The sequence below is a fragment of the Spermophilus citellus genome (assembly GCF_964194105.1).
Source record: "Spermophilus citellus genome assembly, chromosome: 12".
NCBI classification, from domain to species: Eukaryota; Metazoa; Chordata; class Mammalia; order Rodentia; family Sciuridae; genus Spermophilus; species Spermophilus citellus.
Genome location: NC_138198.1, coordinates 10,083,342 through 10,320,104, shown reverse-complemented (window position 1 = coordinate 10,320,104; position 236,763 = coordinate 10,083,342). Strand labels below are relative to the sequence as shown.

The window sequence follows — 236,763 nt, the reverse complement described above, 5'->3', positions numbered from 1 at the left end:
TCCAAATAGAGACAAGTGCTTCTTCAAAGACCTGGGGGCTGGCTTCCAGGTACAAAGGCCTCTGGAAGATGCGGTTGGGGGCTAATATCCTGAGGCTTCTGGATGTCCCGTGGCTGAAGGGGAAAGGTGACAACAGGAGGTCCTGGGACTGTGCCTCCAAGTTCAGGACCGAGGCGGCTGGATGCAGGGGATGGTTGGGGGAGGGAAACAAGGGGTTAAATCTCCTCCCAGGGCCAACACTGACCAGTCTATGCTGCCACCAGCCTTTCTCGCCATACACACCCCCTGGACATCCTGCAACTTGGGGTCTCCCGGCCGCCCCTGGGAAATTCCTGCAGAATAAATGTGTGCCTAGAATGTAGGGGAATCTATTTCGGTACGTTGACGCACATAAACACAGGACTTCCACTCCACATGCACCACACACCCCCTTCCTGATGTCAGATGTCACTCTGGGGCCAGCAATCAGCAGGAGGCTCTCAGCTCTCCCAGAAGCACACGCGGAGACAAGGACCGAGTGGAGGTGGTTTATCTAGAAGGTTCCAAGACACAGGAGGGTGTGCAGAAGGGGTGGGGGAGGAGAGGCAGCATTCAAGGCTAGTCTAGCAAGCCCACTACCACAGCGGGGTCCCGAGCTTAAGACTGTGCTCAAAGACAGCATGGCAGGCGTTTTGGAATCACCGTCCCAAGGGGCCAGGGATTTGGGGTATTGATACACCTACTCCCTGGAACCCTGAGTTGAAGGCTGCTCCTGAGTATGTTCTGGTGGGGGACGAGCCCTCAGACACAGAGCCCTTGGACACAAGAGGGAAAATGATGAGAACCCAGGACCCTGGCACAGCCACCTGACCAGCACCCAGCCTGCAACACAACAAGTAAGTGTTGGATGCAGCTCAAGGAACCCGGCCCAACGTCTCTCACCTTTGACCTCTCCTCCCATCCAGACCCCTCCCGGGGTTGCTAAAGCGTCCAGACAGCCTTATCTCCAACAGGCCAGAGGCCATGGATCTCCACAGGGAGAAAGGAAGGGAAGGAGGTAGGGAGGGGAAAGACAGACACAGACCAAAGCTTCCAGAAACTTCCTGTCCATTAGGACCGATTTCTTTTACGTTCTAATCCCTGAAATCCTTTCATTTCATCTGAGGAATCCGCAGCAGTGGTCTGAAAATAGACATGGGGAAGCGGGGCAGTAGGATTCGGTGGTAGGTGGCTGAACTGTCCGTTTCTGATGTCCTCCAGGCACTGGTCCCAAGGGAGAGACCTTGGGCAAAATGCTTCCACAAAACCCATAATGGCGGCACTGACACGGTCTCTGGTTGAGAGTTTTAAAGATCACTTTTTCTGTAGCCCTCCCAAGGAGACAGGGAAATGAAAAGACAAAGACGGTGTTGTTGGGGAAAAAATGTAGTGAAAGGTGGACAGCAGGTCAGAGGGACCCACAACAGAGCAGACCTGCCCTGCTGCCTCCCCGGGAGTCCCAAGTAAGAGTGGTTCACAACACCAGGGGGCGCTGTTGCAGAAGAGCCTCCTGTGTGGCAAGCCACTGTGGAGGGACATTCATGACACAGCTTTCTGTTAGGAATTCCAAGTGTCTTTGGCTACGCTCTGCTCTAAAATGCCATTTTTTTTTTTTTTTTGGAGGAAAGACAGTGGAATGAATCTGACATAAATTTGCTATGGACGTGTATAAATATACCTCAGCAAACCCCACCACCGTGGGCCCCTAACTAGAATATGGTGTGTTCCATGCCTGTATAATTATATCAAAAGAGATTCTATTGTCATGTATTTAAAAAAAATTCACACCTTTTTACCTACATATAATTTGGTTGCATCTAAGGGGAATTTATCTGTTACTGTCATATTTTTGTACGGGTTATCCTTAAAATACTTTAATATAAATTTTTCAAACTTTTCAATGATTTCTAAATAGCTAAAGTGAAAGGGAAAATCATGTAAACGACATGTTGAGGTTGAGCTTTACTACAATAAAATATAACATACAACATTTGTAGACTATAGCGATGGTGACATTGAACAGAAAGTCTACATTTGTAAATCCATATGTTAGAAAATATGATCTATTGAAAACCCAGGGATGTAAGTATCTATGCTAAGAGGCTACAAAAGAACAAATTAGAATAAAATAGAAGGAAGAAAAAAGTTTTTTAAAAATGACTTTTTGGTCATCCTTCATGTTCTTAAAAAGAAAAATAGACAATAATTGGGTTACCTTTACCTGAGGACAATTAAATAGGAGGAAGAGAGATTGTGTTGGAGGCCAGGAATCTCCTCAGAGGTTGGTCCCCCCAAAACTAAGCCTCTGGCAGTGGAGATGCTCTAGGACCCTAACCACGTGGGACAGAGCTCAGCTTTTCCACATCTCTCATGAGAACTGATGATCATTAAATTTTCTTCATTTATGTTCTTTTTGGAAAATGATTTGAAAAACCCGCAAAGTTGTGCTCAGAACTGAAAGAATTCAATTCCTTAAATCTGGGAATTGGAGGGCACTGAAGGGCACCTCGCCCAGCCCCAGGCTCAGGTCCACACTGCCATGGCAGGAGGTGGCCTTTTGGAGAAGGACCATCGATCACTCCGACCTGGTGCTTCCCCAAAATGGTGAATTATAGACAATCTACACACACTCCCCTCCCGAGGATCGGAAAAAAACAAATGCTGTCCTTTGGACGGCCCCCTGAGACGAGGCCACCCACTCCTCTCTGAGCGTCAGGCCCCTGGGGGACAATGGAGTCCCTGTCACCTCCCTAAGCTGTAAACACAGACAGGAGGGGAAGCCTGGTAAATGGCAGTCGGTCCTCCTGCCTCCCTGGTTCCCAGGCTCCAGGCCAGATCACCCCGAGGGAGCCATGGTCCTGGGTGGCTGGGCCTCCCTCAGACCTCCTCCCTGGTCCCCGAGTCCGTAGTTACCGTGGGCTCCCCAGCTACGTGCCGAGACCGCAGCCGCCTGGGGAAGCAGACGGGCAGCAGAGGCAAAGCTGCAAAGGCGGTGCTCCGGGTGCTTCTCCAGCGGCCCACTCCGTCCCTGCTCCCCACTGGGCTGCTCCTGTGCCTGCCAATGTTATTTGCTCTGTTCTGCTCTCTCCAAACGCACTCCTCATACCAACCCCCTACCCACCCACCCACCCACAGAATCTAGCGCTCATTCATACTAGGGATCAAATGACTGATAGCATTTTTAAATCCCCCAGGGAGGCTTAAATTTTCCCAGGGCTCAAGGCCTTTAAGGAATGAGGCTGCTTTACTAGGATTTAAGCCATGATCATCCAATTGCAAGAGAAAGTGTGTGGCTAGAAGCTCTTTTCAGTGCACCGTGTAAATTAGGCTCTGCTAGGTGAGAAGTACAATGGGTACTGTGGGTATAATTTAAGATTTTCTAGTGTCCACATCAAGAAATGTAGAAAGATCCAGGCACAGTGGCTCATACCTGTCATCCCAGCCACTTGGGAGGCTAAGACAGGAAGACTGTAAGTTGGAGGCCAGCTTCCAAACTTAGCAAGACCCTGTCTCAAGATAAAACAAAAAGGGCTGGGGATGTAGTCCAGGGTAAAGCACCCCTGGGTTCGATTCCCAGTGCCGACAACAAAACAAAACGATGTAGTAAGAAACAGGTGAAATGATCCTTAATAATATATCTTATTAAAACAAATATCCCCAGTTATATTATATTCCACCCATAACAATTATGAAAAAAAGTACTAATAAGTTACTGACCACTCGTTTTCTCTCACCGTCTTCACAACCCAACATGTGTTACATTTGCATCATGTGCCAATGTGCACGGAGCACACCTCAAAGGCTCAGGGCCCCCCGAGGCCAGTGACCACTGCCCTGGACCAGGCCACATGAGTGTGACATGCTCAGCTTTGACCACGGGCTCCTAAGAGACCACAGGGGCTGCTCTGCTGGGAGCCACCCCCTGAAGCCTGACGTCACAGCACGTGGGGCCTGATCCCCAGAGAGGGACTGCGAGTGCAGGGGTAGGGGCCAAGGGGACCCCCTCCATCCCACACAGCTCACCATCCCTGAAAGGCGGCCATCCAAACCACGGACCACCTCCGGCCCTGCAATCCAAGGTGATGGCTTTTGGATTGTGTGTTCGGGAGAATATTCAGCAGGGGGCGGGCAGGCGGGGGGAGGAGGGGGGGGAGCAATGGAGAAAGCACCTTCCCCACCGTTTCTGTGGTTTGGCCTCTTTGAGGTTTTCCCCTTCAAGACAGCCGTCCCTTCCTTGTCCTTGGAAAGCAGCAGAGACAACAATCAGACACCAGCCGGGTGGCTGGAGGCTTCAGAGGCTTTGTAGGGACAGAGCAGGGTGGCTGCCGCTTGCAGCCCTGCTCAGGCCCAGACACGCAGTCAGGGCAGACAGATGCCTCCCCGGTCCCTGTGTGCAGGGGATGGCCACTCCCGTCCCGGGGCGTGTCTCCCTGGGTGGTCCCAGGTGGCAGGGGTCCCCAGGCGCCCAGCTCACATGTTTCTCATGCCCAAGAGGGACATTCAGGATTGCTAACTGGCCTGAACTTCCTAACCCCTTTTCCATATAAAGCTTATTTTTGCCCAAAATGTCGGATTTGCTTCGTCTCCCACTCCATTCTCCTCCCCCGTCAAAGATGAGTTCTGCCAATCCACACAGACCTTCACGGAGACTGTCCAGGCGGCCCAGTGGCATGGATCAGGAGTTCGGAGCTTCCCCACGTGATGTGGAAATCTGGGAAACTGTGTGGGGTGACCACACTCTGATTTTATGACCCCAACTTTATTGCCAGAAATGATAAAGGAAGCAGCGTGCCGGAGCCCAGGAGACGGCCGTCCCCACGGAATCTGCACGAGGCCCTGAACCTTTCTGCACAGAAATTTCCTCTTTCTAGGAAGGGACTGTCCAGGGGTCCCTCAGGACAGACTCCAGACAGCTTCAAGAAAAGATTCATCAAACGCCGCGTCTATGGTGAGACTGTGCTCAAGATAGTGCCTAGTGATTACAGCAAATAAAAGAGTGGACTTAGGGATGGGGTTAGGATAGACTGGAGTTGGGGTTAGGGTGAGGGTTAGGATAGGGTTGGGGTTAGGGTGAGTGTTAGCATGGGGTTGGGGTTTGGGATGGTTGGAACTGGTGCTAGAAGATGCATGGGGGCTCAGGTTAGGGTAGGGTTGGGGTTAGGATAGGTTGGAATTGGTGTCAGGGTTAGGGTTAGGGTTGAGATAGGTTGGAATTTGGGTTATGGTTTGCATTGGGGCTCGGTTAAGGGTTAGAGTTGATTTTATGGTTCACTTTAGGATTAGGATTTTTATTGAGGTTATATTGGGTCTGACTATTAGTTATATATGTTTTGGATCAATCTCCACATTTTTGCAACTTTCCAAAGTGTTAGAAGTAATGATTGTGAAGTCATTTATTTGTTTTGTGTTTTTACTTACATGACAATTGTCTAAAGAAGTTAATGTTGCACTCGTTTATCATTATAAATCAATCTGAGGATTTAATTTACCAGATTTGTACATCAAAAGGTTGACATTATGTATCCTCTCTCAAAATCCCTTAAAATAGATGGGCTCAGTGGCTCATGCCTGTAATCCCAACAGCTTAGGAGGAAAGCTGAGGCAGGAGAATCATGAGTTCAAAGCCAGCCTCCTCACTAGCGAGGCACTAAGCAACTCAGTGAGACTCTGACTCTAGACAAAATGCAAAAAAGGGTCAAGGATGTGGCTCAGTGGTCAAGTGCCCCTGAGTTCAATCTCTGGTTCTAAATGGTACCCAAAAAAAAAAGGAAAAAAAAAAGCCCTTAAAGCAGAATTTTTCAATTAATTCGTCTTCATTACCATTACGTAGCCTGGTTATTCAGGAGTCTGAGGCAGGAGGATGGTGAGTTTGAAGCCATCCTGAGCAACATATCACGACACTGTCTCAAAATAAAAATCAGCAGTGTTGAAGGTGAGGCTAACCTGGCTGACCTGGGGCTCTGGGCTCAATATCAGGCAGTCCAGGGGGAGTGGGCAGCTTCCCTCCATCCAGCTGGGGCTGGTTTGCCCCAAAAATGTCTGAAGGCAAAGACATCAGGGCACAGTGAGCATGGATGTCCATCCTCGGAAATCTACTTCTTTGAGATGCACGTCCCCTCTGTCATTATGATGTGGACCAAGATACGTAGGAAGTATGGAGATACCTATTACCAGCATCGTACCCTCCCTGCTCTGGTTAATGTGCAAAGCGTCCTCATATGAACTGTCTTCATTCATTTAGAAATACTTGCTGGGCACCTACTGTTTGCCAGGCCTTCTCCAGGCACTGGGAACAGGCAGCGAATGGGCAGGGGAGGGGACAGACTCAAAATCTTTGCCCTAGTTGAATTATATTCTAATGGAGGAAGAGGAAATGTGATTTTTAAAACACAAAATAGGGGCTGGGAGTGTAGTTTGGTGGCAGTGCTCTGGCCCAGCATGTGTAAGGTCCTGGTTCTCTCTCCAGCACTGAAAAAAAAAAAAAAATAGCATTTTAAGTGCTTAGGAGAAAATTCCAAGTAAGGTAAGGGGCACTGGAGTTGGGAACCTGTAAGTGGGAGACCTCACCTGGAGACCCTCAGGAAAAACCTTGAAGACCTGAACAAGCTCTGCTGTGCCCAACTTTTATTTTGGTGCTGGAAATCAAGGGTGTTTTACCACTGAGCCACATCCCCAGCCCTTTCTAATTTTTTATTCTGACACAGGGACCCACTCAATTGCTAAGGTTGGCCTCCAACTTTTGATCCTCCTGCCTCAGCCTCCAGAGTCGCCCAAAACCCCTTCTGTCTAAACCCTTAATTTCTCTCCTGGCTGCATCTTGAGAGGAGGAAGAGGTTTCCATATAGCCCAGCTCCCCCTGCCCACTGGGCAGGAACCTGGCTGCAGCAGGAAACACAACTGCCCTATCTTCTGTATTAAAATACCACACTCGGGTCTGCGGTCCCTGCCCCAGGCTCCTCCCACTCCCCCGCTTCCCAGCAGTCAACCCTGGCGCCACTGGAGCCCGTGACTGGGGAGTCCTGATCCAGGGTCCACACAGGACAGAGACAGAGGAAGCCCCTCTTCCTGGAGGCTCCTGTGCCAGGCCACCTGCATCTGGGGGCCGCAGAGACCTCCTCCTGTGGGTCCCGTCCGTTTTCTTGAATTTCCTCCCCGTCTCCTGGCCTCCTTCCACCTGCTCCCCTGGGTTCCTCTCGTCTTGCTCTCTCATAGACAACTGCTCCCTGTTGGCATGAGGGGACAAGGTGATGATGCATCTTGACTTTGCCTAATTGATAGCTCCCTTTTTGACACTCTGGGAAAGTCCCCTGGCTCCTTCTGCTGCACCCAGCTGGGAAGCCCTCCCCGTACCAGAAATAACGCCAACCCCAAGCAGAAGCCTTCTCGAAGAACAACAGCTTACCAGAAAGAAAGATTTTCCGTTGCCAAGAAAAGCATCTTGTGTCAATCACTGACGGGGGCTGCCTCGGGCACAGCCGGCCGGGTTCTTTAGGGAGAATACTATTGCCAGAAATGAGAACGTGCTAGAAGGAGCAAGAACAGCTCTCAGGAGACCGTGTTGAAATGGACAGAGTGTCAGCGTGCGTGAAAGAAGGAGGGGAAGCTACAGGCATGGAAGTCAAAAGGTGGGAAGATGAGACATTGAAAGTCACAAGAGAACGGGAGCTGACAACAACTGAGGAAACTGGAAGAAAATTAAGGGATGAATGTCTATTCTTTTCCTTCTGCAATTGGCACGTGTAACTTGCAGATCAAATCAGTTTCACACTCGCTGCTGCAAGTGATGCAGTTCACAGAAGAGAACTTCCCAATTGGGCTTCTCTTGCCTTGATACATTTTCTGCTTCTATAACAAAATGCCTGAGACCAAGTCATTTATAAAGTAAAAAGGTCTATTTTGTCTCATGATTCTGGAGGCTGAGAAGGTATCAGATTCTGCTCGGCTTTTGGTGAGGGGCCTTACACTGATGCGTGGCAGAAAAGTGGGAAAGCAAGTGGGTGCAGGTGAAAGAGAGGTCACAGGGTGATAGAGGAAGTAGGAGAAAGGCGAGGATGTGAACTTGCTTCGTAGCAGCCACTCTCATGAGAGCTAATCCATTCCCTTGAAATTAATCCAGTCTCAAAAAAGAGACATCCATCCTTCTTAAAGACCTAATTGTCTTTTAAAGACCCCAGTCCCAATATCACTCCATTGGCAACCAAATTTCAGCAAGAGTTTTGTTGGGGACAAACCATATCCAACCATCACACCTATTTAATAGTTTGATCTTCGTCCCAAAGAAGAGTGTTTAGGTAAACGCTGAACGGCCCAGAACACTGGCCCCAGCATGCTGCCCTTTATGTCCTTTAGCTCGTCATCTTGTCATTGATCCATGCACGTGGTGGGGTCGGCGCTGGTAGAAGAGCTTAGCAATTGATAACCAAATTCTGTTGGTGGCCTGGGCAGGAGGGTGACCTACTCTTCTTGTGTCCTCTCTCAACACCACACAGGTCTTAAGAATATTGTACATGTTACCTATTACAAATAGACATGGGGAAGAAAAATAGAGAGATATTTGAAGCCTGAGCTTCCTACAAGAATAAACATGGGGGCAGGAGATCAGCAAGGTAAATCTCACTCCCAGCCCTCTGCCCCCCATATTACCGCCAAATCCCAGCAGGACGAGCCATCAGGAAGTCAGATACCCAGATGGATCTGTTCCAGCGTCCTGCCCTCTGACCCTCCTGGGGCTGTGGGAAGCCATTCTGGACGCGTGATTGGGTGACTCCCGTTAAGGGCCTGAGGCGCTTTGGCTCTGTCGAAGCTTTCCCGACCCTTTCCTGATGAGAGAGCCCATCCGTGTGGGGGTGTGCCTGACCACTGACCCCGGGGACCCAATCACTGACCCTGACCTTGGAGTGCGGTACCCCCTCAACCTTCATTGGATGGAATTCTCCCCTGAATCTCTTGTTCCCCAATAAAAGGCTACTCCCAGGCGTGTTCACTCTCTCTCTCTCTCCTGCTAGCCCTGAGTAATCCTCGCTGCCCTGCTGGGCGGTTAGAGGTGGGAACCAGGGAGGTGAGCCGTCTCGGACCTAGCAATAGAAATAAGGTAACTGAGTTTGTGTGTTTTATTTCGATCTCTTCTAACTAACTTTATGCCTAGAACCTCATTAATGAAACCACTGCGCAGGCCGCGTGGTAGATGGGGCCACTCCTGACTTGAAGACGTTTTATAGAAATTAAAATGATCTGCTCAAATGTGAATCCACTCACCTGCATGTGTGTCCTATGGAATAATAAATCCCTGACTGTCCACAAAGTTTCTGTTGCAACACGGTGCACTTGTGCTGATTTTATTCAACGTGTCTAGTTGTGGTTTCTTTATGTTTCAAGCATCATAAAAACCAAAATGCCCCAAACTCTGCATTTCTAAAACTGTTTAAAAGGATCACGATATAGATGGCAGTGACTCCTCTCTCTCTCTCTCTCTCTCTCTCTCTCTCTCTCTCTCTCTCCCCCCCCCCAGTGCCAGGGATCACACCCAGGGCCTCCTACATGCTCAGCAAGTATGTTCTACTACTAAGTTACACCCCCAGGCACCCCTCTTTTTTATTTTAAGACCGAGTCTTGCTAAGTTGCCCAGGCTGGCCTCGAACTTGCCATCCTCCTGCCTCAGCCTCCCGAGTCACTAGGATTACAGGTGTGCGCCATAGCGCCAGGTGCCATATTTCTCTTAATCCACCCTGACATCGGGTCTACTTTGCAAAAATTACCATTTCCTTTCATTCCCCACCAAACACAGCTGTACATGTTCAGTAGTGAAGGAAGAATCTAGAACAACGAAACACCTCCCTGGTAGATCGATTCAACCTAAGGGAGAAAATAAAATAAGACCTTTACCTCTGCATTCACCTGGAGAAGCTTGCTGGTTAGTGCTCCAGAGGGGAAACCAACCAAAACCCAGGGGCAGATGAATGCGTGGAGCCGGGGAGACGCACTGTTACCCTGAGGAAAATCACAAAACTCCGTGTCAGTGAACAACGTGAAAACCGGCTTCATCTGAGTTTCTCACATTGTGTGAGAAAGCATATGGAGGGCTGGCCCGTGCGCCGGGTTGCTCCCCCATCATGACTATTTTGGATACGCAGTTATTCACACCATTTTCTGGAAGGATTTGTACTTGGCTGTGATGTGGGACAGATGGCCTCAGGGTGTTCCTCCGAGGGTCCCCCGGAGAGCCCGGGCTCCCCAGTTGCCCTGCGCTGCCTCGGTGGGGAATCTCGCCGCTCCTCTTTAGAGGACTTGGCCACTTTCTGCTCTGCAAGAGCCTCTTCTTCAAGCACATGTGCGGGACACCGGAGCTGCTCAACTGAAGCCAACCTACCCCCAGGCCCAGGCCAGGGAGGCTGCCAGGCGGCAGGAGCCACAGATGTGAAATGCGAAACAGTCCCCGACAGTCACCTCCACTGGAGATGCCAGGCCCTGGGGAAGCGCCCTCCAGAGCCAGGGAGGAGTTCCAAGGGAGAAAAGCCGTCGTCACCACATGGCCTCCAGCCTCCAGCCGCAGACCCAGGTTCTCAATTGACAATGACACAGGAGCCTATTCCCACCGCCTACCTGAGCTGGGCCCCTGTTACTCTGCCCTCTGTTGGCCACCCGCCCCCTTTCCAAATGGTCCACGTGACTTAGCGTTTGTCACTGGGACACGGCCAACCAAGGCCCACCCGTGCCCGGCACACGGCCTTTTTATACCCCCTGGGATTCAGTCTGCCTTCCCCCAGAACGGACTTTGGAGCGGGTCCTGAGTGACGGCGACGAGCTGGTTAAGGAGCACCGAGTGAGCAGGGTCAGGCAGTGGGGACAGGCCAAGGCGCAGGGCTCACAAGAGTCTGGCGAGATGAAAGCATTTCCTTCCATGGGGCTGGAGGGGGTGGTGGAAGAGGGCAGGAACCAGAGGTGGCCTCGTGGTTTAGCTAAGTGTCCCCCCAAATGCCCATAGGCTCAAAGAGCCTCGTCACCAGCCTGTGGCATGGTCAGGAGTGGCAGAACCTTTGGGAGTGGCACTGGAGGAGGAGGTTAGATCACTGGAGGCGATTTGGACCCTGGCCTCTCCCCTTCTCTCCCTTCCTTCCTGGCCACCATGAGGTGAGGCGAGCAGCCTCCTCCACTATGTGCTCTCTGCCATGAGATTTCCCTCCCGACAGGCCCAGAGGCAGTCGCGCCAGGCCATCAGGCATTGAAGCCCCTGAACCAATGAGCTGAAATCGGTCTTTCCTTCTGCTAAGTTGATTTCCTCGGGTATCTCGTCACAGCCACAGAAAACTGACTGGCACCTTCAGGAATCAGCTCATGCTGGTGAAGAGAAGAAACCGGCTCTCTAGTCACCAAAGGGCTTCACACCCAACACTGCCATGGCCTGGTTTGGGTTGGAGAATCCCAATGGCCGCCAGGTAGAGAATGAACTGGGATGAGGGATGAGAGTGGAAGTGAGGGTCACTGGAACAGTCCAGGGATGAAGTGAGGGACCATGGAGGGAAAGTGCAACCCTGGGGGCAAAGAGAAGCAAACAGACTCCAGATACATGTTATGGGCGATTTAGAAAGAATCTGCAGGCGGATCAGATGGGTGAGGTCAAGTGTGGATTGGGGAGCGAGAGAGGAGGGGGGAAAAATAAGATTAACTCCTTGGTCCCCGCCTGGGGCAACCGGGAGAGGGTGGTGACATTGGCTGAGATTGGCAGAGAAGCAGATTTCATAGTAAAATTCTTGAGTTGTTTGGTTTTGGGTGTGGGAAGTTTGAGATGCTCATGAGATACCCCAGTGGAAACTTCCAGAAGGCGGTTGGCTGTGGGCAAATGAAGCAGGAGATGTGGGCAGAGATCAGGGGTGGACATGGAAATCCATAAGTTGTCAGTCGGCGAAGGTCTTCCAAACCCAGCTATGAGCAGCAAGGACACTGAGACCCTGGGTGGGTGTCCTGCGGGCAGCTAAGCTCTCTGTCCCCCATGGCCACCTTTCCCTGTACCAAATAGGTTTTCAAGTCCCCTCACTGGGAGCTTTGACAAGCTGCCTTTTCCAGTTTGCTCTGAGTTACTTCAAGGCGTGTTATAAAAGATTGGTTTTGAAACCCAAAGTTGAGGAAAAGCCTCACAAGGATGGGGAAGGGACAATCCTACAAACCCAAAAGGTTCCCAGTTGCCGGGCCATCTCCAGGCCCCTCTGCCCACACAGGAGCTGCCACGAGGCTCATCAGCAGAGGACCAGGCAGCTCTGGTCAGGAGATGTGGCCAGATGACGGGGGGGAGAGCTGAGCATCTGAGAGCATGGATACCAGCACCCGGACTTCCTGACCCTCCCCTGAAAAAAAAAATCTCTCCCACACCCCCAGCCTCAGAAAGAGTCTCTGCAGCACAATCACGAACCAGGCTAGAGAGGAGCCCGGCTGGAAGGAGGTGCTGAAAGCAGCCGAGAGAGATTGATGGGCAGAGCTGGGCCCTCAGGCATGTGCTCGCCATCTGTCAGGCGGAGGGAGCCGGCCAGCCCTACATGGTTATTCAGAATTAAAAGAATATTCTTCAGTTTGACTGACACCCTGAGCAGCCCCAGCCAAGACGGTTGGGCTCTGGGATCCAGATGGGATGGAGGGGCCTCTGCTCTCCTGAGGGAGATGCCTCGGGAGGGCTGGGCCACCCAGGGTTTGCAGGGGGGGGCGGGGACAGGGGGACTCCCCGGGGCCCAGGAGGAGCGTGTGGCTTGGCCCAAGGGCAGGCCTGAGCCTGAGCTGGGACTTTGATATGCAGCTGGGCTTCAAAGACAAGGGCGAGACTGAGAGAAAATATTCTCCACACATTGTCCCTGCCCCTGGGGTCCGTCAGACAACAGTATCGCCCAAATTGCCAGGCACCTCCTGCAATGAAATAATCCACAATAGACTTCTTCCTGAGCACGTCCATGGATAGATAGATCTCATCCCCTCCTTTCAGACCAGACAAGGAGACTCTTTTTTCAGTACCAACCCCAGATATCCAGGTATCCCTCCCTGTGGGGACCTTCTTCCAAGAAGGACTCTGTCCCCTTCCCACTGAACTCAGGCTAGAGAAAGTGGCTCACTTTGAGCCCTGGAACGGGGGCAGAAGTGTCAGATGCCCCCTCTGGGTGAGTAGCTGGCCCAGGATGGAGCCACCACGGAGCAGAGCAGTGGACGACCTGTCACGAAGCCCTGCGGGGAGTGAGGCATGGGCCCTTCTTCCTAAACCACCGAGATGGGGGCTCTGATTGTTTCCCCAACCCCCCTCCCACCAGTGACACCATCTCGTAAGGGTAGGAGAGCTGGAGACTGCGGGCCAGGTGAGGGGTTGGGCCACCATATGTTCCAATAGCTCTGCTTTGCACGTGTGTGGGCTCTTTTTTTTATTTTTTTTAATCAAACTCTTAACACTTCCATCTTGGTATTTGATCTAATCTCTCTAAAGCTGGATGGATAAAAATCAAATTTTAACCATAGCATCTATTTTAGTTAATGGAAAAAAAAAAAGAATTCTGCTCCTGTGAATCCATTCCAAGATCATCACGGAGTTCCTCCAGCGTGAGATCTACCTGCAGGCCCTGGGACCCCCGCGGAGAACACCCAGATCTGTGCATGGCCAGAGCGCTCCCTTGGGTTCCGGGACATTTCCAATGTGATGGCTGCAGCTCAGCATCTTTCTAGTGAGCTTTCCCGCGAGATGCCTGCGTTGGCTCTTAAGATCAGAGTGCGAGGCCCACAGTGCTCAGTGACCCTGGGTGGGGGGTGGACTTACCCCCATCCGACAGAGGCTCTGAGACCTGTGAGCCGCTTAGCTCCAGCTAACAGGCTGAAGTGGCGTGAACTGGGCCGCACGTGTGCCGTTCCCACGACCCTACGTGGCAGCTGGTGTCAAATGGCAAACGTCCCTTCTGCCACGTGGCAGGGACAGCTCCAGCGTGCTCCAGACACCCACTCAGGAGGTGAGGGACCCTCAACATCCCTTGCCATGACATTCTGTGGCAGAAGCTAGGAAGGCCCATGGAGGCGTCAATGGCTGTAGAACAAGACAATGCTCACCTTGCTAGGCGGGAGCCTTCCAGCACATAAGGGAGGAGTCCTCAGTTCCAGTCCCCGCTCCTCCTGTCCCCGGGCCCTCAGGTGCTCTCTGAGAGACCCATGGGTGGGAGCCCGCGGCCCCTTGCTGACCTTACCAGGGTCAATGTGAGGATTAAATGAGATACTCCATAAAGCAGGCCTGGCACACTGTAATAGGGCCCAACAACCACTATTACGTAACACAGTGAACTCCTTGGAGAATGGACCCGTCAGCATTTGAATTTATGGCTCAGGAATGTCATGGAGGTCCCCTTTCAGCCAAGGCCTCTAAATTTTGCTTCTCTGTTCCTTGGAGTCTCTTCCTGGAGCCTCCAACATACATATCTGGCTCAGGCCTCCACCTGCCCAGATAACAAATATCGTATTTAAGAAGTCAACTCTAAAACTCATCTCTTGCCCGTTCTTGGTAAACCTTGAAATTTTACTAGAACACATTCTACATTAACTTTCTAAGAGTTCAATAATAGTAAGTTTTTCAGTTCTTGCAAGTTTGATTCATAGTTTGGCTGGGTATAGAAACCTGGATTGAAAATCAATTTGCCTATAACTATTTTTAAATAGATCATATCTGTCTTGTATTTATTTATTTTTATGTGATGCTGAGAATCAAACCCAGCACCTCACATGTGCTGGGCAAGTGCTCTACCCCTGAGCTCCAGCCCCAGCCCCACCCTCTAATATTTAAAGGTATTATTTAACCACCTTCCAGCTCCCAGGGATATTATGGGGAAAATCAACATTATATTCTTTATCATTCCACTGTGTATCAATGCTTTTCCTTCTCTTTCTAGAAGCTTATAGGATATTGTTTTTTTATCTTGGCCCATGTTCTGTTGTTATGACAAAACACCTGGAACTGGGTGATTTATAAAGAAGAGTTGTTTGGCTCATGGTTCTGGTGTCTGGGAAACCCAAGCACACCCCACCGGCATTTGGCAAGGGCCTTCTTGTTGCATCAACACATGCTGAAGCCTGGGTGTGGTGGCACACCCTGTGATCCCAGCATCTCAGGAGGCTAAGGCAGGAGGATCGCAAGTTCAAGGCCCTAAGCAGCTCAGAGAGACCCTGTCTCAAAATAAAAAATAAAAAGGGCTAAGGATGTGGCTGAGTGGTTAAGAGCCCCTGGGTTCAATCCTCATCATGGAGGGGCACGCGCACGTGCATGCACACACATGCACACACACAATCACAGTGGAGGGAACTACATGGTAAGACACAGCAACCCACTAGTTCTCTTGCTCTTCTTATAAAGCCACTAATGCCATCCTGGGGACCTTACTCTCATCTCCTCATCTAATTCTATTTCCCTCCAAAAGCCCTACCTTCAAATACCATTGGTATGTGAGCTTGGGAATTAACTCTCTAACACCTGGATGTTAGGGGGACACATTCAAACCACACAGTAACTTTGATGTCTGGAATTTGAAATTTTACAGTGAAATATTCAAAATTCCTAATTTAAGAAAAAAAATTCCAAATAAAAAAGTGAATTTGAAATTCCATGGTAACAGGGAGTGGCTTTCATTCATCATTCTGGGTGCGTAAAGGACACGTTGAGTCTAGAACTGTCCGGCAGGACTTCCTGCAATGGTGGACATGCTTAGATCCACTTGTTCAAAGTGGCATTCACTGGCCACATATAGCTCCTGAGCACTTGAAATGTGGCTAGGGTGACAGAGGAACTGACGTTTTAATTTCAGCTCATTTCCATCTACTTAGCCATAAGGGTTAACGGCTACCACACTGAAGAGTGCAGATCTAAAAATTCATGAATAAATTCTGATGAGTTTTTTTTTTTCTTAATCTTTTATTTTTCCTCTTTTTGTCTGGTTCCATTTTGAATTCTTCATATTTAGATACCCTCAATTGACCGTCTCAAGTTTCTTACATTTTATTTTATTTTTCCCATCTTTCTTTTTTTTCTTTCCTTCATTTGGAACATTTCCTTTATTTTTCATTTTGACTTTTCTACTGACATTTTTATTTTGCTTTTTTCTTTAAGTTTCAAAAGCTCTTCTTATTATCCGGTCGGTTGCTTTTAAAGGGTCCTCTTCATAATCTACAGATGCAATAGGCTACTTTATCTTTTAGGGTTTTTTTTTTTTAAAGTTTTTATGTATTCTGTCCATTTTCTATCCCTCTAAGCTCCTTTTATTCTGTCTCCATCAAGTTAATGGTGCCCCTTAACTGTCTGGTAATCCAGGGCTATTTGCTCATTTTTAAGATTTAAGTGCTGGGAGTCTGATTGAAAGCTCTGTGCAGGGGCCCAGCTTCTCGCCTGGCGGAGCTCCTCTGACAGCCGTCAGATGACAAGTCGACTCCTTAAACGTCAAAGTCTTTTCTCTAGGGCCATTTAGTTTCCCATGAGAAGAATCCCTCAGCCGTGTGCCTGCAGGAGGTCACGGGCAGGCCAGGGGCCGTGTTTCCCTTCCCATGTTCCAGGGGCGAGGGCGATGAGTCCACCGGTCACCGTGAGACGTCCACCACCCCCTCCCATCCCTAACCCTGCACCTGACTCCTCTCCTGCACTGCGCGGGCTCCACGCTCTGCCTCCAACTTCCAGCCTCCTGGGGACGCTGGTTTCCCAGGGGTCTGGGAAACTTCATTCAGATCCTCCTCACCTGCCTACTTCTCCCACTATTCATTCACACAGACCTTTAATTCTAGCAAATGTCACACTGATTTCCAATTTTTCTTGCTCATGTGGCTTTCTTTATTTTCTATTGATTTGACCTCAGATCCCACGATCTCAGGGACGCATTCAAGGATTGGTTTAGCTCATAACATTTTTTATATTCTCAAATTCTTTGGGTACCTCTAGCTTGAAAATGTATTCTCATCTTATTTATTTGTTCACACATTTCTTCCTTTACATGTTAACTAGGAACTCGTTTCCAAAGAATGTTCACCTAAGTCTCGAGTCTCCTTTGGGTCCTTCCTACTTGGCCTAGATGGTTGTGTCTGTGCTAAATTCCTGCATTACTTTTCTCTTGTTATTCTCTAAACAATATAGTACAGCAACTATTTACCTTGTATTTACATTGTGTTTGGTATTAATTATAAGCAATCTAGAGATGATTTAAAATACACAGGAGATGTGGGGGTGGTTATATGCACCAACTATGTCATTTCATATAAGGCGCTTGAGCATCTGCAGATTTTGGTATCCTTGGGGGTCCTGGAACCTTCCAATTATGAGGGATGATTGTGTACAAATGCAAGGTATTGTTGTCTTCTTATTGCCCATGTCTTTCCTGAGGGTTAAATGACACTTGGAGAGGCCGTACTGCCAAATCTCCTGTTTTGAAGATGCTGAAGGCAACCTACCACACTACAGGCCTTGCGACCCGTCAGACTGAACTGTGTCAGAAGTCCAAGGCCACCTCCCAGCCTCCCCTGCCTGAGCTCAGAACAGGCAGCCTAACACAGCAGAGGCTGATACAGAGGGAAATGAGGTCCCTCGGGATGGCAACTGTGCGGAGCACTGAGCCCTAATGCCTCAGATGCCTCAGCAACACAGTGACACATTATTACTCTGGTTTACAGAGAAGTGAAATGAACTGTCCAAATATCAGCCAGCAAGTGGTAGGGAAGTTCTGAGTCCTACACTCCATTCAGCATCCACCACGGTCTAAATAATTTGTCTAAGCAGGGGCTAGGATGACGAGTCGGGTGGTCAGTTCTCCACCAACTGTAACCAACCCGGCCGTGCAAATGCACACTTCTGCATACACACATTATACAAAACCCTGCTAACCCCCGGAGCAATTGCAACAAGCACATAACAGTAGCAGTAAATAAAACCCAGTCTTCTGGGGATACGAGCTGCGCAAATTCTTTAAATCTGATTTAAAGTTAGGTTGAGGGAAACATGCTAGATGGAATCTTCATTTAAAACCCTGGAATACGGGCTGGGGATGTGGCTCAAGCGGTAGCACGCTTGCCTGGCATGCGTGCGGCCCGGGTTCAATCCTCAGCACCACATACCAACAAAGATGTTGTGTCCGCCGAGAACTAAAAAATAAATATTAAAAATTCTCTCTCTCTCTCTCTCTCTCTCTCTCTCTCTCTCTCCCCCCCCCTCACTATCTCTTTAAAAAAAAAAAAAAAAAAAAAAAAAAAAAAAACAACCTTGGAATATGGCGCTGGGGACCAGCTCAGTGGTAGAGTACTTGCCTAGTATGCACAAGGCCCTGAATTCAATCCCCAGTATTGGAGGCAAGGGGTTAGGGCAGGGGGCTTGGAGTACAAGTCCTTTGTTTAAAGTCTGTTTCACGCCCCAGGAAAAGAACATTGTCTTTCTTAGGCTTTGTCTAAGAGTAGAAGCCCTTCTGCTTGGAGACAGACCACTTCAGATGTCCCAGGGAAACATATAGAAGCAAAAGAAAACTCTGTTTCCCACAACTAGCTTCACCCCAAACATCAGCAGCCTATCATGCACCCCAAACTGCTGGACAAGTAGATGGTCCAGCTCATGGGTCACCAGGAGAGGCAGCCAGAGGTGGAGGGCAGAGGAAACCACTTACAGCAACATAGCTTTGCCTCCTAGTTAATGCCCAAGTGACCAATAAGGTGCAGGACCCTGGGGTAAAAGGTCACCAGCATGTAGGCCTCAAGGTGGAGTTTTTGAGACTCTTAGTGTAAAGGTTGGTTAAGATTTAAACCAACCTTCCCACCCAAGACAGCTAAAAAGCTGGAAAAAAAATTTTTAACCTGCTAAAAGCATTTAAAAAAAATTTTTTTTAAACCCTGATAATTATCAGGCCAAGACTAAATGAAGCCAGAAACCTAGAGTTTGCTGTGATTTGAAGCTCTCTTGCCCTGGGGGTGTTTGCTGAACTTGGCACATTTGAGCTTCAATTTTTACAGCCTCCTGCAGCATTAGGGAAGAAAAAGATACCTAGGGACCACCCAAGATGGGAAATCTAATATGAAAGTGTGACCCAGAAGGTGTCCCCCCTCCCCCCCCCCGGGGGGGGGTGGGGACTGCAAAAAAGCGGCTTCAGAGCAGGGGAAAGGAAACCCATCCAAGAAAAGTTGCATCTGCGAGGCAGTCCTCCTGGGTATTCGCAGCCAAAACCCAGCGACCTCAAGCTGGGAATCTGGTTCACAGCATTCCAGATGGAGATTGGCCTGGGGGAGCAGGGTGCACACAGAGGCTCTCGGAGGAAGCGCCCCCCCATCCTTATATAAGGACTTAAGTACCCAAGGATTTTGGCATCTGTGGGGGTCCTGGAACCCATTCCCAGAAGATACTGAAGGACAACTGTGTTTCCAACTACCAAGGCCCTTCTGCTTTGCTCTGAATAACCAGCCCACCTGGCCGGCTCTGCAGAGACCCCAGACCTGGAGCAGAGCATCAACCACTCACAGCTCATGATCCTCTCAGAATCAGTCTCTGCAAGTTCTTTCCACCAATACTACTGCACTTCCTGCAAAATGGGAGCAGTTTGGTTAATGGTAATTAACGCTATTTTCTTTTGCTTCAAGATCTTGACACTGTTTTCTAAATAATCCGTCTCCACTTCAACAATAGTGTCCAAACTCGAGATCCAGCTGACAGTCCCTCCTTTTTCTCCAGTCCTACAACTTCACCATCACTTTGACCACCCACAACCATCTCACGCCACCCAACTGACCTTACACCCTACAAGGGTTTGAGCCTCAGCACGTGGCCCTGCTCCTCTCTTGATGCTGACTTTCTATCCAGCCTGAGCTCCTGATCCGTCTCTGTGACACTGCCCTGCACTGGGGACCCACCTCCCTCTTCCCTGTTCTGGGACTCACCCTCCATTCTTACACTAGGCAGTCACCCTTTCCCATGGTTCATGGATACAGCAGTGAACCTCAGCTCCCACCTGCCCTACAGGTGGGCACAGTGACCCAGGGTTCCCCCAGTAAGCAGGCAGGCATCTTCTAGCCACAGTGATTGGTCCAGGGGTGGGGGTGGGGCCCAAGCCAGGCCAATCAGAGCTAAGTAGCTTTTCCTTTAGGGTTTCCCAGTCAGTAAATATCTAGGTTAGGAGCAATTTTGTCACTACTTGCAAAAATGTCTTAGGGGAAAATAAAAAATAAAAAACAGGGTTAAGAGTTAAAGAGTAGAGCATACACTTAGCAAGCATGAGGCCCTGGGTTCAGCCTCCAGCATCCAAAAAGAAAAAACAGAAATTTAAAAAAAAAAAAAAGAGTTGGAGGGAGAAAGAGAGGATTCCTGAAAACATCATTTGATCTCCAGGACCCAGTTTCCACAAGACAGTACCCGGACATCTCTCACAAATGCAAGTGAAGGCTTTGGTCTTTCTTTCCTGGGCCAGGTTGAGTGGGTTTCTGTCCCACTTGCAACCTGACTCATGTACCCAAAACCCTGGCCCAAAGCCATGCGCATCTTATTTCTATTAACATCACTCTTGCCCAGATCACCTGTCCTGTCAGCCCTGCTTCTAGGCAAATGCCAACCCGTAGACAAGATGTCCTTCAGACCAGCACCACCCACTGGAGATTCAGGTAACATCCACAGAGGCTTGCTTCTCTAATAAGTTTGTAAGTTCAATCATCTGCCCTTTTTTATTGACTATGTTCCAGGTTTTGTGCTGGGGACCTGGGAATCGGGCAGAAGAGACAGTTAAGACCCCTACTCTTACGGAGGTGCATCTGGTCAGGAGTGTGGACAATCACAAAGTAGCCACTAAGGAAACAAGAACATTCCATAAAGTGATAGTTGTTTTAAAAGAAAGAAGACCATAATGTGGAAGAAGATCCAACACAACATGGGGTGGTCAGGAAAGAGGGCTTTGCTAGGGTCGCTAACCTTTGACCCAAGACCTGAATGACAACCGGTGGCTGCCACATGGCATGTGAACCAGGAGCATTCCAAGTAGTGCAGTAAGTAGGTACAAAAGGCCCCAAGCTGGGCACAGCTTAACAATTCCAAGAAACATACAGGAGGCCAGTACCCTTGATGGGGGTTGAGTGGGGCTGGGGGGACCGCAGGAGAACACAATGTTATTTTAAATAAAGTTATAGGTGTGAAAACATTGCTCAGTGATTGGCGCACCAGCACAATTACATTTCTTTTCCTTCTCCATTCAGTGGTATCCAAACACTCCCAAGCCTCTAGCATTGAAAGTACAGCCAGATCTGACAGGGGCTGGAAGACCAGGAAGAAACATTGAACTTGACCTTGATCCCATAGACAAGCATGGTAGAGAGTTTCAGGCAAAGGAATGATTAGTCTGAATGATAGTTTTAAAAAATCGTTTTGGGTACTGTGTGGACAATGGATTTTCAGGGAGCAAAAATGAGTGTTCAAGGAGGCATTGAGGAGGTCCATCCCCCTGGACTTGCTGACCACTTGCTGACGGTGGCCAGCTCCAGCTTCCCACTGCTGTATCTGAGGGCTTTCTCCCAGAACCTCCACCTCTGAGCCACAATCCCAGCTTAGAATGTGGTTTATTTTTAGGAAATAGAGATCAAAGCATTTAGAGAAAGGGGGACATTAGTCTGGGAGCAGGAAAAACAGTAGTTCTTTGTATAATTCGTGTACTGTTTTCAGAAGGTCCAGATTATTTCAGAATAAAAAGTTAAAAAATAAAATGGGCATTAACTCTAGGATCAGATTTTTTTATTATTATTATTAAGAAAGAGAAGGTGTCTGTAGCCATAGCTTGTGCTATCAATGGGATAGATTTCTGCTGTCAGCAGAGCTTCCAACAGCCCCGGAAGAATAAGGAACCAAAGCAGAGCCCTCCTGCCCTTCTAAGCTGTCAGGAGTCCCAGACACAAAGCCCAGCCTCTCCCAGCTTTGCGGAAAGATAAGTGCTGATAAGAGCTCCAGGTCAGCACGGCCCCCCAGCTCGCTGGAAGGGGGCAGCGCTGCCAGAGCTCAGCCAGACACAAACCAGAAGACCTGCCTATCTTCCAAGTAGAGGGCTGCGCTCAGCAGCTGAGGTCTGAGCTGCCCCTCCGCAGGGTGTCCACCTGAGTGAGGGCACTGCCTGCGCCCCTTCCCAGAGAGGTAGGAGGTCATGGCCAAAGCCTCCTTCAAGTTTACAGGGTTGAAGGTTGAACCTCCTCTGCCTTCTGATTCAGGAAATGGAACAAAATCTCAACGTCACTCAGTGAAAAGATAAGCTATGAAAACAACTAGTGGCCTACATCTGAGTTTCTCAGCAAATCCACAGCACAGTGGACCTCGGAAAGCCGGCATTTGGGCGGTGCCTGGTGGGCTGGGCCAGCCTTTGACACTAACCTCTTGGAGGCAAAAGACCAATTCCACCGGCCAGATTCTCTTTTTGGAATGGCCATGACAGCGATTCCTGGCCAGGTTGGCCACACTGACTAGTCTTCCCAGGGAAGTACAGTTCGTTATCTCCCCCCCTGCACCCCCCCCCGCCCCTGTATCCATGCGCTCCGCTCCGCATCCGTGCGCTCCCCTCCGCAGACTTAACCAACCAAGGATCAAAAATATTCAGGGGAAAGTGTCAGCATAGAGCCGAAACAGACTCCCCTTCCCCGTTGCCATAATTTCCTAAACAATATACCATAGCAACTATTTGAATAGCATTTGCATGGCTCTAGGTGTGTCATCTAGAGAGGACTTAAGTACCGGGATGTGCATTGGGAATGTGCAAACCCCGCACCATTTTGTAGAAGGAACTTGATGATGGGGGGTGGGGCGGATAGGGGGTGTAGACGAGGTGTGCTGGAACCAGTCCTCCACGGACGCTGAGGAACACCCATGTCACTTCGAAACAACTGTCCAGTCAAGTCTTGTGTCTGGAATCCGGGACCCCAGTCTGCGGTGCGCAGGGTTTCACAGAAGCACAATGACACCGCGATCTCAGTAAATGCAAGAAGGTGCTCTCTCCCCGACTTTAATTTTGGGGAGAAGCGGTCTTTATACAGCCCCCCAACACAACACACCACACACACACACACACCCCTACCAACGACTCAAACCTTGTCCATGTCGCGGACCCCGCGGACCCTGGACATCTTCCGCGGAGCGCGGGGCGCTGGCGCGTGGGCACACTGCCCCCTTGCGGTGGTTCGAGTCAGTCCGCTCGGCCGGCCGCTCGCTAGGACCGGGATCAGGGCCCCTCATTTCACCACTTCCCCTCCTAAAGGGATGTGAGATGAAAGAGTAATCACTGCTTTCCTCCATGGTGGCTAAAGGTCGGTCCATGAGCATCGGCTCCACGCCGGCTGGCAGAGAGAACGTTCCAGATGTCTCGGAGTTAGTAGCCACAGGTTGTAAGGTGTGGCCCTGGAACTCTGGGCAAGTTGCTGAAATTCTGTTCTCACTTCAAAGTCGGGAAAATAATTAAAACCTGTGTTGTTTTTACAGAGGACTATGTAAAGCTCACGGGGTGGTGAGTGTGACCAAGGGCTTACATGCTGTGCATGCGGATGCGCGCGCACACACACACACAATCACGATGGTCCTCTTTCCAAGGGATTTTATTCAAAACACAGCCCCTAGTAATGCTCTCCAACACAGCTGCCCACCTCTTGCTCCTCACACAGGGTATGTGGGTTGTAAGGAGCCTCCCACCCCACCTCCACTGGCTCAAGGTCGGGGTGGAGCAGGTACCGCAGCCTGCAGGGGACACTGGGGGGTATCCAAGGACAGCCTCTGTCCTGCAACTAAGCCCAGACCTAGCTCTGAGGGGTCCCAGCTCCCCTCCTGCCTGGGCTTCTCTGTCTCTCCCAAGCAGCCTTTCCCACCTCATGCACAGTCCTCTCTGCTCCTGGTCACTGGCACCCTGTGCATGGTTTCCAGCTCATCTTGTCTAAATTCAAAGTAGCTTTCATGGTCCCATGGTCACCAAACATGGCCACCAGCCTGTCTCTCCACTCCCATCCACGTATCCTCTAAGAGACATGTCATCAGCCCTGGTCATCTTTTGGAGCTAGGCCCTGGGGTGACTGACAGTCTGTGGATGGACCACACCCGAGACCAGGGAAATAGTATTTTTTGCCTAAAACATGCATGTGCCTCTTTGCAGAATCTGTCCGGAATCGCAGTGAAGTGACAAGGGCCAAAGACCCAGCTGGAAGGTGGGGAAGGCGGAGACCCCACCTCTTCTGACATGCTGGCCCTGTGAACTTGACCCCCAGGGCAACTACGTGTGTATTTCCTTGAACATGGGAGTTACAGAGCCCTGTGACCTTGTGAGATGCCTCTGGGCCACCCCTGGTAGAAGGTCGGCAAGCCTGGGGATAAGAGGCTCCTTCTAGGTGGCAGAGTGGCAGGTCCACAGTGAGCCCCTAGGCTCCATAGCTGCCAGCCACCCCTGGTGGAGAGACATCTGGTACTAGAACATTTGCAGGTGGTTCTCAAACACACCAGGGAGCTCAGGAGACAGGCTGAAAACAGATGCTTCTCAGCCTCCTCTGAACCAGACAGGGCCCACCCCACCACCACCACCACCCCCACCCCCGTTCCATGTGCCCTGGCCCTGCCAGAGAATCCTCCAGACCACTTTCTCAGATCCCATTCTTTCCTTAACACTTTTCTCTCTCTCTCTCTCTCTCTCTCTCTCTCTCTCTCCCTACCTCCCTTCCTCCCTCCCTCCCTCTGTCTCTCTCTATCCCTCTTCCTTCCTCCCCACCCCACACATACAGAGTCAGCAAAATCATACAGCTTCTGAAGTAGTTCATATTTGCCAGACAGGGGCTCCCGGGGGGGCCAAGCCTCACTCTCCTGGCCCCTAAATAGCAAATCCACTAAAGTCCTAAGGCAAAGCACGAGGCCAACATGGTCGCTTGCATTGCTCCACCCAGCATAGGTTCATGAGCATGTGTTGGGGGAACACAGCGTCCTGTTCAGGTGACCCTCTGTCCCTGCGCTTAGGTGAGATAAGCCAGGTGCATAATCGGCACCTTATCCCCCACAGCCTCACCACTGCACCCTCTCACCTCGTCGTGCAGAAATGAAACGGAAACAAATGAAATGATCTTTAATACTCGCATGTGCCCAACTTTAAACCTGATACCATTTCACTGCATCTTATGAAAGAGGGACCCAGTGATGCGAAGTTTGAGAAAGAGAAGAGAATTCAGCACAGTCTTCCATGTCATGGCTTCAGCGGGCAGAGAGGAAGAGGAAAGAGGGCCTCGGAGTCCCCTCGTGGCTCCTGTGCCTGTGAGGTTGTGTCCTGCATGTCCAACCCCCACCACCACCCCACTCGGGCCTCCGCCCAGCTGATCCAGGTCCCCGGGAGCATTGCCCAGATCAGTATGGTCAAAGAACAGCCTCAAACTGTGCGGGGCTTGTGGCTCACTGTCACTGGGAGGGTTATTTAAAAATTCAGGTCCTTCAAGATGTGAAGCAACTGACCTCTCACACACTGTGGGTGGGAATATAAATTGGTGTGACCACTTTGGAAAACCACCTGGCAGCTTCTCAAAAAAATTCAAAAAATGACCAATCACTTAACCCAGATATTCTTCTCCTAGCTATTTACCCAAGAGAAATGAAATCTGTCCATACAAAGAACTCGAACACGAATGTTGGTTACAGCTTCTACTTGTAATAACCCAAAATTGTCCACCAGCAGGGGAATGGATAAATTGTGGTTCAGCCAGTCCATGGAACACTATGCAGGATTTAAAAATAATAAATTATTGGTATATGCAACAACTGAGTGAATCTCCAAATAATTATGTTGAATAAAAGAAGCCAGATCAAAAAGAGTATGTACTGTATAATTGCCCATGATATAAATTTCTAGGAAATACTAATGAATCTGCAGTGACAGAAGCAGATCACTGGTTCCATGGCTTGGGATGGGGTAAGAGAGAGGGATTACAAAGGGCAGGTGGAAATTTAGGACAGTGGATGGTGATCAGTATTGTCTTCCTTGTGATTGATTGAGAGGATAGCTTCAAAACCCCAAAATAAGGGCTGGGGTTGTGGCTCAGTGGCAGAGCATCTAGAATGTATGAGGCCCTAGGTCCGATCCTCAGCACCACATAAATAAATAAATGTATTGTGTCCATCTACAACTAAATATATATAAACAAAATGATATGATTTTAACAGGTGCGAGCTTATTGTATGTCATTATGTCAGTGTTATCCCCTGTAAAGCTGTTTAAATTAAAAAAAAAAAAATCTTCAAATCCCTGGGCTGAACCTGTTGGAGAGAGAAGCAAATTTTACTCTAGAATCCCTCTCGGCAGTGACTCTTCAAAGCCACCCTGGCAAATCTTTTCTCCTGGGTACCCCCAAACGGTTGTTTCATTTTCCCCAGAATTTTGCAAGTTCAACATCCATGGTCTGAATCATGATTTGGGCTCACATGAATGTTTGTTCCTGGACATTGCTCTATTGTGAAAAGAGAGACGAAGGAGGAGGAGGAGGAGAAGACGACGAAGAAGGAGGAGGAGGAGAGTTCAGCTGGACACAGGGACGTGCACAGACAGAAGGCCATTCCAGGACATCCATCTGCAAGCCAAGGTGGGGAGGCCTAGGAGAAACCCCCCGCTGCCTGCCGACACCTGGGACCTGGCCCTGCAGACTCCAGAGCTGAGAACATAACTTCTATTGCTTGAGCCACCCCATCACGGTATCTCATCAGGGCAGCCTGGGCAGACTAATGCATCGGTCAAGTCTGTTCCTTAGCCCTTGATATGGAAGGTTGTAGAATGAATTCCAAGCCTAGTGCCTGACAGGGAGAAGGTGCAGACCCTACAAATCAGTGTAGATTTGCCTTCCAAGGGAAAGTTTCCAACCCCAACATCATCCTCCATTACAGGGAAAGGACCAGATGAACCAGGTCAGTGAAGGGATGCACAAGCCCCTTGGGCATCTGTCTGGATGTGGTGCAGCGGCTCATAGGGGTGGTCTATGGAAGAGATCTTGAGAAGCCCTTGCAGCTGTCCAGGCAAAGCAGAGCCGAGTCCCGGGGTCTCGGTACCTGCCAGGCGGGAGGGACAGTAGATCATGAGGATGGTCAGGCCCGACTCCAAGCCTGAGTTCGAACCCCTGTGGCTGATAGGGAGGGGAGGAGCCCCGGGGAACTGAGATTTGTGTTGTTTTCCACTGGAGACTTCATAAAACCAGGTACAAGTACTTAAATAGTAATAATAACTGCTAGGATTTATTGAGTGCTAATGAAAAGCCTGGCCTTCCCTCAGCTCTGCATTAACTCACACACGGCCTAGGCAACAGACGTGTTGAGTCAGGGAAGGAATATTCTCCCCTTCTCTCCCTGGAAGCCCCAGAAGCACCCGGGGTAACCCACAGGCAGGCAGCCTTGGCATCCCTGAAGAGGGAACGGGAGGAGGCTGGGAGGAGGCTGCCAACGGCGGCCAGTGAGAGGGGCTGCTGGCCTGCATGTCAAGCCAGGTTTCGCCCCTGAGTAGAGAGAGGTCCACAGAGCTTCCCCCCAACGAGCGCCCCAGGAAGCCCTCCTGGCAGGGTCTCTTCAGCACCATCCTGGAAATTCTTTTCTCCCGGGGTTCCTTCCAAACAGTTGTTCCATTTTTCCCCAGGATTTTACAAGTTCGACATCTGTGGTTTAGATCATGATTTGGGCTCACACGAGTGTTTGTTCCTGTAGATTTGTATATTTTTAAAAGAAAAAGAAAAGTTCAATTTTTACATGACTTGTCCAAACAGATTTGCAGCTTCAATATTTTTAAAACTGGGGTTTGGACTCTGGGTTGAAATTCCCTAGTGATTTAGGAAAGTTTTATTGCTAAAAGCTGAGTTGCTTCCAGCTTTCCTCTCCTCCCCTCCCACTTTCTGTGTGGCATAGAATCCCAGAGGGACATCACCGACAGCCTCACTCCCCTAAGAGAATGTCCTTCTCTAGGCCAAACTGGAATATAATAACTTGGAATATAATAACTTGGAAAGAAGAAGGCCCATTAAATGTAGACAAGATTTAAGCCACTGTCCAACAGGCAAAGAACTGAAAAGAACAAGAAAAATACAGAGAGAGAGATTCTGAGTCAAGAGCTGTGGAATAAACTGCATTAATTAAGAATCATCTCTAAAATATATGCCAGCCCAGGCAGTTTTAGAAGCAAGTTATTTCACACCCTCCAGGAATTGGAAAGGTCTTTGCTATTTAAACTGCTGTAGGATAGAAACAAATGAAAAACCTCTAAGTTCGTTTCCCTTGGCTAACTAACCCAACCCTGAGGCCAGGGCTGGTGGGGGGTGAGTGAGCAGATGGGGTCAGGTTCAAGGAAACCAGGGTGTGGCATCAGGAAGTCACACAAAGCCAGTGGCCAAAATAAGAGCCAGTTAGTGATCAGTGGACTGGCAACATAAGGTTTGCTGCTGACCACAACCAGCGGGGTCTCCACGGAGAGGTGAGAGTCGACGCTGATTGGCGTGAATGAGGAGGCCAGTGAAGAGAGGAAGCAGGGACAGTAATACAGGAAAACTCCTTCTAGAAGCTTCATGAAGGGGAACAGAGGGGACACAGCAGCTGCAACGTGATGACCACGAAGGACTATTTTTATATTGGTACACACTAGACCTTGTTTGGATACTGATAAGAATGATCCAGAAGTGGAGGTGAAACTGATGGTGAAGATTGTGATGTGCATAGAGAATGTGTTGTAAAGACATTTACTGAAAAAAAAGGGGGAACAACCTAAATGTCCAATAGGGACGTTAGCTAAATACACCAGATTATTATGCAGCCATTAAAAGTGATATTATAGACCTACAGCTATATAATATCAGTCTCTAACCACTTGTTAAAGGCTGAGTGCTTCCCCTAAGGTAGGAAACTAAGCAAGAATTCCTGGTCTCATCACACCTGTTCAACACCTGTTCAACATACTGGAAACCCTAGCCAGTGCAATAAGGCAAGAAAAAGAAATAAAAGGCATGCAGATTGAGGAAAAGAAGATATAAAACTCTCCTTTTTTCCAGATGACTATCTACATAAAATATTTCAAGGAATCTACAAAAGAAGGAGGAGTAGGAGGAGGAACCCTCAGGACTGATGGATTTAGCTAAACCAAAAAATACAAAGTCTGCACAGAAAAATTCATTGTATTTCTGGAAACTACCAAAGAACAATTGGAAATTGAAACTAAAAACAATATATTTATAACTTCTGAGAAAGGCAAGGAAAACAATGGAGGGAGGAAAGAAATTGGGCATAAATCTAACAAAACATTCATTCATAAAGATGTGTGTTGAAAACTACAAAAGAAATCAAAGAAGAGATAAATAAATAGACACATCATGTTCATGGATTGTTAGGACTCAACATAGTAAAAATGTCAAATCTCAAATTGATATACAGGCTTGACACAAAATCCTATCAGGATTCTTTGAAGACATAGACAAACTAAACCTAAATTTTAGATGGAAAAGCAAAATAACTAAGTCGCAAAAACAATTTTGAGAAAGAACATAATTGGAAGGATTGTATCACCTGTTTTTAAGAATTACTACACTTACACTCACTTACACTACTGAGATAATATGGTATTGACAGAGCCATAGACACAAATCAAGAAAACAGAATAGAGATTCAGAAATAGACCCACACAGGGATGGCCAACTGATTTTTTTTTTTAATGTAATACAACTCAATAGAAAGAGATAGTCTTTTCAACAAACAGTATTTGAAAAATTAGACATTAACTTCAACATAAACTTTACATATTTTAAAAAATAACTAGGGCTGGGCTGGGGATGTGGCTCAATCGGTAGTGCACTCGCCTGGCATGCGTGCCGCCCGGGTTCGATCCTCAGCACCACATACCAACAAAGATGTTGTGTCTGCCGAAAACTAAAAAATAAATATTAAAAAAATTCTCTCTCTCCCCCTCCCTCCCTCCCTCCCTCCCTCTCTCTCTCTCTCTCTCTCTCTCTCTCCCCCCCCCTCTCCTCTCTCTTAAAAAAAATAAAAAAATAACTAGGGCTGGGGATACAGCTCAGTCAGTGGAGTGCTTGCCTTGCATGCACAAAGCCCTGGGTTAAAAAAAAAGAAAGAAAGAAAAGAAAAAGAAAAACAGTGGATCATAGATCTAAATAAAAATATATAAAACTTTAAGAGAAAAATATAAGAGAAAGTGTTTATGACCCAGGATTAAGCACAGAATTTGTGAATATGTCACCAAAAACACAATCTACAAAAGAAAATATTAATCAATTATATTTCATTCAAATTTAAAATGTTTCTCTGCCCAAGGCTCTGTTTAAAGGATAAGAAGACAAGCAAAAGATTTGAAAACTGACAAAAGATGTAATTGCAGATGCACCCAGAACTCTCTAAACTCTGCACTAAGAAAAAAAATCCAATTTATAAAATGGGTAGCCAGGCCTGGTGGCACACACCTGTAATCCCAGTGGCTCAGGAGGCTGAGGTAGGAGGATTGCAAGTTCAAAGCCAGCCTCAGCAACTTAGTGAGGCCCTGGCTCAAAACGTAAAAAGGGCTGAGCATGTGGCTCAGTGGTTCAGCACCCCTGGGTTCAATCCCCAGTACCTAATCAATTAATTAGGCAAAAGACTTGAGCAGGCACTTCATCAAAGAAGGCCCATGGATGGCATGAAGACATGTTCTTTATCCTCCACTTGAAATCAATAGAAATAACTCTACTCTAGGTCAAAAAAAAAAAAAATCTGTTACTAAAAATTTACCGGGACATTCATGTGTGTGACAAAGCCCAAGGCACACGGAGGAGAGGCTTCTAATCACAGCTTCAGGCAACAATTTCCTTCAATTGAAGGATGCATGAAAAAGAGACCTTCAGGCCCTCCCAGTCCCTGGCCATGGTCACCTCTGTCCACTCAGGCTTCCAGCCAAGGTTCCACACACCTGGAAGCAGATTCGAGTCTCTCCACTACTCCCTGTCCAAGCAGGGTATGCAGAAACCCTGAGCTCAATAGTTGCTTGAAGCTGCTAAGGATGACTATTGCAGTAGTAACCAGAACAAGGCACACTCTTGAGTTCCCTCTCAAAAGCACACTGACTGCAGATCAGAGTCAACACCTTACCAAACGCTTGCCACCAAATATAAAGCCACTGTCTGCCAGGTATCCGCTTGTTTCTTCCTACCAATTAAGTTATGTGCATATGAAGAGGCATTGTGTTGTTCCCCAGCCTGCCAAAGTCAGTTCTGTTCATTGTTATAAATACACAACCAAATTAAAAATATATAAACCAGCCGGGCACGGTGGTGCCTGCCTGTAATCCCAGCTGCCCAGGAGGCTGAAGCAGGAGGATCAAGAGTTCAAAGCCAGCCTCAGCAATGGTGAGGCAATAAGCAACTCAGTGAGACCTTGTCTCTAAATAAAATACAAAAAAAATGGGGGGATTGTTAGGAATGTGGCTCAGTTGTTGAGTGCCCCCGAGTTCAATCCCTAGTACACCCTCCCAAATTATTTATATATATATATATATATATATATATATATATATATAGAGAGAGAGAGAGAGAGAGAGAGAGAGAGAGAGAGAGAGAGAGACCCCCAATCACCTCCCACAGGTCTCACCTCCAAATACCAGAACTCTGGAGGTCAAGGTTCCCACACATGACTTCCAGCAGTCACACTACAACCATCCCAAAGAGCAAAAAATAAAAGTTACTGTGATAGAAGTAAGTGGGGGCAAGATAACTGTAAAATATCATTGAGGGGAGTTTTGAAAATCCAAAAGGGTTCTGCATGCCAATGGCTTTTAAGTGTCGTTAAGTTCTCTGACCACTTTAAAGACATCCAAGTTGATATTGCTACCATGGGTGATTTACGTAAGAAAGACAAGCTGCAATTCCAATCAGCAGGCTCCTACTTGGAGGAAAGGGCTTGGCCCCACATCAAAAGATTGGCAAAATAATATAGTTTTGTATGTTTTAAGTTAAAATAAAATGTTTAATACACCCACCCTTTGACCCAGCAAATCCATTCCCGAGTATAAACCCAGGAGAAATGAAAACATATGTCCACAAAAATACTCAGGCAGAAATGTTCGTAGCAGCACTATTCATGTCCCCCATGCTGAAAAACCAAATGTCCATCAACAGGAAAAGGGGTAAACAAATTGTAACATATTCCTACATGAAATAATACCCAATGCAATGACGCGGAGACAGAGCCAACATGAGGCTTGGTAAAAGAAGCCAGACCAGAGAGATCCCAGACCGTATGATTTCACTTACAGAAAACTCCAGTACAGACACCATTAATCCATGGGGGGATGATTCCAGAAGCTTCCGGGGGTAATGGAAATGTTTGGTATCTTGACAGGACTGTGGATCCCACTCCCTCTGTATTTAAATATGTATAGCTTTTACCTAAAGAAAATAGGACTTAGAAGGTCCAGTGGAGGGTGGGGAGAAGGATGCAGCTGCAGATAAAATGAGAATGGACGAAGGCTAGGCACTGATAAACCCGGGTGATGAGACACGGGGTTTCTTGTGTCTGGTAAGTTTGCCTGTATTTGGAATTTCCCACAATGACGTTTAAGGGACAATGTCTAAGGAATTTGTTCCCTACCTCCTGTGATTCCCGGCCTTACCCAATCTTCTGATGAACTGATCACTCTCTGCTGCCGCGAGGGTCTCTGCTGCACACGTTCCCAAGTGCTGTCTCCAGAGGGTCTGAACTGTGTCCTGGAGTGGGGTCAGCATAGCTGAGTTCTGAAAGCCACAGCCAGCACTAGGGGACATCTGCTCTGGGACACCTGTTCTAACCGTTCCCACATACCTACAAGGTTTCCTAATGGATTCTTTTCTTGGTTCTGATTAAGTCATCTGTGACTGGCAGGTGCTCTGGCAGAAAAGCATACAAACTTGAGAGTCGGGGTCAAGTCTCAGGTATGGCATTGTTAACCTCTCTACAGGAACTCAGTGTCCTCAAGCTTCTGCAGATTCAAAGATTGTGCAGATTACTGTTGTCTCTGATATCTGTCCCGGCTTTATTCAATAATAGAAGTGTCAGGATGTGTGAATGGTGTCACAGGAGGTCAGCCTTCATGGCTGCTGGGTTTGGCCAAAGGACCAAGTTCAACTTGGGAGAGGTTAAAGCATGCATCGCATGACCGCTCCTAGGAACCTTCCCCAAGTCCACACTGGCACATACTGCTTGCTTCTCTCTCATCCTCCTTCTTTCCCATCTTGCTGCCTGGATGTGGACATGATGGCTGGAGATGCAGGCGCCATTTTGGACATGATAGAAATGGAGCAGAGGTTTACCTGGCATTCCAAAACTTCATGAAAGAGATATGGCATGGCTACCCCAGACTGCTAACTTAGAGATTTTTATGTGCCTTCCTTGTTGAAGCTATTGTTGGAGTCTCTATTACACAATTACCTAATGAACTTAAACCTGATACACTAGTTGTGAACTTGAGCCTAATACACTACCTGCTCCACTGTGAGCAGTGAAGACTGAATGTACGTATCTATATATAACACATTAGCTGTTATAAATAGTAGGAACTGATTGCTATTATGACATCTGGTTCGTTAATGCCTCGTTGGCTTTCAGTATCCTGCTACGGGTCCAGCAATTCGTCACACGTGGTGGGCTTTGACGAATACTCCTGGGAGTGGATGGGACCCATCACACTAGATTTTAGTGACAGGCGACACCTGGACCGAAGGTGAATAATTTAAAAGGATAATGGTTAATCCCTTGATCAGGCAAGATTTAACATAAGCCTAAAACCAAGAAGGGACGGAGGAGAACGAGAATATATGGACAGGCGCCTGGTCCATTTCAGATTGAAGTTTCTCACCAATGGATATTTGGGGACAGTTGATTCTGGGCCAGGGGAAGGAAGAGGCTCTCCTGTACTTTGCAGAACATTTTCAAAAGCATCCCTGGCGTCTACCAAGGGCATTCTCCTTCCTCAAGGTGTGGCAACCAAAAATATGTCCAGACCTTGCAAAATGCCTCCTGGGGCACAATCTGACCCCCCCCCCCACCCCCGGCCACCATTCTGAAGACGCGGGTTGCACTTACAGAGCTCTTCCAGAAACCGTGTGGCAGAAAGTGTGAGGAACTTTAACAACCGGGGGACGTTTTACCCAGGAATCCGTAGCAACGGAAAGAGGCGCACACGTTAGCAAAAGACAAGCTCGCTTCCAAAATGGACCAAGAATCTGGGTGCACATTTCCCTAAAGGAGGTACACAAACGGCCACCCAGGGCAGGAGAGGTGCTCACCATCATCAGCCACGGGAGATCAAGGTCTAGACACAGCGAGACCCCATTTCACACCCACTAGGACAGCTACAGTCAGACGGAGAGAGAACCAGCTCGGGTTAGGATGTGGGGAACTGGAGCCCCCTCCCTGCTGGTGGTAGAGTCAAGTGGTTCAGCCACCTTGGGAAAGGGTCCCCAGTGCCTCAAAAACTTCAACAGAGAACCACACAACCCCGCGATCCCAGGTACACACCCAAGAGAAACAAAAACACACCTCTGTGCACAAACTTGTACAAAAATGTCCACATCCACCTGACCCTTGAGATCCGAAAAGTGGAACCAGCCTAAATGTCCATCAACGGATGAATTAATAAAGAAAACAAGGACGCCACACAGTGGAACATGAAAATAATAACACAGTGGAATTGAGTGCTAATACACGTCACAGCGTGGATGGAACCGGAAAACAACACACATTCAAAAGAGCTGGAGGGAAATGAAGGATTTCCTCCCCCAAGTCTGTCTGTTCTAAGTCTTCTGCAGGATGAGGCAGGAATGGCCTCCCCCGCACCATTAGAGGGCATCAGCGAGTCGCCCGGCTGCCCCACCCCCACCCCCTGGCACAGTGGATCAAGGACAGTAAGGCCAACCCTTCTGGGCCTCAGGAGCAGACCAGCCTGATGAAGACCGTGCTGGCCCCAGGATGGCCGCCTTCAGCTGTCTCTGGCAAGCTCTGGCTTCAGGAGGCCTTGAAGGGGCCACTCTGGTTCCCATCCACGGAGTAGGAAAAGCGGGATCCCCCAGGAACTGCCCAGCCTCAGCGGCCAGGGACCCCTCCTCACCTCGTTTTCTGGCTCCCAGCCTCTGGCCTCCTGGGAGGTAGCCCGGATGGAAGGCCAGAAGGACGTCTCTCCCAGCGGCAGCTTCCCATGCCACTCCCTGGGAGACCCCGACCTCCATGGTGAGAAACAAGAGCCCAGCCCTCTGCTCAGGAAGTGAAGGCCAGCCACGCCTGACGGCCTCCTCTGCCAGCCTCCTCTGCCTGAGTGGTTCTCAGTCTGTGGTGAGTTTGGAAGGTGGTGGGTGGTGAGAGGCAGAAGGTGGGCCTGGCTGCAGAAGCCTGTTCCTCCCCACGTCTCCGTGACACGTGAAGACGAAGGAGCTGGAGCTGGGGGTGCGCCCACCTTCCCTGACTGTGACAAAACACCTGAGATGTCAACTTAGGAGGACGGAAGGTTTATTTTGGCTCACAGATTTAGAGGCTTCCGTCACAGCCACCAGACCCCATTGCGTTGGGCTTGTAAGGGGGCAGAGGAAGACAGCAGAGGGAGAGGGGAAGGGACAGCGACCCTGGGGCCCTTCTAGGGCACACCCCCAGTGACCCAACTTCCTCCTCCAGGCCCACCTCCTAAGGCTCCACCCCCTCCCCAGGTGCCCCAGGCTAGAGAACAAGCCCTTCACGCACAGCACCTGGGGACACTTACCCCGGGCAGGGGCATTGTGTTCATAGTGTTTGCCACCGATTACAGAGAAACACCTTCAGCCGGGACAGGTGCCACGGTGGTATGTTTGCCTAGGAGAGTGCGGACGGAGAGGAGAAGACCCCGTTCAAATCCCACCTCTGCCCCCCGCTGCGAAGGCAAATCTGCACACGTCACTCAACTTTTGTGGGTCTCCATTTCCTCATCTGTAAACCAGAAGCAGCAGTAATGGCACCTATTTCTCCAGTTGCCGGGGGGGCTTCATGTAGTCCCTGACTGGGATTAGCACCCAACACGTGTTGGCCTTCACCTCATAGGAGGGTGATGGGGATAAAGATCTTCAAACACAGAGCATTCCTGTCCCCAGTTTCGGACATGTCTGGGGGCTTCTGCTGTTGTGTTAGTCCGCTTTTCGTTGCTGTGACCAAACGTGTGAGAAAAATCAATTTAAAAGGAGGAAAGATCTATCTTGGCTTGCCGTGTCACAGGGTGCAGTCCAGCGACACCTGGCCCCAGGGCCCCATGGCTTTGGTGAGACAGAACATCATGGTGGAGAGCATATGGTAAAGCACAGTCCCCTCCTGGTGGCCGGGAAGCAGAGAGAGAAAGGGAAGATGTTCCTTCTACTGCCGCTGGGACCAACCTCCTTCTACAAGGACCCACACCCTAAAGTTTCTGCCACCTCCCAAGGGAGCCACTGACCGGAGACCAAACAGAGGACTTTCAGGGGACATTTAAGATCCAAATTAAAGGACCTACAAAGGAATTCTCTCTTTAAAGGCTCTTAAGAAACTCTTAAGAATCTCCCAGGCTTAGCTCTCGGGGCTGGCCCGGGGTTGCATAACTGAAGAACCCTAACTCCTGCACACGGAGGCTCTTCCCAAACTACAGATTCACCAGGGCTTGAGATGAAGTTCCAGAAAATCGAGGCCTATATTTTATAAGTGACTTTATCACTAATGGGAAGACCAAGTCATTCATCAAAATTCATAAGCGAGGACAAACACTTAGGCAAAAATTAACTAGCGTGGCACATTTCATTTTCCAAAGGGGACCCGGACCCAGCTTCCTCCACCAGGCCCCCCCCCCCATTACATATGTGATACCCCTTCCATGGAGAAGGAAGTTTGGGGTCCCCTCCTGCTGAATCTGGGAGGGCTCATCGTGATATGACCCCCCCATGCTGGCTCCCTCCTGGTTCTTTCTGGGACGCACGTCCTTAGAACCCGGCCACCTGGGCCACATAGAGCTGCTGCATCTGGCAGCCCAGCGGGGGTCCCCACTAACCACCCCTCAGTCACAGAATGTGTCAAGGCACAATCCTTCAGGCGATTCCAGCCCTGGTGCTGACACACCCAGATGTCCCCAGCACCCCTACAGCTAGTACCCCATTTCTACGGTCAGTGATTCTTGCATTGATTACTTTTAAACTATCTTTAGGAACATATTCTGTTTTTATTTTTACACACACAGTCTTCCATAGAAACCCGAGTATTAATATAAAAGATAAAGCCGGTGCCCCATGTGTTGAAATGGGGGCTGGGGGACAGAAAGTGGCCTGATACAGCCATTGCCCTGTGCTTTCCACGATCCCATTTCTTGGGTCTCCGAGGAACCCAGTTTCAGAAATTGTGAATCCTCCAAGACAACAGAAGTCCTGAAAAAGTGGAGTGACCTCAGATATTCTTTTGATTTCTGATTTTTGTACCTAGCTGTCAAAGTCATTTACTCGGTATAATTGTTTTCAATATTCCAAGAATCAGAGGTTTCTTCTCACTGTGTTTATTTAATAAGCCCCCTGAGACCCTTCTCTGGTGACATCCACACCCCCCCTCCCCTCCTTACACATAAAACCCCAGAAACCCCTTTACAGCACGTGTTTTTAGGCCACGGTTTTCCCAAAGGCCTCCAGACTTGAGTTCTAGGGCCCCACACAAGCGTGTCCTCTGAGTCCCTGCTCCTCCGGCTCCAGCCAAGGGCACCTGGGTCCTGGGCGTCTGGGACTATCTGGTGCTGACGTTCTGCCTCAGGTAATCCGTGTAGCGGGTCAGCAGGAACCTTTGGAAGGCGCGGCTGTAGAAGGCCCAGGCGGGGATGAGGCTGAGAAAGCTGGCCTTTAACAGACGGAAAACCATGAGCGACTGGAGAAGAGGGAACCCAGAATTAAAAAATCAAACCCCTCCACTTAGAGTCACGGTCTTCAAGAAATGTTTTTTTTTCTAACTATTGAAGTTCTGAAATTTTAGGGTCTTGTGACAAGACCTCGATTCTATTAAAAGGCGATTCCAAGGATCAGAAATGCTGCCCGTCAGCTGATACTAAGCAAGTAGCAAAGGGGCTTTGCTCTTACCAGGAGAGGAAGCCCTACGTGAAGGCCTGAACCCTGGAGCCACGTCTGCCCCCAGGATGCTCTCGCTAGTCCAGCGCCCCTGGGCCCACCCACTCCCCACACAGCAGAACTTCAGCCAGAAAACCTGAGCTGCTTCAGGCAGCGCCGCTCCTGGGACCTGTGTGCCTCCCAGAGCAACCGTCTGAAGACGGCTACTGAGAAGCCAAGCTGAACTCTTCCACTGGCCACGTCACTGAATCAACCCAACGCCTTCCTCTAGAACTTTCTCCCAATTAGAGCTTTTTGGTCTCACAGCGAAATCAAGCCCTCCCATTAGCTTTTGTCTTGAACTAAATGTTTTGGATTAGTGAGTTCAGCCATGAAAAAAATGGATGTATTAATTAAAATTCCAGGCCCCTTGAAAATATTCCAAAACAATCCCTCCTCGTCTCCTTCTTTTGTCTATCACCTCCTGAGCTGGAGGGGACATGTAGAAGGAACTAGAAAGTCTGCCCCATCGGGCACAAGTGGACCTACAACCAGCACTACCACTGCCCACTGGGGGGCCTGGGGCCAGTGGACTCAGCTCTGAGTTTCAGTTTTCTTGAATTGTAAAAGGGAATCCATAAAGCATGATCTCCCGAGATCATGAGGGCCAGGTGGCACCCGGAGCCGCCACCTTGACATAGACTGACCTGGTGCCTGCCTTAACCTCCTCCTGGGTACACAGGATGCCATCTTTGCCTTGCCTCTTGGTAAAAGAAAGGTTGCTGTTTACTGTTGATTCAGTGCAATTACCCATCTCTTTAGATTCAATAATCTTCCTAAATCCTAACAAGGGCCAACTGATCTTAACGATTAACATATTTTCATTTCTCTCCTGCTTCTCCGGGCACAAAACTTTCTCTTTCCTAGCCTATGCTAGGCATCTGTCTGCCTAAGAGATTATAATTTGTTCCCTAAGAAATCCAAAGAGAATGGCCAGGAAAACATTCCACTTTTGACATATAGGACCGGCCCACGCAGCAAGACGTGTAGCAACAGCATCACACGCGATGGTCCCCAGGACACATTTTCCAGATGCGATGGAGCCCAGTTAGGATGTCCTAGAGGACTAAGACCACAGAGTTCAGAAGGTGGAGGGGATGTCACACCTTCTGAAGATGGCTAACCCTGGAGACCGGCAGGCGGTGGCACCAGGAACACGTGCAGGAGGTCTACACCTTTCCTGCCTTGGAGACGGTGGATGTGGGAGGAGATTAAGAATGTGCCCTCCCCTATGTGCGGCCTCTGGGCTTATCCTGGGGGTTAGAGAAATTGGGGTAAAAACAGAGAAGTGTGATAAATAAGTAAGTTTGACACTGAGGACCAAGGAGAAGTTACCCAGTCTGCTGAGGTACAGCCCCCAAAACTATGTCAGCAGGGTGAGGTGAGTGCTGGGATGGTTATTAGAGTCCTCTTAACACAACTACTTGCTTTTTCCCACATTGGTGCCGATGCAGAATGCAAGCTGGAGGGCCTCTGTGAGCCAAAGCTGCAGATGGACAGCAGAAGTGACAGAGATTCAGGGGTCTACGGCCCTCGGTAGCTGGGAGGCCCTGGTCAAGCCATCAAAACCCACTTTAGGACCAGCCTGAATCCCAGGACTCCTCTCTGCAATGTCATTTTAGTAAGAAAGGCAGCCAGAAGGGAGGCTCCCAAGTACACACAACATTTTTCTCTGTGTGATCGCTTCCTGAACAGCCGGTTTCTGTGATCAGATGAAACCGGGTCCAAACTCATTGGCATCTGACTAGTTTTCCTGCAGCCAAATGGAGACCTGGAGGAAAACCAGACCAACAACAGGAAAAATAAAGATTTTTTTTTTTTTTGACATCAGGAAGCAGGACTTTATTCTGCAAGATGGAGGAAACATGCTTTGCCCACCTGCCCCAGACATAAATCATTACCACTCAGGAACTGGCCAGCAATGCCCCTTGTGGACCCCTTACAGGGTTCTAAAGACAAACCAGAGCCTGAAAATTCTTTCTTCCCTTAAACATTCTTTCCAAATGTCCCTTGTGTAGCGTGGGTTAAATTGGTGATTCTGCACACTGCCAGAGTTCCGCGGGAAAAGGCAAGCAATTGTGTTAAGAAAGTTCAGTATCTCCTGTCAAAGTCTCTGTGTGTCCCAGGAGGTACGTGATGGGGAACACGGTGCATGGGGCCATGAAGCCCCTGGCATCCATGAAAAGCTGATAGCCATAGAGGGGTCGGGGACGAGAAGAAGGTGGAGGAAAGAGGCAGAGACACAGGACACTAATAACCATGCCGAGACAGAAGAGCCATGAGCAGAGGAGAAAATGGACAGATGATGGGTAGTGGACAGGGTCCATCTAAGATTGGATGGGGCTGGAAACAAAGCTACATTGGCTCTGTGTGTGTGTGTGTGTGTGAGTTTGTGTGAGTGTGTGTGTGTGTGTGTGTGTGTGTGTGCACGTGTGTTTCAGTATTAGTCGCAATGCTCAGTCTCCCTTGGCTTTTTATGTTGGTCTTGCAGCCCAGAAATGGAAAGCACCCCAATGTCACATGCCATGAACCTCATTTCCATATCGTACGGGGTTCGAGGCAGGCTGGACTGAGGCGTGCTCACAGGGGCTGACGGTGTGCACCTCTCCTCCATTCACATGCTTGATAGTCACGGTGGGATATTTATACCACGGAAATCGGCAAATGATGCAAGTCACAATGGCCCTTTCCCCTGGAGGGCTGATAGCTCCGTGTCGACTAGAACAGAGAGCCGAGGAAGAGAGCAGTCCCCGTGTGGAAGCTCCTGGGAGCCTCTTCCATCCCAAGGGAAAAGCAAGGCATCCAAGGAGCTTTGGGCTCCCCGAGGACTGAGCAGCCAGGCCTCCAGCCTGTCCCCTCCTCGCCACAGACTCCCGTTCACTGGCTGTGACCATGTGGCAGCACAGCCACTGGCCTCATGTGGGTGCCAAGAGAGAGAAGGGCTGAGTGTCCCAACAATAAGGAAGACCAGCCACACCCCCCGCACCTCCCTCCTGTCTGGTTTCAAGGAGAGAAGAAGAAATGGGTTACCAAGACTTCATGGGCCAGGCAGCCACAGGTCTCATCTCCCATCGTGACGTAATTCAGTGATTCTCTAACAAACTCATCGGCCCTCTTGGTGACCATGTTGGTATTCAGATGCTTTGTCATTGGGGTGGAAACCGCGTACGGGGTCAGCACCTACAGGGTGAGATAAAGACAGAAGCATGCATGACCGAGAAGGCTCCGTCCACACCCCCTTTACCACCCACCATTTCCCAACTTTTCTCTTCCCATAAACAGTTTAGGATCCTTAAATATAAAAGGTGTAGAACCAGCACAAAGCTGGGAACCAGAAAGGTTGACTTCCCATGCGCTGTCATCACACAACGCTAGGTGGCTCAAATTCCTGCTGCAGCACACAGGGTGACCAAGAAGGGACGGGAGCTCTCTGGGAACAGGGACGCTGGACACAGTAAGTGAAAACACAGGAAACGCTAAAGTCCAGGCTGACAACCCATAAACTTCAGCGCGATCATGTACATGTGGCATGGGACACACTTACTGCAAAATATCATTCATACTCATCTGAAATTCAAATTGAACTGGATGTTGGATATTTAATCAGAAATATTAGCTATTCATCTCAGAAGATCATTTCTATTCTGTGTCACCAAAGTCGAAGAACTTAAAGCATGTTGGATTCCCACTCTCACACCCCACTTTGGCACCATGATCTGCACGAACGTCAAAATCTTTCCTCTCAAAGTAAGAAGAGTAAAGTGTGCGCCCTGGAGTCCCCAGCCATTGCTCCTGGTGTGAGGACCCAATCTGGGGTTTTGTGACTTCCCCCCAGAATCAGAGACCCTGGCATCATTAGAAGGAAAAAGATCCAGGCTAGTTTTCCTAGTTTTATTTTCCTTCTCATCCCATCTGAAATTACCTTGTTTTATAACTGAACGTGATTATGTGTCCACCCATCCAATTGAATTGGTTCTTATGGAAATCAATGCTGTGATTAATTTGACACTTTTCATCCATGGACCTCAAAATGTTCCTCTTTGGGAAATATCAGGAGCACTGTCAAACACAGACTTCAGATAGGGAAATAGTAGTAAGTGTTTTCATTCCTACAGTGAGTTTATTACGGAAAGGCAGACAAAAGAGGAGCTCAGTAAATACGGTTAAACTTGCACATTTCCTTAGTCATTAGATCTTTGTGATTAATCCAGAGAAATCAGGTGCTATTATAAACCTGTTGATGGATGGGAAACTGAGGCTCTCAGATTTTAAATGAGCTAAGACTTGCTTAGGGGGTAAGAGAAGAACAGGGGTCGAATTTAAACCCATGCCTGTGGTACACAGGTCCACACTTATTTGACACACATTTATTGAGCACCAACTCTAGAGAAGCCTGTGGGTTTCGAAAGATCACAGCTCTTTTGCCTTCTCACACTTGCTAGGAGGACAGCTCTGGGGTTTGTATCAGGGAAGACGCACCTTTCTCCCACTCCATCTCCTCCTACTCCCTTGCCTTGTTGAACCCAACTGGGGCAGCTGCAGTACCTCTGGTCCACAAGAATCAAGATCAAGTTGATGCTGAGTGTCACGTAGCTAAGGAGCAGCAGGTGGCTAGGGCAATCGTTCATGTTTAGAAATGACCAAGGCTGGGCACAGTGGCGCGTGCCTGGAATCCCAGCAGCTCGGGAGACTGAGGCAGGGGGATCGATCTCAAGTTCAAAGTCAGCCTCAGCAACTTAGCAAGGCCCCAAGCAACTCAGTGAGACCCTGTCTCTAAATAAAATACAAAAAAGGGCTGGGGATGTGGCTCCGTGGTTAAAGACCTCTGGGTTCAATCCCCAGTGCCAAACAAAAGACATCACCAAGGATTTCTCTTCTTTCTCCTCCCAGACACATGCTGGAATTGAACCTCCTGGAGTAAGATCATGTTACGGGATCTGGCCAGGAAGGTATGAGCAGAAATGCCACGTGTCACTTCCGGGCCACAGCACTTAATTGCCAAAGCAAGATCTTGTAGAATCCAGGCTACATCAACTCTGATGGATCAAATGACAGCATTCAAGATGGCAGCCGCCCATCATGAATACAAAGAGCTGTGCCTTCTGCCAGCTCCCAGTGAGCGGGGAGCATAATGCAGAATGGAGATTTCAGGGGTTGTTCTTGACTGCGGCAAACTTAGCCAGAGTGGAGAAGCTCTGTTGCAAAAGGAAGTGCCAACCCCACTGGGAGTCAGAGTGGACAGCCCCCTGTGGGGGAGAAAGACCCCCCCCATGGTGAGACGGGCTCACAGGGCAGAGAAGGGGACTGTGGTACAGGGACACGGCAGTCACAATCACACACTATGGCCAGGAAAATGTTGTGTTTGGCCAAATTCCTACCATCGACACATCGCCTGGGTCATGAGCTTTATTCCATTCCTGGTTCTCTGGGTGCCTGACACGCTCCCACCTCGGGAACTTCATCTAAAACCACTGTGTGCAGCCATGATGGTGTCACCCAACCTCTTCGCGGACAACAATGACAAAACGATACAAAGTAAACACCTCTGTGTATTTAGGTTCTAGAAACCCCTGAACTCTGAACCAAGCTCATGCAGGTTATCAACACCTCAGAATGTCACTCGTTCGGTCTGCAGAGGGCAGCGGCCACCCAGCCCTGTTGAGGTGGAGGCAGGGGATCTCCAGGATGGCCCTTCCCTCCCTGCCCGAGACCGGAATGAAGGGTCTCTGGGGTCCATCACAGATCAGCAGCCCCTAGGGGAAGACCCTCCCCTGCCCCCTAGCAGACCAAGTACCCAGCTTTCCTTTGTTCCGTCTCCACAGTTCCTCCCATGTAAGGCCACCTTGTGAATCTGAGTCAGAGAAGAAACGATGGTCAGACTAGAGCCCTATTTCTGTTCTGACGCAGCATGAAGTGGCAAGCGGGGCCACAGCATTTTTGAGCAACCGCATCCCTGCCTCATTTCCTTCCCCAGCACCCGGGGCACAAGTGAGGGCAGCAGAAACCACAGCAGTAAGTGGGATCACAGTGGCTGCAGCTGCTGCAGCAACATCACAGGAACCCCCATAGCATCTACCCAGTCCACCTCCCAACTGGCTGCATATGCACAGCCAATCCTGCAGGAGTGGTGGCCCCTGACCCACAGAGGGCCAGAACTTCCTCTCCCAAGGACGACAGTTCTCTACTTCACCTGGATGATGATTCCTTTTGCTCTGTATTCCGCTTGCAGTGCCTTGGAAAATGTGCACACAAAAGCCTGCAGTAAGAAAAGGAATCGCGTAAGGTTCCAGGGCTTGTCCTCTCTGTTTACAACCAACTGGCTCAGATTTCAAGGGGCCCCACAGAGACGCTATGCTGCAGAGACACAGCTTGCCTGGAGGAGATGTGCTTGAAGGGCAGCAATTTTTGTTCCGTAGGATAAAGATTTCAGAGATTTATTGTACAACACAGCATATTATATACTTGAAAATTTCTAAGAGAGTAGATCTTCAGAGTTCTCCCCGCAGAACAATAAGTACATGAGGTCCAGGTTACGCTAACAATCATGTCACACTCTATGCACTCATCAAAGCATATGCCCCACGCTGTGGATCACATGCCGAATTTATTTGTCAATTATACCTGGACAAATTTAGGGCAGGGGATGAGAAAATAGAGGAAACTGCAGTGACTTGTCCTGATGGCCATGTGCACTTCATCCCCTGGCCTCAGAAGAGGCTCTGAGAGCATCGGGAACATGAATGTGTATTTTAGGATAATATATCCCTGAGGCCATTTAGTGTGAATATATCTCCAGGGCCACTGCAAACCAATTAAATTCCTGCGGATGCTCTTCCTGGTAAGGCACGTGCTATCCCAGGGTTGTTTTTGTGACCAGGGCTTGACAACACCAGGCTAGGAAGTCACCGGGGTCAGTGGGAAGTGAGCCAGGACCCCAGTCTAGGAGGCCCTTGGGCTCAGCCCCTGGGCTGGCTGCGCAGAGGGGGCGTGTCTTTATAATTTGCATACAGACTCCCCATTGGCTAGCTCACTCTGTACCTATGAGACTGCCTCCAGGCAACGCTCCATCAACCAGACCAGCATCCCAACTGGGACACACACCGCCCCCCAGCAGAAGAAGGGAGAGGCACAAACAGCTGATCACTCACCTTGGAAGCCGAGTAAAGAGTGTACAGAGGCCACGGGCAGAGCGCTACCCCAGAAGAAATATTCAAGATGAGCCCCCTCCTCCTAGAAGGCAAAGAAGCAAGGTTCCATTACTTTGCAGCTTGATCCCAACTCGGTGGAAGGAAACCAAAGGGTCTCCTGTGAGCACCGTCCAACTCCAGCCTCCCCAGACTCCCACGGCTGCCCAGAGCTCTGCTGCCAAGAACAGGACCTGAACTTCCCCTAAGTTCTTGAGAAGGACACCACACAGTGGTGTCACTCGGCAGCCATGTGACATTAAAGGCTTTTTTACTGGAAATAAAGGATCTGCTAGGACAAGGGTCTCCATGTCAAAGTACAGACAGCCAACCCCGCTCAGACAAGACTCAGGGGCAGGGACCTTCCACCCTAAGTATGACCACAGGAGCTCTAGGTCTCTCTGGGCCCAGAGAGTCACCCTAAGACACGTCACGCGTCATAGGGTGGAATCCCATCTCCAGCAGAATTAGGATGATATAAACTCGCAATAAATGAAGGAACTGAAACAGTGGAGATTTTTACCCATGTATCAGAGTCTTCATTCTGACCAAAGCTGAAATTCATACTAACAAAGACACGCTCTTGGCCTCAGGCCAACTTGCTTCTTTTATGAGTCAATTTTTTTCAATCCAAGGTGTGCTGACACCCTCCCTCCCCTGCGTCACACTTGACCTTCCAAGTGCGAGTCTGTCTGAGGAGCTGCCTGGCCCAGAATGTTACTTTTTTCCCCCAAAACCTCCGAGTCTTCTCATTCTAGTCTTTATCTCTGGTTAAGGCAGCAGCGGGTTGAACGCTGTCCCCCACGTCCCCAGATTGGTTGACAACAGGTCAGGGAGGCCATGTGACTCCACAGTTTTCCAGCAGTGACCTTACCTTGATTCCATGGGTTTCAGAATGAGCTGTGTCATCTGGAAGAGAAGGCCATAGTTAGGCCCTGAACGAGGAAGTAGCAAATTACAAGACACTGGAGAAGTCCCTTCCCCATCCCAACCTGCCACCTCTGGAAAGGTCTTCCCTGCTTGTTCTAAGCCTACATGTTGATTAAAGAAGATTTTTTGCCAGGTACAGTAGTGCACACCTGTCATCCCAGCTTCTCAGGAGGCTGAGGCAGGAGGATGGCAAGTTGGAGGTCAGCCTCAGCCAATTTAGTAAGACCCTAAGCCACCTGGTGAGGTCCTGTCTCAAAACCAAAAAATTTAAAAGAGCTGGGGATGTGGCTCAGTGGTGGCGCACTTGCCTAGCATGAGTACCTAGGTTCAATCTCCAGTAATGCAAAATAATAAATAAATAATGCTTTTTTACTAAATAATTACAAGGCACACATTTTAAGAATTAAAAAAGAAAGCTGGGTGTGGCGGCACACACCTGTAACTCTAGTGTATTCAGGAGGCTGAGGCAGGAGGATCCCAAGTTCAAAGCCAGCCTCAGCAATTTAGAGAGGCTCTAAGCAACTAGCAAGACCCTGTCTCTAAATAAATTATAAAAAAGGCTAGGGATGTGGCTCAGTGCTTAAGTGCCCTGGGTTCAATCCCTGCTACAAAAAAAAAAAAAAAAAAAAAAGAATTAAGAAAGAGGCTGCCCATGGACTAAAATGTTCTCCAAAATACAACAGTACTGAAATCAGGTTTTGTCCTTGAAGCAGGTCTGAGACAGAAAGGATTCCAGTGGAAGAAAGAGGGACAGAAATCAAGGACCTGGGAGTCAGCAGCATATTTTTGCCAATATCTCTGTGCTATCCAGAGCCCTGCAGCCGCTTCTCAGTGGACTCTCTCTTGACACTGCTCCTGTCCCCTAGGCCAGGTCCCCATCCCTGTCTCAGAGACCCTCTGTATAATGTCTTCCCTACAGGGGCCCATGGGGAGGGGGCAGCAGAACTCTCTAGACCACCCTGGACTGACACTGAAATGTGGGGTTTGGAGGGAGGTGAGAGAAGGAAGTGGGTATTGGGGTGTCCTGCACCCTCCCTGACTCTCAGCTTCTTCGGGAACATTAAGTCCTGCTGGACACACGAGCCCACCCCCAAAGTCTCCTATACAAGCTCCGCACCTCGCTGGGTGAATGGTCCCAACTGGAGAGGCAGCCTTGGACGGGGTGGGTACCTGTCCCCAAACGCACACCCACTCCCCTGCCCTCCAACTCATTCCCCTGACCCTGCCCTTGACCGAGAGGGAGCTCGACGGGTTCCAGATGGCATCTTTGAAGTCGTTAGGCGACACCGGCCATGCTTTCAACCAGCGAGGCCAATTAGGGCCTGGCATCTTGAGACACTAACCTTTCATTGAGCTGCCCATGGCCATCGATTGCTCAGCCTGAAAAGAACGTGTGTGCTCAGTAATGATGGAGCAGGAAACTATAAAATTCCAGCATGCTGACAGAAAACAAGCAGCACTGGAAATAACTGTGGTCGCCCCACTTATCCTCCCGAAAACCATCTCTGTGTGTGTCTGATGGGCTTCCATCGCCCCTCTTTCTGGCCGAGCACCCTCGTTGTCAATACTCGGCATTTGGACTAGTGACGTTGAGCTTCCCTGTTCTCCATCCAGGCTCCCAGCTCGTTGAAATCAGGGATCAGACCTCATTCATCGCTGCAGCTCCCCTGCTCTTCCAGAGCGGTCACCAGGATGCCTGGCACGGTTGTCCACTTTGTATACTGAGCAAGGTGCTCAGCTGCCCGGGGACTACAGGTTGAAAGTACAGGGCTGACTGGCCAGCTACAGTAGAGGGAGGGGACTCTACCCCTCAGAGGAAGGGGAGACATCGTATTCACAAAAAAGCACCATCTAGCCGGGCGCCAGAGAGCGTGCCTGTCATCCCAGCACCTCGGGAGGCTGAGGTGGGAGGATCACAAGTTCAAAGCCAGCCTCAGCAACTCAGCAAGGTCCAAAGCAACTCAGTGAGACCCTGTCTCTAAATAAAATATAAAAAGGGCTGGGGGTGTCCTCAGTGGCTAAGCATCTCTGGGTTCAATCTCCCCAGTACCAAAAAAAAAAAAAAAAAGCATCATCTACCCACCAAGTCACGTGGCCTGAGACTGCGTCCATTCTTAAGAGGAACCTTTCTCTAAACTGTCTGTCCCAAGAGGGGCACCTCTTTCTTTTTCATGCAAAGGCATAGTATAGGGTAGCTTTGGGGGAGTCACCTAAATTGAGAATGCAGCTGAATAGCCAAAGGCCTCCGGGCAGACTGTACCTAAGGGCTTGCTCCAGCACGCTTTAGTAACAGGTGCAGAATCTGGGGTTCAGGGAGCTAGGTAACCTGCCCAGTGCTGACCAACCAATTAGCAGCCTCGCTGGGGTCTGAATGCAGTCGTCTCCACTGACCTGTGGGGATACCCTCTAAGACCCTCAGTGGAAGCCTGAAATCAAGGGTAGAACTACCCCTCCATGCGCCACGGTAAAGTTTAGTTTATAAACTAGGCCTGGTAAGAGATGAACAGCCCCTATGACAAAACAGAACAGTTATAATAGCACACTGTGGTAAAAGTAATGTGAATGTGCCTTCCCCCTCTCTTTCTCCCTCAAAATACAGAATTTCCAGCCTGGCATGGTGGCACACGCCTATAACTTCAGCAGCTCAGACGCTGAGGCAGGAAGATCGTGAGTTCAAGGTCAGCCTCAGCAACTTAGCGAGGCCCTCAGCAACTCTACAAGACCCTGTCTCAAAATGAAACAAAAAGATTGGGCATGTGGCTCAGTGGTTAAGCACCCCTGGGTTCAATCCCTGATATAAATATATATATATATATACACTTTTCTATTTGATATTTTTGGACCAGGGTGGGCCACAGATAATTAAGACTGTGGAAAGCAAAACCTTGGGGAAGATGACCTTGAACTTCAACTCAATAAATACATATTGAACCACAAAAGTCCAGGAAACCTAAGTCAAGCCCTCTGGCATTTCCCCCAACAGAGTGAACTTTCTTCTATTTACAAAGCCTCGAATCAGAGAAAGCATTTAAACTTTTTAAATGTCCCTGGAATTCTAAACAAGTCCCAGCATTACAGGCCTCACGTCACGCGTGACCAAACTGAATGTGAAAACAGGCTGCAGATACTGGAGAGAAAGAGCCGTGGCTGAGACAGTCTCCAGGTTGTGTCTCAGGCCATCCACCCCCTTGGGGCCGGGGGGACACTTCCCCTGCACTTCGGAATTCCAACAGCCACCACGTTTCCATTAGCACAGGTGCACCACGTACCTTGACCACGGAGGTGACGTTGCACTGGATGAGGCTCTGAAATAAGAAATCACAACCACACATCAGCCGGCCAGCAGGGAGACCATCCCAGGAAGGGTTCAGGGCTCGAGAACCACGAGTGGGCAAAGGACAACGGCCAGTGGGAGCCTCCACCTCAGCCTTCATATGAGGCTCCTGACTGCCGCCCAGCCAGGGAGCCCCAGAATCATTCACTCGACGATTCTACCCAGGTGTGGCTTGGGACTGGGGAGGGAGTGTAACTAGGGATTGAACCCAGGGCTCTCTACCACGGTGTCGCATCCCAGCCCTTTTGATTTCTTAGAGGCTGGTCTCGAATTTGTAGATCCTCCCACCTTAGCCTCCCAAGTTGCTGGGATGACAGGCAGGCACCACCGCACCCAGCCCAGATAGAAACCAATTAAGAGTCTGCTGGAAAAATTAGGAGGAATAAATTTTTTCACAGTAAGATACCGAGGATTCCTGACTTAGGATGGTTCACCTTCACAGGTGCAAAACCAACACCTGTGTGGTAGAAAACACACTTTGAATTTGGATCTTTTCCTGGGCCAGCAACAACATGTGACGCAATACTCTCTTTTGGTACCAGGGAGATTGAACCCAGGGCACTTAACCACTCAGCCACATCCCCAGCCCTTTTGTTTAATATTTTATTTAGAGACAGGGTCTCACTGAACTGCTTAGGGCCTTGCTAAGTTGCTGAGGCTGGCTTTGAACTCACAATCCTCCTGCCTCAGCCTCCTCCAGAGCTGCTGGGATTACAGGTGTGCAGAAGCATAGTGTAGGGGTGGGATTACAGGCATGCAAAGGCACACCTCCTTGAGCTACTGGATGGCGGCAGCAACCCACCCTCAGCTGCACGGGGAGCAACCCACTCTCTCTGAGTGCTGCTGGCTACGATGTCCAGGTCAGGTGTGTTTTTACTTAGGACATTTTCAGTGAGTGATGCTTATTGGGGCAACCTCATCATAAGTCTGGGAGCATCCAACTGAAAGAAGAAGGGCTGGGTGTGCGGGTCTAGGAGACAGCAAGGTGCATGGCCATACAGTCGAAGGTAGAGGTTCTGCACCAGAGAGGACAGGTGAAGAAATCGTTAGGATCGCCCAAGACCAAAGAGGGACAGACGGACGCAAGCACAGATGCAGACATAGAGACACGATCATGGAACTTGCTGAAGGCAGGGACACGGATTTGTTTCAGAAACAGGAAGTGCAGAGAACAGACCCTGGTCCAGACAGGAGGCTGGGGAGGAGGAGAATCAGTGTCCAACAGGACAGGGCTGCAGAGACCCTTACGGAATTGAGGGACAGGAGTGCAGCAGCCTGCTGGGACTGGCACACCCCATGACTTCACAGCTCAGGGCCATGAGAATGGCCAACAGCCTGCCTTTGAGGACTGTTCAATGCAAAACATTTACCCCTGACCTCACCAGCAGCCGTGGGCCTGAGCCGAGATCACTGAGCATACAGCACCTCCAACCACAGAGTCTGAGTCAGACACAATCAGTCCTCCATGTTCACAGGCTCCACGTCAGCTATGAATCAAAACTGTCTTTTTAAAAATTGCACCTGGGGCTGGGGTTGTGGCTCAGCGGTAGAGCACTCGCCTAGCACGTGCAAGGTCCTGGGGTCAATCCTCAGCACCACACAAAAATAATAAATAAAGTAAAGGTACTGTGTCCAACCAACTACAACTAAAAAATAAGTATTAAAAAATAATCGCACCCGTACTGAATACAGACAGACTTTTTCTTGTCCTTATTTCCTAAGCAATATAGTATAACAACTATGTGCAGGACATTTGTATTTTATTGGGCATTATAAGGGAAGTCTTACAGCATACTGGATGATTTGTGCAGGTTGTATGCAAATTCCATGCCCTCCATGGATTTTGATACTCCAGGGGGCCCTGGAACCAGTCCCCCTTAGATACCGAGGATGGCTGTACACCCCTCGCACTGAACGTTGAATAAATCTTATTATTTAGGGAAACAGACTAGAGCCAAAGAGAGGACTAGCTCCCAGGTACATCATACTGTCCCTGAATTTGTTGGGCAGAATTACTCTTCTATAAAGCAGGGCACAGAGCCTCCAAAGAATGATCGTCCAGCCACACACAGTCACCTGTGCTATCGTGTTCCCTGTGTACCTGGGAGGGAAGAAACCCCACCTAGAACATGGCCCACCTGGATCTCATCCGGCACACTGAGGAAACGGCTCGGGAGAAGGTTTGGAAGCATCCCAACGTTGTTGACTGACCAAAGACACAAGACAAGAATGGGTCAGAAGAGCCTGAAGAAACCTGGACAAAAATATCCATATACAATGTTGTTCAATGCAACAGGATTTGACAGCAGTAAGGAAACAGATGGCAGAAAACACGTCGTCCATAACAGGAGGCCCTCGAAACAGATCAGGGCAGGTTGGTCTGCAGCCCAGTCACTAAAAACCATGGCTGCTACCACAAGATGCGAGGTTATGCCCTGTGTCGGTATGACATGTCAAAAGACATTCTACTGTCATGTGTAACTAAAAGGAACCAATAAAAAAAAATTACAAAAAAACTATGGCTGCTGAGAATTTTATAGACACGGGAAGACATTTCTGATATAAGTGGATTTTTTTTTTCATGTTACAAAATGCATGCACATATGATCCCAGTTTTGAAAATATGTATATAGGTTGGGAAGAATGCACAACAAGATGCTATCTTGGATTTGGGGGATTTTAAGAAATTCATAGCTGGGTGTAGTGGCCCATGCTTGTCATCCCAATAACTCAGGAGGCTGAGGCTGAAGGATCACAAGTTCAAAGCCAGCCTCTGCCATTTAGCAAGGCCCAGAGCATCTTAGTGAGACCCTGTCTCTAAATAAAAAATAAAAAGATGTAGGGATGTGGCTCTGTGGTAGAGAACCCTGGGTTCAGTCCAGGAAAAAAGAAGAAGAAGAAAGAAAAAAAAAGAAAGGAATTCATATTTCTTTTATGTGCCTAAGTCTTCCAATCCTTTCCAACTTTTCTGCAATGATATGCTTCCCATTTTTACTTGTGAAAATGCAATTATCTTTTAAATTCAGCAGGAAGTTTAGAAACCAAATCTTACTTTCTTCTATGTACAGCACAAATATTGCACTTGGCATGTGGCTAGAAGATATCTTCTCTATAAATAATGACAGAAAAATACTGTCTTGTGTTCCAAAAGCAAAAGATGTGAGAGCTCTCCAACCACCACACTGGCTCTGCTTTGTGGACGACACCTCCTGCGTCTGTTTGCTGACCAAATTCCTTCAGGTCAGTGTTTCTGGGATCGTTTTTTTTGCTATCAAACATCCGCGTCAGGTCTGTGAAAGAAAATTCACTTTCATATTAAAAAAATCTAGTTTGGAAGGTCAGAATATGGAAGTCTGACACGTCCCTCGACCATATATTAATTTTTGAATCCTGTGATGGCTGCAGAATAATCATTTTCATGCTACAGCTTAAAATACAGTCGTGGGTTAGGTTTAAGCTACCAAGAGATACTTGAGCGTCATCAAAGATGATTATTTTCGCTGCACATCCCAAGCTTCTCATTTTGCAATGCACTCACCTAAAATTCCAACTTCTAAGCCTTTCAGTTCTTCTTTGATAGACTCATAGATGTCATCTTTGGTAAAATCTGCTTGGATCACCCTCACACGGCTCCCTGTGGTTCGCTCTGCATTAGGGCCAAGGTGTGATGTTTAAGGAACAAGCGGGCAAGTCCCTCTCTGGACCTTGAAGTTCCGGGGACCCTCCTACAGTCCCTAAGCAGTCGTTCAAGAGGACAGCCAGACCCCCCCCCAGAAAATAAGGGAGCACTGGATACCCCCTGGGAGGGTGGTGGGCCATCTGGGCCTGCTCTGCACTTCCACGGTCACCCCAGGGGGCAGGAAACGCCCTGAAATGGGCCGAATGGCAATGCCTCCTCTCTCAAAGTGGGGCCCCAGACCACAGGCGAGGGGCCGGCCGGCCCTTCCAAAGCACCTCAGGTGACTTCGGACGGATGGAGCTTGAGACCCCGGACTCCAGCCAAAGCCAGATCTGATGCCACCTCTGCTCAGGGTCAGGTCCCCTCCGCAGGGTCACACCAGCCCCCGTCTGTCCAGCACTGGAGCACTTGCCTGAGCGATGTCCTATCTTAATCTCCCTCCCGCATGAAGTCAGCCCTGTCCCCAGGTGCCACCGCAGGCCGAGGCTCAGGAAAGCCAGCATCTGGCCCAAGGCACCCACACTCTGCTGGCACCACGCTCAGCGCCCTGTCCACTGTTCTGTTAGCGTGCCTTGTGCGAGGGGTCTTCGGGCGGAGGACAGAGCCTCAGACACTTCAGCCATTCCTTGGTGAGATCCCTTTACCTTTGGAGGGAGTGAGGCCCACTGTGCTGAGGAGCCATCATGAGGCACAGTTTGGGGAAATGGGATTCTCTTGAAGACACTGCTTGCTTTTCAAAACGATGATAAAAAGCAGTTTACCATTGTGAGGAAAGCCTTCAAGAGTATCTGGGTCTGAGCAAAAGTTACTTCTAATAGGCAGACGCAGAACAAAAGCAGAATTCAACCGTTTAAGGTCACTGAGCCTTCTGGGTGTGACTGCACAGCCTCACCTCCCACGTCCATCCCATCCCAAACCTCCCCAGACAAATATGGCTGATCCTAGACAGCCTCACAAATCTTCACAATTGAAGACCCATCCCTTTGCATTAGAAAGCTTATTCATTAATAAATTAACGAGTACTAAAGTTCAAACAGCCCAAGGGAAATCTATGGTCGATATTAACTAATGATACTTCTAAGCAAATCATCTTAATAAAACATGATGGCATAAAAGCTGTCTCTGTGGGTTGTACGGTGTACAACTCTCGCAACCATACATGGCAACCCTTGATCAGATCTTCTTTTAAAAACTCTGCCGAGCACCAGGAAACCTTATCACTCACCCTCCTGCAAGGAGCAAGGCATAGACACAGGGAGGCCCTAACACTGATCCTGCTTTTGAAAAGAACCGCAGAAGCTACCAAGCAGCTGAGACCTCTGCGAGAGCAGATGTCGTTCTAAGCATGAAGCCCCTGGGTCAGAGAAGATGGTAGACCTACTTGTGCCTGAGCCTCTGCCTGCCTCCCCCAGCCCACGAATCCATGGTGAGCTGGAGCCTGCGCCTTAAACCTGGGGCTTCACCTCATAAACTGGGTTCTCCCTGGCACCAAGGTCACCCCAGGCTACAGACGCCCGATTGGGAATCCACAGGCAGGACAGGGCCGGCTGGGCTGGGGGGCTCCATGAGCACTCACCAATCTCCCTGGCAAGGACTTGCAGTTTTTCCAGGGTCCGGCTGATAAGCACAACGTTGAGTCCACATTTTGCCAACTAGGGGGTGGGAGGGGAAGGATGAAGATGTTAATCAGTGTGGGCAGGAGGCTTGCTTGCCAGGTGGACGGTCCCCAGCTGTCTCTCTGGGTTATAGGATGCGATGCGGTACTTGTTTCTCCAGGTTTCACCATGCAGAAGGCACAAAGGGTTTGAGTGACAGGCAATACGGTCCCCTGGACAGGGCTGACAGTGGCTTCCTCATAGTAACCGATGCTTTGTCACATGTGACATTTGTACCAGGAACTACCATAAATGCTTTTCTTCTACAGGCCCAACGTCTGGAACACGTGGGGTTCGCTGCGCATAGGAACTCATCATATTAGGGACCATATACTATACCCAGGTCTCCAGATTCTGGGATTCCACATCAGTAGAGTCAACAAAACACGGGTTGGAAATATTTGGGAGAAAATAATCATGTCTCTACTGAACATGTACAGACCTCTTTCCCTCATCATTTTTCCTTAAATAATATACGTTTTTAAAAAACCATTTCAGTAACCTGGAGATGGTTTAAAATGTTCAGAGGATGTGTACAGATCACAGACAAAGTACTGTGCCATCTTGTATAAAAGATTGGCGCACCCGTGGTGTCTGGTGTCCACAGGGTCCCCAGTCCTGCTCAGGTACCCAGGGACAGCTGCATCTGGTAGCAGGGTCTAGAACAGTGCCCCACAATTCAAAACAATGTTTCTTAGCTGTGATTTTAATAAAGAATTGTATGTTCCCGAAAACATGGAAGGAGCCGAGTTACAGAGTTGACTATGTGGCCCCCAGGACCCTCTTGTGCACTCTTCAGGTCCAGGTGTCAGGACCTCCTGGGGAGCTGTCAAGAACCACCCATTCCCACCAAAACCATCCAAGTAAAAAAACCTCTGGAGTTGGAGCCTTAACATTTACATCTTTTTCTGTTTTAATTAGCAAACTGCATTGTTAATCACAGAGCAACATTCTCATTGTAAAAGATTCAAACGACACCAAGGCAAAAAGAGTCCCAATGTCCCCTAGTCCCATCTCCCCACATGGCTCCTCTGCCTCCGGTGCGGTATGGATCCTGCTCCGACTTCCCTGCACCTGTGGCATGTATAGGTACAGTTAGGAGTGAAAGTTGGCTTTGGGGAGTCAATGTCTCCAAATCCTCCATGATTGACATCTTAACTATGGTCTTGCAACGTTCCCTTAACGATGGGTCTTGTCCCTGGGGCTGTACCCATCTCCACCCTGGGCCCTGAAGGACCACGTGACTCTTTCCTCGTTGCTCCCTAGTGTTCTGTAGTTCCCCTTTTGCTGAGCACCTAGGTTATTCTCAAACTTTCCTAGTGCCGGTATCACGACAGAAGAAGCCCTCTTGGTGTGTCTGTAGACATTGATTCCTGGAGTGGACAGGTGGAATCGCCGCGTCACAGGCTACATGCTTGTCAAATTTGAATACTATTGTCAAACGGCCCTCCCTTCACACTGTGTCATCAACAGCATGATCATGGCCCTCTCTCCACGGTCTCATTACTATCCATCTGATGTTCACACCTTCTTCAACCTGATGTAGCTAGCCCTTCATTGTTTTAATTTCTGTTTTTTTTTCAATTATCAGTGTGGCTGAGCATGTGTGAATTACCAGGATACCATTTTTATTCTGTTTGTTTGTTTGTTTATTTATTTATTTGGGTGGCCTCTGAGGCAGGGGAAAGGAGTAGGCATGACGTGGGTCAGGTGCCCAACATGCCGGGGACTGAAAGAGCCTGGATACTGGTCCCCATGGAATTGAAACCACATTTGTATCTGGAAGCAAAGCACAGGACCTTCTTCACCTAAGAGGGGTCAGAGGCCACAGGCCCTGAGGCCGAGAAGGAACCGCAGTGAGCAGGTTAGTGACAGACCTGAACGGGGGACAGGCCTCCTGGGTCCCGAGAGTCCTGCTACCTTACAACCCTGGTTATACTTTAGATTTCTTCATATTTCCATTTCTGAAAAAGACATGATGATCTCCCACAGTGTGGTGAATTTTTCAATCATTTCTATTTTGTTTAGATTCTGTTTATATTTATATTATATTTCAACATAATATTGGCAGGAATAGAATAAGTTCGATACCAGTGACCTGAGTTTTATCAATATGATTTTCCTCCTTCATGACTCCTTGTCCTGAGTTACATCTCGTCGGGTGTGGACATTGCTCCGAGTCCTCTTTTCTGGTTTGCATTTTCCAAGTTGACCTCCATTTTTCAACCTTCCTTCAACATTGGGTTTTGTTTTCTTAGCTTCACCTGAGTATCTGTTACCTACGGGTAGATTTAACCAAGTAACATGTATTGGAGTGTCTGTGGAGTTGTTACAGTAGCCTATCTTATTTTAATTTTTCCATTCACTTAATTTCCATTGTTATTTTTTCCCCCTTACCTGACTTTAATAGGCTGACCAGGAGAGACAGTGCTACGGTGTCACACAGCATCTCCTGCAAGCAATGTGACACCTCAGGGTAGCCCCTGCACACAGTGACCCGGGGATCTAGATCATCAGTGTGTGTGTTTGTGTGCGTGTGTGTACACATATATAGACATACATGTTCATGTGTATATAAATCATACACACGTGTGAACGACATAATATAGTTAAACTATATACATGTGTATGTCTCCAAAATTCCTACGCTGGAATTTGATGGTATTAAGACGTGCCACCTTTCAGGAAGTGATTAGGTCCTGAGGGCCCCTGTAAATGGGATCGATGCCCTTATAGGACAGGCTTCAGAGAGCAGCCTGGTTCTGCTCTTCACTGGGCAAGGACCAGCCAGAGCCGCCATCTTGGTAGCAGAGAAGGAGCCCCAGGAGACCCCAGATCTGCTGTGCCTTGATCTTGGACTTCCCCAGATCTGGGAAACACGTTTTTATTATCCATGATTACCCAACGTAGCTGCATAGACAAAGTAAGACAAGCAGCAAATAAAAACCAAAAAAGAAAAAGGCACAGCTTTATCAATATTAATCAAAATGGGTGTTAAGCAAGTGAGCACGACTAGAAGTAAAACTAGTGAAAGGTTGAATTCCTCGGGAAGATATAAGGTTTCCAATCCTGGATTGCCTAAGTGAATGGCTTGTGTGGAAGGGTCTATGTGACAGGTGACAGATACACCCTCGCAGTGGGAGATGTTCATTTGTCTTGCAGGAATTGTTGGATGGAGCACACAGACATTTGACAGGGACGTGGACTGGGTCAACCTAAGGAACACCACAGCTGGTGAAGTGGGCTCGTGTAAACCTGCAGAAGACCCTGTGGTTTGGAAAGCTGGCTGTCTGGGTCAATGGTAAGACTGAGGTCTCCAGCAAAGTGGTGGGGAATAAATGTCGGGTGTGATTAGAGACACAGCCTGGATCTACACGACAGAGAAGGAGAGAGGAGTGTGCATACACAGCCAGTTTTGCTACCCCCTAAAGTCCTTACCAAACCATGGGAAAGGATTCTTTTCTAGACAAACAAATCCACAGGAAAGATGACAGCAAAGACAGAATCCAACCCCTAAACTCTTGCTTGCTGGAAAATAGATAGGCAAGATCTGAAATCTCAACCAGGAATAGGGTCAGCTGAGAACTGACAAAATGTTTTTTTGCTTTATAATATAAATTTTTTAAATTGAATCCTAGCAATTTTACAGTGTGATGGATCAGTACATATACACAGTATGTAATGATCAGATCAGATCTTGCTGTGGTGTGGTCTCCACATCTGTGCCTGTCCTCTGGGAGACAGACCTGTTCATACCAAAAAAAAAAAAAAAAGGGAACAACTTCAATATCTGCCAACAGAGGAAAGAAAAACTAAAGCTGGACACATTGAAATACTATAGTGTTATGACTGTGGGATACTACACAGCACTGAAAATGAGTGGACCATGTTCTGCACATGTCAGCATGAATGGATTTCAAAAGCATAGTTTCGACCAGTATAGACTGTAAAAATGCATATGACTCAATTTACATGAGGTTCAAAACAAACAACCCAACCCATGTGTTGTTTAAAGGAGCACATGCATGTAATAAAACTGTCCTATTAAAAAGCAAGGAAATTAGTCACACAGCGTTCATGACGGTGTTTACATTTGTGGGGTGAGGGAACAGAAATGTAAGGCATAACACACAGGCAGCTTCAAGGACGCTGGGTGACCAGGGACACAGGACTCTATTATTTTTTGTGACCTCTGTAGGGTTTCTCTGAATGCTATGCACTCTTGGGTGACTGTCCCTTTCTCTCTGCCTCTCAGAGCCATGGCACACTGTCACGGGCTCACGACAGCCACAGCCTGGGTCAGAAATTCCAGGGTGGAAGCCAAGCAGCCCAGGAACAACATGAATCGAGAGGAACCAGAAAACAATGGAAAGCTGCTGTCTCCATGGAAGGCCAGATGAAAGGGGCCAGTGGGGAGCAGCTGGAGCCATTTAGACATCAAGAGGACTCTCACTGGCCGGAGATGTCACCCCACACGGCAAAGGACACAGATGGGGGTCCCAAGAGCAGATGGCTGTCTCCCCCGCGTTGGCACAAGACAGAGCTAGCCGGTGACTCTAGGCCGACTCTGTCCCTCACCTGGAGCTGCCAGGGCAGGACCTTGAGAAGAACGAGGACGGCCCTCTGCCATGCTGGAGGTGGGGGAGCCTTCCCAGATGCCCCCCAAGTGGCCAGATGTGGAGGGACAAAGCCAGGCCACCTTTCAGCATGTGATTTGGTTCCGGCACCCTCTGGGCATTAACAGCCAAGAAAACAGGTCATCACGCACCAGAGTGACAAAAAGTAGAACTTACAAGCTTTCGTGCTAACAAGCGGTCCGTGAAAAAGACACTGCACATCCAGCCTGGCGATGGCCTCCGGTCTTTATAGGCACATCCCCCTGGATAGCAGCCTCACTGCAGAGGACGCACCTGGGGGTGAGCTCGAGTTTCCAGAGGTTCCTGCCCACGTCCACCTCTGGACTTTGGATGGACAGCAGGGTAACATCAAACTCTCCAGTCCCCACTGCCATGACAACCCTAGGCCACCTGGGCCCAGGCTGACGGTGGACCTGGGAGGGACTCTCTGGAGGCTTCTGTGGGATCCCCAATATAACTGGAGCTCAGGAGAGGCACACTGTCCCTGTCCTCTCAAGAGCACCCACGCTCTCCCTTGAGGGTGTCCCCTTGCCCCAGGAGTTAAGATTCTCTGTAGTTTCACTAAAAGGGATAGTTTCTCTTTCCGTTTCCTGAAGGAAACTCCCACTAATTCTATCACCTTCACAGAGAGACCCAGGTCAGGGTGGGGCAGGGGACAGGGTGGATTTCTCTTTCTGTGCATTTCCAAATGCTCCGGTTTTCTAACTCTAGGCTGCACCTCTATGATCCTTAGCAGGATTTATCTGGGCGAAGAGATGGTGGCTCTTTTTATTCTTGGTCTCTTCTTCCCATCTCTTTAGATTCGATATACATGTGTCATAACTTCATCCTCCACCCAGGAAATGCAAACGAAAACCATGAGATATGGCCACTCCATTAAAAAAAAAAAAAAGAAAGAAAACTAAGAATTTTTTTTAATGCCTAACCATAAGCTGTCCCATTTCAGAGCAGACCCCTGCCAGGGGCACCCCCAAGTCCTCTCTCTCTCTCTCCACAGAAACCTCCCACCCACTTGTCCGATTTTGAGGGCTGGGATCGTGTAAAGGGTGGTGCAGAATCAGGCACCTTTGTCTCCTCGTCCTCTGGGTCAGCGTCCAGGGGAAGCCCCCACTAAGTGGAAAATGATTTGCATTTCCAGCACAAAGGGTGCTCTCTGCCTGGTGACCCGCCACCTCCTCTCAAGAGCCCCAGAGCCCTTGGTGAAGTGGTCTGAGCCAGGAGGGGCCCAGAGGCTGGCTGTCTGGGCGGCCATTGTTCCCTTTGTCTGCGGGAGCAGGACTCAATCTTGCTGCCCAGGTCGGGGCTGACAGGCTGCAGACAGGGAGCTGAGCCCGGCCTTCCCACCGCCCACCGCCGCCCCTCCTGAACAGCCATGGCGTGGCCTGCTGAAGGGCCTCGCTCTCTCTGCTGCTCTGGGGCCTGGGTCGGGGAAGGTGTTTGTGGCTGGTCGACCCCAGGGGGTGGGAAGGCCAGGAAAGACAGGGCTGCCTCTGTGTGGCAGGGGACAGAGAAAGGCCTGGGGTTCAGGTGCAGAGAAAGGGGACGTGGTGGGAGAGCAGCGTGGGCACGGCTGGGGGCCACCAGGCCACCCACCTGCCTGTTCCCACCTGCTCCCAGCAGGGCTCCAAGTGCCTGACTCCAAATGTGCACACAGACTAAACCAGGAGGCAGCGTGGAGCAGGCTTCCAGAAGATGCACCGGAAGACCTTCCCTTATCCCTTCTCTCACATGCAACTTGAAAACCTGGATAATAAGAGACTCTACAGAACAGGACTGTGGGGGGTCCCTGGGCTTTCTCTTTGCTTCCCATAGTTTGGATTTATTGCTGGAGAAGCCAGAAGACCAGAGATGCCGACAGGTGCAAATGTAAAAAAAATAAAATAAAATAGAAATCTCAAGAAAAGTCTGCTCTCTCTATCCAAAGGACAAGAAAAGGGAAATCCTAGCAAAACAGAAGGACAAAATTGCTCTCCCCCCAGCAAACACCTTGGGGAAACCACAGCCCTGGCCCCACCCCTGCCAGCAGGCTGAGAGGAAGAGGAGACTCCCACCCTGGGGACCGTGTGATGAGAGCCATCACCACCACCACCCAGTGTCACGTGCTGTGGTTTGTGTGTGGTTTGTCCCCCAGAGGCTCATCTGGGGGTTTATCCCCCAGAGCTGAACCAAGAAGGCCACCCAAGTTTGGACTTTCAGCCTCCAAATAAACCTCTTTTCTTTTTACAGAACCCAGCCTCAAGTATTTGGGTATAGTAGTGGAAAACGGACTTACAAATACCCAACCCTTCACTCCCCTCCTCTCTCTCTTCCCCTGGGATGATAACAGAGCAGAGCTCATGGTCAGCCACACACAGTGGTCATGAGGCCATCCCCCCAAATATCCCTGGAGAATTTGTGGGGAACAGCAAAGAGGCATTCCTGCCCCTTCTGCCAGAGTGGTACCAGCAGAGACCTAGGAGGGAGCCAGGACCCCCCACACACACATCCCAACCAGCAGGAAGGAGGAGGCAGCACCCTTTAACAGAGGCCAAGCAGAGAGTATGGGCCTCCACCCTACCTGGCAGGGAAAAAAAATGTAACTTTCTCCTCCCCACACTGAAGAAATGTCAGCGTAGGCCAGAACAGGCAGATTCAGATAAGATCCAGTCTCAACATAAAACCCAAAATGCCCAAGGTTCACAGAACAGTCACTGATCATGCAAAAAGTTTTTCTAAAAAGTCTAGTTCAGAAGGGAAAAGAAAATCATCAGGTGACAATGTTGAGATAACACAGATTTTAGAATTATCTGACCAGATTTTGAAGCATTAAAAATTCTTCAACCAAGCCATTGTGAAACCACAGAACATTCCAGCAAAGATTCAAGAGACCCAGGGAACAGGGTAAAGCCAAGAAGGAAGAAACATCCTCACTGAACTCGTGACCACTGCTGATCCAGGAAAGCTCTTAACACAGCAAGAAGCGACCCCGGCTCTGGAAGGGAAGGCACTGTAGCTCTGTCCTAAGAAATCCCAGAGGCCAGGGGAGGGACCATATGCTGGCGGAAAAGGACAGTCAGTTACGGAGCCTGTGTCCCGAGAAAGGACCCTTCAGGAATGAAGAAGAGATCCAGACATTAGGGAGTGAAGAGAACGTCAGTGTGTTTCCTTCCACCAGAACCTACTTGAAGGTTCTGCCACCGCCCAAGAGCACCACAGGCAGGGGACGGGGGCCTTTGGGGACATTCAGATTCCAAACTGTCGCACATAGGACTCATGCAGACCACAAGGACGGCTTTCCTTCTGACGTGGGGGGTGGAAGACACTTTGCTTTGGAAAGGAGGTGCTGAAGCCTCCCTCCAACCTCAGCACCCAAATACACAGCCCGTCTGTGGACGGTCAGCCACTACTGGCCTGAGCAGGTCCCAGGTGAGAACAAGGAGGCGCTCTTCACCTTCAAAGAAGCAGACTCAAGAGAGAAGGTCACTGGCTTCCGCCATCAGGGGGAAATAGGGGGCAGATGCATGAGTCCAGCACAAGGAACTCTTATAAGGGGCACGGTTTGGTGTGTTAACATCCCCAAGGTGTCTGTCAAGTGCCTCCAAGACGCCCGTCACTTCTCATAGCAGGGCTTAGTTAAGATGCCATCTCTGGGGGAGATGACGTTCCGGGAAATGCCACTGTTAATCACACTTTTCATAGACACTGAATGTTTGTGTCCCTCCAGAAACATCCTGCGTTGAAATCCCAACCCTGGACAGGATCCTATTCAGAGGCGAGGCCAGAGTCTAGAGAAGACAGAGCGCTTGTTCCTCTGTCTCTGCTCTCCCGGGGAAGGCCACCACCTGCAAACCAGGAAGAGGGCTCGCCAGCCACCAGAACAGCCGAGGCTCTGGATGTCCCAACCTCCAGAACTGTGAACATCAGCATCGGTTAAGCCACTGACGTACAGTGACTTGATGTAACAGCCTGAGCTCATACCAGGCCTTTTTCACAAGTTAAATTACCATAACTTCAGTGGAAAGCACAGAGGCTTAAAGATGTTCAAAATCTCCAAGCCACCAAGTCCACTGCGAGGAAATTAGCTCTTAAAACAACTGGAGATGAGCATAAAAGTATATGATTTATTCACAAGCATGTTCCCAATTCTGTCTAAAATGAAGAAAGTTTGTAAGTGAATGTGAAATTATAGAGTATCCATCCATTCGATAGAAAATTATGCTCCCACTTAAAAAAACTATGTTTTTGACATAAGAAAATGCTAACAACCAAAAATAACACTTAAAAAATAATGGCATGTGTAATCTGGGATTTGAGCCAAACTTGAGGAAAATTGCAAGGTTTTCAATATCCTTCTATTTAAAGAGGTGGTATTTTTTTCTCCCTTACTCAGAATCTCTCATCTTTCTCAACAGAGTCTTATAGTGTTCTTTTTAAAAGACTTGTAATTTTATTTTGTTTGTTTCCAGTATTGTTTGTTTTTCTATTGTGAATGAAAACATCTTTCATCGTATTTTTAAGAGGCTATTGATTTTTTTTATCAGACTTCCTTTTATAAAGATTTCAGGATTCTTTCTGTTTCTTCCATTGTTCTAGAAGTCAGCATAACAGAATGAGGAAGAAACAAAATGGGTAATAATTATAGGAAATTACAGTGATTATAGGAATAGTAATTATAGAAAACAATAATTAATGTAGAATCTGCAATAATAGTAGTATATGAAACAACACTGGCTATGAGCACGTTTTTTAAAAAATCTATCTACTGAGCAGAGGGTGTAGCTCAGAGGTAGAGCCCTGGCCTAGATCCCTGCAGGTCCCTGAGCTCCCTCCCAAACACCTAAAAAAATAAAACAAAACCAAAAAAAAAAAGTCTATCTATCTGCAGAAAAGCAAACATAGAGCAACACACCCAAAGATGCTAACCACGTTCCCAAGGCTCTCAGCTCTATCAGATGCACTTTTCACATAATATTTTGTAATGCATATTAACCTATTAAAATTAAAGTCATAAGTAATACAATTTGCCCACACAAATAATTATTAAAGCAATATTTTCCCTAGCTGTGTGTGAAGCACAAATAAAAAGGGAGTATTTATAATTTTTAAAATTTGGGGGGTGTTTCCTTTTTCTTTTTCTTCCCATCTCTCCCCTAGGTACCAGGGATTGAACCTAGGGGTGCTTGACCACTGAACCACATCTCCAACCCTCTTTTTTATTATTATTTTATTTAGAGACAGGGTCTCACTGAGTCGCTTAGGGCATTTTGCTAAATTGCTGAGGCTGGCTTTGAACTCACAATCCTCCTGCCTCAGCCTCCTCCAGAGCTGCTGGGATCACAGGTGTGCCCCACCATGCCCAGCTTTAAATTGTTCCTGAGTATATACACTACATAAACGCTGTGACACAGTTACATTGGAAAATAGCAATGTCCCATAAATTCCTGAAATGATTCTTAGGGGAAGGAACTGTCACCTTTGAATACCGCTGTATTTATTTTGGGGGGGTTTGGTTTGTTTATTTGTTATTTTAAAGACAGTGTCCAGGGGATGAGATTATGAGTTTTTTGGTCTTCTCTAGAAATGTTCCTTCTTAAGTGAATGTCTCTTGCTTTTATATATGCGGAGAACTAGTGTTTGAGGGGGGTGTCACACGATGTGTTGTGTACAGGGACATTGTCTCTAAGAGGACAATCCCAAACCAGCTCAGTGGTACACACCCACGGTCCCAGGCACTCCCCAGCAGATTGCTTGAGCCCTGGAGTTCAAGGTCAGCCTGGCAACCCAGCAAAACTCTGTCCCAAAGGAAAAAAAAAAAAAAAAGGTAGAAGTCCCTTACCTCCAGTGAGTATGCTTTCCCAATCCCATCTCCTGCTCCAGTGACCACTGCAAAAGGGAACAGAGGATTCATCTGTACACGTTCCTCCTTCTCCCGGGCTACCCTGTCTGGCCAGCCCGGGTCTAGGATACTCAATGCCCACAGCGGCCTGGCTCCTCTCCGCTCCAAATTCCCAGCCCTTTGCCAACCCCTACTAATGCTCCAGCGGGAAGGGCGAGTTGCTTTGAGGGTCGGGTTTGTTTCTTTCTGTTGTGTTGTTTAAGGACCATTGTTTGAGGCAATGAGAAATATACTGTGAAATGTGCAGAGAGCCTCAGCCAGGAAACAATGTATCCAGACCTGAGGATTGAAACAGGGGACGCCACATGGTCAAGGGCAAGCAGTGCGCCCTGTAATCACTCCCATGCCCAGAGCTTCCACCCCGCCTCCATCCCCACCCCACAGGGCAGCCTGTGGAAGATAAGGGACCTAGCAAAGAGGAGAATATAGAAATGCACAGAGGGAATGCGGTGGAACTTGGAGAATTTGCACTCATAGAACTTTCTGTTAGCATACAACCAGGAGGTCTTGTAGTCCTGTTGTCTCCAGCATTGCAGAGCTGTTGGTGATGAGGTCCAGAATCAGCCTCATCCACGGGAATGCCCCAATTTGGACATTCACTGCATTAAGTACACACACACCTGTGAATGACCTTGACACCAACATTTCAAGGCCAAGGTACTCGCTCAAGGTTATTGTACATCTTGCCTTCCCCCACCCCCTGCGGGGAATCTTCACAATCACCCGCGTAGTTAAGGTAATGACAGGTATGATGATGGTGATCACAATCGCTTTCTGCATGTACTGTTCTGAGTGTCGTAGGTGTGTGACTTCATTGCATGCTCAGAACAAACCCAGAAGGTGTCATGATCATGGTCATCGTTGAGGAAGCTCAAAAAGAGGAAAGTTCTTCATTTGATCAAGGTCTCACTGCTAAAACTGAAGACCAAAGGATTTGAACTCATGCTACCTGACTTTGGGACCACAAGCCTATACAGATATACCAGGGAAATGATTAAGGAACTCAAGCTTGGAGCCCAGGGTACTCTCATCTGTAAAGTTGAAAACTTCTGTCTCTACTGATGGGTTTTCCTGTTGTCCCCACTTGTCCTCCTTGAAGTCCACGGGTGTGTACCACTGAGCCGGTTTGGGATTGTCTTCTTAGAGATAATGTCCTATGCCTCAGCAACATTCTACTCTTGCTGGCAATAACTCTCTTCCATCTTACTCATAAAAACAGGTTAGGCTGGCCAGATGTGGTGGCACACACCTGTAATCCCAGCAGCTTGGGAGGCTGAGGCAGAAAGATGGCAGGTTCAAGGCCAGCCTCAGCAACTTAGCAAGGCCCTAAGCAACTCACTGAGGCCCTATCCAAAATTAAGTTTTTTTAAAAAAAGGACTGGGGATGTGGCCCAGTGGTTAAAGCTCCCCTGGTTTCAATCTCCAGTTCCAAAAAAAAAAAAAAAAATTAAAAGTTAGGTTTTACACCTTGAGTCCACAAGTGGTCTAATTCTCTGGTCCATTTGAACTTTTTTTTTTTGGGGGGGGGGCTGCATCCTACATCAGGGGGCAGGGGCTGAGCAGAGTCCTGAGTTCACCCAGTGTGTGAGCATTGAGTCTGTGTGGAGCAGGGCGTTTGGATCCAGAATATCCAGGCCTCAGCACTTGGTGAGTTCAACTGGAGACAGCATGCCCTCCCAGGGAAGACGTGTGTGCGCACACACACACACACACACACACACACACACTCTGCAGACACAGGCAGCATGGGTTATAAATCCACTTGTCATTGTAAACAACGCTCCGTGTGGTAATGTTTTTAAATTTCCATTGCTATGTTTGTAAAGTTGCCAGGTTTAGCAAAGAAGGGTACAGGATGCTCCATGAACTTGAATTTCAGGTAAACAACAAATAATATTTTAGTATAATGCATTCCGTGCAATATTTGGATTGCAATATATTAAAAAATCAGAACTTGTTTATCTGAAACTCCATTTTAACTGGGTATTCTGTGTTTTTCTCTGAAAGCCCCATAATCATGTTACAGTCTTTCCTATTTAGCCTGGACGATATTTCTTTTTATAAAAGGTTTTTAATTGTTTTGTTTAATACCTTTATTTTTATTTATTCATTTTTCCGTGGTGCTGAGGCTCGAACCCAGGGCCTCACACATGCTGGGCGAGCGCTCTACCTCTGAGCCCCAGCCCCAGCCCTGGATGATATTTCTAAAGACCTTAGCATTTCCTTCAAGGAGATGCTAAAGCCGTGACCTCATGGTCTTCACCTTAACCCGGTCAGGGGCTAAAATCCCACATGGTGGTTCCACCAGACAAATCCCTCGGGGCGACAGTGAGAACCAGGCCCAGGTGCCACATCTAACATCTTGAGGACACAGCTCCACAGCGATCTCTGTGGCCTTGATTTGGCAATACCCTCACTTCATCGGGGGCCTGGCCAGTCTTATTTTCTAATGAAGTAAATTAACATTATTTGTATTTCAGAATTTTGAGATACCCCTTAGCAAAATGGGTAGAACCTAGGGTCTAGGAATCTACAGAGATGTGGATACAGAAGTTTCTGCCTTTGTTTATTAAGAGAGAGAGATCATCACACTAAGAAGAAAACTCAGGGGGTGACGTTGGGGGGACAGGTGCACAGCAGGAGTTGAGGAGCCTTCTGCCACATCTTGCTTTTTAGACAATTCTGATTTCACTCATGCTTTCTAGACTTCCCGATTAAATTAGATTTAACTGAAATTCCCAAAGGATGGAGATATACCTATGAGAAAAGAGGCACTATATCTTTGGGGACATAAATAGGAATAAGCAGGAATAATAAAATAAATGAGAGATGGACAGCCCCCCTTACCTGCCCACTGTCCCATCGACTGCAAGAAAGACCTTGGCAGAACTTTCCGGAAGCTCAGTAAAACGCATTTGCAGAATCTCACGCACTTTGCCAGGCCGGCCAGGCACACCAGCAGCCCGAGGAGAATGAAGAACTGTTCCAGAGCCTCCCCCATGACCGTATGGTCGCAGGTGCTGTCTCAAGCCTGGCCCTGTCCCCTCCTGGGGTGGGGCCCCCTAGGGGACGGCAAACCTCCTTCTGGGAGTCACTGGGTGCATTCCGTTAACTCTGGGACATTTAGATTAAAGTAACATCTTGACACAACCTCTGATTCACGGGCTTTTGAATGAAGTCTTCTTTCCAATATCTTCAGAGCACTGTTGGGCTTTGTTACCGTGGGGAAGCTGGTGGCCCTGCCTGTAATCCCAGTGACTCAGGAGGCTGAGGGAGGAGGGTCACACATTCAAAGCCAGCCTCGGTAACTTAGTGAGGCCCTAAGCAACTTAGAGAGACCCTGTCTCAAAATTTAAAAAAAAAAAAAATTTAAAAAGGGCTGGGGATGTGGCTCCAGGTTCAAGTGCTCCTGGTTTAAAAAATAAAGATTCAAAAAGTGGACATGAAGGAAAACAAGACAATGAAGAAAGGGCAGCCCAGAGTTCTGGATTTGGAAACTGCTATGGTTTGTTCTCACAAACGACTCTGTGTTGGAAGCGTTGTCCCCAGCATGGAGATGTGAGCAGCAATGGAACTTTAGGTAAGGCCTCGTGGGAGGTCCCTAGGTCCTTAGGCAGAGGGGCTTGCCCTCGGAGGGGAATACTGACCACCTAGAGAGTTCTCTCAAGAACAAGTGGCCATAAATGCCTGGCCCCAACCCTTGAATCTCTCTGAGTTCTCGTTTCAAGCTGTGGCAGGAACGTGCCACATACGGTTGTGCAGCCCAGGGGGCCCTCACCAGAGCCTGCACCATGCTGGTTGGACTTTCAGCCTCCAAAACTGTGAACTAAATAAGCTTCTTTTCTTTATGAAGTTAACCTGCCTCCAATATTTTGTTACAGTAATGAAAAACTGGGTAATACAGAAATCAAAAAGGATGCCAGATCGAGTCACTCATTGGTTTATTCAACAAGTATGTGCCGACTGCCTACAGATGGCGGCCCCTGTTCAAGGCCCTGGGGACATAACAGTAATGAAGCAGGGTCTCCGTCTTGGAGCTCCGATTATAGTATGGGAGATGGAGAAGGGGAGTAGCCAGGCCCTCGTGGTGAGGAGTTTGAAATTTAGGCTGAGGGCAGTAGGAAGCCGCTGCAGGGGCCAATGGGATGATACGTCCCAAAGTCACGGCCTGCTGCGGGGAGATGGCCGGCCAGAGGCTGATGGAGATGCTGGGTGGTCTGACAACCCAAGCAGGGAGGTGAGGAGACTAGGAAGCCCTCTGCCTGCATCGGGGCTTCTTTCTTTTTTCCTTTCACTTATTTATTTTTGATTGGTGTGTTATCAACACACATCAAGGTGGAATTCACTGTGGCATGTTGACATATGCACATTTCCTCCCCTTTCCCATCCCTCCTCCTCCAATCTCCTTCTCCTTCTTCTGTTCCTCTGGTCTTCCCTGTGTCTCTATGACATCCAGTCTCCACCTCCTATTTTCCCTTATTTTGCTCCAGTTTCCACAGATGAGAGAAAACATCTGGCCCTCGACTTTCTGCATCTGACTTATTTCACTTAGCACGATGGTCTCTATTTCCACCCATTTACCAGTAAATGCCATGATTTAATTCTTCTTTATGACAGTCTTCATCTGTTTCAGGTTGCTAGAGCAAAATGCCTGAGGCTGGATAATTTGTAAAGAAAACAGGTTTATTGAGTTCACGGTTCTGGAGGTTCAAGGACATGACACCAGCAGGTCCCGAGAGTCAGCCCTTGACCCTCTGCTCTTTTATTCGCTCACTCCTTTGGTGATGTCATCTGATCTCTTGACCTTATGGACTTCCCACATGCTGAGGAAATTCAAATTCATCACTTCAGCTAGTCAACCCTGGCTGACATCCAAACTTGATACCACGGTTTGAACACCTATTAGCTGTTACTGAATTTGTCACTATTTATAAGTCTTTCTGGGACAAAACTAGGAAAACCTTTTTTTTTTCATTTTCATATGCTTTATTTTACAGACCTATTATTTGATTTATTTATTTATTTTTATTGGTTGTTCACAACATTACAAAGCTCTTGACATATCATATTTCATACATTAGGTTGAAGTGGGTTATGAACCCCCAATTTTACCCCAAATGCAGATTGCAGAATCACGTCGGTTACACATCCACAATTTTACATAATGCCCTATTAGTAATTGTTGTATTCTGCTACCTTTCCTATCCCCTACTATCCCCCCTCCCCTCCCCTCCCATCTTCTCTCTCTACCCCATCTACTGTAATTCATTTCTCTCCTTGTTTATTTTCCCATTCCCCTCACAACCTCTTATATGTAATTTTGTATAGCAATGAGGGTCTCCCTTCATTTCCATGCAATTTCCCTTTTCTCTCCCTTTCCCTCCCATCTCATGTCTCTGTTTAATGTTAATCTTTTCTTCCTGCTCTTCCTCTCTGCTCTGTTCATAGTTGCTCTCATTATATCAAAGAAGACATTTGGTATTTGTTTTTTAGGGATTGGCTAGCTTCACTAAGCATAATCTGCTCTAGTGCCATCCATTTCCCTGCAAATTCTATGATTTTGTCATTTTTTATTGCTGCGTAGTACTCCATTGTGTATAGATGCCACATTTTTTTAATACATTCATCTATTGAAGGGCATCTGGGTTGGTTCCACAGTCTAGCTATTGTGAATTGTGCTGCTATGAACATCGATGTGGCAGTATCCCTGTAGTATGCTCTTTTAAGGTCTTCAGGGAATAGTCCGAGAAGGGCAATAGCTGGGTCAAATGGTGGTTCCATTCCCAGCTTTCCCAGGAATCTCCAAACTGCTTTCCAAATTGGCCGCACCAATTTGCAGTCCCACCAGCAATGTGATACTGATCATCTTGACTCCTAACATCACGTTTGTTTTTATGTCTGGGGTGTATATACTGATGTTTCTTTTTGAGAAAAGTCTTGAGTTGATCTTAATGCCCTCCGTTCCAATTGCTTCCTCTCTCTGAAGGTAACCTCAAACTTTTATTCAGTTTTTATTATTCATCCATTTGTGAACACACACATTCATATTTCTAAGAATACATATTCATATGCATACACATCTCTATGAATATAGATGATTCATTATGTGTAATCCACACACACATGCATACAGATTTTTACTACTTGTCTGTATTTTTAAAAAACATTTTTGAACAGGTGGATGAATAAACCAAATAGAATGTGACTTATAGTTTAGATAGCAAACTAGGAACACTACTCAGCCAAAACATCAACTACTAGTACACACAACTGCACAAATACCCAGAACATTATACTAAGTTGATAAAGCCAGACTTTGACCAAAGGATGTTCCCTTTATGCTCCCATTTAAGTAAAATTCTAGAACACGCAAAACAGGTCGGGTGATGGGAAACAAAATAATGGAGGCCCGAGAAAGTGGCCAAAGGAACTTCTTGGGGTGACAGAGACTTTCTATAAGTTGGTTATGATGATGGTCACACATGGGTGAATTCATTTGCCAATTTGCGCTGGACTTACAATTAGTGCTTTTAGGACACAATTATGCTTCCATTTAATTTATATCAATTTATATTGATTAACTTAATTATGCTTCAAAATAAACAGTGGCATAGGTAATAGTTGTTGCAGAAGTTTAGAAATATTTAGAGGTGAGAGAGTTCATGAAGGGCTGCAGGTTTCACGGGTAGAAATGCCGCTTCTCTCTGAGTACCCTGAAGAGCAGCTGTCCTGGTCTGGGACCCCCCTCTAAGCGGCTTCCTCTCAGCTGACTTGTACTCAGATTGTAAATGTCTGAAAGATGTTTCTCTGTTGGGCTAAAGGTCAGACAGGAACCAGGAACCGAACAAGAAGAGAACTCCTTGTGTCTGGTCAGAAAGCAACTTAAAGAAGCAACTTTAAAAAAAACAAACTTTCTCCCGAGCTGCAATCAGGCTGAATTTTGAATTCTTCCAAACAATAGAGGAGGGTAATCTATGGCCCTGGCAATAGAGTATGGTGTGAAGCTTCGGGGCTTTTCTACAAGGTGAGAAACAGCATACGATGTTATTTTGATTTTAAATTCCTCCTCCCCATCTGACCCCTGTGATACTGGCGATTGAACCCAGGGGTGCTCTAACACCCCACCCTTTTTATTTTCATTGTTTTTAAGAGAGTTTCTCAGGCCAGCCTCAGGCTTCAGGTCCTCGGGCCTCCACCCCTGAGTAGCTGGGGCTACAGGTATGTGCCACCTCATTCGACTTAAATTATTTTGTTAGTGGAGTTGAAGATATTTTTGTAGGTCTAAGGGCTGTTTGTATTTTTTCTCGGTGTTATTTTCTTTTTCCTTTCCCCTGGCCATTTTTTCTGGGTGGTTTTTGCTATTTCCTTCTGTGTACAGTTTAAGTATTGATTATCCAAAAATGCTTGGGACCCATTTTGCTTTTTCTTTTTCTTTCAGATTTTGGAAAATTTGCATGTATATAACCATATATCTTGGGGATGGGACCCAAGTGTAAACATGAAGTCCACCTATATTTCATATATTCTATGCAAAGCCTGACATCACTCTACCCAGAACTCCTTAGCACACTGTAGTTAGACTGCTACCATTCACAGAGTCAGGGGTGGAATCTACCACTTGTGGTTTCCTGTCCACACTCAGAAATTTGAGAATTTGGAAGCATTTCTGGTTTCGGAGTTTTGCATTAGAGGTGCTCAACCTGTATTTCTCGTTTGTTGTTGTTGTTGTTGTGGTTGTTGTTGTGGTTGTTGTTGACCTTGGGCTTGAGGCCTCCTCATTTCACTATAGTGCGTGTTCACTAATTCTCTCTTCAAATGTGCCTGGTCACTGCTCAATCCAGAAATGGTCTTAATTTTATTGCTGAAGGTTCTTTTTCTGCCTTTTCAAAACTGGCTCTTTTTTGAGAGTTTTAGAGGACGGTGTTTCTTCCACGGAGATACATTACTTTTGACTTTCCTTTATTTAGCACAGTTGAATCCTAATCTGCGTCAAATGATCCAGTACCTAGGGTCTTTCTGCCATGGTCTCCTGGCTCTTCTGGCTCCCACCCAGGGTGCCCTCTTTCCTGGTGCCCAGATGAAGCACCAGTTTGGACCCAATTCAAACTCAATTTGTGGTTTGAAGGCCTGGGTTCTTCTTTCCTTCCTTCCTTCTCTCTCTTCTACCAACTCTGGGGAAGTGAATTTGGTCTGCCCAAGACAGCATGCCGGCCTGGGTGGACAGACCCACAGCTGGCTTCCTGTACCCCCTCCACCTGCGGCTCCGTGCCATTTCCTTACAACCCGTGTCTCTTCTGGATCGCTCTTAGCCTGAGAGTATGAAAGCCTTTGGGGCTCAGCCCCATGGAGGGAGGTTCTTACAGTGACCTCTTCCTGGCCTCAGCTTCTGCCTCCACACCATCAGCAGCACCAAAGCTCCATTCACCCCCTCAGCAACCGTGGATCTGCCGTGGCTGGGTGCCCCTTCGTCTCTCTGGGTTACCACTTTCCCTCATGCTGGAAATGTTTGCTAGAAACTTAACAGGCACCAGATCTATCATGTGCCTGGGGGCATCCCAGGAAGGGGATACCCAATAACCCAGTGGGATTTGGAAGCTCACAGGCCCTCTCCCAGGGAAGGGGGGGGGGAGCAGGCAGGTTCAAGGAAGAGTGAATGATTTTCAGGGAAGATGGATGAACTGGAAAATGGGTGATAATCTGTGACAAGGTCTGTCTGGGCTCTGGACATAGGGTCAACTCTTTCTTCTTGGTCTTCCTTCTTGCCATATGTTTCAGTCTCTTCCAGTTGATGAAATATCTGGGGAAGGGATTCCCAGAGATCAACTATCTTCTGGAGAATCTGACCTCTAGATCCGTAGCAGAACTTCAGAGAAAGCCTCTCCCTGTCACTGCTACTTTTCTAAATTCCCGATTGGGAGGAATTGGCACACCAAAGCGCCATGTTTAGGGGTCTTGTTTTCGGATCCCCAACAAAGCCAAACACAGAAAAGTACTGCTTTCATTATCTAGGTTGTATAACAAATCAACCCCACACGTAATGGCTTAAGAGAAAGCCATTTATTATCTCACGGCTTCTGTGGGTTAGCAACCCAGAAACCCAACCCACAGACCAGGTGGTCTCTGGCCCCAAGTCTTCCACAGGCGATGGTAAAGGTGGAGCCAGGGCCGAGGTCTCTTAAAGTTCAACAGGGGCAAGAGCTCCTCAAAGCTCTACTGAGATGTTTCTGGCTTGGAGCAAATTCCTCCCCAGGTATTCCGAGCAATGTAGGCCTCTTCATAGAGTAGCTCACAAAATGGCGGTCACCTTCATCCCAACAGACAGATGAGAAGAGTGAGAGAAAGAGAGGGGAAAGACAAACGCTCCCCCCTCACATTAACCTAATCTTGGAAGGGTCATTTCTTCCCTTGTGCTGTATTCTATGCCTTAGAAGCAAATTTCTAGGTCCAGCCCACACCCATAGGGTTGGGGTTAGGGTTAGAAAGTGAGGAAGCAGGATCATTGAGCGCTGTTTTAGAAGCTGCCTACCACATGTACCCACTACGAACACGTGCAGGCAAATCTGATCTTCAGCAAAACAAATCAGAACACTGGTTGCCTGATAGAGGTGCAGAGATTGGAGAGTCTTGAGGATGTTTTCCATGTGGATGGAGATGCTCTGCACTTGGTAACTTTGCATTCATGGGGTATACCCTTCTCAAAACTCATCTCACTGTACCTGTTTCTACATTAAATTATATCTGGGTTTTAAGTAAATTTTATCCTGCAGCAATTTGGTGTGGGGGGTGGGTAGCTTAGACTTCCCTATTACCAGGGTCGGAAGGAGCAACTCACTTGCACGCTTGGTCCCACACCAAGACTTGCTCTTCTTCACTTGTCAACACCAAAAAACATATCCAGTCCCACATAACAGACAAATCACAAGCAAGCTTTTAGATAAGTTTGTACTTCACTGCGCACAAGATACTATGGATGGAACTGTGTCCTTGCTCCCCCTAAATTTGTTATGTTGAAGCTCTCACCCTCAATGTGTTGGCATTTGGAGATGGAGCCCTCAGGAGGCAATTAGGTCCTGAGGTTGGGCCCCTCGTGATGGGTTAGTGCCCCTGAGAGAAGACACACACGATCTCTCCTCTCCCCTGCCCTCTCCCTCCTTCTCCCGCTCTCGAGCTCCTCCTTCCTTCCTCCCTCTACCACATGAAGACAGAGCAAGAAGACGGCCATCTTCAAGCCGGAAAGAGGACCCGCATGAGGAACCAAATGGGCCAGCACCTGGATTTTGGACTTTCCAGCTCCAGAACTACGAGAGAAAAAAAAAAATGTGTCATTCCAGCCACCCAACCTATGGTGTTTTGTTACAGCAACCCGAGCTGGCGCAAGAGGACCTTGATCAATAAAATTAAAATTACACCTTCACTGGGGATGCACGTGATTCTGCCAGACACGGCAACGGCTGTTTTCTTCCCTACTCAAGAAATGCAGCTGGATGAACATCAACCCCATGTCAAACTTTCATCATTGGAGTTCAATAAAACATAGTTAAAAAATCTCTCCTTGGCATGCACCTGGCCACTCTCCATGGCCTTCCGGAAAGGATGGCAACCTCCTGACCTGAAGTCAAGGTCGGCAGGCGCAACGCGGATCCATGAAACAGACCTACGCGGAGCCCCTTCAGTACGGACACACAGTAGGTACAATTGTCACCTCCACCGTCACACGCATTCTCTTCCGCTCTCCTTAGCTCTCTTGATCAGCTTTTATTTTCTTCCTGACTCTACTATAAGAAGCACACTGGATGGTGGAGAGTGACTCTGAGCCTGGGCATCGGGGACGCGGAGAGCAGAGCACAGGGGGACCCAAAGGAAGCCATCGCTGCATCTCCGCCCAGCCGGCCTCAGTCCTGTGGAAATTCTAGACCATGTGATAAATCGTGATTCTTTTTTCTTTTAGGTGACACCAAAAAATCCAGGTTTTAATGTGACATTTCTCAGTCTGTATTAAAATTGCTTCTATTAAAATGACAAGTCTGGCCTAGAAAGCGACAAACTCCCAAACCACGTGTTTGGTGGTGATGGGGAAGAACGGAGGCTGAGGGGAACCATGAGCAGAAATCCATCTCCAAGGCCATGGCGTGGGTGCTGAGCGCCCCCAAAGGCACGCTGTCGGAGGCTTGATTTCCAGGTGGGCACTATTGGGAGGTGGTGGAAATTTTAAGAAGCAAAGCCTGGGCATGGGTGGTAGCTCAGTGGTAGAGCTCTGGCCTACCATGCAGAAGGCCCTGGGTTTCACCCCAACACCACAAAAAAATAAATAAATGAAAAAGAAATGTGTCCTAGTGGGGGGCACCTGGGTCAGTGGGATTGGGGACCCCAGCCTCTTTTCTCTCTTTGACATCTGGCGATGATATGAATGGTTTTGCTCCATCACATTCCCACCAGGCCCAAAGCAGCACGCCAACCAATCATGGACTGAGACCTCCAAAACTGGGAGCCAAAATAAACCTTTTTTCTTTGCAAGTTGATTATGTCAGGCCTTTGCTATAGTGATGGACAGCTGACTCACACAACCAGGTTCCCCAAGGAGCCTCTCTCCATCACAGGTTGGGAGGAACGGAGGCAGGTATAGATACACACATAATAAGTCAGGTAAACCTAGGCAGATATGGGCCCCAAGCAGGGGCCAGATTCAAGACACAATGCACCAACTCTAAGATCAAAGGACATCTGGAAGTAAAAGAAAGCGAAAAGCCAATTAGTGTGCAAATGAGTGGAATATGGGACCTCCTGTGTTATTAGAAATGTCAACTGGATGAATAAAATACTACAGACACACAAAGGAGTAAATAAAACCGAAGTTGTTCTTAGTACTCATAAGGATACAATGAAACCCATGTTTGCCTTCACGCTTCTGTGGCGGCACAGTAAACCGAAGTGTCTTTATACAAAGCAGGTTAGCGGTTGCCCAGGGCTGGCTCTAGGGATGAGAACTGACTGCACGTGGGTGGGAGAGGTCTTTGGGCCACGGTGGCAATGTCCTAAAATTGGGTTGTGGTGAAGGTTGCCCAACTCTATGAATTTACACACATATACCCCCAAAAATCATTAAATCGTACACTTAGAATTGGCAATTTATTTAAATAATACCTCATTACAATGGCTTTTTTAAATTGGCAGAGGCAGGATGCAAACCCAGGTCACGGGATTCCAGAAGCCACCATCACACAGCCACGGCCTCCCTACATTGTCCCAACAAGAGAACAATGTCACGGCTGGGAGAGTCCAGTGGTCCAGTTGTCGCCAATCCCGCGGTCTGTTTTCTAGACTAAATGCACAAGCTCTGGGCCGCCTCCTCCACCTGTAACCATGGTAACCTCATCCACCTCCCACTCTCAAAGCCAATGCCCTGCACTGAGACAGGAACGCATGAAAAACTCAAATCTAAAGGAACCGTCCCAAACTAAAGTCCTGAACTGCTGGCGAGTTCCTGAGAACAAGAATACTGGCCACATAATAATACTTTGTAATGCTTATGAGTCTAATTTTGTTGTTCTTTAATTTTTCAAAGCCTTCAACGATGGGAGCAACACCTAAGGGATACTTGGGTGGAAAGAGTTGGGAGACTGGGCTGAGGAGTAGCACAGGGCAGGCACCTGCCCAGCATGTGGGAAGCCCTGGAAAGAAGAAGAGCCGGAAACCAGCAGGAGAAGAGAATGGAGGCATCGACTCCCACAATTTTGTGTTTCCTACCACAGGGAGTAAAGAAATGGTAGTTGTTACTGACAGTGTTACCCTGCAAATGTGATCATTATTAAGGAAACCTGGGAGGATCCTTTCTAATGGCAGAAAGAGTCCACTACCCCAAAGGGCCTCCTCTTTAGCAGCTGATCAAGAAAACCCTGGGAATGCAAGAGGTGGGGTAAATATAGGTGTCTCTCTCTACTGGGGATCCTGCATTCACAGAGCCAATCAACCACGAATCAAAACATTCCCCAAAATGGCACCTGAACTGAACATGTGCAGATTTTTTTTCCTGTCATTATTTCTAAACAATATAATATAACAACTACTTACATAGCATTTATACGGGATCAGATATTGTAAGTACTCTAGAGATGATTTAAGGTGGTATACAGGAGGCTGTGCACCAGTTATATGCAGATGCTATGCCATTTTATAAAAGGACATGTGTCTCCTTGGATTTGGGTGTCCCCCGGGGTCCTAGAATGAATCCCTGATTACTAAAGATGTTGAACATTTTTTCATACATTTGTTGGCCATTTGTATTTCTTCTTTTGTGAAATGTCTATCTAGTTCACTTGCCCTGTGGATACCAAAGGATGATGGAACTTCTTTGTTGCTCCTTCCTATTCCCTTCCAAGGCCTCCTTTCAGCTCACCATGCCTGGTTTTACCTGTCACCTCAAGTCCCCAATTGTCCTGGATATGCACTCTTCCAGGAAACAACCTATAAGCCAACCAAACCCTACCTTGCTCAACTCCATGCTTTCTCACACCAGAGGTGAGAATGTGGAGGGACAGGGAGGGAGAGAACAGAGACCCACACCCAGCTGAACAGACTCTTGTGAACATTCCAAGTTTAATTTTTGTTTAATTTACCTGGAAGAGAGAACTTCAGCTTCATTTACATTTTATGGAAGTACATTAGGGAAAATGATTGGAGAAAAGCAAATGAGACCATCGTTCAGCTTGCTCCTGGATTATATGGTTCGTTCAGATCTGTAGTCAACAATTATGTCTTGAACACTCCCTATTTACCAGGTCCTCTTCTACTCAATTTAGATTTTTTTTTAGATATGGTTCACAGACATAAATTCCACTTTAAGAATCACAGTTTTATTGGGAATGTGGCTAAGTGGTAGAGTGCTTGCCTGGCATGTGTAAGGCACTGGGTTCAATTCCAAGCACCACTTTTTTAAAAAAAATTTAGCCAGCATGGGGGTACACAGCTGCAATCCCAGCAGCTCAGGAGGCTGAGGCAGGAGAATCACAAGTTCAAAGCCAGCCTCAGCAACTTAGCAACTTCCTGTCTCCAAATAAATAAAAAAATAAAATGAAAAGGGCTAAGGATGTGGCTCAGTGGTTAAAGCACCCCTGGGCTCAATCCCTGGTACCCAAAATGTAAATGAGTAAAAATGTGTTTTAAACCATTTTCAAAAGAAATCAGGGGCTGCGGCTGCAGCTCAGTGGCAGAGCTCTTGCCTAGCACATGTGAGGCACTGGGTTCGATCCTCAGCACCACTTAAAAATAAACAAATAAAATAAAGGCATGCTGTCCATCTACAACTACAAAAAATTTTTTAAAAATCAGTGTCTTCTATGCTAGACTTGGTAAGAAGCCAATTAGTAACAAGACTTTATGTAGCAAGGGCAGCTCACCTTCCCCTCTCTCTTCTTTCATGGTGATTAATTCTTATTCATGTTGAAAATGCTCATTAACTAAGGATTGCAGGCTGAGGAAGACGATGTCATGGTTACTTGCAGAGGTCTGTTCCACCGGCTCCCCACCCACTGCTGTTCATGCTCACCAAGGAATAACTTGGTCAGGAGGCTGCAGACCACCCCTGGAACCAGAGGCGACTCTCTGAATTAGAACCACCCTAGCCAGCTGCACTGTGAAATCCCTGGAGAAGGTGTCTGCCCCTCAGTAGGTGTCACCAACCCAGTTTGAGGTTCCAGAACAAAGTCTTTTGCTTACCATTTCAGTACTAAAGAATAATAGTAATCATAATTTTGCTACTGCAAACCGTGCTGTTGTAGACGCGGAATGCATGTATTGCTATAGTATGCTGACTTTAATTCTTTTGGATAAATGTAAGAAGTGGTACAGCAGGCTCATATGATAGTTACCTTGCTAGTCTTTTGAGAAGTCTGTACTCGGTGGTGATTCTACTAATTTACAATTCTGCCAACAGTGTAAGCGTGTTTCTTCTTTCCTCACATCCTCACCAGCATTTAGTATTTTTTTTTTTTGTATTTTTAATGACTGCTATTCTGACTGGGGTGAGATCAAATCTCACCATAGTTTTGATTTGCATTTCCCTGATTACTAAAGATGTTGAACATTTTTTCATACATTTGTTGGCCATTTGTATTTCTTCTTTTGCGAAATGTCTGTCTAGTTCACTTGCCCATTTATGAATTGGGTTATTTGGTTTGGGGTATTAGGCTTTTTGTGTTCTTTATATATTCTAGATATAAAACCTCTGTCAGGGGACTAGCTAGCAAAGAGCTTCTCCCATGTTTTCCTGATTTCTTTTTCAGCAGATTTATTATTGCTGTACAGGACAGCCATTGATTTTTGTATTCTGTGACTTCACTAGATTTGCTGCTAAGTTAGTTCTAGACATCTTCTGATTGAATTTTTTGTGTTTTTTAAAAATCTTTCAAGTATGAGATCATAACATCTGAAAATAGAGATGACGTGACTCTTTGTATCCCTTTTATTTCCTTCTCTTGCCTAATTGGTCTGGCTAAAATTTCAAGTAGTGTATTGAAGAGGCACAGTGAGTGTAAAATCTTGTCTTGTTCCTAATTTTAAAGCAAATGCTTTCACTATGATGTTGGCCTTGGTTTTGTCATACAGAACCTTAATGAAGTTTAGATACGCTCTTTCTATCCCTAATCTCTTCAGTGTTTTTAAGATGAAATGGTGTTGAATTTTTCAGAGGTTCTTTCTGCATCTATTGAGACGATGATAATTCTGTCTTTAATTCTTCTTATGTGATGAATCAGGTTTATTGATTTGCATATGTTGAACCATCCTTGAATTCCTGGAATGAAACCAATTTGATCATGATGTACAATCTTCTTAATGTGTTTTTGGGTAAGAATTGATGATATTTTATTAGGGATTTCTGCATTTATGTTCATTAGAGATATTGGCCTGTAATTTTATTTCCTTAATGAGTCTTTATCTGGTTTTGATATTCGAGATGCTGGCTTCATAGAATGATCTGAGCAATGTTCCCTCACTTTCTATTCTGTGGAATAATTTGGTAAGCTTTGGAATTAGTTCCTCTCTTAAAGTCTGATAGAATTTGGCTTGGAATCCATCTGGTCCTTTTCTTTGTTGTTATTACTGCTCCCATCTCTTTGCTTATTACCAGTCCATTCTCTATATCCTCTTGATTCGATTTTGGTCTATTGTATGTATCTACAAATTACCCATTTCTCTTAAATTTTCCAAGTTATTGAAATATTTTAAAGTAGTCCCCAATGACCCTCTGGGTTTCAGAGATGTCTCTGAAGATATCTCCTTTTTCATTTCTAATTTTACTAATTTGTCTAGGATCAGTGACCATAGATGGAACATCCCGGGGCTCTTGTGTCACACATGTCCACCAATGCCACCAAGCTGAATCTTACCCTGAACCCACGGCCCACCAAGACCAGCACAACACTGAGGTAGTGAAACCAGAGTCTGAGATGAAACTAGACTCTACTTCTGCTGGTGGGTGGGCTCTGTATGAGCTGCAGGCCTCTGTAGCCGAGGAAGCCTACTGTAGTGTGAGCAGCTAACCAAGGCAGGGGATGCAGCCGGTGTCAGCTCTGAGGGTCGCAGCTGGCAAACCGCTGAGTGGCAGGATGCAGCTCCTAATGGCAGGCTGTGCCCCCCAGGACTGCAGCAGACTCCAGAAGCTCACCACCAATTTCCTCCCAGGTTCTTGTTTCGTGAATACGAAAATGGAAATAGATGAGGATGAGTGAGTGTAGGAGTAGGATTTATTCAAGTGTGAATAGAAACAGTACTTCCACAGGGCAAGAGGGGACCCAAGAGGTGTTGCCGTTTGAGTGCGCTAGTCTAGGGGTTCATACAGTACTTGGGTCAACGCTATTGGTTGAGATTTATGCTAATCGGGATTTGGAAAAGCACTAATGCAATTGGTCAACGCTTGAGTCTGAACTTCCATTCGGGTCTGCCCTGTTTCCATTTTCTCATGCTCACCTGCCATCCCAGCTTCCCAGGGGTTCAGACTGGCAGATGGTGGATGCTCAGAGGTTCAGAGTGAAGGCAGTGTGTGGAGAGTGTTCACATCGGGCCCAGGCTGGGCTGCCACAGTGTGCCTCAGGCCCATGCCAGCCTGGTGGACTCCACATGACCAGGGCATGCTCCAGCCCACCAGGGCCACTGCTCCACCCCTTGGGGACAAGGGCTTTTGTGGGCTGCCCATCACGGAAGTGGACTCACAGCCCAAGCTACTACAACCAGCCACACACGGCACTAGCTAGACTAGAAGCCCAATAGAACGGGCTTCATCTGGCACTGGAGCTGTCCCAGAGACTCCTCTGCAGCCAGGTCTAGAGAGGGGGCTCTGGGGCCTGCCCAGTATTGGGTGTCACCAACCCAGATTTAGGTTCCAGAACAAAGTCTTTTGCTTACTATTCCTTCCTACCCCAGCAAATAAGGCCTTATGCCACACTGTGTTGCCTAAGGTCAGTGCTGGTGAAGGCAGACCCTGGGCCACCAAGGCTGACACGAAGTTGGCCGTGCTGAATGTTCACAGCTGCAGGGACTTGCATGGTCTTGGGGTACGCCAGGGCCTTCAGCGGGCAGTGATGCAGGCCCAGGTGAGGCCATCCCACTGTTCTAGAACCCTGTCTGTATGCACTGGCCTGGCAGCGGCTGTACTGCCCAAGGCCAAGGTGGGCAGGGTGGGGTGGAGATAGTCCCTGGGCTGATGATCATAAGCGGGGTTATGCCTGAGTCTCAGAGCTGCAGGGGCCTGCACAGTCCCAGGAGCAGGACGGGTGTGCCTCAGGCCCACTCCAAGATTGGCACTAATGTGGGCCCAAACTAGAGTCTGTCTCACTGATGCACAATCTCTACCTGATGCTGGATGGGCTCTCGGCTCCATCAGTGGGCTCTGGCCTGTGTAGGGGGCCTTCAGCTTCTCCTGGTTGCTGGGTCTCACTGCAGTGGGTCTGGCATTGAACTCCAAGACAAAACCCTATGCTAACTCTCATGCCGCCCAGTGGGTGGAGTCTGGCTCCCCACTCTGCTATCGTCAGCACCTGGCCGAGCCGAGTTCCAGTGACTCGGTCCACAGGTATTGATTGGCCTGGAGGTAAGGGGTGTGGGCTTTGCCCAGCCCTGGGTTTCATCATCCTGGGCCTGGAACGAGGTTTCAACCCTGAGGCCTGGACTTCATTCTGTATGTCCCCACCAAGGGAGAGGGGGCGCCTCCATTCTGGTCTGTTCAGAATTTGGGAAGGGATGACATGGGCAGTTCTTTCCTTCCTGCATTCTTCAATGTGTCATTTTGTTTTGTAATAGAAAAGAAAAAAAAATGGGCAGGCACTTTGGTCTCTCGCCTGATTTCCTTGGCTCTTGTGAAGGTGTTTGGTGGATGAATAGAAGCCCAACTTGGTGTGTCTGTGGGGAACCACTGTCAGAGGATCCTAGCTGCCATCTTGCTTCTGAGCTGAGAACGTCTTCATCCAGTCCGAGAAGTTTCTGCTCATGTTTCTTTGGAATTTATTCTGCCCGTTTCTCTTTTTTCCTCTCCGGGTTGTGCTTTCTTTGTTCATCTTTCTTCGTTTTCTTGGTTCTCGGGATTGAATGATTACTGATTTCTCTTGGAGTTCCCTGATCCCCTCTTCTGGGAGTTAACATCTACGGTCGAGCCTCTCTAATAAGTGTTTGATTTTGGTTCTGCATTTGCCAACTCCAGAATATCCGCTGGGTCCTTTTTAATACTTCCTCTTGATTGAATTATTTGATGAGACATGGTCTTCAGACTTCATTGACTTCTTTAATCCTGTGTCCTTCGGTCCTTTGAACCTATTTACAATGACTACTTTGAAGTCTTGTCTTTAAATATGATATCTGCTCCTTCTCAAATACTAGGTCTGTTGCCTGCTTTTATGTCACACTTTTATGACCCACGCTGTTTCTTTGAATGTCTTGTAATTTTTTTTTTTTTTTTAAATTGCCATCTTAGATAATATGGCAACTCTGGACACGGGTTCTCCTCCCTGCTCCCTGGGGCTCGCCTCTGTCGCTTGTGGTTTGTGTCCTAGCTGGGTCTTGGGCTACGCAGATGCAGTCTCGCTCCCCTTTGGTGTCGTCCCTCTGAAGGTGAGTCCTCTGGAGGCACATGTTCACCCCATGGTGTCTGGGTTTCACGGGGCTTGGATTGTCAACGTCCCTGATTTTCATTTGAAGTTGTCCCATCCTCTTGGGCTCCGGTTGGCAGCGCCTGTGCCGTTGTGTTTGACAGTGCTCTGAGGCTCAAATGGCTCCCTGGCCTCATCGGGTCCAGTTAAGTTCTGATGGGGTCGTTTCTGAGGCCAGCTTTTCAAGATTTCATCTCAGCTGTAGCTTTTCCAGGTTCTTCCCGGCAAACTAGTTGGCCTATGATTCAGCTTGTTGCTCTTCATTGAGAAGGTGGTTGCTTTCAAGAGTTTTTATATGTCTGTTTCAATTGAAGTCCCCCACTCCTCCCTTCTCATGTGCATTGTGGAGAACTGAGACACCTGAGGCGGGGGAGCCCTCCAGGCAGCCCCCTCCCTTCTGATACCAGCTGCGAGTCTGAGCTGCTCCCCAAACCAGTCTGTTTGGATCCTTTGCTAGGAAGACTCACAGACCCCACAGGGAGCTGCTGCATTTGTGGACACAGTTGACAGAAAGGACGCAGATTAAAATCAGCCAAGGGAAGAAAAGCTCAGGGCAGACTCTGGGTAAGGACCAGATGGGAAGCCAGCACCACGTGACAATGTACCTAGAGAATACCAGCCTGGGGACCCCCTGAGCCTCCGTGTGCAGGGTGCTTCGGGGACTTCACTATATAGGCCCACATGGGTGTCCTCAGCATCCTGCACCCCCAGACATCACCTGAACCCCCTCCCTGAACCGCATTGCTGGTGGTTAGCCCCGACTCAGATACGACCACCCTCCATCCAAAATCACATTTCTAGACCATTCAAGGTGACCCAAGTCCCCAGGTAAATAGAAACGCCGTTAGGCATGATAGTCCAAGACATGGAGGTCAAAGGTCAGACAATTCTGGAGCAAGATTAAGTTCTGTGCAGACTGCTCCTTCCCCTGGGCAAACTCTGACCTGCTCCTCCATGTGGGTAAGGGCTTGGTAAAGGAGATGAGAAAGTCTGGCGTCCTGACCCTCCCACTCAGATAAGGTGACCCTGGACTGGAAGCCAAGAACAGAATAAGCCCCGTCCTCTCGGCCACACTCACCTGGAGTGGAACAGGCCCCAGGCTGAGCTGCAGGACCTTTGGAGAGACAAGGAACTGGTCAAGTCTCAATGCCCTAGATTCAGACTGTTCTTACCAAGTTTTATTTGGTGTTCTTGAGTCAACGTTTCTTCATTTGCCTTATGGCCTTACAATTTCAAGAAACTTTAAGTGCCTTTTAAAATAGTTGTCACCAGGCTGGGGTTGTGGCTCAGCGGTAGAGCACTCGCCTGGTATGTGCAAGGCCCTGGGTTCAATCCTCAGCACCACTTAGGGTAGCACGCTCGCCTGGCATGCGTGCAGCCCGGATTTGATCCTCAGCACCACATACAAAAAACAAAGATGTTGTGTCCGCCGAGAACTGAAAAATAAATATTGAAATTCTATAAATAAATAAAATGAAGGTTTAAAAAAATTAGTTTTCACCAGCTTTATTTATTTATTTCACTGTAAAGATCTCTTCACACTGCCATTCGACCTTTCCCTAGGCTTTTTTTTTTTTTTGGGGGGGGGGTACTGAGGATTGAACCCAGGGGCACATAACCCCTGACCCAACATGTTAATCTGAAATTTTCTTTATCCATCTAAGGCAGCCAGTAACCACAATGGTAGCCCATTGATGGCTTCTTTCTTTGAATAATGTTTTCAAATTCATTAAATAAAGTATACAGAATTATAAAGGAAACAAATTACCTCCAAAAGTTGTCACAATATTTCTTAAAGTTTTTATACTAAAAATATGCTGGGTTTTTTGTTGTTGTTAGTTTTGCTTCTTGTGGTGCTGGGAATCAAACCCAGGGCCTCCCGCATGCTAGGCAAGGGCTTGACCACTGAGCTAAGCTCCCTTCTTTCCCAAATTTTATTTTGAGAAAGGGTCTTACTAAGTTGACACATTGGTCTCAAATCTGTGATCCCCTTGTCTCAGCCTCTCAAGTAACTGGGGTGACAGGTGCACACCAAAAGCAAAAATATGCTTCTTTATAAACATGTTGAATAACAAAAAGTAATGGGAGTCTAATAACTACCAGGAGGGTATAAATGGCTTGTCTGTTAAAAAACAAATCAAACTATAACTTGACATAAAAATGTCTTGAATTCTATTTGGTAATAAAGTCACAAGCACTTCTATTCTATTATGGCGTTGCCACATTCCAACGGGAAGAAATGCTACATTTTGGTTAAAGGAGAGAAAATCAAGATGTGTTCTTTCCCCACTAAATTCCACCCATGGAATCCCAAGTTAAGACCCTCTACTGCTAAAGTACAGTCTGGACAAACAGCTTGGGACAGAGCACCCTCCTACCACCTGGGCTCAGGTGCAGATGCCAATTCGGTGAGTGCACCCAGAGTCTGTGTTCTCAGGGAGCCTCCAGTTCACGGTGCTGCTGCTGTGGAAGAATCCTCAAGGGAGGCAAGACTTTCACTGGGGTGGAGGCGAGGGCCAGAGTGCACACCTTTCCTGACCCTTTGCTATAGTTTGGATAAGTGTGCCCAAAGGCCCAGGGTTGAAAGCCTGGTCACCAGCCTGTGGTGCTTTGGGAGGTGGGGAACCTTTAGGAGGTGGGGCCTAGGGGGAGGAAGTTAGGTCTTGGGAGGGGTGTCCTTGAGGAGGATACTGGGCCCCAGCCCCTTCCTGTCTCTTTGCTCACCAGCTGCCATGAGGTGAGCAGCTTTGCTCCACTCTCTACTCTCCTCCATGATGTTCTGCCCAGCCACAGAGCTAAGAAGGCAACAGAATCAAGCAACCATGAAACCATGAGCCAAAATAAACCCTTCCTCTTTGTAAGTTATTTATGTCAGGTGTTTTGTCACAGTAATGGAAAGCTGACTAGCATACCCTTAACACCTCCAGGAATGTCTCAGGGCTTCCTGGCTGAATGCTACAGAGGTATGCTTTCCTTTTCTATATGCTTTAGTAACTGACAACAGAAGGAGAACTTAGATAGAGATTCTGAGCTCCTGGGCACCCTGGTTACTAAAAGCTACCACAAAGCAGCAGCTAACAATCAGGTAAGTTTCTGACCCTTGTCAAGTTCCAGCACCCAGAATGTATGTGCAGATACCCATGTCCATCCACGGGAGACAAAGACTCAGAGCCCAGACAACTGACTGTGAAAGTAGAAATGACAATTCAAAACAAAATAAGCAACTGAAGACTTAGAAATTATTGACAAAATTACCTTTGCTATTTTCCTTAAGGTACTGAAAATATATTTAAAATGACTCTTCTGTTTTTCAGCGACTTTGGTTGTCTAAAAGCTCCAGAGCCCTGAGCTTGAGATATAGTCATAGAAAAAAATTAAAACAGCAGAGAAAAGTCCAAGTCCACAAAAGGTGTAATTATCAATACAATAGCCAGAAGTACACAAAATATCAAGGAAATTAACTTTCTTTGTCCCATCTAAGAGCTGTTTTTATGTTTTTAGTAAGAAAAAAATTGGGGGCTGGGGATGTGGCTCAAGCGGTAGTGTGCTCGCCCAGCGTGCATGCGGCCCGGGTTCGATCCTCAGCACCACATACAAAGATGTTGTGTCCGCCTAAATATTAAAAAAAAAAAAAAATTCATTCTCTCTTTCTCTCTCTCTCTCTTTAAAGAAAAAAAAAATTTTCAGAGACCTAGGTCATCGGGCAACATTTCTTCTTCAGCCTCCTGAGGCTCACAGATCTCTTCTAGAACCACCTCTCAGCATCCAACAAACTTTAATTCAAAAGCTCCCTTCAACCCCACCTCTTTGAAACCTGGTTCTTTAAGATATAGGGAAAAAAAAAATCTCGATTTCAACCCAGCTGCGGAGCTGCTGTGCTGCTCTTAGGGTGCCCCCTACTGGCCACATGTGGAAGGAGGCAGCAAAGTCAAACTAGACCATCTCCTTCCAAGGGGAAAGACTGGGAAGTGACATGGCCAAGTCATGTTGCTGTATGGGAGCAGGTATGAAAGTATCACAGCAAATCCCACCACAATGAACTAGCGCAATGCACCGGTAAAAACAATATGAAAAAAATTCCAAGAATAAAAATTAGAGAGCTGGGATTGTGGCTCAGTGGTAGAGTGCTCACCTGGCATGCATGAAGCACTGGGTTCTATCCTCAGCACCACATAAATGTAAAATAAAGATATTGTGTCCACCTAAAACTAAAAAATATTTTAAAAGAAATTAGAGGTAAAATACACACACACACACACACACACACACATGCAATAAGGCAAAAGTTAACGTTTCTTTGTTTTTTCTCAGCACTTTTGGTCTCTGTTGATGAAACAAAAGGCAGTAATGTCAACAGCTGGGAAGCCCCAAAGTCATGCTCTAAACACCTTTTAAAAGTAAACAGAAAGAATAAAGAACTCCTACAACTCAACAGCAACCAAACAGCATGATTAAGAAGTGAGCACAGAACTTGAACCGACATTTCTCTTAAGACCACAGTGGCCAGAAAACATGTGAAAAAAAAAATGTTCCACATCACTGGTGAATCAGGGAATTGCAAATCAAAAACAGGCATCTTTCCTCTTAGGATCATCATAACCAAAACCCAACAAGATGAAACATAAAATAGAAAATACCTCATTATCAAGGATGTGAAGAAATCAGAGCCTCATGGGTGAGAGTAGAGGGGTCAGTCCAGGGCTGCAGCAACGTGGGAGAGCACTCGCCTCCCACCTATGGGGCCCTGGGTTCGATCCCCAGCACCACATTAAAAATGAATAAATAGCTGGGGTTGTGGTCAGTGGTAGAGCGCTCACCTAGAACACGCGAGGCCTGGGTTCGATCCTCAGCACCACATAAAAATAAATAAATAAATAAATAAAGTTATTGTGTCCAACTACAACTAAAAATATTTTTTAAAAGGTAAATAAGTAACAAAGTGGTGTAGACATGAGGGAAAGCAGCTCAGTGTCAGTTTCTCCTCCCCCCCCCCAAAATTAACTAGTATTAGTTACATTTATGTTGCTGTGCCACCAATTTCCAGAATTTCTTCATTTTGCACAAGGGAAACCCTACACCTGTCAAACAACTCCCCGCTTCCCTTCCCTCTGCTCTGGCAACCTGCGTCCTACGGTGTGTCTCTGGGAATCTGACTGCTTTAGACGGCTTATCTCACTTAGCGAAATATCCTCGAGGTCCATCCATGGGGGAGCACCTGTCAGAATTCCCTTCCTCTTCAAGATGGAATGGACCGTACCTGCAGACTGCGTTCTGCACAGCCATTCGCCTGTTGATGGACACTTGGTTTGCTTCCATGTTTTGGCTCTTGTAATACTGCTGTGAGCCCGGCTGTAGGGACACCTCATCGAGACCTTGCTTTCAAGGATTATGCTTTCATGGCCAAATGCCCAGAAGTGGACTGGCTGGATCACCTCCCCTAAGAGTCTACTACCCTCCAACTGCTACACTCCACTTCCCTCTCCCCGTGAGGGGGGGACTGAACTTGAACCACCTGGCCCTGGAGGTCCATGCCCTGTGGGGCTGCCACACACATGAGCATTAGTAAGTGTGCATGCCTTTCTCCTGTTGCTCTATTTCCGGATCATTTGAGGCAACAACATAAACCTTTAGAGAGGGAGGGAGAAAGTCTCCTGTCCCCACACCTGCATCACTACGATGGGGACAGCCCGTTTCCTGATGGTGACATTATCCATTCAGGTGCCTTCCCATACTCCAGCCGTCTGGGTGGTAGGGAGCCTGGGAGGAGAGACCCCTTTGCTTAAAGCCCACCTACTCCGAATTTCAAAGTCCCTTGAACAAACCGGGAGGGGGATGTGAAGAAGCAGGCAGAAAAGCACTTCCATACTGACGGGTCAGACCCTGAGCCTGTTTCTCCACTGAGTTACTCTGTCATTTTCCCAAATGTGCATCCTAAAAGGAGGCCCCCATTGTCCCTTTCAAGATAGAGTCTTCTACGTGGTGAGAAAGCGACCGTTTTCTGTCTACAATAACATCACAGCAGGACACATACATAGAAATGGCTTTTTATTTTATTTTGATAAGATGGAAAGGACCCCAGCATAGCTTCAATCAAAGCTAACGATTTTCCTGGCAGTTCACTGGGTAGTTTTATTAAAGTAGATTTGCTTAAACTAAGAGGGAAAAAAAAGGTCTCACTGACCCTTGAAATTAAGGCAAAGGTGCTGGTCAGGAAAGTCACCACTGAGTGTCGTCCTCCGGCCCTCCAAGAGCCCAGGGCAGGGAAGGGGAGCGCTGGTGTCCCTGCACGAGTCTCACTGGCCAGTCTGAACAGCCCCGCTGCCAGCGGCTCAGGTTCTGTGCAGAGCCCCAGGGCTCAAGGCGCAGTGCGTTGAGGTAGCCGTCTTTGCATCTTACAGATGTTCCTGTGGGTGCTCTTTGACCACGGGTGGACGTCCCCCGCAGGAATCTTCTGGTCTCGCTGCCCTGCTAGGAATGCCCTCCCCCTGCCCCCAGTCTGCATCCTGCCCCAGACTCTAAGGCTTCAAATCCGGGGTGGGGGGGGTGCTTTCTTCATCCACCGGCTGTTTAGGTTTCAACTGGCCGCTGAGTGTCAAGAAGGAGTACCTCAGGCCACCTGCCATGCTGGAGGAGTATAAAACAGTGAATACTGAAAGCCGGGAATTCCATGGTGCTGCACCAGCGGTCGCTGACACTCTTATAAACAGGGTGAGCTTAATTTGGAGGACTTTTCTCAGATCTGGGGGGCGAGGGGGGGCTTCCTTGAGTTTGTGGATTCCTTGATGAGAATTTCTCCTCTTATTTAAAAATCTTTGGTAGCAGGGAGTGGGGGGTCGGGGGTCTGATCTGACGGAGAACATCAGAAACAAAATAAATGTTTTTTTTTTTAATAAATAAACTAAATTTCCCTATGTTCCATTATCCTAAGCCAACAGCCCCCGTACCTGGCCCAAAAATACCTTTCAAAAGGCAGCTAGTAAATTCTCACAGCATCTTTTGAAGTACAACACTTTGAAGGCACAAGTTCATGAAGCCACTGGGCAGGAGGAAGACAGGTAACTTAGGGGACGTCTCTTTGAGGAAGATACATGAATCAAATTCAGATCCTGGCCAGGTGAATTTTTATGACATATGTCCCCGTGAATCCACACAAGGGATTACATCATAAAAATAGAGAAATTGGGGATGGGGGGTATAGCTCAGTGCTAGAGCATTTGTCTGCCATGAAGGAGGTTCTGGGTCTGATCAGCAGGGGAGAGAGAGGGAGGGAGGGAGAGAGGGAGGGGGAGGGGGGGGGGGAGAGAGAGAGAGAGAGAGAGAGAGAAAGAAGAAGGAGGAGGAGGAGGAGGAGGAGGAGGAGGAGGAGGAGGAGGAGGAGGAGGAGGAGAAAAACCAGAGAGAAACTGAATGATTCAAGTAAAACTAGTCTAGAAACTGTAATGTTGTAATACTTGCTGGCTTAAAATGTAACATCTCTCTTGGCTCTTTTGCTTATTACATGTCAATCTTTAAAAATGTGATTTTATTGAAATAAGTTCATTTGAAAATATCACTCACCAAATATTTAACCCTATAAAGTTTAATAGGGAGAAAATGTAGTCTCCACCAACTAACATTCCAATGTAGGCGACAGACACGTTCTGCAAGAGGAGAGAGAATCTGTCATTCCAAGTGAAGGATGGGGGGGGGGGGGATACATAGAACAGGAAAAATCTGAAGCTAGGCAGTCTACTTTTCATAGAGTTTTGAAGAGAGTAATTTTTCATGAATATCCAATAAGTGAATTAAAAAGCATCACAGGTGGTTTTATAAAGAAATAGAGCACCTGCCTGGCACACGTGAGGCACTGGGTTCGATTCTCAGCACCACATAAAAATAAAATAAAATAAAGGTATTGTGTCCACCTACAACTAAAAAAATACAAAAAAAGAAAGGAAGTAAAATATGATATAATAACAGAAAACTGCATTATTCTCTGCCCCTGTCTGAAGAGTTGAATTGTAATCAGCTTGCCAGATCCCATCTTTTGAGTGATGAATTTTAGTCATATTGAACCTAAAACTGAACAGAGTAGAGGCATCTAATAAATTCCAAGCAGCACTCTGTCCACTGTATGTAGGAGGCCTTGGGCAGCTGACAGACAGGTCTACTGCCCCTCACTCCAGGAAGTTGAGTGAACAGAAAACCAAGAACCTGCAGAAGGGAATTCAGAAACTCCAGCCCTGTTCATTCCTGTGTGTGTTCAAATGCGTGCACACACACACACACACACACACACACACACTGATCCACAACTACAACTGAGCACAGACCTGGCTGAAAATCGTCCTTCCCAGGGTCCCCTTCTTAGTAGCCAGTCCTTCCAGAAAACTACACTGTAGCTCACAGGTGATCACAGGGGTTTGTATTTGTTCCTCCACCTTCTCCTTCACTGCCCCAGTCGCCCCCTCCCCACTCACCCCCAACGTACAATTAATAATTTGTTTTCCTGTCTAAATTAGCAAGTCCTCCCTCTGTTGGATGCATTAGGGGATCAGAGGGAGTGAGGTGGGGTCACCCAGACCCAGATGCAAACGGCACAAGGAGCCCTTCTCACTAGCCCTCGACAGCAGCAAAACCAAGCTCAGCTTCCATGTATGGTTTGGACTTAGCCCCGCTCCCCACCCCCACCCCACCCCCCACAGCTGTTCACCGAAAGGCCCCTCCACTCACCTTGATGGCACCAACCACCGCCGTGGTCAGGGCTGAGTTGTAATAGCTGCACAGAACCGTGGAGTACATCAGGAGGAACCTGAGTCAAAGAAAGCAACAGCTAAGCTTGTGCCTGCGCGTGCTGGGGGCCACAGGCAGAGAAGGGAAGGACAAGTACCAAGGTCGTACAACCCACGCCCTAAAACACCTCCACCAAAGATATCCGTATCCCAGGAAAATGGCCCAGCTGAGCCTCAGCCACACTCCTAACCTGGTGTTGTTCTCATGTTCTCCACGCATTTTCCAATAGTCTTTCCACAACATGGAAAGGAGATTTTTAAAAACCACCTGAATCTTTCACTTAGCGGCTACGTTACCCCAGTGGTGTGGACCCTCCAGTGGATTCAGAATCACCTGCTGCTCTTTGCACACACACCACAATGCCCAGCAGAGGCTCCCATTCCACTGGCTTGAGGTGATAGAAAGATTCCGCAGGTGATTCTCATGTGTGCAGCCACATTGAGGATGTGGGTGTTAGAAGTGAAAACCAGCTGAGCGAGTGCTGGCTTTAGGCAAAGAAAATTGGAATTAATAGATTCCACCTGCCATGGTATTCCTGTACCCTCTTACCAAAGTTAATTCAAGCACTTACCACTGCCAGTAAGTACTGGCACTTACTTGTCAGTAAAATGACTGCAGAATTGTGACTAAGTGCCAGACAGGAAAACATATATACACAGGAAAAAAAGGTCGAATCCAGTCAGAGGTAAAGAAGTGAGTTGATTTTTATCAGGTACTGAAGGAAATTAGCCAGGACCTAAGTGGGGTGCAAAATTCCACTCACCCACATCACATGGTTAAATGTTGAAGGGATTAATATTGAAACTGGCTGAGTGGCCAGGTGTGGTGGCGCATGCCTATAATCCCAGTGGCTCGGGAGGCTGAGACAGAAGAACTGTGAGTTCAAAGCCAGCCTCAGCAACTTTGAGGCACTAAGCAACTCAGTGAGACCCTGTCTCTTAAAAAAAAAAAAAAAAAAATAGGGCTGGGATGTGGCTCAGTGGTCGAGTGCCCGAGTTCAATACTCGGTACCCAAAAAAGAAAATTGGCCAAGTGAAATTTGAAATGTACATGGAATGCATAAGATGCGTGGGGTTGTAAAGATAAACCCCAGGTGAAAGGTATGAGCTTGGGTCCCCTACTAACAAAGCAAAGTAAGTTTGATTCCAAGCAAGAGCTGATGCACCTGGGGCAGGTAAGTTCTTCCTGCCAGTCTCGAGTGCCGGGCTCAGCCTGCTGCTTGTTATCAACAGAATCAGCGTCACAGACCTTCAACGCTGGAACCCCGCTTGACCTGAGTGTGTTTTCTACTAGGAATGGTAGAGGGAAAAATATTAGAGCTAAAGCCCATCAAAGTTTACAGGAGGAGTAAACCACAAACCTGAAGTCTGTGACCTTCAGAGGAATGTGTACGATGGTTATTAGGTAATTAGAACAAGTGGGCAAGTTCGAGACCTCTGTGGTTTTAATTTGAAATGTGTAACTGATATGAGACTTGCAGTTTTAATTTGAAAGGAATAAGAGTCTGAGTAAACCTGTACACAGAATTTGAATGTTCGCTTTAAAAACTGACGGACAGACTGGGGATGTAGCTCGTTGGGAAGAGCACTGCTTGCCCGGCACACCCCAGTCCCTGGGTTCTGTCCCCAGCAGGACAATAATGAAACACTGATCGGCCACATTTCCAAGTTTGCTTTATTAGATTTCAAAGAGCTGCCTAAGTGCATAAAGAAACCTATTAGCTCTGACAGCCAGCCCCAGGGGTTGGGGTAGTCAGGAAAAAACCAGCAGATCACAATTGTAAATGCAGTTTAAAACGTTTAAAATGGTTGGGGGTTCACTAAGTTGTGAATGGAACGAATTCACAGTAAAATGTTTAGTAGATGTAAATCAGTTAAACTTGAGTCAATAAACCGCGAATCAAATAATGGAAGCTGATGTCTTTACCGTTGTAGAAAAATTACTAACTTTACGAGCAGTGTATTTAGACGATAAACTTGGAAGATTCAGAAAAACCTATGTTTTAGAATTGTTACAATTCAATGAATTCAACATTAGTTTAGAGAACTGCAATAATCCTACGCAAGCCTAAAATGAAAAGATTTAAAAAGTCAATGTGGCGTCACCGAGTGCAGATGCACCTTGGCCTTGAAGAAGCTAATCCACAGCATCAGCCCTGGAGGGACTCAGAGTCCAGAAAAATAAGACATGTCCAGTCAGAGAGGACAGGCCGGCTGCTTCCTGCAGCCTTCTGAAACTTGAACACAGCCTTCAACCAAGGAAAATCATGAATGCCCTTGTTTTTATCTTGGCTTTAAAATCCCAATTCTAAAGTTCCAATCATGCGACACAGGAGACCAACTGCACCTCAATGAAAGCAACTCGGCGTGCAATCAGAACCTGTGGATGGGATCTAAGATCCCAGTACCCATCTACCAGGAGTGTGGGTGGCTAGAGGAAGGGGATCCCTCTCTGACAGCTGTCTTAGTGACAGAAGGCTTCCAGCCAGACAGGCTGCATTTCACACCATGGCCACTAGATGTCCCCAGAGAGGGAGGCTCTACACCACTAGGATCAAAGTAGAACATAGAAATTATTTTTAAAGAAACCGTCTATTTCTCTATGCAAGTAAGTACTTGCACTGCACGTTGGATAAGACCAAAGCTTCGAACTAAAAGAGCCTCTGTTAACTCCACACAAAAGAAACCACACCACTTGTAACATCAAAAACATCAACCTCCATGTCAGCAGTGTTGATTTTTAGATTAACAAAATGCAAAGATATTTTAAAACACTGCTGAATTCTAATTTTTTTCCACTTTAAAACATAATATTATCTGTGTACCTTTGAAGAATAATGGCACATTATTATGCACAGTTTTTCTGGTAATAACTGCCAGCTGAGTGTTGTGGCTTATGGGGCCCCCAGTAATAGGGTGCCCAGGTGGAAACCCAAAAGTGACCTGAAAAATAACTGATTTACCCGAGGTTAATCTGGCCTGACCATGCCAGTCACGAACAACTCACATGACCTCGCTTACTGTTACTGGTTACCTTTCATGCACCAGCACACACAGAAATTCCACGCAAATGTTCAGATAATAAAAGATCACTTCTACATGCCTCCTACCAACCTTGGATAAAACACCTATGTTTTCATCCAAGGTTTCGGGTGCAGAGCTCCCTCCTCAGCGTTGGCCATGGGCACTAGACTCTGTCTTCTCAGGGCAGGCCGTGTACTCTAATCTCCCCCACACTTTCCTGTCCTGGAGATGGCCACCAAGGCCCTGCCCCATGTCCAGGAGGAAGGCGGGCTGCACAGAGGCCAAGAGGAGCCTGCACCTTGCTGGGTTTCCTAGCTGCCCTATCAGCACTGGATTCTGCCCTCTGCCCAGGCCCATTTCTACAGGGTTACGGATGTCCACAACTGAAGTCATGGTAAGAATCCAAAAGGTCAGGAGTCACAGGGCTTCTGCCCAGCAGAGCTCATGGAGGCTCACAGAAGGAGACCAAGAACAGACTCGCCCACCTGGCCACACCCCAGCTGCACAGCGATGGGGGGAGCTCCTGCACTGGGGGCCCTTCCAGACCTCCCCTGTGTGTCCATCTAGTCTGTCCAGCTGTTTATTTGCATCCTTTAAAATAAGCTGGTCAGTCCGCAGAGTTTCCCTGAATTCTGGGAGACATTCTAGCAAATTCCTCAAACTCAAGGAGGGGGTGGTGAGAACCCCAATTTTAGCCAGTTGGAAGGCCTGGGCTTGCCACCGGTTCAGAAATGGGAGAGATCTTGGGGACGGAGTCTTCAACTTGTCAGAACTGAAGTCAATCAGGGGACACCGGCTGGCGTCCACTGCAGAATCGATGGCTTACTCCCACACCCTAAGAGGTCACAGGCGTGACCTGTGTGGTGAGGGGACAGTGGGAGGAGCTCAGTGTGAGTCTGTTTTTTTCCACCCAGGACCGAGGCACATTTTCTGTTTTAATTCTAGATTTCAAAGAATTTCAAGTAATCCCGGCTTCCTCGCCTCTGGGAAGAGCTGTATACAGCTCAGGACCTTGTCACGTGCCAGATGCACAAGGTCATGGGGTACACATGAAGCATCTTTCTGAAGCTCAAATCTTCCACTGACATCTTCTCAGACATGAGATGGAAACATTCACACCCAGGACGGGTTCCATTAGCCCCCTGACCAGGAAACCAGCAGGATCCAACTTTCTCCTGTTCCTACCTCTTCAGAAGAATGAGTTGAAAATACAGAAATAGGGCATTTGGGGGGCTGTGAATAGGCAAAATTTGATACTTTGGGGTTTCAATTAAGGAATCCATTACTGCTTCAATAGAATCAAAGGGCCTGCCTCTGGGGCAGAAACCAATTAGGATAATCCTCTTGGGGCCCAGGGGACAGTGCCAGCCACTGGAAGAAACGAACTGGAAGCTGTAATTTCTCAGCAAGATTAAAAAGACCTGTGGAGCTAGTTTCTCAAACATCTAGTCTGTCGACCTAAATCCCTTTCTGTATTTTACCTTAGCTCTAAACCATCTTGCCTCCTATAATCCAGTTCACCTTCCTGAAGTAGCTTCACTCCAGGTAACTCCATATGCTATACTTACAAACCCCTGGTGGCACAGAGTTCTGTTTCCTAATACTGAGTCCTCTGCCTGATCACATAGAGTGCTGTTTCCTAATACTGAGTCCCCTACCACAAATCGAAAGGAAGTCAAACATCCATCCTTCTACCATTTCAGCAATTCTTAGCATACTTTTTTAAAGAGTGTAATAATTTCTTAATTATATTCTCAACTGAGAACAGAGGTTTGGTTATTGAGGAAGGCAAGTTTGACATGCACACTTCGAAGCAGTGAGATGAACCCAGACACTGAGCCCGGATCCCAGGGAGTCCCGCACTGGACATGCCTGTGACTAACCCTGAGATGCCCGATGAGCATCCATCAGGAAAGAAAGGACTGCCCATGCCCAGGGCCAGTCCCCAAACACAAAGATGTGGTCAAAGCTTGCAATGGCTTCCAGGGCTTTGGAAATGCAGATACTTCAGCCCACGGGGGTGTCCTTTGAGAATCTGCAAGGAAGTAGGATTCTGAAAAATCCACCAGGCCAGAATCAAAGCTTCCTTCCACAGCACTTCCAGAGTTAAAAGGTAACCATGAGAGGTAAAGTGTACATAAAAGAAGAAAAACGTTTGAAACCACGGGCTGTATATAGGGAGAGCCAAATCTGCCCGGCTGCAGAGGACACCAGGCTCAACAGGCTGCCTCCAAGAACAGATGATCTAGCTCAGGAGGCTGAGGCAGGAGAATCGCAAGCTCAAAGCCAGCTTTAGCAACTTAGTGAGGCCCTAAGCAACTCAGCGAGACCCTCTCTCTAAATAAAATATATAAAGGGCTGGGGATGTGTCTCAGTAGTTAAGATCCCTGGGCTCAATCCCAGTACAAAAAAAAAAAAAAAAAAACAGCATTTCTTATTGCACGTATTCTATGTGTTTAGCATGTTCTCTATACTATTAAACCACTCAATTCATATAACTTCATTCCTATAAATCAGTTACTTTAGCTCATTGTTCTCTGAGGCTCGGAGAGTTTATATATAACTTGCCCAAGAACCCTCAGCTCATAATAAGTGGTAAAGCTAGAGTTCAAACTCAGGTCATCTGAGTCCACAATTCACGTCCTTAAGTGTGGGATGGCACCAGGATTTGAGTGTCCCCTTAAGACCCACTTCAAAAACTGGCTTCTCCTTAGTTTTTATCCTTAGGGTTGGGAGGAAGCTAAATTGTTGATGATTTTATCATGTTCCCTGACTTACTCACAATACCTTTACCTTGGTGACATTTCATGGATATTGACGACTGATCATAAGTTGACCAGAGTCTACTTGTTTTCTAAGAAGCCCTGTAGTAAACGGGGAGGAAACGCATGGTCTCGGGCCCAGAGTCTAGCCCCTGAGGGACAAGCCCTTGATTGACAGCTCATAGCAGGGGCTGCCACCACATTACCACTGAGGTGGCTGACTTCAGAGGGTTTACCTCTTGATTGCTTCATGCCCTGTGTTAGAGTTTGGATCTGAGGTGTCCCCAAAAGCTCCCGAGTTAACGCAGGATTTTCAGAGGTGAGATGATTGGATTGTGAGAATTGGAACCTCATCAGCCCCCCAGTCTGACTGGACTGAGTGGTCACTGTAGGCAGGTGAGGTGTGGCTGGAGGAGGTGGGTCACAGGGGCATGACCTGGAGGGGTCAGCTTCCCCCCACCCAGCTTCCTCGCTGCCATGAGCTGAGCAGAGGTCCTCCTCCACCACCTCCGCCATGATGTTCTACTTCACCCTGGGTCCTGAGCAATGCACCCCATGGACTGAACCTCTGAGACCAAAGTACATTTCTCCTCCTCTAAGTTGTCCTCATTGGGTATTTTGGTCCCAGCAACGAAAAGCTGATTAACATGCTGTGATTGGATGGTAAAGGGCCAGGCAGACAACAAAAGCAGATTCTTATCACGTTTATGATGAAATGAGAAGGACTGAATCCTCAGCCGGGGGAAGAAGCTGGGCTGAGTTGATGTGTATGACTCGGGTTTTTTTGGTTTGTCTGTTTGTTTTGTTTTGTTTTAAAAGAGGAAAAACACAGAGAGGGAGATGGCTTGACAAATGATGGCTCACAAATGTGGCTTTTTTGTTTTCCTCTCTGGGTTAAATGTTCTCCATCAACAACAGAGACATCTACAAATATTTAATCCAACTGATGCCTCCAGCAATGGCTGAGTACCTAAGGACCTTCGCAGTACAGAAAAGCCATGTCTGGAAAGGACACGTTCATTAAGATATTGTCGGTCTTGAAAGAGTCACCTCATTGTGAAGCAGACAGTAGGAACAAGATGGCGACCTTAAGGTGGGGACCATGGTGCAACAGCTCCATCTGGGACCTGACACCAGGTCCAAAGCCAGGTGGGGAGGGCCACAGAGCCAGGCCCTCAAACATGGTGGACTCAGGCAAGTCCAAGGCAACCCCTGGCTACCAGAAGAAGCAAAATCAGCTTGTCCCTGTAGGAAAGTTTCTAAAGTTCCCAATTTCAGGACACAGGACTGATTAAGATAAAGCAATATGCTCACAATTGCAGGTCACCAAACACAGGAGAGCAAACCACAATGACAGTTACCTAAGACGAAAACTCATACTTAGTTTCCTAAGAACTGAAGATATTGGAAATTTATTCTGTGAAGCCAGTATCACACTCACACAAAACCAGACAAGGTCACATCAAGGAAAGAAAAACTATAGACCAGTATCCCTGAGGGGCTTGGATGCAAAAATTCTTAATAATATGTTAGCAAATTGAGTTCAACAACATATTAAAAGTATATGCCATGGCTCGGTTAGTTTTATTCCATAGATGCAAGGATGGTTTAACATACACACATCAATAAATATAACTCATCACATTAACAGAATTCAGGACAAGGATCACTTAGTAATCTCAATAGTTGCAGAAAAGGCCTTTGACAAAATTTGAAACCCATTCATAATAAAAACACTGAAGAAACTAGGGATAAAAGGACCCTACATAACATCATAAAGACGACATACAGAAGACCCACAGCAGACCTCCTAGTAAATGGGAGAAAACTGATAGCATTTCCTCAAAATCAGGTCAAGACAAGGATGTCCCCCGTTACCACTCCTACTTAACATAGTGCTAGAAATTCTAGCCCCAGCAGTTAGGCAAGACAAGGGAATAAAAGAGATTTTAAAAGGGAAAGTATATTTAGAAGACCCAAAGAACTACACCAAAAGACTGCTAGAAATAACAAACAATTTTGGCAAAGTAGCAGGTTACAAAATCAACATACAAAAATCAATAGCTTTCCTAAACACCAGCAATGAATCTGCTGAGAAAGAAAGAAACCAGGAAAACAATTCCATTTATAATAGTCTCAAAAAAAAACAAACCTAGGAGTAAATCTAACCAAGGAGGTGAAAGACCTCTACAATGAAAACTATAAAACACAAAAAAAAATAAATTGAAGAAGACACAAGAAGATGGAAAGCTCTCCCATGTTTGTGGATAGGCAGAATTAATATTATTAACATGGCCGCATCACCACAGGCAATATGCAAATTCAATACAATTCCTCATCAAAATACCTATGACATTCTTTACAGAACTAGGAAAAAATAGTCCTAAATCTCATTTGGAAGAATAAAAGACCCAAAATAGCCAAAGCCATTCTAAACCAAAAAAGCAATGCTGGAGGCATCACAATCCCTGACTTGAAATTATACTACAGAGCTACGGTAACAAAAACTACATGGTACTGACCTAAAAACAGACAGAGAATAATGGTGCAGAATAGAAGCTAAGAGATAAATCCAGACACCTACATTCATCTGATCCTTGACAAAGGTGGCAAAAACATACACTGGAGAACAGACAGCCTTTCTAACAAATGGCACTGGGAAAACTGGTTATCCCCATGGAGATGAATGAAACTAGACCATTATTTCTCACCCTACAGAAAAGTCAGCTCAAAATGAAGCAAAGACCTAGAAATTATATCAGAAACTATGCAACTCCTAGAATAAAATATAGGATCAACATTCCAACATATAGGCACAGGCAACAAATTTCTCAATAGGACCCCTAAAACTCAGGAAATAATGCCAAGTTAATAAATGGGATGGCATCAAATTAAAAAGCTTCTGTACAGCAAAGAAAACAATTAAAAATGTGAAGAGAGAATCTACAGAATGGGAGAAAATCTTTGCTAGCTACTCTTCTGACAGAAGATTAATATCTAGATTATATAAAGAAAATTTACACCAAAAAAATCAAATAAATGGGCAAATTTAATAGTCACCTATCAAAATAGGAAATACAAATGGCCAACAAATATATGAAAAAGTGTTCAACATCATTAGCAATTAGGGAGACACAAATCTAAAAACTGCACTGAAATTTCATCTCATACCAGTCAAAATAGCAGTCATCAAAACTATAAATAATAAGAAATATTGGAGAGTATATAAAGAAGTTGGTGATACTATAAATTAGTACAACCACTATGGAAATTGGTATGGAGGTTACTCAAAAGTCTAGGCATGGATCTACCATATGAGCCAGCTAGACCACTCCTCAGTATTTATCCTGAAGAATTAAAGTCAGCATACTATAGAGAGACGTGCATAGCCATGTTCAAAGCAGCACAATTCACAATAGCCAAACTATGGAGCCAACTTAGGTGCCCATCACTGGATGAGTGGTATACACAATGGAGTTTTATTCAGCCATAAAGAAAAACAAAAGTAGGTCATGTGCAGGAACATGGGTAGGACTAGAGACCATTATAAGTCAAACTCAGAAGGTTAAGGGTCATGTTTTCTCTCATATGCAGAAGCTAGAGAGGAAAAAAAAAGAAAGATGGGGAGTAGGCCTCATGAAAATCAAAGAGGAAAGAGAGTAAGGGGCAGGAGGTGGTGAGGGAGGGGAAATGCTGGGAGGTGATATTGGCCAAATTATATTGTTATATAGTAATATTGTGTTGTGTGTACATGAACAGATAAGCAAGAACAAATCCCATCAGTATGTACAACTATAACGCACTAATTAAAAAATGGGGAGGAGGAGACCCAACCCAGAACTCCAGATATTGGAATCATCAAACACAGAATATAAAATAACTATGTGTGTAACACTCAAGAAATAAAAGGTATAATCACAAAGACTAGTGAACGAATGTTAGGAATGAATAGATAAGTTAGAAAAAAGAATCTGTGGCACTTGTATAAATAGAATATAAGATACTTAAAAATTTCAATAACAGGATAAACATTAAATTAGACACAGTTAAAGAGAGAATTAATTGGGCTGGGGATGTGGTTCAAGCGGTAGCGCGCTCGCCTGGCATGCGTGTGGCCCGGGTTCGATCCTCAGCACCACATACCAACAAAGATGTTGTGTCCACCGATAACTATAAAATAAATATTAAAATTCTCTCTCTCTCTCTCTCTCTCTCTCTCTCTCTCTCTCTCTCTCTCTCTCCCTCTCTCACTCTTTCTTTAAAAAAAAAAGAGAGAATTAATGATTGGAAGATACACATGAACGCTTCTCATACAACTATACTAGAGGTAGTTACAGTCAAGTTTGAGAATTAAAATGCTGATCAAAGAAATCATGAATTGTCTTAGTCCATTTACACATAACGAAAAGGAGTATATTCATCTTTTTCCCATAGGAAAAAATCTTTTGATGAGTAATCCCTGAGACAGTAATTGAAAGACCCTTTCAATATGGGTTAAGACTTGGATTCCTGCGTACTAGTGGAGCCTGGCTTACTTCTCTCAAGAGGAAAACTGCAGTGCTAGAGAGGGAAAGAAGGGGTACAGCTGATGTTTCCTGTTTATTCTTTTGCACTATTTGAATTATTTACTAATAATTTATTTTACTACTCATGCAAAGGAATTGTCTAAGTTTTTAGAAGATCAAAAAGGGCACAAGAGCTCTCAACAGATAAAGATATTTCAATAACAAAACCCTAATTATTGAACGACCCTGCAGCCTGGACATCTCTCCTCAGAAACTTCCTGAATACTGCAAGTACAGCACTAGGGGAAAAGGTTGTCATTGCTATATATTTATGTGAGGAATGAATCTTGGGCAACTAAGGTCATGGTGACAAAGACCAAAACCTGGCACTGAACTCGAGATGTCAGCTGACTTTTCTTTTCAGATGAACTTTCAAAAATCAATAGGCAATGTCATGTTTTGGAGTAGAATGTGATATTAGCATCACTTTCAAAGTCAAAACAGTTTTGTGCTTGCTTCTGACCTCTTGGGCTGAGCTCTCACTGTCCTGGATCAAGGTCAACCCCTTTTCTGTAGGATCCCTCATATCCGGAGTGTATTGGTTCCAGGACTCCCATGGACACCAATATCCACAGATGCTAAGTCGCTTACGGAGAATGGTGCAACGTTGTCATAAAACCTGTGCCCATCCTTCTGTACTTTAAAATATCTCTAGGTCTAAGTTTGCCTAAGACAATGCAAACTCAATGTGGATACGTATTAAACTGAATTGCCTAGAAAATAATGACAAAAATTAAAAGTTGGTCAGGCTCAGTATAGACTCAATTCTTTCCGAGTATTTCCTATGCACTTTTCATTGAATCTGCAAATGCAAAGCCTGTGGAAATGGGGAGCAGAATGGACTTTCTGGAGAAACGTAGATAAACCTGGACAAAGGGACTTGGACAGATCAGGAGAGACGATATTCGACTTGTCAAGAGGAAAACTGCAGTGCTAGAGAGGGAAAGAAGGGGTACAGCTGATGTTTCCTGTTTATTCTTTTTTATCCAAGTTTCCTTCTTCTTATCTATGGTTTCTTACCCCAAAAAACAGGAAAGAAGAAACTGCAGGACAAACAGGACATTCTTCCACTGGTTGAACTCAGTAGCCTATTATTAAAAAGAAAAGAAACGAGTGATTAGATTAATGACATTGCAGTTCAAATCTGTGAGTCTGGGTACAAAAACCATCTTTCCAAAAACAAAATCCAATTTTAAAAGTCCTAGGTCACACAAGTTATGTGACAATGGACAAATTTACTTCCCTCCCCAAATCTCAGGTTCATCGTACAAAATGGGAAATCGGGGGGGGGGGGGGGGGGGGGGGGGGGGGCTTCCTGCACAGGCTGATGTGAAGATGAAGTGAAGTTGAACTCCGCAGGTGACAAGCTCAAAAAAAATCAGTAACATTGGCAAGGAAAGTTCAAGTTCACAGACTGTTTTCAAGAATTTACATCATGGACAAATGAGCTAGTATTTGCTATTTACATAGCAATCAAATAATGGAAGGTGAAGAATATGATAGACAAGTTTAAACAAACCATGTAGAAATGACAGGTAACAATAAAAAGGAGTATTTTATTTATAATTTTTCTCTTGCCTGCATCCAAAACTGATTTGTTTCTTCCCCATCCCCCTCTCCTTCCCCCCTCTCCCCCTCCTTCTCCCCCTCCCCCTCTCTCTCCTTCCCCTCCCCCTCCCCTTCCTCCTCCTCCTCCTTTTTTTTGATAGCAGGTATTGAACTCAGGAGCACTTAACCACTGAGCCACATTCTCAGCCCCTTTCATTTTTATTTTGAGGCAGGGTCTTGCTAAGTTGCTCAGGACTTCCCAAATTTGCTGAGGCTGGCTTTGAACTTGTGATCCTCCTGCATCAGCCTCCCACAACACTGAGATGCGCCACTGCATCCGGCTCAAAACTGATTTTAAGGCAACTCAAGACCACTCAAGCAATGTGCTCAATAACATGCTTAGATCAAAGTTCTATTCTCTTTCTACTAAGCAATACTTTGCTAGCCAAGTTTTAGCAACTGAATCATTTAAAACTATTTAAATAGTTTTCAAATTGTTATTCAAATTTTTAAACAATTAAAAGGGAATTCTCTCCTCCAATTCATACAGCCTTGCACACTTTGCTGACACTGACTCATTAGTAATACTCTGCCCCCGTCTCCTAACAAAAAGATACACAAAAACTCAGAAAGTCAAGGGTCCTATGTGGAAGCTAGGTAGAAAAAAGGTAGAAAAGGAGGGATCTCATTAAAAAAAAAAAAAAGAAGGAGAGGCCAGTAGAATGGAGGAAGGGAACTAGAGGAAGGAGGGAATAAAGGAGAGAGAAAATACTGGGGAGAGAATTAGCCAAGTTACATTGTTGTACTGTGTGCCTGTAGGAATACGCAACAAGGAATCTCGATCGTGTTCAATTATAATGCACCATAAAGATGTTTTAATAAAAACAAAAAGAAAAGATAGACATTAAACGTTAATAATTGTTGAAACAGGGGATGGGCACATGGGGTTTGTTTATTATTCTCTACGCGTCTATGTGCTTCAAAGTTTCCATCATTAAAAAACAAAACTTTTTAATGCGTACTTTGGGAGCCTGGGTGTAGCTCAGTGGTACAGTTCGTGCTTAGCATGGGTGAAGCGCTGGGTACATTGACTCTTCACCCAATTTAGTTTTTACAAATTTTAGCTTTGTTTCTTTTTAAAAAAAATATATATTTTTTATTAGTTGCTGATGGACCTTTATTTACTTATTTATATGTGATGCTGAGAATCAAACCCAATGCCTCATACTTGCTAAGCAAGTGCTCCACCACTCAGCCCCAGCCCCAGCCCCAGTATTGCTTCTTTAGTTATAACGAGGCTGACTGGGCAGGGAGGCACATGCCTTTAATCCCAGCTACTTGGGAGGCTAAGGCAGGAGGATAATAAATTCAAGGCCAGCCTGGGCAACTTAACAAGATCCTGTCTCAAAAGAAAATAAAAATAAGGGGCTGGGGAATGCGGCTCACTGGTAGGGTGCTTGCCTAGCATGCATGAGGCCCTGGGGGTTTTGGGTTGTTGTTTTTGTTTTGGTAACAGGATTAAACCCATGAGCCTTAACCACTGAGCAACACCCCAGCACTTTTTGAATTTTATTTTGAGACAGGGTCTCACTAAGTTGTTTTAGTACCTAAGTTGCTGAGGCTGGCTTTGAACTTGCAATCCTCCCGAGCTGCTAGGACTAAAGGTGTGCACCACCAGGCCCAGCTGAAGCCCTGGGTTTGATCTCCGGCATCACAAAAGTAAGTAAATAAAGGACTGGGAAAGTAGGTCCATGGTACAACACGTGTCTAGCACCCATGAAGCCCTGGGTTCAATGCCCAGTACACAAAAATAACATCATCATAATAATAATGCTGTACTAGTGGCATTTTGAGAAATAATCTAGCATAATAAAACAGGAAATAATTAAAGGTGAGTAATAATAAAGTAGTTCTTCCTTTAGACTTACTGTTGCAGTCCAAGTATGTTGGAGTATTTCCTTCATATGTAAAAACTATAATAACCCTTATATCTTATAGAGTGCAAGAGGCCTAACATATTCAAATAGTCTTTGTCTTTTATTTTTCATTAAATTCGAGTCATTAATTAATTTTGAGACGAGGTCTTGTTGTGTTACCCAGACTGGTCTCAGACTCTTGGGCTCAAATGACCCTCCTGCTTCAGCCTCCCAAGAAGCTGGGACTTCAAGTGTGGGCCTCCGTACCCGGCTAGTCCCTGTCTTAATGTGGTTTGATTTTTGTACTTTGCAATAATGTGAAAGTGAGGCTCATTCAGCAGGAGCCATCTTCTTCATGGTGCACTTGGGGGTTTTTTAAATGGGAAAAACAAGTCCTATCTTTTCACCCTCGTTCATCAACTACAATACATTAGATGTACTTGGGACCTACTGCAGGGATTCATGGCTAAGCAAAGTTCACCCACTGAGTATTTTCCAAGGGCCTGATATGTCAACAAGAGGAGCTGTCATCTCCGACCTCATTGTTCAGAGGTAAAACCAAGGTGCTGTTAAAAGATCTGCCAAGGATGTAAATCCAGAGTCCTGACTGAATTGCCAGGGTGGTGAGTCACCAGCAAGTTTTGCCACTACCTCTCCTTCTCCCTCTTTCCTGCTCCCAGTCCACCAGGAAAAATGACTCAACCAATTTTTCCTATCATTAAAAAGAAGAGTGGAAAAGGGAAATTGCATGGAAATGAAGGGAGACCCTCATTGCTATACAAAATTACATATAAGAGGTTGTGAGGGGAATGGGAAAATAAACAAGGAGAGAAATGAATTACAGTAGATGGGGTAGAGAGAGAAGATGGGAGGGGAGGGGAGGGGGGATAGTAGGGGATAGGAAAGGTAGCAGAATAGAACAATTACTAATAGGGCATTATGTAAAATTGTGGATGTGTAACCGATGTGATTCTGCAATCTGCATTTGGGGTAAAATTGGGGGTTCATAACCCACTTCAATCTAATGTATGAAATATGATATGTCAAGAGCTTTGTAATGTTATGAACAACCAATAAAAAAAAAAAAAAAAGAAGAGTGAACCTTTGTTCTAGCCCATCCTTCAGCTTTCAGTACAGTTAACCCAGATGTGGCCAAGAAGGCGGAGCTTTCTATTGTAGACTCCCAGATGCTCACAAATTCCCAAGGTTTACCTGATTCAACAAACAAAGAGCACTCACCACTCTTTTCTACAAAGTTGCTCATGTTTTTGCATCCTGATTATAGTACATATCCTGCATCTTCCAGCATCTCTTATCAGATATTTTAAAATTAAATAAAATATCTTATCAGATATTTTTAAATTAAAATATAGTCACATTTTTTACTTTAACTTTGTACATGAATTAAAAGTTTAAAAATATTTGTCATTTTAGAGAACCCCCCCCTCGATTTTAGTTGTAGATTAACACAATGCCTTTATTTTTATTATTTATTTTTATGTAATTCTAAGGATAGAGGCAAGCACTCTACCATTGAGCTTCTCTTCTGGTTATAAATGTCTTCCATTTCTCTTATAATTTTTATTAATAGTAAGCTTATAAATTGAACTCTTTGATCCATTTGGAATTTTAGTAAAAACTAAGCACTAAGGTAGGTAAGGGAAGTTCTGTTTGAAATCTTCAGAGTCTGTCAAAGGGAAGAGGAAAGATGGGGTCAATACTGGGGTTTTCCAACACACAAAAGAATAGAAGGAGAATATTCTTCCTGAATGTCAGAATTTAACAAATTTCAGATGCTCCTTGACTTACCCATACGGTTACTTTCCAACCGACCCACCATCAGTTGAATATGTCATAAGGCAAAAATGCACTAATACACTAACCTACTGAAAATCAGAGCTTAGCCTGGCCTACCTGCACTTACATGTAGCCCACAGTTGGGTGATATCATCTGAGCAAACCCCGATCTGTGTGTGTGATCATGTGTGTGGCTGACTGGCAGCCGTGGCATCTGGACAGAGGTTCATACCACACCAGCGTTCGCACAGAAGAACAAAACATAAAATGAAGTATGGCTCCTCCTGAATGAGCCTCATTTTACATTATTGCCAAGGACAAAAATCAAACCACATTTAGACGGGGACTAGCCAGCTGCGGAGGCCCACACCTGAAGTCCCAGCTTCTCGGGAAGATGAAGCAGGAGGGTCATTTGAGCCCAGGAGTTTGAGACCAGTCTGGGCAACACAGCAAGACCTCATCTCAAAATCAATTAATGACTCGAATTTAATGACAAATAAAAGACAAAGACTATTTGAATGTTAGGCCTCTTGCACTCTATAAGATATAAGGGTTATTATAGTTTTTACATGTGAAGGAAAGAAACATGAACAGTTTATCTATCCAAACAAAATAACTGCCATTACATACAGCAAAGAATGTGTTTCTAGGGCCAGAGGGCCTGGATCTATCGCCTGCGGTTCTTGGAAGTTTCTTAAACACTAAGCCCTAAATTCCTTGCTATAAAATGGGGTTGACAGCAGTACTTTCTCTCCCCAGGATGGTTCTAGGAATGTCATGAGATAGTTCATGAACGATGCTTTGAAACACACTGATATAACATTTGCTCAATAAATATTAACTATCACACAAGAAAATAGGAGAATGGCGCATAATCATTGCAAGCCTGTGGCAGCTTCTGAAAACCCCAGGCTACAAGTTTAGAAGTCAATGATTTGGATGTGGGAATACATGTCCCTACAGAAGTGGTATTATAAGCTGTATTCCCAGGCCGTTTTACCCATAAGTTCCTAATATTTCTTTTGTCACTCATCATAGTGCTCCTACAGGAAAATATGCTCTTAGTCCCAAGTAGGCGTTCTAGGAGTGTGTAAGAATTTCTAAACTTTTTTTTTTCCCATGCAAAGGATCAAACCCAGGCAAGCTTTTACCACTGAGCCATATCCCCAACTCAAGTGTGTACATTTTTATTCCTAGAATTAAATGTATCTCTGAAACAGCTACAAGATACCAGAATTCCAGAACAGATACATTCCAGTGGTTCAACAGAAAAACTCATTTCTATTCTATAATAATGAAATAGACACACCACTAGGGCCACTTTGTTGAGACTCATAATTTTGTGTAAGGTCGCTGACACCAACTTGGTTTAAAATGGACTAATGACGGGTAAAAAATAAATATTGTGTTTTCAGACATTGCGTCTGCTGGAGAGGTGCTGGGGGGAGGAGCTCGCTCCGTCTTCCAACACTGAACCCACAGTGAGTCCCGGGTTCACACAGTGTCCCTACTAACCTGAAACAGAGAGCTCTTGATCAAAACTGATGCCTGTTGGCAGGTTTTGATATAAATACATGGACATGGCTGTTCACCCCTGGGGATTTGGCTACTGGGCCCTTCTGTAGCTTCCAGCTTCTGGGGGAAGAACTGTGTAGCTGAAGGAAGAGCAATGAGCCCGGCCATCTACCCCAGAAGTCCTGCAGCCCAAAATCCTTCAGAGCCTGAAAGGGCTGCAAATGCAATCAACTTCAGTGACTGTGCTCGTTGTTACAACAGAAGAACTGTCCTCTCAGAAGCACTCTGAACCAGCCACCCAGTCCAGCAAAGGGAGGGTTAACACCTGGCCAGAAGGGGGACAGTGAGCAGAGGCAACCTGATGGGATTTTCCCCCTCACCCCTCATTTCCTACATGAACTTAAACATCACCTCTCACTACAGGCAAAATTCATAGAAGCTGCCCAAGCACGGTGGTGCACGCCTGTAATCCCAGCAGCAGGCCTGGGAGGCTGAGGCACGAGGATCACAGGTTCAGAGTCAGCCTCAGCAACTCGGCGAGGTCCTGAGCAACTCAACAAGACCCTGTTTCCAAATAAACTATAAAAAGGCTGGGATGTGGCTCAGTGGTTAAACAACCCTGGGTTCATTCCCTAGTACAAAAAAAAAAAATCATAGAAGCTGTGGGGCTTTCAACTTAGAGGAGTCGGGGCGTGTATCCCTGGAAGCCGTCGTGATGAACCTTAACATGGGAGTGGTCATTCCCTGGCAGACCTGTCCTCCTCTCCCTCCCACTGGGCCTGATACCTTAAGGCTGGCTGAGTATACCTCATCTGCAATGCTTGGGACCAGAAGTGCTTCAGATTTTTTTTTTTTAAATATGTAATGGGTGAAAAAAATAATAAGACATCTTGGGAATGGAACCCAGGTCTGAACATGAAATTCACATGTGTTTTATATATACCGTGATCACATGTAGCCTGAAGGTAATTTTATTCATTATTTTTAGTGTGCCTACATTTTTACTGTGACCCACCACAAACAATTCATGTGTGGAATTTTCCATTCGTGGTGTCGCAGTTGGTACTCGGGAAGCTTTACATTTGAGAGTAGACAGAAATATTGGGCCTAATTGACCATCTTATCTGTCTTTCATGAATAAGCATTAGCTAAGTTAAGCAGGGCAAATTCAGAAAGAACAATACCTTTTCAACAGTCAAAGGTAGACCCTGGAATGTTTAGATGTAAAAATGGTACGATGTCTGGGGTCTCTTTTAAAATACTGCAGAAGCTGGAAGAGGTGAGGTTGGATAGGAACAGATAAAATCAGCACAGCGAAATGCCAAGAAGCTGGGGACCGAGAGAGGACAGTTCATGGAATTATTCTCCCTACTTTGCAAATGTTTCAAAATGTCTATAATTAAAAATAACAAAGAAACCCATTTTTAAACTATCAAAATTTCTTTCCCAAGGAAGTAATTTTCCCAGAGTCCTCACATCAACAAAGAAGGACAGTGGGACTCAGACTCAGATTTTGATTGTTGTTTTCCAAAAATTTGCAAGTCCTGAGTTCTTGTCAACAAGATCCTGCTGCCTCCGTGTGTCTAAGGGTGTTAAATACCAGGCACATCAAACACCTTTTTCTTTTTTAATGTGGTGCTGAGGATGGAACCCAGTGCCCACCACTGAGCTACAACCACAGCCCTCAAACAGCTTTTGATTTTCTTTTTGAAATGGAGTCTCATTCTGTTGCCCAGGCTGGTCTTGAACTATTCTTCCCACCTCAGCCTCCAGAGTATCTGGGACCAGGGTACATGACACCATGCCCAGCTCCCAGACATAACATTTTATGTACCTTCCTGGTAATTCTATATACATAGGGATCTGAGATGTGTGTGTGTGTGTGTGTGTGTGTGTGTGTGTGTTCCTATATACTATATATAAGATATGCATGTATGCATTTTATTTCAGTGAGTACCAAATGTTAAATATTGAAATTTTAAAAGATGGCTAAGGAAAGTTGTATTGACCATTTTATCCACTTACCTGCTGAAGGTCTCCGGTGGAGACACTAATAATAAGAGTTGGAATGATCATGAAGCAGGCATTATAGAAAAGCACCCCATATTTCCCTAGTTCCTACAAAAACAAAGAAAACCCCACTGAATTTCAGAATACAAGCATTGAATTTCCTGGAGCTATTTATTCAACTACGAATCTACACAACGTTAGAACATGTATTCTCACCGACTCTCTACTGGAATATTTTATAACAAATTCCCAACAGAAAATGCTTCATTTCAATTGTATTTTGGTTTCAGAATAAATATTTATTTTACACCAAAAGCTACAGACAAAATGGATGAAATGAAAAGGAGGCCAAGTTTCCACCCCCTTGGACATTCTGACTATGTGAGCTTTTCTTTTTGTTTTAAAGAAATCTGGAACACAGTAAAGGAGATGAAAACTGTTAACATAAACAACTCCTTTAAAACATCTGCCGTCTGCACTGAAGAAGAGCCCTGATGTATTCACTTCCACAGAAGAGGCCACACCATCTCTCCACCAAACAAGGCTAACCTATTGTGGTTTTTCAAAAGGCAACAAACATGTTTTTGTAAAACCGCCACCAATAAAAGAAACAAATGGCCATAGAGATTAAAAAAAAAAAAAAAAAAAGGCCTGTTAGGGAGAACTCCCTCCTTCTACACAAAGAACCAGGAACAAAGAGCCATATGGCCGGCTCATCCTCCACAGCTTCCTGGAACAGCTGGGGCCTCCACTGCGGCAGACCCAGGCCAGAGAGCTCCGGGCTGGCCCCTGGGGATCAGAGGAGGCAGGTCCTGCTGGAGGACCCACCAGGGATCCTTTTCAGGCTACTCATGTCATGGGTGAGGAACCTGAGGTTGGAGAAGCTGAGGTTCAAAGTCACCATGGCCAGGGAGAGCCGGGGTATGTCCCACCCGCAGACTCCACACTCTCCAAACAAGTGTCCCGCCCCGGACTTTGCCGTGGTCACTGATGACCGAGCTGACGGAGCCATGATGTGCTCTGCTGTTGTCTGTACATTGGGACTGTGACAACTTCTCCCCTCCTATCTAATTTTCACCCCAAAATTTCCAAGACTAAGAGTAACAAGAACATACACAGATAAGATAATTAGGATGAAATGAGTGATTGATCAATCGTATTACATAAACTATGTGCCAACTGTAGAAATCCATTTCCATTTTTCACATCTTCTTGGGGGCAGATGATAAAGCCTAAAGCCACAGGAGGGAAGACCCGGTACCTTTGGGTCCATTTTCTGCTTGGTATAGACTCCATTTGCTGCAGTGAAGATATCATTTAGGAATACAATGACGTAGCCTTCCAGGTTAAAAGCAAGGTCAGACCTGGTAGGAGAACAAAAGACAAGGGGGGTTATTCAGGAACTCCTCCTCCCTTGGCCTCAAAGCCTGCCTGCTTTTCCTAATCAAATCCACATCCAATGCCAGTAACAACCTAGCAACACTTATACGGCATATTTTCCCTTCTCTGCTGGAGAAAGGTTAATTTTGCCTCCAGACAAAAAGAAAACCAGCCAATCGGGTGGCTTCAACTTAATTACACAGAGCTTACGACCCAGGGACTGTACCCATCACCCTGCAAGCCCTGTCTTGCTATCTGGAAGTCAGCGTGATAACTGGGGAACCCTGACTCTCCTAAGGGGAGACCCACCAATGGCTTTGCTTATTGCTGTGAACAGGGCCATCCCCAGGGTGCAGCCCTTGTGGGACAGCAGGGGAGTGACTGGGTAAGAGGGCCCTATGAGGACGTGATACCTCCATCTGCTGCCAAACAGTGCCCTGTCCATCTAAAGGGCAAGGCAGACACCCCCAGGGTCTATAAAACTCTTCCCAAGCCATCCTATTCCTGTGGTTTTTGAAACAATCTTTTTTTAAAAAAATAATGCCAATATAAAAATGTTTGGGGGATATGACATAGATGTTAGAGAACAGTAATTGATATATGATGGGATTCACACACTTGCACTTCATCCTTATAGACAATACCAGACCCATGTCAGAATTCACAACTATCAACTTCCAGGGAAGATAAACTTTCCCTCTATCCTGTTAGGTTCAGTACCTGGGGGCCTGTGAATGAATGAATATATGAATGTGTGAATTAACATATGTATGTATGGATGGACGGATGGATGAATGGATTGACAGGATTTCACTAAGTTGCCCAGCTAGCCTCCCACTCCTAGCCTCAAGCAATCCTCCTGCCTCAGTCTCCTAGAGGTGTGGCCACCACAGCCAGCTGGGTCTGACTAATTGACAAAAGACAGATCAACAGGAAAAAAGGAACACAAACCTTATTCGAATTTTACAGGCACAGGAGTTCACAGAAAAGTAAAACCCAAAGAAACAGCTTGACAGGGGGACTCACATGACATTTTAACAAAGGATAGAGGGTTGGACATCAAGGGACAAATAAATTGTGGGAAGTGATTAGGAAATGTGCAAGGGAAATAACGGAGGAGAAAGGTTGTTGGGGTTTAAGGTGCGGATTCATTTCGGTGCTGCCCGGGCTCTCTCTTCAGTGAGAAGAGCTGCCCTCCTCCTCTCTCCGGTGCAGAAGGGGCCACCTCCACAAAGACATTTATGCCTGACTCTGAGGCCTCCGTTGATTCTCAGTTGCCTTTAGCTCAAAATAACCTTTATCCCAAGGTGGCATATTGTGTGGTGGCACATTTGGACTCCCCCACAACATCGAAATAAGATCATCTCCAACCAAAGGGAACACAATAGAGAGGCCAAAACTGCATCAAAATCTGCATGCCAATTAAGTCATATTTTTGCTTGAGACTTCCACTGGTATTACCACCTACAAATATCTTTGTGGGAATGCAAATCGCTTTCAGGTTATTATCATACATCAGAATTCTCCAGTTCCATCACAATAAGGGGATTTTCCTCAAAGTAAGGGTCTTTACATCTCTTGCCCACTCACGCCTGACTCATCATGGAGAAGCGTCTGCGCTCCACAACACAGCAGAGTTGTGGTAAAACAAACGGAGGCTGGGGTGCAGCTCAATGGTGGAGCACCTGCTTAGTGCGCATGCGTCCCCGGGGTCCATCCCCAGCACTGCACAAAGAAACTAACCTGACTTTGGCTTGAGGACGTCTCCAAAGGAGAGTCCTCACATGATGCACCACAACCTAGCTTAGTACCTAGACTAACTGACTGAAAGCCGAACTTTGACAACACACAGCTGAGTCTCAGCCCATCACCAGGCTTGAGTCAGTTGCAGGCAGTCAACTCTTGAGACCGTGCTCGGATAAGGCGAAGGCTCAGTCCAGCTGCCTCTGTGCCTCACTTCCATTTTCCGTCCATAAGGCTGCCTGGTGCACTGCTGGACGGAGCTCTCTGAGTCTACGCTGGCTCTGAGAGTTACAGAATTTCCAGACTGTTCCTTTGCTCCAATACACTCTGCTAAATTTGTCTAAAGTGTTTCTGTTAACAGCTGGATAAGGAGGAAAAGTCAGGAGTCTAGAGGCATGGGGGGAAGAGGTCTGGAGAGACTGAAGGAAATTCCCAGAGTCCTCAGCCTCCCCATGTTGGGGGGCCAGGGGTTCCCAACAGCCATGTTCCCACACCCGGCAGGGTGACCTGGTCTCAGGTGTCTTACCTATGAGTCATTTAGGCCAGTACTAAGTGCACAGAAGTGTGAGTGATTTACTTGCTGTATAATCAGAGCAGATTCATTGCTGTCATTTAGAGTCATCTGAAGATGATTCTACTTCAATTTTTTTTCTGGCCATGTGACTTGCTTTGAAAAAAAAATGTAGGAGGAGGAGGTGACACTTGGAACTTCTGGACAAAAGCTTTACTTTACTTTGCACATGAGGAAACTGATGCCCAGAGAAATGAGAAACAGCTTAGAACCCAGGAAATTTAACTGCAGGCATACATTAGGCACCATACTATAAAAGACAGGAAGCCAGGCACACACCTGTAATCCCAGTGACTCGGGAAGCTGAGGCAGGAGGATCAAGAGTTCAAAGCCAGCTTCAGCAAAAGCAAGGTGCTAAGCAACTCAGTGAGACCCTGTCTCTAAATAAAATACAAAAGAGGGCTGGGGAGGGGGTTCAGTGGTCAGGTGCTCCTGAGTTCAATCCCCAGGGCCCACACCCCCCCTCCAAAAAAGACAGGAATCTGAGTATTCTATACACTTGCAAATGCAAACTTAGACTCCTCATTCCTGCTTTTGCATATTAACAATTAACGTAACCATTGGCTTGTGTCCCAAACATACAACACGCTTAATGACAGCATTCTACCCCTGGGGTCGTCATACTCCAACAGTGTTGGCCCACAGCCCAAAACACTTCATGACAGCTCTCTCCCTAAGATACCTCTAAGGATATAAAACAACACTCAAGGGCTTCATAAATCTGTTCTGGGATTTTCTGATGCTGGAAATTGAATCCAGGGCCTCATGCAGGCTAAGCACACGCTCGACCACTGAGCTACACCGCCCCCAACCCAAATCTGTCATTTTTTCATCAAATACCTAAGCACAGTGCAAGTAAAATTTTTCAATTGAAGACATTTGGTAATAAAATTAAGTAGTTACTACTTTTCTGTGAAAGAGAAAATGGCTGTGCTAATGCTCATGTCCGGCGATGCTTGCTGTATTCATGCTCAGAAATATTCTGGCCACTGAGGGAGCCCATCGGGCACTCACAGGAACACTCGCAGGACGGCATGGGGATTCCACTGACCTCAACAGCTTTGCCTCCAGCTCGGGAATTCAACTGCAGCCAGGTGGAAAATGAAAAACTCAGGAGGGGCTGGGTCTATTGTCAGAGGCACAAAGAGAGAGTCTTACCCAGCTGCTATGAAAGCCCCCAGGATGATGGCAAAGACACTGGCCACGATGCCCAACGAGTACTGTTTCCTGTGGAAAATGAAAAAGCAGGAGAGGAGGGGGCGGGGTAAATGTGGATTCTGTTTTTGAAACAAACTGAACCGAGGTATTAGGCGATTTACCCCCCAAATCTGACAATGCTTCATGTAGAAAAAGTTCTAAAGTGTTTATAATTCAGACCAAAATTATTTCTTAGACCGTTTTCTTAATTTAATCATAAACTGGTATCTCTGGTCACAAGGGAGCTGCTGGGACAAAATAGGGGCGAGCCTGCTGCTAGGTCCGGTTTGCAGGGACTTGGATGGAGCATTGGAAGGTCAAGATAAAATTCAATACTAAGGCTTAACACACTGAGCCATCCACTAAATTTCATTCAGATAACCTTCACAACAAAACTAAAAATTGCCCTTTTGAATGCCAGCTTGAATATCCTCATGAGAAACTTTTACACCGACGTTAAAAAATGAATTCATTCTGATGTTCTGTCCCAGTCACTGCATCAGAACTGCTTTCCCTGATATCCCGCCCCCTGTCCTCCACGGACCACCTTCCCTCTCTATTCCCTCTGCCTCCCCGGACCTCCAACTGTGTGAGGGTGATCGATTTTCCCTTTATAATGTTCTACCATGAACATGTGTTATTTGTCTAATGTAAAATGAAAGACTTAAGTCAGCCACTTGGAAAGAGGGCTGGATGGCTAGAATCTGCCAGGTAAAAATACTGCAGGGGACAGGGAACACAGGGGAGGAGCAGGGGGGAAAAACAGAAGTCACCCACCCGAGGACGATGGTCTCCAGGAGCAGGGTGAGCGGAATGGTGAACTTCCTGAGCACCGTGAACATGGGCAGGCTGTTGGGAAGAGGGGCAGGCAGGTGTCAGACTCCCAGGGCTGGTTCTCCTTGTTGCTTTAAACAGGTTTTCAACTTTTAATTAAGCCCATTCATTTTTCAACTTAAATATATCAACCTGAATTCTCCTGTCGACCTTTAATAAATCATGCTAAGTAATAAAAGCAAACAGATGAAAGAATTTCATGCCCCTTTCACATGCAGACTCAACACAGATCCTAAGAAGGTCTCAACCGGCTTCTTTTTCCTTTTCCTTTGGAGAAACAGACAAGCAGATTCCAAAATTCACATGGAAGCTCAAGGGACCCCGGAAGTGGAACAGGAACAAGGCACTTTCCCATTTCAAAACTCACCACAAGGCTGTGATGACCCAGCCGTCAGCACTGCGTTCAAGGTCACACAATCTGCTTCCTACTGGTTTACATATGTTATCAATGAACCAGAAATAAGGGTCAAGAAACAAATCTCTATAGCTGCGGCCAACCAATTTTCAATACAGTGGAAATTGTACCCAGATAATACAACAGAAAAGGAAAGAACAGTGCTTTCCACAAAGGTCTGAAAGGTTGGCTGGGACAAACACACAGCCACGTGCAAAAGAACAAAATCCGAGTCCTACCTCACACCATACACTAAAAATTACTTCAAAATGTACAAGGGCCTGAATATAGGAACTAAAACTATAAGACTCTTAGAAGAAAGCATAGCAGATCTTTATGACCTGGGGTCAAGCAAAATCTTCTCAAATACAACATTAAAATCACAATCAACAAAAGAACACATCGATAAATTGATAACAGAAAAAAGAAAAAAATAGATACATTGGACCTCGTCAAAATCAAAAGCTTTCACAAATGGATGCTGAAATGACACAGATGTATATGCAGTGGAGGATTATTCAGTCTTCAAAAGGAATGAAATTCCGATATGTGCTACCACATGGATGAACCTTGGAAACGTCACTCTATGTGAATAAACCCACCAGAAAAGGACAGATATTGTGTGATCCCAGTGAAGGACAGCAAATTCAGAGAGACAGAAAGTAGAACAGAGATAACCAGGAGGTAGGGGATGAGGGAAAGAAGGAATTACAGTTTAATCAACAGAGTTTCATCATGGGATGATGAAAACGTTCTGGGAACAGATCGCAGCTGCAACTGCAAAACACTGTGAATATACTTAATGCAACTGATCTCTGCCCTTAAAATGTAACTTTTGCAGCTCAGGAGGCTGAGGCAGGAGGATTGCGAGTTCAAAGCCAGCCTCAGCAACTTAGGAAGGCTCTAAGCAACTCAATGAGACCCTGTCTGAAAATAAAAAATAAAAGAGGGCCGGGCACGGTGGCAATGCCTATAATCCCATCAGCTTGGGAGGCTGAGATAGGAGGATCATAAATTCAAAGCCAGCCTCAGCAAATTAGTGTGGCCTAAGTAACTCAATGAGACCCTATCTCTAAATAAAATACAAAAAAGGGCTGCGGGTGTGGCTCAGTGGTTGAGTGCCCCTGAGTTCAATCCCTGGTACCAAAAAAAAGAAACAAGAAAGAAGAAAGGAAGAATGGAAGGGAGGGAGGGAGGGAGGGAGGGAGGGAGGGAGGAAGGAAGGAAGGAAGGAAGGAAGGAAAAGGATAGACTTTTGCAATCATCAGCAACCAGAGACTGGAGCACAGGAAGCTAAGATGTGAGGCAATTAGGGCAAGGTGACTGCTCTGTCCCCAGAAGGAAGCTCGAATCCCCAGAGACCTTCACAGGGGCTGCTCCACCTGGGGGTGAAGCAGCACCACCACCGGTGGCCTCCTCCGGCCTCCTCCCACCTTCCTCCCACCCTCCTGCACAAATGCCCCTCTATTTCTGACACCCTTTGCACAGACTTCTCTTCTCGTCCTTGGGTCTTCCTTCATGTGTGTTCAACGAGACTACACATGTCACACCACATTTTCTGGTTAACAGATGGCTTTGTCTTTCCCAGCCCTCATTTTTAGTTTTTTACAGTGCTTTTTTTGTTTTGTTTTTGTTTTTGTACCCAGGATTGAACCCAGGGGCGCTTAACCACTGAGCCACATCCCCAACTCTTTCTTTTTTTTTTTTTTTTTTTGAGACAGAGTCTTGCTAAATTGCTTGGGGCCTTGCTAAATTGCTGAGGCTTGGGCTGGGGATGTGGCTCAAGCAGTAGCGCACTTGCCTGACAAGCGTGCGGCCCGGGTTGGATCCTCAGCACCACATACAAACAAAGATGTTGTGTCCGCCGAAAACTAAAAAATAAATATTAAAAAAAATTCTCTCTCTCTCTTTCTCTCTCTCTCTCTCTCACTCTCTCTTTAAAAAAAAAAAATGCTGAGGCTGGCTTTGAACTCACCATCCTCCTGCCCCTGAGCTGCTGGGATTACAGGTGTGCACTACCTTGTGAGGCTTTTACATTGGATTTTTCAGCAAAAGTAATCAAGGGATACTGAAATCAATGCAGTGGGAATGTGAGAAGCAGATGGTGCACAGCTGAATGTGTCTGTTGTTTATTCCCCGATCAAACCCGACAAAACGTTCCTGCTTTTATATGAAACCAAAAATTACATACAACCATATTCACATAAACAAATCTACCCAGATAAATCAGGGCTTCTTTAGCTTGATGTCTACAGAGCTCATGTTCTACACTGAAATGTAAATATATGAATATAAGCTTTTTAACATTCCCAAAGGGGCTGGGGTTGTGGCTCAAGTGGTAGCGTGCTCGCCTGGCATGCGCGAGGCACTGGGTTCAATCCTCAGCACCACATAAAAATAAAATAAAGATACTGTGTCCACCTAAAAAAATAAAAAATAAATATTAAAAAAAAACCATTCCCAAAAACATTGGCCAATTCAACTCAAAACTACAGCTTCCTTTCTTAAATTACTAAGTAGAATTGCCTTTTCTATGTGGCCCAAGGGAACCAGGGCTTCCTGCAAAATCAAACTTAGTTTTGCAACCACTGGAAGAAGATGGGTTAGTCAGCACCCCGCCACCCGTCTCCCTCTCTGTACCTTAATTTACTTGTGCCTGATAATCCACTGAGGTGGTTTCCGACGTAGAGGAGAGGCAAAGGGAACAGCTTCAAATGAAATATAGAAAGCGAGACAGAAAGAAAATTTGGTTAGAAATCCAACAGTATATCTTCCTCTGCATATAAAAATGGTAACACTCATTTTGAACAGCAGGCAAATCATGTGGGTTCCTTTGTCTGCTCAATGGTGGGTTTTCCAGAATCTAAAATATTGTCAGGGGTTTCTCTGTGTGTTTCTCAGTAGATAGGAGAGCAGTGACATCGTTATCCGGGGGTGGGCCAGGGGGCACAAGGTAAAGAAACTGAACCCTTGACCTTGCCCATTTTAACAGAATATTTACCTAAAGGATGTGAACAAGGAACTCTCTTACAGGGAGACCCAGGTTGGACTGGTGAGTTGAAGATGGCTATCTGTACTTTGTGGTTAGCAAAGGCCAGAGATAAGGTGTGCTGATTCTATCTGTGCGTATATTTACTCCTCTGGACCAAGGCAAAGCCTCCTGTCTCTTACTGAAAGGTCACCAGGTTAGTGACCCTTTCAAGGTGCATGCTGGCCACATTACTTTGGAGTAACTTTATCTGTTTTAAAGGTCTACAGTGATTAAACATCTACTAAGGTCAAACAGGGTAACCTTTGTATTTGAATTGGGTTCACCATGCACTGAGCTCTTGAGCTATTTTCCGATTGTCAAGAGAAATACTATATCAAATATAGGAGAAACCCTCAGAATGTAAGATCTAGTCTTGAACCCGGAAAAGAAAGTATCCTTTCATAAGATCCTTTGATAACTCAGCACTTATTAACTGATCTAATAGTCCACAGCTATCAAGGTGAGGCCAACATTGCTTTTTCTGCTAATAGGACCTTAAGCACGCCACTCAGATAAGATATACTTTGAAAGGTTTTGCAATACTGCCATCTACCAAAAATAGTTATAAAATTTTATGAGCAGATTTGACCAAGAAAGAGAATATAAGGAAGATGGGATCATGGATCTAGAAAGTTCCCCTTTACTAGTTAAAATTCTGGCTAACAGCCTCCAAATTACTCAACAAGAACAAAGCTGGCAGGATCACAACCTAGAGGATCTGGGTATCGAAAAGGACCCGTGAATCTCATTTCCATTTATAATTCAAAATAAAAACAATTCTGACTTCTAGGTTCTGGTAACAGTAAGTTAGATTATTTATGCTAAAATTCCTGGCTGAGAACAATTTTTTTTTAAATGTTAGATTAAATAATTTAAAAATCTTCATAAAAGAGCTGGAAAGACAGAGAGGAACCCCTTGGCCAAAGATAAAAGGAAAAACAGAACCCAGAGACACAAGGTCAGCCAGAGGGCGGCAGAATTCTATCTCCACTGTTGAGCCATGCTGGAATTCTTCCCCTTTCAAAACCAAAGGTGAAATTTAGACTTCTCCAGATGTTAAAAGAATTATAACAAATCTAGTTTTGTAGCTTTTAATCGGCTTTCTTTCAATTTTAGAATTGGGAAGCCATCTAGACCAAAGACGGTTCAGAATGCCGGGCCCCACGGTGGCGCAGGCCCCATGTGGAAGAAGGAAGTGAGGCCCAGCGACGGGCCAGTTGGTTACAGTTCAACTGGTTACAGCTCCCAGCTGTCCTATTTGGATGCTCTGAACCTTTGTCCACTTGTAATTGGTTGAGACTCAGCTCCTTATTACAAGAGAGGTTACAGTCCACTTACACACCAAGTTAGTTTATAGGTCACTATGTACAAAGAAATCTTTAGGCCAAACTTAAAATATATACCAAAGCAGCTTCAGGCCAAACTTAACCCATTTAACACAGACCAATGAAAACCATGGTAATCCACAGGAGCAGATCATCACTAACGTAAATTCTACAGGAAGCACTCTGACCAGTAAGAAAAAGCAAAGTGTGAGATGCACAAAGAATAGAAAAGGAAGCAGTAAATATATGGGTAGATATAAATAGATATTTATTTTTTAAAAAAGAGGAGATAAAAATATATTGGAAATTCCAAGGTAACTACACTAAAAGAGCAGGAACAGAAAAGTTCTACCCACTTCATATTATTAAACACTTTTATTCACCAGGAAGATTTACCAATTTAAAATTTTAAGCAGCTAGTGATATAGACTCAAAATTTAAAAAAAAAAAATGAAAACAATTCTAAAAACCCTGACAGAAAAGCCAAGAGAAGAGTCAAGTCCACACTCTCACGGGTGACAGGACAGTCTCTCCCATCCCATGTGCTCTTCTTTTTTTTCCTCATATAAAAATAATTACATTTTTAATAGTTGAAAGCTATTTGACAGAACTTTCTTTTTTATTATTCTAATTTGTTATATATGACAGCAGAATACTTACAATTCATATTATATAGAGAGAGCACAATTTTTCACGTCTCTGGTTGTATATGAAGTAGAGTCACACCATTCGGGTCTTCATACATGTACTTAGGGTAATGATGTCCATATCATCCCACCATATTTTTTATCCCCATGTCCCCTCTCTTCCCCTCAAAATGTGAGCCAGATTCAATACTTTAAAGATGTCAATCCTGCTCAAATTGATTTATAGTTGCAGTGGAATCCCTTCCATCCAGAGGTAGAGCTTATGTCCCTTCTTAAATTTGGGTGTAACTGTTATGACTAATACAGATGATATGTGACCTATGAGAAAAGATCATAAAAGGCAATGCAGTTGGGGTCTTGCTTGCCAGAACTGTCACCCTTAAAGGCTGTGGCCTCCAGATAAACATTCTTAACCCCTTGCCCACCATCTTGTAAGGAAGCCCAACTAGCCTACACTGGTGACCATAAGGTGAAACTAGGAGATAACAGTAAGAGAGATTGAATGACCAGCCTCCAGCTGCACTAACCAATTCCTTAATTAATTCAGTTCTAGCCACTGTCTGTCTACCACTATATGGGAGCCCTAAACCAGAACTGCCCAATTGAGCCTTTCTGAAACTCTTTAATTACTATGAGAGATAATACAATGACTATTGTTTGAGTCACTAAGTTATAAAGTCAAAATAAGTGGAAAGTATCTACCAAAAACCCCACTTATTGATGAACTAGTAAAAGCTTTCCCTTTGAGATCAAAGAAGCCCATCGTTACCATTCCTATTAACAAATACTATGTAGTAAAGCAAGTAAAAGAAATAAAAATTAGAAGGTTGAAATAAAACTGTAATTTTTGTTGTTTACATAAAAACCCAAAGGAAGCTACAATAAATCATGATTAATATTCCACAATTTTCAATTCCAAAACAGTATAGAAAAGTTATTATATAGTATGTACCTCTAACTTGCCAAATAATATATTTTTAAAGATGTGTGTGTTTCCTATATCATCTAGAAATGCAAAGGGCCAAGAACAGGACGGGAAGCCTTGCTCTCCTGGATATCAACACTTTCCAAAAGCTACAGTAATTAAGAAAGTGTGATGATGGTGCAGAAAACACAGACAACGGAAAGAGCAAAGGCGGTCCAGAAACAGACCCATTCCCATGTAATCAATGGTGCTGTGATACAAATGACACAACAGAGAGGGCACATTTTTCAATAATCTGTGAAAATTGAGTATCCACAGGTGGGGGATGGAACTGGACCTTCACCATATGCAAAAACCAGTCCCAAATGCATTAAAAACCTAACTCTGAAAAACCACATGCCTCTCATCTAAAAACAACAACAACAACAACAAAAAGAACCTTGTGATTCTGATGAGGGTAGGGAAGGATTTCCTAAGTAAGAAAATTAATGATTAATCAAATAGACTGATGAAACTGAACAGCATTAAAATCAACAACTCCTCTTCATTAAGATGCATGATTAACAAAATAAAGATATAAGGCACAGAGAGCAAAAATGCACCCTAGAGTATCGTACACAACTAAGAGGATTCTCCTCAATAGTTTTTGAAACACATACACCAACCAGAAAAAAACAAGCTCAAGAGGAAAATGGACAAAAGGCTCGCAGAGCCCTTCACCAAAGAGGACACTCAGTGGCCACTGAACAATGAAAAGGTGCTCAGCCTCCTCAGAGAACAGGGACGTGCAAATTAAATCCCACCAGATCAGCAAAATCTAAAACAATTAGCAAACCAAAGATCGGCAACAGGGACTCTTACGCCTGCTCATCAGGGTGTGAGCTGGTGCCTCTCTGGAAAGCAGTCTGACCCCATCGGCCAAATTTAAAGACACCGGGAGGAGCCAGCAATTGCACTCCTTGATGTACACACAGAGAAACTGGTGCATACGTGCTCTTATGACCAGAACCTGCTGTCCCCTCCAAAGTGACAGTACTGGAAACAGGGCCATGAAAGAGATGATCAAGGTCATATGGGTGGGGCTTTTATCCAATAACAAATGAATAGACAGCAACCGTGGGCACCCACACACAGAGGAAAGGCCACATAAGGCTGAGAGAGAAGGCAGCTCTCTGCAAGGTAAAAAGTGAGACTGAACCAGAAATTAACCCTGCCAGCATCTTCTTCTTGGATTTCCTGGTGAGAAAATACATTTCTGCTGTTTAAGCCACCCAGTCTGTGGCATTTTGTTTTAGCAGCATTAGCTGACTAACACATGTTCACTGAGTTTCAACCCGAAGCATGTTCAGAGAAGTACTTTTTGTTTTTCCTAGCCCCTAAACTGGAAATAGCTCAAATTATCACAAACAATAGAAAAGATAAGTAAATGAAAATAGAAGATACAGCATGGATAAATCTAATCACAATATCAAGTGAAAAAAAGTAAGATACTAAAAAATATAGAGAGTTTGATTCCCTTTACATAAAGGGCAAAAACAGGTAAAATTAGACTATAGGATTTAGGGAATGTATAAAATTTTACAAAGAAAGCAAGTTATTATGTGCCTGGGGATGTGTCTCAGTGGTAAGCTTTTGCGTGGCATGCTAAAGGCCCTGGCTCCCTCCCTAACAACACACACACACACACACTCACACACTCACACAGTTATTACTTATAACATTCAGAATAGTGGGTAATTTGCAGTTCCACTTCATGAGCTAAGTAATCATTCTCAAGGGTAATTATTCACTCAACTATCTATTCAAGCATGATGACTTATTCTCTATGTATAGTACATATATGAAAACAACTTTTAATTCTGAAAATGTTTAAGCCTTATACTGCATCATAGAATAAGTACAAGCAAGCCAACGACACTCTAGTTTCATTCATCCTGGTTAGGCTGATCTATATCCTGTGCCTTAACATTTTATTTTTCTCCTTTTGCAGAAACCCCTGATCACCGCTGTCATAATCATGTGCTATCTGGTGACTAACCCGGTATCAAGGATGCCAGCTTGTCTCAGACCTTAGAGACACAGGAGTAAACTAACCACAGGCCATCCACCCTCAAGGGACTGCTATCTGATTATTTCTCCTCAAAGCCAAATGCCGTCATCGTCATTTAATGTCACCTGACATGTGGAACTAATTGCCCACCTAATGTCTGGCACTCTGCAACTGTTCAATTAAAGTGTGTTTATTTCATAATCCCAGAAGAAATGGTGGACCTCATGATTCTAATTTCACATGGAAAAAAAAAATCTCCTTTTTTTTTTTTTCAACATTTATCCAGCTGTATTCTCCATTCCACTCATAGTTTCTATCAACAGGGTCTACGACTGAGAACAGGGAACAGTAGACTAGAACCAAGGGCCAAGTCCAGCCTCTTGTATGTATAAATAAATTTTATTGGAACACCACTGCACCGACTCATTTGCATATCATCTAGAGCTGCCTGCAGTTGCAATAGAAATGATCCAGCCCATAACCAAAACAGTTTGCCAATTCCTGGTTTAGAATTTGGTTGTTTCAGAAGACACATAGTATTAATGTTAGGTGCTAAACACATACTTTAACCATTACTGCATTACCTAAATGGACAACTGCAGGGTGCATATCTTTATTAAGACCTTTCCACCTGGTCTAAACAGGGTGCATAGAACCAGGCTGCTCTCTCAGGTCAATTTATAATTCTAAATTATTTTCACGTCTTCCATTACTGCTTCCATCACCTACCTTTACAGGAATTTTCTTGTCAAAATCAGGGAAATTAATTATTTTATTTAGCTTGGACACATACAGTATCATTATGGTGGCTGCCATCTAAAGGAAAGAAGAGAAACTTTAGCAAAACTCTTGGAAAGACTGCTTGAGGTACAATGACATTATCAGAAGAAAACATACCAAAAAAAACCCGCAAAAAAACCACTCTCCAGGTTCCAGGAAGAATAAGTAAATAAACAACCATTTCACAGAATGCTAAAACTGCTTGTCTTGCTACTAGACAGATTCCACCAGACTACAGCAAAATGCCCCACATGGAGTAGTCTCTCTCTCTCTCTCTCTCTCTTTCTCTCTCTCTCTCTCTCTCTCTCTCTCTCTCTCTCTCACACACACACACACACACACACACACACACACACACACATTCTCAGAGATCCAGCAACAGTGACAGTGGAGAAAGGGTATGTTATCCCTGACACTGACCACAGCTGGTGAGGCCACACATGGATCCTGGACCACATTTCCCATATCTATGCACATGCACCTTCCCCCAATACAGGCCAGTTCAGGGGAGAGAGGAAAAAAAATTTTAGGAGAGTTACACACTTAAACACTACTTTTTTAAAAAATCCTATTTTTTCTATGATACAGAAGAAAAACTTAGAACAAATGAACAGGAAAAAAAATTTAATGGGTTTCTTTGTCTCCCCAGGCTAGTTGGCATAGCAAAAATATCTCATTCACATCCCGTAAATATGGAACACATGTAATTGTAAACCTTCCACACTGTTATTTTGAGATAAAAGAAAAAATTTATAAAACTTTTATTATCATTTTTCTGTGCAAATTTTAAAACTTATTCCATTTTCTTTATATTAGGTTGCAAAAATTTAAGAAATGCTTCAACATGACTGTAATTCAAAGGTTTTTTAAAATAATTTTTTGTTGTTGTAGATGGAAACTATACCTTTATTTTATTTATTTATTTTTAGGTGGTCTCAAGGATCGAACCCAGTGCCTCACATGTGCAAGGCAAGAGCTCTGCCACTGAGGCACAACCCCAGCCCCAAAATCTTGATCCTAAGAAGTTTATAAATAATACTTTCATAGATTTGTGTAACTCACACACACACTCTGAATTATAATTAGTCTTCATATTTTTATTTCACTTCATATTTCTTGAAGAAATTAATAGTTAAATATGCAATTCAGACTTTTTTTTGGTGGTGGTCCTGGAGGTTGAACCAGGGCCCTGAGCTTGCTGAGCTCCATCCCAGCCCTTCTTATTTTTCATTTTGAGATGGGATCTTGCTAAATTGCCCCAGCTGGCCTCTAACTTGTAATCCTCCCCAAAAGCTGGGATTACGGGCGTGCACCCTCAGGCCCACACATGTGGTTTTTTTTCCCCAGGTCTAATGGTCTCTTCCCATAACAAGCTACAAATCAGAAAGGCATATACACTTGAGCATAAACTAATGGGCTAAAAAACATTGGATTTTTTTTTTAATGTGGGGATTATCCAAGGCTCTACTACATACTCACTGATCTTTTTTTAAGGTGCTTTTTTTCTACAACTTACTCTCTCTCCCTCCCTCCCTCCCTCCCTCCCTCTCTCTTTAAAAAAAAAAAAAAAAGGGCTGGGGATGTAGCTCAGTGGTTATGTCCCCCTGGGTTCAATCCCTGGTACAAAAAAAAAAAAAAAAAAGGATTTTCTTTTAAAGTTTCCTACATGACACTGATGCAGGGACCACATATATAAGAACCAATGCTGTAGGGGAAAAAAAGAAAATTTGTGTCAATATTTCATATAGTCTCACCAATAATCCCATGATCCTCTGGCTTCACACCAGCTATATAAATTGTTAAACCATAATCTTAAGCAAAAGCACTTAAAATATCATCATGTACACCAATGACCTGTTAAGAGGCCAATTTATTTTTTTCACTTACCTGACCAATTCCAAGAACAATTGGTGATGGGAAACTACAAGAAACACAGAATAATAAATCAGTTTAGCATCAGAAAAATGTGAAGACAATATAGAAAACATAGTGACAAGAATTACTAAAAAAGCTTAGATAATGGAAACAATACCAGATTTACTCACTTCTCATTTGTTCATTTTTCTTTCATTTATTAACTGATCATTGTTCAACTTGGAAACTTTCTTTTACCCTTGTATATAAAACGGCTGATATTACTGTTTATGTAGAAAATCTAGAATAGTCTGATGATAAATTATTCAAATTAATAAAAATAACTTTAGAAAGGGCACTGATTACAAGAAGACCTCTACAGAGAGAAGCAGTAAGATGATATTTAAAAAAAAAAAAACTAAAGATTTAAGTAAAGGTCACAGGTTGGAAACTCAACATCATAGTGAGGTCCGTTACCTACCAACTGGTCTATAGAATCAATGCAACCTCAGTCAAAACACCAACAGGAAACTGACAGGTTGATCCTGAAACTGAATAGACAGGCAAACAGCAAAGACAATCTTTTTCCATCTTGAAAAAGAACAAAGTTGTAGGTGTGACTCCACTAGCTGTCAGGATTCATTTATAATAAATGAGATCGTGTGACATTTTGGGGTTGAGCCTGGTCCCTACCTCACTCCATACTTAAAGGGCAGCTCACTACCTGAACTGGCCCATCCACTTTCTCTGGCTCCCAGACATTCTTTCAGAGCACTAAGAAAGCTAAGATCTCCCCAAAACACTTGGTCCTCAATCTGTTCAAAGAGAAAACACACCTGAATCAGGCAGGGTCAGTAAAGAGCAGTGCACCAATCTACCCCATCAGAGAAAATGGAAGGAATGGCTGAACAGAACCACCGTGAGAATAAAGTGAACTCCAGCAGAAGTTGGTAGTGCCACCAGGATCCCCTTCCAGACAGAAGCACTCATTCCTTGGATGGTGAAGAAAGCTCCTGTCAAAAGCACCCCACCCCTCCCACCCCCAAGCAACCTGTGCTCCAAGGGCCAGTCTGTTGGGAGTCACCCCAGCTCCAAAGACTAACTTCCCCATCCAAGAAGAGCCATCCAATGGTGAGCTCTGCTGGCTCACATGATCCTTACCCACCAATCAGACTAGCCCTGCTGGCTCACCTGATCCTTACCCACCAATCAGACTAGCCCTGCTGGCTCACCTGATCCTTACCCACCAATCAGACTAGCCCTACTGGCTCACATGCTCCTTACCTACCAATCAGACTAGCCCTGCTGGCTCACCTGATCCTTACCCACCAATCAAAAAGCACCCCATGCCAACTGTCAGACCACCCCCGGCTCTATAAATATGCAGAGCTGTTTGCAATAAACAGGCATTTTCTCAAACGGCAAGTCTTGATCGTTCTTTCACAGTCTATGCAGGGATCCAAAGGCCGGGGCCTCACCCCAATTCCAGACAACCCTGCAGAGCCATCCCAGTGCAGAGCCCCTGAGATCAGGCCTTCCTGTGACTAGGCCACCACCCAGCTTCTCCCTCTGCCTGTGCCTGTGTCCCAGGAACATCCTCCAGGACACTTCCTAGCATCCCAGAGGACAAGCCTGCAGCACAGAGCAAGGGTAGCAGGCGGTAAAACAGTAAAAACAACAAAACTGAGAAGATGGACAAAGAGCCCAGCTAGGACAAAACTCAACCTGGGGATGAGGACGCTTCCTAGTCCCCCCAGGCTATAGACCCCTTAGTAAGAATAAATAAGCAAGAGCACAACCCTGAAACATAAAACAGCCAAAGGAGATGAAAAGAGGGACTGAGACCTCAGGAATCCAGGTAAGGACCAATCAGCCAGACTGCCACGTGAAGAAACACCTACACAACACCAGGAACCCGACAGCCACTGCTGGAAACAACAGTTCCCGCAGGGTCACAGTGCAGGCCTGGGAAAAAGACACACTCTGCAAAGTTAGCAGGCAGGGGAGACAGGCGGACATGGCCAGCCAGGGCTAACTGCTGGGCCTAGTGCAAAGAACTCAGTAAGAAAGAAGATAATTCAAAGGTAAATGAGAAGTTAGTCTTCCTATCATGAAGGGAAAAATACATATTGAATCTTCATGTCTAAAAGCACAAGGAATTTCAGAAAATCTAGGAAAGCGTGCTCAACAATCCATACCTGTGATTTCCCCATCAAATATTTTGTGGATGAAATATTTTCAGGAAAAAAAAAAAAAACGAATCTGCACTAAATATGCACAAACTGTTTTCCTTGTCATTATTCCCTAAATGATACAGTATAACAACTATTTACACAGCATGTACATTGTATTAGATATTCTAAGTAATCTAGAGGTGATTTAAAGTATACAGGAAGGTATGCATAGGTTATATGCAAATACTGCCACATTTTATGTAAGGACCTGAGCATCTGGGAATAAGGTATGCTTGGGAGTCCTGAATCAATCCCCTACAAACACTGAGGGATAAAAATATTTGAAAATCAACAGTTCTTTGAATTGAACTGCAATTTCTCATTCCTCCATTGAATGCAGTTAAAGTAAAATTTCACACATGATCTCTCTCCTGGGGGCCATGTCCTGAGATCCTTTCCTCTGTCATTTCCTTCCATCATGATATTCTGCCTCATCTCAAGCCCAGAACAATGGAGTCAGCCATTTACAGACTGAGACCTTTAAAACTAGGAGCCCCAAATAAACTAGTCTGTTCTTGGCAAGTCTTTTGGTCACAGCAACAACAATAGCAACAAATGATTAAAATGGAAATTGGTATGGAGAAGTAGGGTAGTTGCTGTGACTCACCTGATCATGTGGTTCAGAGCTTTTAAAGCTTTTTGGAATTTGTGACAGCAATTTTGAAAAGTTGAGAGATGCAAGCTGGAAAAGTTTTAGATTGTTGTAAGTGGAGTTTAAAAATGGGCAATTCTGGTGTAAACTCAAAAGACCAGAGTGTTGATAGGGCTGTGGACAGTAACGACTGAGCTCATGAGATATCAGAAGAGAAAGATTCTATTGGAAATTGGACTAGGGGTCATTCATGTCATATTCAGGCAAAAAAAAAAAAAACTGTCAACATTTTGCCCATGTCCTGAGACTTTCTGTGAGGCTGAATTTAAAGGTGACAGACTACTTAATCTGGTGGAAGAAATTTCAAGGCAGCACAGCAGTCAGGTAGTGGCCTGGATAGTGTTGGCAGTTTTTAGATAAGTTTACTGTGATAATAATTAAGAGCAGAAAGCATAACAGAAAAATTTGAAAAACTTGCAGTTCGGGCTGGGGATGTGACTCAAGCGGTAGCGCGCTCGCCTGGCATGCGTGCGGCCCAGGTTTGATCCTCAGCACCACATACCAACAAAGATGTTGTGTCCGTCGAGAACTAAAAAAATAAATATTAAAAATTCTCTCTCTCTCTCTCTCTCTCTCTCTCTCTCTCTCTCTCTTTTCTCTCACTCTCTCTTAAAAAAAAAAAAAAAAAAACTTGCAGTTTATCCAGAAAAGTGAGAGTAAATCTGGGGCTAGGGAAGTTATGGTTGTTAAAGATGTTATAGCCACTAGGGAGATACTAAATACTTTATCCAGAGATAATAGGAAAAGTGGCTTGAGGGCATCTCAAGAATGGACAAGATCACACACATGTCAGGCTCAAGAGTGTAAAAGTAAAAATTCCATTGAGAAGAGACCATCGGGGAACCTGCTTGCACACAGGCTGCTATCTATAGCCATGGTCCCAAGAGACTTGACTACTTCTTGAGATGGTAGCTGACCTTCGCATCAACCATGTGGTGCTGGTTCTGCAGGATTGCAAGATGCCCAAGTTAGAGATCAGTCCAGGCAAAGTGCAGGGCAGTCAGGGCCCTTCAGGCCGCCCCTGAGCAAGCAATGCTTGAAGAAGTAAGAGGAAGTCAAAGTCACAGTGGAGACCCCCGAGATCAAGAGATGCCCATAACGTGGCACATCAGCATGTCTGCTGAGAAAAGCTGAAGGAATGGAGCAGAAACGAGCCAAGAGAGAGGCCATGCAGGCTGCGACCAGCAAAGCCATGGGGCAGAACTACACAAGTCCTTGAGATAGAATATCATGGTGCCAGGTGCCCCAGACACCGGACATGGACGTGTCTGCCTGGGGAGGCGTTGGGTCTTGTTTTGGTTCCATCCTTCCTCTCTGTGCCCTTATTGCTCCCTTATTGGAGTGGAAACTTTTACTCTGTCACGTAATGGATATATGTAACTTGCTTTTGATTTTTAGAGGGGCTCATACTGAGAGTTTGCCTTGAGCCTCAAGGAGATTTTGGACTTAGACTTTTAGGTAATGCTGGAACTCTTAAGACTATAGGGATTCTTGGAAATGGATTAAATATATTTTGAATAGTGAGATTGGCATATGCCTTTGGGGGCTAGGACAGAATATTTCGACTTAGGTATGAGGTATCCCCAAAAGCTTCTGTGTGAGGCAATGCAAGAATTGTTCAGAGGTAGAATGGTTGGATTGTGAGTTGTAACCTAATCAATGGACTAATGCATTGATATGGATTAACTGGGTGGTACCTGTAGGCAAGTGGGAAGTGAGTAGAGGAGGTAGGTCACTGGGGGCATGCCCTAGGGGTGTCTCTCTCTCTCTCTCTCTCTCTCTCTCTCTCTCTCTCTCTCTCTGCTGTCCATTGCTATGTCCTGAGCTGCTTTCCTTCACTATGCCCTTCTGCTGTGACATTCTTCATCACTTTGGGCCCAGAGGTACGGACTTGACCAACCACAGACTAAATCTCTGAAACCATGAGCCAAAATAAACTTTTCTTCCTCTAAAAAAAGATGGAAAAGAAAAGAAAATTTCACAAGTCCACTTGAGATCCCCGACTGAGATAACCCTTCAAATACAACCCACATGAACAGTGGTGGACTGATCTCTGATAGGATGTGATCTGAAGTCCACAGGGTAGGCTGTGAAGTCCTCCTGCCAAAAATGTTTGCATGGAATGAAATCAAGCCTCCAACTTAACTTTCTAAGGATCAAAGAAAAGTAAGTGGACCGAGACTTCGAAACATAATTCATGTTCCATAATGTGAGATATTTTACCAAACAGCTGACCTGATTTTTTTCCAAGATCATATGAAAAATGAGGTGGTGTTGGAGACCTTTTCAGATTAAAATAAACTGAAAAGACATAACTACATGCTTTGCATAAGCCTTTTGTTTCAAGTGGTTTTTAAAAATCCATGAGAACAAGCTGGGTACAGTGGTGCAGGCCTGATATCCCAGCGGCTTGAGAGGCTGAGGCAGGAGTTTCGCAAGTTCAAAACCAGCCTCAGCAATGGCGAGGTGCTTAGTAACTCAGTGAGACCCTGACTCTAAATATAATACAAAATACGGCTGGGGATGTGGCTCAGTGGTCAAGCGCCCCTGAGTTCAATCCCTGGTACCCCCCCCAAAAAAAAAGAAAGCCAAGGAAACATCTGGAGACAAATAGGATGATTATAGATGAGGTGTTAGATTATTTTAGGACAGTGTTGTATTTGTGAAAATGGTACAGTGTAGAGCGTCCACAGGTAGGGGAGAGGACAGTACACGTCCCCAGGCCGCAACCTGCCTTCAGTGGTCTCGGGGGAGGGAGTACTTTGCTCTAGGGCCATGCATGCGGGAGTCCATTGTACTTTGCTTTCTATGTCTCCGTATGCTTGAAACTTCTCATAACAAAAGGCAAATACCTGGACATACCACTGCGTCCAGCTCTCTGGAATTTTTGAACTGAATTCTTGTAGGAGTGGATGAAGTGGAGGCAGAGTGCACACGAGTCTTTCAAGAGTCTGACTCTGAAAGGCCGGGAGACCCGAGGCAGGCGTGGGGTCAGGGGGAGATGTATGCGAGGAGCAGCGTTTTCAAGCTGGTAGAAGGGGAGCCACCAGCACAGAGGAGAAAGGGAGGAGTGGAGGAGGGGGCTCCACCTTCCTCCCACAGGAGGACAAGGCCACACCTCAGCAGGAAGGAGACAGAGGGGTCTCATCTGCCAGTTTCTATTTTCTCAATGAAGCGTCAGAGGAGAAGGGAGGAGGGGAGGCGCATGGTGGGTTTCAACGTGAATCAGGATGCATAAAAGAGTCGTTCTAAGACGAGAAAAGCAATCTGCAGGTCATCGGGACGTCCCATCGAGGGCTGTGGTCACAATCTAAAGTGGAACCCGCCAACACAGATGTGGCTTTCCACCCAGGACACTCGGAGCCACTCCAGCGTTAAAGGAGGAGGGTAGGTGACAAGGACATCCACGGACAGAGAGAAGGGATGCTCCCTCGCCCCTCCAAGAGCAGTTCCCAGAGGGACCAGAGAAGTGACACCAGGAGAGACAGATAGGGCAAGAAATGAGGCAGGAGGAGGCACAGCAGGGTCAGGGAGGGCACACCTGCAGCAGATGGCCTGGAGAAGGCACGGTTCTGGGAGCAGCTGCGGGAAGTGCTGGGAATGAGGCCAGAATGGGTCAGCACATGGATTCTGAAGTCTGGGGAAGGCTGACCAGGGTCCAGGTGGAGAGGAAGAAGACTCTGGGATGGGTCACCAGAAGGCACTCGGGAGCTATCACAGAGGGGACGAAAGGCAGTGGAAAATCCAGTCTCAACAGATCATGAGCCATGGGGAGCCAAGAGGATCCACCTCCAATGGCGGCTCCCGCTCTGGGTGTCAGAGATCCAGCTTCTCCTGGGTGGGCAGAAGTGGGCAGCATCTCCGGGAAAGAACCAGGTTTTTACCCAATTAAGAGAAAATCAGGTGTTGGTTTTTGCTTTTTAACATAGCCCTGGAGACTCCCATTCAATAACTTTTATAAAAACCTCTCCAAGTGATTCAGGCACCCAAACGGGTTTGGAAGCCACTGTGTTAAAGGGGATCAAAACCCTGCGGTGAATCATGAAGTAAACACAGCAAATACTGAGCAAATATTTGTTAGACTGTGTTTCAGTCAGCTTTTCCACTGCTGTGACTAAAAGGCCTAATAAGAACAATTTTAGAAGAAGAAAAGTTTATGGAGGGGGACTTGTGGTTTCAGAGGTCTCAGTCCCTTGATGGCCAACTCCATTCCTCAGGAGCAGAACATCATGGCGGAAGAGTGTGGAGGAGGAACGTGGCACCTGGAAGCAGAGAGAGCTCTGCTCAACAATTTGACAAAATATATACCCCAAAGGCAAGCCCCCAGGGACCCACTTCCTCCAGCCACCCCCTACCTGCCTACAAGTACCACCCAGTATACCACTCCGATTAATTCATGGTGGGGTAAGGATTCATAACCCAGCTATCTCACTTCTAAACCTTCTTGCAAGGTCTCACACATGAGTTGCTGGGGGACACGTACCTAACAGACTGAGTACAATTAAGTTCCATATTTTTTAGTAAGTATCATTAGTGAATTCTCTCATGGCACAGACAATAGCATTAAAAATAGAGGAAAAAAAAACACAACTGCAATTATAAATCACCTGCATGATCCTCAAGAACCTGATACCAAAGAAGCATGAGCATAACCACTGGCCACGGACTCTCAGGTGACCTTGCTTTTTCTCCAGTCCCATCAGGGTCTCATAGTTCACATCCTTCCAAAGCCACTTTTTCCAGCCAGATAAATCGAGCATGACAATGAACTAAAACTAATAACTAGGGACACCCATCAGTTCTGTACCCTAATCGGAATCAATCTGCCCAAAATGAAGGGGGGGGGGAATCCCCGAAACTACATTCCCACGACCCTGTGAATGAGGGAACTAGCAAAAGGTCCTTCTTTCTGTCCTCCACACAAGATTCTCTCCTCAAATAGCTCATGCTCGGATCAGATTTCCTCCATTTATTGTTGAAACAAATCACCACAGCCTTCCTCCCCTCAAAAACATGTGTCTCGCGCATTTTGAAAGAAGAGAACTACGTTGTTTGAACAGAGCTATCCCACTGTATAACATATTGCATTACAGAAATGTGAAAAATGTTTACTTACAAAGGTTACAAGGGCTCTCGCCTTCCTGGGGCAAAAACTCTATTTGCTTATTTTTTTGTAGTGCTGGGAATGGAACCTGCGGTCTTAGCGGTGCTGGGCAAATGCTCCACCCCTGAGCAAGGGTCCCAGCCCTGGCTCTCAATGTTTTAAAGTGTGAAAAGGCTGCAGCATGGATGTCTCATCACGGTTCTTTCTGGTGGAATGTTGTCCTGCATCTTCAAAGCGTTGACCAGGGTTTACAGGCCCCTCCTTCCAAGAAGAGGAAACTGTGTTTCTAGAAGCACTAACCCCTTGGCCAGTCAGCACCCACTCACGCCAGGACACAGGTGGGGACTTATTCCCAGCCTTCCTTTGACCTAAGTACTGACCACTCTCAGTGAAGCCTGTCAACAACATTCTCGTTTTAATCTTGTAGGTGTGAAGATTTCTTTTATCCTTCCTTAGCTTGCACTCTGTGTGTGAAATGATCTAGGTTTAGGTTCGTTTCGATTTCTTTGAGGCTGGGTTGGTGTTTTCTGTGGACACCAGGGAGCAACCTGCAGCACACAGCCTGTTGGGATGTGGATCTGAAATGTTCCCCAGAAGCTCGTGTGTTGGAGGCCCAGTCCCCAGTGCAGCAGTGGTCAGAGGTGGGGCCTTTGAGAGGTGCCTGGTGGGTCAGGAGGGCTCTGAGCCCATCTGTGGATCCATCCATTTGCAGGGTCAGATGCAATGGGTTTGGGGAAAGGGTCTGTCATAAAGGAAACTCTCTGCTTCCTGGTCAGCATGAGGTGGGCAGCTTTGTCCACAACAGGCTCCTCACCATGATGCTCTGCTCACCACAGGCCCAGAAACAATGGCCAGGTGACCCTGGACTGAAACTGTGAGCCAAAATAAATCTTTCCTCCTCCAAATTATTTAGTCTCAAGTATTTTGTCACAGAGACAGAAAGCTAAGTAGCACAAGGCCTGGTAAAGAATATCTACAACTAGGCCAGGGCTGTATCACAAGACCACCAAAATAAAAGACAGCCACAGGGTCACCCAAAGGTACCCTACCTCTACCCCTCCCCTCCAGTCAGCTGTCCCCCCTGACGTTCACCTAGGACACTGCAACAGCCTCCTCCCCTGATCAGGGGATCAGGGGATCACCCCCTGCAGCTTGTAACCCTTTTTATCACACAAATTATACCATGTCTTTCCAAGGTTAAAGGAACCCCCACCTGTATTTAGACTAAAATTAAAACTATCACTATCTCCCTCTTCACCCTGGTCCCCCAATATCTGGTGTGATTGTGGCAGCCTGAGTGACTAAGACTGCTCTGCTTGACACTCCTCCGGCCTCCCATCTCACACAGGCAGCGTCCTACACTGTCTGCCTAACCATCCCTCTCAGATGTTCTTCCCCCACCTCCCAGAGTGGCTCCCTCACTCCACTGAGGTCTAGGCTAAAGGTCACCTTGAGAGCCCCAGCGGCCAATGATTTCATCAATCACACCTACCTAGGAAGCCTCCATACACACTCACAACCACAAATTCCCCCACACTCCCTAACTGACTTTCTGCAGTATTTTCTTCTCCAGAACCCTGGCCACATCTGACATCTTAGAAAGGTACAGTTTATTGTGGGTCCAGTGGGATCTCAGCTCCATGGGAGATTAGCCACCTGCACCTGAGGTTCACTTCCACTCCCGGGCCTGGCGCGGAGCCTGGTGCAGGTGCACGTTAACATTGCTCAACAGACCTGGCGGCAGTCCCTCACTCCTGGCCCTGGTGGCCTTCTCCTGTCTCCCGCAGCAGCTGATCAAGTTCATGGCCACTTCTGCCCACTGCACTTGCTGCCCCCTCTGCACCAACCTCTGGGGTCATGTCTGAAATCGCCTGGTTTATTCTCAAAGCTGCTTGTTTACATTGAGATATTGCTCAGTAAATATCTGTTGGAGGCACAACCTGGGAGCTCAGGGGCCTTGGTTTTCCCAACTTTAAAACAAGAAAGCCCAAGGGGCTCTTAGGTCTCTTTACGCATTTTTTTAAACCTTAAATTCGCCAAGCACCGGATAGTTTACAGACTCCACTTGTGACAAGCCGGGCCAAGCCCCGGGACGTCATTAACCTTGGTAGTCATCTGAGCGAACTGCTGACTGGCCCTGGCCCGAGGTTTAAGTCCACAGCCCTTTCGGACAGCGGCCGCGGCCATCCGAGTCACGCGGGACGTCGGTGCTCGCCAAGGGCTCAGGGAGCACAGAGGTGCGGGTTTACTTCACACTAATCCAAAAAGCGACATCACGCCGACTTCTGGTGGTTTCCCTGTTTCCAGGAACGTGCTGGCGGGAAGGAGAGGTCGGCACTGGGCGCCCATCTCAGGACGGGGACAGGGGCAGGGACGGCTCTCCCGGCTCCCGCAGACCTGCTCGCGGCTGTGGGCAGCGCGGGCCTCCGCTCCTGGGCTCCCGGGCTCCCGCAGCACCGGGCGGGCCCGTCCCGAGACGGCGAGCGGGCCCCTCCGCTGGGCGGCGACCTCGGGCCGGAGAAGGCCGGTCCCGGCGCGGGGTCCCCCCGCCCGCCCTCCCGCCCGCCCGCCCTCCCGCCCGCCGCGGCGCCTCGCGGACCCGCCGGCCTCACCCGTAGGCGGTCAGCAGCGCCTTGTTGACCAGCACCAGGAGGAAGGAGCAGGCGCCGTAGAAGAGCGCCGACAGCACCCGGGCGCCCCGCGAGGCCGGCCGCGCCGCGTCGGGCTCCGCGCCCTCGGCCCGGCCGCCCGCCGTCATGGCCCGCGGACCCGGCTCGGCCCGCCCGGCCGGCGGCGCCCAGGGGAGGGCGCGGCAGGAACAGGAGGAGCCGCGGCGCGTCCCGCCCGCCAGGCCCAGCCGGGCGCCTGGCCTCGCCCGCCCGCGGAGCCCCCGCGCTGCCCGGCCCGGCCCGGCCCCGGCGGCGCGGGGACCGCGCTCCGTGAGCCCCGGCGTCGGGGCCTTTCCTGCAGCACCGGCGGGGCGTGTGACTCGCGTGCGTCCGAAGGCACCCGGCCCCGCTGGGGCGGCTCACAGCGCCGCCCCCGCTGCCGGGGCCGTGGAAGCCCCCACTTCGTTCCCATTCCGTGCGGCCACTGGCTTTTCTAGAGCCCCACGTAAACGGACGCCCTTCTAGAGGTCGGCTAAGTGGACGCCACCCGGAAGGCTGGTCACATGTCGTTCCATTCACCGTGGGACACTGGTTTCCAGTTCAGGGCCATCACGAACAGTGCTTCAGTGCCTGGTGGGCAGGTGTTTGTGGGTACCGACTTGGGCCTTTGGCAGGTGGTAGGGAGAAGGGAGATGAAGGCTCAGCGCACTTCCTGCCTCTGCGCACGCACTTTGTGGTGGGTTCTGTCCCCACCTGGGGCTGTTTCTTTCCCAAGAGGAAAGCGATTGCACATCAGAGGTTCTAGTTAACTGAAGGAAATCCACCCCGAACTGGTCATGCTAGCCAGCCTACCTGTTCCAGCTTTGAGTGTCCCATGTTTTCATTCTAAATAGTTAACTTTAAAAACCTGTGAAAGTTTAGATTTTTGGAAATGCTAAAGATTAGCAGCTCAGTTGGTAGAGCGCTTGCCTCGCATGCACAAGGCCCTGGGTTCAATCCCCAGAACCACACACACACACACACACACACACACACACACAAAGCCGTGGTACAGGCCTGTAATCCCAGCGACTCTGGAGGCTGAGGCTGTAGCAAGTTCAAGGCCAGCCTCAGCAACCTGGGGAGACTATCTCAAGATAAAGAAAAGGACTGGAGATGTGTAGTTCAGTGGTAGAGGAAACCTAACAATTTTTAGTTAAATTCTCGCAGCCTAACTGTATAAATGACAGAACAATTGTTACAGCTATGCAAAAAAAGATGCCTGGGACAGAACTGGAATGTAATATAAAATGCACCCAAACACTTTCAATGGAAAAATGTAGAGTTGTCAATCATGTTTCTAGTTTTTAAGACTTTTATATTGTGGTTATATTTATGAGGAAAAATTATAAAAACTTCAAGGATAACCATATACTCTTTAAGCTTTAAATTAAAATAAAATTTTATTCAAAGCATCTTTTAAAATTACAGCATGTGTATTCATATGCTGTTAAATCTGCCAAACTACAACTTAGCCACGTGAAGCATAAAACACTTCAAAAGTTTGAATGTAAACCACATTTTTAAAACAAAAAGCAGTCTAAACACACCTCAAATTTTAGATGCCAATGTATTTCCAAGGATATAGCTTATATCAAAAAAAAAAAAAAAAAAAAAAAAAAAAACCTCCGAACTGTTTCTAGAGCTGTAATAATTTCTTAAACTATTCCAATTATACAAATAAAAAATGTTTGTGAATATAACTACTGTGGTTGACAAAAGCTGACTGGAGAAACAAAAAAATAAAAAACCCTACTTTTTTTGAAGCCCTTAAATTTTATCATCTGTGAGTTGGCAAGTATTTGTATTTTTTAAATTTGTACTGCCTTTCCTTCTCAGATAAGTTTATCAGATTTTAAATTTCAAGACTAATGAGTGTTGCTTTACAGTTCATATAAATCATATTTGAAAGGAAAAATTCTAGAGTAAATGTTGAAACCTAAACCAAGAAAATTCAGATGCTATGGTCTCTGACCATGCTTGTAAGTGCTCCAAGTTAAAATTCTATATACCAGATTACAAACAAAATTCTTAGACCATTACAAATATAAATTCTCTTATTACAAAAAAAAATCCCTAAAGATTTGTAATTTACTGTACAGAGGAATTACATTTTTAAAGTATGTCCTCACCATACACATTATTGGTAACTATCATTTTTCTTTCACACTTCGCTCCTCCTCAAGACATTTACAGACCTCCCCTTCCCAAGGCTGTGACCTGGGCACAGCTACACACTGGGATGTTTGGATAAAGAAGCCACCTTCTGGATAAGGTGTGAACTGCACTTCAACTCAAGAAAAAAAAGGTGCTGAAGAGCCCATCTTTCCCTCTACTACTCTTGAGGTTCACTCCAATTAAGCAATCTGTAAATTACCATGCTATGCATGTCATTTAGTTCAGCCCAAAACAAAAGCTGAAACGATGGAGGTTTTTGCCTATGTAAAGGAGGTGGACTGCTCAGCTCTTGATTTTCCTGTTCATGCTTCAGTACATAAAGTGGTGTTTAATAACTTCATCTATTTGGAAAAAAACCACCACACAAGTTAACACACTTGCAGTTTAAAACTAGTCCAGAAGCCTACATATTTGAGTAGCTAATATTTTCTGCAGTGTTTAACTCATAGCTAAATTTAGTGAACACAAAATAGCTTGGCATGTTATTCTGAAGTAAAGCAAGAAGGTGGCTTTATGCACCGAAAATATAAATACGGAGGCTTCCACTTGCTAATAATCCTAAAAAGCAGTACAACTAAAATTTAGTGTTTGCTAACAAAAGATCTAAAACATTTCACTACAAAACAACCCTGTAGATGTCCCTTTTATTAATAAAAATCCAAGTGCCAAATCTCATTACAGGGCCCATTGTATATATAAAAAAAAAAATTACCAATTACCATGTTACCTAGACTTTGCAAGATTAATCACTCAATTTCAGCAAATGTGAAATGTGCAAAAGTTCCCCAGTTAACATGCTAGGAATGACAAGTGCTTCTCAAACTTAAACATTATAGTGAGTTAGAAAGCCCCAGAAAGATAAGAATAAGACTGATTTTACTCCAATTTTGAAAATTATGAACTACTGTGCATCTTACCAAGATCCTCAAATATCTGATTTCTTCCAAGTCCATAACTTAGAACATCATCCCAAATAGTCAGCTTCCCATTTCTCAAGCCTTATTGGACACGCTATTTTGTAATTTAAAATATATATCTTACATATTTCATACTTTCTTGCTTCAGTGTTTACAGTATTGTTAAACATATTAATATACATTGTTAAAAATGATCTTATAAATAGTCTCTTTCAACCTTCTTTGGCTATTTGTACCATTCTGTTTTTTTCACAAGTGTCTTATTCAGAAAGTGCTTCCTGTGAGAACTGCTTCCAATGAATGCATTAAACTTGCAAAATCTAGCTTCCCACAATATGTAGTTTTCTACCCTGTACTATGCAGTCCATATTTACAAAATATTTTAAACTTTACATCCAATCCATTTCCATATAAAAAAAGTGCAATTCTCTCTCACCCCATACTCTGGGGCAATGACATTCTTCATGAATTTCTACAGAATAGCAGCCTATGATAAGCAAATAAGGTGCTTAGCTTATGCCCAAGGATCTACTTTGTAAGTACATGGGCAGTACTTCTGTACAGTGGAGAGTCTGTGCAGGCTACTGGCGGAGCGGTGCCCCCGTCAGGTTGGCCAGCTCGATGAGCGCCAGGGCCCCGTGCAGGCGCTCCCGCTGCTCCTGCAGCCGGCGCTGGGCGCCACTCTTCTCATCGTCCTCCTCATCAGACTGGAGGAACTCCAGAGGGTCCTGCTGCTCCTGGTCAGCCTTCTGAGCCAGCTTGCCCTTCAGGGCGGGGGCGCGCTGCTCTCTCGTCTCCCAGTACCTGGGTAAAGAGCAGGCACGTCAGCTCTGTGGTTGACAAATTCCCAAGAGTTACTTCTGGTTAAACAAAGTTCTTTAACACAGTATTGCTTTTCTGTGTTCCAGTTCTAAAGTGAGTTCACATATATACTTTCCATTTACAAAGGGAAAATAACTCAGAAAGAAGTGATGACTCTGGCTCATGCTTCTGTAATCAAAACCTGGCAGTTCCAGATTTTATGCTGGACTCTCTAATCATGAGTTTTTACCATTAAACCACAGCTGCTCTCGAGCTGGGGAGGTAGCTGAGTGGTAGAGCACCTGCCTAGCCTGTATAAGTTCCTGGATTTGTTCTAATACTAGAGATAAAAAACACACAAAAAAACTGCCTTAAATCTCATGAGAAATGGACTAGAGTAATACAGAAATATTAGGGGGAAAGTCATTAGAAACCTCATTAGAAACCTATCTAGCTGAGAGCAGTAGCACTCACCTATAATCCCTGCAATTTGGGAGACTGAAGCAGGAGGATAAAGTTTGAGGTTAGCCTCAGCAACTTAAAGAGTACTGGGTTCAATCCCCAGTACCAAAAAAGTACCAAAAAAATAGTCCACAGAAGGATGGCCACTTCTGACAGAGTTGACTATGTAAAATATTAAATTTCCAAAATATGACAGAAGGATTAATATCTGTAACATACAGTTTCAAAAACTTAACAATACTACCCTTATTCAACCATATGAATGACTGATATTCACAAGAGAAAATTGATATTTAAATGACAGCACCATTATATACAAAAATATCCATATAAAGTCTTGTGTATTAGTGTTCATAATAACTTTATCTGTAACAGCTAGAAACAACCCAAAATGTCAACAGGCAAATGAATACACAAGTTAAGATGTATCCACACAATGGATTACTAGTCAGCAACAAAAGGAATGAACTGCTGACACACTCATTGTGGATCCATCTCAGAATACTTAAGTCAGAAGCCAGACGAACAGGACATACGCTGACTACATTTGTATAAAATTCTAGAAAATGCAAACCAGAAGTGACAGTAGGTCAGTGTTTGGGGGCTAGGGTGGGGGAGTTACAGAGGGGCTTGAGGAAACTGGGAAGTAATGTTCAAGTCCATCATCTGGACCCTGGTGATGGTCTCAGGTGTAGACATATGTCAAGATGTATCAAGTTGAACATTTCAATTATATACAATTTATTATGTCAATTACACAACAACAGAGCTGTTTGAAAATCTCATACAAAAAGCAATTACCAGATTTCAGAAAATCTAGACTACTCAATCTAGGAAAGTACTGGTAATACCTATAAGAGGTATATAGGAAATGCAGTGACTTCAGTGTGACCTGAAGGACGACTAGGAAGTTTAGAAAGGTCAGCAGGAACCACGTCCTAAAGGGCTTTAAATGCCCCTGGAGGTTTAGGCTTTAGCCTGAGGGTAATATTGGCATTTTAGAGACCTCCCTCTGGTAACAGAACAGAGAATGGATTGTGAGAGTTCAAGTAGCTAAACTTGAGCTAGCCAGGAGGCAGAGTCACTGACAGGACACACACCGAAGACCAGTAAGTTTCTGGCTTGGGAAAAATTAGAATCAGGAGAAAGAAGAGTACTATGGTTTGGGTAGATACCCCAAAAGGTTTCATGTGTGGGACAGTATGGTGATGTTGAGAGGTAGCTTAAGTTTTAAGAGCTGAGACCCAATACAAGGTAATTAGGCCATGGATTTGCTGCCTTAGAAGGTATTAATATAGCTCTCTCGCAGGACCTGAGTTAGTCCCCTAAGAGAGTGGATTGTTATAAAAACAAAGAACTTAGCTCCTGAATCTCTCTGGCTTCCTATCTGGCCACAGGTGTTTCCACTGTTATGATTCCATCTGCCATGGAGCCCTCACCAAGAACAAACAGATGGGGCTGCCTCACCTTGAATTTTCAACCTCCAACATGTCCACTAAATAAACCTCTTTCATTTAAAATAGCCAGTCTCAGGTATTTTGTTATAGTAAGAGAAAATGGACTAATAAGGGAAGGGAGGAAGTGATGGAAAATTTTAGTTTAAGGGCCTCAGGGATATCGCATTTAAATAGAAAATTTCTCTGCATTTGAGTAATCAAATTGTATTTTCAGATTCCACTATTTGATTCTTATATGATTTATCCTCAAAAAACATGCAGTTTATCCATTCCACTACTGATTAACATTAATAAACTGTGGTAGGCCCTAAGGACACCCCAGGGACAAGACAAACATTCCTGTCCTCATGGACCTTCTAGTCCAGCAGGGAAAGTAGGCAATAAACAAATGTGTGATGGATGCTTTGAAAGGGAAAATAGTGTGTTATATAAGCATCTATTAAATGGGTCCAAGCCTGTTTGTTTTGGGAGCTATTTCAAGTTATTTCATAAGATGTACAGAAGCAACATTTGAAATAAGAACATTCTCTAACCCAGACCCAAGCCCAACAGGCCCACTCCCAGGGACTAAGCATGGATGCCTTACTTTGCCAGCCACTCGGCAGCAGCCTTGTTGTCTGCAGCCTGGTGCTTGCTCAGTGTGTCCGTAGGCTCCTCTCGCTTCAGTCTGGCATAAGGGTGCTTTGGACAGTGGCGGTTTGCATGAGTGAATCTGCTCAGGCAGCCTTTAAAACACCAACGGAACCACTTGTTAGAACCTGGATATCCAACAGATGCCTCATTGGTATCCAAGCAAGGTTACCTTTAATTAAATGAAGACAGTGAGCTTCAACAGGCTAGAACCAAACAAGCCTCTGAATGGTCTTAGCAATGCCAGTGGGGGGACAGGAAGACAGCTCTGATACAACTTAGTCATCGCCATGTACATGTGCCAAGCCCCACGAGAAATGCAAGTCATAAACACTGAACACCTCAGAGCTGAGAATTCCATTCTTGGAGTCTATCACAGGAAACATCTCAAGAGATGCTCAAAGCTATAAGTATAAAAACATTCCCTCAACTTTGCTAGTGACAAGCAAATTTTAAAAACTGGTCAAATAGATATTGGATGTGTAACCCTGAGGTCATCATTGTGCATAAACTAGTATACTATGTAAAACTATAGTTATAGCAATAGGGTAGAACCATGCTGAATTTCAAATATAACCATAAAAATGTGCATAAGAAAAAAATCTTTAAAAATTGTGATTAAAAAATTATGTAAGAAAATATGCTTTCTTCACGTAATAGTTAAAGAATTTAAAACCAACATAAAGGCAAGCTCTACACTTACTTTTAAAGATTTTCTACTCCCTACAACTAAATGTGGTATTTTTAATTGCCTTTTAAGGTTTTCATCTGTAAAGAATACTTTATTTAAAAATCAGTCATTTCCAAGATTTTCAGCATGGGTCACAATTAACAAAAAAAAAGCTTTATAATGTTTTAAAAAATTTATGTCAAAAATTTCTCCATAGGGCTTGGGTTGTGGCTCAGTGGTAGACCGCTCACCTAGCATGTGCGAGGCCCTGGATTCAATCCTCAGCACCACATAACAATAAATAAATAAAATAAATGTACTGGGTCCAACTACAACTAAAAAATAAATATTAAAAAAATAAAAAATAAATTTAAAAAATTTCTCCATAGACTCCGCTGCTGAGCTTAGCCACAACCCATTCAAGAGACAGTGGATCGGGGCTGGGGATGTGGCTCAAGCGGTAGCGCGCTCGCCTGGCATGCGTGCGGCCCGGGTTCGATCCTCAGCACCACGTACCAACAAAGATGTTGTGTCTGCCGAGAACTGAAAATAAATATTAAAAAAAATTCTCTCTCTCTCTCTCTCCCCCCCTTTCCTCTTTCTTTAAAAAAAAAAAAAAAAAAAAAGAAGAAGAAGAAGAAGAGACAGTGGACCTTGCTCCACACACAAAAACCCTGCTCCAACTTCCAAAGTACTTCAACACTGAGAGTAAGGGAGATGAAAAAAAATCCCAAACCGACAAGCAGACCCCACACAGGAACCACCTGGGGAGGAAGGCGCCTAAGGTTCCACTCATGGACATTTGTTCCCACAGCAAAACAGAGAAAGCCTCCAATATGAAGGCTCAGAGGAATCCAGAGTTGAGCAGCTCTCCAAGAATGACCTAAATCAGCAGCTCTACAGTGGCAAACAGAGAGGCACTGGAGCTTAAACTTCACACTTGGATAACACTGAGCCTGTATGTTGAAGCTAATATACAACAACAGCACAGGACAACCACTCACCAAAGAATCCTTGATGGAAGAAGACTCCATCAAAACATGCCAGTCTAAGACCTCTGAAAACTTGAGTAAACAGTCTCCCCCTTAAATTTACAATTCCCTAAGGAACCCACAGATATTGAAAGAATGAAATTCCAAAGAAAGACTATAAAAAATTGATTATTAAAAGACCTAAGGAATTAATTAAGAGAGCACATATAGAAAATGAAATACAATTTCAGTAAAAAGCTACAGATTCTGAACAGAAACTAATCAGAACACCCGGAAGTGAAAGATACAATAAAATTAAAAATTCACTTGAAAGTACCATAAAAGTTGGATTACGGTGCTGGGGTTGTGGCTCAGTGGTAGAGCACTTGCCTTACATGTGTGAGGCACTGGGTTCGATCCTCAGCACTGCATAATAAATAAATAAAATAAATAAACAAAGAAATAAAGGTATATTTTTTAAAAAGTTGGATTACATAGAAAACAGAACATCAGCCAGGCGAAGTGGCACATGCCTGTAATCCCAGCAACTTGGGAGGCCAAGGCAGGAGGACCACAAGTTCCAAGCCAGCCTCAGCAATTTAGTGAAAACCTTTCTCAAAATAAAAATAAAAAAGAGCTGGGGATGTGGCTCAGTGTTTAAGCATACCTAGGTTCAATCCCTGGTATCAGAAAAAAAAAAAAAAAAAAAAAAAAAGGAAAACAGGACTTCAAACCTCAAAGACAGGGTATATGAACTTTAATACTCAGTAAGTGGTTAAGAAAAAGAAAATGGGGAGACCATGATTAGAGTACACAAGAACTCGGGAACAATATTAAGAGACACTAGAATTGAAGAGAGAGTAGACACAGACTAATGGCATTAGAAACCTTTTCAGTGAAATAATAGCAGGAAATTTTCTAAACCCTAGGAATGAAAGTGACATCCCTATATAAGAGGCATCTAGAATCCCAAATAAATAAAATCAAAAAGAATCTCTAAGATACATCATAATCAAAATTCCAAACAGAGAAAACAAGAATAGAATATTAAGTCACAAGAGAAAAAACATCAGGTCACATTTAGAGATAAAACAATAAGGTTTACTTCCAACTTCTCAGCTCAGACGCTAAAATCCAGAAAGGCAAATAAGTAAATATCAAGAAATAAAATCCAGAAGGGCACGTAATGAGATAATAATCTAAGCTCGATGGAAAACAATTACCAAGATTGCTATATCCAGCAAAGTGAGCATTGAGAATTATAGGGAAATAAAAATATTCCAAGATAAGGATAAACTGAAAAAAATCATGAGCCACTAAGCCACTACCACAGGAAATACTTAAAAACAAACTAGAGAACTCCCAAATACATGAAGCTCATTAGAAGAGCAATTAAGCAAAAGAAAATTAAAACTGAATTAAATATATGAAACAAATCAAAATGGGAGGCAACAATAAATATATCTCCATAATAATTGAATATAAATGGTCTCAACTCTCTGAAAGACAGAGACTGGCAGAGTGGATTAAAAAAAAAAAAAGACCCAGGGGGCTGGGGTTGTAGCCCAGTGGTAGAATGCTTGCCTAGCACATGTGAGGCTCTGGGTTCCATCCGTAGCAGCTCATAAAAATAAATAAATAAAGGCATGTATCTATCTAAAACTAAAAATACTTAAAAAAAAAAAAAAAAAACACCATGCTGTTTGTAAGAGACTTGTAGGCAGGCATCCACAGCATGAAAATAAGTAGAAAAAGACATTCCAAGCAAATTGAGTCCAAAAACAAGCAGGAATAGCTATTGTCATATTCAACAAAGTGATTTCAAGCGAAAATCAGAAGCAGCAAGAAAGGCCACTAAATACTGGTAAAAGAAACAATCTAACACCTCTTGACATTAGGTTTCAGATAAACCCCAAAACAATAATAACAGAGGACGGCAATACATCCCTCTCACCAATAGACAAGTCATCCAGGCATAAAATAGACACTTCTGACCTAAATAATACTATAAATTCAAATGGACCTAAGAGACATCTTAGAATATTTCATCCAACAACAGCTAAATTCACTTTCTTCTCAGAAGCTCATGTAATCTTCTCCAAAATAGGCCATATTAAAGATCAAGAAGCAAATCTTAACACAAAACAAAGGGGGGGGAAAATGTATATACATATAATCCCTTGCATCTCATCAAATAAAAATGGAATAAAATTAGAAATGAACAGCAATAAATATTACAGAAACCACATAAACATCTGGAGATAGAACAATTTTTTTTTTGAATGAGGAATGGATCATAGAAGAAATGAAGAAAAATCTTAAAAATTCCTGGAATCAAACAATAGTGATAACAACACATCAAAATCTGAGACACCATAAAGGCAGTTCCAAGAGGAAAGCTTATAGAATTAAGTGCCTACATTAAAAAAACAGAGAGACTCCCAAATAAACAATCTAATGCTACATCTTGAGGTCTTACAGCAGGAACAAACTAATTACAAAACCAGTAGAAGACAGGAAATAATTAAGATCACAAACAAATTAATAAAATGGAAATAAGAGTTGGTTCTTTGAAAAGATAAACAAGATTGGTAAACCCTTAGCAAAACTAACCAAAAGAAGACAGAAGGTCCAAACCAACAGACATTTCTGAAATCCAGAGGAACTATTTTGAAAACAGGGAGCAGGGAAGGTACATTTATACATTGTTAATAGGACTGCAAATTTTGGAAAGCAGTATGGAAATTCCTCAAAAAACTAGGAATGGAACCACCATGTGATCCAGCTATCCCAGTCCTTGGTATTTATCCAAACAAACTAAAATCAGTATATTATAGTGATACATGAATATCAATAATTATAGCTGCACAATTCACAATAGCCAAGTTTATAAAACCTACCTAGGTGCCTCTGAACACACAAATGAATAAAGTAAATGTCTATATTTGCACAATGGAGTTCTACTCAATCATAAAGGAGAATGAAATTAAATGGTAAATGGATGGAGCTGGAGAATATCATGCTAAGTGAAATAAGCCAGAAAGTTAAGGGTCAAATATTTTCTCTCATATGTGGAAGTGGGTGGTGTGGGGTTGGGGGATGGAGGGGAAAGGAATTCAAAAAGAAGAAGGAATCTCACCAAAGGAGATGGGAGACCAGTGAAATAGAGGAAGGGGTTCAAGAGGGAGGGAGAAAGGGAAGACATGGAAAAGTACTAGGGAAAAAAGATCTACCAAATTTAGCTGTGCCCATGTACTGTTATACCACAATAAATCTTGTGGTACTTAGGTTTTCCATACATATATGGAATGCACTAATTAAAATAATAGAAGGGAATTAATAGAGTAGAGCAAGTCCTGGGGAAGGACACTGAGCGAAGTACATGCATGTACAAATACAGCATAATAAGCCATCTGTGAGGTATCATTATAGTGCACCAATGAAAAATAAATTGTAAAAGGAGAAAAAATCTCTCCCTCCAAAAAGCAGAGGTAAAACATATTTTAACTATTAACTAGTATCTATTCTATAAATTTAATTTCTAACACCATACCATTTTCCGAACAAACAAAAGGCTTCTCTCCAGTATGAAGACGCTGATGTGTTTTGAGCTGTCCACTTTGAACAAAGGCTTTCCCACAGTCTGGGTAGTCACACAGATAGGGCCTCTCACCTAAGAGAATATATTACATGAGGCAGTGAGTGAGAAGAGGAAGAGTCAGAGAAAAATCAACCTGGTGTATGTAGATCATGACTCCAGCCAACAATAAAACACAGGTCATAGCCCACGCAGACCAGCAAGCACTTAGATGGGTATCAGCAGCTCTCCTCTGGGGAGCACAGTGTTTCCTTAGCTCTTGGGCTTTTGGGAACCCAAGTTCAAGTCCTTGAAGTTACCACTTCAGCTTATCTATCCCATACTTTTAGCCCCATAGTCCAGTCACCAGCTCTTACTGATTCTTTACGATGTCTCCCACTGCTGCTTCCCAGGGGTATTTTCCCTGGTCAGGCTGGCATCCCCCACTGGCCCAGAAAAGATCCTCCAGCAGTCTGCTAGTGGCCTCTAGACACTTCCCTGCACAGGAGCTGTCATGGAACTCTGCTTTTTTGATACCCACAACCCATAAATCACCCCCAGCTTCGGACAACTAAAAATTGCCTGCTGACTATTCAATGGTATCCTAATATCTGCACTGTAGCAGCCTCACCAACCTCACTGGCCACAGGTGAGGGACAGGGTTGAATCCCGACTTCCCTTCTGGAGAATCATTCAGTCAGGAGGCAATTCCTCCTCACCTTGTGCTAATCCTCGAAAATCCTATATTCCCAGCCCCGAGATCTTCCCAATCCTGTGGGCTCTCAATCACTCTTCCTACCTGCCTTGGCTTCCAAATCCTTGAACTTTGTATGCCTTCATGAACTTTATGTCCTGTGTTGTTTATGTATCATAAAAGCCTTCTTCCAAAAATTCATACCACCTTATACTTCATTTAAATTCCTATAAATAACCCAATGCTAGGCTCACACAAAGTGCTCAAAAATGTTGTTTAAGCCAGGCACAGCTGTGCACACCTGTAATCCCAGCGATTCAGGAGGCTGAGGCAAGAGGATGGCAAGTTTGAAGGCAGCCTCCAAAACTTAGCAAGGCCCTAAGCAACTGAGCAAGAGCAAGATCCTGTCTCAAAATTAAAAATAAAAAGGACTGGTGATATGGTTCATTGGCTAAGCACTCCTCGGTTTAGTCCCCAGTACCAAAAAATAATTGTTCAATCTTAATTACAATTGTTATTTCTTGAAAAAAAAAGATCATTTAACCAACATATTACACACTGGTTCTTCTTAACCTGACTCAGAACAATAACAGATCATCCCCTAAATTTTTCATTATATAGAGAGATACTAAGTGGTCATGATAGTTGGATGTATCTTAATAAAACACAGGATGCAGGGGCATTATTTAAAATAGGAAGAGAAAAACTTTTTGCAAAGTACACGGTATTAGAGCTTAACTACTTGTCAGGCATGTCGGTCTTAGCTTCCGGGCGAAGCATCAGGTGACACCCAGCAGAGCAGGAGTAAGTCAGGACTGGGCCTTGGGCCTCTCCTCACGAGGCTACAGAGTCTTCACTCTTACCCACACTGGCAGCAAGCATTCTATGACTTGCAAACCAGTTTTTAAGGTATATTTCAAACTAATAAAGTTTAAAAATATATACATAAAAATTCTCAAAAGTAACTAATAAGTAAATTTTTACTAATGGAATCTAAATTCCCCTAGCCATCTTATAATGATTCAAAATTATAACTTTACCCATTTTTCAGGGATTTAATGAAGAAAACCTTATCATATTAAAATATATCTCTTCAACAAACATAAAAAAATATGAAACAAATAATCACCATAATGGGAAAAATAAAGGACCGAGGATTACAAGGCCAATTTTAGACCAGAACAGCCCAATAGACATATATTTTGAACTGCCTATAGAAGCCACTTTAGACAAGATAAAAAGAAACAGGTGAAATTAATGTTTTACTTAATCCAGTTTCTCTAAAATATTTCATTTCAACACCTAAAAATGAATTTCTGGATTATTTATTCCTCTTTTTTCATACGAAGTGTACCCTTACCTACCATCTCAATTCAGACTGCTCACATTTCAAGTGCCCAATAGTCGCATGCGCTAGCAACTGCAGTACTGGGCAACACCACTCTGTACTTTAGATAATGACAGTCTATAAACCAGTGGCAATTGGGTTTTTGACACTTCAGCTTCCTCGACTTTAAATTATTAGATGAACTATAAGGTAAATCATTCCTATGAGGCCAACTTTATAGAAAGAATACGACCCTTGATAAATTACTTTTTTGGCTCTGTACATGGTATTTAAAATGTAAGTGTATAAGTTCTATGTACAAATAAAGATGTATGAGAATCTTGGGGATACCTACTTACCATTTATTTCAAAAAAAGAAAGAAGAAAAATCAGTTCACCATAGAGTTAATGGTTAGGTCAAACTGAAAAAACTCTACAAATTCTATTAAAACATTGACCATTGCTGTTTTAGTATTTGGCCTACAAATTAACAATTACAAAGATAATATTAAGTAAAATTCAGAAGGAAGAACCAAATTTAATAAAATATGACTGTGACATCTAAATTACTATAACTTTAATAGTTACACGGAACCAGTGTTCTTAAAAACACCACTCCCCATCTACAGGAAACTGACTACGCAGTGCCTATTTTTAAAAACTTCATAAATGATACTAGTAATGTAAAGTAACTACAAACACTTTATAAGCACAGACACCAGATCAGTTTTGCAGTTAAGAATTACTTCCAGCATTCTCTAAAATGTGTTCAGCTCACCTGTGTGAGTTCTTTTGTGAGCCTGGAGCGACTTCTCCCTTGGAAACACCCTGTTACAGATGTTACATCGGATCCTGCTGGAGGAATGTTCTCCTTCATTTATTAAATCCCGGACAGTATCTGCTCTGGGTCTACCACGTCGGATTCCATCCTGTGGACAATTTGTATAAACCTTATTAAAATTTCTTGAACTCTACTCAATAAAGTCATGTATCATAAAAGATATCAATCTTTCTCGTGTGATATTAGCAAAAATGGTGAAGTAGGTGGGTCCAACAGGCCATCCGCTACAGATCACTGGAAAAATCCAGGAAAAACTATCTCAATCACCTTTGTCACAAGCCCAGAAATAGAAATTTACAGCAACTCGGTAAACACTAAGTCAAGAAAATGCCCACTTAAAACAGGAGGAAAGCTGTGCAGCACTTGTACTTGTCCTTTCTTTCTCCCTTCCCCAGAGGTGGTCCTGCAGACCACAGGCTGAAAGCTCAGTGTGGGAACTTAATCCCTGCTTCCAAAGGGAGCAGAGAATACCTTCTTCTGAAAAAACTGTCTGATTTGACCTCCATGGGGGACCCTATGGACTGATGGTAAGACATTTGTTTTTGTTCTGGAACTGTCTTTGTTCTGGAACTTTGTTCTTGGAACTCCCTTGGGGCAGAAAATTGGCTATTCAGAGGGCACTTCTCAAAAACCTTAAGACAAATAATAACCTACTGCCATCTGGAGTAAGAGACTTCAAACCCATGAAAAGCCTGGGAGAAAAAGCTGGGAGGGAGTTTCTTTGGAAAATTAGGGCATTGAAAAGTACTCAGGTATTGGGAATCCAGAAAATGACCCAAGCACCCAGGGCATGTGTCAGAAGCATGCTTAAAAAAAAAAAAAAAAAAAACTGTATAGACCCTAACATTTCACTTCTGACTGATTATCGGGCTCAGCACAAGCAGGAAATGAAGCACATTTTTCAGTGTGAGCTGTGGATGAAGCTCAGTGGTAGAATACTTGTCCAGCAAGGCTCTGGGAGGGAGGGAGGGAGGGAGGGAGGTCCAACACAAAGCTATTCTGCATTTCTTTTCCTTTTGTGGGGAATGGGAGAAAGAGGGGAGAGGAGCTCTAGGCATTCAAGGAAATCTCTCTCAAAATACTAGCTGGCTACATGCTAAAGTAACACAGCTTAGAGAATGCAACAATGAATACAAAGTTTAGAAAACTAGTTCAGAAAAATCACTAAACAACCACAACCCACAACACACAATAAAAGCAATCAATGAGGAGGAAGAATGTGAGTTCCAGAGTTACCACATTCAGATATTTTTAACAAATGTTACAAAACATGCTAAGAAATAAAGTATGGTACATATGCAAGAGAAATTAACAGGAACAGACCAAGAAGAAACACATACATTAGACTTAACAGAGAAAGACTTCAAATCAACTGTCAAATAAGCTCAGTGAGCTAAAAGAAACCATGAACAAAGACTGAAAAGAAACCAGAACAATCTCTCAACAAAAAGAATGCCAACAGGGCTTGGGTTGTGGCACAGAGGTGGAGCGCTTGCAATATAGTATGCGTGAGGGTTCGATCCTCAGCACCACACAAAAATAAACAAATAAAATGAAGGTATGCTGTCCATTTGCAACTACAAAAAAAAAAAAAAAAAAAAAAAAAAAAGAAGAGGAATACCAATAATGAGATAGGAATTATCAAAAGGAACCAAATAGATATTATGGAGCTGAAAACTAAAAAATTAAAGTGAAAAAAAAAATCCACTAAAGGGTTTATATGGCACAGTTGAGCTGGCAGAAGAATCAGTAAATTTGAAATGCTAGCTGCAATTATCGATTCTGAAGAACAGGAGAAAAATAAGAATGAAGAAAAATAAAAAGAACATAAGACACTGGTAAGACACCACCGAGGATGCCAATATACACATAAATGGAGTGCTAGAGGTAAGAGAAAAGGACAAAATGAATGTTTGAAGGAATAGTGCCTGAAAATGTCCCAAATCTGGTAAGACACAAATCTAAACATCTGAGAAGCTCAAAAGATAAACACAAGAGATCCACAGTGAGACACACTGAATCATACTGTCAGAAGACAGACTCTTGAAAGCAGGGAGAGAGAAGTGATTTGTCATGCACAAAGGGGTCCCAAGAGAGATTAATGCTGATTTCCTAGGAAAGCAGTGAAATGACACATTTAAGACAGTAAAAGAAGAAAAGTGAATAATTCTATATCCAGCAAAACTATCCTTCAAAAAATGAAATTAAGCTGGGAGCACCTGAATCCCAGCAGCCCGGGAGGCTGAGCCAGGTGGCTCACAAGTTCAAAGCCAGCCTCAGCAAAAGTGAGGTACTAAGGAATTCAGTGAAACCCTGTCTTTAAATAAAATACAAAAAAGGGCTGGGGATGTGGCTCAGTAGTCAAGTGCCCCTGAGTTCAATCACCAGCACCAAAAAAAAAGAAAAAGAAAAAGAAAGAAAGAAATTAAAGCCATTTCCATTAAAATAAAAATTCATTGCTAGCACAGCTGCCTTACAAGAGATAAAGGGAGTTCTTTAGGTAAAAATGAAATGATGCCAAGGGCTGTGACTATAGGTCAGCGACAGAGCACTTGCCTAGCATGCCTGAGGAACTGGGTTTAATCCTTAGCACCACATAAAAATAAACAAAATAAAGGCATTGTGTCCATCTACAACTACATAAAATTTTTTTAAATGAAATGATACTAGATAATAATTCACAGCCTGATTAAGAAATACAGAACACTGGGATGGGTAACAATGTAAATATAAAAGCCAGAATTATATTGTATTTTTAGCTCTTAACTCCTTTTTACTTTTCCTTATAAAAGGCATATGTCATACTTAAAAAACAATAATTATACATCCATGTTAATAGGATCCCAATGTATAAAGATATAATTTAATCTGTGTGTGTGTGTGTGGGTGTGTGTGTGTGTGTGTATACCAGGGATTGAATTCAGCTTAACCACTGAGCCACATCCCCAGCCCTTTTAATTTTTTTGAGACAGGGTATCATTAAATTGCTTAGGGCCTCACTAAGTTGCTGAAGCTGGCTTTGAACTTGCAATCTTCCTGTCTCAGACTTCCTAGTCGCTGGAATTAGAGGAGGTGTGTGCTGTGTGCTGCCACCCCCAGCTAAAGAAGTAATTTGTGACAATGTAAGGGGGTATGGACAAAGCTGTATAGGAGTAGAGCGTTTGTATACTATTGAAGCTATAATCATATTGATTCAAAATAGATTATCATAAGTTTAAAAGGTTAATAAAAATTTTCAGGGTAACCATTAACAAATTAAAAAAAAAAAGAAAGAAAGGAAGGAATTAAAACAGTACACTACATAAAAAAAAAAAACAGAAATAAAACAAACATAAGCCATAAAAATCAAATAAGATGGCAGAAGTCCTTCTTCATCAGTAATTACTTCAAAAATGAACAGGTTAAACTCTCAATTAAAAAGCAGAGATTGACAGAAATGTATTTTTTTAATGACCCAGCTATATGCTGTCCAAAAAGAGTTTCACATTAGATTCAAAACCACAAGTAGATTATAAACAAAAGGATAGAAAAAGATAAAATTTATAAATATATACACAAAAACAACAGTTCCCCAAAAATATATGAAACAAAAATTGGCACAGTTAAAGGAAGAGAGATCAAAATTATCCAGAAACTTCAAAAACCTCATAGTATATAAGGTAACTAAGCAGAAGATCCACAAGAAATATTTTCCAGAACAGACCATGTTGGACCACAAAACAATCCTCAACAAATTTTAAAAGACTGAAAGTATACAAACTATCTTCTCTGACCACATAGAATGAAACTGTAAGTCAACAGGAGGAAAACAGAAACAAATAAGTGAGAATTAAAAATTACACTTATCAGCCAGTGGATCAAAGAGAAATCACAATGGAAAATAAAATATTTTGACACAAATGGAAATGAAAACACATCAAAACTTAATTCAGGATTGGAAGACTTACTATTGATACTACCTAAAGTGAGCTTATAGATTTAATACAATCCCAATTAAAACTCCAGCACCCTTTTCTGCTTAAAGGGAAAAAAAGGTAATCTGCATGTTCAGTGGGGGATGGAGACTGACTGTTTAATGGATAGCTTTCTTTGAAGTGATAAATGTTTTGAAACTCTGCACAACATTGAATATAGTAAATGTCACTGAACTGTACATTTTTAATAGTTAATGCTGTAAAATTTCACCTTAATTTAAAATCTGAATATACCATGGACCTCAGTTAATAACATCAATATTGTTCTTTTATTGTAATTAAAGTACCACCCTAATGTAACACGTTGGCAACAGGGAAAGGGTGCAGTTCCTGGGAACATTTTCTATATATCTTTTTAAATATTTTTAGTTGTAGATGGACACAATACATTCAAAATACATTTATTTATTTATGTGGTGCTAAGAATCGAACCTAGTACCTCACACATGCTAGGCAAGTGCTCTACCACCAGGCCACAATCCCAGCCCACATTTTCTATGTATTTAAAACTACTATAAAGTAAACATTTAAAATTTTTTTTTATTTCCCAGGTAAGTTAACTTTTAACATGCCAGTTAAAGGAAAAACATACATTTTTAAAAAGCATCATGTACAACTACATGCAAAATAATTTTTTTTTTTTTTTTTTTTTGGTAACAGGGAATTTGTTTTTATTTTCTTATTTATTTATTTATTTATTTATAACCCACAAGGCACTCAACCACTGACCAGCATCCCCAGCCCTTTTTACTTTTGAGGCAGGGTCTCACTTAATTGCTAAGGGGAGTCTCAAACTGGTGATCCTACTGCATCCCTACCACAGCTGCTGGGATTACAGGTGTGTACCATCACAGCTGGAGCTTTTACTGCTTTTAATATAAAACCCTGAATGAAGACTTACAAAAGCTTTAATAACAGCTTAAACATGAAGCCTTATAAGTTACAGCAAATTTCACTTTGAAAAGCTCAATCCTTACATTCTAGGACAGCCTATGCATTAAAAATCCTTAGATTTTAAAATTTACTTTCAGTACAAGTTAATGACCTGATTTTAATCTTAAACCATGGAAATCCTAACTATTATACATTTATTTACTATTTTTGTTCTAAAAGTCAACAAAGTGTTTAAGAGTTAATGAAATCCTTACCTATATTTTCATTTGGTCTTTAGATATGGACTATGTATTAAACAGAAACCCCCCAAAATATTGATAATTGAAAAGATGTTTTCTGTTGGTAGAATAAATTTTCATTAGTTCTCAATAGTTCTTTATTTTTTAAATAATAAAGTGAGAACACTACATATCCAAAAGAATTGAAAACAGGATCTCAAAGAGATATTTGTGTACCTGTGTCCTTTGCACCAGTATTCACAATACCCAAGATATGGTGAGAACGCAAATATCTACTGACTGATAAATGGATAAAGAAAATGTGGTATGAATGGATTATAAAGTGGGATATTACTCCACCTTTAAAAAGGGATCCTATCGGGGCTGGGGATGTGGCTCAAGCCGTAGCGCGCTCGCCTGGCATGCGTGTGACCTGGGTTCCATCCTCAGCACCACATACAAAGAAAGATGTTGTGTCCACCGAAAATTAAATAAATAAATAAATAAATAAAATTCTCTCTCTTAAAAAAAAAGAAAAAAAGGGATCCTATCATGCCATAGCATGGATGGACTTTAAGGACATTAGGCCAAGTGAAACAAGCTAGTCACAGAAAGACAAATTTTGCATACTTCCATTTATATGAGGTATCTGAAGTAGTCAATTTCTTAGAAACAAGAAGTAAAATGGTAGTTGTCAGGGACTGAGGGGAGCAAGAAAAGGTAAGTTCAATGTGTACGAAGTTTCAGTTTTGTAAGATTATTAAATGCTGGAGATCTTGCATGTAGTTGGCACTAATGTACTGGATACTTAAAATGGTCCAAGTGATAAATGTTTTGGGTTTTACCACAATTTTTTTAAAAGAATGTGAGAAGACACATTATCACAATTTTAATATTGTAAAAATATTCACCCCTCTCACTGTAGGTCTAGAGAACAACTGGCCATATCACTTGCTGGTCAGTAAAATGTGAGTGAAAACAACATGTGCAACTTCTGAGCAAAACCTTTGGAAAACATCACTTGGTTCTACCATCTCTCTTCCCTGTCTTGAGACCCATCTACCCCAGGTAGGGGATTTCTTCTAGGACCTAGAATGAACAGGACGTGGAATACATGTGTATTAGCCATCACAGACATATACCAAGAGTCATGCTGAGTCTGAGATTTGGAGGTTGCATTCTGCAACTTGCTTTAGCCTACTAAGTGATTCATGCATGCCATTAATAATAACTATTGTTGATGGAACAAAGAGCTCATCAATTCTTCATTGACACTAAGACTGCAGAAGGAGGTATATAATAGAGATCTTTCCCCAATCTTAATTAATCCTCACAAGTATCCAGTTATAATGAGGCTAGGAATTGGCATGATACTTGACCTACTTGTCCACATTAGCAAATCAACTTTGGGAAATTATTGGTGGTTATCAGATTCTTTAACCTTTTTTTGGTTACGATCTTCAACTAGCCACATTTAGCTCTAGTCTTGCTTGCTAAAATTGTTAACCCAGAGCCACCAATAGAGAGATCAAGCAGGAGTAAAATCAGAGAATCTACTGCCATCGTTTATTGAGCCATGATAGTCATATGCATTGTTGCTGGTCATATATATATCAGGGACTGAACCCAGGGACGCTTAACCACCAAGCCACATCCCCATCCCTTTTTATTTTGAGACAGGCTCTCACTGGGTTGCTTACAGCCTGGCTAAATTGTTGAAGCTGGCTTCAAACCTGTGATCCTCCTCCTCAGCCTTCTGAGCCACTGGGATTACAGGCATGTGCCACCACATCTGGCAAATCTTGCTTAAAAAAAACATAAAATAGGAACTGAGAGTGTAGCTTGGTCATAGGGTGCTTGTCTAGCATGCTTTTCAGGCCCTGGGTTTGAAAGTAGGGGTGGGGGTGGTGGGGAGAGCAAAATAATAACAACTATAAGACAGCACCTATGATAAACAAATAATAGGTGATGCTCTTAAGAAATGAACTTGAAATCCAGTTAATTAAAAACCTGAGTGATACAACTCCTTTGCCATAAAAGGATTTTTTTTTTTTTAAAAAAAACAGGGATTGAACTCAGGGGCACTCAACCACTAAGCCACATCCCTAGCCCATTTTTATATTTTATTTAGTGATGGGGTTTCACTGAGTTGCTAAGCACCTCACTAAATTGCTGAGGCTGACTTTGAACTTGCTATCCTCCTGCCTCAGCCTCCTAAGCCGCTGGGATTATAGGCGTGCACTACTGCGCCCAGCATGGAAGGATTCTAATATTTTCAAATACATAAAAACATTTACTCTACTACAATTTGAATCAACTGATTCATTAATACCAAAAACTTAAGTTTAAATTTAGCTATTATTATCTCTGCTTCTAGCTTTAATAAAAAGACAAGCATGTCTAACAGGGAGGGAGACAAAGTTAACCATAGAGCTGTTTTCTAGCAACTTTTAAGGAACATTGTTTCCTCCACAAGCAAATGTCTACATTTTCCAAATGAGAAGTAAAATATACACAACATTGGCCATATACAGGTAAGGATTCACTAAATATATTCTCTTAGCTGAGAAAATAATAAGGGAAATTAACCATCTGATGGCCTCAATAAATGAATAAAGAGCATCTTTTAGCAACACAAATTAAAATAAGTAATATGAAAGAGAACCATTTTTCATTCTGGCTGTGACAATACAATAAAAACATGTTTCTGGGTATGTTGTGGCAATGACAGGAACTCATCCACAGCCAAGGGAGATTATTTGTGGAGCCTGTTGATGAGTCAAATGAAAACAGCAACACTAGCATGAAATTCTAAGAAGGAAAATGATTCCATTGCCCATAATTGTTACATACTTTAGTAAATGTAATTGAAGAACAGAATTGCAATAACTCCAGAAGGCAGGTTAGTGATTTTGAAAGTGTTTAGTCACGTGATGACTAAAAGACCTAAAAGTCCTTGACACAATCTTATATAAATAAAATCCAAATAAAGGGAAAACACAACCTAGAAGGGAAAGAAAAACAGGTCTTAGAGGGAGGCATGTGTACCTTGATGAGAAAGTGTAATTGATCCTACTTCCCTTACTTCCACATCTAGATCCAAATTTCCTGCATATCTGCTTCCTAACTCTTATCTCCCACTTCGACCTATCTTCACAATTTTCCAAGTCTCAATTCCAATTCATCCAATCATTATATACCCTTACCTAAAACATCTGAACTGATAGAGATGAGCTATAAATAGTATTTCAGAAGTCTACTTACATAGGCTTAATATTAAAAAATAATAAGTCACTATAGTCAGCTTATAGGTGATATATTCATGAGCAGTATGGTACAGGAATGAAAACAAGGGAAAGACCCCATCAGTTCTGCCACCTACCATATAATCTTAACAAGCTTGGTGATTCTTCTTTAATTTCTCCTTCCTTATCAAGTAGGCGGGATTAAATGAATTGTAATTCAGACTGTTCAACAGAGCCTAGGAGTTTGTTGTTAACATTATGAAGTGCTTACTTCATGGCAGACAATAAATGATGCTGCTATGCTAATATATTAGATTTAACATGGAGTGATTAAAAATTACTGTGTAACAATCAACTGTTTGTAAGACTACAGTCTAGATGTTTGGATATAGAAGGGGGGATGAAGGATGGGCAGTGGCCCGTCTTGACGGATGGATGGTATCTGAGAAACCATGTCCCTCCAGTCTCATGGTGGAGCTGTAACATCATGAATGTCATCCGAGTTGAGGGCAGAGGCACAAGCTGAGGCAGCAGAGGGAAGTTATACCTGCCTCTTCCCTTCCAGAATTCTACAACTTAGAAGATAACATTAATATATAATTATATAATTTTATATACCAACAGTGCTAAGCAATCTCATGATGAGAAATAAGTTGGGAGATGAAGGGTGTTCTTTTCCCAGGCAAGAGAGGCAGTGTCTAGCAAGAAAAAACAAAAGAGCAAGAAAAGCAGACACTGGGTGTTCAGAACTCAGATGTGAACACCTCCCCTGGGAGCAGAGGCAACAGACAGACATTAAATGAGCACAAATGCTCTCAAGTCCACAGCTGTTAGTGCCTTGGAGTAGCATTCTGCTCGGTTGGAGAGAGCATGTTCCCAGCACTGGCTATATTGCAAAAACAGTGTCACCCATCTTCCCAAAAAGTGAACTGACTCAATCACTACTGAGTAATTTAGACAAGCAAAACAAAGTAAAAGGGGTCAGGATTTCCTGTCTTTAGTCCAATTTGCTCACCACAAATCAAACTAGGTATACACCAGACCCATCTTTCTTAAATTGGGGAAGTTAAATGAATTTTTGAGTTGAATTTGGATTGCATCATCAATAAAGGAGCAATATAAAATCAGCTTATCAAATAATTTATAAAAGTTAAAATATGGAAGATTGTGTAAGAAAGGAACAAAGAGAACTATAAAACAGCCTTTTCACTTCTACATGTTCTTCATAACTTCCAATATATTTTACCTCTGGATAAAAGGTGGACAATGTATAAGTAAAATTCAAACCTAGGCATTTTGTTAACGACTTTTATAAAAGGTTTCCGTGACAGTCTGTTTCAGACCAAAAAGTTAATTCATTTATCTATGACAATACTAATCTTGGATAATGCAAAATTAATTACTGAATAATAAATAATCCTCCACAAACATTCAGACACCTATGCCTTTCTCTTAACTGTATAATAGAATCAAATGTGTATTTTAAAGGATTAAAACATGCAAATATGTTAGTAGAAAAATATGCCTACATGCCTAAAAATATCTAAGATGGGTGGATCCCAGCCACCTTATTAGGGCTACCTACAGTCAGCCAACAGTAACAGTCCCCTTCATTAATATCCCCCACTAGTAGCATTTCTACTCTTTCAAATTTCTACTGAAGTGTAGTCTCGAGATTAAAATATCAAAGCACCGTTCTTATAACTTTGTAGTTTTTTAATAACAATGTGAGCAGTAACAAAACGATAGTTTCGGGATTCTTGCTTCTCATGTGATGACCAAACTTGTTTCAATTTGTAAATAAGGTATCTGCCAACAGATTCACCGTATCCACTCGGTGATTTACCTCTTTAGCAAATTACTTATCTCATACAGAGATAATCGGAATCTGGTATCAACCTTTTATGGTATCATAATAGTATCAGCACCATCTACTCATCATGCTAATATTTAGGGAGCACCTTTATTGAGCACCGACAGAATGGAAGGCCTTCAAGTCGCACAGTCCACTAGATAGGAAAGGCCGCCCTGCCAGCGCTCGGGATCTAGGAAGGAAGGCACGGCCACAGAAAGGCAGCAAGACCAGGGCCCCAGAACCCTGGCCAGCTCCGGGCTGTCCCGCTGCTTGGTTGTGTGCTCGGGAGGTCATCCACCATCCTCCAGCCTCCACTGGCTGGTCTGCAGGATGTAAGTGCGCATCAGGCGGGCAACCCTCCAGCGCTACGGTGACAGCGAGCCACTAGCGGTCAGCGCCCAGTGTACCACTGTCCAGTGAGCTTCCCAGAGAGCAACAGGCTGGATGGATGAAAGGCAGCAAGGACTCAACTTCCGCTGGGAGGATGCCCCGAAGTCCCCTCCCGGACTCGGTCGTCCCCGCAGGACACCTCTGGCAGGGCGCAGCGACATCAGTGACAGCGCAGTAACCGCGCGCTGCGCTCCTTCCCGCACCCCGGCGCACCGCTGCGGGCGCCCGGCCCTCGCCTCGCTCCGCTAACCTAGCGTCCGGCGCTCCCGGAGCGCGCCGCACCTGCCGGCGGGGCGCCGCGGGTCCCCGCCGCCGGCCGCCCACGTGACGCTGTCCCCCCCCCGCGGGCGGGTTTTGGCGCGCGGCAGTGACGTCAGGGCCTGTCAGCCGCCGCCCCCGCCGCGGCCAGAGCGACCCCGCGTTGCCACTCGGCCCGGCCCCGCCCCGCCCATCCGCGGGGCAGCCGGCAGCCGGCACGCCGTTAACGGGCCGCGGCCCCGCGCTCACCTTGAGGGGGCCGCCGTCCGGGCTGCTCGCCTCCTCCTCGTCCTCGCCCCCCGAGGCGGCGGCGGAGGCGGCGGGCGGGGGCGCGCCCCGGCCCCGAGGCCCCGGGCGCTCGGCGGCGGCGGGCGGAGCCGCCGAGGCGGCTCCCGCAGCCCCCGGGCTGAGCGTCACGTTGTGTGCGTTCTCGCCCCAGCGCCACGGGTACACCATGAAGTCGCTGAAGCCGGGGCTGGTGGGCACGAGCGGCGGCGGCGGCTCCGGCTCGCCCCCGCCGCCGCACACGGGCTTGATCGGGGTCGTCCTGATGACCGACACCAGCACCCGCTTCGGGGACTCGTGGCAGAAGACGACGGGCGGCGGCGGCGGCGGCGGGTGCTCTGCCATCGGCGCCTCCCCGCCGCGGATCATCGCCGGCCGCGCCGCGCTCTCGACCCGGTCCGGCCCTCGCTCGCCCGCCCGCGCTGCTCCGCGACGCCGGCTCAGGCCCGCCGGCTCATGGCAGGCGGACACGGAGGAGCGGAGCGGCGCGGCGGGCCCGTCCGGGCAGGAAGGCGAGACCCGGCCCGGCCACGCCGCCCTCCGCTCTCTGTAATCCCGAATGCAGGTAGCGGCGGCGGGAAGCGACGGGCGGCCTGGTCTTGCGGTGACAGGAAAGCAGGACGCGCGATGCCGAGCCCCGAAAATAACAACCTGCGCCGCGGTCCCCGCTTGGGCTTTTCCCGCGTTACATTTCGCGCCTGGGCGGAACCAGCCACCGCTAGGCGCCTGCCCGCTGGCCGCTGCGGCGAGTGACAGGCCGCGCGAGCCAATGGCCGGACTCGGGCTTCTTTCTAGCGGAACGGGGCGGGGCCGGACCTGCGCGCGGGTCCCTACTGCCTCGCCATTGGCTGCCGCGCTCATATTTTTTTCTGCCGCGAGGGCCAACAGTGTTCGAAACTCTGTGGGCGCGCGCGACGTCGGCACCCGCCCACACACGCCCTCCAAGAGCCCCGCCCCACCGCCCTCCGCGGGTCGGCCTGGACCTGGACGCGGGGGCGGGCCGGGGAGGATTTAAGGAAGCTACTGATTGGCAAGGCCTGGGAAGGGGGCAGGGCCGAGGGCGGTCGTTGGTCGGCCGCAGCGCGCGTCCCGCCCCGCCCCGCTCGGCCCCACCCGCCCGTGTCTGTTGGGCCGCGTTTCCCGCGCACAGAAGTTTAAAGGGCTGGGCAGCGCCGCCCGCCCCGCCCTCGGCTCCAGCCACCCGGGTCCCGCGGCCCTGCCCCTCCCGCGACACCACCTCCTAGCAGACACGGAAGACGCTAGGGTTTTCCGTCGAGTTCTCTGCCCAGTTGCGCTCGCCGCGCGCCAGCCTGTTAGCGTCCCTGACTCGCGGAGCTGGCTGTGAGCGCGGCTCCGCGTCCCTGTAAGAACGCACTCAGGCCGGGGTCCCCGAGTCCTCGCGGCCGCCGCCGCGCCGCGGGCACAGACCCAGCAGGTGTCGGCCCTGGCATCCTGGCGGGCACACCGCCACCTGGAGGGTCCTCCCTCTCTGCCGCGCGCGGAGCAGCCGCCAGCCGGCCTCCCCCTGCCCTGGTCCGCGTTCCGCGCGGACGCGCCCGCCTCGGGGGCCGGCCCTGCCCACACCGTAAGAAGGGCCATCTGGCGAGCCCAGGGCCAGCGAGGGCTCGCACGGTTAGCACAGGACGCCCAGCCTCCGGTTCGGTGCCGTGTCCCCGGGGCCATTTGTTGGCTGAATGAGCGAATACCCGTGGTTCAGGGCCGGAACCGGTCATCGGAGCACAACTGCTCGGTAGTCGGTGGCTCGCTCCCCTCGCTGTCACAGCCCTGCCCGATGTAGCCACTCTTGTTTAAAAGGAGAAGCCGTGCCCAGTGGTGCTCATCTGTGATCCCAGGGGCTGGGGAGACTGAGGCAGAAGGATCCCAAGTTCAAGGCCAGCCCCAGCAAATTAGCGACCCCTAAGCAACTTAGTGAGACCCTGTTTCAAAAAAACGAAAAAGTGCTGGTTAAGCGCCCCTGGGTTCAATCCCCAGTACCAATAAATAAATAAGGAAACTACTGAAATGGACAATTTTCAAGCTTAAAAGGAAGGCAAAATAGGCAATAGTGTGATACTATTTATGTAATTTTTTTTAAAGTGGGGAAAATATAAATACTTTTTTCTTTTAGATACACAAAAGACATCTGGAAAGATACACAAGAAACATCTTGGTTGACCTCATGGAGACAATTTTTTAAAATATTGTTTAGCTGTGAAAGAACCTTTATATGTGGTGCTGAGAATCAAACCCAGTGCCTCACACATGCTAGGCAAGTGCTCTACCACTGAGCCACAGCTCCAGACCCATGGAGGGAAATTTTTAAGTGGCTGGGGAACAGAAGGGAAAGATTTTAAAAGATACAACGTATAGTGCTTTGTATCTGTATAACTTTGACCCAAGAAAAAGTATCTTTTCAAGAAATAAAACAGCACATAACTCCATTTCCCAGAGACCTAATGGGATCATAGCTTCTATCTACTGATACACAATATGTGTGGTCACTTCCCTTAAATTCTGCTCTATGATTCTGAGTTAAATATTATTATTACCATCTTACAAATGAGGAAACTTGAGGCTTGTCCAAGAACATAACTCAATAATAAATCCCTCAAGATGGCTCTGAAAACAGCTTTAGGATTATATCTCAGTCTACCAAGCACACAGAGGAAAGGGCTGATAAACAGGCTACATAGATTTCTGAGTCCCATCCCATGTTTCAAAACTTTCTCAAGTTTTAGAGGCAAATCCAATTTGATACTTTAGTAAGAGATCTAGAGAGCTGAAAGTTCAATTCTTCTCCATTAATTAAGTAAATATTCATTTTGTGTTTATGATTTGCTGTCTCATAATTGTACCATATTCTTCTGAATCCATTGGAAAGAAAATACAAACCATCTATTTAATATTTGAAAGGAGTGGAAAGAAAAAAGTGATACCCATCATGGACACTTAAGTTAAAGCAAGAGCCAGAGAATAAACACCATCCAATGGTTACTGTTTAACATTCACAATGTGCCCAGAGTGCAGGACACTGACTTAATGCTTCTAAAAATTGCCCTTCGTCAGCAGTAACCTGGCAACCCCACTTCACTCTCTGCCACCAGACATGAAAGGCATGCCAGGAAAGTGTGAACTGGACTGAGGGTGATTCCAGGATTAGAGCTGAGCTCATGCAAGATCTTTGCCTGTTTGGCTCCACTTTCTTGCAACTAGGAAGCTACCTGAAAAGTGTGGGTAGTATTCGTGATGTCTTTGTTCTTCCCCAAATATAATCAATAGCCCATATGAACACTAACTCTGCAGAATATTAAAACCCATCTCAGGGTACTTATTATTACAGTAGTCTTTCCAAGTACTAGAACAGAGCAAGATTTTTTTCACCTTAAACATGTAATATCAATAAGAGTACTTGAGCTGGGCAAAGTGGTGCAAATCTGTTATCCCAGCAGTTTGGAAGGCTGAAGCAAGAAGATCGTAAGTTCAAAGCCAGCTTCAAAAACTTAAGGCCTCAGCAAGACCCTGTCTCTATATAAAATATAAAAAGGGGCTGGAGATGTGGCTCAGTGGTTAAGAGCCCCTGGGTTCAATCCCTGGTGCCAAAAAAAAAAAAAAAAATTCACTTAAAACTATCATAATAAGTAGGGATGTGGCTCAAGCGGCAGCGCGCTCGCCTGGCATGCGTGCGGCCCGGGTTCGATCCTCAACACCACATACCAACAAAGATGTTGTGTCCGCCGAGAACTAGAAAATAAATATTAAAAATTCTCTCTCTCTCTCTCTCTCTCTCTCTCTCTCTCTCTCTCTCTCTCTCTCCTCTCTCACTCTCTCTTTAAAAAAAAAAGTAGGGACCCTTTACATAAATCCTTTTAAATGATTTGCTATTACAGCTAAAACTGCAAATAAAACAGCTTTACAAATGGTGATAAAAATGGAATAAAATACTTTGTCGCTGATTTAGGAATTAACAAGAAGATATTTTACCTTAGAATTTCTCCAAATTAATATCTGCTATATTCTACTTGGCAGCAGATTCAAATTTGAGTTCCTCTTACAAAGAAATCTAGACAGAAATGATTTCTCATGAGCTTCCAATGAGATTTTTAACTCTAACAGCAGGGAAATATCTGTGTAGACCAATCAGATACAGTTTTCATCCAAAGTGCTTATTCAAAATATTTTCTGAGGGGCTGGGGTTATATGTCAGTTGGTAGTGTGCTTGCACAAGGCCCTGGGTTCAATCCCCAGCACCACCAAATATACATATATTCTGAGAACTTTGCCCATGGAAGTTTCAACAAGCCAAGATGAATACAGAATCACTTTCCACGTCAGTTTGCCACGTATGCTGTAACCAAGTGCAATGGTGAAGAGAGTTAAATAAGGTTTATTATTTACAGGGAGATAAAACAGTGCAATAAGGTTTATTATTTGCAGCAGATAGGAAGAGCACTTGAGATAATTTCCAAAGCACTGCCTCTACCCACACAAAGTAAGGGGAGGTCTGAGGTTGTAGCGCAGTGGTAGTGTACTTGCCTAGCATGTGTGAGGCCCTGGGTTCGATCCACAGCACCACATTTAAAAAAACAAATAAAAATAAAGATAGTGTGTCCATCTACAACCAAAAAAATAAAGAGGATTTTATTGGGGAAACATTCATCATCGTTGCATGTAGAAGTGAGCACGTTACTGAGTATAAAGTTCAAGGTCATCCTTCTCCATAAGTCTCTTGTTCAAGAAATGGCTGACTGAGGTGGGCTAGGTTGGGGCTCAGCAGTAGAGCACTCACCTAGCACATTCGAGGCTCTGGGTTTGATTCTCAGCACCACATAAAAATAAAGATATTGTGTCCAACTAAAACTAAAAAGTAAATATTCAAAAAAAATGGCTGACTGGGGAAGGACTAATGGGCAGGGAACTCAGCTTTATGATGAGATTATAATGAGTAAAGTTTATTCTAGGTCACCTACAAAGGGGCTGGGAGGCCTTGACTGGTTTTAACTGGTTCCTTGTGGTTTTCTCTGGAGGGTCTTATCTGAAACAAAAGAACAACTTGTCCCTCATTTAAAGGGACAGCAGCTTTTCCCTGTTAATTATAGGAGCTTACCCCTAAAAGTACCTCCCTGGCAGCTAATACTGCCACAAACGCCAGAATAACATCTCCTAATGAGCAAGGATTGTATTGCTACTTTTCATAGAAATAGCTCTTTGGGTTTCAAATGGGAGCTCTAACTTGGGTCAGATCAAGGAAGTGTGAACCTGCTAGGCCAGGTTAGAGACAAAGGTGGGATTATTAAAAGGAAATAGGTTTCTCATGGATTCTAAAATCAGGTTTAGAACTGGGCACCACACTGTCATGGATGGTTTCTGGCTTTCGTCTGTCTATGTTGGTGTTCTTCATTCTTTTTTCTTTGTAAGCACATTTCTTTGATTCTCAATATACATAGCTAAGCAGTACACAACCATCTGCTCAATCCCTTAATTATGTCACCAACAACAGACTGGTCTTTGCAAATCTCAATTTCAAATTACTAAAACACAGAATTTGACTTAAGTAGGATGGTTCAATCAGCAGGCATCATCCAGTAATAAAAGGTGGACTGAAATCTTCTTATATCCAAAGAATAGTTCTCAGAAAAGAGTAGATGGCTTGTAGACAGCACTGAGAATGCCAAAAGCCATATATTTTCTACTTAATGACAAATGATGAACATGATTCACGTGTCATTACTATTCTTTCTTGGTTAGTTTAGGTGACCTGACTGTATTTGGTTGCATAAGAAAACAGTAACTTCTTGAACAAATCCTGTTTGAAATTTTAAAATACTGCTATTTGTTTTAGTTTGCTCTAATGAACATCCAAAGAGTTAAATCTTTTCATGAACCCATGAAAATTTTCTCAGATTGTATTTTTCTATGTAGAATTGATAGGTCAAAAAGTTTGCCGTCCTTAAGCTTTTCCTGTGTATTAGAATATTATTTGACTTTATTTTTCCAATTTGATGGTCCCTGAACTCAATGGACTTAGGTCTTGTGTCTCTTCTTCATCCTCTCCAGCAGCTTTCAAATAGCAAAGAACCACATACAGGCTAAATTAACATGTGCTAGTTCACTGACTGACTTCATAAATGAATAGATGAGATGCAACTGGGAAAACATCAGACTGAAGCATGTGACACTTGTCAAACACATAAACAGGGATGACAACTGGTGATCATTTAGACTGTTAGAAATTGGAAAAAGAAGCCGGGCGCCGTGGCGCACACCTGTAATCCCAGCAACTCGGGAAACTTGTGGCAGTAGGATCCAAAATCAGCCTCAGCAAAGGTGAGGCAAAGGTGAGGCACTAAGCAACTCAGTGAGACCCTGTCTCTAAATAAAATACAAAAGCAGGCTGGGGAGGTGGTTCAGTGTTCCGGTACTCTTGAGTTCAATCCCTGTTTGCCCCCCACCCCCCCCCAAAAAAAAAAGAAATTGGAAAAAGAACAGACCCTAAAATTTTTGTAGCCTATTCATTTATGTAATCAATATGACTAATCAGAGGGAATAAATGTGCCATATCAAACCTTTACCACCTTGAAATGTGGTAGGAAGCAGTAGATTCCTCCTTTCCACACTCAGAGCGACCCTGTGGCCCTGTAGACTCCCCAAACATCCATTTGCCCCTTCTCTCCCCATGATAAAATCGCTCTGCTGTTGGTATGGCATTGCATCCATCTAAAATTGTACTTCTACCCCCCTCGTTTGACACTAGATGTGGTCACAGTCAAGGAGGTACCAGGTGACATGTTTAGGTGGAATTTTAGGGAACCTTTTTAAAAGAAAGCCCATTAATCTTTTGTTCCCCCTTCTAGCCTGTAAGGTGAACATGGCTACAGATCTAGCAGTCATTTTGAAAGACAAGAGGAATCTAAGTCTTTGATAGCTTGATCTAACAGCACAACCTGCCCAACCACTCAGTTCTGGATAACGTTTATGTGAGAAATAAACGTTGATCTTGTTCAGGACACTCTTATTTCTGGAATACATTATTAAGAGTCAGCTTTCAACTGGATGGCTGTAATGATAGGGAGGTCTGGTGTGGCACACACCCAGATGTCCACCAAGCTTTGTGCTTCCTTTCCACATGCGATGCTTTGCCACAAAGGGACCTCCCAGGTAGAGCCCCCTGCCTGTGTATTCTGCACATCTGGATATGGCCACGGGACTGGTTCTTAGCAAGGAAATGTGAGCTTGCCCACTCCTCCCCTCCTTACTCCATACCTTAACATGACTTTTCCACTTGACGGTCTCGGTTACTTTTCTGGGATTTTCTTCATTACTTTATTGGGATGAGAACAAAGATTGGAGAGTTTACTACACGAACTTCCCAAAGATCCATTCCACTTCGAAGGAAGGAAGACATCCACAGCTTGTGCCTGAGAGTCACTGAACCCAGGCCTCAATGCTCTCCCGTGTTTCCACCATCCTGAACTGATCTGCCTGATGCTCACCCAATTCTAGTAGTGAGCCTGGACCCGCAGGGAATAAGCAGTGTGCTCCATCAACTCCCATGGAGAAACTTCAACAGAACTTCAAGGACCTACAGCTGCTCTAAATTGCTTCTTGAAACTTGGAGCACCCAAGCCTGTGCCCATTCCCACCCCCAACTCTGCTGTGGAAGGGGAAAACCACACCTGAGCCCCTGTCCCTGGGGTCTCATGTCGCTGGCAGCCAGCACCCTGCCAGAGGAGTTTCCTGCTCAGAAGGTTTGACCACCTGAGAAAAAGAAAGTCTGAAATAACTAGTAGAGAATACGAGATAAGGGCTGGGGTTGTGGCTCAGCAGTTGAGCACTCGCCTCGCACGTTCAAGGCCCTGGGTTTCATCCTCAGCACCACATAAAAATAAATAAAATTTAAAAAAAATAAGAGAGAGAGCCAGATCTTAGATCAAAGAGGAGCATCTGACAGATTGTCCAGTCCTGTTGGGAGCTGGAACTGAACAACCAGAAAAACGGTTCGGTCCTTTATTTAAGGGGCAGTATATCAAAGGTAGGGACCAGGTTTCAGCGGGAGGAGTCTTGTTTCTGGGTGTGGCAGGGGAGCTGCCATCCACAGGTTGATTGGCATCTTGGCAAACCACCGTCTCTGAGAGGCTGTGTGGCTGTGCGGCTCCCGTGGGTCACTCCATCTGCGGTGCTGCTGGACCTGTGACAGAGCTGGGTACCGGGGAGTCCCAAACCAGCAGGTTGCCGCTGGGAGTTCCCAGATACCAGACTTTCCTACCCAATGGCCTCCGTGTGGATCTGGTTCCTGCAGAGTTCACGGATGGCCCCAGCTGTCTTAATCTAATAGAGACTGGTGAACTCAGACCTGAGGATTTTCAGGAGAAGCACAGATCCTGGACAAACCCAATCCCCTTGGTGAGACACTTCCACGGCGGGGTTTAGAAGGTGGGGCTTCCACAGGGATGAAAACATTGTGGGGCCTCCACAAACAGAAAAAAAAAATTGTATAAAATCACACTTCACAAGTCTAGCAGTTATTTTGAAAGACAAAAGGAATCTAAGTCTTTGATAGCTTGATCTAACAGCACAACCTGCCAGATCACTCAGTCCTGGATAAATTGGAAAAAGAACAGACCCTAAAATTTTTGTAGTCTTTTCATTTATGCAATCAACATAACTAATCATAGGGAATAATGTGCCACATCAAACCATTATCACTTTGAAATGTGGTAGAAGCAGTAGATTCCTCCTTTCCACACTCAGAGCGACCCTGAGCGATCCTTTCCTATAGAGAGGAAAAACGAATGAGTGGCTGCCTTGTGCTACAAGTTGAAAGAGCACTGAACTCTGATTGAGCAGAGGTATCTTTTGGGGGTGAAGGAAAAGCTCAAAACCTGCATTGAGTGGTGGTATACAATTGCGTAAGTTTATTAAACTGAATTTAATACTTGAAACAGAAGTCTGTGTGATATACATCATGCCTCAACAAAGCTGTTCTTAACAAAACCCCAAATTACCCTTTTCGTTTAAAAAGAAGTTTTTTTTTTAAATGCACATATCATTAATGGAACCCTCATATGAACAAGCATCCCAAGGTACTGCCTCTGCCCCTGTGTTAGTCAGTTTTCTGTTACTAAAACCAAATACCTGAGGCCATCAATTTATAAAACAGTTTTGGAAGTTCCAGTCCATGATTAGTTGACCCTGTCGCTTTGGGCCTGTGGTGAGGCAGCACATCGTGGTGGAGGGCATGTGGTGGAGCAAACTGTTTACCTCATTACCAGATATGAAAGAGACGGAAAGAGACCCAGGTCCCCCAGTCCCCTTCAAAGGCACACACCAATGACCTAAGCGCTCCTGCTAGACCCCACCCCTTAAAGGTTCCACCATCTCCCAGTAGCACCGAGGACTGGGGACCAAGCCCTCAACACATGGGACTCAGGGGGACCCCTACGCAAACCACAGCAGCTTCCTTTAGAGAAGAAACAGGAAAAAAAATCATTCTAGAGCATTTCATTTGAAGTGCCAAATAGGTGACTGAATTGAGGACATGGTCATATGGTACAGTTGGGATGCTGAATGTCCTCGAAGGCCCACGTATTAAAGACTTGAGTCTTATGGGCTTTCGCATCTTTTAATATTAACTTAGGATTCCTTCCTTTCCTCTCCTTACTCTTTGATTTCACTTGTTTTTGTTTTGTTTTAGTTTGGTTTGGATTTTTGGTTTTTCATGTAGTTTTTTATGTAATCCTGGACCTGAGGTTATACAGGTCCAGGACCTAGTATTTGATAATCAGACCAGTTCTCTTGTTAAAAACATTGTGTGTGTGCACATGTGTGTGTGTCTGTGTGGGGGTGGGCATGTGCCAAGTGATCACACCCCTTGCTCACCTCCCTTCTTTTTATGGGTTTTGGAGGAGGACAGGTGGTATTTTGGAAAGCGGAGTAATGTGCTTCCCTGCCAGTCTCCCTCTGTGACACGAGGTCTTGATAGGAGATTTATGCTGACTTATTCCCATCAGCAGCGTGTGAACATTCTAGTTTTTCTGCTCTCGCACCAACACATGTCAAGTTCCTTTTTAAAAATGATAGCCGTCCTATTGGGGGTGATGTGCTATCTCACTATGGTTTCGGTTTGCCTTTCCGGGAGTCTCCTGCTGTTGGACATCTTTCCCTGTATTTATTGGCCACGGCTGGATCCTCTTAGTGTGCCACAGTCATCCGGAAGGCTGGGTCTCACCCTTGGAATGCCTCAAGTACGGAACATCTAGGGATGAAAAGACCTTTACCATGACCTCAGATGCCCCCCAAAAAATATTTTTGCTGAGCTGGAAGTAAAAAGAAGCTGCACGGTAAACATTTTACTTGGCATATAGAAACGAGACCCATAACAAAGTGAAAAATGATTATGTCAGAGTCTGAAGCTTCTTGTAAATCAATTCCGAATGGTTCCAACAAGACTCTCCAGAGGGCAAAGGTGAGAACACAGGTGAGCGGAGCTCACTGGGAGGCCTGGGCCCTACAGGGACCCCAGCGAACTTGCTAGAGCAGATGGAGCAGATCAGCTCAGCAGAGGAGGGCCCGCTGTGGGGCAGGAGTGAGAGCAGGAGTGGGCTGTACTAGGCCAGCTACTCCTGGGAGGGGAACTAGCTAGAGATCTAGGATGCCCTTGTCACCTGCGTGCGCACCCACTTGTTTATTCATCCCTCACCAAAAGGAGTCATCTCAGGTAGGCTACCAAAGTCGGTGGGTAAGGACACAAGCTTCCTAAACCAAAACCCATCAGCAGGGGTTTGTAACTATTTTATTTCTTCCAAATCTGGGGACTCAGGTGGGTGACATTTGCCAGAGACTCCCCCACTTTCTCCTGGGCATTCACCCTAACAACAGAAGGCGAAGTCAGCCCCGGACCCCCACTCCAGCCCTCTGCCAGCAGCACAGCTGACTTCAGAGCCAAAGGCGCTCCGACCTCACCCTGAATCCTGACGGGGACCCCATTCAGGATTCCCTTTATCTCAAATGTCACCAAGGGGTCTGCTAAGCATGCCACGAGCCCTCCTGCTTAGCCTGGTGTCCCTTGCACATTTCTGTTCCCTTTTGAGACGTGGCATCTGGGTCTTTCTTCCCCTCCTGTGTCACTCATTCATTTCCTCAGTTTTACTTGAGTCCCACATGCTCATGAGATCCCATCCTCAGACTCATCAATGATGTCCCAACAGCAAAAACCAATGGCTTCTTTTAAATCCATTTCCCATAGCCCTCCCCAGACATAGCCTTAGACGGTTTAGCAGGGTCTTTCGGGCCTTTCTAAATGCTCTTTAGGCCTTTCTAAATGGGTGTATACAAACGCATGATATATACTATGGCTTTTTTCTGTTTCACCTTTAAATTTTTTATTTTGTGGCTTTAAAATACACATTATAAATAACATCAAACTGTTTCTCTTGCTCCGTAACTTGCTTTTTTATTTAGGAAAAAAAAAAGTCCTGGGGCTCTTTCCATGTTGTGTGCTGAACTTTGCCTCGTCCTTCTTATTCGCTGCCTAGTATTCTATAGTATGTACTGAACAGCATGGTCCACTTAACAATATTATTCCCATGTTGTTTTGGTGGACATTTATATTGCCTATATTTTTCTATATTTTAAACAACAATTCAATGAATAGTCTTAGTTATTCCACCTCTTATACATGTGGAAAATCTTTCTAGATTGAGGGCTGGGGATTTAGCTCCATGGTAGAGCGCTTGTCTAGAGCACAAGGCCCTGGGTGCCATGCCCAGCACAAAACAAATTGCTAGGTTGAAAAATTACTGTATGGAAAGCTACAGAAAAAATTTAACTGACAGAATCAAGTTGCCCTGCTAAAGTGCTGTGACGACTTACATTCCTACCAGGATAATAAAAAGAGTGCCTACTTCCTTACTTTCACTTTAATACTGAACATTAAAAATATTTTCTATTGTTGCCAAACAGGCAAAAAATATTGAAGTTTCTTTCATTGTTCAGATATTTTGAAATTATATGTAGTTAAATCTGTCAGTCTTTTCCTTTATAGTTCCTGGGTTCTGTGACATTTTTAGTCTTTCTAAACCCAAAATTTTTTTAAAAATGTTTTATTTTTGATCTAATGCTTTATGATTAAGTTTGGTGTTAGCTTACTAATTTTTCATTATTATTATTATTATTTTAGTTGTAGTCGGACACAATACATTTATTTATTTACTTACTTTTATGTGGTGCTGAGGATCAAACCCAGGGCCTTGCACATGCTAGGCGAGCACTCTACCGCTGAACCACACCCCAGCTCTAGCTTACTAGTCTATATTAAATTTTTATATAATTTGTCATTATGAATTTAATATGAAGTACAATTCTAGCTTTTATCCCCCCAGTCTGAATGGATAGCTGTGGCAGAAAATGCTAAATACCCACAAAACCATTTCTTCTTCTCTCCCCGACCCTGCACCCCTGGAGCTGGGATTGAACCCAGGCCTTGCACGCGCTAGGCAAGCGCTCTACCTCCAAGGACCTTCCCAGCCTGGAGCCATTTCTTCGTCCCCGGCCCACCACGCCCCGAGACTCAGGTATTGGCGCTCTCAGCCTCCTTTGCGGTGTGACCGTGTGAGTCAGTTCATGCCAATGAAATGTGGACACAAACATTAGTCCTGATCTAGAACTGGTACACCCCAACTTCCCACCCTCATCCCCCTGTTCTCTTCCCTCCTGCCCGGTGCAGATGAACTGGTATTCTGAGAAGTTTGGAAACGGAAGTGTCCTAAGGCAGAAGTCTCCATGCCTCACTCACCGCTGCCAGGAGGTCGCCTGACAACCAGGAATGCACATTTTACAATCTGGAGGAGAGAGAAGCGGTCTTTCATGGTGTTGAACTCCCACAGCTAGTGTAGCTAGCAACTGCCAGCACTGTTTATGGAAAGGTTCATTCCTTCCCCTCTGACTTGAAGGCTGTTCCCTCTATCAGAGAGCAGCACAGCATTCTGTGTGAGCTTTGGCACGGGGCTCACACTCCCTGAATGTTAGTTTCCCTGTAAGTGAAACAGAGTCCATGAGAACGTATTGGTCAGCTTTCCGTCACTGTGACAAAATGCCCAAAGATAATCAATTTAAAGAGGAAAGATTTATTTGACTCAAAGTTTCAGGAGTTTCAGCAGATGGTAGCTTGGTCCTGCTGCCTTCGAGCCTGTGGCAAGACAGAACATTGTGGCAGAAAAATAGGCAAGAGAAGCTCTTCAAGAATCAGAGAAAGCCAGGTGCCCGCCTGTAATCCCAGCGACTCGGGAAACTGAGCCTGGAGGATTGAAAGTTCAAAGCTCAGCAAAAGTGAGGTGCTAAGCAACTCAGTGAGACTCTGTCTCTAAATAAACACAAAACCGGGCTGGGGATCTCCCTCAGTGGTTGAGTGCCCCTGAGTTCAATCCCTAGTACCCCCCCAAAAAAAAAACAACCATAGAGAGAGGACCAGGCTCCCCATATTCCCTTCAGCCGCATACTTGACCTTATTTCCTCCCATTCAGTCCCACCCGCTAGAGATTCCACCACCTCCCAGAAGCACCACAGGCTGGTGATCAAGCCCTAGACACCTGGACCCTTGGGGACTGTGTGAGACGCTGGAGCAGGGAACATGGTGCAAAGTTAGCCTTCAGCAAATGTGAGCTGTTGTCGATGTCATTCTGATTATTATATGCTGAAGCCCATGAGCACCAGTCTACTCCATCCCACAGTCCATCTCTCTATTCCTGGTTGGTTTATTTTAGCCTATGACTTCTTTGGGATTCAATTCCCATTTGTTGGACTTAGTGTTGCCCCTACCCCTGGGCAGATGGGTCTCTGTTGTGGGCCCCTTCTACTCTTGAAGCCAAGACCTCCCCACAGAGTGAAGATTACCAGAGGCCTACCCAGGCCCATGACCCTGCCTTCCAGGAATTCCAGATCCCCTTTCCATGTGTCCCGAGGCCACTTCCAGGGTGTCTGCAGCCCTCTTCTCTCGGCCTTACCTCTCAAGAGCGGACCATACTTCCCGCTAGACCTGAGGCCCGCTGGTGAGAGGCTGCTCCAGGTGGGGGTGGGGGTCTTGGACTTCTGGGATTCCCGTCCGCATAATGAGCTGGGAGATGGAGCCCAGGGTAGGAGGGAAGGTGGGGAAGGGTCACGATTCAGAAATCTTCATTTGTATTCACATCTGAGCTTTATGAAGGTCGAGGAAGCCCCTGGTTGGACTATATCCTCTGGGGTTATTTTTTCAGTGAGGATTTGTGTCAGGAGGTACCAGGGTGACTTGAGAGAACCCGCACTCAACAAGACTTGATCTTGTTATCGAATCTGAGAGCAAGCTGAGCTGGGACTAGGGTTTTGTTTTCAATGTAGCTTTGCACTAGTAATTTCCAGCATGTGGCTTTTCTGATGAGAGGTATGAAGCCATCTAATTCTTATCCCTCCTGCTCCCGAGGCCTTTAGGATTCCTTCCAAGGCCTTTAGGATTCCTTCCGAATCCTTGGTGTTTTGAAATTTCACCATAACAAACCCGAGCATACCTTTTTTCATTTATCTTGTTAGGCACTTGTGGACGTGCTTCTTTGTTTGTTTTTAGTGATGCTGGGGACTGGACCCACAGCCTTGTGCATTCAAGGTAAGCAGGTACCAGCTGAGCTCATCCCAGCCCCTTGTGGACATGTTTAATCTGCAGACTCCTACCTGGATTCAAGGATGGAAGTTGCCGCAGTCTGGCTGGGCACAATTCAGGAGCCACTTGTCAAAAGAAACTAACTTTATTTTTAGAACTACAAACGCCAAACAAAACAGCTCCTCAGGAAAAAACCCTCAGAGCCCAACTGCCACCACCGGCCTCCCACAAGCCTCACCCCCTCCCACAATCCTCCTGTTCTTGAGGCTGATTGGCTGGGTCGCATGGGCGGAGCCAAAGAAGTCCCCCAATGAGCAGCTCCGTGGAGGAGCCAATCAGCTAGATGTTGCTGGGGCCGCTGTGAGCCAATCATCAGCTGGCAGTCTGAAGGGCAGGGAAACAGCCCAATGAACATCACCGCAGAGGAGCCAATCAGCTAGATGTTGCTGGGGCCGCTGTGAGCCAATCATCAGCTGGCAGTCTGAAGGGCAGGGAAACAGCCCAATGAACATCACCGCAGAGGAGCCAATCAGCTAGATGTTGCTGGGGCTGCTGTGAGCCAATCATCAGCCGGCAGCTGGAAGTTTGCTGGCAGCTGGAAGTGTGCTGGGGCCCCTTTGGCTGTGGCTCTCAACAGGAAGTGTTCAAATTTTGCTCCAGATCCTGAAGTTCTGTCTCTGGCATGCCAGTTGCTACAGGTTCAATGTGGAATGTCCCCCAAAGGTGCTGAAGGCTTGATCCCCAGCTTGAGCACCATTGGAGCTCTAGGAGGTGGGGCCTAGTGGGAGGAAGTGAGGTGCTTGGGGGTGTGTCCTTGAAGCAGGTACTGGCAGCCCCGCCCCTTCCTGTCTCTCTCTTCCCTGCTCCACAGGCTCCTGACCTGGTGTGCTGCCTTGCCACAGGTCCAACAGCTCATTGCATGGACTGAATCCTCTGAAACTTTTCTTAAGATGATAAACATGGGTATTTTGTCACAGTAATGTAACCACACACCGGTTTTAAGAATTTGACCTTCTAGACAGTTCTTCCCGCCATTCCCCTTCTCTCTGTTGTCGGTGAGTGCCCTGAAGGGTGAGTGTCCTGGCCAGTGTCCACTACGAAGTTCTTATACATTCTTGCAGTTACTTGGTATGTGTATCAATTAGCTAGTATCAAATAGCAGTGTCATAACCCCAAACCTCAGGACATTAAACAGTAAGCTTAAAACCTACTGCCTCTGCAGCTGCCTGGGAGCTCTTCTCTAACTGGGCTTTGCTGGGGCAATTCAGTTCCACCAACTTCTCATCCCCCGGGAGGAGCGCTCTCCCAGGGTTAGGGAGACCCAGGAGTGCGCAGGCCTGGTGGTGCCCACCCCACATCTGCTGACGACCTTTCAGCCAGAGCAGGACACGTGGCTGGGCCCCAGGTGGGAGAATCACACCTGACGTGGGAGGGCACAGCAGAATAACATGGCTGAGGACGGGGACAGGGATGGGGACAAACAGGCTCTGACGTCAGCGCAGGCTGGCTGTGGGGCCTTCCTGTGGTACCTGGTGTCAACTCCAGCTCCACAGTGGGAACAGCCTCCGTGAAGTAACGGCCTCCCCCGGTGCAGTGGCCCACGCCTGGAATCCCAATGGCTCATGAGGCTGAGGCAGGAGGATCACGAGTTCATGGACAGCCTCAACGTAGTAAGACCCTGAGCAATTTTGTGAGATCCTGTCTCAAAATAAGATTTAAAAAATGTGGTTTGGTGGTTAAATGTCCCTGGGTTCAATCTTGGTACCAAATAAATAAAATAAATAAATAAGAAGTGTTCTCCAGGGCACAGCTGCAACTCTGTGCCTCTGCAGATACCTTGATGGATGACTCAATCCCACAGAAGAAGTTTTGTAATAAGAGGGCTCCAGGGTCGGCTTTGATCACTGTGAGGTCATCCCCAGCCCGCGCCGTGGTGCAGCCTGTGATCCCAGGGGCTAGGGAGGCAGAGGCAGGAGATCACAGTTCAAAGCCAGCCTCAGCAATGGTGAGGTACTTAGCAACTCATGAGACCCGGTCTCTAAAAGAATGCAAAACAGGGCTGGGGAGGTGGCTCAGGTCTAGTGCCCCTGAGTTCAATCCCTGGTACAAAAGAAAATACGGGAGGTAAGCAACTTAGAAAGAGAGGAGGCTTGTTTGGCTCACAGTTTTGGAGGAGCCAGTCCATGACAGGCTAGGAAGTGGAAGAGGAGGCCAAGGTCCCGCAATCCCCCAGGACCTGAGGACCTCCTAGGAGGCCCCGCCGCCTGCCCTGGCCCCCAGGCCCTAGCCCCTAGCCCCTTGGCGGACCATGCCTTTAACTGCGACCCTCTGGCTGCTCCAGATGCAAACTGTACAACGGACTTTTTTGGACCGGGGACTGAACCCAGGGGCTTAACCACTGAGCCACATCCGCAGCCCTTTTAGTTGTTTTTTTTTTTTTTTTTTTTTTTTTTTTTAAGACAGGGTCTCACCAACTGCTGAGGCTGACCTTGAGTCTGCCATCCTCCTGCCTCAGCCTCCAGTGGCTGGGACTCCAGGTCAGCACCAGGCGCGACTATGACAGATAAGTTCAAGGGCTTAACCTCGCAGTCAAGGGGCCCTGCGTGGAAACGCGGTGGACTCAGCCACATTCAGAGTAAGTGGGGCGGAGCATGAGCTGCATGTGGATATAAACTAGGAAGGAAGTTCACACGATGGTCACGAGATTGACAAAGTCTCAGTTACTCCAGCAAATGAATTCCCCGGACGTCTAGAGGGCTCTCTGAGACGCCGGGGGCCACTCGGGACGTCCACTGTCAGAGAGACTCGGCTGTCCCTCTAAACGTGCTAATCTGACTGGTTAGAATAAAATCCAAAATAGATTTAGATGAAGTAGTCTAATTAGGGCAGCTGATGAGCAGAACTTTCAAGAATCACCTAAATCCTGTAAGAGGTCACTGAACTGACTCTTGGGACAGTTTCCCTTTTTATCATACCTAGGCTCTGCGGGTACCCTGAGTGCCCTAGTTGTAAGCATGCAGCGAGGTGAGTACACTTTGCATCTTTGGAGACTTTCCAGTGTGACACCCATCATGATTGTGGTCATTTAATGAAGGTAAGTAAGGATGGACAGATTTTTAATTTTGAATTCTATTTCTCTTCCTGTGTCAGAGAATAACTTTATGATTTGGGGTTGACAGAAAAATTGCAAAGGTAGTGCAGTTTCATTTATATCCCTCACTCACCTTCCCCTAATTCCATTTTAATATTACCATAGCCAACTACCCAAACCAAAAATTAGCTGAGCATGGTGGTGCACGCCGGTGATCCCAGAAGCTCTGGAGGCTGAGAGGGGAGGATTGTGAGTTCCAAGCCAGCCTCAGCAATTTAGCAAGAGGCCCTAAGCAATAATCGAGACTCTTTCTCTAAATAAATATAAAAAGGGCTGGGGATGTGGCTCAGTAGGTAATCACCTCTGGGTTCAATCCCCAATCAAAAAAAAAAAAGAGAAATTAACATGTGTACTATATTATTTGCCAAGCTACCATGCTTATTGTAATTCCACTAATTTTTTCACACATGTCCTTTCCGTGTTCTGAAACCCTACACAGAATGTCACATAGCATTCTGTTACTATTTGTCCTTTGTTGCCTTTAGTGAGCACCAGTTTTTTCAGTGTTTCTCTATTTTTCATAATTCTGACAGTTTTTTTTTTTTTTTTTTTTTTTTTTTTGCGGGGGTGGTAATCAGGGATTAAACTCAGGGTCACTCAACCACTGAGCCACCTCCCCAGCCCTATTTTGCGTTTTATTTAGAGACAGGGTCTCACTGAGTGGCTTTTTTGCTAAGGCTGGCTTTGAACTCTCAATCCTCCTGCCTCAGCCTACAAGCTGCAGGGATTACAGGCAAGTGCCACTGTGCCCGGCAATTCTGACATTCTGAGGATCATCTATCAGTTACCTTGTGGAAATGTCCTAAGCTTGAATTTGTGACTGGCTTTCTTTTCCCTTAGCACGTTTTCCGGGTTTCCCTGTGTCATTGTGTAATCCGAGATTTCATTCCTTTTTATGAATGAATAATATTCCATTGTGTACCATGTTTGTCTGTCCCTTCACCTGCTGATGAACGTTTAAGCCTCCACTTTGGGGCTGTGTTGACAGCAGGTGCTATGAGCATCCACATGAGCTCTTACATGACCATCTTTTCTATTTTCCTTCAGTTATGTGTAGGAGTAGAATTCCAGCTGCGTGTTCTCACCATTTTCAGGATTTTTCCGTTTTCCCGGGAAGCTGTGCTATTTTGAATTCCCACCAGCATTGTCCAATTTCTTCACATTCCTGCCAATGCCTGTCCCCTCTCTGGTTGTGGTCATGGTCATCTGGTGATCGTGATGTCCCTTAACTTTGTAAGTTCTTTATATCTTGGAATCGTGACTTTTTGTCTGTGGTGAACCTGCTGATGTCTCCCCTTGAGCTGTCGATGGAACTGTCGTCAAAATTTATTAACTATGTCATCTTTACGCTTGTGATTTGAGGGGCCACCCTGTCGTGTACTGTATTCACATGGATTTGGGTCTAATTCTTTATAACTTTATATTCTCTTCCACTGATCTGTCTGCCTGTTGGTTCACCAGCACCACACAGCTCTAACTGGAGTGAGAAATGGTTCAATTATAGTGGCTCACAGGTGTTAATATCTCAGGGAGCCAGTGGTCTCACACAGTTTCCCTTTTTTTGGTATTTTCTTCATCATTTCTGCAGGATTTGTTTTTCTGTGTGACCTCAGTACCCATTTAGTTAACTCTACAAAGTCCCTTGTTGGAATTTGGGGATGCATTTACAAATGATCAGGGAGCTCACACCTTTATAGAATTCTCTCTAAGAACAGGGCATGGCTTCCCATTTGTTCTCTTCCTGTCTTACAGTATTTTAACATTTTCCTCATACAGCTCTTGCACTGTTCAAAGATCTTATTAATTTCTTTATTTAGGTAGGGGGCTGAACCCAGGGTGCTTAACCACTAAGCCACACCCCCAGCCCCCCTTTGAGACAGGTGCCACTGAGCTGCTCCGGGGAGGCCGTTACTTCACGGAGGCTGTTCCACTGTGGAGCTGGAGTTGACACCAGGTACCACAGGAAGGCCCCACAGCCAGCCTGCGCTGACGTCAGAGCCTGTTTGTCCCCATCCCTGTCCCCGTCCTCAGCCATGTTATTCTGCTGTGCCCTCCCACGTCAGGTGTGATTCTCCCACCTGGGGCCCAGCCACGTGTCCTGCTCTGGCTGAAGGGTCGTCAGCAGATGTGGGGTGGGCACCACCAGGCCTGCGCACTCCTGGGTCTCCCTAACCCTGGGAGAGCGCTCCTCCTGGGGGATGAGAAGTTGGTGGAACCGAATTGCCCCAGCCAAGGCCACATTAGGTCACGCTGTACATATACCACACACGCGCATTTCTTCTCGTTGGTTGTTGATCTTAGTCCTAAATACTTAATTTTGTTTGCTATTAGAGCAAATGGGATTGTCAGTAACAGCGCGCCATCTGGGTTTTGCTCATCTGTGGAAGGGTTATTGATTTTTGTACGTTAATTTCATATCCTGCTACTGCCCTTAATTTTCAAAAATATTTATTTTTTTGTAGTTGTACACAATGGCTTTTATTTATTTATTTATTTATTTATTTATTTATTTATTTTTTATGTGGTGCTGAGAATCAAACCCAGGACCTTGCATGTGCGAGGCAAGTGCTCTACCGTTGAGCCATAACCCCAGCCCCTGTCCTTAATTTTTTTATTGTTTAAATTAACTTTATTATTGACTTTCTGGGGGTTCCTAGGTGCTCTATCATGTCTTCTACAATCTTTAACTGTTCTCTATCCTCTTCATCCATTGTTAACCCTCTACGTGATTTCCCCCATCTGACTGTACTGGCTGACACCTTAATATTATGCTCAACAGTAGCCCCATGCTTGTAATCCTAGATACCTGGGAGGCTGAGGCAGGAGGGTGACAAGTTCAAGTCCAGCCTGGGCTACATAGTGAGCAACTTACCTCAAAATAAAAATAAAAGGCGGGGGGGCTGGGATATAGCTCAGTTGATAGAGTGTTGGCTTCACTTGCACAAGGCCCTGGGTTCAATCCCCAGCACCAATTTAAAAAAATGAGTGTACTTTAAGAGATGCTTAATATGAGGAATAAAGACAAGATAAGGACTTTATTCATTTTGGGTTTTTTTTTTCTTTTTTGTATTTTGGGGGTTTTTGTTTTGGTGGTATTTTTTTTTTTGCTATGTTTTCATATTATTTGAATATTGTAAGGTGGAAATATTCATTACAACAGGGATTGAACCCAGAGGTCTTTAACCACTGAGCCACATCCCCAGCCCTTTTTTACATTTGATTTAGAGACAGGGTCTCACTGAGTTGCTAAGGGCCTCACTAAATTGCTGAGGCTGGTTTTGAACTTGTGATCCTCCTGCCTCAGCCTCCTGAGCTGCTGGGATCACAGCTCGCATCACCGCCCCTGGAGATAGACTTTTTAGAAAAGCAATATGAGCAAAAGAATAAGGCCCCCAAAGGGACACAGACACAGACAGGATGGTTCCTGACCTCCAGGTGGCGATTCTGTGGAGTCAGTGGCTCCATCAGTGCCCTGTGATATTCATCAGCCTGTCAAGATGCAGCTGGAGTCAGCAATTTTTTTTCGAAGCTTCCATGGGCATCTGAGGTACAGTGTAGAGACGGTGCATCCTAGGGTGAGCAGTGTCTTCATGCACCTGCTGTCCCCCACCCCTGGACTGCCGAGGTCGCTCTAGCAGCTCAGATGTAGGCTTCAAAGGTTGCACCAGGTCTCCAGAGTAGACGGGCGATGACTGCTTTACGTGCTCCCAACTCCTAACACTTTCACGAGGCTCTTTAGGCGTTTAAGCACTTCTGTTTTCTATCCGACCCTCTCACCATCCCTGACAGGCAGACTTGGTGCTGTGTGTTGGTACTTTATAACTAAAGAAAAAGATTTCAAAGAGACGAAATGGCTTCACTGCAGCTGTGTGGCCCATATGAGGTGAGTCTAGCACTGGTTCCAAGTTCCTTCCTCTTCATTTTGTGCCACAGAACTGGCCCAAGCCTGAACCTTTCCAGTGAGGGGTTTTGGCAGCATGCCTCATCAGAGTGTGCGATATTGGACACAGATGTTATGCAAGTGAAAACCATCTGTTTGTTTGTACTGGAGATTTAACCCCCAGGCGGTGGACCACGGAGCTCCATCCTCAAACCTTTTTATTTATTTTGAGATGGGGTCTCACTAAGTTGCTGAATGCATCCCTAATTTGCTGAGGCTGGTGTCTACTTGTAATCCTCCTGGCCCAGCCTCCAGAGTCACCAGGATGACAGGCATGCACCACCACACCCAGCAAACCTAGCCACTTTTAAAGACTTAGCCCTAACAACAGAAATGATCTTTGATGCTGAGGACACTGTATTGCTTAACATTTCCATTTCATAAAGATTTCCACCCACACCTCCACTCATCCAATAAACATTGATTAAGCACCAAGTATAGACCAGTCTGCTGTCAGCCCTGAGAATGTAGCAATGAACCAAGTGGTCTCTGCTCTCAGAGAGCTCCCTCTAGTGGAGGGGAAGAGACAACAAGCACGAATATGCACAGTGGACAATGGACATGGAGGAAGAATGGGACATGGGGGTGGGTCTTTAAATAGGATGGACAGGGTAAGTCTCTCTGATAAGGAGATGTCTGAGAAGAATCTAGAAGAATCTAAGAGAATTTAGAGATTGAGCCATATTATGGAAGCTTTGGCTCCAAGTAGAGCAAACAGTAGGTAGAAAGACCCTGGGGAAGGAAAGAGAATCCTGTTATTCTTGAAAGTGTAGAAGAGAAAACAAATCCCCTCATCCTCAAATGATCCACAGGATGGCTGACAGATCTCAGCATTTCCCCCAGATCTGGGAGCTAGTAAAAAAGGTGTTTTGTATTTATACAACTGCTTTTATCTAAAATAACATTTCTAACAAGTAGTTAAGTCTGCTATGTTTCCCTTGCCTAACCAAGGTCAAATATTGTTCAAAAATAAAATATTATTTTATTTATTCATCCTATTACATCTTCCTCACATAGATGCTTTCATTTTTGTTATTTAATAAATTCGATTTTTACCTCTAGGGCTTATTAAACTACACATTATGAGAGCCTTGAAGATTTTAATTGGCAAGAGAACAACAATCAGCAGAGATGTCTTTTCAGCTGAACGTTTGTTTTAGTCAGCTTATTTGCTAATGGGACCCGGAGACCTGACTAGAACAGTGGAGGAAAAGTTCATTTTAGGGCTCGCGGTTTCAGAGGTCTCGGTCCACAGATGGCCGACTCCATTCCTCGGGGACCGAGATGAGGCAGAACATCATGGCGGAAGGATGTGATAAATCAGCTAGGGACAGGGCCCCAGGAAGCAGAGGGAGAGAGAGCTCTGTTACCCCAAAAGCACAGCCCCAGGGACCACCTCCCCCAGCCACACCCCACCTGCCTCCAGTTACCACTGAGCTCCTGCTATCAGGGGATTCATGCACTGATTAGGTTAGGGCTCTCCTAACCCAGTCATTTCACCTCTGAACTTCCTTGCGTGGTCTCACACCTGAGCTTTTGGAAGACAGCTCATAGCAAAACCATAACAGCATTTGTTGAGCTGAGATGCCGTTTGTGATAAGGAGAACATACTTCTTGTTCAGAATGTTCATCTACTTTCCTCTTGTATTATCGTCTGTGCTATGGGGAATAGAATAGCCAAGCAATGAGGATCTTTGTGTGTGGGCGGGGGGTACTGGGGATTGAATCCAGGGGTGCTCTACTGCTGGGCCACATTCCAACCCCTTTTTATTTTTTTGATACAAGGTCTCACTAAGTTGCTAAGGCTGGCCTGGAACTTGTGATACTCCTGCCTCAGCTTCCTGAGTCACTGGGTTTACAAGTGTGTGCCACCATACCCAGAAATACCGACTATTTTTATGTGGATGACTTACCCACCTAATGGGCTCCAAACCCATACCTCAGTGGCTTAAAACAACAACCATGTCATTATCCTGTGATTCTCAGGGTTGATTTGCTGGTCTTGTGTGTCACGGGCAGTTGCAGACAGATGGCAGGAGGGGCTGACGTCATCTGGAAGCTTTCCAGTGAGGCAGGAAGGAACCTCTAAACCTTTCTCCCTCCCAGAGAGCCTGGGCTTTCTCTCTCCACATGGTCTCTCCACATGGCTGCCTGGGCTTCCTTACAGCATGGCAGCTGGGTGCCAAGGACAAGTCCAAGAAAATGAAGCAGAAGCTGGTATCCCTCTTAATTGGTGGCCCTAGAATTGGCACGTTATTTCCACTATGTTCTATTGGTTAACACAAGTCATGGCAGTCCCTCAGTGACAGTGGGGACTGCACATACACAGATGGCTCCCGTCTTATGATGGGCTGAGAGGATTGTTTGACTTCATGGTGATGCAGAGCATACCCATACAACCATTCTGGTTTTCTCTCTCGGTACTATATTCAACAAATTGCATGAGATATTCAATACTTTCTTATAAAATGGGCTTTGTATCACAGGATTCTGTCCAACTGTAGGCTGTTGGACACATTTGATGTAGGCTTGGCTGTGGTCGTGGTAGGCGGGGTGCATTCAATGCATTTGTACTTTTCAATTTACAAGACTTTACTGGGGCGTAAAGACATTGCAAGTCAAGGAGCACCTGCACCTGGGAACGGTGGGATGTGGTCATTGTGAGCCATCTTTAAGATCAGTTGAACACCTTCTTACTCTGCATTGATAGGGAGTATTTGCTCCTGTTAGATACATGCGCTAGTCAGCTTTTCATCACTGTGACCAAAATCTCTGTCAAGAACAACTTAGAGGAAGAAGATTTCTTTTGGCTCATGGTTTCAGAGGATACAATCCATGGTTGGCTGGCTGTGTGTCTGGTCAGAACATCATGGCAGAAAACTTTCAACTCATGGCAGTCAGGAATCAGAGAAGGAGATAGAAAGGGCAGATATTGTCCCCAAGGCCACACCCCCCCCATGTCCCACTTCCTGCCATGTCCCACCTGCCTATCCTTTTTACCACCACCATTCAAATTGCTAAACCATCAGGTGGATTAATCCACTGCTGAGGCCTGAGCCCTCATGACCTAATCCTCTCATCTCTGAACACAGTTGCACTGCCTGACTCAGGAGCTGTAGGGGACACTCCAGATCCAAACGGTAACAATAACCAAACAGGCCCCAACACAAGCTGGTACAGAGCACTACGCAATCGCAGGTGGAAAGGAGGAACTAAGGAACACCGTGCGGTGGAGGAAAGAGCAACTTGGGTGAAGGAAACTTCCCAGATAATCAGGAATGATGAATAGTCACCTTGAGCAGCCCAGGAAGACCAAGTTAAGCAAAAGAAATGGCATGTGTGAGGTCGCTGAGCTGTGAAGGAGCCAGGGGCGTCCAAGGGACACAGTACTTTAGGAAGCATCTGATGGGGGTAAGAGTGAGCGGGAAAAACCAGAAAGTAAAGCTGGAGACTCGGCAAGAAATGTGAGTTGGGCCAGCTCAAGGTTAAGGGCACAGTCCCCCAGACAGCCTGGCGTGCCAAGACTTCTGACACCAAGCACAATGAGTTTGCAAGAGTTCAAGGTCAAAGGCACCTTTAGATATCAGCAATAATGTGGGGATTTTCAGGGGCCCTTTCAATACCAGTGACTACAGACCGGGGGGTTCCCGACGACTGCCCTCAGGTTTGATGATTCACTCGAGTGACTCCCGGGCTCTCGGGAAGGCGTTGTGCTCATGATGATCGTTTCCTTATAGTGGCAGGACACCAGTGAGCACCAGGTCAGGGAAGAGATGCACAGAGAAGAATCTAGAATGGGCATCGGTGTGACCCTCGCCTACCCACGTCCCTCCTCTGCTGGTGACGATAGTGACAGTGCAGCCTCTGGGGCGTGTGGGACTGCCTGCCCTGTGTGGTGCCACGTGGCTGTTCACGATGGCACACCTGGTTCTCTTCTTCTGGGCAGATGGCGGGCTGTGCTTCAACACGCCTTCTCGAGATGTGGGGCCGTATGACCCGCGGTCATGGGGGTGACTGAGTGGAGCCATGGGCAGGCCAAGCTGCAGAGGCCAATTCGAGGTCCTCCTCCTGGGGACGCGGAAGCTGTTGGCATGGCGCCCCCTCAGCCTGCGCCCAAGGGACTCTGAAGAACACATGTCCTGGCCCAGCTTGCTGCGCTGCGAGGACTAGACCTTCGACTTAGTCTCTCTTGCTGTGACAGCATGGGAGACACTGGGACATTCTCTACCTCCCGTGCCTGGCTCCTCCCTGGAAACAGGGACCAGAGTTCCTACCTGTTGAAGCTGAGCTGAGAACACGGGTTACACATTTATATTCATCTTCTGGAGACTCTAGAGCGAAGTCAAGAGGTTTGAACATCAGAACTGATCTCCTCCCAGTTTGGAGGCTGGTCTCCATGGGGGTGGGCAGGGCTGTTCCTCCTGAGGCCGTGGCTTGCACAGTCACCTTCTCCCGGTCTTCACATGACCTTTGCTTTGTGTGTGTCTGTGTCCTCCGCTCCCCTGCTCTCACAAGAACGCCGGTCACATTGATTACTGGTCACCATACTGACGTCATCACCTCTTCAAGGGCCCCTGTCCCCCTGCACTCTGAAACCCTGGGGGTTAGGGCCTCAGCCTATGAAGTTTAGGGGGACCCAGCTCAGCCCACCTCACACATGGAGAACACTTACAGCAGAAAGTACAAGGCACATAGTACATGTTCAATGGTCAGCTGTCACTGCTATTACCATTATTATCTCTTATATACACTGACAAGAAAATACACCAAGATTCACACAGCGTCAGCTTAGGAAAACTACTGAACAGTCTGGGTATGGTGAGGCCCGCCTGTGATCCCAGCAGCTCAGCAGGTAGGCTGAGGCAGGAAGTGCAAGGCCTAATTGGGCAGCTTAAAGGCCCTGTCTCAAATCAAACAATAAAAAGGGCTGGGGCTGGGGCTCAGCGGTTGAGCACTCCTGAGCACCCCAGCACACAAAAACGAACAAGCCTGCTAAACAATATGTTCGCTATTTTCCTTATCTGATTAATTAATCCTCATCAAATAACAGTGTGTACTTAGGGACAAAAAATTCTAAGAATGATAAAAATAATGTCAACCTGAAAAGGCTGCATTGTGTATGAACTCAACTGCATGACAAACTGGAAAAGGTCACTTACAGTGACAGAACACAGTTCCCGGGACAGACAGGGACACACAGGGCAGCACAGAGGGGTTTTAGGGCAGCGAAGCTACTGTACGTGACATTGTGAGGGTGGATGGGTGTTACCACACATCTGTCCAAACCCAAACACCAAGTGCGAGTACTAAAGGAGACCACGGACCATGGCCATGTGTGAGTGTAGGTGCCACCCTGGGGGGGTGGGGGGGGCTGGCTGTTGGTGGTGTGGAGGCTGCTCCTGCCCGGGTTGGGAACTGCACTTTCTGCTCAGTTTTGCTGTGAATCAGAAACTGCTCTAAAAAAGTCCATTTGTTTTTTTTGTTTGTTTGTTTTTGTTTTTGTTTTGTTTTGTTTTGTTTTGGGGATTGAGCCCAGGGGCTCTAAACCACTGAGCCACATCCTCAGGCCTTTTTTTATATTTTATGTTGAGACAAGGTCTTGCTAAGTTGCTTAGGGCCTTGCCAACTTGCTGATGCCAGATTTGAGCTAGCTGTCCTCGCACCTCGGCCTCCTGAGCCATTGGGATTATAGGCATGTGCCACTGCACCCGGCACCCTTAGTTTTGTTTTAATAAAAAAAATAATATGTCAGGGGCTGGGGCTGAGGCTCAGTGGTAGAGTGCTTGCTTTGCATATGTGAGGCCCTGGGTTCGATCCTCAGCACCACATAAAAATAAAATAAAATAAAGGTATTGTGTCCACCTACAGCTAAAAAAAAAAATACAAAAAAAGGAAGTAAAATGATATAACAGAAAATGCATTATTCTCTGCCCCATCTGAAGAGTTGAATTGTAAATAAAATAAAAATAAACGTATTGTGTCCATCTACAACTAAAATAAATAAACAGTCAAACTGTTAGTGATCATTGAGGTGCATTCTATGAGGATTTTCTTGTTACATATTTTGATGATGTTTGAGGTTCTTCATAAGTGTGTACACACACGTGTGTGTCTTTCTGTAAATCTGTAATAATAATAATAAAAACATGTAAGCAGCAAAAGGGTAGGCAGCTCCTGCTGGGGACCCGTAGTCAGAGGGAAGGCGGGCCATCCACACCCTGCGCCTCTGTGTCACACCTGCAGCTGGTGCCCGGGAAGGTGGGATCTCCTGAGAGATGCTCTGGGAAGAGCGGCTCCATCCCTTCAGAGCACCCACTGCCCTGCCCTGGTCACCTCCAACAGCGGGAGCAATGCCTTCAGGAGGCAGGGCTTAGGAGGGAGCCCCGGGTGCAGTAGAGAGGAGTCAGGTGTCCAGGACAAGGGCCCCAGCAAGGCCGGCCAGCAGGGCCTGAACACACAGGGACTTCCACAGGGGCCTTCGGAGATCACGGGGCATGATGAGACCCTCTCAGCCAACACAGATCAGCAAGCCTACTGGGCCTTCTCCTCTTAAGTTCTATATTTTTCTAGAACATGGTGGTTCCTGCAGATTGGACTTGAGGAACCTGGTCTCAAATGCCAGTGTACTACTTGCTGCCTCTGTGACCTCACACAAAGCAGGCAGCTTTTAGCCATAGATTCCTTGTATATAAATGGTCATAAGGTTATCTTTTAGGATTCTTGTGAGGTTTGCATGGCATAATGTTCGTGCCCAGTTAATTAATGGATTGAGGTAGATCTTCAATATACCTCAGGGTACAGGGCGAATGTGAAAGATTCCTAGTTCAGAACTAGGAATGGGGAAGGGGAAGACAAACTTTCTGTGCAGAAAACAGGGCCCCCTAGAGGTTTTTTGTTGTTGTTGTTGTTGTTGTTTATAAACATTTACCTATACTGGGTCATTTTTTTGATACCAGGGATTGAATCCAGGGGTGCTTAACCACTGAGCCACATCACTAGCCCTTCTTGTATTTTATTTTGAGACAAGGTCTCACTGAGTTGCTTAGGGCCCTCACTGAGTTGCTGAGTCTAGCCTCAGCCTCCTGAGCCACTGGGATTACAGGTGTGCGCCACCACACCTGGCTGAATACTGGGTCTTAACTAGCAATACAAATTTTAAAATATTCCCAAGGGAAATAAATTAATCTCCCAAGGAGAAAGACAGGATCCTCAGGTGCCAAATAAAGAAGTTCAAAGAGCAAGGATGGTCCCCAGGGTGAGAGGGGAGGGGAGGTTACACTGGCGGAGGCCTGAATGGCAGGAGTTTGGGCTTCGATGACATTCACATGGGAGACGAAGCTTCAGGCCTCTGAAGGACTTCTCAAACAGAAGTTGTCCTGGTTCTGCAGATTATTAAGGAAGCAGCGGAGGCCACCTAAAAATAAAGCCCTTGGCCCTCTCCGAGTAATCCAGGCAGCCACGGATGTCCACATTTTCCCCAGACAACTTCAGCCCAAGATTTACTTTGATTGATTAACCCAAGAATGGAATACAGATCTCTTCATGTTCTTTTCCTCAACTGAAAATTCTCTTGAGATAATCCTTCAAGTGTGACAATACATGTGCTTAGGGTCGTTCTAAGAAGTTTTGTTGAGAAAGGTGAAAAATGGGACATGCCATGATGTCTATTGGTAGGAAAGTGGTAAAATGCACTGTGATGTGCCCTTATTGAGATATCAGTGGCACACTCCTGTGATTCCAGCCACTCAGAGGCTGAGGCGGGAGGACCACAAGTTCAAAGACCAGCCTGCGCAACTTAGCAAGACCCTGTCTCAAATAAAAATCACAAACAGGAGGCGCTGGGATGTAGCTCAATAGTAGAGTACTTAACCATGCTTAAGACCCTAGGATCAATCCATAGCCCATCCTGAAGCTCCAAAAGAGAAAAAGATAGACCCTGACAGTCCACCCTTCATTGCCTGCTCTGTGAAAAGGATCTGAACCTTTTAATAGTTTCCCTTGGCAGTAGAGGGAGGTGAAGCCCTGCCAGTAGAGGGAGCTAGGGACAGAGCTGCTCCCTCCTGGTTCTGGGGAGGGTTGCTTTTCCCTCCACTGTCTAGCTCCAGGTGTTCTGTTCTGTTTTGTTTACCTTACTGGCTGCTAGGCTTTGGCTTTTTCTAGCTCTCAACTTGAGAAGTGGCAGGATAGCCAGAAGCCCCAGAACACATGGGCCTGTGCTCCCGCCAAAGACTCTCTGTCCCTCTTGGTTGGCTGGACTCTTTTTAATCATGTGCTACTCCCCTGGCTGAACACCTCAAATGTTCCAGGTACTAGATAAGGTAAACCTGCCTCAGCCACGGATGAACAAGCTTCCGTCGCATGGCACCCACAGACCCCATCCCATGGCACCCACAGACCCAATGGCTGACTCTGTTTTCACATTAATTAGTTCAGAGTTTCTCAACTTTTCCTCTGCACAGGCATCTCCTAGGAATGTTGTAAGGTGCAAATGTTGTCGTGGGCCTGAAATTCTGCATTTCTAACAAGCTCTGGGTGGGAGGGACCTGCTGGCCCACAGACCATACTTAGGGGAAAACAATGTTAGCTTACTTTGGAACACATTTCTGAAACATAAGTAGAAGAACAGCCTTATTTTGACATCTTAGTCCAGTCTTAGCATGGACGCAATTTAGCTTTCACCCTGCAGAACAATATTTTGGGACATCTAAGTATACCCCCCCTGCCCCAACTAGGGCCTAAGTGATCCCTCATGTGATTTTGATTAGTGATATAATTATGGATCCTCACATAACCCCCACCCCTTAGGACTTTTCTGTGAACTAATGTCAAAAGTGCACAAAATTGTTTGTCCCTGGCTTATATTTGTCTTTAAGGAGAGTGATTATGGCCTGTGCAAATCCCAGTGCTTAGCACAGTGAATATTAGCAGTGAAGCATGACTCAAGCCAGGACGCCTACGTCCCTGAGCCTGATCTCCCACTTAAAGAGGCACTCATCCCCGTATGTCATCAGGTTGGTGTGAGGACTAAACAGAGAGCAAATGTGTGGGAGGCCATCCTCGCACATGATTTGAGTTACCTCCCTGGCTGGGTGAGAGGCGCTTAGACACAGCTGTGTCAGAGCTATTCCTCACCCTTTTCCAGGTCCGAGGGCTCATCCGTGCAGAGGCGTGCCTGGCCACTGCCCCAAAGACCCAATCATTGCCCCTGACCTTGGGATGCTGCCCCCCCTTAATCTTCATTGGATGGGATTTTCCCCAGAATTTTTTGTTTCCCAATAAAAGCCCACTCCCTGGCGTTCTCTCTCCCTCTCCCTCCCTCCTCCCTCCCTCCCTCCCTCCCTCTCTCTCTCTCTCTCTCTCTCTCTCTCTCTCTCCCTCTCTCCCTCCCTCCCTCTCTCTCTCTCCCTCTCTCTCCCTCTCTCTCCCTCTCTCCCCCTCTCTCCCCCTCTCCCCCTCTCCTCTCTCTCTCTCTCTCTCTCTCTCTCTCTCTCTCTCGCTACCGCTTTTGGTGGCTCGAGGCTGGAGCTGGGAGAAGCCGTCCTGGAGCTGGTTTTAAAGGTAGAGTCTTGTCTCTTTAATTTAAAACTCCCTAGCATTTTCTCACAATTCGAACCTTCTTACTTGAAGCCAGCGAATGATGGCGAATGATGGCTGGCACCTAGTAAGTGATGATTCAGCTGTGATTACTAGCAAATGTAATCATAAAAATCATAAAAATTAAATAGTATCGCATCCATTTGATTCGGTGACTTGTATTTCTCAACTTCTCATCAATTCATCTGTTGCACTTTGACTTCATTTTTTTAAATGTTTTTTTTAGTTGTTGATACACCTTTATTTATTCATATGTGGTACAGAGAAAAGAACCCAGTACCTCACACATGCCAGGCAAGCATGCTACAGCTGAGCCCCAGCCCCAGCCCTTGACTTCATTTTTTTAAAAATTTTTTTTTATATTTTTTTATTGGTTGTTCAAAACATTACAAAGCTCATGATATATCATCTTTCATACATTTGACTCAATTGGGTTATGAACTCCCATTTTTACCCCAAATACAAATTGCAGAATCACATTGGTTACACACTCACATTTTTACATAATGGCATATTAGTGACTGTTGTATTCTGCTACCTTTCCTATCCCCTACTCTCCCCCCTCCCCTTCCCACCCATCATCCCTCTCTACCTCATCTGCTGCTGTTCAATTCTCTCCCTTGTTTCCCCCCCTTCCCCTCACATCCTCTTCTATGTAATTTTGTGTAACATTGAGGGTCTCCTACCATTTCCATATGCTTTCCCTTCTCTCTCCCTTTCTCTCCCCCCACTCGTCTTTGTTTAATGTTAATCTTTTCCTCATGCTCTTCCTCCCTGTTCTGTTCTTAGTTGCTCTCTTTATATCAAAGAAGACATTTGGCATTTGTTTTTTAAGGATTGGCTAGCTTCGCTTAGCATAATCTGCTCTAATGCCATCCATTTCCCTGCAAATTCTATGATTTTGTCATTTTTTATTGCTGCATAGTACTCCATTGTGTATAGATGCCACATTTTTTTTATCCATTCATCTATTGAAGGGCATCTAGGTTGGTTCCACAGTCTAGCTATTGTGAATTGTGCCGCTATAATCACTGATGCAGCCGTATCCCTATAGTACGCTCTTTTAAGATCCTCAGGGAATAGTCCGAGGAGGGCGATAGCTGGGTCAAATGGTGGATCCATTCCCAGCTTTCCCAGGTATCTCCATACTGCTTTCCAAATTGGCCGCACCAATTTGCAGTCCCACCAGCAATGCACAAGTGTACCCTTTTCTCCACATCCTCGCCAGCACTTGTTGTTGTTTGACTTCATAATGGCTGCCAATCTTACTGGAGTGAGATGGTATCTTAGGGTGGTTTTGATTTGCATTTCTCTGACTGCTAGAGATGGTGAGCATTTTTTCATGTACTTGTTGATTGATTGTATGTCCTCCTCTGAGAAGTGTCTGTTCAGGTCCTTGGCCCATTTATTGATTGGGTTATTTGTTATCTTATTGTTTAATTTTTTGAGTTCTTTGTATATTCTGGATATTAGGGCTCTATCTGAAGTGTGAGGGGTAAAAATTTGTTTCCATGATGTAGGCTCCCTATTCACCTCTCTTATTGTTTCTCTTGCTGAGAAAAAACTTTTTAGTTTAAGTCCCATTTATTTATTCTTGTTATTAACTCTTGGGCTATGGGCGTCCTATTAAGGAATTTGGAGCCCGACCCCACAGTATGTAGTTCGTAGCCAACTTTTTCTTCTATCAGACGCAGTTTGACTTCATTTTTAACACATGCAAAATTATTTACTGTGAGTACACGTATACAAACAAGAAACTCGTTCATCCAAGCAACAGATAGTTACTGAATGAAAGGTGTCTGTCCTAGAACTGCAGATGAAGCCAGGAAGAAGGGAAACAAGGGATTCAGAAATGAGCTAGTGATTTCTGACCTTAGGGAAGAGAAAGGAGGAGGAATCATAACAGGGTCATGCCGTCCAAGGCCGCAAGGGGCACACCATCGATATGTCTGTGCAGATCACGGCCTGTGGGGAGTTCTGGTCACCTGCCCAGCATCTCTTCCTACCTGTTGTTATTAGAAAGCTTATTTTCCCCAGGGAAATTCCACTGGCCCCCACATCGGCTACCAGTCCCAGTGGATGATGGGAGGCTGATTCCAATCAGATTCCTGCCTGGACGGGACCTGGGCCTGCCTGACCAAGGAATCAGATGCCCTTTGCTACTGCGATGGCTCCATGGTGAACCTGTCACCCAAGATGGGTCAGAGTCAGCAAGCTTTGAAAGGAAAGCCCTCTCTCTTTTCCTGCTGGGGTTCAGACTAAGGCTTCCTCATGGCACAACAGGGCTTATCAGAGGAGAGAAACTGGTAAAAGTGAAGCAAACACCTATGAAAATAAAGCAGAGTAATGAGGAGGCAGAGAGATGGGTCAGGTCTCCCCGTGGTTCATCTCTGATCTACTCGCGCCAATTTCACCCTTGGACTTTCTTCTTGAGCCAACAGGTCTTTGCTTTCCCTCTTCTAGATGGGTCTTCTGTTCTTCAATCAGAAAGAGAGGGCTGGGGATGTGGCTCAAGCGGTAGCGCGCTCGCCTGGCATGCGTGCGGCCCAGGTTCGATCCTCAGCACCACATACAAACAAAGATGTTGTGTCCGCCGAGAACTAAGAAAAAATAAATAAATATTAAAATTCTCTCTCTCTCTCTCTCTCTCTGTCCCCCTCTCTCTCACTCTCTCTTTAAAAAAAAAAAAATCAGAAAGAGATCCAGGATAAATGAGAAAATAAGAAGTGCTTGTCAGGGTTTGGACCTGGAATGTTCCCAAAGGCTCATGTGTTGAAGATCTGGTCCCCAATGCATGTCCAGAAGTGGGGCTTTGGGGAAGTGGTGGAGTCAGGAGGGCTCTGGCCTCGTCCGTGGATTAATTCACTGACAGCTGAAAGGACTCTTGGGAATTCGTGGAAACTGTCCACAGTGAGAAATGGTTGGTGCAAGTCGGTCACTGGGGGTGTGCCTGGAGAGGGTATTTTTCTTTCTTTCTTTTTGGCACTTGGGGTTGAACTGGGGTTGGGGTAGATACCACTGAGTGACATCCCCAGTCCATTTTATCTATAATATTAATACAGGGCCTCACCAAGTTGCTTAGGACCTTGCTAAGTTACTGAGGCTAGCCTTGAACTTGCGATCCTCCTGCCTCAGCCTCTTGAGTGGCTTGAGATCACAGGCGTGGACCACCATGCCTGGCAGGGAAGGGCATTTCGTAACCTGACCCCTTCCTCTCTTTCTCTGTTTCTTGCTGCCATGAGTTAAATACTTTTCCTCAGCCAGGCCCTCTGCCATGATGTGCTGTCCCACCTGGGCCCAGAGCAATGGAGCTGGCCAACCGGGGAAACCCTGAGCCAAAATAAATCTTTCCTCCTCGAAGTTTTTTTTTTGTTACTTGTCAAAATAATGAATAGTTGACTAACAGGTTCTAAATCCCAAATTATTTTATTTGGTCTCAATTGAAGTTACAACTGAAGATCAACCTTTTAATAGAAGGAATCTGAAAGAATAAAAACTTCTAATGTTGTCATTGCTTTGAGCACTTTGCTAGTACAAAGCACTATGCTAGACAGTGACACTTTGTCATAAGAAAGTTTGAGAGAACCTCAACCACCCAGGAGGGAGGTAGTGCCAGGTGGGGGTAGAGGCCTTTCCTGATTCTGACCTTCTGTGTCTGGTCATGATAAATGGATTCCAGCTTGCTGGGAGTTTGCCTGCAGCATCCCAATTGTGAACTAATGGTTCATGGTCCCCAGTGCCTGCCCTTGGGACTATGTACTTGCTTTATTCACCTGTTGTGACAAACTGAACTTGAATTCATTGATCAACCTTGGAATAGCTAAACTAGGACCTATTAACTTCATCGATCTTGTCCTCATCAACTCAATTGGCAAGGTATGTTGCTGGGCACCTGAAGTCTTATCTACTTGGGACACTGAGGCAAGAATATCATTTAAATTCGAAAGTGTGAGGTCTGTCTGGGCAACAGAGCCAGGCACCTTAAGAGTTAGGAAAAATATTTTTGTTCTTGCATATATCATATAATTAGAAACAATTATTCAATAAAACATTTTTTGAACTTTTTCAATTCACTTCTTTGTTTTCGTCTTCTCTTCAACCACATAAGATGAACTATAATCATCCTGATTTGGAGGGTTGCGGAGGGGTACCAGGAATTGAACCCAGGGACACTCGACTCCTGAGCCACATCCCCATCCTTATTTTGTATTTTATTTAGAGACAGGGTCTCACTGAGTTGCTTAGCACCTCACCATGGCTAAGGCTGGCTTTGAACTCATGATCCTCCTGCCCCAGCCTCCCGAGTCACTGTGATAATAGGCATGCACCACCACGCCCAGACTAATCACTCTAATTTTATAGAGGAGAAAAGATCAACAGCAGTAATTTAGTGGCAAAACTAATAGGTGGTGTGCAGTTCTTTGGCAATTAACAAAAAACTTGCATTCAGTGCAGTCTGGCCCAGCCCCTCCTCCTTGGCCTTTACCTAGGTGTTGCTCCCTGCATGCTATTGAAAGCAATCAAACTTTGGAACTCTAAATTGATTTGTTCTGTGAATTTTAAGAGAGTGTGGAAGACTTTAGTGCATTTTAAATTATTTCTAATGTAATTACTCTATTGAGTAACTCAGATTAATTTACAGTTGGTATGTGATTAAGCTTCGCTGCATTTCCACTGGTGGTAATAAATAACCACTGTCGTACACACAAAGACATCCCATAAGCACACAAGGGCTGCTAGTATTGTGCAGCATCCACCTTTCATTGCTTTTCTTGGTGTGCTTCATTTTTCTACACTAAAGACTGTTTTCTTACCTTGGATTATTAGAAAGTGGTGTTGTGAACAACTCATGCTAGTATGGTAGGGTTGTATTTCAGAAATGCACTAAAGGATGCAATCTTTCAGTAGGAAAATGGTTGATGAAAAATGTGAGGGTGCTTAATACATTACCCTAGATGTGCTGTAATAAAAAGCTCCTTCAGAAATCTATGGACAGGCCTGGGGATGTAGCTGGGTACTACGGTGCTTGTCTAGCACATGCGAGGTACTAGGTTTGATCCTCAGCAAGATATAAAAATAAATAAATAAAATAAAGAAGCCAGGCATGGTGGTGCATGCCTATAATCCCAGCAGCTCTGGAGGCTGAGTCAGGAGGATCAAGAATTCAAAGGCAGCCTTAACAAAGGCAAGGCGCTTAGCAATTCAGTGAAACCCTGACTCTAAATAAAATACAAAATAGGGCTGGAGATGTGGCTCAGTGGTTGAGTGACCCTGAGTTCAATCCCTGGTATCAATAAACAAACAAACAAACAAAGCATACTATATCCATCTACAACTAAAATAAAAAATCTTTTAAAAAAAGAAAAAAATACCTTTGGCCAGCTAATACCAGCTAGAGACCACTCATCTGTATGTTAGTGGCTCTAAACACTTTAAAATGTTTGGGACATCCGTGATTTGGAAATCAGGATGGAGGGTCATAGGACACACCTTGAAAACTACAGTGGTTGGCTCTGCTGGAAAGAAAGCTGAAAGAAGTCAGGAGTCCCAGCAGGAAGATGCATGCCCTCCTCTCAAGTGGAATGGTTTCATGGTGCTGTCATTTGGCGACAGACTGCTTAAAGATGTCAGAGACAACACTGGCTTGAAGCAATGTTTTTCAAACTGTGATCTTGCATACATGCAGTGATGCTGGTGCACTAAGAATATCTGGAAGTTTCTAGAGATGGCTCTACTTGCTTTTGAGCCTGATTCAAGATGATGACAATGATGATGATACTAATAATGATGATGATAACAATGACTCTGACTGAGGACTTGGTCTGTTCTGGCACTGTGCTGAATGACATGCATTATCCCACTCAGTCTTTACAACAACCCGCAGAGGTAGAGACCGTGGTGTCTCCATTTTACAGATGAGAAAACTGAGGCACAGAAATGAGCATGTCCAAGGTCACAGAGATAATTAATGGTACAACTGGGACTGATCTAATTCCAAAGTACACACTTTTTGTTTTCATTTTTCTTCAATTGGGGTAAACAGATAAAATCCATTATTTTCACAATTTTAAAGTATACAATTCAGTGGCATATAGTACAGTCACAATTTTGTTAACTATTACCACTGTTTTCAGAACACTTTCATTGCCCTAAAAGAAACCCTGTATTTAACTCTGTGTTATTCTCCAACATCTCCTAGATGGTGTCTCGCCCCTGGTATTTGCCCATTCCGGACAGTTCTTACAAATGAAACCATATGCAGCGTTTGCTTCTGGCTTCTTTCACTTACTGTTTTTTGTTTTTTTTTTATATTTATTTATTTTTTTTTTAGTTCTCGGCGGACACATCTTTGTCGGTATGTGGTGCTGAGGATCGAACCCGGGCCGCACGCATGCCAGGTGAGCGCGCTACCGCTTGAGCCACATCCCCAGCCCCTCACTTACTGTTTTCAAGGTATGCTTCTCTTGTAGCTTGTTATGTTGTAGCATCAATGCTTCATTCCTTTTGATGGCCAAATAATCATCTGTTGTACCACATTTTATATATCCATTCATCGGCTGATGTACTTGAGTTGTTTCCACTCACTGGCTATTGTGAACAGTGTCTTTGTATATTAGTACAAGTTTTTGTTTGAATAACTGCTTTCAATTCTTTTGGGCAGAAATCTGTTGATTCAAAGAAGGAAATGACTAAATATCTTGAAATCTTCAGTCATTCAACATATTTTACTGAGAACCCACTGTATAGCTGCCAGAGTGCCAAGCCCTGAGAATACAAATTGCAACAAATGAGACAAGAAATCATCCTTGATCTTCTTAAGAATGACAGTTGAATAAGTGAATAAAACACAGACTCTTGAAATATTTAGGATTAAAAATTTCCTTTCATTTGCTGTTGAAGGTAAGTCAAAAGTGGTCAAGAAGCACCTGAGCAAGATGCTCTAACAGGCTGTTTTTGGATATAAGAAAAAAAAAACACAACTCAGAACAGCTTCAACAATTCATGCATTGATCATCTTATATAGTGATGTCTGAGGTAGAGGGGTTCCTAAATGAGCCAAGTCAGTGGCTCAACAATGTCAAGGACCTAGGGCTTATCTATCCTATTGTCACAACAAGAGGCAGCAACTAACTTGTCCTCCCCATTCAGTCAGGACCAAAGTGCAAAAGTGGGGAAGTTGTGGGAAAGATTTGGTTTTGTTTTGTTGGCACTTGGGATTGAACCAGAGCCACTTTACCACTGAGCTACATCCCTAGTCCTTTTTATTTATTTATTTATTTTTATTGTTTTGCAACAGGGTCTCAGTAAGTTGCTTAGGGACTTGCTGAATTGCTTAGGGGCTTGCTAAACTGCTGGGGCTGGCCTCGAACTTGTCATCCTCCTGCCTCTGCCTCTTGCACTGCTGGGATTACAGGTGTGCACCACCTAGGGATTCTTTCTTAATCCCTGTTTAGGTGCAAGACAAAGTTTACCAGAATATTTCCCCTCTACTCTGTTCTGCCAGATTTGTGACACAGACTATTCCTCAGCAATCACTGGCAAGGGAATGGAATTACAATAAAAGATTTAAGGTTAATCAAGATTGAAGCTGGAAGGAGCCCCACTTCCCCTGGGGCCTACAGCCACCTGATACCCGAACAGATTAGAAAATGTAAGAGGGAGAGAATGACTGTAGCATGGGCAGCCAAGAGTACCTGTGCCTGGGCAAGATTTCCTGGAGGAAGTCCAATTCAGCATACTGAGCTCCAGGCCTTAACTGAATATTTACACACACACAAACAAACCTCAACATGGCCAGGACTGAACTCACGATTTTCTCTTCCAGTGTTCGCTTTCTTTGTGACTAGTACTCCCATTCCAAGCCCCAAGTCAGAAAAATAGCCCTCCTACCCTGTTCCTTCTTCCCCATCGCCCATACACGTAGGCGCGACGCCAGGGCCGGCTGATAGAACCTCCCGGGCAGCTCTGGAGTCCACTCACTCTCTTCACTTACGCTGCCATCACCCTAGTCCGAGTTGGATTCGTCACTTCTTCCCCGGACCTCAGCAACCATCTTCTGCTGGCCTCCCAGCATCCATTTGACCCCTTCCTCCAACGGGATTCCTTCACATCAGAGGCCTTTTCAAACGCAAACGGGCTCCTGCTTCCCACGCTCCGACAAGGGAGCCGGTAAGGCCCTGCCCAAACTCTGGGCCAGCGCGGCTGAACTCCGCCGCTCTCCCTGCCGTCCGCACTGGCCTCCCTCCGGCCCCTAACTGTCACTCTCAGCTTCACCGTCACTTCCTAGGGGAAGGCCTCTGGCAGGACAGGTCCCTGCGCCGTGAAGAACCGTGCCTCCTCTCCAGCGCACCTTCTCTCCCTCTACAGCCTGCGGTCCGGGAAAACACGGGGTGGGATCCCTCCGACACAATACCTGGCGCACAGTACCAGTTCAATACGTAGCCGCCAAACGGCTAAAGGAATAGCCACCTTCAACGACGTGCGGCGGGTCATCGGCGCGGAGCCAGTCCCGGAGAAAACGCGTACCGGTGACCCGCCCGGCCTCCGAACCGCCCGCACCGCGGCCCCGGGTCGCCCTAGTGGCTCCGCCCCTGGCCCCGCCCCCTTCCGAGTCTGAGGGGCGGGACATAGAGGTCGCGTGACGCGACAGCCGCCGGCCGGTGATTGGGCGTCAGCGCGCACTGGATAGGAAAGGGGGCGTGTCTTCGCACGCTGATTGGTTGTCGGAGGGCGGTGGGGCGGGGCGGGCCGCGGCCACGCCGGGCGGGGGCCCGGAGGGCGGGGCCGGGCGGGGTCGGGTCTGGTCAGGCCGGGCCGGGCCGGGAGGGCGGTGGCAGCAGCGGGATGGGTCCTCGCCGCCGGCTTCGCTGAGACTCGCGCGCGTGGGCTGCCCGCGGCGGGCCGCAGTGCCGCGGCGGCATGAAGGGCGCCCTGGGGAGTCCTGTGGCTGCGGCCGCCGCCGGCGCCGCGATGCAAGAGAGCTTCGGCTGCGTAGTGGCCAACCGCTTCCATCAGCTGCTGGACGACGAGTCGGACCCGTTCGACATCCTGCGCGAGGCCGAGCGCCGGCGCCAGCAGCAGCTGCAGCACAGGAAGCGCGACGAGGCGGCGGCAGCGGCGGCGGCCGCCGGTGGCCGCGGGGGAAAGAGCCTGGCTGGGGCCTCGGGTCACAGGCCCGGCGCGGGCGGTCGCAGGGAGTCGCAGAAGGAGCGCAAGAGCCTCGCTGGAGCGCCGCCGGACAGTCCCGGAGGTGGCCCGCAGCAGCCCGGTAGGCGTCCGGCGGCCCGGCGCCCGAGGGAGGAAGGAGAGTGAGGGGTCATCGCCTCGCTGTGAGACGGGTTCCCTGGGAAGGGGCTCGGGCGGAGCTGGGCGGGGGTGAGGGTCGCGGGGCCGGCAGGCTGGGCGAGGGGTCGGGCTCACGTCCCTCCTGCGCTCTCCGGACCCTGAGCGGAGAGGGTCTGCGGATCCTGCAGCTGGGCCTGCGCAACTCCGGCCAAGTTGCTGGGGCGCGTTGGGGGCGAGCACCGGGCACTCCGGGGGCTGGAGCCCGCAGGACCTCCGCCGCCCTCCGCCCAGCCGCTGCAGGTTGCGGGTCGGGAGCGGCGGAGAAGCCTGATGGGAAGGAGGGGGCGCCGCCGGCCCTGCCGATGGAACGGGAGCCGCGCGGTGGCCGGGCTCGGCTCTGTGACGGAGGGGCCCCAGGCGCCTCTGCCGGTGCTGGTGCGGCGGTCCAGGTGCCGCCCGGTGCTGTCTTCCAGTGCCGCCTGGAGTGTTGGTGGGATGTGTAACTCGTGGTGGACGCGAGGCTGCTATAGGGAAAGCGCATTTAACCTTCCGATCAGAAGGAGCGAGTGCGCTCCCTGGGCGACCGGAGCGGCCACGCGCGGCTCGCGTGGTGCTGTCCGCAGCCCGAGGTCTCACCTGGACTGCGTCAGGGCCTGGGTCGGCGGGCCTCCACCTGTGTCCTCCGTGCTCCTGAAATAAGGTAGTGGGCCTGCGGAAAGACTGTTTGGAAGTGAGTTAGAGTCAGCTTTATTGGCACATTCCTGATAACAATTATGCATCCAGCCCAGGAGAACACTCCTGGTCTAATTACTGGCTTGGAGCTTGCAACTAGGTGATGTTTACCTTTGTGAGAAGCTAAGTTCAGAAACGTGCTTGAGCATCATCAAGTCACTACAATAAAGATGTTGAAAGTTGTAAAAAAAAAATGCTATTGGATATCGCAGTGTCTGACAGTATCAAAACAGTGAGACAAAATATACTGCACGTTTTGTATTATGCTCTGTGTTTTTCTCAAATTCATTTGGATTCATAGGAATAACAGAATTGAGGAAGATCATGCTTTTTAAATGTATTGTTTAACAAATGAAAATATGCTAAAAGAAGTGTGAAACCGCAGTTAGTGCTTTTAATATATTGATTTTTAGCCCTTTTAAAGTTCAAATATATTTTTATTATGAAAAATTCAAAGTCTCAAAATGTAAGAGGTTAAGTGAAACCCCAATTTTTCCTACTGTTAGCACTGTGCATTTATATGCATAAATTTATACACAAAAAAATGTACAGTGTTTTCTATATTTTTCTAAACTTAAATGTTAGAAACTGGGTTGCAACCTACTTCTTTCGCTTGACATTGTAATCTAGTACACACGCTTATAGCTTTTTTTCCTGTCAGTTGTTCACAGTCTAGTCAGTCTGACTTTCGAGCTCTTTATTAAAGATCTTTAGTTGATTTTGTGGTTAGAATGGAATTTTGTCATTGTAGGTATTTTTCAAGAATATGTAATTTCAGGAGCAGACATCTCATTAATTTCATTTATGTAGTTACTGTACTAAATTTATAGTGGGTGTTAGCCACTCTCAAGCGTTGGTTATTAATAGGAACTGAGCTTTTCTACCCTCAACATTTTAATTTTGTTTGAATGTTATAGGTGGAATGCTTAGTATAAATATCAAACAGGTTTGACATGTAATAGAAACACTTATGAATCTCAAAAAATTGTGAAAGTTGTAAGATTTGCCCTAGAGAAACATTGGTTTTTTTTTTTTTTTTTTTTTAAAGAACTTCTGACCTTTTTTTAAATATTTATTTATTTTTTCTTAGTTCTCGGCGGACACAACATCTTTGTATGTGGTGCTGAGGATCGAACCCGGGCCGCACGCATGCCAGGCGAGCGCGCTACCGCTTGAGCCACATCCCCAGCCCAACATTGGTTTTTTGTATCCTGGAGGGTCATAACCCCTTGGGCTAAACCTTGCCCAGTAAATTTGTTCTTGAATCGCAAGAGGGTGTTTAAGCTTTGCTTTTTCCTAGCCTTTCAAAATGGTCTTTGAGCCAAAGCTCAACTTCATTTTATAGTAAATCTTAATGTAAATTTCACTGTGGACTGTTTCTCCTGTGGGCTTGGGTTTATATAAGTAATCAAAGTGCATGTGCCAGCCTTTTATTGGAAAGGGCTGGTGAATTGCAGTGTTTGCAGTACCTACTTGAAGCTGCTGATCCAGCACAGAAAGACAAGCGAGGTGCAGTTGCACTCTTGATCCCTTAGAACGAAGTGGTAGAGAAAAAATGTTTGCTGGTTATCTTTTCCTCTTTGCATTTTGGAGGGAGAATGGAATGTTTTCAGGGTATTGGTAAATTATCCTATCTTATTAAGTAACCAATTGTATTGAACAGTTTTCAATTTATATCCAGAAATGTTGGAAGAGACTATCATAAAATGTGTAATAAATGTAATATTTTAAGTTTTGGATGGTGGAGTCCAAATTTTATTGATATAGTTAAAAAATAACTTAGAGAAAGTGGAAAGTAGGTGGAATAAACACCCACATGCTTCTGTAGTTGGATGGGAGATGTTTTTCTTCCTTTCTTTTATAAAATTTATTTCAGTTGTAAATGGACCTTTATTTTGTATTTATGGGGTGCTGAGACTTGAATCCAGGGCCTCACATACACCAGGCAAGTGCTCTACCACTGAGCCACAACCCCAGCCCCCCCCCCCCTTTTTTAAACTACAGGTTACAAATAGGGGAATCTGAAGACGAATTAAAACAAATTAGGGGAAAGTATTGCTGTTGACAAATGTGCTGAGGTCTGTCAGGTCCTAGGTAGACCTTTTACATTTTTGATTTATTAGTTGATATTCATAATGACATTTTCTCTCTTAAATTTCAAATAGTTGTTCTAATTTTGTTCTTTTGATAATGTATGTTTCTGCAATAAAAGCTTAATGCTGTTTATGATAGTGTCTTTCCCATATCCTAACCATGTCACAAGCTTAGATTGTGACCTCACTACAGAATGCAAATTGGATTCAATATTTCTAGTAATAGGATATTGAAACCATAGCTGATTAGACTTAGATCTGTCATGCAACTTTTTACACTTAAGAAAAATAAAGTAGTAAGTTGTACTGGGTGTGGTGGCACTGCTGGGAGGCTGAGACAGGAGGATCATGAGTTCAAAGCCAGCCTCAGCAACTTAGCGAGGCCCCAAGCAACTCAGCAAGACCCTGTCTCTAAATGAAATACCAAAAGTTGGCGGGTGGTGAGATGTGGCTCAGTGGTTAAATGCTCCTGGGTTCAATCCTTGGTACCAAAAAAGTAGTAAGTGGCACAGTTTTGTGTTACTGATGTTACAGACATGATTTTTGCTTTAAATAAGATCTGATAATATTTACTTGTGTCTAGACCATAAAATTTAGGTAGGGAATGTTAGTGGAAAATGCAATATGTGTATGCATATATTTCTCAATAATTATAGCGTGTATCTAAGTGGGATGAGAATTCAGTTAAAATACACCCATCAATTTGAATAATATTTAATGGCTATAGAATCAATGTGAAGGGTAATTTCTACCAAGAAAAATCGAAGTCACCATAATACAAATTGTACATGGTGTTTGAGAGAAGACCTTTTGAATGCTTGCCACAGCAGATAATCATTCTGGAAAGTGGTCTACGATGTGACAAAGTTCTCCACAACGTGTTTACCAAGTATTAGGTGGCTTTAAATGCAGACTTTGGTTAAAAATTTTAAAGCATCAAAACGAGAGGGGGGTAAGAAAAGGAGAGGGAAGAGAGGAAAAGACTAGAGCTCCCCCAGCATCCTGTCCCTGCCCCAGGCCAGCTGGACTTTTGAGTGCACAGAAGGGATGCCCTCTGAGAACTCTCTGGCTCCTGAGTGATAAAATACCAGATGGGCTCATACTTGGGAGCTGTGGTGGCAACTGTATAAATCCTGTCAGCAGAAAAATCTGTTTTCATTTTGAAAACACTCCAAAGTATGTAAAAATGAAAATCTTAGTAGCCTGTGATTAACCGTAGTTGCCCTGGGCTATGTGCAGTTGGAAATCTGAAAGTACAATCTGGAATGTAGTATATTTCCCCTATAATATTTTGGATGGGGCTTATGATCATGTTTTGGTAAAGCTGATTTTATGAAATATAGTTTATTTAGTGAAGCAAAGCAGTAGCTGTGTCAGAGTTGCTGTGAGATGCCTATATTATAAGGAGGCTTGTGAGGTTTATTTACCTAATACTTTCTAGAATACAAGGGAAAGCATGATTCGTAGCAGTAGTAAAGTTTCATCAAACAGTAGTAGCGTCTCCAGGTGCAGAGGTGCTCATCTGTAATCCCACCCCCTTGGGAGGCTGAGGCAGGAGAATCACCAGCATAACGTGGGCAACTTAGCAAGACCCTGTCTCAAAATAAAGCACCAAAGGGCTGGTGGTGTGGCTCGGCGGTGAAGTTGCCCTGGGTCCAACCCCTAGTGGGCTCCACTCTAGGCAGTGGTAGTATCAGCACCTTTTGTTCATAGAAATTTCTCAGGCTTGCTGGATTTGGGGGTGACCTTGATTTCTAGGAAAATGAGAAGTAAAGTTGCACTTCCCGCGCAGGCGCTGTGGTGGGCGCTGTGTTCAACTGTGCACCTTGATTTTCTGCTGCAGGCCAGAAGCGAGCTCCGAGGAGAGGGGAGCAGCAAGGATGGAACGACAGCCGGGGGACAGAGGTGACGCTTGATAGAGCAGAGCGGAGGCCCTACAGAGAATATCGACCCTATGAGACCGAGAGGCAGGCGGACTTCACAGCCGAGAAGTTCACAGATGAAAAGTACGACTGCGCCCCTCCCAGAGTGGGGACCGGAAGGGCCTTCAGGACACGTGCCGCCTGGGCCTTTCTGTGGTGGCCATCCTGGGGTTATTTTGTCAGTGCAATTGAATCCGATCAAGTGACACGTGGGGGATCCCCCATGGGTCTCACAGATGACCTTATATCGTTGTTCAGGAAATGATGGGCCAGTTACTGGAAAGGGAATGGCTGGCTGGGGAGGTGGCTCAGTGGTAGGATAGTGGCCTAGCATGAAGGAGGTCCTGGGGTCCATCCCAGCATAACCCCCACCCCCAGAAACTGGTTTTGGTAACTATGAAAAACACTCTTATGAAATTACATGGGAGTGTGTTGAACTGCTTAAAATTTCTTTTACAGTTCTAGGCTCGGGAGCTGATTTGGAGCTAGGGGTGTAACTACGATTTTGATTTAGCATTGCTAAACAGATTTAAGCAAATTCCTAGCTCCCTGGGCAGTCAACAGGCTTTCCTGATGAAGTTTGAAGGAAAACCTGATGACATGTAATACTGATCTCTGACCCCTGTATCTTCTCTGGGGAGCACTCTGAGGTAGAAGGTGCACTCTTAGGTCATTCCTGAAGGATGGCAGCACACAGGCATCTGAGCCCCATCTGTACATAGTGGCAGTTATGTATATCTTGTGCTTGTCCTGGTAAGGTGGGTGCTGGCTGCCTAAAGTGCCTAACGGAGTTTAGGTTAAAACAGAGAAAACCAGTGCATCACATTTAAAGGGAAATACACTCATCTGTCAGTATCTCCCAGAGATTGGCTCCTGGGTTCCCAAGGACACCAAAATCTCTAGACGGTCAAGTCGCTTTTATTAAAGGATGTGGTATTTGCAGAAAACCTACACACATCCCCTTGTATACTTTAAATCACCTCTAGATTACCCATAATGTTCAATACAATGTAAATACTTGTGCTGTATTTTTTAGAGAATAATGTCAAGGAAAAAAGCCCGTATCTATTCAGTACAGATGCAGTCTTTTTTCCCTAAATTTTTAATTATTTTTTGTACTGAGGTTTGAATCCAAGAATGCTTTACTACTGTCCACATCCCCAACCCTTTTTATTTTTTATTTAGAGACAGGGTCTTGCTGAGTTGCTTAAGGCCTCACTAAGTTGCTGAGGCTGGCTTTGAATTCAAGTTCCTCCTGCATCAGCCTTCCCAGCCACTGGGATTACAGGTGTGGGCCACCGTTCCCTGAATATTTTTGATTAGAAGTTGGATGAATCTGCAGATACAGAATCTGATTCTCACCCAGGGACGTGGCAGGCTGACCAGAAGAGTGTTCAGTTCAGTGTCAAGGAAGCCACTGTACCTAATCTTGCAGCTTCTTGACTAATTCCATCTAGGATCCTGGCCATTGGTTTTAACCAGAGTACATGGCTTTGTAAAAGTTAGGTGCCTGTTAAAATACCCTCCCACCCACCAAACAACAGCGCAGCAGAGAGCGGTTCAGTCTGAGAGGCCATGCAGGAAGTGACTTTGTCAGGTCTGGTCACCTGCATCACATGCAGAACTCTAAGACAGTGGAGGCCACCAGGCTGAAGAGAGTGACAGAAAAGCTTGATTTGAGACCTGCTGCAGTCTGGCTGGGCACAGAATCACGAGCCACTCAAGCAGGAACAAAACTTTATTTTTGAAAATGCCGCCAATACCCCGTAGGCGTCCTGCAAGCAAGCCGGTCCACCCACGCGGTGGCGTCTCCCGGAACCGGGGCCCAGGACCTCCCCCGGAATTCCCTCCTACTATCCTTCCCCAACCAATGGGAACTCTCCAGGAGTCCCGTAACATGAGTCCCGTAGCAGGACAAGGTGAACAGCAGGAGTCCAATTTCCATATGAATGTAAATCTTAACATAATCATATCATCTCAATGGCTAGCTGGCATCACCTTACAACCGAAAGTGCCATGCATCATATTATTTGGTTGTGGCTCCTAGCAGAGACCTTTTTTATTTTTGCTGATAACATCAAATTTGCTGTGTAATGGCCACAGTCTACCTGTCTATGAAAAAACCTCTTGGGGGCTGGGGATGTGGCTCAAGCGGTAGCGCGCTCGCCTGGCATGCGTGCGGCCCGGGTTCCATCCTCAGCACCACATACCAACAAAGATGTTGTGTCCACCGAGAACTAAGAAAAAATAAATAAATATTAAAATTCTCTCTCTCTCTCTCTCTCTCTGTCCCCCTCTCTCTCGCTCTCTCTCTCTTAAAAAAAAAAAAAAAAGAAAAGAAAGAAAAAAAAAAAGAAAAACCTCTTGGGCTACTTAATTTTGAAACATTTATTTTTTTTACCCCTCACATCAGAGATTTATTCTGTGGAAATAAGGAAATTATAGTTCAAATGCACAAACCTGTTTACCGCCTCCTTTTCAGTGGTAAAAGCATGTAGCCCTTAAAAAGGATAAAGTAAATCTCTATGTGTGACCTGAAAAGATGCCTAAGTGAGCTAGTACTCACAGGTAAGGTGGGACGTGGGAGCGTGGATTCTTCTCTTTCTTTTAAAATAATTTCAGACTTACAAATGTTGCAAGAATTATATGAACAGTTCCCATATGCCCTTCATCTAGATTCCCAAATATTAACTTTTTACCAAATTCATTCTTTCTTTGCACATTGATATGCGCACGCATACACACACACACACACACACACACACACACACAGTTTTTTCCTTTGTCATTTGAGAGAAAGGCTAAAATTACGTATAGTTCCTAAAAAATGGCATAGAGGCTGAAGATGTGGCTCAGTGGTAGAGCACTTGCCTGGCATGCATGGGACCCTGGGCTCTAGTCTCAGCACTGCAAAAACAAACCAAAACACATGATACAGTTATCAAACTCATTAGCATTGATACATGAGTACTGTTATCTAATGCCCTAAATCATGAAATCTACAGACTTTGCTCAGATTTCCCCAATTCTCCTAGCAAGGTTCTTTTAGCCAAAGAGAACATATTTCTGGTTCAGGGTCCAGGAGTGTACATTGTGTGTCACTGACTTTAATCTGGAATAGCCCCTAGTCTTCCTTTATCTTTTATGAACTTTGTATTTTCAAAGATTGTGGGCCAGTTCTTCGTGTAGCACATCCCAAAACTTCAGTTTGTCTGCTTCTCAGGGAACAAGGTTGTGCACTTTTGGCAGGAACTTGGAAATAGTGTGTTCATCTCGTATGTCCTATTAGGAATATGTAGGGCATTTTACTTTCAAGGAAATTTGAATTTTTTCATAAGTCCTGTGATATCAGAAAAGATGTTCCCTGGTTTCTTAAAATATACTCTTCTGCTTAATAAAAGTCCGTAAGATCTTTAACAAAAATAGTCACTTTAGACAATTCAGGAAAAATAAAATAAAATTATAAAAAGAATTAAAACCACTTATTTTGCCACCTAATATGATTACTCTTAGCACTTTAGCCCATTTTCCTGCCACCGTGGTGCTGGGGGTCGAATCCAGGGCCTGGCACATGCCAGGCGAGTGCTTTACCACTGAGCCACATCCCCAGCCCACTTCCTCTCTTATGTACTCATCTACTTTGATGTTAAGATGATAATCATGTACGTTGAGTATTCCATATTCTTTCTTTTCCTCTTGACACATCGGCCTTCTCTTCTTAGAAAGTCAGTACTTTTCCCTGCTCTGTGCTTGCTATGTAATATAACCCTTCCGTAGCGTTAGACCTTTGCTCAGCGTCCGGGCCTCTGCCTTGTAATCCGTCGACCCAGTGAGCAGCTGAGGGTCTAAGTCAGGAGGTCCCTAGATGGAGTCCTGGAGGTCGGGCCCCGTGGGGTCTGTAGCAGAGGCTGTCAGGTGGGTGTCATGTGTCCAGGTCAGGACCCACCTCATGCTTCAGTGCAAGGTGGGACAAGGTGGGACAGTTGTGTCATGTGACGGCAAATAAAATGTGTGTGCTGTGGGAGAGCTGTTGAAAGTGACAAATCACCATCCTCTAGCCTGTCAGTTTATTTTTTCACCAGTCATGTGAGAGCATTCACAGCATTTTCTCCAAACATGAACATAATAAAGTTGGATTTCTTAATTTAATATCGAAAACTAGTATTACCTGGAATTTCTGTGATACATGTTTAGTGGACAGAATTATGGAACCTTGGGACTGCAGTTGTGGCTCAGTGGCACAGTGTTTGCCTAGCACGTGTGAGGCACTGGGTTCGATTCTCAGCACCACATATAAATAAACAAAATAAAGGTCCATCAACAACTAAAAAATATTAAAACAAAACAAACAAGACAAAAAAAAGAATTTTGGAACCTTGCTAGTCTTGAAAGTCTATCTAAAGTCAGCCCTTTCGATTTGTAGATGAGGAAACAGGACCCAGATTTTCAGCAGTGCGTGTGCTGGTGGCAGGTGGCACGGGTTTTATTCTGCCGAGACAGTGCATCTCCCCTGGGGGGTCACACCGTGAGCAGTTCTGGGACTGACTCCCCGTGTGTCTGAGCAGCTGAGCTGAGCTCCGTCACATGGCACACGTAATATCTGGGAGTACAACTGTGGTTTCCAATGCAGTAGGAATTCTTCCTTAGGCTCCAAATAAACTTAATTGAACTCTTAGAATATAGACCATTAAGAAATGTGTCTGCCACTGTCTGGATATATTTTGGCTCTTCCTTTACTGCTAGTCATTTGAAGTCAGTTCCAATTGTGAAAGAGCCACTACTCAGATGTTTAATTACCTTTCCTCCCCTAAATAAGCTTAAGAAAAAGAGATGTGGTACAGTATACCCATAAAATTCACCCCGACGAGCCATTCTGTTGCATTAAGTACATTCCAGGCCTTTTCCACCTTCCACACTGAACCCCTGTGCCCATTAAACACTAACTGATCATTCTCCCTCCATGAACTTCAGTCTCTTTATCTGTAAAACTGGTACTCATGTCTCATTAGGTGTGTTAGCCAGCTTTCCCTTACTGTAACAAAATAACTGAGATAATCCAGGTTTTTTTTTTAACATATCCCCAGCCCTTTTTCATATTTTTATTTAGAGATGTGATCTCGCTAAATTGCTTAGTCTGCTTTGAACTTGTGATTCTCCTGCCTTAGCCTCCCGAGCAGTTTGGATTATAGGCGTGCGCACTGCACGCGGCTCGATCACTCTTATTTTAAAGGGTTTGGGGTGCTGGTATGGTATGTGGATGTCTGTGAGTCAGACCCGATTCCACCACATGCTCTCCATGTATGCTTTTGCTCTTCGTCTCCTCTTAATTTGGGGGTAGACTTTTTTCTTTTTATTGGCTTGTTGAACTTCCTGGCTAAGGATTCACTTTTACTTTCTTTTGTTACTGTTTGAGAACCCTTCTTGAGACACTGACTGTAGTTTAGAATCAGGTTTTATAAAGATTTCTATTTAAGATTTGGCTTGGGGTGGGGGAGGTGTAGACCCAGAAGCTAATGTGGAGAGTTGGATGTAGGATCCTGTTTCTTGTGAGAGATTGGCATAAAAGTAACAGTTGATACTTCTGTGTTTTTTCTTCTTTTTGAGTAAGGAAAATTGTGAGTTTTGTTTATTTTACCCACTACCATATAGTGACTTTTATTGTATTTTATTTTTTTTGGTATGGGGATTGAACCCAGGGTTGCTTAACCACTGAGCCACATCCCCAGCTCTTTTTATTTATTTATTTATTTATTCTAGTTGTTTTTTTGAGACAGGATCTTGCTAAGTTGCTGTGGCTGGCTTTGAACTTGCGATCCTACCGTTTCAGCTTCCTGAGGTGTCGGCCACTGCACCTGGCTCTAATGGCTTTTTTTATTTTAATTTTTTAGTTATAGATGAACACAATATCTTTATTTTGTTTATTCATTTTTATGTGATGCTGAGGATTGAACCCAGGGCTGAGGTAAGCTCTCTGTCACCGAGCTTCAGCCTTTCTAGTGGCTTTTTAATGTAATATTTTATCCATGAAAGTAGGCTGCTAGTGCAGGTATTTAAGTTACTAATACCAATAGGTTGCTTGATGCTAGGACAAGTAGTTTGTGGTTGCTTTAAATGTTTTAAAAATTCTAATTAAAAATTTAAAACTTGGGGGGATGGGAACCAGAAAGACAGGGGAATGAATCGGACACCACTCTCCTGTGTTCATATGTGCGTACAGGACCAGTGAAACTCCACTCATGTCCAACCACAAGAATGGCGAGTCTGGGCTGGGCTGGAGCTCAATGGTACAACCCCCGCCTTGCATGTGTGAGGCCCTGGGTTCCATCCTCAGCACCACATAAAAATAAGTAAATAAATAAAGATATTGTGTCCATCTATAACTAAAAGAATATTTAAAAAAAGAATGGGAAGTTGTACTCCATGCAAGTATGATATGTCATTCTACAGTCACGTGTAACTAAAAAGAACAGATAAAAAAACTGTATTAAAATGTTAAAAATAGGGGCTGGGGTTATAGCTCAGCAGTAGAGCGCTTTCCTCGCACATGTGAGGCACTGGGTTCGATCCTCAGCACCACATAAAAATAAATAAATATATTTAAAAATTAAAAATAAAGACACCACATTTAATAATAAAAAACAAAATTAAAAAAACTTATATTAACCTTTATAACAACAAAAAAGATGTGGTCCTTTCCTGCGGGAGCCTCAGGTCTGGCGGAGGAGGGCGGTGCTGGCGGGTGGCAGGAGGGAGTGGAGGAGTGGCGGGGGTTCTCTTACCTGTGCTTAGGGACTGTGGCAGGAGCCGGGGTCGACAAGGTCATGTCTCTGCCGGGCGGGAGATGTCCAGCTGGAGATGTCCAGGAGGCAGCTGGCCTTGTGGCCTGGAATCGGGGAGGCCCACGTGAGACAGGCCGGTGGCATCGGTGAAGTCACGGAGGCTGTGAGCGGGAAGGGAGTGGCACGCGGTGGCTAAGCCAAAGAGTGCCGGGGCAAGGAGGTGGCTCTCTGGAGCTTCTATGCTCACTGTGGGGTGTGATCTGGAAATGGCTGCACTGAGGAGTGGAGGGGGACCGAGAAACACAGGACTTGGTGCCACATTTGGGTGACTAATGTTAAAGAAACAATTTTTTCAAGGACAGGTTGGGAGAGGGAATCCAGAAAGGTCAGAGGGAAATGACACAGGGAGGTTAAACCAGACCGAGACGATCGATCGGGTTTAACACACAGGTCTCTGCTGACCTTGGAAGTTCAAGAAGCAAGACAGGGTTAAAGTTGGGCTATGGCAGGTCAGTGTTCTTAATGCTAAGTGTCGCCCACTGGCTGTGGGCGAGGGAGATCTGGGAGGGCATGATGTAAAGTCGGCCATTTGTCTTACTGGATGAAATCAGTAAGCAGAGATCAGCACTGGGACAGGACGGAGCCTTAGAGTCTCCTTAGGGATCAGGACGCCCTGCGCAGGTGAGTTCAAGACCTGTCTGGGGTCTGGACTGACCCCCCACTCAGCAGCTCTGCGTGACCTTGACCTTGAGCCAGTCACCTGCCTGTTCTGCATCACTCTCTTCAGGTGTATATCTTAGATTTGCTTGTGAAATTCCACATGTGAGGTCTTCAGAAGGACCCCAGGTGTGGTGGGCACACAGTGAAGACAGGGTGACATTTTATGCCAGCCACCGTCCTTTCCAGTGTACTAGAGCCAGGATGTCCTTCTGGGATTGTTTTCTCAAACAGGTTTTAGACCTTCAGTCCAGTTCTCCAGGTTTTATTGAACCCATGTCTTCCAGACCATTTGACAGGTTTGACCGAGACAGACCTCCGAGAGGACGCGGCGGCCCAAGAGGGGGCATGCGGAGCAGGGGCAGAGGTGGTTCTGGGAACCGAGCTGTCGACACCCTTGACCAGAGAGGGAAACGGGATTTTGAAAGATATGCTGGGAGCGACAAAATGTGAGTCTCCCTAATGCCCCTTCCCCTGCGCGTCCCTGGCAGCGTGGAGCATGAGTGTGCGCTGTGCGGTAGCACTCAGTTGGCTTCTGTTAGTGACCCTTCTGTGGGTTCTCGTGGGAAACTGACCCTGGAACATCTCTTACAATCAGCCTCCTATGACTTAGACCTTGACTGGAGACCCGCTTCCAGCTTAGGGGGTATTCGTTCTTCCTCCAGGGCTCTGAGAACTGAAGACAGCACAGGTGGGTGTGGAGTTCGCACCTGGGGATCCGGTAGAGACACCAGGTAAGTTGCAGACGTGTGCCCTCAGGGAGCCTCCATTTAGATGGGGATTTATGGGTCTTTATTTGCTTTTTAAAATTTTCTTTGAGAATGAAGTCCTCTTGGTTTGTTCTGTGGCCAAGGGAATAAAGAGAAAGTTGTCCTTGAGCCCTGTAGCTGCTGGTGGGCCTTAAGGCTACTGGATGCTTAAGTCAGGGGACCCCCGGGTTGTGATATGCAGCTGTGGGTTCCTGAAGCAGCCTCTACGAGCAGACCACTGCTGTGCCCCTCCCCAGCATTTCACTTAGGATCCTTTTTTGTTTTTTAAAAGTAAAAGATAATCAATCAAATTTTTAAAAACAGGTTTTTAGAGCTTAGAATTTAAAAATTATTTAAATTGAAATGATCTGTTATTACAATTCAACTTATGTAACTTATTTATTTTTATACTTATTTGATTGGTATATATTTAGTTGTAAAAGGACAATACTTCTATTTGTTAATTTATTTATATGTGGTGCTGAGGATGGAACCCACTGCCTCACACATGCCAGGTAAGCGCTCCACCACTGAGCCGCAGCACAGCCCCAGCCCCTTAACTTAAACTTTTAAAGCCCTCATGAAACTTTTTTCCCTGAGGTAGGATTAAAAAAAAAAAAAAAAAACCTGGGTTCTGTCTGTAGACTGTAAAATACTTCTAATGGACATACAGTTATAGCAGTTTACTAAAAGCGAAATTTCTTTTGCTGGGACTTTTAAAACTAATGCTCAGATAGGATTAATGTTCAGACAAGATATGAATTTAAACCCAAGCTATTTTCCCTCATGGGTGCGTCTGGAGGGGATGGCATAGAAAGCCAGGTTGCATAGTGCTGTGTTTCCGGAGCAGTTGTCACGGACTGTCTGAAGTCACACCTGCTCAGTTTGTGGGGTCTGTCTCACCTTGTTAGCATTTTCAAATAGTTTGGTGTGGAATAATCTTATGTTTAATAAATCATTTAATACTTACAGTTTCAGAATTCTTATGGCTCCATTTAATAAACGGAGATAAGAGTTTTGAGTGGGTGTAGTGGTGCAGCAGCTGAGGCAGGAGGATTGCGAGTTCCAAGCCAGCCTCAGCAACTTAGGGAGGCCCTGCCTCTAAATAAAGAATAAAAAGGTCTGGGGAGGTGGCTCAGTGGTTAAGCAAACCTAGGTTCAATCCCCAGTTCAAGAAAAAAAGAGTTCTGAATATTTTTTCCTAATAATTTATGTTTTTTAAATTTTAGATGATTCACAAAATCATTTTTGCCAAAGAACTTTAACCATTTTGCAAGTCATTTACGTGAATAAGCAATTCAGTCCGTTTGGATGTGGAGACCTGAGTGTGTAGCTTCTTGAAGAGTGCGCCCTCGAGCAAAAGGACATGAGCATGTGCGTCTCTGTCCAGATACAGAGAGTGATGTGTGCCTGTACCCTGTGAACAGAGGGCTCTTGCTGTTTTTCAGTGACGCGGAGCTGGCTGCCCCGATGGAGGAGACGGCGGCGATGCAGGAGTCCCAGGGCCTCCCCGAAGAGGAGTCTCCAGCCAAGTAGGGGCTTCTTCCCCCTCCCTTTGGGCCACAGGCTGATTTCCTTGAGAGTCTGGCCTCGTCCCATCACAGCGGGCTGGCCTTGTTCATCTACTCAGGGAACGCGTGCCACAGAATGTCGTCACATGTATTTTAGGGCACAAGGCTGAGGAGCCTGTCCTTGGTGATCTTGCCGTACGTGGCATGGCTTGTGGACCGACCTGCAGGTCACCAGGAGAAGGTTCCAAGGGCACCTACCGCTGTGTCCTCCAGTGCGGGTCTGGCTGGCTCTCTGTGGAGGGTGTCACCTGGCATAGGCTTTGAGTCCCACCTGCTTGGCTTGAGGTGCCTGGGTCACTTCCAGGTTGCATTTATGTGCCTTGTACTGCTTGTATCCAGTTCTTACACATGAACCAAATCTCAAACAAAAACCTGTTGATACTAAGTGTCTCCCGTGTTATGCCAATACAAAATCTGTTCTTACTGAACCTTCTGGAATTTATTAACTTTTATTAGGTTTTCTTAGTTATGAAAGAATCCCCAAATTTATAGCGCCCAGTTCTGATTTCTCAGTTCTGTCACAAGCTGCCTAATGAAGATTTATGACCCTTAATATTTCTTTACTTTTAGCTCTGCATAAAAAATGATGGGAAAATTTATATAAAGCAAGTAAGGAAGGTCCCTGTAATTTGTTCTGCTTAAAGCCTTGTCAGATCACAGCCATTCCAGGGCGTGCCTACCTCCTCCCCCTCCACTTAGACCCCCAAGATGCCACACGTCATTCATGACCGCTCAGGATGTGATGTCGGGGGCGGGGGGGGGGGGGCTCAGTCCATCCAGAAGTTCCACGCTTCCTTAACACCGTTAATAGCAGGGCAGCGCATCAGTCTCCCTGACTATCTCAAAAACTTTTTAAAAACTCCTTGGTTGAATCAACACCAAAGTATACATCCTCCCGGAGTGTCCTGTGTTCCCGTCACTCCTCTCCCGCCCTCTGCTCTCTGTCACTATGTGTTAGTTTGCAGTTGTCATGATTCTGCGTCAGTGCGTCTGGACGGCTTGGACTCTGAGACTTGTCTGCGCTGCTGCGCTCTCAGTGTCTTTCCCTGTGGCCAGCCTGTGCCTCAGAGTCCCCGTGGCTGAGCCTGTGCTGTCGCTCAGACACACCTGTCTGTGTCATCAGGTGGTGGCTGTTTGCATTGCTTCCAGTCTTTGTTACAAAAGCTACTGCAGACATTGGTGTAGACAAGTCACTTGTGACGTCTGCCTTCATTCCTTTTTTTTTTTTTTTAAAGAGAGAGTGAGAGAGGAGAGAGAGAATTTTTTTTTTTTTTAGAGAGAGTGAGAGAGAGGGGGACAGAGAGAGAGAGAGAGAGAGAGAATTTTAATATTTTATTTATTTTTTCTTAGTTCTCGGCAGACACAACATCTTTGTTGGTATGTGGTGCTGAGGATCGAACCCGGGCCGCACACATGCCAGGCGAGCGCGCTACCACTTGAGCCACATCCCCAGACTATGCCTTCATTCTTTTTTTTGTTTTTATTGTTTAGCCGTAGATGGACACGATACCTTTGTTTTATTTATTTATTTTTATGTGGTGCTGAGGATGGAACCCAGGGCCTCTCAGTGCTAGGCAGGGGCTCCACCGCTGATCCCAGCCCCAGCCCCGCCTTAGTTTCTTCTGGATGAATACCTGGGGGTGCAGCAGGGGACTCTAGGTGGCAGGTGGATGTTGACCTTTGTAGGAAACTGCCAAACTCTTCCCAGCATGGTTGCATCGTTATTATTTTCCCACTGACAGTAAATGAGAGTTTAGTTCTTTTGTGTCCTTGCCAGTATGTGGCAGGGTCAGCTTTTATAACTTTTGACCATTGTGGTTTTAATTTGCCTGTCCCTGATGACTGACCATGTTGAGCATCTTTTCAGTGGTCATTTGCCATCAGTGTATCATTTTTAGGAAGGCAGCCTTAATTGGGAGCCACTCCTAGGCTTTTGATGATCCTTAGGGTGCTCAGTGGACAGAGCTGGAATAGACAGATACATAAACATCGTGAGATAAAACACGTTCGTTCAGTACTTGCCGATGAGATCGAGTATGGAGGGTCTTTACCTGACCTTTCTTACGTGTTTCTCCTTTCTTTAAATACTGGGGATCTTGGCGCTCCGTGGTGTCACCCCATCAGGCATCCGCTCCGTACACAGCAGTCACTGTATATAACTCAGTGTTCCAGCCCACACTGCCTTCAGTAACACAGCTGCTGAAAAGTCACTCAGGACAAGACAGCCATCAAATTTGTATTTAAAGCCATTTGAAATAGCCTGTCAATGGCTGTATCACCAGCTTTAACATTTAGGTTAATTTTGTTTCATTTTGCTTTCAAATTATAGAGATTGATTTTCATTTGGTAATCATGTAAAAGATTCACATGTTTCCAAAATTCAGTCTGAAAAACGTGGTATTTTCAACTATTTTCTATCCCTGTTCTTTCCTAGCTTATATTCCAGTTTCGAGTGTGTGAATGTGCATGTGTCACACACGCTCTTGCCTGCCTTTGCACTTCCTGAGTGGTCACACACTGTCCCCCCCTCCTTCCTTGCCAGATCTGGGAGATGCTCCAGTGTATAGACAGCCCTGTGTCCTTGTTGGCTGGTTAGTGTCTGCACGTGATTAACCATAATTTTTCCATCAAGTTCCTCTCTAAGTGGGCTGAGCTATTCCCATAGAGTCTTTTCTTAAGAGCTTTTCATGTTGTTGCCAATTTATGTTTGAGGTCTATTTTAATTCGTACTTTCCTACATTTTGTTAGGAAACTTCTCGAACAGCACACTTTACGGCATTTTACAGGAACCGTCTATTCCTACTACCCAAGCTTTGCAGCTCGGCTCTCTTGTTCCTCTCATCTGTCATCATCAGTATGTTGTGTGGGGCACACTTCACCGTGAACCGACGGCGTCCGTTCTCCTCCCCGTGGCTCAAAGTGCATGTCATTGACGTGTGAAAGTCAGTATTTTTGGTCTGTTTGGATGTAAGGTCTTCACACCATGAAATGTGCAGAGCCCAAGTGCACGTCCCCTGTTGGACGAGGGCGTGTGCTTGTGGGGCCTGGACATCTGTGAATGCAGAACCCTGCCAGGCACCAGACAGTTCCTACTGTCACCCTCACAGGCAGCCGCAGCCGCAGCCACAGAGGTTTTCCACCGCCACTGAAGGCCCTGCAGATGCGCGTCTGGGGCCTATGGTCAGGGTCCTTCCTGATGTCAGCTGCGTGTCTCGTGTCGTCACCCAGTGGTGGCTGCAGGACCCTGAGCATGCCAGCCTTTCGGTGAAGGTGCAGATAGACCCTCCCCCACTCCCTGTCTTCTTTTTTTACTTTTAAACAATTTTAATGAGAGAGAATTATCCAACTATGCAAGTCAGTCACTGTATATAATTCAGTGTTCCAGTATTTTTTAAACTGCGGTAAAATATAATTAACATGAATGGCCACTTTGCATACATGATTTAGTGCTTCCTCACAGCTGTGTGTGTGCAGCGGTCCCCGTCATCTCCTCGTCCTGGGCAAACTCTAGCATCCACCCAGCCAGCTCTGGTCACCCCTGGACCCGGGCATCCTGTGTCCCACCGTTTGGGAGTTCGCTGGTTCTATGCCTCTTGAGACAGGAGCCACCTGCAACCTGAGTGACCCCACGTGGCCCCCACGTGGCCCGGCGCTGTCAGGCTCTGCATGTCACGGGGCATCACACCTCGCTTCTTCCTCTTCTGCGTATTATCTTTAAAAAATTGGTTTTTGTTGTTCTTGGTGGTAAAATACGTACAAAATGTACTGTTTTAACCTTTTGAAGTGCATAGTCCTCATGACATGTACTGCCACCGTGTGACACACCTGTCACCCCATCTCATTCCAAGACATTTCATTGTCCCAGTACCCACTGAGAATTGGCCCGATGTGCTTGGTGTCCTATTTTGTCCCCTGTGGACATTTCAGGTTACTGTGATCCTGCCCAGAAGACACACCTGCCTGTCCAGCCTGACTTCTTTCATCCCTCTAATTCCTTGAGGGCAGCAGGCCCCCTTGCTCTGGTGACATGTGTTAGTATTTTGTTTCTTTTACTTGCCAAATAATACCTTTACAAATGTACTGTATTTTGTTTATCTGTTCATCACTTGTTAGACGTCGAGGTCTTCTCTGACTTTTGGCTACTAATGACCAATGCTGCTGTCCACACTCAGGATGTCTTGACGTGGACATGTTTTGATTTTTCTTGGTATACATTCAAGAGTAAAATTTCTGGCTCAACTGCTTCACTCTACATTTCAGTTTCTGTTTCCCAAAGTGACCACATCATTCCTCATCCCCTGCGATGCGCCTGAGCTCTGATCTTTGCATGTTCCCACCAGCACTTGGGTGTCTCCGATTCTGGCCATCCTAGTGGGTGGCCCTGGTCTGACTCATTGGCATTTCTCTGATGGATAATGATGTGGCACATCTTATTGGCTATTTGTGTATTTTCTTTGTAAAAATATCTATTCAGATCCTCGCCTGGTTTTTAGTTGGGTCTTATGTTAGAATTCATAATCCTTTGTCAGATGATCTTAGATCAAGTCCCTTATCAGATAAATGATCTGAAAATTTCCTCTCCTATTCCATGGGTTTTCTTTTCACTTTCTTGATGGTGTCCTTTGCAGCACAAAATTTTAAAATGTTAATGATGATGTCTTAATTTTTTCTTTGCCTGTGCTTTTGGTGACACAGGAGGAAGCCACTGCTCACTTCAGGTCAGGAAGGCCCGGGCCTGGACTGCGGAGTTTCACACGCTCTCTCTACTGCGTGCAGCAGGGCTCCACTCCCTCCTTTGCATGTGGCGTCCAGTTGTCCTGGCACTGCTGTTGGACAGATTTTTCCTCCTTTGAATTGTCTTTGAGGCTTTTTCTTGAACTCCGAATTCTTTTCTGTTGATCTATATGTCTTTTATTTATTTTTTGCTAGCATGTTTTTAAAAATGATTTTTGCATACCAACTTTGTATCCTACAGGCTTAACTCCTTATTAATTCTCTCCACTAATCTGCAGCTCCTACTGGATTTTCTGTGTAGATGATTGTATTGTCTGCACACACCATGTTAATATTCTTTCTGATTTTATGCCTTTTGCTTCCTCCTCTTGTCTTATTGACTCCCACTGGAATGTTGAGAGGAGACATCTTTGCCTGTGAGTGAGCTTAGGAGAAAAGCATTCATTATCGCTACCATTAAAAAATTACATTTTAGCTGGGCACGGTGGTGCATGCCTACAATCCTAATGGCTCAGGAGGCTGAGACAGGAGGATCGTGAGTTCAAAGCCAGCCTCAGCAACAGTGAGGTGCTAAGCAACTTTTATTTAGAGACCCTGTCTCTAAGTAAAATACAAAATAGGGCTGGGGATGTGGCTCAGTGGTCGAGTGACCCTGAGTTCAATCCCTGGTACCAAAAAAACAAACAAACAAAGATTAAGAAGATTTCATAGTACTTAGTTTACTGGGAGTTTTTGTTAGGAATAAATGTTGAATTTTTAAAGTGTTTTTTTTTTTCTGTATCTGTTAAGATTATTAAATGGTTTTCTTTTACAACTTGCTAATTTAAGGGGCTGGGGCTATAGCTCAGTTGGTAGAGTGCTTGCCTTATGACATAATACCCTGAGTTTAATCCCCAGCACCACAAAAAACAAAAACAAAAAAGAAAAAAACTTGCTGATTTGATCCATTAGTGGGGCTTTTTGTTGTTTTTTTGTTTGTTTGTTTGTTTTGAGACGGTCTCTCGTGTTGCCCAGGCCAGCCTTGAACTCCTGGCTCAAGTGGTTCTCCCACCTCAGCTCCCTAGTTGCTGGACTTCTAGGCAGGCACTGCCATACCCGACCTGTGATGTCAGAGTGTCACATCAGTCCTGCATTCCTGAGTGAGCCCCGTCGTTCTCTTTCCCATGTTTCCTTGGGTTTAGTTACCTAAAATTTGGCTGAAACGTTGTGAAGCACACTATCTATAGAGTTTTTCTTTCTAATAGTGTGTTTTCCTGATTTTGGTATCTAGTTAATGCTAGCTTCTTACAGGGAGTTGAAGAGTCCCCAGAAGTTTCTATTTTTCTGGGTTTGTATGGAATTTGCATTTCTTAGTGTTTATTGGAATTCACAAGTGAAGCCATCTGAAGCTTTTTATTTGTTTGGTTTTTGACCACTGAGCTATATTTCCAGTTCTTTTTTATTTAATTTTTAAAAATTTTGAGTCAGGTCTCAGTGGCTTAGGGCCTCCTAGGCTGGTCTTGAACTTGTGATTCTCCTGTTTCCACCTCCCAAACTGCTGGGATTACAGGTGTGCACCAACATGCCCAGCTGAAGTTTTCTTTATGGGAAGGTTTTGTCTGTGTTTTTTGCTGTAGATTGAAATTTCTCCAGTAGACATGGGGCTGATGAGCCTGGATGCTGAATAGGCTTTGGTATGTCGTGCCTTTTAGGGAATTGCCTACTTCACCTCACTGGTTTGACTTATTGGCACAACGCTGTTTACGTATGCAGCCATTTACCTTTTAACACCTGCCGAGTCTCTATAATGATGTCACCTTTCCTAATTCCTGATAGTGGCAATTTGTGTAGAAAAAACTGGAAGGAGGGTTGCACTTCTCTGTCCTCTCCCAGGACAGACTACTAGATATGCGTACTAGAGACGTGACCAGAATGAGGACGTAGACTGGAAGGCCTGTGTTAGTGGAGAACGTTCGCGGTGTCCCGTTGCTCTTCCCGGGGCTTCTTGCATTTTATTCCCTGTGGTCTCATTTTGTCTGTCCGCCTTCGGGAGGGGAAGTGTGGGTGGTGAGGTGCCATGATCCTAGCATCAGGACGCTACCGTCCCCACATCCCGAGATGCTCTGCAGCCACACGTGAAAGGATGGGACTGAAACAGGGAAGCCCACGATGCAGAGGTGTTTCTTAATTATACCTGAGATCCACAAAAGTGCACTAAACCGAGCTATTTCTTTGCTAAAATAGACATTTCAGTCCCAGTGGCAGTGATTTTCCACGATTGTCCCTCTTCACAGAGTTCCTGAGCTGGAGGTGGAGGAGGAAACTCAAGTTCAGGAGATGACCTTAGACGAGTGGAAAAACCTGCAGGAGCAGACCAGGCCGAAGCCCGAGTTCAACATTCGGAAGCCAGAATCGTCGGTTCCTTCCAAGGCCGTGGTCATCCACAAGTCACGGTACCGAGATGATGTAAGCAGGCACTGGGCTTCCTCCTGCTGTGACGGGCGTTGTGGCCAGGCGTCATCAGGTGGTGGTGGGAACCCAACCTGGTGGCCTGGGATACCCGGCACTCAGGTGGCAGCGCAGGCCCTGCTCGCCTGGAAGTGCTGGCACTCCACACCCTTTGACGACTGACCTTTCCTCTCCCAGGTGGCACAGCTCCTGGACACGCCACTGCAAAGCGTGGCCGCCCGTGTTGTCTTAGACCACGCTGGTCCCCCCTCCCCAGGAGCATTGCGTGTCACTACCGTTGGGACCCACATTGGGAGCCTGGGGCCTGGTGTCAGCAGCTCTGTTCCCACCACCACACTGCAGGACTTTTCCTGGGTGGCAGTGGCCACCGTGGCCTGGAGGGTTGCCAGGGAGGCTCTGGGTTCCGAGCCCCAGTTTGCATGGTTGACACTGAGCTGTTCGTCAGACGCTGGAAGTTGTATGGGTGTCTACAGGTGTTTAGGGATGTTTACAGATGTTGACCAAGAGATAAGCTGGTCGTGGAGTCACTGATTCCATTCTCTTAAAGTTACTGACCTTCAGGGTACACTGAAGCATTCCAGTGGTAGAATTTAGAATCTGTCACCTGGTCCCTGTGTAGATGACGGCGAGGAGCATTCACTGATTTTCGGTAGAAGCTCCGGATGCTGTGGGTTTGTCTGTGTTAGCTTGCCGTCGCTGTGACTGGGAGTTGACAAGCTTGGCCCAGGTTCCAGAGTTCCAGTCCGTGGTTGCTTGGCCTGGTTCAGCCCATCCCTCTGGTCTCTGGTGAAACAGAACATCATGGTAGAAACAGAGGGCCAGGGGACAGAGACAGGAAGGGCCAGGACCCCAGGGTCCCCTCCAGCAGCCCAACTCCCTCCCACTGGGCCCCACCCCCTCCCAACAGCACCACAGGCGGGTTTCTGAGCCTGTGCGGGTCATTTGAGATCTGGACCATCACAGTTCCCGTTTCCTTGGGTTGTGTTCTCGGAGGTACCACTTTCTGTAGAGGCCCTTCATGATGCAGTGTCCCCGCTGCCCATGTTGGTCAGCCCCAGATCTTCCACCAGAAATGGCTTTTCCAGCAGGAGGCCAGAGCAGCTCCTCTCCTGGAGACCTCTGGACGCGTCTAGGAGGTGCGTGCAGGCCCCGAGCTGGCCGGCTGCCTCTTCACCTGCTTTCGTGGCCCTTTTTGTCCTGAGCACGTAGATAAAACTTGGCACAAGGGTGCCAGGGGCTGGGAGACAGGCAGCTGCCACCCAGGTGACCAGAGACCTCCTCCGCCGACCCCGATCTGCCTGGCTCCCGAGGCCACTGGGGTATCAGGGCAGTGGGTCGGCTGAGTCACTGCGCTTGGCCTCAGTGAAGCCCTTGACCCTCTGGTCCTTGCTCACCGTGTGGCCTTGTAGATTCCAGCCAGAGACTGTTCTCGAAGCAGCCCAAGCCCAGCCCTGGGCTGCTGAGAGGCAGGAAGCCTGGGACAAGACCTCACGTGTGTGTGTGTGTGTGTGTGTGTAACTCTGTGGTCTGTGGAGGAAGCCCCCAGAGGAGGCTCGGCCAGGGCCAGACAGCAGGGAGCTGGCCTGGGCCCTAGGCGGAGCTGGCCTCGCTCTGTGGCGAGGGCCTTCACACCAGGAGCCCCTGAATGGCCGTGGTGCCGATGGGGATGTCTTCCAGGGGGGCAGGACTGGACTCCTTCCCGGTGTGCAGGGCGCCCGCCCAAGTTGTTCTTGCCTTCCCCTTTTTAAAAGGCGTCCACCCACCCCAAGCCTCGACACTGTTTTAATCTGAAACCCTGAAGGAGATAACCGTTTCAGAACCTGAAGTCTGTCATGCACATGTGGCCCAAAGGAACCAGAGCTCTTGCGGAAACCCCAGTGCATTCTGGGGCAAGCTGCAGGAACACCGAGCACCGGGGCTCTGGAGAGTCCCTCCAGGTCCGGGGCACGTTGCTCTTCCTGGAGGGTTAGACTTGTGAATTGAGGCCAAGTCAGATTTGGAGGAGATTCACTGTAGTTTCTTTTAAAAGACAGAAACGTAGAGCGTGTTAACAAAGCAGTTCCTGAACGCAGGTTTTGTGCAGCACCAGCAGCGATGCTCAGGTGACCACACTTGGTTGTTTTACAAAATTCCCACACATTTGGAGTCAGAATTTCTCATTGTAAGTTGGGTGGTTCTTAACACAGTACGTGTCCAGTCAGTGCCCATGTCGAAGGGACTTTCTGTTTTTTTTTTTTTTAATATTTCTTTTTTAGTTGTAGTTAGACACAATACCTTTGTTTTATTTTTATGTGGTGGTGCTGAGGATGGAACCCAGGGCCTTGCATGTGCTGGGGGAGCACTCTACCACTGAGCCCAAACCCCAGCCCCTGAAGGGACTCTCTTTATCAAGTTCTATTCGTGGAATAGATATTTTCCTTATTTATCAAAGTAATATTTGTGAACAAATAAAACAAACTATGCAGAAATTAAAACCTTGGCCTCAGCCAAGTACACTTAAACCACTCCTATTGATTGCTGTTGGTCACGTCAGACCTCACGTCCTCACCACACTCACGGAGATTTAATCTCACATGAAATAACAGTAGGTTCAAAGAGTGAGACTCCTGAGACTGTGGCGTGCACAGGACTCACCGAGCAGGAGCCAGAGCAGTGCCACTTTTGTCCAGTCCTGCAGCCCAGGGACAGGGACACACTGCAGGGATGGCTCTTCCCAGCCCACAGTGGCACCTTAGCTCCCAGGGCGTATACAGGAGGTGCGCTGTCCCTTGGACACCGGCCAGGGGACCCCGTGGACGCTGTGCATGTGAGATGCTGGCGTGTGTTTCAGATGGTGAAGGCTGACGAGGATGAGGCCCACGTGTTCCGGAAAGCCGCCAATGACATCACGTCCCAGCTGGAGATCAACTTTGGGAACCTGCCTCGTCCTGGGCGCGGAGCCAGAGGTAGCAGCCGGGGAGGCCGGGGAAGGATCAGAAGGGTGGAGAACTATGGCCCCAGAGCAGAGGTGGTGGTGAGTGTCTGGCTGTGTTGCAGCCCTGGGTGGCCTTCTGAGGGAGGCAAGGGCACCGGGACGCGCTGAGCCCGCCGTGGTGACTTTGGAGGGTGTCAGTTCTGCAGCTGCCTCTCCTCTAGGCAGCATGGCTGACGGGAGGGCGTCTGGGAGGGTGAGGGAGCCTTCCAGAGGTCAGTCAGGAGCAGAGCCTCTGCAGCCCTGGCCCTGGCCACTGCAGGGAGCCCCAGTGTCCTCTGGGGCCTGCAGGAACCTTCCCTCCAGCGAGCGTAGGCCAAGACCTTCCGGCCTGACCCCAGACCACCGGGCAGTGCTGTCAGGCTGGGCAGAAGCCCCCGGGCCCTCTGTGGGGGGCTCTGTCCCCACTTCCTCCCTGCTTGCTCGGAGCGCCTCCCTCTGCACGTCCTCCCGGGCCTCAGCGTGCTGATCCGCCTGCTGACCTCAGGGAGGTCCAGCCTCCCTTCCTCCAGTTTAAGCCACATCTCCTCCTGGACCAGCCAGGGCCTGGGACCAAGGAGCTTCTTCTTTTGGGCATTGTCTCCATTTGCAGTTGTAGCTCACTGGTGGCCACGGATCGGCCTCGCCAGTGGACAGAAACCACGTCTGCTCACGATGGTTCCCCAGTACCACGCACACGCTCAGCATGTCCTAAGTGTATTCTGAACACACACGGACACCCAGGGTTGAGGCTTGTGGCTGGCCTGGGCCACCTGGGCCCTGCTGGCCTGGAGCGGTGCTGGTCTGAGCCGTCCTTGGGCCCCCTGAATTCCCTGCAGCCGCCCAAGGATCCTTCCTGCAGAAGTGCCTGGGTTTTTTTTTTTTTCCTCTAAATGCAAAAACATGCCTTTTGTTTTGGGTGCACTTGAGGCCAGGTGCACGTTAAGGTCCGTTCTGGGAACAGCAAATACCTGGCTCCTGTCCAGCGGCAGAGTCTAGCCTCCACCCTGAGGCTTACCTCAGGGAAACTTGCCCCACTGCTTTGGACTGGAGGTCCCTGATGGGGCCCAATCTCCAGGGCATCTGACCGAAGGTCTCAGCCTTCTCGGTGTCTGTCCCTAAGGCTGTGAGCTCCTGGGGACAGACGCTGCCCTCGCCCGTCCTGTGTGGGCCTAGCGGGTAGCACATGTTGACTGGATGAAGTTCATACCAGATCCTGACTTGGCAGGAAAATGGGAGGCACCCCCACCCTGTGCAGGGGTGTCAGAGGGGAGCTCAGATGCCTGCCCAGGGTGACCCCGCCACCTCCCCTCGGCTCTGCCCCCCAGGGTGTGTGCCAGGGCCCCACTACCCGCTCCTGTCATATGGGGCTCCTGGTGCCAGCCACAGGGGACGGTGGGAGGGCACACAGCCTGACCTTTCTCTTCTGCTCTAGACCCGAGACGTTGCCCCCAACCCCGACGACCCTGAAGACTTCCCTGCTCTGGCTTGAAGGAGCCGTCCCCTGGCAACCTGGGGCGGCACTGGAGGACCTATGAAGAGACTTTTGCTGTGGGAAGAGTCAGACTCTAAGAACAATAGATGTTGCTTTCCCGTGTCGTGTGACTGGCACTTTTCTGGTCTGGGGTGCGGGCCCAGGAGTCTCCCCGCACTGGAGCGCAAGTTCCCGCTCGAGTTGGGTTAGGCGGGCACTTTCCCAAGGTGAAGGCGGCTATTTTTTTATTTAAGGACTCCACGTGAAGTTCAGGAATACTGTGTAAACCGTGTACATGCCGTGTCCAGCCCCCAGGGGTGCGGGGAGCAGACACACTGTCAACACCACCTGTCGTTCCTTAGTGAGCTCTGTAGGCAGACCCCCGAGTCCCAGGGACACTCAGAACTTGAGCTACAGAAGAGTCCCAGCCTCACGTGGACTGTCCACTTGTAAATGTTCTACTCTCCTCAACTCCTGAGTTCTGGTTTTCATTTGACCAGTGACTTAAACAGCTATTATGCAGCCAGTGGTCACCATCAGTGACAAATAGCAGTATTGGTTTTTTAATGGTCATTTAAACTACCTCGTGGTTTCCGTGTGTCGCACACACACTCATTTAGTGTACCTGTACGTGGACCTTTAGTGTCTGGGGGGTTTTTAGGATGAACGTTGAGTATGCGACTTAAGTCCTGTAATTTAACCCACCAATGAAGTGACTTCCTGGCAAGAGAAGAGCACAGCCTCCCCTCATAACCAGTGTCAGAATCCCACAGCTGCGTGCCCAGCGCCCCCAGGCAGCCCTGAAACACTCCTGTTCTGACCCCGTGCTGGCCTGTCACTCGGGTGAAGTTCGGCACTCGCTGGAGTCCCACCCTGAATGTGGCTGAGACCCAGGGCCCGCCAGGCACCAGCAGGGCCAGCCACTCCACAGAGGGGACGGGGTCCAGCCTGTGCTTGGGATGACTGGAGCGCTGGCCCCAGGTCTGGTGGCTCTGAACTGGACCAGGTGCAAATAAAGGTCGGTGTTGCCTCTGAAGCGTGTGCAGACACAGTCCTTTGGTCGTTCCTGAGCCACAGAGGGGTTGTCCGCCCTGGGCACCGCCTGCTGTCTCAGTTACTGAGGGGTCTTTTGACTGATCTTTCTCTGGGGAAGACGCTGCAGGCCTGACCTACGTTAGGTCTGAGTGGACGTCAGGCCAGAATCCCCAGCTGGCGCCATGCGAGGGTAGTGTCATTACTCAGCAGGTCTGAGGTGGTCACCTTGTCACTTTGAAGATGGGCAAAACAGATCCCTTCTGAGAAAATGCCCTTTGGTGCAGTGAATGGCCTTGACAGGCCACAGCACTGGAGCTGACACTGGGCGGCTGCATCCTCAAACCCTGGAGATTCCTATGCCTCAGCGCTGCCCTGTGGTCAGGGCCAGTGGATGCCTGGCCACTTCTGCACCTGTAATGGGCTTCTGCTTGCTCCCCAGGGCTGCCTTGCTGACCGAGCGGGACGAAGGGACATGGCTTTGTGTGTGGCCTTTCTAGCTTGTGCTGGGTGTCCAGAGGACAGCAGAACAGAAGCCAAGGGCAGAGGAGGTCACTGGCTGACAGTCCAGTGTGGACCCTGTGGCTGGAAGTCCCTGCCAGGCTCCTTAGAGGGGCAGGTGAAGGGGTGTTGGCATGAGGCAGGGCACCGGGAGCGGTTTTCCAACTGGGAACTTAAACCTAGCGGGTCGACCCCACCGAGGAAAACCAGTCTGCCAGGCCCAAGGCGCTCTGGGAAAGTGGGTGTCGGGCAACTCTGAATTCTGTCCAGCCCCTGGACAATCTGATCCCGCTGAATCCCCAGCTGCAGCAGCTGCGAGAGGGGAGTAGGGTGAGGTCCCAGGGCTGCTCCTAGTGACAGAGCTGGGGCCAGGCCCTGAGCTGCCCTGAGACACTCCTAACAGGAGTGTCTGTCTCCCCAGCCCCCGGAGGAGGGTGTTCCACTCAGACTGGCTGCGACTCTGACCCACTGGCTGGGGAGAGGTGGCCTTCACCTGGAGGCTGCTGCTGGCCAGAAGTGCCTCCAGAGAAATGCACACCCACCCCAGCTGCTCTGTCACCCTGGTGACCCCCCTGCACCCAAGCCAGGCCCTCAGGCACTCTGGGCCCCTCCAGCATGGGTCTTCCACAGACCTGGGCATCTTTCCTTGAATCCGTCCCTGTGCTGCCGGCTGCTGAGGAGCTGGCCGAGGCTCAGACAGGGAAAGAAGAGAAGTGCCCTCCGAGAGAAGCAGCCCACCCCACAGTGCTCCCCGGCGGTCACCGCCTCTGCAGGGGCACATGTGCCCTATTCCTCACCCACTGCAGAGTCCCCTGGGTCTTCTGCAAGGACCACACCTTCCAGGGCCTGCTGTGTCCCCAAGTCCTCTCCAGCATGGCCGGAAGTGACCCGCTAGTGCTGTGGCTCGGGGACGGGTTGGTGTGGAAGAGGGAGTGGAGGAGAACCAGGAGTGGGATTTGGGGATTTGGGGTTTTTTTTGTACCAGGGACTGAACCCGGGGTGCTTGGCCCGAGCCCCATGCCCATCAGCCCCTCTTCTCAACACTATTTGGAGACGGGGTCTCAGTGAGTGGCTTAGGGCCTTGCTAAGTTTCTGAGGCTGGACTTGAATCCGTGATCCTCCAAGCAGGAGTATTTGAATAATAAAATTAAATAAAACCCGTGACAGTGGGGTGCTTCCTGGTGACCTCAACTTCATCCAGACACTTCCTTGGCGCCTGACCCCCAGGCTCCCACAGGCCCTCTGTCCCGACCCAGCCGTGGCGGGGCGCCCTCAGCACACAGCTGCGCCTCGAGCTCACGCCAGGTCTCGGGGCCACCGCCACCCGCCTGCTGCCCTGCACCTGTGGCAGTGGGACCGCTGGGAGACAAGCCTGTCAGGTAGCCAGCGAGGACACCATCTCCCCCACCCCTGCTGGGACCCGGGCAGCAATGGACGGGGGTGTGGGGGGGGCTGGAAAGGAGGCTGCCCCCCCCCAGTGACACACAGCGGGCACCAGGTGCAGCAGGCCCACCCTCGGGTTCTCCCTGTAGCCAGGGTGGCACTAGGCGTGACCAGGAGTGGCACAGGACACTCCCTGGACTCCTGCACAGGTGACATGCGAGGCACCTGGGAGTCGGCTCAGACGCGCTGCCCTTCCAGGGCTTCAGGGAGGTGACCACAGGCCTCAGGGCCCATGGCTCCTGCCACCCCTGCCTGTGCCATAGGCTCCCCGTGACTCTAGGTGTCAGGCACGTCCCTGAGGAAACCACACAGAACACGAGTCCCGTGGGCACAGCAGGCCTTCAGTCAGCGGAGCAGACGGCAGCCTCCTCAGTATCGTTTCTTGGCAAACATGTCCCCAGTTCAGAAGGATGACTCCAGAGTTGTGACACACAAAGCCATTTGAGAATTGGGGGACGTCTGTCATGTGAGAATGTGGTGACATCAACTTTACATAACCCCACCGAGTGCTCACATCCTGAGGCAGGGACAAATCTTTCCTCAAGAGCAGTCACCCTGCACACTGTCATGTCACGTCAACCTTGGTGTGCATGACACTCCCTGGACTTGTGTGATGCGTCAACCTTGGTGTGCATGACACTCCCTGGACTTGTGTGATGAATAACCTATGCAACCGTGCTGGGCCCTCTTGGACACTGGCTGATGCCTGTGCAGCAGAGCACCAGGGAGAAGGTTGTGGAAGTCTCTGTGGTGAGGCCAGAACCCTCAGGATGCAAACTGGGCAGAACCTGTCGTCCTGGTGGTTCTGGAAAGTGGAAGTGAACGGGACACCAGAGAACCTTCCAGTAAGAGGGAAAGGTGGACAGAAGGCCTCAGAGGTGGGAACACCCTGTGGTAAGGGGGAGGGGACTCTGTGACCGTTAGGACACACCCAGCCCTGTGAGTTGACGGAGGATCCCCGGGAGACACAGGCACCTCATGAACACTGTCCCCAGGGCCGGCAGTGCCCAGCCGGGGACGCCACAGTGGGCCTGTGGAATGCGTCCTTCAGAGACCGGCAGAGTCCTGAGGAAGCCGAGGGGCACCTCACGTAAAAGCCCCTGGACAGGGACCTCCCCACCCAGTCGTGCCCCAGGCTACCTCCAGCAGGCGGGGCTGCGGTCCCACCCAGAGAAGGAGGAGGCAGAGACGTGGTGGAGGCTGAGGCTCAGGCCTGGGGCCCAGGCTTCAATTGCAGTGGGAACCGCAGCACGGGGTCCGGGAGATGGTCTCTAGAGGTCTAGTCCCTGCGGATACCCAGCCACATTAAAAGCCGGTCCAGGAAGGTGATAGCCCGAGACAGCCAACTGTTGCTGGGAGGAGAGGGAGGGGACAATTAGAGCTGAAGGTCCCTCGGAGCCCCGTCTCAGGGAGGGCAGGTGGGGACGGGTCTCAGGCTGGCCACACTCCTGGCCACAGCAGAAGGCTCCAAGGGAGAGGGGGCCAGGGCGGCCACCAGTCAGCTCCCCTCCTGTCCTGCCCCACGATGCCAGGGGACACCGAATGGCTCCTGAGGACACGCAGCCACCCAG

At 46.1% G+C, this 236,763-nt stretch overlaps 4 protein-coding genes and 1 long non-coding RNA gene across 13 annotated transcripts; 1 reads left to right on the top strand and 4 right to left on the bottom strand.

Annotated features, from left to right (window-relative positions):
* Window positions 1–37,732: 37,732 nt before the first annotated feature.
* Window positions 37,733–68,401, bottom strand: HSD17B3 (hydroxysteroid 17-beta dehydrogenase 3; the record flags this gene model as incomplete). Its single annotated transcript, XM_081263688.1, has 11 exons — window positions 37,733–37,843; window positions 41,137–41,286; window positions 44,297–44,362; window positions 45,255–45,336; window positions 46,165–46,199; window positions 49,490–49,525; window positions 51,693–51,760; window positions 53,093–53,200; window positions 54,810–54,885; window positions 65,341–65,387; window positions 68,248–68,401. The coding sequence occupies 11 exons, from the start codon at window positions 68,399–68,401 to the stop codon at window positions 37,733–37,735; spliced, it is 933 nt and encodes a 310-aa protein (XP_081119814.1).
* A 22,632-nt stretch (window positions 68,402–91,033) lies between these two features.
* SLC35D2 (solute carrier family 35 member D2) lies at window positions 91,034–139,975 on the bottom strand. Of its 6 annotated transcripts, XM_081263431.1 has the most exons (13): window positions 139,775–139,913; window positions 139,266–139,476; window positions 129,206–129,239; window positions 127,268–127,354; window positions 121,201–121,268; window positions 118,110–118,181; window positions 117,294–117,362; window positions 113,703–113,805; window positions 112,457–112,549; window positions 104,676–104,743; window positions 93,246–93,324; window positions 92,091–92,173; window positions 91,034–91,157 (listed from the first exon to the last, which is right to left on the bottom strand). In XM_081263431.1, exons 4-13 carry the CDS (start codon window positions 127,352–127,354, stop codon window positions 91,049–91,051), a joined length of 831 nt encoding a protein of 276 aa, XP_081119557.1. In that variant the 5' UTR covers window positions 129,206–129,239; window positions 139,266–139,476; window positions 139,775–139,913; the 3' UTR covers window positions 91,034–91,048. The 6 variants fall into 6 exon arrangements, with proteins under 6 accessions (XP_081119557.1, XP_081119552.1, XP_081119554.1 ...); XM_081263426.1 differs by lacking the exon at window positions 139,266–139,476 and having other exon boundaries at window positions 139,775–139,974; XM_081263429.1 differs by lacking the exons at window positions 91,034–91,157; window positions 139,266–139,476 and adding an exon at window positions 91,364–91,379 and having other exon boundaries at window positions 139,775–139,973.
* Window positions 139,976–142,080: 2,105 nt separating this feature from the next.
* Window positions 142,081–166,731, bottom strand: ZNF367 (zinc finger protein 367). The gene is made up of 5 exons (XM_081263488.1): window positions 165,419–166,731; window positions 154,273–154,423; window positions 151,450–151,569; window positions 146,212–146,350; window positions 142,081–143,709 (listed from the first exon to the last, which is right to left on the bottom strand). Exons 1-5 carry the CDS (start codon window positions 166,313–166,315, stop codon window positions 143,487–143,489), a joined length of 1,530 nt encoding a protein of 509 aa, XP_081119614.1. The 5' UTR covers window positions 166,316–166,731; the 3' UTR covers window positions 142,081–143,486.
* Window positions 166,732–198,178: 31,447 nt separating this feature from the next.
* LOC308631509 lies at window positions 198,179–205,351 on the bottom strand. 4 transcript variants are annotated; one of them, XR_014018230.1, is made up of 3 exons: window positions 204,457–205,351; window positions 203,206–203,527; window positions 198,179–199,362 (listed from the first exon to the last, which is right to left on the bottom strand). It is a non-coding gene; the product is annotated as an uncharacterized lncRNA (long non-coding RNA). The 4 variants fall into 4 exon arrangements; XR_014018231.1 differs by having other exon boundaries at window positions 203,206–203,427; XR_014018232.1 differs by having other exon boundaries at window positions 204,573–205,351.
* Window positions 205,352–205,546: 195 nt separating this feature from the next.
* Window positions 205,547–233,252, top strand: HABP4 (hyaluronan binding protein 4). Its single transcript, XM_081262795.1, has 8 exons — window positions 205,547–206,030; window positions 210,716–210,878; window positions 218,578–218,739; window positions 218,956–219,024; window positions 220,488–220,571; window positions 227,618–227,789; window positions 230,623–230,805; window positions 232,178–233,252. The coding sequence occupies exons 1-8, from the start codon at window positions 205,682–205,684 to the stop codon at window positions 232,232–232,234; spliced, it is 1,239 nt and encodes a 412-aa protein (XP_081118921.1). The 5' UTR covers window positions 205,547–205,681; the 3' UTR covers window positions 232,235–233,252.
* The last annotated feature ends 3,511 nt before the right edge of the window (window positions 233,253–236,763 follow it).

Excerpts from the sequence above, each read along its gene's own strand:
- ZNF367 (XM_081263488.1), bottom strand. The coding sequence starts at position 166,315 with ATGAGCGCGGCAGCCAATGGCGAGGCAGTAGGGACCCGCGCGCAGGTC. Across the intron at positions 154,424-165,418 it reads CGGACGGCGGCCCCCTCAAG|GATGGAATCCGACGTGGTAG; the intron begins GTGAGCGCGGGG and ends AATTGTCCACAG. Across the intron at positions 151,570-154,272 it reads TCACAAAAGAACTCACACAG|GTGAGAGGCCCTATCTGTGT; the intron begins GTGAGCTGAACA and ends ATATTCTCTTAG.
- SLC35D2 (XM_081263426.1), bottom strand. The coding sequence starts at position 139,920 with ATGACGGCGGGCGGCCGGGCCGAGGGCGCGGAGCCCGACGCGGCGCGG. Across the intron at positions 127,355-129,205 it reads TTGTTCTTGGAATTGGTCAG|ATGGCAGCCACCATAATGAT; the intron begins GTAAGTGAAAAA and ends TCTTTCCTTTAG. Across the intron at positions 112,550-113,702 it reads AGCAGAAAATGGACCCAAAG|GAACTAGGGAAATATGGGGT; the intron begins GTACCGGGTCTT and ends TTGTTTTTGTAG.
- HABP4 (XM_081262795.1), top strand. The coding sequence starts at position 205,682 with ATGAAGGGCGCCCTGGGGAGTCCTGTGGCTGCGGCCGCCGCCGGCGCC. Across the intron at positions 220,572-227,617 it reads GAAGAGGAGTCTCCAGCCAA|AGTTCCTGAGCTGGAGGTGG; the intron begins GTAGGGGCTTCT and ends CCCTCTTCACAG. Across the intron at positions 230,806-232,177 it reads GCCCCAGAGCAGAGGTGGTG|ACCCGAGACGTTGCCCCCAA; the intron begins GTGAGTGTCTGG and ends CTTCTGCTCTAG.